At 40.1% G+C, this 288,358-nt stretch overlaps 4 protein-coding genes, 2 long non-coding RNA genes and 1 pseudogene across 7 annotated transcripts in view; 4 read left to right on the forward strand and 3 right to left on the reverse strand.

Annotated features, from left to right (window-relative positions):
• The window catches only part of LOC148970719 (uncharacterized), a 4,389-nt gene extending 1,319 nt beyond the window's left edge, over window positions 1-3,070 (forward strand). The window contains exons 2-7 of the mRNA XM_089123992.1: window positions 325-546; window positions 1,028-1,258; window positions 1,559-1,659; window positions 1,797-1,847; window positions 2,136-2,517; window positions 2,597-3,070. Coding sequence (XP_088980118.1) covers window positions 325-546; window positions 1,028-1,258; window positions 1,559-1,659; window positions 1,797-1,847; window positions 2,136-2,360 — 830 coding nt within the window. The 3' untranslated portion in view covers window positions 2,361-2,517; window positions 2,597-3,070. The remainder of the gene's footprint in view (window positions 1-324; window positions 547-1,027; window positions 1,259-1,558; window positions 1,660-1,796; window positions 1,848-2,135; window positions 2,518-2,596) is intronic.
• Window positions 3,071-3,177: 107 nt separating this feature from the next.
• LOC120461909 (serine/threonine-protein kinase pim-2-like) lies at window positions 3,178-8,369 on the forward strand. Its single transcript, XM_089123826.1, has 6 exons — window positions 3,178-3,263; window positions 5,808-5,902; window positions 6,030-6,080; window positions 6,242-6,604; window positions 6,707-6,886; window positions 7,874-8,369. The coding sequence occupies exons 2-5, from the start codon at window positions 5,840-5,842 to the stop codon at window positions 6,737-6,739; spliced, it is 510 nt and encodes a 169-aa protein (XP_088979952.1). The 5' UTR covers window positions 3,178-3,263; window positions 5,808-5,839; the 3' UTR covers window positions 6,740-6,886; window positions 7,874-8,369.
• Window positions 8,370-14,831: 6,462 nt separating this feature from the next.
• LOC120461950 (uncharacterized) lies at window positions 14,832-17,314 on the reverse strand. Its single transcript, XR_005618285.2, has 3 exons — window positions 16,735-17,314; window positions 16,551-16,648; window positions 14,832-16,134 (listed from the first exon to the last, which is right to left on the reverse strand). It is a non-coding gene; the product is annotated as an uncharacterized LOC120461950 (long non-coding RNA).
• A 1,176-nt stretch (window positions 17,315-18,490) lies between these two features.
• On the reverse strand, window positions 18,491-70,099 carry LOC120461893 (uncharacterized). 2 transcript variants are annotated; one of them, XR_016147785.1, is made up of 3 exons: window positions 69,853-70,099; window positions 69,662-69,744; window positions 18,491-24,206 (listed from the first exon to the last, which is right to left on the reverse strand). It is a non-coding gene; the product is annotated as an uncharacterized LOC120461893 (long non-coding RNA). The 2 variants fall into 2 exon arrangements; XR_005618268.2 differs by lacking the exon at window positions 18,491-24,206 and adding an exon at window positions 68,984-69,471.
• gpr34l (G protein-coupled receptor 34 like) lies at window positions 26,404-28,943 on the forward strand. The gene is made up of 2 exons (XM_039650209.2): window positions 26,404-26,498; window positions 26,631-28,943. Exon 2 carries the CDS (start codon window positions 26,700-26,702, stop codon window positions 27,681-27,683), a length of 984 nt encoding a protein of 327 aa, XP_039506143.2. The 5' UTR covers window positions 26,404-26,498; window positions 26,631-26,699; the 3' UTR covers window positions 27,684-28,943.
• Window positions 36,277-37,526, forward strand: LOC148970720 (uncharacterized; annotated as a pseudogene).
• Window positions 70,100-121,195: 51,096 nt separating the features above from the next.
• On the reverse strand, window positions 121,196-233,028 carry gabrb4 (gamma-aminobutyric acid type A receptor subunit beta4). The gene is made up of 10 exons (XM_089123438.1): window positions 231,678-233,028; window positions 229,465-229,559; window positions 180,091-180,158; window positions 164,490-164,710; window positions 146,649-146,731; window positions 136,157-136,294; window positions 132,226-132,378; window positions 129,833-130,089; window positions 128,794-128,883; window positions 121,196-128,514 (listed from the first exon to the last, which is right to left on the reverse strand). Exons 1-10 carry the CDS (start codon window positions 231,755-231,757, stop codon window positions 128,161-128,163), a joined length of 1,539 nt encoding a protein of 512 aa, XP_088979564.1. The 5' UTR covers window positions 231,758-233,028; the 3' UTR covers window positions 121,196-128,160.
• Between the last annotated feature and the right edge of the window lie 55,330 nt (window positions 233,029-288,358).

The following is a 288,358-nucleotide window of genomic DNA, read 5'->3' on the forward strand; positions in this document are numbered from 1 at the left end:
TCAATCTTACACTGGTCCCTCGTGAACTCATGGCTTAGTGTTTGACTTTTGGCCAAGTCCAAGAAAATGAATTTGCAAAAGTGCAATTTATTTTTTCTTTAATGAATTAATCAGATAAAACCATATTTATGATTGTTTATGGAATATATTTGTCTTTCATCTGTGGTCATTTCCTTTACAATCATTTTTTTTTTTTTTTAGGAAAACCTACAAAACGTAGCAAGGGGAAAGCAGTCCGAGCTTTCTTTCGGAATGGATGGACGACTGTAAAGTCCCCTTTCATTCGTGACGACAACAGAGTGGTGTGTCTTAAACCACAACCAGATCTTAAGGATCCTGAGCTAAAGCGTGTTTCAAGTCCTGTGTGGAACATGCCAATGCCGGGCGCATGTCCTGAGCTGGTGTGTTTGCCAGGCCAGGTGTGTGAGGATCTGGAGTCCCGGTGTGTGTCAGGTTTCGTCAGGATTGAGGAAACGCTGATCACAGATCCTGCTGATTCTGAGCTGTCGCCTGCTTCAAATCCCTCCAGTTTTGATCTGAATGAAAGTGAGTCATTATTACTTTGTTCATCTTATTTCTGCCATCTGTTATTTTCTCTGATCTATTCTTTTTATTATTATTACTTTCAGCTATAATTCTGATTTGACATCGCTTGAGTTAAAAATCTGCAAATGATCTTTGTTATACTATTTCCATCTTTTTGCCTTGATTAATCTAATCATCATTCACAGAGATGTTTTTATGTTACCAATTTTGGTAACACTTTACAATAAGGTTCATTAGTTCACATGAGTTAACTACCTTACTTAACATGAACTTAGAATGAACAATACTTCTACAGCAGTTATTAATCTTTGCTAATATTAACTTCAACATTTACTAATACGTTATTAAAATCAAAGTTTGTATTTGTAAACATTAGTTAGTTCATGGATTTTTATCAACTAACATTAACAATACAGTAACAAATGTATTGCTCATTGTTAATGTTAATGTAATATTACCTAATGATTGTTCTTCATTTTAGGAAAAGCTAAGAAAGGAAGGAAGAGGAGAGCAGTCCGTGCCTTCTTCCGGAGATTAGGCAAGACTGCAAAGGGGCTCTTCCTCCGCCACGACCCGGACAGTGTCCAGCACCTTACACCACAGTCGGATCCGGTCCACTCCGAGCTGATGCCTTTCCAGGTTTCGGAGTCAGTACCTGAGCCGGAGCCGGAGCCAGACGATCCAGAGCCGTTGCCTTTCGGACTGCGATACGGTGAGGCATTATTACCTTTGCTTCTTGATATTTCTGCCCAGTTCTTTCCTACTTATAATTCTGAGACTATGACATCACATTAAGAAACTTATTGTAGCTGATTTGCTACATATATCCGATATCTAAGATAGAAGCATTTAAAGATTTTTCAAATGAATCTCGTTTGAGTTAATATCAGACAATCAAAGGAAACTGCCTCATTTATATATATAAATGAGGCAGTTTCCTTTGATTGTCTGATATTCATATGTATGAACATAGAAATATATGTCTATGTTCTTTGTCCTGTGTGTTTTTCAGGAACTGTGGTGTCTGATCTTTTTAGCGTGGGAGAAAGGATAGGAGCAGGAGGTTTTTCACAACTTTATGAAGGAACCCACATATTTTGTGATTGTATCAAGGTAGTTTTATTCTTTTTAAATTCAACCAATATTTTGCTCCTGATGTAGAGATGTGTGTCGTCTTATTTAATTTAAAAACGAACAGATTGTAGTTGTGCAGACCAGCTACTTTAATGTGATTATTTTGCCATTCACAGGTTGTTATCAAGCATATACGCAAGCGTGGGTGGGAGCGTTATCTTTACACTGTAAGTTGACTAACCTAAATGAGATTTGTTTAAGTATTGTCAATTCTTGTTGCTAACATGAAGCAGTGAGTCTAGAAGATGTAAATGCAAACACTATTTACAATTACATAAAAATACAATGAGTTGTGAAATTCTCCACTGTGTTTGTTTATTTGCGTGTATCCTGACGTTGTTAAGCTCTTTGGTCAACTGTGGGTGTTTTTAAATGTGCTATACAGATAAACTTGATCTTGAACAATCTTCAAATTTCCTACTCAAGGCCAACTAACTGTTTGTTTTTCTCTCTAGCCTGAAGACTCCAAACCTGTGCTTGAAGAAGTGGCACTGATGCTGCGTTTGGGACAAGCTCCCTTATGCCCCAACATCATCAAATTATATTTCTGGACTGAGAATGAGAGAAGCGTCAATCTCATCATGGAGAAACCCGATCCATATGCCAGACCTTGCTGGATTACATCACGTATTCAGACGACATCAGTGAAGCAAAAGCACGCTGGATTATACATCAGTTAGTCCAAGCTGTAAAGCACTGTGTTGACCGTGGAGTTTTCCATGGTGATATCCACACGGGGAACATCCTGGTGGACAACAGTCTGAAGCTCAAATTGATTGACTTCGAGATGTGGTCGTCTAATTAGAAGTGAGGGCTTCAACAGCAGTGAATATCGAGGTGTGTTAGCAGTTTATTTTAGCGTACATAACAGCAATTGACCACAGTATTATAGACACTAAAAAAATCTCTCTTTTAGGAGCACACATGTACACCCCACCTGAGGTCTTGAGGGACGAAGTGTTCTACGCCGAGCCAGCATACGTCTGGACTGTAGGTGTCGTGCTGTTTAAAGGAAAACTCCACCGTTTTTTGAAATATGGCTTATTCACATTCTTTCCTACATTTAGATGTGTGCAAATGCATTTGTCTCAGTGCATGCATTGTTTTTGTTTGATAGGGTCGGCGCTAGCTTAGCTTAGCACAATGAATGGATTCCTTTGTTGCCAGCTAGCATGTCCTGAGTAAAAGTGATTAAAAAAATAAACAAACCCACGTAATTACTTCTTGTGGCCTGCGTATTCACAACGAGTACAAATAGCGACGCAGATTAACACTAGGCGATTTCCTAGGCAGATATAGACTTGGGACTATATTAGGGGGAAGCACAGGCGAAGCACTGCTGCAAAGGCAAATCACTGCTACTTGGGCGCAGAGACGTCACGCAACACATAAAATCCCACGACTTACCAACCAATATTGGTACAGGCTCTGGAAGGCTGTAAAGTTTGTTTTCTGCTGCTGTTGCCACTGTAGTGCAGTGAATGTTGTGGAGCCTTTTGTTCCTCCAGCAGATCTGGAGCCAGAGCCTGATCCTGATCCACAATCTCCTGCTCCTGATCACTCCGGCGTCAAGACAAATAATGGTACAGTACATCGCCACTCATTTTTCTCCAGCATTATTCCAAACAGTATTATCTTGTTTTCCACTAAAAATAAGGCTTGTTTTCAGAGAACATTAAAGGGGTGATGAACTGAGAAATCAAATTTTCCTTGAGCTTTTGACATCTAAGAGGTCATCATATTATAAGAATATCCTGTAGGTTTCAGAACTGAAAACGTCCTTGTTAGTCCAATAAAAGCTTTTATTGACACAGCCTCTAAAAACGACTCGTTTTTAAAAGTGGGGAACTATGACGACAAAGAGGATAAAACACCACCCCCACAGAAGATGATCAACGCCTGCTTCACCACGGCAGGTTTAGCCCCGCCCACCGATTCGCGCATTACACACATAAGTATCATACATGTAACTCATTCATCAGGAAGTGGCTAGGTCTGCCAAGATGCCAATCAGAGGTAGGCCTCTTTGGCAGGAACACACTACAGCTGCCACTGCGATCCATTGGCCTGGGATACAAGCAGGAGAAGGCTCGGATGGTGATGGAGCTGAGGGAATCCACTGATCAACTGGTGAGAGCAGCTGGCCCTAATATACGAACAGGGAGGAAGTGGAAAGCCCAGGAAGAGGTCGACAGGGCAATTAGCAGGCTGAAACACTGTGAAATAGTCGGCAGAGTCCAGGAGGGTCGAGCAGGCCTTGGGAGGAGTGAGACCCCCCTCTTCTGGTCAAAGGCCTCCAAGGAAGAGCGGAAAGCCATGGTGGTGGCAGAAGTGACAAGGACTGAGCAGGAGCGCCTTAACATCAAGGCGGTGTCTCAGAGCTGGCAGGGAGTCTGGATGTCATGGGAAGGTGTCACAGACAGGCATCTGTCATGGTCTGATCTGTGGAAGATACCCCAAGCCAGGCTCAGCTTCCTGATTAGATCTACTTATGACACCCTACCTTGTCCCAGAAACCTCCATCAGTGGTTCGGCACTGAAGAACTCTGCCCCCTTTGCAGTACCAGCAATGCAAGCCTCCAGCACATCCTGTCGGGCTGCAAGACAGCATTGTCCCAAGGCCGCTATAGGTGGCGACACGATCTGGTGTTGAGGAAACTAGCAGAGGTGGCAGAGTCGTGTAGACAGGAGGCTAATAGAAGACCCTTTGGACCAACGAGAAGTCCCATCCTGTTTGCAAGGGCCGGGGAAAAAATCAATCACCCTCACCAGAGAGCAACATCTAGAGTCCTCTTATCTGGCAGTGAGTGGAACATGAGGGTCGACCTGGGGAGGCAGCTCCAATTCCCCAGGGAGATCGTGGAAACTTTGCTCCGGCCAGACCTGATCATGTGGTCAGAGTTATGCAAGACCATCTTGTTGGTGGAGCTCACTGTCCCATGGGAGGAGGGAATGGAGGCTGCCAACGAACGGAAGCGTGCCAAGTACGCAGATCTGGCAGAAGCCTGCAAAGAGGCTGTCTGGAGAGCCACCACGTGGCCAGTTGAAGTGGGATGCAGGGGCTTTGTTGGGTCCTCAACGGTTCGTCTGCTCCGCGAGATGGGATGTACAGGAGCAGGGTGTCGAAAAGCCATTAAAGAACTGGCAGAGGAGGCTGAGAGGGGCAGCTTTTGGTTGTGGCTAAGGAGGAAGCACAAGGTATGGGGGCCAAGTAACATCTAGGGCATCAGCAGGGGGTGGCAGGGAGTGATCCCTGCCATCGCTCCGCCACCAGGAGATGTACTGGGGTTAAAGGAGCGAAACATCGATGACTGGTGGTCCCCAGCTGATTAACCCATCTTATGCCAAAGAGGTGGAGCACACCTGCACAAAAGGCACCGGTGGAGGTGCGACAGGCAGCAATGCCCAGCAGGTCGACCATCAGCCTGTATTTCAATTAGTTGTACATGCTTACCTCGTGATGACAAACTGGATCGCTACGGAGCGATATAGAATATTGTGCAGTGCCTAGTTGTGCAAGACAGTCGCTGCATAAGCTTCCTGTGGATTCCAATAGGACTGCATGGATAAAATTTATTTTTAATGACGTTCCAGCTGATGAGGTAAAACATCGTCGTCTGTTCGCTTCATTTCACTGAGGATTGTTTTGTCAACAAGACTGGATTTGCAGACCGATTAAGAGTAAAGAACGGTGCTGTGCCGTCTATATTGGATCTGACAGGAATATTGTGCAACACACGGACTCTGGGTTGAACATGTATGGGCGAATCCGGTTGCCATTTGACAACATAGGACGTTTTCCCCCACGTACACCGACGGGTGAGTGAAACTCATTATAATATGCAAAACTGTTCTCCACTCACAGCAGTGGGTGTTTACTTCCAAGTCTTCAGTGCGACACGCCCATAAAAACCGACTGTTTTTTAGGTAGGCTCACAACCAGGGTACAAAATAGCCTATTACTTGTTCATTTTGATGTTTTTGAATGCAAAAACCAAGCGAACGTTAGAAGTTGACCTCAGACAACAATATAATAACATTTAAAAAGCCAGTTCATGACCCCTTTAATATAATTTCCCCCTTTATAATATTAGCTAGCAAACTAATATTTTTCTGTTTGTTTTCAGAGTCCTTCGAGTCTCTCTATACCATTACAAAGATGATTGGATCCGGAGGATTCGGCAGGGTGTACCAAGGAATACGCAAATTTGATGGCAAAAAGGTCAAATTTACCGAATTCTACAAACATTTTGCTCTTGCATGCATCAAAACATATTTAAAACAATTCACAGATGGTTTAATACTTAGTGCTTGAATACTGTTATTGAAACTGCTTGTTGTTTTTGCAGGTTGCCATCAAGCGGATCCGCAAGATCGACAACAATCGCTATCTTAGTATTGTAAGTTGGCCAAAAACCGAATATGTATTGAGTTGTTTAAGTGCAGATTACAATTAGATAAGATTACTTGTCTAAAAAGATTAAAGAAAAGTACATTTAAAAATGAAGCGTTTTCTTCAGATTTTTACCCTGCTAACCTTCTGTCTGCTACTTTTCTCCAGCCTGGGCATCCCAAACCTCTCGTTACAGAAGTGGCGCTGCTGACGATGATGAGGCGAGAACCCATAAGCCCCTTCGTCATACAACTGTACGAGTGGTTTGAACATCCTAAAGAGTTCACTCTGGTTATGGAGTATCCTGGACACTGCGAGAGCTTGCGGGACTTCATCATTCGTAATTATCAAATGCATGAACCAACAGCACGGTTCTTCATGCGACAGGCTGTGCTGGCAGTGCAACACTGCATCCATCATGGGGTTTTTCACCACGACATCCATGCGCAGAATTTCCTGTTGCAGAGATATCCGACCCAGCTCAAGCTGATAGACTTTGGCTGCGGTCAGCTGTTTAGTAGAGACACATTGGTGAGCATTCTGGGAGTGTGGAAACCTGAATGCAGGGACTTACTAATTATTGGATGTTTAAAAAAAAAAAAGCTCAACAATGTGCAAATGTCTTGCTTACAGGAGTGCCGGATTACTGCCCACCAGAAGTCTTGACAGAACCTCGATTCCACGCCGTCCCAGCAAATGTCTGGTCTCTAGGAGTGTTGTTGTGCACAATGATGAACCAATTTACTCCTTTTCGCAATAGAAGACAAATCACAGAAGCCAAAGTTACATTTCTGAACCCCACCATATCCAAAAGTGAGTGAATAATATTCATACATTGATAAATACACACATAAAGCAAAGGCTTTGTACAGAAACAGTTAAAGGTGAAGTATGTAAGATTTCTTATATATAGCTCAACGTAGAGTAGAGTTTGGGGCGTCGCTACTGTAGGAGGCGGAGACATGGGAAAAGAAATGCAGCTTTAGTTACAGGAGTGAGAGCCAAAACTCATGAACACATCAAAGTGAACAGAGCTACACGCTACAGAGCATGCTTCAATACCATACAGCATCATCATGCACCCGTTCAGAAAGACACATTTTCATAAAGACAAATGCAACACAGCTAAAAGTATTCCTATTATGTTGGAGCTGAAACACGAACCAGTAAGAGTTTGTTTGTGATGTTTAAGTCGGGGAAGACGCGATGCATGGAGGGGGTATATGCAAGGTTTATTGAAAATATGCTTTATTCTGTCATTTTTTCACTGCCACTAGTGTCGCAGAAACAACATACTTCACTTTTAAAGTAAAGATAAGTAAATATACTGCAAAATGGGATAATACACATTTTGCAGCATATTAATCATGTTTTAGATGCTATTTTCATAGATGCCAGGTCACATGGTCATGACTAACCAGCTCTCTCCTTATTCAAATTTGTACAGAATGCAGGGATCTGATTAGCCAGTGTCTTGCCCGGGATCCAACTAAACGCCCGACGTTAGAGCAGATGCTACAACATAAATGGATTAGTAATGATCTACAGTAGATTGGAGAAGTTCAGGAGATTCACTCGATCAGTTTCAGGTGTGAGGAAGTGTAACAGAGAGTAGGATTATTACCTTTTGTCTTCAATTCTGGATTATTTGTAGTGAGATTTTCAAAAGATTTTCAAAGCGGCTTCACAGTAATAAACAGGAAATAACAGAATCAGTAATGCAAACAGAATTCTGTTCTAAATTAGCTCTAAAATATCACTCATGAGTTGATTTATTTATATAATCCTTGTATTGGATAGGAAATAACAGTCCAATGCTTGAAGTCCAACGCCATCCTGACAGGAACTCAGAGTCTGTCCACGTCTGAGCAAGAACACGAGAGACTGCAAGACCGGAAAGAAGTCATCAAGTCATCACACACACATTTGCTTTTTTAAAAGTCAAGACAAGTCATCGTCTACTAACATTTGTGAAAGAATGTGTCGCTCTCAGGAGCTCAGTGAATTCAAGCGTGGTACTGTGATAGGTTGCCAAGCCAACTATTCATGAATTTTCCTTACTATTAAATACTCCACAGTCAACTGTTAGTCAATAGACCTCAACTAAAGAAAAATGTTAATATTTTAACGCTATTTTGTATTGTTTAATTTGTTGTTTTTTTTACTGTATTTTGTTTAATGTTAATTTTGTACACTGCATGGTTTCTTTTTATGCTTCATTTTTATATGCTGAATGTTTTATTGTACATCACTGTTGCTGTGCTATATAAATACAATGTGCTATAGAAATACATTTTGACTTGGCTTTAATTTGTGTCATTGATTCATTTCAGATGCTCGTGAACAGAGAGAGTTGAAAGGCACTGTAAGAAAAGACAAAAAGTAAATGCAGACCCAGTACTTTTAAAGCCCATTCACACCAAAAACAATAACTATAATTGTAACTATATTAGTGTTCACACCAATGACCGATGATAATACTGTTCATTCTAAGCATGTACTGCTGTTTTGTCGTCTGACACTTTAAATGCTGGAGCTCTGTCAAGTGGAATAGATTCTGATTGGCTGTCAATGTTTTTATTGTCCATTCGCTGGAATAAAATCCAAGATATTGTTTCTAAGTCGTTATATTTGTGGTGGGGACTCTGCTCCGTATTGTAAAGTGTTACCAAGATATCTTTATCATTATAGTTATACTAGGTGTGTTCAGGCTTTTAGCACGGTAAAGAGAAAGGCAGCCTATTCAGGGTTGTAATTTGTTAGAATACCGATTTTTCTAAACAGAGAGTTCCCGTGTCACAAGTTCAAAAGAGACCATTGAGATGATTCTCCACCCAAAATATTCATACTGAAAATGTCATTTATGTAGACAAACAAAAAGTATCCATATATCCATATAAGTATCCATATATATTGGGTCTATGAATCCATATAGCTGCAAGAAGTCATTTTTGGGGCATACTGTAGTAAGTCTTTAGCGGCTTCACTTTTCAGAAATGGAAGAAAGTGAAGGGGCGTCATCCATCTTTTTGTACAGTCTATGGTTTTACCCATTTGTCAGCAAGCTCCCTGCCTTGCTTAGCCAGTCACTTTGCATGGTTTCCTGACTGGATTTGCAGGTGGATTTATCTGACTTTGGTGACGTGAGACAGCTGGCAAACAGTCGAGATGACAACCTAATAATTTGTGTGTATGATGTATAAGATAGGGTAAAGGCAACTATGCGATAAATTCCTCACCATCACATTGCAAGCCTAGATGAACTAATAGCAAACTGATAAGAAGAATTGTGTGCGATTAAAAAGTGGTTTGACCTGGATAGTGCTATTCACTTTCTGTACAAAAGTAAAATATTGTTTATAAAGTTTATAATGTACTATAATGCAACTTATTATTTATTTATTTTTTTGTATTTTGTCCTGTCCAGACATAAACCATGAGAAACAACTCAATTCTTTTGCCGTCACTGTACCGCTGCACAAGCCCATAACTGCTATCATTGCTCACACAGGAAGCGACAAAAAAGCCAGTATCAAAACACATACATGCCAGCCAAACCACAAACACAGTGAGCTATAGGAAGCCTTGAACTTTCTTACGGTTAAATCTGCTGGTTAGTGCAGAAAATGATGAACAGGTCACCGAAACATTTCCAACCCACAGTGCAAAAACTCCCCCAGTTTCACTTACGACAAATTCAGAAAGAGGAAAGTCATTCTGGTAACATAAATAAAATGTAGTGTTACACATAACCTAGGAATATCATTCTCTACTCTGAATATTTCAAAATTCAAATATCCACATACAGCAAACCATTAGATAAATAATTGATTCTCATTTAATCAATCTAAAATTAAAGGGTTATTTCACCCAAAAATGAAAATGAAGTCATTAATTACTCACCCCCATGCTGTACCAACCCCGTAAGAACTTCGTTCATCTTCGGAACACAAATGAAGAAATTTTTGATTAAATTTGAGGTTTATCACTGCTATATAGGCTCCCTAAAGGACTGAGAATTGCGTTCTTATTCTACGACTTCTTGTTCAGTTCTCGCGGATGTGTCGTGGAAATCTCTTTGACTCTCGACTAGACTCTCTTGAACTCTGATCCACCTCACATTTAATCAAAAAATATCTTCATTTGTGTTTCGAATATGAACGAAGGTTTAACAGGGTTGGTACAGCATGGGGGTGAGTAATTAATGACTTCATTTTCATTTTTTTGGTGAACTAACCCTTTAATTGGTTAGTTCACCCACTGAACTAGTGGAAGTACAACATCTCGAATTGTGATCTTTTTGTTTGCTTTGTTTACTGTTGTTTCTTGTACAGTGTTTCATGTGCAGACAATTTCTTTTACTGGGCTTGATTAAAATTTTTAAAAAATAGAAAACGACTAGTAAAAATGACAAACATTCTTTAATAAATAGTTAAAAATGGTTAATATACAAATATAAAACATTGCCACAAACAATCAACAATCATTACAATTCTAGTAATAATTAAAATCTTTATTATGTAACATGATTAAATTTGCTTAGCAGATCAGCAAATGAATTGGTCTTACTCTGTTTTCTCTATGGATCTGTTGTTGTGCATCTGCTGTTTTATGGTTTTGGTGAAGACATATCAAAGGTTAGATTACAATTATTTTTTTAAAAAAAAGATGAATCACTTGCCTTTCAGCCTGAATCAAGAAACCTCATGAGCTGGAGGAAGTAGCATACCAAAATACACAAATATACTAGTATAATTGTGTGTGTGTAATATACATATTTTTGTGGTACAATAATGATATTGTTCTATTTATGTTCAGTTAGTGTCAACTTCATGGACTCTTAAGCTGAAGGCCATGGACTCACAATGGATCCTCCTTCAAAGGACACACCATGTAGCCTTCGTAGGATTTTGTTCGTTCCTTCGTTTATTCATTTATATAGCACCTTACTGTCTACCACTGTAGTTCCAAAGTGCTGTACATTACAATAAAAGAACCACAAACAGGACAAACAAACAGGAAAGAAAACAAAGAAAACATCCATGTACTACTGTACTAAAAAGCCAAAGAATACCAGCCTGTTCTCATCCCAAGGCGTCATAAACTGACGCTTTACACATGGATGTGTACGCATTGTCACGCATGCGCATTTAATACTCCTAAGCGGTGAGCAGCCGGTAACAAAAAGTAGTCGAAGGAGAAGAACGTCCTCGTCTCAGTTCTCGCGCATGCGCCCATAAGGAAGTAATAGAATAGTCGAATTAAGTCGTTATTTATTTATTTTTTTCGCACAAAAAGTAGTCTCGTCGCTTGATAAACTTATAATTGAGCCGCTGTAGGCACATGGAATATTTAAACCTTTTCTTTAATGACTTCATGGGCCGTCAAGAGCCAGTCCCTTAGGCATTCTATGTAGGAGTGATCCAGCTCTCAGATTCAATCAAAAATATCTTTATTTGTGTTCCGAAGATGAACGAAGGTCTTACGGGGTTGGAACAGCATGGGGGTGAGTAATTAATGACTTAATTTTCATTTTTGGGTGAACTAACCCTTTAAAGTCACATTTGACCAGATCACATTGTAGGACAGCCAAAATACATGATAAATTCACATTTTTTTGTGATCTATGTGAATTCCAGGAAATCTGCACGTAGCAGTCTTTTTTCACACACATTGGATGCCATTTAAAAAAAAACATGAGACTCTTTGTTGCCCCTTCTTGAGATGCAGTTTTAAAACAGATAATCTAAAGACTTTTAGTTCACACAAAAGTAGGAAACACAAGCATGGTAATATCAGAACCTGTTTAAGAGCAGATTTAGAAAATGAACCTGTATCCATAGAGACCGATTCCTCTGAACAACCATTAGGTATCTGTATTGAGGAAGATACAGGTTCATCTGGAAGGTTCTGGAAATTCAGATGTCCAAGAAAAGGAGGAGTTTGTGGATGCTGAGACTCTTGAACACAGGGCTCCTGGATTTTTTCTACGTATGCAAACTGAATTACATGTTAGTAGACAAGCTCTACAGAAAATAGTTGAAGGGTTTAATTACATTTTACATTTTTCAGAATCCCACTCTCAACAAGGTATCAAAGCAGTGCTTGCAGAACATGGTACTGAATTAGATGATAGTGTTCTCAATAAGATTAATGATGTTGTCTTGGAAACAAATCCATTAATTGTAAGCACTCAAGGAAATGATGCATTGGCCACTGATCACAGGAGACATCTTTTTTTTAAAGAAAAATTCCCTGTAATTCAGCCTACTGAGTATACATATAAAACAACCCATAAACAAACATTTGTTTATGTTTCAGTAATACAGGTTCTTGAAACTTTGTTGAGACAGCCAGATTTTGCAGCGAAGTTGGTATTTAGTCAGGGGGACAACCAAGGTCATTTTTGCTCTTTTCGAGACGGACAGTACTACAAAGACAATGGTCTTCTGGGTGTGTAAGATGCAAGTATCTCTATAGGACTTTACATAGATGACCTGGAACTGTGTAATCCTTTGGGGTCCTCAAAAAAAATCCATAAAATTACTGCCGTCTATTGGATTTTGTTAAATTTACCAAGCAAGTTTCGCTCTACTCTCCCCCTAATTCAACTGGCTTGTCTTGGAAAAACTGTCGATATCAGACAATTTGGGTATGATGCCTTTCTTTATCCTTTGATTAAGGATCTTGGATTTCTTGAAAAGAAAGGAGTGTGTGTTGAGGCTCTAGATACATTTGTAAAGGGAACAGTGTTCTGTGTCTCTGCTGACAACCTTGGTGCACATAGCTTAGCAGGTTTTCAGGAAGCTTTCAATGTCGAAAAATTCTGCAGATTTTGTTGCATCAGTCGAGACCAAATTGGAAATTGTGAGCCAAGGAACTTTCCACTGAGAACTGTGATGCAACACGATTCTTTTGTGGAACAACTCAAGTTGAGGGATACGCCATCTGTGAATGGGGTTAAATCACCCTGTGCTTTAAGTAAGTTGTCTTTCTTCCATCCAGTTACTGGATTTCCCTGTGATCTTTTGCAAGATCTATTTGAAGGTGTTGTCGCGTGGAGTTAAGTTTGTGTTTGAAAGAATTGATTAGAAAAGGTTTCATTACGCTTGATGGACTGAATAACCGCATAAAACAGTTTCCATACAAATTCTCTGATTTGGTCAACAAGCCACAGGCAATTACAAAGACAAGCCTTGCCTCTGGAAAGGTAAACGGTAATGGACATGAAAACTTTTACACTTTTACGTTTACTACCTCTCTTGATCGGGAACTATATACCTGAAAAGAGCAGTCATGGGAAATTTTAATGGACCTTAAAGAGATTGTGGAGATTACAGTGTCCAGTACTTTATCAGAGGGAACATTATGTTACTTGGGGAATAAATTGTCTGACCATAGACAGTTACTCACTGACACCTTTCCTGAATTTAAGTTGAAACCAACATTCCATTGATCACTATGTGGATCTCACACAATGCTTTGGGCCATTAGTGGATCTGTGGACGTTTAGATTTGAGTCTAAGCATAGTTTTTTCAAAAACATAGTTGCTCACTGTTTTAAGAATGTACTACTCACCCTTTCCACTAAGCATCAAAAGCTCATGGCATATCTTCTTGACACACAGCAATTGCTCAAGCCAAAATTGCATGTCGGTAGTGTAAAACAGTGAAAATATCATCTTTGGATGAAAAGCTCAGGACAGTACTAGAAAATAAGTATCCAAATGAAGATGATGTGTCTCTTGCCAAAGAAGTACATTTGTATGGGACCAAGTATGTGAGGGACATGATAGTGTCTGCGGGTGAATGCAGTGGACTACCAGAATTCTTTAGAATACTGCACATATTGGTGGACAAGCAGTGGAAAGTGTATTTTGTCACCACAAGATTATCATCTTGGTACATGGAACATTATCGTTCTTACCAACTGATTGATAACTGTCACTCAGGTTTAGAGATACTGGATCCAGGGACTTTGAACGACTACCACCCATTGGCTGCATACCAAGTTGCCAGAACTTTGATGGTGACCCCAAGGTCCTGGCTACTGCAGTAAATTAAAATGGTAAGCACCTTTCTGTTTGTATGTTTTCATAATTTTGTAATGTGTTAATGACTTTATTTTAAAGGGTTAGTTCACCCAAAAATGAAAATTAAGTCATCAATTACTCACCCCCATGCTGTTCCAACCCTGTAAGACCTTCATCTTTGGAACACAAATGAAGATATTTTTGATTAAATTTGAGAGGTGGATCACTACCACAGAGGCTCCTAAGGGATCGAAACTTAAAGGCTGGGCCGTCAAGTTTCGTTACATTTGGGGAAACCCAATTGTTGTTTCAGTTGGGTTGAGCTATTGAAAATATCCTGGTTTGGTTATTTTATCAAAAAACCTTTGATAAAATAAAACCAACAATTCTTGAGGTGCACCAATACTTTTGGCCATGACTGTATATGGCTTCAGTTTAAAGTGTCATGCAAATATCTGTTCTTCTTTTGTCCTCACAGGCTTTGTTGCTTTTGGTCCACATAAATCCCAAACTCATCCGTAAGATTCGGCTGACCAAACCTCCTGAAACTTTAGAGGAACTGTACAATGCACTGCATCAAAAACTTGAACATGTGGGTGAATTCTGTATCCAGTATGAAGACTCAGACTTTGGCCAGGCAGTTTGCAACCTTACTGACATAGCAGAGTTGCCTTCAGAAAAGGCTGTTGTAACAAGGTTCAGGGAAGAATGAGGCAGGAACCGAATGACAATAAAAATAAAACTTTATTTAAACAAAATAAACAAACAAATTACCTGCCAGCAGCCCCTCACGGACGACTGCTGGCTACCGAAAATAAAATATAAAATACAAACAAAAGCAGGCCTGTTCCTCTCTCGATCATCCACTCCGTTGCTCCCCCGTTATGCCTCCGCTCCTTCGTGAGAGATGCGAGACCGGTGTGCTTCGCAGGTGCTGCTCATTAGCAATCGCACCACCGGCCTTGCGACTTTCTCTCACGTCCCTCGGCCGTCCTGCTCACCACAGCTGTCTTGCATATTCTGTGGAGCATTGAGGACAAGCCATCACCACCACCTCCAACACCAACTCGGTCATCCTCCATCTCTTCCCTTGACACAGCCATCATTGGATCTCCAGACTCAATCCACAGCGTTTCTTCAGTTGTGCGGACATTTAGGAGAAAACGTTTCACAGTGGCCCACTCAATTTCCAGCATCAGAATTCTTATATGACGTTGAACTGATACTCCGCAAGGGTAATGAGACATTTGAAATATCAGGTAAGGGTTTACATGTAACCAGAGATGTGAAAAACGATGGCACAAGAAATATTTTCTGTGAAAGCCTACCCCGAAAAGATGAGTTTGATTCTGATGAGTTTGTATACTTGAAGTATATGGCTGTATGTACTAATATACATGCTTGATTAATAAGCATTAAGTGTACCATATCTGTGTTAGAAGTGCATTTAAAATGCACTTTGAATGTCATACAAATATACACGCATTATACTTTAAAAATATTTGTATTGTGATGATAGTATGCTCAGTTCTACTTTGGGTTTATTCAAATTAGTAAGAAAGTACAGTTTTTAGCTACTTATCAATATCTGTTATTATCTGCTAGGCTACTTTTTGGTTAGCATGTAGGCTACCAGTATACTGAAGGCTGAATTAAATAAGGGACTACTCAACACACTTTCCAGGTGAAAAAAGTACTTTATTGGTCAATAAATACAGTATATTCACATTTTCAATAGTACATTGCCAATACTTGCACAGAATTGTACTTTGTGAATATAATACACGTTTACTATACTAACATTATGCTGATTTTCACGATAAAACTTTACACACTTGAAAAAGAAAGTACACTTTCTAGTAACTCATTATGAAAAATATTAGGACAGAACATTGTTTTAATTCAATATCACAGCATTCCAGTATTACAAGATAACGGACAGAAGAAGTCGCAAACCTCTGGTTGAATTTAACATCCGCATTAGAATTGCGTTTTCTTTCCAATTTCAATTTTTCTTATAGCAGCTGTCTGAAAAACAACAAATATTAATATGAAAAAGATTAATATAAAAAAAGAGAGTTATATATGCATAAGGTTGTCAAGCTTAAACTACTATAAACACCAATCAACACACACTACCATTATTGGTCAGCTCAAGACAAAGTAACTTTGCTCATAACATGTATTTTTCCCCAAAACTTTTCAAAGAAAGATCATTGACATAATGACACCATTTTTTTCAAGAAATCAAAAATAAATACACAGCTTCATTTTGCAAATAAAAATAATGTCAAAGCAATGTTGTACATGCTATAATGACTAATTAGTTTTTTTGCAGATACATTGGACATGTTTTATATTTGTATTTGTAGGCCTATAAGACAAACAAATGTATCCACATAGATTTTAAAAAGATTTATTAAGATTAAAAATCTAAAACTTACCAGTAACTTCTACTAAGGCAGCATCTTCATCTCTTCGAGTCTGCTTCGACGTCACTTGAAAAGCTTGGCTATGATTGGTCAAATTGAATGTAGCTGAACTGAAAAAGACGTGCTGTTGTTAGACTGTGTGTCAAAATACTACTGCCAAAGAAGACAAGTAACGTTAATGTAATACAAACCTTACCTAGAATCACAACATAATGAGGTTCCAAATGTCACACGCCATGCAAACTTGAAGAAGCTGGGTAAAATCAACACTACAGTATGTCTTCTCAAAACGCTACGTTTTAAAAAGTTAATCACAAAAAAATATCACCTAATCCGCATCGCGTGGTTTCTTCATAGTCCTCTAAAGACATGTTCAAATATAGACCTCTAAATCTAATCACAGTCAATTAAGTAACATTTACGCACAACAGAATATTGTCGGACAAACGGAGGCTCTGAGTGAGGTCAAAGTCCTTTCAGGCGGTGTGAGGCGAGCTCATTATCATAAGAACCAATCACAACCATTCAATGGCTCTGGAACCAATCAGGACTCACGTGTAAGTAGTATGCTATTGTTTGAATTTAAACAAGTACAAACTTTTTTATCATCTCTGGAAAATGTACCTGATCAAATTTAAATAATATGATGTTGAAATCCTTGTGGGAATTTAAACGTAGCATGCAGTGGACAACATCCTTTTAAGAAGCCCTTTACAAGTAAAAGTGAACATCAGTAATTTTAGGTATGCTTATTGCAATGCTTAATATAGTTGACAAATGTTTCTAATACATTACAAGTTGGTACATTGTAAATATATATATATATATATATATATATATATTAAAATGATAAATGCATACATTTTTTAAATATATTGCAGTAGGCATACATGTTTATAAAGTTCATATATTTTAAACCCACTAAAAGCTCAATAATTTTGCTATGTTCTTACACAAAGTTCTCCAAAAATGTATTTTTAAGTAAGAGCAACATAAGTATGTTTTCTTTAAATGCACTAAAACTTATTAAAATTATGCTTGTGTTTAGCATATTTCTTAAAAATATATTTTAAACCTACTAAAAGCTTAATAATTTTGCTATGTTCTTACACAAAGTACTCCAAAAATGTATTTTTAAGTAAGAGCAACATAAGTATGTTTTCTTTAAATGCACTAAAACTTCACTATTATGCATGTGTTTAGCATATTTCTTAAAAATATAATTAAGCATGTATTTATTACCAATGTACTTCTAGTGCATTTGTTAGAAATATGTTAAAAGTATACTTGTGTTGAGCATATTTCTTAAAAGTGTAACAAAGCATCTATTTGGAACCAATGTACTTATACTGCACTTTTTAGAAATATGTTAAAAGCATGCTTGTTTTCAATATACTTAAGTACAATTATTTTAAAGTGTGTTTAAAATTGTATTGTGAAAATAGGTAAAAAAGCATGATGCTAATATACTTTTAATGTATTTAAATATAGTACATTTTTTTGTTAGTATATTTGCAATGTACCATTGAAAAAGGGAATATATTTCAAATACAATAAAGTATACTTTTTTTCCACTAGGGATTATAGGCCTACTTAATTTAATGCAGCAACAAATTATTTTATAGTGTACTAGGATCATTTAAAGTTCATTTACCAGCAGTGAAGGTGTTGCTGCTCCTTGCTGTGGGTCTGAGGAGGAGCTGAACACAAGGATGCCCTCCACAAGGTTCACATTTAACCCAAGGGCCAGCTCTTCTGCCTGGGTAATGTGGGGGTACAGGACCACCACCTGTTTGTTTTTCTTTTCTTTTTTTTTTTCTCAACCTCTTTCTTGCTTTTATAAACAGGCAAGCGATTATTAAAGGTAGTGTAGGTCAGAATTTTATAAAAAAAAGTTTTTTCCAAATTTGTTAAAACTTTCTATATATATCAATGCATAATTAAAATCTAAGTACTCTGAAAAAAAAAAGAGTATACAAATCGAGTGACTCTAGACCGTTTAATCTGCACTTAACACAGCTCATTATTTCCGGGACGAAACAATGGATTGGCTAAGGCGACTGTCACTCTCTCGCAACCATGGCAACCAGCCTTTTGCCACACAGGACCTGCCCACTTGCGCGTATCCAGATCGTACCTGTTTGCATGCCCTTGTTTGAGCTTGAAGATGCAAAACTCGACGCAGGTCCTCTTGTCTAAAAAGTGCTCCTTGCCCTGCACTTCGACTACCCCGTCCTCGGCCTCTACTTCCTTTGACCCTAATAGCACGGCCTCTTGCACGACCTCCTCTGCTTCGCCCTCGACCACGGATCTATCCTCGAGCTGACGATGCGGTACTTGCTTTCTTATACTGTCTAACTTGTCTCGGGAGTGTAGTCCTCATCAGAATCAACAATGCTTTCATCAAGCAAACTCTTACATGCAGTCAGAACACCATATATATGTTATGAATCTTACACGAATATCATCTTCATCACAGTGTAAATGATGGCAAAGGAAAAATGTGTATCATGCAACCTGTTTTTAGCTTTGCCTTATAGATAACTAGCTCGTTAGCGAATCAATAAATATATATTGTAAACTTTACCAATATCAATATGCTAGCTTGATAGTGAGTAATAAAATACTTATTATAAAAAAAAGTATTTGTTTATCTTCATAATGATAGTTCGATTTTTTTATTTACATGTGTTTCTGACATGATGTCACTACATGCTAGCCTGGTAATACCAGACTCTGCTACTTCACTTTGCTTCGTAGACAGAGTCTGGAATGGCATAATAGAGAAGTGTTTTCTCTCTCGCAAGAGGGCGCTTCTCTGAAGTTTAAAATCATTGGTTACCCGTAAGCCAATCAGATAAGTTTATTTATGACGTATGTTATGCGCCGACACGGCCGCATCGAGACATTATGACTGAGGCTATCAAACATATTCTGCCCCGACAGCCAGCTGCTGCCTCCACCCAGCCATCGGCACAGACACCTCAGCCTGCTCGCCGCCGAGGGCGCCCTCCCGCGGCTCCCCTCCCTCCCGCACGGCCACAGCAGCAGCCTTCACCCGCTAAACGCTGGGCCAAGCGGCATTCCTGAGACGGGCTGCTCAGTGTTGGGGTCGAGTTTTTCCCAGGAGGTGGTAGCAGGCCCCCTCTTTCCCCCGGTGGAGGGCCGAGGGAGAATCTTTTGTTCTCAGCTCCCCGCTGCTCACCCACGTGTGGGCAGCACCCTGAGTTGGTTAAAGAAAGACTTGACACCATCACTGAGCACAGAGCAAAATGAAAGTGCGTTACGCCCCCGGGCCTCGCCACTCTCATTCTCCTCTGTCTCTGAGGGCGCGGAAGGAAGCGGCTCTCGTGTCCGGACCACGCTGCTCCCTTCCCCCTCTATAGCCAAACCCCCGGCAGAGCAGACCCCCGTGGAACGCTGGTCCTTCCCTGGTCTCCTCTGTCGGGGAGCGGAGCTTGATTCTGCACCGGGGGGTAACTCCTCCACGTCTGCAGGTCTCTCCGCCCTGCTACCCCTCCGGGGGACGTCTGTGGCTCGGATGATCCCACTGGATCGGTTCCTAGGAGCTTGACTAGAGCTCCCCGGCCTATCCCGTTGGGTCGCCCGAGCTATCAGGCTCGGCTATGCGATTCAGTTCGCACGGTCTCCTATCCGCTTCCGGGGAGTTCGCTTTACCGTGGTTGGTGGCAATGCCCCGATCATGAGAGCGGAGATCGCTACCCTGCTGGCGAAGGGTGCGATTGAGAAGACAGCTGTGAAGGTGGCGTGATTACACAGAAACCCCCATTCTCCGTCATCCGACATAACTCGGAGTGACTACGAAAGGGAACGTCTCGGTTACGTATGTAACCCTCGTTCCCTGAGTAGGGAACGGAGACGTTATGTCTCCCTGCCACTTCCGCTGTACCGCTGGGTAGACGCCTGAGTTCAGTCTCGGCTCCTCAGCGAAGACATACTGCGGTTGCGTCTGCTTCCTCCTTTTATACCCACGAGGTGGGGCGGAGATACGCTATGCAAATTCCGCAGACCCAAGGCATTTTCACGCCATTGGCTCGTTTTTTAATACTCGAAGAGGATTGGCTTTCTACGTGAAACCCCCATTCTCCATCATCTGACGTAACGTCGAGGGTTACATACGTAACCGAGACAATTTTGGTCTTTTGATTTTCGCCACTTTATCTCTGCTGCCCTAAGAATGGTCCGGTTTTCACAACCTGATTTGTCCACTAACTGATTTTCAGTTTGGCTTGTTGTTGTGCTCACAATGCACATGCCAGCACAGCTGTAGCTGCAGGGCTATTCATACTGTAGGTGTGCCTTCTAAAAGATCAGTGAGAGAAAAAAGGAAATTCTGGACAAATTACTCAGCAGGGTCCCTCCTGACATCAGCAAGCAGGGCCGGCTCTATCCCTTTGGTTGCCCTAGACGAGATTGATTTTTAGCGCCCATTGATTTTTAGAGCCCACCGGCCCAAAACTGATGATGATTTATTGATTGATGATTGATGATTTATTAAACTGAACAAAAATGCTCTTATAATCACTCCAAAACTTCAACAAGTTGAAGGATCATCTGTAATTAATTTTTCATACAAATACTACAAATAACGTTCAAGGATATTTCTATCATCCTGCATAGTTGCATTGTACGAATACGTTTTATCTGTGTAATGTAATGTAACTTGTAGATAAATTACAATTACTACCTTGCTGCTACAAGGCTAAGGGGGTTTCGGTGTCCCCGTAAGTAAATGTTGTGCATTTTAATGTGCAAGTCATTTTTAAATCAAATTTAAATATTAAATTCAATCTGGTGCAATTCAGTGTGCAAATTGAACAAAGAAAAAATCAAACCTCTTTTAGTTACAGTGTCTGTCTACATTACACTACTACATAATAGGCTATAGGCCTATTATAAAACAAATGCAATGAAAAATATAAGAAGCTTTCATAATTAGTTTTGTACAAATGTCTATACTGGTAAGTAAGCTATACACTTGGAAGCAACTCAGTGCCACCAATTAGGCTAAGCAAAACAAAACGAAAGGGCTGCCAATGTACGAGTTTTATGGGCCGTTAAGACAAAAAATAAATAAAAGTAGGTTACGAGATGTATTAGCCCAAAAAGCACGTCGGTCACCGGGAATCTCAAGTAGGATACACCGGGAAGTTCATTTATTTTGTTTGACACTTTAATGGCTGAGATGAGAAGGCTTACCTTTATACTGGGCTTTCTTTTTATTTTGTTGCTTTCTCTGTATTCGTGGACTAGAAGGTTTATAGCATTTCATTTTCGATCAACGCGCCAGCAGCTGAGCACGTGCCTAACGTAACGTAACCATCCCCCAGAAAATATCGACAATAATCATCCATTCAATCAAAGTGAGTAATTAAACATATGGCTGAGGGGCGCTTTAGGATGATCATGTTTAATAAACATTTTTTTTCGCTTCTCATTTTAACTCTGTGATTTCTGGAATAATGGGGAGTAACAGAGAATGTGAAGTAGGTCAAGGGCGACACTAGAGCGAGCACGCAGCACCCCCAATAGATTTGGCGCCCTAGACAACTGTCTAGTTCGCCTATAATAATCACCGTCCCTGCCAGGAAGTACAATTATTTTTAAATGATACTATTTATGTCATGATCTCATTGTAATATATCTTATATTGTAATGGCCAGGAATGGCATTGTGATAGATATATTTTATCTAATGTTTTTTTTTTTTACATTAAATGTAGAGAGAAATGCAGACTAAGGATGCTAAGGTCAAAGGCACTACTTAGTCAAAAAGTTCTAGACACAGTAGAACTAACAGTTATGTGATCGCCATGAACTCATCGCATATTACTCTAAATGATTAGACACTGTTGTACGTGGAATGCCATGGTGCATTCGTTCGGTAGCTGCCGCTGTTAAAATCTTTTTTAGCGTTCACGGTTTTGGTGTTTATTCAACATGCAGTACACGCTCTGCTAATGCAGTCCCGAACAGCTCATTTAACGGCAACCCGTTCGCTGCACTGGCAGAGCGTCTCACTGATAATGTCCAGTATCACATTGAATTGGTGCACCATACTAAATCCATCCACATACCTACTGAGATCATACTCAAAATTAATTAAGTACCTCAAAAACCTACAACTTATTTCAGAAATTAAAATCTGTAAATACGGCGCACAAGAAAAAGCAATGAACAGCAAATGATGCTGCCCTTAAACATTCATAATACGGCTACCAATCAGAAAACGTTGGTCAGAGGGGGGTTCAAAATGCAAAGATGGGGTATGGAAAGGTTTCAAAAAAACAAAAAGCCTTCCCTGCCAAAATAATTGTATACAAATTTCCAACTTACAAAGTGGTCTCACAAGGCAGACCACATCTCAATTGGCAATGAATGATCAAACTGGAACTTCCTGGCTGGCCCCATGATTTACAGTTGTGGCTGAGAAACTCTGTCAAAACTGTTGCATCTGCGCAGTGAATAATGTGGGAAGACGGAGTAAGCCACAAACAAAAAAGTTATCCCAAGATGGGTACCAAAAAGATTGTCCAGTGATAATGGGATACATTTTAAAAAATAATCACAAAATTGGCAAGCAGATTGAGATTAAATTTGAAAATCATCCACAAAGTGGAGCCTCTGTGGGGCAAAGGGCAAATCAGACTGTAAAAAACAATTGCCATATGACTTGATGGCCATAAAAGCCTGAAAGGGACCAGGACAGCTCAGCCCACATTGAACCTGACGACGCGCAAACTGAATCAAGGCTTCAAATACATCAGTCAAAAAGAAATCACAGCATCTTGGAGGAAGAAAATGCTGAGACATCTGTGGGACTGGCCAGACAAGCATGGGGTCTGAGATCATTAGTGTGACAACAATAGTCTATTCAAGTAATTTTGATTATCTACATTTTTAGAATTCATTCTAAAGTTCAGTTTATGCCTTTGTTACTTTCTCTGCTTTTCATAGCACTTGAAGTTTTGTATAATGCTTGACGTATTCATGCACTAATGAGAAAGTTAAACAAGCAAGAAGGGCAGTGTATGTGTACAAATGATTAAGTTGGAGAAAAATGTCTTTGATTCCATCCAAAGCCATAGGAAAATTAAAATTTTATTTCATTGATCTGCAACCCAGTGGCAAGGGGAGGTACTTGCACACATTTTACTTCTCCCTTGCAACAAAACCACAAACAAAGTGGTGCAAATATTAGCTAAGTCCTCTCTGTGCAATGCTAACAACAGGCAGAAACTCTACGGTCTTTACAGGCTACAGAGATGCAAATGGTAAAGTGTTTGCTTGCAACACTTGACCACTTGCTTACAACAAAGCAACACAACTGTTGATCCGATGCTCTGAACACAGATCTGACTAGTTTGTAGTAGGCCTACATCATAGCAATCTGCTTTATTTCTGAATGCATGTTATATGTGACTTACCGTTCAAATTATTTCTCTTATTATTAGCAATATATATATATATATATATATATATATATAGAGCTAGATCAAATTAGTGCAGAACCAATTTGTCACGTGCATCATCAAAAGTGGTTGTTGAGAAAAGTGCTGAGCTGAATTTTTGTTCCACCAGGGACAAAGGGAGGGACCAGGGACCAGACTCTTGTGGAATCTGGTTCTGAAAAATGGCAGTCGTCATTCTGAAAGGGAAACAGACACAGGGAAAAAAGTTGAGTTTAATTTTGAATCTTTACAAGTCAAATTCCCTTTAACCCAATTGAATAGCCTAAGGATTCTTATGCTTGGATTGACTTGTTTACATTTAAAAGGTTGTAGGCCTATATATGGTTTGTGTCAAAAAAATAAATAAATATCAATGTGATTTATGTAAAGATTCAAGATTAAACTGTTTTTATTTTCTCTGTATAAGTTTCCCTTTCAGACTGACAACTGGAATTTTTCAGGACCAGATTACACAAGGGTCTGGTCCCGCCTGTATCAAGCAGGACACACACATCTTAAAATATAGGAGATGGGAGTGGTGATACTTAAAGGGGCCATTCACAACCATCTGTATCCAGAAACCCCCTACAAAGTGGTGTCTTGAGTTTTTGCACTCAGAAAACTCACACACCACATGTGTCTCTCTCAGCTATGCTTTTCTTACTCTTAGAGTCAGATTTGAGCAATTGATGTTATATATATATAATAAAATATATACTGTCTAAACATGCATATTCAATTCCCCTATGTATTCCATGCCACCACAAGGTGAGGGCGACATGTTTATTTACAAAGATAGCCTTTTAATGTTGTAGTATGAGGCAGACATGCGTGTATGCGCTCACTCACAGCTTTTTTTTTAGGTAGGTATTTATCTTTGTAAAGAAAAGAAAACATTCTGGAGCTGTTTTCAATCTCTTCCCATTACTTTTATAAATAAAACCGTTTCGTTAATGAAACTTGTAATTAAACCAACAAGCTTCACTATTAAGTTACTCACTCAAGTGTGTGTTCTTTCTTTCTTTCTTTCTTTCTTAACCCCCCCCTCCCCTCTCTGTCTCGACTCATGCAAACCGAGGCAGAGAGGTAAGCGAGCGAGAGACCTTGTGTTTGCAGACAGCATACCCCTCACCCCACTTGGAGAAGTCTCACACCAAGCTAAACTCTAAAGTTATGCATCTATGCTTTATTTCACTTCAGAATTCTAGAATTCAGAAATCTGAGTTGTAGATAAAAACAAATTATTTCTGGACTATATAACTGTTCCATCTGACTTTACATTTGGAGTCAGGGCACAAGATAAAAACATACATACATACAGGGATCAGAATAACAACACAAATACACAAAAGATACCCGCCCGAAAATAAAATATGTACCAGTGCATACAGTACACTATAAGTAAGCCTTCCATTAAAAAACATAAAAAAATATGAGGTTAACTGAGACTATTTAGCAGGGTTATTGCACAGGTAACAAAGAAGTATTTGCCCCTATTGCACTTGAATAACCTTACCAGCCACCTTCACAATGTTGTTTAGATGGTTTTTGTCTCTAATGTTCGGGTTTCCATACCATGAAATCATAGAAAAAGTAAAGACAGATTCAATAAAAGACTTGTAAAACACATCATTGTCTTGTCAACATTGAAAACATTTAACTTCCGGAGGAAATATAGACGTTGCTGACCCTTCTTACAAATTGCAGCAGAATTAGCATCAAATTTCAAGTCACTACCAATAATTGTTCCTAGATATTTATACTGTTCTGCAAATTCAATACCGGTTCCTTTAATGAAGGTCTGAGACTATGATTTGGATGATTTCCTTCTAAAATCTATGATCGTATCCTTGGTCTTTATAGTATTTAATTGGAAGAAGACATCATCACACCATTCAACAAACTCATCTACCACCGGCCCGTTCTCGGATTCAGTGTTGTTAAGCAAGCTGATGATAACTGTATCATCAGCAAATTTCAGGATGTACCTGTCCACGTGCTGGCTTCTACAGTCATTGGTGTAAAGAATATACAGTAGAAGGGACAGGACACAGCCCTGAGGAGAGCCCGTGGAGGAGGTGCGCTGATCTGACAGAAAGCCATTTACTCTAACCATCTGAGACCTACACGTTAAAAAAAATCTACAATCCAGCCCACAAGGTTGACTTTGTATTGATGATCCTTCATCATTGTCTTCATGTTTGTGCAAACTGTGATCAGAAAAAAATGGAGGGGGACTCTTTGACTTCTGCCAGGAAATAACCACACACACACACACACACAAAAAAGCGTCACCCATTTTGGTTTTCTAGAAAAATTTTGTTGAGCGCTGTGACATATCTGCATTTCTGCTGCAGTTAACAGCGTCATCAACCACAGTTACCAGGTCTGACGTGACATACAGGAAGAGTTTCCTGCATAGGTGCTGTAGTTTCTGAACAGATATGCACTGAGTCACTTGCTCAAGTGCAAGCAAACCACTCACACAGGTAAGAGTGCTATTCTTTTCTTGGAATCTTAACATTTGTCCAATAGCAATTCAACAAGTTGAAGGAAAGATCAAGTAACAACCTATCAAAATACAGACCATTCTTTGACCTTTTCCCTTTTGGCTCCATTAGGATCTCTGTGTGTCAAGATTTTTGAGGAGTAGTGGTCAGCAAGTGTACACCAATTTTTTGGCTGTCACAATGCTGCAGGAAGGCAATTTAACCTTGAACGAATCCTGTAAGATTCACGATGGCATACTTTCACCCTTCGTGCCCATTGGCTACATTGTCATCTGTTGCATCGGTCTGCTCTGCAACACCATCACCCTTTACATATTTTTCCTTCGGCGGCATACAGACTCTTCTATGGCAGTATACATGCGGCATCTCGCCCTGGCAGACACTCTACTGGTCCTGTGTTTACCCTTTCGGGTTTACTACCACAACAAAGTCGGTCCCTTCTACTTGTGCAAGGTGGTGGGCATCTTCTTCTACATCAACATGTATTCCAGCATCCTGTTCCTCAGCCTCATCAGTCTGGATCGCTACTTGAAAATCGTGAAGCCCGTTTGGGTGTTCCGGATCCAGAAGACTAAGTGGAGCCACATGGCAAGCTACATCATCTGGGGTGTCCTCCTTTCAGGAACGATCCTCATTTTGATAAGCGACAGTCACAAACATCCGTGCGACAAAATTTGCTTCCACTTTCACAGCAAGGGGACTTTCGGTGGGATCATTAACCTGACAACAGTGGTGCTCTTCCTTGTTTTTTATGTGGCCTTTCTTTGTTTTTATGTGAAGATAACTAATAAACTCATGACTATGTCCATGGGCAATGGTGACTCTAAGGCACAGAGTCGCAAAAAGAGGGTCATCATGAAGACTTTATTGGTACTGGCCATTTTTACTTTGTGTTTCTTGCCTTACCATGCAATTCGAATCCCATACGTTCTGGCTCAGATGCACGTGATCGGGGATCTTCATAGCCAACAATTGTTGCACATCTTAAATGAGAGCACCTTGCTACTGTCCACTCTAAATAGCTGCCTAGACCCAATTATCTATTACTTCTTAAACAGTGCGTACAGGAAAACTATACTCTGTGCCATTCAGGGCAAGTTTAAAAACATGTATGCTTTAAACAGAAGGAGAATCAGCATAAACCGCTCGATTACTGAAATTTAGCTTTAATGGATGACTTTTCCATTTGTGACTACATGAATAAAATTTTGTAGATTCAACAATCTAAGATATTTAGTTTTAACTACTCTATTGATTTGGGCACACATGACTGAATTTGTTTCAGATGATCTTAAAAAAACTGCAACACTTTTACAGTGCAATACACTGTTATTGTAAAATGCAGGAAGTTATAATGAATTAAAAATAAGCAGGTGTGTCTAAACCTCTAGTAGTGTACGTGTGTTTAAGAATTCCTTTAGAGTTTCTGTATATGTAGCTGTAGCATTTGCACAAGCATTGTTCTCAAATGGGTTCGCTTTGATTAAGATTTTGTGGTTGTCCCAAAAACAATAACAAAATGGTTTATTTAAAATTAAGAATGGATATTGGTATGAAACTGCACAGGCCCAATAACACATACAGTTATTTACATGATATAGGCTAAATTGAAAAATGAGAGGTTGATAAATGTGTTATTTCAGTACTTTTATGTTTTCTGCAGACACAAATTAAAAACAAATTGTGTTTGACACAAATCCTCATCGTAAGTGAACCTAGAGGTTCATTTTTTTGTTCATTTATCATATTTTTGGGGATGTCACAGAACATGTCAGTGTTGGCATCTGTATTATTTGTCTAGCTTCTACCAAGAAATATTAATCTAATTTTAGATGCACAGCTGAGCTGTTGACTTTAACAACAAGATATGGGAAACATTACCAATCAATTGAGAACCCCTGTGTTTGAGAACCCTGACTGTTTATTTGTGGATAGACTTTTTAACATTTCCTTGATTAATGCATTTTACTGAGAGCATGACATTTAAGTTATGTAAAAAAAAAGACCTTTGTAAATGCTGTGGTTTTCCCTTGTGAAAAAGATCCGATGTGGTTGACATATTTACTGTTGTGTTATGAGTCAACCATGTTTGTGGTGATAAATGTGTTCACCATAGCCTCCAACTTTCTGTCTTATCATGAAAGTAATGTGGGGAAAAGATTATTTAAGGATATTTGCACTTTTTATTTAAACAATAGTGTGATTTGATTTTATTGACACTTAAGTAACTTAAAACTATTATCCATATTTAATACTGTAATAGAAACCTGATCAATATGAAATGGTGCATGATGTTTTGTTATAAAACGCATTACTGTGTAAGTACTGTACAAATTTGCACAATGGCTAAAAGCCATTATTGTAATTGTAAATATAAATTGCAAACACAAATATTGTATTGTATTTTTCATGAGTATACAATTTTAAATGAATAAAATTAAATTAAATTATCTCAGTGTATATCAGTGCATTGTTTGCTGCAGAAAATTCTGTAGGTCTCAGCTGATTTCTTAGGTTGATATGTGAGCTTGATATGATGCTCAAAGCTGCTGTATGAGTTGAAAGTCGTCACTGGTTTCTGATCAACAGATCTGAGCAAACACTGAAGAAATCATCGGGGTTTTTTTTCTGCAGCTTGTGGTTGACTTGCAGAATCCCGTTTGTTGTTTCGAGTTCAGATAATTTTCCACTTAATAGCCTTCATCTATTTAATATGCGCTAAATACATACTTGCACATTTAAAAAGCGTTTTATATTGTAATGTTATAAACAGAGGCAAAAACTTGGAACTTTGCAGTCTTTATATGTAACGCTTTAACATTTTTAATCTTTTATTTTCCATGGGTTTGGTGCAACATAGAACAATGAAATAATATTCAGAGCAAATTATCTGTGAAAGACTTGCCTGATCAGACCCTCAGTGTTTCTTATGATCCTGATGTGGTTACATGAAGTGAGAGGTCACTAGTGCATTTGCACGTATGACCTTTCATAGTTGCACAGTTACGATCTCAGAGAGTGAGCTTCTCGCACCACAGTTCCTTCATCTTTAAACACATGTTCCTTCTCTATTGTGCCTCCTTAAAAGAATTGTCCCCCAACAATGACATTATTTCATAGGGCTGGCCCAAGAATTTCTTGTAGGCAAGAATTCTGCCTAGAATGTTTTTAACCTTCTATGGTTTTAAATTGTAACAGTTAACCCAAAAGAGGGACCTGGCCACAAATGTATATATATATATATATATTGTTCCGCAGAACAATTACAGGGTTTTTTTATTCGCTTTGGTACTATTTTTTTTACAAGTAAGGTGTACATTTTCCAAACCCTAAGAACAAAAATCCAACATGATCACGCTTATGTAACACATCTAATCATTCTTTCCAAACCTGATCTAATGCTTTCATTCAGTTGCACATATTTTCAGTCCACATAATCATTGTTCCAAACACAATATTATTGTAAATGTAATGAGAACATTTAGTTTAATGACACTTTAGTCACAGAGTCAAAGAACCATCAATACACTCTAAAAAATGCTGGGTTGTTTTAACCCAATTTTGGGTCAAATATGGACAAACCCGAAATGTTGGGTTAAAAATATAATGTAAAAATTTAACCCAACGGCTGGGTTAGTCCATATTTGACCCAAAGTTGGGTTAAAACAACCCAGCATTTTTTAGAGTGTAGGCTGGTCCGAGTAATATTTCGGATGAGACAGCAGAGAATACAGCGACAGAAAAAACTAGTGCACTTGTAGTTAGTGGTGAAGTGGCTAAATGCTGTGAATTGCATTGAGAACAGATTCTGTTTTTTAGGAAAAACAGTAGCATCAAACACCAATGCAGAAAATCCAAACTTTTCATCTTTACAGTTTCAACAATTTCTGTGACGTCATAAAAAGTAATATTTTCTTCAAAGAAAAGAGTGACATTCTTTCATTTGATATATTTACATTTTTAGAACATAACAATTGAAAATTAGCAGTTTGCTTCAGTAGTCTGTAGTATTACAGTAATGAGAAAAAAGGTAGAAACTAAAAGTATATACTACTGTAACCCGGCCTCTCTCAAGCATCAGGCCACAAGTTTTCAGCCGTTCAGCTGAAATTGTTTGAAAATCAGCAGTGTGTGAAAGGCACAAGGCTGAAATTTATTCTGTTTTGAATGTGTGGTTCACAGTTTTGACAGCAGTGTGTTAGCATTTGAACAAAGTGCTGTAAATCCACTGTGCTGTGCAGGTTGTGTTTAAAGTCATGGGATAAGTGTGTAGAGTTTTGAAAACTGTGTTCAAGCAATGAAAAACGATCTAGAGTTTGGTCCACATGAACTGCTGCTGTGCAGACTGGAGTTAGAGTTTTGCACATGTAGCTCCAGTTGTGCTCCACTGTGGTTTAGCAATCGAAAAAAAAAAACTTTACAGTAATGAGAAAAAAGGTAGAAACTAAAAGTACTGTAACCCGGCCTCTCTCAAGCATCAGGCCACAAGTTTTCAGCCGTTCAGCTGAAATTGTTTGAAAATCAGCAGTGTGTGAAAGGCACAAGGCTGAAATTATTATTATTCTGTTTTGAATGTGTGGTTCACAGTTTTGACAGCAGTGTGTTAGCATTTGAACAAAGTGCTGTAAATCCACAGTGCTGTGCAGGTTGTGTTTAAAGTCATGGGATATGTGTGTAGAGTTTTGAAAACTGTGTTCAAGCAATGAAAAACAAACTAGAGTTTGGTCCGCATGAACTGCTGCTGTGCAGACTGGAGTTAGAGTTTTGCACATGTAGCTCCAGTTGTGCTCCACTGTAGTTTAGCAATCGGAAAAAAAAGTAAATTCAGAAAAGTGTTGAGAATGTAAATGGTAAACCTGTTGTAAGTGATTAAAAAGTTCTTAGGAAACCGGTTGAGCAAACTGAAGCTGTGAATGAGATAAGAAGGCCAGATGAACATGGAAAGTAGTGAAGAAGTACAATCTAACACTGAAAGTGGAGATGTTTTTTCTTCACCACAGGTGTGTTGGAAACTGATAAGAACTTGGGTAATGTGGATGGTGATGATAATGAGAGTGTTCAAACTGATTTCTTGGACGTATCTGATGTCTCGCAAATTACCCGTGATTTTCTGCTAAAAATACAGCCCATTCTCACCCCCAAGGCGTCACTTAACTGACGCCTTGGGAAGCATTTGGACATGCTTCAATATCTGAAGCTTTAGGCGCCCTTTAGCGTCAGTTAGATGACGCCCTAGGATCGCGTGTACCCTGCCCCCACCCCACACCTAAACCTAACCGCGTCCTCTAACTGATGCTTTCCTTTAGCGTCAGTTAGATGACGCCGTAGGATCGCGTCATGTAAGTGACGCTAAAGGGCGCCTAAAACGTCAAATATTGAAGCATGGTCAAAGGTGACGCCTTGAGGTGAGAATGCGTTGAAAAATAAGATGTTGTTTTTGCCATAACTTCCAAAATCAGACGAAAAGCAAAGGCAGAAGCCCTTAACATCAGTTACTGTTCTGGCTCTGCAGTATTGCATTTGTTCGCCGCTGTATTTCTTTGTCCTTCCTCTGGGGGTCAGTATCTCCGTTAGCGGGTTTAGTTTTTCTTCTATGACTTTTTTGCGTGCGCTAGTTGAGCGCTTGTGAGTGATGTGCGAATACAAAAGGCAGAAAAGTTTGTCTCACGCGGTAAAAGGGTAATGTTCCTGAGGCGTTTTCATTTCTACTCTCCTCTCAGACCCTGTATATCTCCAAGAAGCGTTGACATGCCATAATCTGTAAGTACTTAATGGTCTATGTTGTTTTTCTATATAATCTGTTATTTTAGAGGTTATGTTAACTCTTCTTAGCTAACATTACTAGCTTCATGTTTGGTATGCGATCAAGCAGTAATCTATGAGTCAATGTTTGCTCTTTTTTTTCTCTCAACCCGGTCGTCAAGTTGTACTTACATCAGATCAACAGGTAAAAATGGTGAACAGAAAATAGTCTGCACTTCTTGAGGAGATGGGTCCAGCAGCTCACAGCGAGGAGTATGGGTGGCACGTGTAGCAGCTTTGCACTTTAGATCGACTCCGACAGCAGTAACAGGATTAGCAGAGGATGATATGAAGAAAAAAACTGGACTGGAGAATGATAGAGAGACATCAGGTACGTAACAAACGTTCGAAAATACTCCGACAGAGAACAAAGCAAAAGCAGGGGAAGAAATAGGGCGAGAAATCAGAAGCGAGAGAGATCAGGTGTGAGCGTTAGAGATTAGATGGAGAACAGCTGAGTGGAGAGAGAGAGGGAGAAGAAAAGGTGTAATCAAGGGGAAAAACCAGGAGAGGGCAAGAGAGGAAAAGAAAAGGGAAAAGGAGAACCCAACTTATGACAGTACCCCGAAGAGTAGGGCTGGCGAGAACGGTAGAAGTCATCAATCAGCGAGCGGTCCAGGATGTTCCGAGCCAGGACCCAACTTCTGTCCACGGGACCAAAACCCTCCCAGTCGACCAAGAACTGGTCCCCGACCGTGAGGACGTACATGTCACAGGTCGAGGGGAGGAACGCTCGGGTGACCAAGCACCCCCCCCTCTAACCGAGCCAACACCACAGGCACACAACAGAGGACCCGGAGACAGAGATGAGTTTCAAAGGAGTAACAATCTTTATTAAACCAAGGGTTTCTCACAGTTCAAGAGACTCTCGTCGATGTACGATGATGGAGCAGGGGGGGGGTTGAAGCTTACTCTCCCCAGCGGTGCTGCAGACTTCCAGACCCAAGAGTAAGTATGTCAGGTAAGGATTCTTCACGGTACAAAGTACCCTCGTTGGTGCACAGTAATGAAGCAGTAGATTAAAAGCTTACTCTTCCCCCAGCGGTGCTGCAGACTTCCAGACTCAGACAGCAAGTATGGCAGGTAAGGATTCTTCACAGTACAGAATACTCTCGTTGGTGCACGATAATAAAGCAGTGGATTAAAAGCTTACTTTTCCCCCAGCGGTGCTGCAGACTTCCAGACCCAAGAGTAAGTATGTCAGGTAAGGATTCTTCACGGTACAAAGTACTCTCGTTGGTGCACGATAATAGCAGTGGATTAAAAGCTTACTTTTCCCCCAGCGGTGCTGCAGACTTCCAGACTCAGACAGCAAGTATGGCAGGTAAGGATTCTTCACAGTACAGAGTACTCTCATTGGTGCACGATAATAAAGCAGTGGATTAAAAGCTTACTTTTCCCCCAGCGGTGCTGCAGACTTCCAGACTCAGACAGTAAGTATGGCAGGTAAGGATTCTTCACAGTACAGGGTACTCTCGTGGGTGCACGGTAATGAAGCAGTGGATTAAACGATTTCTTTATCAGCGTTGCTGTATACTTCTGGGCTCAAACAGCAAGTAGAACAGGTGGGGATCTTCACAGTACAAAGTACTCTCTCCTCAGTTCACAGTAGGGCGACAGTGGGTTAAACGATTACTTTATCAGCGTTGCTGTATACTTCTGGGCTCAAACAGTAAGTAGAACAGGTGAGGATATTTACAGTACACAGTACTCTCTCTTCAGTTCACAATAGGGAGACAGTGTGTCATAAGGTTACTTTACCAGTGGTGCTGTATGCTTCTGGGCTCAAACAGCAAGTAGAACAGGTGGGGATATTCACAGTACAAAGTATTCTCTCCTCAGTTCACAGTAGGGCAGCCGTGGATTAAACGATTACTTTATCAGCGTTGCTGTATACTTCTGGGCTCAAACAGTAAGTAGAACAGGTGAGGATATTCACAGTACACAGTACTCTCTTCAGTTCACTGTATCACTCTAGGCTTCTGACGGGGGCAGATACCTTCCACGAACGTGTAAGCATGGATGGGGGCCACTTCTCAACAAAGACACAGCACACTTGTGTTCACTTCAATTCCACAGCAATAAATCAATGTGTATCAATAAGGCAAAAGCACTACAATTCACTCACACGATAGGGTTGGACAGAGGCCCCACTCCGTCCGTTGCGCTCGTTTACAGGGTTTTCACTTTTAATTCCTCCTCATCACACTCTGAAACACATAGCTCCTCCAACAGTCAGATCCACATTCACTGTATCCTCTTCAAGTGGTTCAAATGTTCATAAGATGAAAACAATTCACTTATCTTTCCTCTCTCCTTCCACAGCACAGATCCAGCCCTAGCTCGGTCCAGCAGTCTTCCCACAACCGAGCAGTCTGACCCAGCAAACTCGAATGGGCGATCTCCACACTCCAACGATTTTTCCAAGGAAGCCTGTATCCAGCACTGCCCAGAGTCAACCCACTTTAATGTCTGCTCTTGTAAACCCTTTGGAATCTTGACACACTGTACACCCACCAACCGTGCTGCAAACACTCTCTAAATGCCCCTTTTATATTGTGGCTTATGAAACAGGGAGTCTGTGTGAGTGCCGCTCCTCTCTCTCTCACACCTGCAATGCATTAGCGCTAATCAGTACGGGCATGTTTCCATCACACCCGGAACCGTAGTGGAGTGTTGCACCCAATACGTTCCCCTAGGAAACTCAGGACTCTCAAGAAAGTTCCGTTTACTGAGTGATTTTGTCACCCGTGACATACATCCAAACGGACTTTAAAAGGGGAGGAATCAGTTGCGCGGACAGGATCATTGACAGGACAGGACGGAGGATGCACCACAGGCTTAATGAATGCAGCAAGGAGGAATCCCTCAGCAGATGCCATGATGGAGGTCCGATCCTATTAGGAGGAGCCCCTTCAAAGATCTGCAGATCCTCTGAGCTGGTGGAAGAACAAGGCCTCTATCTACCCACGGCTTACTAAAGTCACGACAGGGAGACTCTGCAAGGCAGCTTGCATTTCTGAATGCAAATCTCTCATTAAATAAAAATATGATCAGCATTCTGTGTGTGTTCATGTTCATGCTGGCATGCCAATAAATAAGTGAGAAGAAGAGGGACCAGTTTAATTCTTTCCGTTATTTATTTTTCTTTAATATGGGTTTTATTATGTTGTTCAGGTTGTATTTGTTTTTAATGTTGTTCTATACTTTAAAAAGTTCTCATTTAAATCCAAATGTTTAATAGTATTCTTTTTCACAGCAAATCAATGCATTTTTAAAGAAATTGTGAGACATTGTGAGTATGATTTCATTTAATATTTGAATTAGCATAATTTTCACACCATCATAGTCAAAACATTTTTTAGTCAAAACTTTTTTTAAAAAGCCATTTGTGAGCCAAAAGAGCCAGCTCTTTTCAGTGAGCTGAGTCAAACAAGCCGACTAACGAAAAAGAGCCGAAATGCCCATAACTACAACATGAGTGGGCTGGGGACGCCTCACAACACGCCTCACGACACACCTCCCCTGGTGAGGAGAAAACATTACCACGCATACAAACCAACCCAGCAAATATAACAAATTGCAAATGAGTGGACAATTGATGCAAATGAGTGGAAAATTCTTCATAGTTATCTCGACACCAGGGGATTCAGCGATGGAGCAGATGAGCTGTTCACCATGAGCACACCAAACCCCACTCCTCTGCCACTAATGACACCAGAGCCTGTGATTGCCCATGCCTCGGCCCCAGACCCAGTTCTTCCACCAGTCACACCAGCCTCAGCTCCAAAGAACCCACCACGGTCTGTCCTTGTTCCAAACGGTCAAGCACACTCTCCTGCTCCTGCATCAGAGCCCACAAATAGACCACCAATGAGGGGACCATGTGGAGCTAAATGCCGACGGCAGTGCTCTGTAAAATATTCAGAAGACAGGCAGGTCGTTTGTCTACAGGATGCAGGATACCCACAAGACCCCACAGCAGGTGTGCAAGCTATTCTATCTTTCCACACTAAGCTATCATCCCACCAAAAATAGGATAGTTCTCTCAGTCATGGGTAAAGCAATAAACTGCTCTAGCTCCACCCAATGACATGAGAGGGAGACACGAGCTTGCCAACAAGCTGGACTTGCAACCATTAATTGACCACATTGAATCTTTCCACCCATCAGTCAGCCACTACCGGAGGGAGTATGCACCCTTCCGGCGCTATCTCCTAAGTGATGTCACGGTCAAGCTCATGTTTGCCAACTTCATTAAAAAAGGGAACCGCTGCTCTTATGAGACTTACTGTAAAACAGTGAAGTCGAAGAATATAAGTTCTACCAAGCTTGGAGAAGATGAGTGCAAGTGCTGTTTGCTCCAGGACCAGCTTGTGAGGGGGACCAGATCACCAGGGGAAAGCTGCAGAAAATTGCCCTCAGTGCGAGAGGTGGCATAAACACCAAACCGAAGCAGCTGAGACCTGACTACTACAGGTCGGATGCAGAAAAGGACTGGCCTGACGACACATCTGTCAGAAGCGTTGACCTGCAGAAAGTCATCACGCTCTCACGCATGCCAGGTGTGAAGTCGGCAGTGTTCACCCGATGAATATCCGCATACCATAAGACCTTCGCGTCAGTGGGCAAAAAACAAAACAATAGTAAAACCATCTCTGTTGTCTGGCATGAGGGAATTGCAGGGCGGAATGCCAAAGAAATCACATCAGCGTATGCAGCAGCATCAGGCATGTAATATACTGGGTGGATAATTGTAGTGCCCAAAATAAAAACTGGTGTCTGTTTTCTTCACTGCTGACATTGGTCAATTCTGAAACAATATCAGCTGAAGATATCATTTTGAAGTTTTTCAAGCTGGGGCACACCTTCATGAGCACCGACAGCTTTCACCATGGTGTGGAACAAGAAATGAGGCACAGACCTGGAGGAGTGGTTTTTGATGACTTTTTTTCAGTGGTGGCCAATTCCAAGTCTAGGAAAGTGGTGGTGGTGAAGTTGAAGAATGATAACATCAGGGCATGGATGGATAGCCATTCTACAGCCAAGACTAAAAAAATGCTCAGGCTGGCTGGACTCAAAGTGGTGCAACTGCGACGTGGGTCAAGGTCCATGTTCGTGAAGAAATCCCTTGGGGAGGACTTCATAGAGCTGGACTTCCTGCAGAACAAGTTCAATCTCTGTATACTGTACCAACCACCTTGAGGCCGTAAGACACAGGTGTGGAGGAGGCCAAGAAGATGGAGATAAAGATTATTGTTCCCCTCATGCCTCCTACCAGGAGGTTTTCCTGGAGCTCCTTGTTTTCGGGCGCTCCTTGGCTCCTTTAGAAACCTCTAAAGAATAGGGATAAATCAAGACCCCCTGCCAAAATTTAAAGTCTAAAAAGGGGATTTGAGACAATATTTTTGTAGAGCTGGATTTGGAAAATTAAAGCCACGTATTGGTGGTGTTCGTTGAGGCACCGGGATGGCGTCGATTCTGGCGAATGGAGAAGCACCTGTTTCGCGGCGTGTGTCGGTGGAGAATGTGTTCCTGGCGGTCGGAGAGGGGGTTGGATATGACAACATTTCTTCGGCTTCCAGGATGAATAAATAGCTTCCGGTGTTGGTTTTTGTTAAAGAGAAGAAAGCTAGTGAACCGCCTGATAGCCAACGGGATTGTGGTAAGTGGTGATTTTGTCATTGTTTCACCGCTTATTACACCAACAACAAAAGTTTACAGCTCGAATGTCCCCCCATTTATTGGATATTAGGATATTGAGCGTGCATTAGTTCAGTATGGTAAATGTGCTAGTGCGATTAAAACAATCCCATTAGGATGTAAAAATGAAGCACTAAAACATGTAATGTCTTTTAGGAGACAAGTGTTTATGTTTCTGAATGTGCCAGAGTTGGACGTGTCTTCCACATGTGCCAGAGTTGGACGTGTCTTCCAGAGTTGTGCATGAAGGAAAATTGTATATGTATTATGTCAATACTGGCAGCTTGAAGTGTTTTGAGTGTGGTGAATTTGGACACAAAAAGTAAACATGCCCACTACGTTAGGGTTGTGCCGATAGACGATAGTATCGTGTATCGACGATAGTCTGACATATCGCCTATGGCAGATGCCTTTGACGATATCAATACGATAATTGGCTCGTTTTACCATAATGTATTTAATTATTATTATTAGGCCTATTATTATTATTATTATTATAAAGCTAGTATTGTTATTAAATGAATATTAGGAACTACAATTAATTTGCCTTGCCTAAATTTACAACGACATCATCTCATAACAATTGCAACAACACACGCACTAATGAGGACTCCTCTAAGAGAATGTTTTTAAAACAGACTAAAAAACATCCCACATCAAAATTTAATTGCAAGGCGATCCATTCACAAATTATCAAGTGTGCTCGTTTTAACAGACGCAAAATTCAATTTCCTACAGATCCAAGATGAAAACGGCATAATTGTTCGTATTTGTTTCCGTAACACATTAACAAAACGTTTAATGACACTAACACTAAAAACAATACAATTACTAAATAGTATTAATAATAATATCACTAAAATAGTATAATAGTTACCGTTATCATCGTCGTCTCTGAGGGAACGCGGCGTTAATGCAGATGCCGAAAGCAGTCCGTTTTTACTTTCACTTTCAGAGATTGAGCGCGTTTACATGCGACGACGTTCTTAACCTGATTATGTTGAATAAACTTGACAATGCATGTGGTCATGTAAACGTTTCCTTTATCAGAGTCAAGTCATAAGTATAAGTATAAACCGATCGACTCAGCTAGACGTTTGGCCCTTGCTCTTCTATCGGCATTTAAAACACATTAACCCGCGTACTTCGTGCTTACTGTGCGCATGTGAAGTGCGCAGAGAGCGCACTGGTAGGGGGGCACATATCGCAAACTCCGACTTTTTCTGACCCAAGAAATTATTAAAACGTGTTTTCATCTCGTGCAGAAATAGACCCTAGTCAAAATGCTGCATGTAACGGCATGAGGATAGGCTAATGTGTCCGTAAATTTCCCATTGACAAACAAAAGGATTAGGATCTCTTTTTTTTTTACCTCACTATACCAGGAAATAACCTGATCCTATTAATAAACACTCCACCTTTGCTAGCAAAATAGAAAAAAGATTCTCGTATATAAAACGAAGTAGGCTAATAAAACAAGCAAATTAATGATAGGCTCAATAATCAAGTTAATAATCAAATAAGTTAGCCCCGCCCCTCACGATAATATCGTGTATCGCCGATCTCACAGGCTGACGATAGGACGATATGAAAATGGAGCATATCGCCCAACACTACACTACGTAGACCGCAGGCTAATGGAGGAGGAGGAGGCCGCTGGGCCTGGTTGTGTAACTGCTGCTAATGTAAATAATATAACTAACGTTACACAGCATGAGTTGGAAGAGAGTATCGCTCAGAACGATGAATCGTGTAAGTGTAGAACAAAACCAGAATGAAAGAGAAAAAGTGGGGATTGTGACACAAGAGGGGTTATGCGCAACATTCTTCCGGGTTCTACAAAACGGGTATAAATACTTCCGGTCGTCAGCTACTGAGGTAAACACAGCGTAGTAATGGCGACATTTATAGTCGGTGTTTACAAGAGCTACCCATTCTATCCATTTCAGATGTACATCAGTATTGCCAATCGGACGTCCAGAGTCCTGAATACTCAGTTAGACAAAGGGTTTAAGTTTTACGCCTCATTTATTCATGATTATGAAGCTATGTAAGACAGTGGTGTCTTTTTACCCCATAGTTAATTTCCCCCGACAGAACAGATCGGCACACAACAAAAACTGCTGTTCGGATGTTCTCGTTTCTGATACTACAGAGTTCGTGGCATTTTAATTAAAACAGAAATAAGAATTGTATTATAAAAAGGCGAAAATTAAAGGATTAGATCACCTCAAAATGAACATTTCCTGATAATTTACTCACCCCAATGCAATCCGAGATTTTCATGTCTTTCTTTCTTCAATGGAAAAGAAATAAATTTTTTTGAGGAAAATATTTCAGGATTTTCCTCCACTTCATGTGCAAGCAACATGTTGAAGTCCAAATGAATGCAGTTTCAAAAGGCTTTGAAGTGCTTCTAAGGCTCTGCACAATCACAGCTGAGGAATGGGGTCTTCCAGCGAAATGATCGTTAATTTTCTAAAAATAACAAACATTTATATACTTTTTAACCACAGTTGTTCATGTTGTGCCGTATGCGACGCGCCAGGCATTATGGCATCACGGTGGAAACGTCACGCGTCACGTCATCTATCTAAGTGATCTGTCTGTGTACTCCGGTTCAAAGGGGCAGGAAAGAGCGAAAAATTCAATGTCATTTTCTCATCCAACTTCAAAATCGCCCGACATCTTTGTTTTAATTTAAAATTTAATTATAATAATAATAATAATTCATTACATTTATATAGCGCTTTTTTCTGGAAACTCAAAGCGCCACACATGGGGGGGGGGGGGTTATCTCCTCAACCACCACCAATGTGCAGCATCCACCTGGATGATGCGACGGCAGCCATATTGCGCCAGAACGCTCACCACACACCAGCTTACTGGTGGAGAGGAGACCGTGATGAAGCCAATTGGTGTATATGGGGATGATTAGGAGGCCATGATGGACAGAGGCCACTGGGATTTTTTATGACCACAGAGAGTCAGGACCTCGGTTTAACGTCTCATCCGAAGGACGGTGCTCTTTTGACAGCATAGTGTCCCCATCACTTTACTGGGGTGTTAGGACCCACACAGACCACAGGCTGAGCACCCCCTGCTGGCCTCACTAACACCTCTTCCAGCAGCAACCTGGTTTTCTCAGAAGGTCTCCCATCCAGGTAATAACCAGGCTCAGCCCTGCTTAGCTTTAGTGGGCAACCAGTCTTGGGCTACAGGGTGATATGGCTGCTGGCCGTATAAATTTATTTCATGACGTTTCCAACGTGATGACGTAATACCTGGCGCGTCGCAGACCAGCACAAGACGAACAATTGTGGTTACAAAAAGTATAAATGTTTATTTTTTTAGGATATGGACGATCGTTTCGCTATATAAGACCCTATTCCTCAGCTGGGAGCTCAGAGATCACCTAACCACTGCAAAACGGAAATGCTTGCACCCGTTTTCCGGTTCGAATGCTGGGCGCTCGGCATAACCCTTAGAGCATGAGGTCTTGGAACACAGTACAGACACAGGGGTAGAGATAGTGGCCCTCATTTATCATTCTTGCATAGAAACGGGCGTATATGTTGGCGTAAGATTATGCTTACACTCCTCTCACCGCCTGATTTATGAAGCTGTGCGTACCTTTAAAATCCAAGTGTACGCAATGCCTGCCTTTGATAAATCCTGCGGCCTAAAACGATCGTCATTAGAATAACACGCCCCTAAATATTCAAGTCTCCGGTCCCGAAATGACCCATCACAATGCATTATTTTACAGCACGTCTTTTGAATTAGCATTCAATTTCGAATCACGTCACATGTAGGGGCCCTAAGCAGCCACCATCTTCTTCTGTGAAACCTGCATTAAATTATGAAGAACAGGTACTGAAGCTTTCAAGCTTCAAAAAGACAAAAAAGATGATCTGTACTTTTCCTCACAGTTATAATGTATATGGCTTGTATGGACCACTTATGGTGTGTGTGTTTCATTTTCTGAAGCTTGAATGTATAATATAATATAATGTAATATATATATATTTAAAGTAGATTCAAATAAAAAAAAAAATGAATGCAATATTAAGTGTGATGATTATAATATGGAGGCTATGCTTGCTTTTTGTAAGGAAGCAGAAACAAAAATATTCCTGATTTATTGGTTTCATGTTATACAAGATTTCATACTGTCAATGTTTTAAAAGTGCTCATAAGCATTATGACAATGGTTTAGGATTATTATGTATATGATGTGGCATTAGTTAAAAAAACTATTATAAAAGATTGTTATTTTAAAGTATCAAAGAGAGTGTAATAGTATTCTGTTATAGAGATATTATGTATAATTTCAAGTTCTTTGTCTATGGCGCCATCTGCTGGTCGACTTGCATATTACAGAAAGCAATGTACAGAATGTGAAAAGTACAAACATTAACGTATATGTGTGTATATCTATACACTGACACACACACACAGAGAGAGAGAGAGAGAGAGAGAGAGAGAGAGAGTGCTTTGTTATATTCTCATTCAATTATTTTCTTTAATGTTTATACCTTACATATTCTGTACATTGCGATACATTATGCTCTTCAACCAGATGAGCTGGATAATATTGTGAATGTTCTCCAATCTGACTTCTGACCTGTAATGCTGCCTGTCATACACTGTTCGTTCGTTGGCCAGAGGAGAACTGCCCCCCGACTGAACTTGGTTTCTCCCAAGTTTTTTTTTTTCTTCATTCTGTCACCTGATGGCTACCTATAACATGGTTCTAAAAAGAAAATAATTGAAGTTGTGTTTCATTCAATTAAGTCACTACTACAGATAATTGTAACGCATACTGTATGCAGTAGTACCAGAGATTTCAGTTCACACAAGCTTTTGTGCATGATGGGAACCAATTGTACTCTCACCTTCCATTGAAAAATGCAAAGGAGCCATTGACTCTCATTTCAGAGGCTGATTGTGTTACTAAGCAACTGTGTTAACAGTCATATCCTTTCACCATCTGTTGACAATCCATTTTAGCACTCACTGATTTAAATGGCAGCCACTTAATGAAGACGGTGGGTATGATATCATTCAGAAAATAGCTAAGCCACACTGAACCGGCACAAGACACATTCATACAATAATTGAAGCTTCCCCTATCCTCGCATGTCATTTTAATTCTCTGTTTCCTTTTTCAGAAAAAGATTGATTGCTAAGGTTAAGAGCTAACACAAAATGACAAAGTTGTTTGCGAGCTCTGTTATTAATTCCCAAGAAGCCTGGAGAATTTTGACAGACCTTTACTGCTGGGCTTTTTTCAGTTTTTTGACAGTCTGTGAATGTGTTTGTGTGGACACGTGTTCATTTCATGATGTACAATATAAAAGCAAAAAAAAAAAAAAAAAGGTTACTAGAAATTCAACCCAAATAATTTTGATGTTACCAAATTGAAATACACACACAATCAATCAATTAAGTTTTATGAACATGCACATTGGCATACTGTAGATTTATGCCAATGTGCATGTTGACAAGCATGAATGAATTTAAATGTGAATTCTTTCATTGTCCTTGTGTAAATCACCACAACCACCAAAAAAAAGAAAAAAGAAGCTTCTTAGTAATCAGTAATCACGCCACTGGCCTACCACCATTCTCTGTCGGCCCTCGTCCTGCTTGCCAAAGCCATACACAAAGAATAATGACTTAACAAGACACACCTGTGAATAATAATAAAAAAATGAACCAATGACAAATAGATCAGAGTATATAAAGCTAATAAATTTACATCTGAGGCATCCAAACACTTTATTTTTCCATTATTTATTTCTAAAGAAACACAACAATGTTTAAAAGGCTCCATTACTTTGTATCTTACATGAAAATAGGCTAACGATTGCGTCATAACCACGCAACTTTCTGTTGCACAATAGAGACATTACCGTATAGACAGGAGGAGAAACTCACAGGCAATCTTTTACAGTCGGGGGGGAAATGGAGGCATAACCCAGATAGCAAACTGACATTGAATCAACGTGGAAATATGACATCGAAACAACGTTGATCTGACATAGTTTTGCTCATCGAATTAACGTTGAACCAACGTCGGACACGTCATTCTTTCAAAACTAACGGAAAATCAACTTGAAATCAACGCGTTGTTTCAACGTTATGAAAGCAAACCAATTTTCGATTTTTATTTAGCTTTGAAGAATGCCGCGTCTGACGTTGGTTCAACGTTAATTCGATGAGCAAAATCAACGTTGTTTCAATGTCACGAGAGACGTCGTTTCCACGTTGATTCAATGTCAGTTTGCTGTCTGGGAAGGGAGAAGCCCATATATAGAGAGTCCATAAAAGCAACGGGACAAAATATTTCAACAACGTTTTTCAGGAATTAGGTGATTCAGATTTGTCTTGGCACAGCTACTAGATAATTTTCAACTGTCAGACTGTCGTCACGCCAGTTTGAGCCTGCGCAGTCACTCAGACATCAGGCAGGAAGTGCAATAATCGGGCTTCAGTCTTCTCCGTTGAAATCAATGGGGTCGCTGTGTCCATTTCTTTTACTGTCTATGGTGGCTGCGCAAGCTCTGATGACGTCACAGCTGTTCCACGATTGGTTGGATTCACCGCATAAAGGGTCGCTGTGTCCATTTCTTTTACTGTCTATGGCGGCTGCACAAGCTCTGATGACGACACAGCTGTTTCCACGATTGGTTGGATTCACCGCATAAAGGTCAAAAGCTTAGGCCGCTCCAAAGGAACCTATACGTATGTATTGTAATGGGGCAAGAAGTCAAACTTCAGAGGCATGTTATCAATAACCTTTATTGGAATATAAACGCACATAAGGTTAGCTGCGAATCTGTGAGGGCAACGGACAAGAAAATATGTGTACCCAGGGCAGGGTTAGTAACAAAAACCCTTGTATGATTGTCTTTATATACATTTAACATTAGTGCTGTCAAAATGAATGATTAATCCAAGTGATTCATAAAAAAATTTAAATAACTCATAATCCTGATACCTTCCTGGTATGGATGCTCAATTATATAGCAGGGCTCTCAAGTTTTGAAGACAGGCAGCATGAGTGAAAGAATCACATGCACAATTCCAGGATATGCTTTTTTTCTTTGGTTGTTATGTTAAATTTTATCCAGATACAATAGTGATATTTTCTGATTGGCTATTGTGTAGGCCCTTTCTTTTTGTCTTTTTTTTTTTTTTTGATTGGCTGATAAGTGGCTTGACTGCAGAACTCCAGGGGAGACACGCTTGATTCCTGCCGGTTCCATAACGAGAGCAGTGCGTCCAGAGACATTTTGTGTATATTAATGTTATAAACAGAGAGAAAAACAAAGGACCAAAATGAGTGACTGTGACGCTCAATGTGTGACACATGAGAGTGTTGATATACTGTACCTAATGGCAACAATGTTGCACGTGCAATGGACCGTGTGTCGCAATGGTATATATACTTCTCATCCAATCACAATCAAAAGCACTCTATCCGGATGGCACGATTTATCTGGATAGGCTTTTTTTTGTTTGTTTTTTGACAAGCAGAATTGAAAACAAGCTGAAATGAAATAGCAGTAGTAAGGCTATTTTTAAAATGTATGGAGTAGAAAGTAGCCTACAGATAATTGTGTGAAAATGAAAGGAGTAGAAGTAAAAAGTCAGCTAAAAAATAATTACTCCAGTATAGAATAGATACCCAAAATGCGTGTTTGGACAGAATATGTGACAGAGTTCTTTATAAAATTCATAAAAGACCAAATACAGGAATACTGGCTTCTAAACCTCAAAGAAAATCCACAATCAAGACCTCGGAGCACAAATAAGTGAGAAAACACCTCACATGTGCCATTCACAGTTTAAGGGTCTGTCCTTGCCATTAATGCTTGGATAGCACGCTTGTCTACATCTCTTTTCATTAATAATAATAATAATGTCTAATGCGGTGGATGTGATATATATAAACCTACCAAATCCATAGCCATGATTTCGTAATGACTTATCGCAAGAGGAAAAAAAAATGTTTTAGTCGCGTAACTTCGTTTAAAGGGCACCTTATGGAAAATTCACTTTTACATGGTGTTTGAACATAAATGTGTGTTGGCAGTGTGTGAGCAAAACCACCCTAGAATGATAAAAATCCACCCAGTGGTTTTTTACAATCTCAATAAATCATGTGCACTCCCTCAGAACGAGCTGTTCTGAGATCCAGCTCTTTGTGACGTAGAAAGGGAGACAGGGGTTTGATTGACAGTGTGGCTGTGGCATAGACCCCGCCCTCGGTGATCTGTACACACCATCCTCCATTGTTTCAACGACAGCCGGTAATGTCTCTTGGAAACATAACTTAAGTGTTCTGTCGTGGACTCGTGGGTTAATCCTGTTGTTGTGGCTTAAAAGAAAATCCTCAAGTGTGGATCGTCATCTACTGTTTGCGATCCACCGTCACATCCAGTAACAGTAAGTGTATTTTATGACTTTTGAGCAAATAGTCTTTTCAGTCGATGTCAGCCAATTCAATAACAAATGCATCTAAAGTTGTTGTCGTCGTAGGATGTCAGTGTATATAATTTAAACCTTGTTTGTATAGTGTGTAACCACACGTTTATAAATATATATATATTTTAAAGATATTGTATTAAAAACCGCATATATGTTCTTGTTCTGTAAGTTAGCCATCTTCTCACATTTGCCACAGAAGCACCTGTATGACAAGTAAACATGACGCCACAGGTCCCTGCATAAATGTAATTTCTCTTGTAAGTTACGTAGCAAACTTTATCACAGAATGTGTATGTAACGTTAGTTTAAAAAAAATGCGCCAGCGTTAGTGTTTGTGTGTCTGTGTGTGTGTGTTGCTCCACCATACTTGCAAAGAGGACGCGATTACAACGCTAAAGTACATAAATGTATCAAATAACCATACCGAGACGTACTGGTCCATTCTCATTTGTCTTTATTCTGCCGGTGTCTCTTCATGCTATTTATTTATTCCGATTCAAACGTACGCTGAATGACAGACAAAACAGCGTGTCTCTCACTCTCCCCTTCTTCTTAGACTGACTGACATAGGTATCAAGTAACGCCCTCATCCAAAGGCAGGGCAGGGATATGCAGCTCATTTGCATTAAAGTGGCAGACACCCATAACAGCTCATTTTCAAACAGGCCCCAAAATGACATTTTCAAATGGTTATAATAAATTAACTGTGGGTTATTTTGAGCTGAAACTTCACAAATACATTCTGGGGACAACCGAGACCAATATTACATCTTGTAAAAAGGGGCATAATAGGTGCCCTTTAATGGAAACGCCGTCATTTCGCAAATTTTCGCGTCATTAGTATTAGAATTTTTTTTTTTTTTTTGCATGAATCTGTAATGGAAATGAGACAGCATTAAACATATACTAACTTCTCAGAGTTATAGTATTCATTATACTAACCATTCAACTCTGAATTGATTCTGGAATCTTCGCTGGGGGAATAAGCATCGGCAACACTGGAGATGGGAACCACCATGGCAAAGCTGGTGGAGCAGAAATCTGGGCAGTCCTTCTGGCTTGAGACATGAGCTCAGCTTTTAGCTCAGCTTTTGGCAGAGACACAGCCTTAGTGTAAATATCATTTATCACCAGATGCTACATTTAATATGTGTTAATAAAAACTGAAAAAAAAAAATGTAGTTAGTCAAAATACTGTACAAAACACTTTGCTTTCTGTAAGAGTTGGAAGTCACTTGTCCTGTACACAAGGGCAATATTTTCTTCTGTTTTCTAATTCCTGACACATGAAGAGACTAGTCTGCAATAGTTTCTATGGAAACCAGCTTGGTTACTAGGGCCAGTGTGGTTGTCCTGGTAACTGGGTAAATGGGTGAGGGCTACAGATAGCACTCAAGTTCAGTGAAGAATGAATTCCAAACATCATCTGCACAAATTGGAACAAACCTATTTACTACGTGAGAATACTGACTCTGGTTTTGCCAGGATATGGGGTAAAGCTTTTACTGGCTGCACATTGTGACTTGCATTTACGAGTCTATTTTACAGAAATATATAAGGTATATTAGACTCTCCCCTGTGAAGGCCTCATTGACACGACAGCCATCAGCACTGATCCCCACTGACCCAACCTGCATGACTCCGCACTTCAACCATATGGAAATGGATATTATTCTAATTGTTACAATCCAATCTGACTTCTGGCCTATAATGCTGCCTAAATCATAATCATACATTCTTTGTTCATTGGCCAGAGGAGAACTGGCGATCGACTGAGCCTGGTTTCTCCCAAGGTTTTTTTTTTTCCATTGTGTCACCTGATAGAGTTTTGGTTCCTCACCACTGTCACCTTTCCACCTTTTTTTCGGCTTTGTTGCCATTGGCTTTTGGTTTGCTTATTTGGGGAAATTGAATTTAATATTCAACAATATTATTGATCTGCCTGCATTGACACCATTAGATGGGAACTGAACTGAGCTTGGATGATGATATCACGATTTACTCCAGAGTGGCTATATATAAACTCACGTAAAGGATTATTAGGAACACCTGTTCAATTTCTCATTAATGAAATTATCAAATCAACCAATCACATGGCAGTTGCTTCAATGCAGTTAGGGGTGTGGACAATCTCCTGAACTCCAAACTGAATGAATGGGAAAGAAAGGTGATTTAGGCAATTTTGAGTGTGGCATGGCTGTTGGTGCCAGATGAGCCAGTCAGAGGATTTCAAAATCTGCTCAGTTACTGGGATTTTCACGCACAACCATTTCTAGGGTTTACAGAGAATGGTGTGAAAGGGGGAAAAAACATCCAGTATGCCACAATCCTGTAGGCGAAAATGCCTTGTTGATGATAGAGGTCTGAGGAGAATGGGCCGACTGATTCAAGCTGATAGAAGAGCAACTTTGACTGAAATAAACACTCGTTACAACCAAGGTATGCAGCAAAGCATTTGTGAAGCCACAACACGCACAACCTTGAGGTGGATGGGCTACAACAGCAGAAGACCCCAACGGGTACCACTCATCTCCACTACAAATAGGAAAAAGAGGCTACAATTTGCAAGAGCTCACCAAATTTGGACAGGAGAAGATTGGAAAAATGTTGCCTGGTCTGATGAGTCTCGCTTTATGTTGAGATGGTAAAGTCAGAACTTGGCGGAAGCAGAATGAGAACATGGATCCATCACGCCTTTTTACTACTGTGCAGGCTGCTGGTGGTGGTGTAATGGTGTGGGGGACGTTTTCTTGGCACACTTTTGGCCCCTTAGTGCCAATTGGGCATTGTTCAAATGCCACGGCCTACCCAAGCATTGTTTCTGACAATGTCCATCCCTTTATGGCCACCATGTACCCATCCTCTGATGGCTACTTTCAGCATCCTCTGATGGCTACTTTTAGCAGGATAATGCACCATGGAACAAACTTGACAATGAGTTCACTGTACTAATTTTGCCCCCTCAGTCACCAGATCTCAACCCAATAGAGCATCTTTGGGATGTGGTGGAACGGGAGCTTTGTGCCCTGGATGTGCATCCCACAAATCTCCATCAACTGCAAGATGCTATCCTAGCAATATGAGCGAACATTTCTAAAAAATGCTTTCAGCGCCTTGTTGAATCAATGCCACATAGAATTAAGGCAGTTCTGAAGGAGAAAGGGGGTCAAAGACATTATTAGTGTGGGGTTCCTACTTATCCTTCAGGGGAGTGTATAAATGAACTAATTTAATAACCTTTTTGCAACAAAAATGAAACATTACTGAGCTTGCTTAAGCTAAACTGTAATGCTATTTTCTGTATTGTAAAAATCACTATAGAGATAAATGTGACTTCACTTGACTTGATAATATATAGTTAGTAAGCACCCAGATGCAAAGCAACTGTATATTATTAAGCCTGTATGTTTATTAGTGCACATAATAAAAATAGATATGAACTATTGATTGATTATTATTTGAGAAGAAAGAAGCATAAATATGTAGGGGATTTGGTAAAGCTTAGATTAAAGCCTGCAAAGTATGGTAGGAGTAGAATTAATTTACAGCGTAACTTTCTGTAATTATAGTGTACCTATAAAATATGTACGTGTATGTATAAGGGAACAATATGTAAAGTTAGGGGAATACTATGAGGTATACTGTAAGTATTTTAGAACTAAGGGTTACTTATTCTACTATTATGACATACAACAATCTCTTATGTTTTGGAGTGAAAAGTGTTTCACATGTTTATTAGAAAAATACCATTATTTTAAACTTTTTATCTGTAGACTATCGCTTCCATAAGTGTGCTGTGAAACATCTGTATGTAACCCTGGTTCCCTGAGAGGGAACGAGAGCTGCGTTGTCAAACGCGATGGGAACGCTCTGCGTGATTGCGTCGTGAAGCGTCTGTACAATCAGTTCAATGAGAGAGTAGGACGTCAGGTGACGTCACTGACCAGGAAACTATAAAGCACCCTTGAGATCAGACCGCGACAGCTTCTGTGAAAGGCCTGAAGCAAGTCGATCAGGGCATGCAGGGAGTATGGCAGGCGAATGCAGCTCTCGTTCCCTCTCAGGGAACTAGGGTTACATACATAACCTGAGACGTTCCCTTTCAAGGGAACTTCGAGCCTAGGGTATAGAAATGCTTTAACCATACCAGGTGCGAATTCCAAACACGAAGGAGCAATCGAAAGAGCTTGCAGATCTCCAATTCTCTTAATAGAAGAAATTGCGAGAAGAAACAAAGCTTTTAAAGTGAGGAATTTTTCTGAAAACTCTTCGATAGGCTCGAAGGGAGCCAAAGCCAGACCCTCGAGTACAATGGCCAGGTCCTAAGCCAGTGCTCTGGAGTGCAAGGCAGGCCTCAGCCTCAATGTTCCACGGAGAAAACAAGTTACTAGAGGACCTCTCCCCAGAGAAGAAGCCCCCGCAGGGGATCTAAAGGCAAATATAGCCGCAACATACACCTTCAAGGTGGAGGGAGTTAGTCCAGCAGAGAAACGGTCTTGCAAGAAATCGAGAACTGTACCAACCGGGCAGTCAACAGGATTAAAAGCACCTTCTCTGCACCATGTAGAGAACAATTTCCATTTGAAATAATAAAGTTTTCTTGTGGAGGGAGCTCTGGATTGAAGAATGGTCTCCACGACCTCAGTCGAGAGACCAGCATTTATAAACTGGGCCCCCTCACAGATCAAGCCCATAGTTTCCACAACTTGGGGCGAGGGTGAAATATTGTGCCCCCCGCCTGTGAAAGCAGGTCCGCAAACCATATTCTGGTCGGCCAGTGCTGGGCTACTAACAACAGATGAGCCCCTTCCTGGCAAACTCTTTCCAGAACTCCCGGGAGCATTGATGTCGGGGGAAATGCATACAGGTGTAGCCTCGGCCACACCTGCACCATCGCATTCAGTCCTAGAGGAGTTGGATGCATTAAAGAGAACCATAACGGACAGTGAGTTGTCTCCTGAGTTGCAAATAGATTGACCTGGGTCTGACCAAAGTTCTCCCATAGGAGCTCCACCACTTCGGGGTGGAGTCTCCACTCCCCGGGCCTCAGCCCCTGCCTCGACTGAATATCGACCCTGGAATTAATATTGCCCTCAGTGACAACAATTTCCCCTGGGTCCATAGGAGAAAAACCCCTTGGTCCTGAGGCACCACTGCAGGGGTCTCATGTACAGAAGGCCAAAAGTGATTACGATGGATGCAGCTGCCATGAGCCCCAACAGTCTCTGAAACTGTTTCACAGTGAGTGACTGGCCTAGTTTCATACCTAGGCCGCCGGATAGGATATTGGTAAGCTACGCCCCCAAAAGCAAACCTCAGGACACCTCCTGTGATGGATGGATAGATGGATATGTGAAAATAAGAGTCCTTCAAGTCTATTGTGGCAAACCAGTCCTCGGACTGAAACTGTGACACGATCTGTTTGAGTGTAAGCATTCTGAACTTGAGCTTTTTGAACTCTGCTGTTTAGCTGACACAGATCTAGAATAGGACGTAACCCACCATCTTTCTTTGGAACGATGAAGTATCGGCTGTAAAAACCCTGACCCTCTGCTGGTAGGAGGAACCCTTTCATAGCCCCTTTTTGCAAAAGTGTCATCACTTCCTGTTCCATAACCCGAGCCTGCTCGGGGACCACCACGGTGGGAAGGACCCCTAGAAATCTGGGTGAACGAGAACAGTTTCTTTTCTTTTAACTGAATTCTGTAACCCTTTTCTATCACATGCAGGACCCATTGAGGAATTTCCGGCCGTAGTTTCCACGCTGAATTCCATGCCATGAATTCCACTAAGGGGACCAGTCTCTCGTGACTGGCCTCGGGATTTTGTTGAACGGACATTTCGGTGCCCAGAAACGGCGAACCGACCGGGAACAACCGAACTGACCACTCTACAAAACTCCTCGTATGAGGACGCTGACACCTCGGCGCCCTGAAACGGCGAGCCGACAGGGAACAACCGATGTGGCCGTGCTGCGAATGCTCCTCATAGCATCGCCCCTCAGAGGGCTTTCCTAGAGATGACAGTCCTCAGATCTTGCCAACCCTCGGGATTTTGTTGAACGGACATTTCGGCGCCCAGAAACGGCGAACCGACCGGGAACAACCGAAATGACCATTCTACGGCACTCCTCGTAGGACCGTATGGGGACGCTGACACCTCGGCGCCCCGAAACAGCGAAGCGACAGGGAACAACCGATGTGGCAGTGCTGCAATGCTCCTCATACCATCGACCCCCAGAGGGCTTTCTTAGACATAGCAGTCTTCAGATCTTGCCTACCCTCATAATTTTGTTGAACGGACATTTCGGTGCCCAGAAACGGTGAACCGACCAGGAACAACCGAACTGACCATTCTACGGCCTTCCTCAAAGGACCGTATGGGGACACTGACACCTCGGCGCCCTGAAACGGCAAACCGACAGGGAACAACCGATGTGGCAGTGCTGCAATGCTCCTCATAGCATCGCCCCCCAGAGGGCTTTCTTAGAGATGGCAGTCCTCAGATCTTGCCTACCCTCGTAATTTTGTTTAACGGACATTTCGGTGCCCAGAAACGGCGAACCGACCGGGAACAACCGAACTGACCATTCTACGGCCCTCCTCGTAGGACCGTATGGGGACACTGACACCTCAGCGCCCTGAAACGGTGAACCGACAAGGAACAACCGATGTGGCAGTCCTGCTATGCTTCTCATAGCATCGCCCCCCAGAGGGCTATCTTAGAGATGGCAGTCCTCAGATCTTGCCTACCCTCGGAATTTTGTTGAAGCTCTTTTTAGAGATAAAACAGTCCTCAGATCTTGCATATCTCTAACTGGCTAGACTTTTGTTCTGTTTTGCACCTTGTGCCGCGAGGAGCTTAATAGGCCGAGACTGCTGGAACATTGGTGAGGAAGAAACCTCTGGAACACCGCTGAATGGATTATTTCATAGTTTTCTTGAAAGCGGAGCGTCCAGAAGAACAGACATATTTATATCTTTATTTTCCCATTATCTTTATATCGGAAAAACATATATGTACATATAATTCTGTGGCCACCAGCGGGAACAACCGAACTGGCAGCGCTGCGACCCTCCTCAGAGAGTCGCTCCTCACACTCATTCCATACCCACCAGGGCTGCCTAATAAAAATGTATTCATTATTTATGATGGCTGGTGGGTAACGTCGGGGTTAAAAACGATGACACTGACTCGGGAGAGAGAAAGCTTGCAAGCTTGCTAACCCGAGGCACTGAAATACCCAAACATTGCTATAATTAGACATCTGGGGATTAAACACATAAAATTTAAACCCAGACGAGGAGGCTGAGATACAGAGTTTTCTAGTTTTTAAGATAAATTTAATCTAAAAACTCTTATTTATTTTTCAATCTCATAATATTCAGCTAGCCAGTAAAATTTTAACTGGCAAAAGCATAAATAAAACCTCCTTTTTAAAAGCTCCTCTTTATTCAGCAGATATGAGCTGACTTATTTATTCATTCATTTAAAAGTCAAACATCTGCCTTACTCTTAACATTTTTATTTGTTTTGTACTGTTTCTTTTTAAAACAAAACACTAACGATACCAATTCCTCGGAACTGGAAATCGCAGTCCACTAGATCTGGCATGTGAAAGCTGAGATAGAGCTGAGCTCATCCCAACCCCCGCTGTCAGATCCATTTGTGAACCCCGAAATGCGAGTCGTCTCCGTGCCTCGGCAACAGAGAGACCCGCGCGGGGAACGCGAACCGAACCGTCCTCTTCGGAGAACGCCCGGCGGGAGCGGAGCGTCCTCGCGGACAGCTTCTCGCAATGCCCACAGTCAGCTCCCTCGAGAACTGACTGCTGGCATGCTCCACTCCCAAACAAATAGCTGATGTGTGTCCCCACCCGTGATGTAACGAGGGCAGGGAACCACACAGCGTCTATAATCTTGCTTGCCATAAATATAGATAGTGATATATATTTTTAGGGGCCAAGCACCGAAGGTGCGGAGGCACCTATTGTATCTGTGCCGGTTCTTATTATTATTATTATTATTCTTCTTCCGACTGGGCGTCTATGGCAGCCCATAGACCGGTTTGCGGGAAAGTTGTTTTGGTTTGACATTCTGATAGAGGACAGTCCCAACTTTAAATACACCAATTTTGGTGTCTCTAACTCATTCCCTCTAGCGCCACCAACTGTCCAAAGTTTCACTTTTATTATGCTAATAACTTTTGAACCGAAAGGCCTATCAACAAAATTCTTTTTTCCTCTTGTTCCTGAGCTCATGCCGATTCGATCGCACCCTATGACGTCATTTTCCGTCATAAAAAAACGTCCGCCATTTTGAATTTTCCAAAAAACCTACTTTTGCGAACTCGTCCTAGACGGTTTGTCCGATTTTCACCAAAATCGCACCGGATCATCTCCAGGCAGTGCTGACAAAAAGTTATGGAATTCAAGATGATTCGAATAACCGTTTTCGAAAAACGCGCAAACTAATTTTACGTAGCGCTTGCAAAAACAGACGTGAGGCTGTATCTCCGCAACGCTTCATCCTATTCAGACCAAACTTGGTACATGTCATCACAAGCATGACCTGAGGCTACATGCAGCGTTTCGGCGCAGCGCCACCTAGTGGTCCGGAGATATGAAAAATGGCTATTTTTAGTCGTGACTTCTGAACGGTTTCTCCAAAAATCAAAAACTTGGTCTCGTTAGATTCAGGGCGTCATGCCGAGTCGACCGATATCCAATTTTCCCAGATCGGCCATTTTGGCTGTCGGCCATTTTGAATTATGTGCTAAAATGCTGTATTTTTTGAACGCATGAACGAATTGTTACGAAACTCGGTATGGGTCATCAGTACGATGCCCTGAAGGAGCCTGAGAAGTTTCGAAACAGCGCCACCTAGTGGTGAATTGTTTTATTCAAACGCTTATAACTTTGGGTGTGGTACACTTATTTTCACGGGAGTCATATTTTTGAGGTCCTGAATCGTTGCCGAGTCCAACGATACCAAATATGTCGGGTTTCGTCTCACGGATGGCGTAGCGTAGCGATTTAGCGCGAAAAAAACACTTGGCGATATCTTCAAAACCGCTGTTCCGATCGAGACGAAACCACCGCCAGAAACACGGAATCATAGCTTGTTAACTATATGCAAATGCCCAAATGCGTAAATATTGATAGTAAGGGGTAGTAAAATTCAAACAAAGTCATGTGTCAGTCATTTTTTACGTGTTTTTTCATATAAATGTTTATAACTCGGAAGTAAATTGAGATATTTGCACCAAAATTGACACACATATGTATGGGGTCACTCTGAGGACACATAAAAAAAATTGTGGGACTGAGCCTCTTGGTGGCGCTATAATAGAACAAAACGTGAAATTCCCATTGACTTCAATACAGTTTTGTGAAATACAATGCTATACTAAACAAATGCTTTGGTCTAACATTTTGAAACTCAGTGTGTGCCATAAGCAGCATGCCCTGAAGGTACTCAAAAGATTTTGAGACAGCGCCACCTGTTGGTCAAAAGTTATAATTAATTTCTGAGAACGCTAATAACTTTTGAATAAATTTGCCTATTGCAATGAAACTGATCTTAATAGATTCCTTCGGTTATGCCGAAAACATAGATATCAGGTTTTGCATAATCAGCCAAACTTCCTGTCCGCCATCTTTATTTCTTTGAAAAGCCTTCTTTTTCGAACTCCTCCTAGACCGTTTGTCCGATTTTCACGAAAATTTAATCGCATCATCTCGAGACCGTGCCGACTAAAAGTTATGAATTGCACGATGATAGACAAAACCGTTTTCGTATACCACAGCATCAAAGTTTAGGCATGCTGCCAAAATTACTATTTAGGCTTTATCTCTGCAATGCCTTCACATTTTGACACCAAACTTTGCATGTGTCATTGTCACCTCCCTCTGACCACATCACATCTATTTCGTAACTGCGCCACCTATTGTTCGAAAGTGATAACCCATTAAATCATCTTATAAGTTAATGTTTATGTGATTTTTTAGCCATTTGCCCAAAGTTCTCTCAAAATGCCCTTAATTGCTCCTTGCTGCAGTTGGTCTGCCACTCCTTGCCATTTTGGCATATGTTGCCGCTTCTTGCGCTTGGCCCCGGTAATGGCTGCTTGCAGCTATATTTTTTCTTGGCTTTGACAAAATAAATAGACAAAGACAGAGTACAGAGATCGCTTGCTGAAGGCTACAGAAGCTGTCGCAGTCTGATCTCAAGGGTGCTTTATAGTTTCCTGGTCAGTGACGTCACCTGACGTCCTACTCTCTCATTGGACTGATTGTACAGACGCTTCACGACGCAATCACGCAGTGCATTCCCATCGCGTTTGACAACGCAGCTCGAAGTTCCCTTGAAAGGGAACTGGCGTCTCTGTCTTCCTGTCTTGTTTTTTTCCCCTCATTGTTATTATATTTTATTGTTTGTATTTTGTTGATAGCATTAATTAAAAAAATAAATAATTAAAAACTGACAGCATCCAACATCCGTGTGACTTTTCATCACACCTCAAGATACGTCAAGCTTGAACTCAACTCTGACAGTTGGTCGATAGAAGCGATAGCCTACAGTTTAAAAAGTTTCAAATATTGCTATTTTTCTCATCACTTAAAATTTCACTTCAGAAGACCCATCCTTGATTCATCCATTGGGGCCGTATGGATTACTGTAGTTATTGCAGTGTGTGTTGTTTGATGCTGCAACCTTTAGGAACCCATGAGCTTGCATTATGTATTCCCAGAGATTATTTATTTTCTAAAAAAAAACCTTTGTTTCTGTTAATCTAAAGAATGAAAGTTGAATACATTTCGGATGGTATGAGAGTAAAAGATTAATAAATTATGAGAAAATTTCTGGATGTACAAAACTTTTTTAAAGGTCCCCTGACATGGGTTTTTTTTTTTTATTTTATAATGTTTCCTGGGTCATGGTTAGGCTTTTTCAATATGCCTCCCCCCAGACGACCTCACCAGGTCATCTAGTTTAGATTAGGAAGGACGCAGAAATGCACTGGCCAGTACATGTTTTTGATGAGGCTGATCCACCTAGGTCCACAAGGATACTATCCTAACAACTACTTGAGTTTTAATCTTAAATGGCTTCCAATTTCAGTATCCAGCCGCTGGCCGTACCCCACCCACTCAGATTCCATATTGCAAGTCAGAAATTCTACTGATATTATATATATATATATATATATATATATATATATATATATATACAACCCGAATTCCTGAAAAGTTGGGATGTTTTTTAAATTTGAATAAAATGAAAACTATACGACTTTCAAATCACATGAGCCAATATTTTATTCACAATAGAACATAGATAACATAACAAATGTTTAAAAGGAGAAATTGTACACTTTTATCCTCTAAATGAGCTAATTTCAAATTTGATGCCTGCTACAGGTCTCAAAATAGTTGGGACAGGGGCACATTTACCATGGTGTAACATCTCCTCTTCTTTTCAAAACAGTATGAAGATGTCTGGGCATCGAGTTTATGAGTGTCTGGAGTTTTGGTGTAAGAATTTGGTCCCATTCTTGCCTTATATAGGTTTCCAGCTGCTGAAGTGTTCGTGGTCGCATTTTTCGTGTAATGATGCGCCAAATATTCTCTTTTTGGTGAAAGATCTGGACTGCAGGCAGGCCAATTCAGAACCCGGACTCTTCTACGACGAAGCCATGCTTTTGTAATAGCTGCAGTATGTGGTTTTGCATTGTCCTGCTGAAATACACAAGGCCTTCCCTGAAATAGACGTTGTCTGGAGGGGAGCATATGTTGCTCTAAAACCTTTATATACTGTAGCTTTCAGCATTCATAGTGCCTTCCAAAACATGCAAGCTGCCCATACCGTATGCACTAATGCACCCCCATACCATCAGAGATGCTGGCTTTTGAACTGAACGCTGATAACACGATGGAAGGTCTCCCTCTTCTTTTGTCCGGAGGACACGGTGTCCGTGATTTCCAACAAGAATGTGAAATTTGGACTCGTCTGACCATAGAATACTTTTCCACGTTGAAATAGTCCATTTTAAATGAGCCTTGACCCACAGGACACGACGGCGCTTCTTGACCATGTTCACATATGGCTTCCTTTTTGCATGATAGAGCTTTAGTTGGCATCTGGAGATGGCACGGCGGATTGTGTTTACTGACAGTGGTTTCTGGAAGTATTCCTGGGCCCATTTAGTAATGTCATTCACACAATCATGCCGATGAGTGATGCAGTGTCGAAGACCACGGGCATCCAATAAAGGTCTTCGCCCTTGTCCCTTACGCACAGAGATTTCTCCAGTTTCTCTGAATTTTTTGATGATGTTGTGCACTGTAGATGATGAGATTTGCAAAGCCTTTGCAATTTGACATTGAGGAACATTGTTTTTAAAGTATTCCACAATCTTTTTACGCACTCTTTCACAGATTCTTTCACAGAGCATCTGCCCATCTTTACTTCTGAGAGACTCTACCTCTCTAAGACATCCCTTTTATAGCTAATCATGTTACAGACCTGATATCAATTAACTTAATTAGTTGCTATAGATGTTCTTCCACCTGAATCATTTCGAAATTTATTGCTTTTTCAACCCTTTGTTGCCCCCGTCCCAAATATTTTGAGACCTGTAGCAGGCATCAAATTTGAAATGAGCTCATTTAGTGGATTAAAGTGTAAAATTTCTTTTACATTATCTATGTTCTATTGTGATCAAATATTTACTCATGTGATTTGAAAGTCGTATAGTTTTCATTTTATTAAAATTTAAAAAATGTCCCAACTTTTCTGGAATTCGGGTTGTATATATGACCCTCCACCCGGGTCCTACTCTCCCCGCTCCGAGCGGGCCTCGAACCCGGACCACTGGCGTGAGAGTCGGGCGCTCTAGCAAGGAGGCTAAAGACCGCAGCCTCTAGCATCTGTCGCTAGAGTGCCTATTGAGATCGGGGAGTGAGGTTTACTCGCACAGCAACTACTAGCTGGCCTCCGTTACACCCACCCCCTAAACCTCACTCTCATCCGGGTCAGGGCACCAATGTAACCCCTTACACCCGGGTCCTACTTGCCCCGCTCCGAGCGGACCTCGAACATGGGTCTCCGGCGTGAGAGTCGGGCGCTCTAGCAAGGAGGCTAAAAACTGCAGCCTCTAGCATCTGTCGCATATATATCGTCTAGATAGCGAAAATACTGAACAGGCAGAGATTTAAATTTTGGAAAAACGGACTCCTCCCATTCAGCCATATAAATGTTGGCATAAGCCGGAGCAAACTTCTTGCCCATAGCTGTCCATTTGATTTGGAGGAAATTTTGGCCATTAAACTCGAAATCGTTCTGTGTCAAGCTCAATTCCAGGAGCCTCAGTAGACATCCGTCTGGTCTTCCTTCCTAGTATATAAAACTGATATAAATACTGTTCGTTTTCTCACACAAGCCGCTCGTTTCGTGTCTTAGGCCATCAATGTGTACTTACATTTACGAGTCATTAAATCATGTTTAATTTCAACTTCTCTGTACATGCTTTTTGGTGGACCCCCTTAGCATCCAGTGTATGACTGATAGACAACAACGGGTTGACTGAAAAATGTCAAAATTGAAAATACTGTGGAAACAAAGACACCTACATCTTGGATGCCCTTGGATGCCCTTGCTAAAACATATCAAAAATTAATTTCAAAGTGAACTATCACTTTAAAGCCAAATTCTTTGGCGTGTTTGCCACACGTGTTCACAACTGGTGAAACGAAGATGTTATTTCCCGTAACGCTTTTAAATCAAGCGCATCATCTCTTTACCTTTTTTTTAGGGAACAGGATTACAGTCAAGAAACCTGAGACGATTTCTGGATGAAATGGTTTTTAAATTTCCAGTACTAGAATGCATTTTTATCACTCGCCATGGTGGCAAAGCGGCATATTAATAAACTTTTTACAGAAAATATTCAGATGTAATCCCTTCATAACCATTAACATTTTCGGTTAACTAATTTAATTTCACTTTTTTTCCCCCACAGTAACTGTAATTGATTTCAGTTACATGTTAAGTAATTAAGTTACCTAACTCCATTACATGTAAAACGTTACTCCCCAAACACTGCTGGGGTCTAAATTAATGTGTGCCAATGAGACCAAAACTCATGTCATGTGTAGCCTGGTCAACAGAGTTGCATATTGATCAATTATAAGAAATATAAAAGTTTGTGATAATTATTAATAATTGACATGAGTAGTTGAAAAAATATTTTGAATGAGCTGTTTAATCCTGTTCTGTTCAGGTTCTCTGGGACCCCAGCAATAAAACATGATTATATCCAATAGAGGTGTGAGGTGCATTCATTTTCTCTATGGTGTTACAGGTTACAGTTGACTCAAAAGTATTCAACTGAATCCCAAATGACACGCACACACACACACACACGCAACCACACACACAGTTTGTGATACAATAGTGCTTTTAAAATGGTGTCGGAGCATCGGAGCCTCCGTTTCAACTGTCCCATCACTAATACGAATACCTCTATACCAGGGATGGGCAACTTTGATGATAGTGAGGGCCACAAATATTTTATTGTCACTATCCGAGAGCCAAATGTGACGTGCACTTCCACCAATGGGATATTGGAGAATTAGAGGGTACCATTTTAGAAGAAAACATATGTAGGTATGTCTTTATTACAGACTCTGCTAAATAAATCAACCTGCATGTCCATATTCAATTATTTCTTCTTTTAATGAATGAACTTTTAACATAAACAAAGACACATTACTGTGGCATTACTGTGTTTTTAATATTATTCCAGTCAAGTGCAAACATGTTGGGCTCTCAAAAAACATACAATTTTTGCACAAAACTGAAAAGTAGCCTATTAAGTAAATAAAAAACTACCATTTTAAAGGGACCAAACATATGTCTTTATTACAGACTCTGAAATGTTTAACCAACCTGCATTTCCATACTCAATTATTTTTTTATGCTTCTATTCATTGATGAACTTTTAACAAACTTTTAAAATTATTTTTTTATTATTCCAGTGTAAACATTGTGGGCTTTAAAAAAAACATTTACTGATGGAACAGAACTAAAAGTATTAAGTGAAGCATACTTTTCACAATAAGCTGCCGCTTTATCTCACCTGCAGGGGTTAAGTTTACAGTTAATGAGATACTTGTGGTTTCTCTTGCTGGCGTGCAATAGACTGGATGTCAATATCAATGTTAGTGCAGCCAATCCTCATGAGCTGAAACAGAACATCATCGCTGATCCTGTTTCTCTCTTTCGACTTGATATGTTTCATCGTGGAGAAACTGCTCTCGCAAATGTACGTGCTCCCAAACATGCTGGCCATTGACAGAGCAAAATCCCTGAGAAGTGGAAAGCGGGACTCTGGTAGTAACCTCCAAAATGAAACTCCCTTCTCACTGCGCTTTGCTTGAAAAAACGGGTCTGACTGAAGTTCGCAGAGTTCAAGCTGCAACTCGGAGGGTTGCTCGCTGACGGCAGCAGAGAGGGGGTCAGTAAATAACGCTATTCGCGGCTGCATGGCGTGGAAATCATGGAAGCGGCACTTAAACTGCTGCTGCAGTGTTTCGATGTCGGCTCTGTATTTGTGAAAAATGTTACCGCATTCAGGGACATCTCTCCGCATTTCTTCACAAGAGGGAAAGTGTGCCAAATTTTGACGATTGGACGAAAATCCTTCTTTGAAAAGCTCTAATTTAGACTGAAATGCATTCATGTGTGCATAAAGGTTGGATACAGTTTGGCCTCGCCCCTGTAACTGTGTGTTCAGGTGATTGAGGTGTGCGGTAACGTCCGTAAGGAAGGCCATATCGCAAAGGAATTCTGTGTCTCTGAGTTTTCGGGTGTAGGCACTTGTATCGCCTCGAACACTGTCCTCCAAAAACACAGGAATTTCGGCGCGCAAAGCAAAAAAACGCTCAAGACACTTTCCTCGGCTCATCCACCTAACCTCGGTGTGCATTTGTAAATCCCCATATGCCGCGTTCACTTCATCCAAAAAAGCTACAAACCTCCTGTGACTCAGAGACCTATTCCCTCCTCGGATGAGATTTGTAACTTTTGTCACCAGATCCATAACGTGACTGAAGTTAAGTGTCTTAGCACAGAGAGCCTCCTGTAAAATTAAAATAAAGATTGATTCAGCGCTAAAATCTATATCCTGTCATATTAATCTCATAAGGCCACCAATATTCATAATCATAAAAAGTGAGCTGAATAAAAAACAATTCACCTGATAGATGATACAGTGCAGTATAGGACAGTCCACCCCACTCTGTTGGAGGAGCCCGGCGAAACCTTTGTGTTTTCCTTGCATTGCAGGTGCGCCATCAGTAACGACGGCTGACAGCTTCTCAAAGCCACCATACTCATTCACAACACTGTTAACGGCGTTGAAAATATCCGTCCCTTTAGTAGTGTTGTGCAACGACACCAATTTTAAAAGTTCTTCGTGTACAACAAATGAACTGTCAATCGTTCTAGTGAAAATCAGTAGCTGGCTAATATCCATCACATCCGTGCTCTCATCCAAAGCTAACGAGAAGTATTTGCAGTCGTGCATGACTTGTTTCAATTTACCATCGACGTGATTATGGATGTCAAAAATTCTGCGTGTCACTGTGCGACGGGACAAGGAGACAGTTTCAAAGTTTTTAGCCATAACCTCGTCTCCAAATGATTTGGCCATTTCCATTGCACACCTCTTCACCATTTCACCATCTGACAAGGGCTTCTTGGCTTTAGCAAGCTCCAGCGCCACAGAGTAAGATGCCTTTAGCGCAGACTCCTGTGTAGATGTAAATCTTGTAAAAATACTCTGTTGTTGGTTGAGCTTTGCTTTCAGATCGGTTATAATAGCGGCCCTAGCAGCTCCGGTGTACTTTCCATATTTTTCCCTGTGTGTTGTATTGTAATGGCGACTTAAGTTGAAATCTTTAAAAACGGATCTTGTTTCCAAACACACTAAACACATAGGTCTACCTTTGAATTCTGTAAACAGATAGTCTGTTTCCCATCTCGCCTGAAAAGTACGATTTTCTTGGTTCAGTTTTCTTTTTTTCCCGCTCATGGTTCTCTTCATCGGTGACTGTAGTGACGCTGGTCAGAGTCGTCCGACTAAGCATGTTTTGTATGAAGGCGCCCTCTATCGGTATACTTTATCATTACATTTGGAATTGGTTCAGATGCGCAATCCGTTCTCACGCGATAAAACCTGTGAAACCAACATTTCCATGGTTTTTGAAAATTCACCCGCGGGCCGCACTGAGTGAGGAGGCGGGCCACATGCGGCCCGCGGGCCGCCAGTTGCCCATCCCTGCTCTATACTTTTACAAATAATTGATTTTCTTGGATGGGATAAATTTTCTTTTCTTTAATCTTCTGGTCAAAGTGTGCAGCCAGGGTAAATCAGAAAGCTCTAATGAGCCTGTGGGTATATTGGCTCTCGAAACATTTACATTGGATTCTATGAATCGCAATGAATCAAAATGACATCTGAAAGTGGCTAACTTAATCTCCATTAGTCATTAATTACAGTTTTATATTCATAATGGGGTGCAATATCACAATTAATAATGACTCAGAATTGGAAATCTATTTAAGCATCACATGAATTTCTGGTTATGACCCTTATAAATATAGAAAATGTGTCTGAGGAATCCTTAAAAATCACAAGGATTATTTATTTCTTTTTTCCAGTTGAGATGCTAGCATAAAAATATTGGTATAAAAGTGGCAGAACCTGTTGGAATTCCTCTGATTGGGGTAATACCTTCAAAAATAAGACAGAATAAAAAAGAAAGTACTATTTTGTACCAAGTACCAAAGTACCAGTCATAGTTGAAACCACTCACCCTCGAACCGACCCTGCTCCTTCATAAGAGATACGAGACCGGTGCGTTTTCCTGTGGCCCTCACTCATCCTGCCATAGACAGTAAAAGAAATGGACAGAGCGATCTCATTGGAACTCCATTGAGACAATTGAAGCCCGTTTTTGGCGATTTTTTAGCACTTCCGTCCCTGACGCGCAGACTCAAACAGAGCTTGACTACGTAATGTGACGAGAGCAACCCGTCTGTCTTCTAGTGCTGTGGCATGAGAAATCTGAATCATTCCCTTCCGAAACACGCAGAGGCGGAGAGTGTGCATAGGAGCTGTCTATGAGCTAGGAGAATGAGACAATTCTGCTAGGTATTAGGGCTGTGCCATATCATACCGTCCACGATAATACCGGTATAAAATTTTACATGATAAAAAATTGTCATATCGCGATATTGATGATATGATGACGTATGGCGTATTTACGTTACTTAGCGCGTGCACAACAACACAGCAGCATGTAAGCCTCCGGATCAGATCAAGATTTAGTTCCTAAAAAGGGCGCTACTTCAATAGTATGGAAGTTGTTTGAGTACAAGAGGTCAGATCTCCAACAACACAATTATTTATTTTTTTTTTTTTGTCAAATATGCATGAAAACTCGTTTCACCACTTCCCTACTAGCGTACATTTTGCATTCGCCTAATCTTCCTTCAGAGTTTCCGCAGTTCGGGTACAACAGTCAACACGATTAAACTCTTTCTAAGATGATTCAATGTTACTATTATTATATTTGTAAATAAAAGGTCTATGGTTTCGCATAACACAACTCTATCTTGCTGGACTTTATTGCTGTAACGTTAACTAAATCATGTTACTTTCTACCGGCCGGGTGTCTGTTAGAGCAAAACACTAGAGTCAGAGCACTGTTGTTCATCACGCGCACAGTAACTGAAATGTAAAACTGTTAAAAGAAAGGACTCGATAAACGATTGAACAGCTAGATGCTGTATATTATACACGACGCTACGCATCAATATTTATTTACTTTGTGCTTTGAACTGTTCAGTGCGGAGTATTCGACGCGCTGCGCGTGCGCGCTGTGACTCCGTGTTGCTTCAAGCGCATCATTCAGCGCTCGGGATGCGCATAAGCGCTGTGCGATATATTGGAGCCTTTCATATCATAATACTTTTGCGCAATGAAAGATTATTAATAGCCTTTGTTCTGTCCTATCGATCATATGTTGCTGCCTCATTAAACAGCTGTGCTATACATTTTAAACATGCCTCAATTTTATAGTAGACTATGCTATATAATAATTAATCCTTTTGATTTGTTACCTTGTTTTTTTTTCATGAATGTACAATACAAAGAGCAATGTGTAAAGTTTTACCAGATTTAGTGTTACAATTGTCTCTTATTTATTCCCCACTAAATGTTTTTTTTTCCCTAAATGTTCCAATTTTATACAATTATTGTAAATTAGGTATTGTATACCTCATTTGATGCTAATCCAAAAACTATGCAAGGCAACTGTTACATTTTGAAGGTTTGTTTGGATTGCCGCTGTTTGTTTAAATTTTTTGTACTTCAAAGTTTAGGTAAATTTTATTAGGTGACAATATTGTGCAGGCTTCTGAAGTTATTGTTAATATTGTTAATGTATTACTGTAGTTATTGTTAAAATAAAATGATAAGGAGTTATGTTATACTTTTTTTTTTGCACTAATGCTGCTGCCAGCCAGCTGCAATCACCAATAAAACATTGTTTCATATATATTTTTTCTATATCGTGATAAATATCATTATCGCAAATATTCTTGAAATATCGTGATATAATTTTTAGGCTATATCGCCCACCCCTACTAGGTATTCTGATTCATTATTTATTTACTATTTATTATGCTTCTTCTCCTGTCCATACGGTAATCTCGCTACTGTGCGACAGAGAGTCGCGTGGGTATGACGCAATCATTAGCCTACTTTCTTTAAAACTGCTTCTACGGGGCCATAACATAAGGTAATGGAGCATTTTATATATTGTCGTGTTTCTTTAGAAATAAATAAAGGACAAATGGAGTCTTCAAACGCCTCAGATGTAAAGTTATTCGCTGTCAAAGTGATGCCAAAATGAATGGGAGTCAATGGAAATGCTAACGCAAGTGAAGTTCTGCTACAAGATGGCAGCTCCCGCGAGGCTTCAACTTCCAGTCGATGGATTACCCCCTTGCATCCTGCTCACCACAGTAAACATAATGAATGGCGACTGTAGAACGCGAAAGCCGAATCCCGGACATTTTGGGCAATCTCGAAACACATGGCTAATAATATATAGACCAGTTTTTTTTTTTTTATCCATACCTGGATTATAATGCATTCAGTGATTGAACAGTTTAGCATGCAACAACTTCAGTGTTTTACATATACTTTATTAATATAATTTTATAAATATATGTTAAGCCTGTTCTTCATTTGTTCAACAACAAAATCTTGGCAGAAAAAGACGGAGAAACAGAACTGTCAAAATGCATCAAGAAAAAAATCCTGGACTACCTGAATGAGAAATTTGATGATCCACTGACTCAAGAGTTGCTTGACATGGCTTCTGCAGTTGATCCCAGATTCAAGCTCAAGTACGTCAATGAAAACAGAGTTGAAGCTGTCAAGATTCGTTTGAGAACTGAAATGGCATCAGTATCTACAGTAAAGGTAATAATCTTGTTTCATTCTCAGTATTTATTTAAAATGAATAAATAGTCCTTACTATTCTAGAGTACAACATTATATTTTATTAGTTAAACTACATTTTTTACTTTGTTTAATTAAAAGCCTCCACCATCTGTGACCGTAAGAGTGGAAGCAGCAGATGACCAAAATGCACCCATTGCACCAGCACTAAAGAAGACCAAAAAAAACACTGGGCAGCTTCTTTAAAGTTGATAAGGACCAGAGGCCAGCATCGCCATCTCTCTCCAATGTCTAAGACATGACCATTACTGCTGAGCTACAGTCTTATTTTCTCTCTGCTTCTGTTGATAGTGAAGAGGATCCTTTGGTCTGGTGGAAGGAACATGCAAAACAATTCCCAGCACTATCCAAGTTGGCACAAAAGCATTTGTGCATTTCTGCCACAAGCTCTCCCTCGGAAAGAGTGTTCAGCACTGGAGGAAACATTGTAAATTGTTTGCGTGCATCCCTGAAAGTGTGGACAGGCTTGTGTTCCTTGCCAAAAATCTTTGAAATCCTAACTTGATGTTGTTGTTCATTCCTGAAATCTTTAAAATCCTAACCTGATGTGTTGGTCATTCCTGAAAACTTGAAGTATTTTTTATGGCTTGTGTTCTAGGCCAAAATACTTGATGAGGCAATCACTAGAGTTGAGCCGGATACTCGGCTGAAACGAGTATCCGGTACGGATAAAGCACTTTTGTCGAGTACAAATATTATACGAGTAATACGAGTCAATATCTGTGCTCGGATAAAAAAAAAAAAGAAGAAAGTAGGCTAATGTTGAAATTAGGGCTGAGCGATATATCAATATAAAGAATATATATATATATATATATATATATATATATATATATATATATATTAAATGTGATATGTAATTAGAGTTTGCGCTGCACGCCTTGCTCCAAGCAAGCTGCTGAGTGCTGACCCAGAGCTCTCTGCACTGCTCCCCGCGCCCCAGTCACTCCTTTTCCACTTTGCGTGCTTGATTAAAGCATGTTATGTTATAACATGAAATAAAGTCTTTCACCTCAGCAAAACGGACTTTGTCCTGTCAGCCGTTATACTGTAACGTTAGTCGTAGCGCACACTCAATTGCACGCGCAAATGTGGCGGCGCGCGCTGGATCGCCTCACTGTATATAAAGTGCAAAAGAAACTACGAGCATGCAACACCGTTACGTTGTAAATAACACGAAATAAAAACAAAGCAGGTATGATTTTAATTCTATTCACCAGGAGCAGTTTCAATGTTTCATTAACAGTATTGTGTATTCACCAAGGTAACTGTCATGTCTATATTAACCCCTTAATGTCCCTATTTTTCTTTGTGTTATTTTTTATATTTTTTAAATGAATGTAATGGCTCATACCAACGTTGTATTAACAAAATAAATAAACCAATTAATAAATCACAATTACAATTCCAAGGGAATAATCTGCAATTAAGATTTTTGTCATATAATCATGCAGCCATAAGGTGAAGAAACCTGTTTATTATTTATTCATTTGATTTAGCAAATGTTCAAGTTTCAATAAAACTACTTGTGACATGTCATATTTGGCTTTGACTGAACGTTTGCTCTCACTTTGCAGAAAAAATATTGGGATATATTTTGTATATTGAAATTCAGCCTAAATCGGGATGTGACTATTGGTCCATATCACCCAGCCGTAGTTGAGATGAAAACTCTTGTTCGTTACATTTTACTTCAGCTCAATGCTGATGCTGTCATGTAAATAGTTTTCTTATCAGCAATAAATATAACAATTTCTGATCAACCCATATCAATTGTATGCTTAAAATAACATACCGGTTAAAGCCCCGCCCATTTCAAGACTACCCGACCCACTTCCGGGTTTAGGCTCCGCCCAGTCCGAGTACAGATACAGATACAGATAATTCATATGGTTATACAGATACAGATACAGATAATGCTGTACTCGCTCATCCCTAGCAATCACAGTTTTTTTTTCTTTTTTCTACAGGTTATCTTGAGTTTTGCCATTGTTTTAATTTTAGTTTTAGTATAACAATTAGATGTAGCCGTTCAAATGTTATATCAGGAAATAAGACACAGCCATAGCATCTAAAGAAAAAAAGGGGTTCTTTAATTCCTGACTGAGCCTCAAAAGAGACACAGCATTAATGTATATTTTTGTTCAGGAGAAAAGCAGTTTTATAAAAACATTCCAATAAGTGAAATTGGCAAAACAAAATTAACTGTCAAAACTGACTCTAATGAGTGCAGAAAACAAATTAATAAGATCCTTACAAAACAGCTAGAAAAGATGTTTTTTTTACATTGATAATCTCTAAAAAACAAATAAAATGAGTGCCAAAAACAACGGTAGTGGCCTGTATGTGCCTAAATAAAGAAATAAAACAGCATAGATGAGAAATCTGCACATTTCACCTCATGAATACATTACAATCCACAGTTTGAACCCTTCTATTGAAATCAAACAGTAAGAAAATAGTATACATTTGAACAAAAGTACACATATTCTCATAAATTATACATAAACACTTTAGGAGAAGAAAATTATCAAACTCACTCTTATTGAGACTTTGAAGCACACAGAAAAAGCTCATGTAGTAGCTGGAGCACGTGCAATATCACGTGTGGCTGTTCTCCCCTCTAACACGGCATAGAGAACAATAATTACTCAATGTTACATTAATATACGAAATAAACAGTGTTATTTAACATTTCAACAACTTTTTGTAACATTACAGATTAACTCACGCTCAATCTTCCTCGACGTCTCTGAATTCCCTTCCCCCACGGAAGATCTCTCACGTGCAGGAACACCACACTCGTATAAGCAACCAAATCAACCATAGACTCCACACTACCACACGACTGTCACCACAGATTCACAAGTCAATATTAAACTGGAAATGTTCTTTCCTTAACAGTTTAATCGACTATATCTCCCTCTGTGTGACTGTCAAACTGCGCTCTCTTTCAGTCTGACGTGTTCTCTCTTATCTGCGCATGCGCACACTCTTAAAGGGGACAGCGCGCGCAGCTGAGTCAAAGGAAACATAAGGGCAAATCACCAGGGAAATTAATCAAACATTTACACTTACTTCAGATTCACTCAAAACTTGAGCAATAATTATATCAAGGGGTAGTAGACACATGTTAAGCAATTGCAACAAAAGCACATTTTAGAATTCACTAGTTAACAGCACACTTGAAATAACCCCATTATCTCACTATCAATAACACATAATACAATTATACACGTCTGTAAACTTCTTGTTGCCCAAACAATTTTATCCTCAAATAAATTAAACAACAATAGCATCTGAATGATAATGTAACCCAGTTGGTTTGATAGAATAGTACCAATTTTGAAATGTTAGTTCCCCTAATAATTCCTCACAAGTAGATACAAAATACTTAAAGGTGGGGTATGTGATTTTGACCATTTTTTTAAAAATCACTTGAAATGCTATTCCTAACCCACTTACAGCCACTGAATTAGAAGCACTGAAATGAAAGTTAAGCAATTGAATCATCTGTGGAACAAGCAGGACTCGAAAAACTCCAGCCAATCATCTCCAAGACCACCTAGAATCATTGGACAGAAAATGCGTCAATCAAACGGTCGTACCATACCCCTGTTACGGTAGCCAGCCCTTCTGGGATATCCTTACTCCAGTTTTAGTGCCCCCTTTTGCATGTTTATGGACTCGATTGCTTCCTATGGTAAATGGTAAATGGACTGCATTTATATAGCGCCTTCATAGACCTAATGGCCACCAAAGCGCTTTACATATTGCCTCACATTCACCCATTCATACGCTCATTCACACACCGACGGCGGTGTCAGCCATGCAAGGCGCCAGCCAGCTCGTCGGGAGCAGCTGGGGTTAGGTGTCTTGCTCATGGACACCTCGACACTTGGCCAGGTGGAACCGAGGATTGAACCACCAACCTTTCGGTTCGTAGACAACCCACATGAACCACTGAGCCACTGCCGCTCCTAGTATGTAGGACTGCTGCTGATTGATTGCTGATTGACTGTTCTGATTCAACTCTTCTGATTAGTTAACCTATATCTGGCTTTTTTAACCTGGCGTCTGTTTGTGAAGGATTGTTTCCCTTTTTTGTGCATGTCTGAGCATTCCTGGTTTTCCTTGCCTATCTGTGTCTTGACTCTTGCTTTGATGTATCTCTGTGATTGTCTGCAGCCTGCCTAGTGACCCTCTGCCTGTTTCTGGATTCCGTTTGCCTGCAGCCCGCCCTTGATCTTCAGCCTGGTTATCGACACACCTTTGTTTAACCCTGAATCTGTTGATGCTGATTCTTTATCTTTGACTAAGTCTTAGATTTGAATAAATTGTTGCACTTGGATCTGCCACTGTCATCTCCTTCATTCTTGTATTTCGTCATGCCTGTGCAGTCAACTCCTTGTGTCGACACTGTTCGGACAGTGCCTCGCGCCGGATCCCTCGAATCCACTCTCCTCACCGTTCTTGTTGAGCCTGCGCTTCATGTAAGCCCCACCCAATCAGTCACAAGACTTTATATGACGATATCCAGCATAATAGACCCTCACCTGATATCAGTGCGATCGACCAGAAAGACCATGCCTCATGCCAGATCCTTGGAATCTGCTCTCTGCACCGCAGCTGTTGTGCCTGTTGTCCACGTGAGTCTTGTCAAGTCTGCTCCCCATATAGCTCCTGCTGAATCAAAGACAGTGGAAATTATGCCTGCCAAATCAGAGATTGCGGAGGTTTTGCCTGCCGAACCGGAGTGTGAGCGCAACGAGTTCGTTCCTGCCGAGTCTAATGAGTCAAGCCCTTCCGAGTCTGAGTCTGAGTCATGCCCTTCCGAGTCTGAGTCAAGCCCTTCCGAGTCTGAGTCAAGCCCTGCCGAGTCTAATGAGTCAAGCCCTGCCGAGTCTAATGAGTCAAGCCCTGCCAAATAGGGATGCACCAAAATGAAAATTCTTGGCCGAAACCGAAAAAGAGGAAACCAAGGCCGAAAACCGAATACCGAAACACCGAAAGAAATTATGCCAATTATTAGTATCATTGCATTTATGGCTATGACTGTGTACAAACTTTACTAAAATCAAGGCATTGCAATTGCATAAATTAATATAATTTTTTCAAAGATTAAATTAATTACAAATATTTATTTAGCACAATGCAAAGTATAAAATAAAATTCAAACTAAAATGTTTTTGACCCCACTCATGTGTACATTAAATAATAATATGGCCTGCAGAAAGGTTTTAAAATTAAATGTTCTCTCATAAAAACAAAGTCGAGCATGAACTTCTCATCACACCAGCACCTAGTTTGCAAGTCTAAATTAGTTGCTTACATTTTAAAAATTTAACATACAAAACCATAAAAAGCTGTTTAGTGAAACACTAATAATGTTTTAGTGAATGTAGAAAATATTTAAGTGAGCATTAATTTAGTTCTATACATACAAGAGTGAGCGCTCGTGAGCGGGAGACACACATAACCTGATTTATACGAGGTTGAACTGGCCGTGTGACAAAGCGGGCATTAAGATGGACACGAGCGCGAGCAATTGATCCATATATAATGCGCTCCGGATTATAAGGCTTGAGAAAAGGCCGGATTGAGAAAATTAAAGGCTTTTAAGTGCGCCTTATAGTGCGGAAAATACGAGTATTACTACTTTCGCTTTTAGACCAGCATGCGACGTGTTTAATATAGACGCATATTACACCAGATTTTCTCTCAAATGTTTGCTTTCACTTTAGACATAGCCATTTCTGTTTATGTAAACATTGTATGTATTTAACACTAGAACGGCCACAACGGTCATTTTGACCGTTTTGAATTTTATATCTACAATAACTTTGTTGAAAAAAATAATAAAATCCTGCTGGTACCTGACTTTTCCTAAAATTGTCTGTATTTTCATTTAAAATGCTTTTCATATAAATTAAGTTACGTAAACGTAAGGCAAAACAAAAAAAAAATGAACATATTTACCTATTTCGGCCATAGACGGTCATATTGACCGCACTGAATTTTGCGGTATTTTTTTGTTAAATATCCCGCGGTTGATCGTGTTCTCTCTCAACTGTCAACAGAATGGTCCGTCCGGTCACCTCTGTAGCAGTGTTTGCCATATAATAATTTCTACATTAGTTGTTGATCAGAAATAAGCAAATAAAACCGGACTACAGTTATCTATAATTCGGATGCAGGGGAACAATCGGAGGTGGAAAGTGACAGCGACGTTTCCTGGGTGCAAGTTAACATTTCCTCCTCATCAGAGAGTGATTCAGAGTCAGAGTCCACATCAAGGAAAAAGAGACGGCTGCTATCATCAGACACGGCGGATCCAGATGTTCCATTCATGTCGGATGATCGTGAGCTCTGCTGCCCTGTCCTGCGCTGTTTGTTTTGCTGCATGGGCTGTTCACTAGTTCTGCGAGTCCTATTATTATAGCCTTGACCGCGTCGCAAATCGTCACTATCTAACATTTTCGTCATAGTCTTTGTCATTCAAACCTAGTTTTTATTTATTATCGTCTCGTTTTCGTCTTTGAAAAAATGTGGTTGACAAAAATAATTACGAAAATTATTCATCAACACTGTTTTGAATCTAACGGTCAAAATGACCGTTTGTGGCCGTTCTAGTAGTTTTGGAATTCTGGCACTTCTAGTGTTAACAGTATTAGCATAATAAGACTCGAAAGATAACTTAGTCCAGTATTCAGGCGCTGTTTGACAGGCGCCTGTGAGCGTCGGGGGTATACCGCGCGCTCAGGAAAGCGCACGTTAGAACAGCGCATGAATTAATGTTTAACCGACGAGGCTTATGCAAATAATGAACTTTTGTGAATTGCAGTGTACCGTACCTATTCCTTAACATGTGATGTATAGGCTACGTCGCGTTGTACAGTTGAGACGCCAGAACTGATAGAATGCAAACACGATACTACCATATTTTTTCAAAAGCAGATCGTGAAAAATATTTTAGTGACCTCAAGGCTAGATTGTTATAATTCTCTACTGGGTGGTTGCCCTGCAGGCTAAATAAATAAACTCCATCTGGTCCAAAACAGACCGTATTAGCCCGGTTCTGTCAACACTGCATTGGCTCCCTATTAAATATCGCATACATTTTAAGATCATAGGCATGTCTATTGCATATTTACGTCTATTTCTATCTCAAAATTCTAGCCAGTTGATTTTACCTAGAATATCAAAATCTTCTACAGGTGGTAGATCCTTTTCCTATTTAAACTCTGGAACAGTCTTCCAATCATTGTTTGGTGGGCAGACACACTCTCTTTAACCTAGCATACACATAAAACACTATTATATTTCTATAAATTCAAATCCGTTTAAGTATTGTTGGGCTTCATAAAGTCGGTCAAACGGAACCGGGAATACTTTCCGCAACATCCGATGTGTTTGTGACGTCGTAAGAACATCCTTATCCTGAGGCTAACAAACTCAGTCAGATTCAGTCCAGATCATAGGTGAACCTGCACCTAGACACAACCAAAATGACCATGTCAACTACAATACCCTGTGAAGACTTTATTGACATAACAGCTATCTGAGCTACCACGAGAACCACAAGTCCTCTGTTCAGATCACATCGGCTAGCTTCTTCTCCATACCAGCGTGATGAATCTGATCTTCAAGCAAAAAGAACTGGATACAGCATATTTTGAAAGATACCATTCCAAAATCTGACTTCTGACTTGATGCAGCCTAGAATCAAACGACACCACATTGCTTCATTCTGCCAGAGGAGAATTGGTCTCCTGACTAAGCCTGGTTTCTCAGAAAGCTTTTTTTTTTTTTTCTCCATTCTGTCAAGTGATGGAGTTCCTTGCCACTGTCGCTTCTGGCTCGCTTAGTTGGGGACACTTATTCAACAATATTATTTATTGGATATTCTGGTAACGGCCAGGACAGGAACAAAGACAACGAGAAAGCTAAAGCAAATAACGCTGACCGGAGAGGAATACGTGACAAAGTGCCATTGCGGGAAGGTATGCAAAGGCACCAGAGGGCTTAAGATACATCAGAGCAGGTCTTCTTGTGGAAGGTCAGTGACCCAAGTGCAGCGCGCAGACACAGTGTCTGGTGAGACGAAGGAGAGCTCCAGCCAGGTAGCACCCCACAGTGCTGAAGATCTCTACGCACTTGAGCCGCCCCAGAGCTAGAGGACAGATCGAGCAGGTTCCCCTTCGGTTATCCCCATCCATTCGTCAAGAAGAGAGAGAATCAAGTGGCCCACATCGTCTGACAGTAAGGCATGGACGCAGTTTGATGACGACCTCAATGGTATCCTGGAAGCCACTTTGGCCGGTCCTGTGCACAGGAAGATCGAATCACTCACAGCCGTAACGTACAATCTGGCGAAGGAGAGATTTGACCCAATAGAGCAGAGGAGTCAGCCCCAGTCACCAAGGCAACCAAACAGGAGGGAAAGAGAGATTCACAGCTTAAGAAGCGAAATAAAGACCCTTAATAAGCAATTCAAAATCGGGCCACCAGCTGAAAGAGAGGGTATTAAGGACTTAACAAGCAAGTTGCGGGATCAGATGTGCAAACTCCGAAGGGCAGAATATCTACGGCAACAGAGGAAAAAGAAAGCAAAGAGGCGAATGCAGTTTCTCAAAGACCCGTTTAGCTTCACTAGAACTCTGCTTGGTCAACGAAAATCCGGCACATTATCCAGCTCAAAATCAGAGGTAGAGGAGTTTCTGCGAGAAGCACACAGTGACCCTTTCAGGGACGGGGGTCTAGGACAAAATAATAGCATCAGGAAGCCTGAAGAACCATCAGTGGAGCTGAATACGAAGGAGCCAACTTGGCAGGAAATGCAGGATATTATCCGGAAAGCCAAGGCTTCAGCAGCCCCAGGTCCGAGTGGCATACCATACAAGGTATACAAGCATTGTCCACAACTGCTTAAAAGGTTGTGGAGGATCCTGAGGAAGATTTGGGCAAAAGGATCGGTCCCACCAAGCTGGAAGCTAGCAGAGGGCTGTTTTGTTCCTAAGGAAGAGGGTTCCTCCTCAATCGCCCAATTTAGGACAATCTCTCTACTGAGTGTGGAATGCAAGATATTCTTCTCTGTGCTTGCAAAAAGACTGACCTCCTATATGACTCAAAACCAATACATCAACACCTCCATACAGAAAGGAGGCGTTCCAGGCTTTTCAGGGTGCCTGGAGCACACTTCAATGATCACCCAACTGATCCAAGAGGCAAAACAGAAGAAAAGTGACCTGACAGTCATATGGTTAGATCTTGCAAATGCCTACGGTTCAGTTCCGCACGACCTAATTCAAGAAGGACTGGACCACTATCATATCCCTATGGCTATCCGTGACATGATTTCCAGCTACCTAGGAGGGATTAAGCTTAGATTTACAGCAGGGCAGTTTACAACTAACTGGCAAGATCTTGAAAAGGGGATTCCTACGGGGTGTACCATCTCCCCTATCTTGTTCGTCATGGGCATGAACCTTCTGGTCGGAGCAGCAGAAGGAGTAACCCGTGGTCCCACGTTAGAGTCAGGCATCTCCCAGCCAGTGCTCCGAGCGTTTATGGACGATATTACAATAACAACTGGTACACACGTTCAAGCAAGATGGGTCTTGGAAACCCTTGGTGCTGTAGCTACGTGGGCAAGGATGTCTTTCAAGGCCAATAAGTCTAGGAGTCTGATGATCAGGAAGGGCAAGCCCACAGGGAGGTTCAGTCTTCATGTCCAGGGAGAGGCCATTCCATCAATTGAAGATAACCCAGTAAAGTGTTTAGGAAAGTGGTTCGATGTGTCACTCTCAGATCGGGCCAATGCCAAAAACACGGTGGAGCAAGCTGAGGAATGGCTAAAGAAGATCGACAAGTCCAAGCTCCCTGGTAAATTCAAGACCTGGCTGTACCAGCATGGTCTCCTGCCCAGGCTTCTTTGGCTCTTTACTATGTACGAGTTACCCATGACGGCTGTGGAGGGCATAGAAAGGAAGACTAACAAGCACCTGCGAAGGTGGTTGGGGATTCCCCCTAGTTTTTCCGCAGTGGGCCTCTACATTCGGTCAGGCCAACTGCAACTTCCCTTGTCCTCCATCGTAGAAGAGTTTAAAGTGGCAAAGTGTAGAGTCCTACTTAGCCTCAGAGACTCCAAAGACGAACTGGTAAGGCAAGCAGGGGTCATGACCAGGTCTGGACGTAAATGGGCAGCCAGCACAGCTGTAGAGCAGGCGGAGAGTGCTCTGAGGCTGCGAGATATTCTTGGAAGCCCTTGCATCGGACGGAGAGGACTCGGCTCTGCACATTTCCAGCAATGGAGAAGCGCTGGTGTAAAGAGCAGGCAGGAGATGGTTCAGGCTGAGGTGCGGGCCCGTGAGGAGGAAAGGCGGATGGCAAGGGCAGTGGAACAAGGATCCCAGGGCGCATGGACAAAATGGGACCTTCCCAAGCGCAAGATCTCCTGGCAAGAGTTGTGGCGGCTGGAGCCCTACCGAATTTCCTTCCTACTGCGATCGGTCTATGACACCCTCCCTTCGCCAGCACACTTACATGTATGGGGGCTGAGGGAAGATCCTAACTGCAAGTTATGTGGGCAAAAGGGAACATTGGCACATATACTATCAGGATGCAAAACAGCTCTTACTCAGGGTCGGTATAGGTGGCGTCATGACAAAGTGTTACTGTCCCTTGCTGACATACTGGAACAGGAGAGATGCAGGAAAAGGCCTGCCGGTATGGGCTTGAAGAGGGCGATCACCTTCATCAAGGAGGGAGAAAGGCCTGTTTTAACCAAACCATCAAAACCCAATCTCCTTCAAAACGCCAGGTCCTGGGAGATGAGGGTGGACGTGGGAAAAAGGCTGCAATTCCCAGGGGTGGTGCTCACAGCCCTCCGTCCAGACATTGTCTTGTGGTCAACAGAGGGCAAGAAAATAATCCTAGTTGAGCTGACGGTGCCTTGGGAGGAGGGATGTGAGGTTGCCCATGAGAGGAAGGCCTTGAAGTATCAGTCCCTTCTTCAGGACTGTAAGGACAAGGGATGGCAGGCCTGGTTGTTCCCAGTGGAGGTTGGCTGCAGAGGTTTCCCCGCTAAATCAACCTGGCGGTTACTATCAGCTCTGGGCATGGATGAAAGAAGGAAAAAACAAGCAGTACGTCGGATGGGGGAGGAGGCAGAACGTGCCTCCTGCTGGATATGGAACAGGAGGGAGGAGGAAAGCTGGAAGCCAGGAGCAGATGGGCAGTGACTTGGCCATCACTGCCGGCCCACCAACCGGAGGGTGTTGTGGTTGAGGGCCGAAACACCCAGTGAAGGTTGTGTACCACCTGACGACATCTGCTCCTGGCAGAAGGCTACAGTTACCCACAAGGTAACGGAAGAAAGCACCCACTAGGTGTATGTCACAAGTATTGATCTGACCGTACTGATGCTGCTGTGTGGGAACTGAACTGAGTTGAACTACGATGGCATCACTGTTTTCTACAGTGCTGCTTTATAACCGAATTAAACTAAATTTAATAATTATTACTGAACTGACTTCAGGTGAACAATGATATATATCATTTTTAGAGCTGCTTTACAGCCAAATTGAACTGGATTTGAATAATTGAATCATTAATTTCCTGTTGATTACTGTAAATCTGCTTTGAAATTGTATTGAATAAAGCACTATAAAATAAAGGTGACTTGATAAACTTTGAATGTTTTAATGAAATAGTGATCAACAGGAAATAAAACACCATCACGATTTGTCACATCGGTTTAATGTTCGCACAAGTGAAAACCAACTCAAGCAAGTGTAAAAATATTTTTGGGAATTAAGTGATAAGGCTTCTATCACTCGTTTCTGATGTGATACTTTAAAATGTACATAGAAAAATGATTAATGATTAATAACAAATAACAATAGATTATCAATAGATAAAGAGAATTTTAGAGGAGTAACCATTGGGTATATCTATGTGTTTTTTAAAGTCTCAAGAATAAGTTTGTGAACCCTTTGAAAATGTCGGGATTTATGCATTGCTTTCTCACAAATCTGATCTGATCTTAATTTAAGACACAATTATAGTTAAACACAATATGACTAAACTGATAACAAACAAACTATTGTACTTTTCACATTTTCTATTGTATACACTGAGTAAACTTTCAGTGTGGGGTGGAGAAATTAAGTGAAACTCTGTGTTACGACATCTCCAAATCTAATTGGTGTCAAGAAGATGAGATTGGAAGTGTGGGTTGCACAGGTGCACAGAAAGCCATGATATGAATGGAACACAACAACTACAAAACATTTTCTTCTTTGCACTCCAGAATCTAAGCGCCAGTGTGTAATAAATGAATTAATGAACCATGTTTATAATTCAAGAGGAGTTTACAAATGCAAATGAAAAAAAAAAAATCCTCTTGGGAGCCTAAGAACAGTAAAGGAGACTCCCAGTTAATATTAGCTGATATATCTTGTAGCACATCTCATACATTAAACTAAAGCAGTGCCAGGTAGACTTTCTCCCTTTCTCCCTTCCTTCCTTCCTTCCTTCCTTCCTTCCTTCCTTCCTTCCTTCCTTCCTTTTTTTTACATAATTGACAATGAAACACACACTTGGTGAAAGAACCAATCAGTAGTTTTCATGCTCCTGTCAATATTAACTAAATAATTAGTTGTTCTTGATAAAGCTATAGCATTATTGCTTGAGCACCTTACTGAGATCAATTTTACTGAAATATTTTTGGAAAGATTTAAATATTCTCTACACAAGTGACTGACAATATTTATATGCATTTAAGTGAAAGTGTTTTGTATTTATTACATAATTTATATGTTATTTTTAGTAATTAAAGACATATCTTTGGCTTTTGGAGAAAGGGATAGCAGAGATATATGATCTGGGAGTCTGAGCATTATAATAATGTGTTGTTTTCTGGTGATGCCAGCCATTGCCATCTCTGCAGTGAATATTATAAGAGATAGAGCAACATGGTCACAAGTTATGAAACAAGTACAAGAATGAACTGGGTTAACATGTCATGACATGCCCTTTGTCTACCCTCCAAAAGCACTCAGAGCACTGCAGCATGCTTTATTTTATAAAACACCCCTTAGATATTTTTCTAAAAATATTCTCACATCACACACAATATATGCCTCTGATGATGGCATCATTAAGTTGGCTTGAGAAAGCCAACTTACTGAAATCCTATTTAAACTTATTATTAGTGGTGCTTGCAAAGCAACACTATTGTTATCCTGCATACTTATTATTAGTGGTGCTTGCTGAAAGCAAGGCAACACTATTACTATTGTGTTTTTTGAGTCGGCCCAAAAGTTTGGCACGCTACTCCTCCCGCAGTTTTTGTCACACACCCATGAATGAGGTCTCAAAACGTGCGGAATATTCGGGAATGGTGTGCTATGACTTTTCTAAGCGATCGGGGGTACGATGTTCGCCCGAAGGGCGAACAAATTTCCCAAAAATCCCATAGACTTAACATTGCGACAAACTTTGACGAATCATAGCTCCGAGCGACGATTTTGCAGAAGCCTGCGATTTACCACATTTGAAGAGGCTGACAGGCTCTGTAAGAAAATACCTCACAATTGGGTAAAAGTTGCACCCCTGGGGGGCAGGAGCTGCCCAAATTTTCCCCATTGACCCCCATGCTATTTAGTGGTGCTTGCAAAGCAACACTATTGTTATCCTGCATACTTATTATTAGTGGTGCTTGCTGAAAGCAAGGCAACACTATTACTATTGTGTTTTTTGAGCCGGCCCAAAAGTTTGGCACGCTACTCCTCCCGCAGTTTTTGTCACACACCCATGAATGAGGTCTCAAAACGTGCGGAATATTCGGGAATGGTGTGCTATGACTTTTCTAAGCGATCGGGGGTACGATGTTCGCCCGAAGGGCGAACAAATTTCCCAAAAATCCCATAGACTTAACATTGCGACAAACTTTGACGACTCATAGCTCCGAGCGAGGATTTCGCAGAAGCCTGCGATTCACCACATTTGAAGAGGCTGACAGGCTCTTTAAGAACATACCTCACAATGGGGTAAAAGTTGCACCCCTGGGGGGCAGGAGCTGCCCAAATTTTCCCCATAGACCCCAATGTTATTTATTATTAGTGGTGCTTGCTGAAAGCAAGGCAACACTATTACTATTGTGTTTTTTGAGCCGGCCCAAAAGTTTGGCACGCTACTCCTCCCGCAGTTTTTGTCACACACCCATGAATGAGGTCTCAAAACGTGCGGAATATTCGGGAATGGTGTGCTATGACTTTTCTAAGCGATCAGGGGTACGATGTTCGCCCGAAGGGCGAACAAATTTCCCAAAAATCCCATAGACTTAACATTGCGACAAACTTTGACGACTCATAGCTCCGAGCGAGAATTTCACAGAAGCCTGCGATTTACCACATTTGAAGAGGCTGATAGGCTCTGTAAGAACATACCTCACAATGGGGTAAAAGTTGCACCCCTGGGGGGCAGGAGCTGCCCAAATTTTCCCCCATTGACTCCCATGTTATTTATTATTAGTGGTGCTTGCTGAAAGCAAGGCAACACTATTACTATTGTGTTTTTTGAGCCGGCCCAAAAGTTTGGCACGCTACTCCTCCCGCAGTTTTTGTCACACACCCATGAATGAGGTCTCAAAACGTGCGGAATATTCGGGAATGGTGTGCTATGACTTTTCTAAGCGATCAGGGGTACGATGTTCGCCCGAAGGGCGAACAAATTTCCCAAAAATCCCATAGACTTAACATTGCGACAAACTTTGACGACTCATAGCTCCGAGCGAGAATTTCACAGAAGCCTGCGATTTACCACATTTGAAGAGGCTGATAGGCTCTGTAAGAACATACCTCACAATGGGGTAAAAGTTGCACCCCTGGGGGGCAGGAGCTGCCCAAATTTTCCCCCATTGACTCCCATGTTATTTATTATTAGTGGTGCTTGCTGAAAGCAAGGCAACACTATTACTATTGTGTTTTTTGAGTCGGCCAAAAAGTTTGGCGCGCTACTCCTCCCGCAGTTTTTGTCACACACCCATGAATGAGGTCTCAAATCGTGCGGAATATTCGGGAATGGTGTGCTATGACTTTTCTAAGCGATCGGGGGTACGATGTTCGCCCGAAGGGCGAACAAATTTCCCAAAAATCCCATAGACTTAACATTGCAACAAACTTTGACGACTCATAGCTCCGAGCGAGGATTTCACAGAAGCCTGTGATTTACCACATTTGAAGAGGCTGACAGGCTCTGTAAGAACATACCTCACAATGGGGTAAAAGTTGCACCCCTGGGGGGCAGGAGCTGCCCAAATTTTCCCCCATTGACCCCAATGTTATTTAAAATTTCTAGTATAGCATTATACTATTCCAGGAAAAAGTTTGGCGCACTCCTACGTCCACAGTTTTTGTCACAGACCCATGAATGTGGCATCAAATCGTGCCGCCTATTGAAGAGAAGTGTCCTATCACTTTTATCAGAGATCGGGGGTACGGTGTTCGACCCAGGGGCGAACAAATTTCCAAAAAATCCCATAGACTTAACATTGAGACAAACTTTGACGACTCATAGCTCCGAACAACGATTTCGGAAAAATGTGTGATTTTCCACATTTGAAGAGGCTTGCAGGCTCTGTAAGAATATACCTCACAATGGGGTAAAAGTTGCACCCCTGGGGGGCAGGAGCTGCCCAAAGTTTCCCCATTGACTTACTATGGTGAAGGACGTCCCATCAAATGCATGTGTTTTTCCTACTATGGTAAATTGCATAGGGATTTTGTATTGAACATAGCTCTGGATCACAGTGTCATAGAGACAAGGGGGCGGGCTCATTTTACTCAGACGACCAATCAGTCTCTCAGGATCATTGTGATGCTATCAAGCCACGCCCTAGCAACCATATAGAGCACCTTAGCAACAACTCCCATAGACTTCCATTGAAAGAGATCAAAGGGATATCTCCGGATAGAAGTGTCATACAAACACAAGGGTGGTCTCGTTTGACTCGGGGTAGCAAACAGCCAATCATGAATCACCTCAACAATTTCTGGCCACACCCTAGCAACCATTATCGAGCACCTTAGCAACCAAATTTTAAAGAGGGATATCTTCCATTCTGAATGTCATACAGGCTTGGGAGTTGTATTATATCAATTACACTGACAAGCAGCCTTTGGAGATTCATGATTGGCAGCTGCCAAGCCACTCCCTAGCAACCAAAAAGAGTACCCTAGCAACCATTTTGCAAGGCCTACATCTCTGCATCAGAACATCGTATAGAGATGGGGGTTGGTTTATACATTCACATTGACTTTGGAGCTTCATGATTGGAAGCTGCCAAGCCACTCCCTAGCAACCAAACAGAGTACCCTAGCAACCGTTTTGCAAGACCTATATCTCTGCATCAAAACATCGTATAGAGATGGGGGTAGGTTTATCCATTCACATTGACTTTGGAGCTTCATGATTGGCAGCTGCCAAGCCACTCCCTAGCAACCAAACAGAGTACCCTAGCAACCATTTTGTAACAGCTATATCTCAGCATCAGAACATTGTATCGCGATGGGGGTTGGGTATTTTGACTCATGCTAGCACATAGAACTTTCAAAATGTTAAACATGCTAGCTGTGAATAGCTACATGCTAATATTGATTAGCTAAGTGCTAAATCATTCCATGAACATTATAAAAACTCTATAGTAACCATATGTGAACAATACCAACCACCTAGTAACACCATAGCAACCACCCAGAACACCCTAGCAACCACCTAGCAACACCATAGCAACCAACCAGAACACCCTAGCAACCGCCTAGCAACACCCTAGCAACCGCCTAGCAACCATCCAGAACACCTTAGCAACACCCTAGCAACCACCTAGCAACACCCTAGAAACCACCCAGAACACCCTAGCAACAGCCTAGCAACACCCTAGCAACCACCTAGAACATCCTAGCAACCACCTAGCAACACCCTAGCAACAACCCAGGACACCCTAGCAACCACCCAGAACACCCTAGCAACCACCTAGAAACAACCTAGCAACCATCCAGAACACCTTAGCAACACCCTAGCAACCACCTAGCAACACCTTAGCAACCACCCAGAACACCCTAACAACCACCTAGCAACACCCTAGCAACCACCCAGAGGTGTCAAATCGACCGGCTCATTTAGGAGAGGTGTGCTATGACTTTTCTAAGCGATCGGTTGTACGATGTTCGTCTGGCGGGCGATAAATCGGCCGAAAAAAGTCCCATAGACTTAACATTGGCACCAAATTTGTGAGATCATATCTTTTGACCAGAAGGTCGTAGAAACTTGGGGTTGGGCTCTTTTGACTCGGCCTATCATGCAGCTAACAATTAGTGACATAATAACTTCATATTCATGCCCTAGCAACCACTTAGGGCAGCCTAGCAACCATAAAACAACATATACAAGACATATCTCAGCTCCAGAAAATAGAAGAAACATGGATTTTGCCTTTTTTTGACTCAGACTGTCAACTAGTCTTTAAATATCATCTTATAAACTGTATAATCACACCATAGCAACCATGTAGGGTACCCTAGTAACCACACAAACACACGAATAAGCCATATCTCAGCCCCAGAACATCGTACACACATGATTGTTGGCTCGTATGCAATTCTGTAACACACCCTAGCAACCGGGTGGTGAGTTTTGCCACTGCAAGCACCACTTCACATTTTCCTCTGGAAATGTACATTCTAGTTATTCTTCTTATTATTCCGGACACTTTTTTGTCCCGCTACTCCTCCCGCAGTTTTTGTCACAGACCCATGAATGAGGTGTCAAAACATGCGGCTTGTTCGGGAATGGTGTGCTATGACTTTTCTAAGCGATCGGGGGTACGATGTTCGCCCCAGGGGCGAAAAATCGGCCGAAAAAGTCCCATTGACTTAACATTACGACAAACTTTGACGAGTCATAGCTCTGAGCGAGGAATTTGCAGAAACCTGCGATTTACCACATTTGAAGAGGCTGGCAGGCTCTGTAAGAACATACCTCACAATGGGGTAAAAGTTGCACCCCTGGGGGGCAGGAGGGGCCCAAATTTGTCCCATTGACTTACTATGGTGAAGGACGTCCCATCAAATGCATGTGTTTTTCCTACTATGGTAAATTGCATAGGGATTTTGTATTGAACATAGCTCTGGATCACAGTGTCATAGAGACAAGGGGGCGGGCTCATTTTACTCAGACGACCAATCAGTCTGTCAAGATCATTGTGAAGCTATTAAGCCACGCCCTAGCAACCATTTAGCACACCTTAGCAACAACTCCCATAGACTTCCATTAAAAAAGATCAAAGGGATATCTCAGGATATAAGTGTCATAGAAACATAAGGGTGGGCTCGTTTGATTTGGGCCAGCAAACAGCCAATCCTGAATCACCTCAACACTTACTGGCCACGCCCTAGCAACCATTATCGAGGACCTTAGCAACCAAATTTCAAAGAGGGATATCTTCCATTCTGAATGTCACAGAGGCATGGTAGTTGTATTATATCAATCAAACTGACAAGCAGCCTTTGGAGATTCATGATTGGCAGCTGCCAAGCCACTCCCTAGCAACCAAACAGAGTACCCTAGCAACCATTTTACAAGAACTACATCTCTACATCAGAACATCGTATAGAGATGGGGGTTGGTTTATATCATTCATACTGACAAGCAGCCTTTGGAGTTTCATGATTGGCAGCTGCCAAGCCACTCCCTAGCAACCAAAAACAGTACCCTAGCAACCATTTTGTAAGACCTATATCTCTGCACCAAAACATCATATAGAGATGGGGGTTGGTTTATACATTCACATTGACTTTTGAGCTTCATGATTGGCAGCTGCCAAGCCACTCCCTAGCAACCAAACAGAGTACCCTAGCAACCATTTTGCAAGACCTATATCTCTGCATCAAAACATCGTATAGAGATGGGGGTTGCCTCTTTTTACTCATGCTAGCAAACAGGACTTGCTACATGCTACACATGCTAGCAGTGAATAGCTACTTGCTAATATTGATTAGCTAAGTGTTAAATCATGCCATGAACATTATAAAAACTCTATAGTAACCATATGTGAACACTACTAACCACCTAGTAACACCATAGCAACCACCCAGAAGACCCTAGCAACCACCTAGCAACACCATAGCAACCACCCAGAACACCCTAGCAACCGCCTAGCAACACCCTAGCAACCGCCTAGCAACCATCCAGAACACCTTAGCAACACCCTAGAAACCACCTAGCAACCACCTAGCAACACCCAAGAAACCACCCAGAACACCCTAGCAACCACCTAGCAACACCTTAGCAACCACCCAGAATACCCTAGCAACCACCTAGCAACACCATAGCAACCACCCAGAACACCCTAGCAACACACTAGCAACCATCCAGAATACCTTAGCAACACCCTAGCAACCGCCTAGCAACACCCTAGCAACCACCTAGAACATTCTAGCAACCACCTAGCAACACCCTAGCAACAACCCAGGACATCCTAGCAACCACCCAGAACACCCTAGCAACCACCCAGAACACCTTAGCAACCACCCACAATACCCTAGCAATCACCTAGCAACACCCTAGCAACCACCTAGCAACCATCCAGAACACCTTAGCAACACCCTAGCAACCACCTAGCAACACCCTAGCAACCACTCAGAACACCCTAGCAACCACCTAGCCACATGCTAGCAACCATCTTGCAACACCCTAGCAACCACTCAGAACGCCATAGCAACCGCCTAACAACACCCTAGCAACCACCCAGAACACCATAGCAACCACCTAGCAACCACCCAGAACACCCTAGCAACCACCTAGCAACACCCTAGCAACCACCCAGAACACCCTAGCAACCACCCAGAACACCCTAGCAACCGAGCGAGCTTTTTGCCACTGCAAGCACCACTTCACATTTTCCTCTGGAAATGTACATTCTAGTTAGTGGTGCTTGCAAAGCAACACTATTGTTATCCTCCATACTTATTATTCTTATTTTTATTATTCCGGACACTTCTTCGGCGCGCTACTCCTCCCGCAGCTTTCGTCACAGACCCATGAATGAGGTGTCAAATCGACCGGCTCGTTTAGGAGAGGTGTGCTATGACTTTTCTAAGAGATCGGGTGTACGATGTTCGCACAGCGGACGAAAAAGCGGCCAAAAAAAGGCCCATTGACTTACATTGAAAAATTTTCAAAAATTCAAATCCCAACTGTCACTTTCTCACAGACACAAAAGGGCCTGACAGCCCTGCTGTCAGGCAGACGTCTCACTCTCCCTAGGAGGATTTAATTTATCAAGCAGCCAATGAGTAATGGCCTAAAATCTTCATAGCCACACCATAGCAACCAGTTACAGCACCCTAGCAACCGTGGGCAATAGGCACGAGGCCGCAGGCCTCGTGCCATACTAAATAACTCTATAAAAACTCTATAAAAACTCATTTTAGAGACTAAATAGTAATCATCTGTTAAAAAATACACGCCGACATCACAGACCCCTGATTGAGGCGTCAAATTTTGCGGATTATTGAGGAGAGGTGTGCTGTGACTTTTCGTAGCGATCGGGGGTACGGTGTTCGCCCCAGGGGCAAATCATTGGGTAAAAAAGTCCCATAGACTTTTAGTGTTTTTCCTACTATGGTAAATTGCATAGGGATTTTGTATTGAACATAGCTCTGGATCACAGTGTCATAGAGACAAGGGGGCGGGCTCATTTTACTCAGACGACCAATCAGTCTCTCAGCATCATTGTGAAGCTATTAAGCCACGTCCTAGCAACCATTTAGAGCACCTTAGCAACAACTCCCATAGACTTCCATTAAAAGAGGTCAAAGGGATATCTCAGGATATAAGTGTCATAGAAACATGAGGGTGGGCTCGTTTGACTTGGGCCAGCAAACAGCCAATCATGAATCACCTCAACAATTTCTGGCCATGCCCTAGCAACCATTGTAGAGCACCTTAGCAACCAAAATCCAAAGTGGCATATCTTCCATTCTGAATGTCATAGAGGCATGGGAGTTGGTTTATATCATTCATACTGACAAGCAGCCTTTGGAGTTTCATGATTGACAGCTACCAAGCCACTCCCTAGCAACCAAACAGAGTACCCTAGCAACCATTTTGCAAGACTTTATCTCTGCATCAAAACATCGTATAGAGATGGGGGTTGGTTCATGCATTCACGTTGACTTTGGAGCTTCATGATTGGCAGCTGCCAAGCCACTCCCTAGCAACCAAACAGAGTACCCTAGCAACCATTTTGTAAGACCTACATCTCTGCATCAAAACATCGTATAGAGATGGGGGTTGGCTCTTTTTACCCATGCTAGCAAACATGACTTGCTACATGCTACACATGCTAGCAGAGAATAGCTACATGCTAATATTGATTAGCTAAGTGCTAAATCATGCCAAGAAAATGCTACAAACTTCATAGTAACCATCTGTGACAACTACCAACCTCCTAGCAACAACCTAGCAACCACCCAGAACACGCTAGCAACACCCTAGCAACCACCCAGAATACCCTAGCAACCGCCTAACAACACCATAGCAACCACCCAGAACACCCTAGCAACCACCAAGAACACCCTAGCAACCACCCAGAATACCCTAGCAACCGCCCATCAACACCATAGCAACCACCCATAACACCCTAACAACCACCCAGAACACCCTAGCAACCACCTAGCAACACCCTAGCAACCACTCAGAACACCCTAGCAACTGCCTAGCAACACCCTAGCAACCACCCAGAACACCCTAGCAACCGCCTAGCAACACCCTAGCAACCACCCAAAACACCCTAGCAACCACCTAGCAACACCCTAGCAATCACCCATAACACCCTAGCAACCGCCTAGCAACACCCTAGCAACCACCCAGAATACCCTTGCAACCACATAGCAACCACCTAGCAACACCCAGAACAACTTAGAAACCAACAATAATACCCTAGCAACCGCCTAGCAACCACCCAGAACACCATAGCAACCAGCCATAACACCCTAGCAACCGGGTGGTGAGTTTTGCCACTGCAAGCACCACTTCACATTTTCCTCTGGAAATGTACATTCTAGTTATTATTCTTCTTCTTATTATTATTCTGGCCACTTTTTGGTTCGCTACTCCTCCCGCAGCTTTTGTCACAGACCCATGGGTGAGGCGTCAAATCGACCGGCTCATTTAGGAGAGGTGTGCTATGACTTTTCTAAGAGATCGGAGGTACGATGGTCGCCCCAGAGCCGAAAAACGGCCCAAAAAAATCCCATAGACTTAACATTGCGAAAAAATTTGACGAGTCATAGCTCTGAGCGAGGATTTCGCAGAAACCAGCAATTTACCACATTTGAAGAGGCTGACAGGCTCTGTAAGAAAATACCTCACAATGGGGTAAAAGTTGCACCCCTGGGGGGCAGGAGCTGCCCAAAATTTTGCCAAAATTCCCATAGACTTAACATTGCGAAAAAATTTGACGAGTCATAGCTCTGAGATCGGATTTCGCAGAAACCTGTGATTTACCACATTTGAAGAGGGTGACAGGCTCTTTAAGAAAATACCTCACAATGGGGTAAAAGTTGCACCCCTTGGGGGCAGGAGCTCCCCAAATTTTTCCCATTGAAAATTTTCTAGTATAGCATTTTACTATTCCAGGAAAAAGTTTGGAGCACTCCTACGTCCACAGTTTTTGTCACAGACCCATGAATGAGGCATCAAATCGTGCGGCCTATTGAGGAGAAGTGTCCTATCACTTTTATCAGAGATCGGGGGTACGGTGTTCGACCCAGGGGCGAACAAATTTCCAAAAAATCCCATAGACTTAACATTGAGACAAACTTTGACGACTCGTAGCTCCAAACGAGGATTTCGGACAAACGTGAGATTTGCCACATTTGAAGAGGCTGGCAGGCTCTTTAAGAACATACCACACAATGGGGTAAAAGTTGTACCCCTGGGGGGCAGGAGCTGCCCAAAGTTTCCCCATTGACTTACTATGGTGAAGGACGTCCCATCAAATGCATGTTTTTCCTACTATGGTAAATTGCATAGGGATTTTGTATTGAACATAGCTCTGGATCACAGTGTCATAGAGAGAAGGGGGCGGGCTCATTTTACTCAGACGACCAATCAGTCTCTCAGGATCATTGTGAAGCTATTAAGCCACGCCCTAGCAACCATTTAGAGCACCTTAGCAACAACTCCCATAGACTTCCATTAAAAAAGATCAAAGGGATATCTCAGGATATAAGTGTCATAGAAACATGAGGGTGGGCTCGTTTGACTTGGGCCAGCAAACAGCCAATCCTGAATCACCTCAACACTTACTGGCAACGCCCTAGCAACCATTGTAGAGCACCTTAGCAACCAAAATCCAAAGAGGGATATCTTCCATTCTGAATGTCATAGAGGTATGGGAGTTGGTTTATATCATTCATACTGACAAGCAGCCTGTGGAGTTTCATGATTGGCAGCTGCCAAGCCACTCCTTAGCAACCAAACAGAGTACCCTAGCAACCATTTTGCACGACCTATATCTCTGCATCAAAACATCGTATAGAGATGGGGGTTGGTTTATACATTCACATTGACTTTGGAGCTTCATGATTGGCAGCTGCCAAGCCAGTCCCTAGCAACCAAACAGAGTACCCTAGCAACCATTTTGTAAGACCTACATCTCTGCATCAAGACATCGTATAGAGATGGGAGTTGGCTCTTTTTACTCATGCTAGCAAACATGACTTGCTACATGCTACACATGCTAGCAGAGAATAGCTACATGCTAATATTGATTAGCTAAGTGCTAAATCATGCCAAGAAAATGCTACAAATTTCATAGTAACCATCTGTGACAACTACCAACCACCTATACCAGAACATCCAAGCAACCTCCTAGCAACACCCTAGCAACCACCTAGCAACCACCCAGAACACGCTAGCAACACACTAGCAACCACCCAGAATACCATAGCAACCGCCTAGCAACCATCCAGAACACCTTAGCAACACCCTAGCAACCACCTAGCAACACCCTAGCAACCACCCAGAACACCCTAGCAACCACCTAGCAACACCCTAGCAACCACTCAGAACACCCTAGCAACCGCCTAGCAACACCATAGCAACCACCCAGAACACCCTAGCAACCACACAGAACACCCTAGCAACCACCTAGCAACACCCTAGCAACCACCCAGAACACCCTAGCAACCACCCAGAACACCCTAGCAACCGGGTGGTGAGTTTTGCCACTGCAAGCACCACTTCACATTTTCCTCTGGAAATGTACATTCTAGTTAGTGGTGCTTGCTGAAAGCAAGGCAACACTATTACTATTGTGTTTTTTGAGTCGGCCCAAAAGTTTGGCACGCTACTCCTCCCGCAGTTTTTGTCACACACCCATGAATGAGGTCTCAAAACGTGCGGAATATTCGGGAATGGTGTGCTATGACTTTTCTAAGCGATCGGGGGTACGATGTTCGCCCGAAGGGCGAACAAATTTCCCAAAAATCCCATAGACTTAACATTGCGACAAACTTTGACGACTCATAGCTCCGAGCGAGAATTTCACAGAAGCCTGCGATTCACCACATTTGAAGAGGCTGACAGGCTCTGTAAGAACATACCTCACAATGGGGTAAAAGTTGCACCCCTGGGGGGCAGGAGCTGCCCAAATTTTCCCCATTGACCCCCATGTTATTTATTATTCTTCTTCTTCTTCTTCTTCTTATTATTATTCTGGCCACTTTTTGGTTCGCTACTCCTCCCGCAAATTTTGTCACAGACCCATGGGTGAGGTGTCAAATCGACCGGCTCATTTAGGAGAGGTGTGCTATGACTTTTCTAAGAGATCGGGGGTACGATGGTCGCCCCAGGGGCGAAAAACGGCCGAAAAAAATCCCATAGACTTAACATTGCGAAAAATTTTGACGAGTCATAGCTCTGAGATCGGATTTCGCAGAAACCTGTGATTTACCACATTTGAAGAGGGTGACAGGCTCTGTAAGAAAATACCTCACATTGGGGTAAAAGTTGCACCCCTTGGGGGCAGGAGCTGCCCAAAATTTTGCCAAAATTCCCATAGACTTAACATTGCGAAAAAATTTGACGAGTCATAGCTCTGAGCGAGGATTTCGCAGAAACCAGCAATTTACCACATTTGAAGAGGCTGACAGGCTCTGTAAGAAAATACCTCACAATGGGGTAAAGGTTGCACCCCTGGGGGGCAGGAGCTCCCCAAATATTTTTCCCATTGAAATTTTCTAGTATAGCATTTTACTATTCCAGGAAAAAGTTTGGAGCACTCCTACGTCCACATTTTTTGTCACAGACCCATGAATGAGGCATCAAATCGTGCGGCCTATTGAGGAGAAGTGTCAAATGAATTTTATAAGAGATCAGGGGTACGGTGCTCGCCCCAGGGGCGACCAAATTTCCAAAAAATCCCATAGACTTAACATTGAGACAAACTTTGACGACTCATAGCTCCGAACAACGATTTCGGAAAAATGTGTGATTTTCCACATTTGAAGAGGCTTGCAGGCTCTGTAAGAATATACCTCACAATGGGGTAAAAGTTGCACCCCTGGGGGGCAGGAGCTGCCCAAAGTTTTCCCCATTGACTTACTATGGTGAAGGACGTCCCATCAAATGCATGTGTTTTTCCTACTATGGTAAATTGCATAGGGATTTTGTATTGAACATAGCTCTGGATCACAGTGTCATAGAGACAAGGGGGCGGGCTCATTTTACTCAGACGACCAATCAGTCTCTCAGGATCATTGTGATGCTATCAAGCCACGCCCTAGCAACCATATAGAGCACCTTAGCAACAACTCCCATAGACTTCCATTGAAAGAGATCAAAGGGATATCTCCGGATAGAAGTGTCATAGAAACACAAGGGTGGTCTCGTTTGACTCGGGGTAGCAAACAGCCAATCATGAATCACCTCAACAATTTCTGGCCACACCCTAGCAACCATTATCGAGCACCTTAGCAACCAAATTTTAAAGAGGGATATCTTCCATTCTGAATGTCATACAGGCTTGGGAGTTGTATTATATCAATTATACTGACAAGCAGCCTTTGGAGATTCATGATTGGCAGCTGCCAAGCCACTCCCTAGCAACCAAAAAGAGTACCCTAGCAACCATTTTGCAAGGCCTACATCTCTGCATCAGAACATCGTATAGAGATGGGGGTTGGTTTATACATTCACATTGACTTTGGAGCTTCATGATTGGAAGCTGCCAAGCCACTCCCTAGCAACCAAAAAGAGTACCCTAGCAACCATTTTGCAAGGCCTACATCTCTGCATCAGAACATCGTATAGAGATGGGGGTTGGTTTATACATTCACATTGACTTTGGAGCTTCATGATTGGAAGCTGCCAAGCCACTCCCTAGCAACCAAACAGAGTACCCTAGCAACCGTTTTGCAAGACCTATATCTCTGCATCAAAACATCGTATAGAGATGGGGGTTGGGTCTTTTGACTCATGCTAGCACATAGAACTTTCAAAATGTTAAACATGCTAGCTGTGAATAGCTACATGCTAATATTGATTAGCTAAGTGTTAAATCATGCCATGAACAATATAAAAACTCTATAGTAACCATATGTGAACAATACCAACCACCTAGTAACACCATAGCAACCACCCAGAACACCCTAGCAACCACCTAGCAACACCATAGCAACCAACCAGAACACCCTAGCAACCGCCTAGCAACACCCTAGCAACCGCCTAGCAACCACCCAGAACACCTTAGCAACACCCTAGCAACCACCTAGCAACACCTTAGCAACCACCTAGCAACACCCTAGAAACCACCCAGAACACCCTAGCAACCGCCTAGCAACACCCTAGCAACCACCTAGAACATCCTAGCAACCACCTAGCAACACCCTAGCAACAACCCAGGACACCCTAGCAACCACCCAGAACACCCTAGCAACCACCTAGAAACACCCTAGCAACCATCCAGAACACCTTAGAAACACCCTAGCAACCACCTAGCAACACCTTAGCAACCACCCAGAAAACCCTAGCAACCACCTAGCAACACCCTAGCAACCACCCAGAACACCCTAGCAACCACCTAGCAACACCAAAGCAACCACCCAGAACACCCTAGCAACCACCCATAACACTCTAGCAACCGAGCGAGCTTTTTGCCACTGCAAGCACCACTTCACATTTTCCTCTGGAAATGTACATTCTAGTGTTGTGAATACTATTCTCCAAGACAAAATTTTGGCACGCTACTCCTCCCGCATTTATTGTCGTAGATCCATGAATGTGGTGTCAAATCGACCCGGTCATTGAGGAGAGGTGTGCTATGACTTTTCTAAGCGATCATTTGTACGATGTTCGTCTGGCGGGCGATAAATCGGCCGAAAAAAGTCCCATAGACTTAACATTGGCACCAAATTTGTGAGATCATATCTTTTGACCAGAAGGTCATAGAGACTTGGGGTTGGGCTCTTTTGACTTGGCCTATCATGTAGCTAACAATTAGTGACATACTAACTTCATATTCATGCCCTAGCAACCACTTAGGGCAGCCTAGCAACCATAAAACAACATGTTCAAGCCATATCTCAACTCCAGAAAATAGAAAAAAACATGGATTTTGCCTTTTTTGACTTAGACTGTCAACTAGTCTTTAAATATCATCTCATACACTGTATAATCACACCATAGCAACCATATAGGGTACCCTAGTAACCCTACAAACACATGAATAAGCCACATCTCAGCACCAGAACATCGTACAGACATGGTTGTTGTATAATATGCAATTCTGTACCACACTCTAGCAACCGAGCGAGCTTTTTGCCACTGCAAGCACCACTTCACATTTTCCTCTGGAAATGTACATTCTAGTTATTCTTCTTATTATTCCGGACACTTTTTTGTCCCGCTACTCCTCCCGCAGTTTTTGTCACAGACCCATGAATGAGGTGTCAAAACATGCGGCTTGTTCGGGAATGGTGTGCTATGACTTTTCTAAGCGATCGGGGGTACGATGTTCGCCCCAGGGGCGAAAAATCGGCCGAAAAAGTCCCATTGACTTAACATTACGACAAACTTTGACGAGTCATAGCTCTGAGCGAGGAATTTGCAGAAACCTGCGATTTACCACATTTGAAGAGGCTGGCAGGCTCTGTAAGAACATACCTCACAATGGGGTAAAAGTTGCACCCCTGGGGGGCAGGAGGGGCCCAAATTTGCCCCATTGACTTACTATGGTGAAGGACGTCCCATCAAATGCATGTGTTTTTCCTACTATGGTAAATTGCATAGGGATTTTGTATTGAACATAGCTCTGGATCACAGTGTCATAGAGACAAGGGGGCGGGCTCATTTTACTCAGACGACCAATCAGTCTGTCAAGATCATTGTGAAGCTATTAAGCCACGCCCTAGCAACCATTTAGCACACCTTAGCAACAACTCCCATAGACTTCCATTAAAAAAGATCAAAGGGATATCTCAGGATATAAGTGTCATAGAAACATAAGGGTGGGCTCGTTTGATTTGGGCCAGCAAACAGCCAATCCTGAATCACCTCAACACTTACTGGCCACGCCCTAGCAACCATTATCGAGGACCTTAGCAACCAAATTTCAAAGAGGGATATCTTCCATTCTGAATGTCACAGAGGCATGGTAGTTGTATTATATCAATCAAACTGACAAGCAGCCTTTGGAGATCCATGATTGGCAGCTGCCAAGCCACTCCCTAGCAACCAAACAGAGTACCCTAGCAACCATTTTACAAGAACTACATCTCTACATCAGAACATCGTATAGAGATGGGGGTTGGTTTATATCATTCATACTGACAAGCAGCCTTTGGAGTTTCATGATTGGCAGCTGCCAAGCCACTCCCTAGCAACCAAAAACAGTACCCTAGCAACCATTTTGTAAGACCTATATCTCTGCACCAAAACATCATATAGAGATGGGGGTTGGTTTATACATTCACATTGACTTTTGAGCTTCATGATTGGCAGCTGCCAAGCCACTCCCTAGCAACCAAACAGAGTACCCTAGCAACCATTTTGCAAGACCTATATCTCTGCATCAAAACATCGTATAGAGATGGGGGTTGCCTCTTTTTACTCATGCTAGCAAACAGGACTTGCTACATGCTACACATGCTAGCAGTGAATAGCTACTTGCTAATATTGATTAGCTAAGTGTTAAATCATGCCATGAACATTATAAAAACTCTATAGTAACCATATGTGAACACTACTAACCACCTAGTAACACCATAGCAACCACCCAGAAGACCCTAGCAACCACCTAGCAACACCATAGCAACCACCCAGAACACCCTAGCAACCGCCTAGCAACACCCTAGCAACCGCCTAGCAACCATCCAGAACACCTTAGCAACACCCTAGAAACCACCTAGCAACCACCTAGCAACACCCAAGAAACCACCCAGAACACCCTAGCAACCACCTAGCAACACCTTAGCAACCACCCAGAATACCCTAGCAACCACCTAGCAACACCATAGCAACCACCCAGAACACCCTAGCAACACCCTAGCAACCATCCAGAATACCTTAGCAACACCCTAGCAACCACCTAGCAACACCCTAGCAACCACCTAGAACATTCTAGCAACCACCTAGCAACACCCTAGCAACAACCCAGGACATCCTAGCAACCACCCAGAACACCCTAGCAACCACCCAGAACACCTTAGCAACCACCCACAATACCCTAGCAATCACCTAGCAACACCCTAGCAACCACCTAGAAACCATCCAGAACACCTTAGCAACACCCTAGCAACCACCTAGCAACACCCTAGCAACCACTCAGAACACCCTAGCAACCACCTAGCCACATGCTAGCAACCATCTTGCAACACCCTAGCAACCACTCAGAACGCCATAGCAACCGCCTAACAACACCCTAGCAACCACCCAGAACACCATAGCAACCACCTAGCAACCACCCAGAACACCCTAGCAACCACCTAGCAACACCCTAGCAACCACCCAGAACACCCTAGCAACCACCCAGAACACCCTAGCAACCGAGCGAGCTTTTTGCCACTGCAAGCACCACTTCACATTTTCCTCTGGAAATGTACATTCTAGTTAGTGGTGCTTGCTGAAAGCAAGGCAACACTATTACTATTGTGTTTTTTGAGTCGGCCCAAAAGTTTGGCACGCTACTCCTCCCGCAGTTTTTGTCACACACCCATGAATGAGGTCTCAAAACGTGCGGAATATTCGGGAATGGTGTGCTATGACTTTTCTAAGCGATCGGGGGTACGATGTTCGCCCGAAGGGCGAACAAATTTCCCAAAAATCCCATAGACTTAACATTGCGACAAACTTTGACGACTCATAGCTCCGAGCGAGAATTTCACAGAAGCCTGCGATTCACCACATTTGAAGAGGCTGACAGGCTCTGTAAGAACATACCTCACAATGGGGTAAAAGTTGCACCCCTGGGGGGCAGGAGCTGCCCAAATTTTCCCCATTGACCCCCATGTTATTTATTATTCTTCTTCTTCTTCTTCTTCTTATTATTATTCTGGCCACTTTTTGGTTCGCTACTCCTCCCGCAAATTTTGTCACAGACCCATGGGTGAGGTGTCAAATCGACCGGCTCATTTAGGAGAGGTGTGCTATGACTTTTCTAAGAGATCGGGGGTACGATGGTCGCCCCAGGGGCGAAAAACGGCCGAAAAAAATCCCATAGACTTAACATTGCGAAAAATTTTGACGAGTCATAGCTCTGAGATCGGATTTCGCAGAAACCTGTGATTTACCACATTTGAAGAGGGTGACAGGCTCTGTAAGAAAATACCTCACATTGGGGTAAAAGTTGCACCCCTTGGGGGCAGGAGCTGCCCAAAATTTTGCCAAAATTCCCATAGACTTAACATTGCGAAAAAATTTGACGAGTCATAGCTCTGAGCGAGGATTTCGCAGAAACCAGCAATTTACCACATTTGAAGAGGCTGACAGGCTCTGTAAGAAAATACCTCACAATGGGGTAAAGGTTGCACCCCTGGGGGGCAGGAGCTCCCCAAATATTTTTCCCATTGAAATTTTCTAGTATAGCATTTTACTATTCCAGGAAAAAGTTTGGAGCACTCCTACGTCCACATTTTTTGTCACAGACCCATGAATGAGGCATCAAATCGTGCGGCCTATTGAGGAGAAGTGTCAAATGAATTTTATAAGAGATCAGGGGTACGGTGCTCGCCCCAGGGGCGACCAAATTTCCAAAAAATCCCATAGACTTAACATTGAGACAAACTTTGACGACTCATAGCTCCGAACAACGATTTCGGAAAAATGTGTGATTTTCCACATTTGAAGAGGCTTGCAGGCTCTGTAAGAATATACCTCACAATGGGGTAAAAGTTGCACCCCTGGGGGGCAGGAGCTGCCCAAAGTTTTCCCCATTGACTTACTATGGTGAAGGACGTCCCATCAAATGCATGTGTTTTTCCTACTATGGTAAATTGCATAGGGATTTTGTATTGAACATAGCTCTGGATCACAGTGTCATAGAGACAAGGGGGCGGGCTCATTTTACTCAGACGACCAATCAGTCTCTCAGGATCATTGTGATGCTATCAAGCCACGCCCTAGCAACCATATAGAGCACCTTAGCAACAACTCCCATAGACTTCCATTGAAAGAGATCAAAGGGATATCTCCGGATAGAAGTGTCATAGAAACACAAGGGTGGTCTCGTTTGACTCGGGGTAGCAAACAGCCAATCATGAATCACCTCAACAATTTCTGGCCACACCCTAGCAACCATTATCGAGCACCTTAGCAACCAAATTTTAAAGAGGGATATCTTCCATTCTGAATGTCATACAGGCTTGGGAGTTGTATTATATCAATTATACTGACAAGCAGCCTTTGGAGATTCATGATTGGCAGCTGCCAAGCCACTCCCTAGCAACCAAAAAGAGTACCCTAGCAACCATTTTGCAAGGCCTACATCTCTGCATCAGAACATCGTATAGAGATGGGGGTTGGTTTATACATTCACATTGACTTTGGAGCTTCATGATTGGAAGCTGCCAAGCCACTCCCTAGCAACCAAAAAGAGTACCCTAGCAACCATTTTGCAAGGCCTACATCTCTGCATCAGAACATCGTATAGAGATGGGGGTTGGTTTATACATTCACATTGACTTTGGAGCTTCATGATTGGAAGCTGCCAAGCCACTCCCTAGCAACCAAACAGAGTACCCTAGCAACCGTTTTGCAAGACCTATATCTCTGCATCAAAACATCGTATAGAGATGGGGGTTGGGTCTTTTGACTCATGCTAGCACATAGAACTTTCAAAATGTTAAACATGCTAGCTGTGAATAGCTACATGCTAATATTGATTAGCTAAGTGTTAAATCATGCCATGAACAATATAAAAACTCTATAGTAACCATATGTGAACAATACCAACCACCTAGTAACACCATAGCAACCACCCAGAACACCCTAGCAACCACCTAGCAACACCATAGCAACCAACCAGAACACCCTAGCAACCGCCTAGCAACACCCTAGCAACCGCCTAGCAACCACCCAGAACACCTTAGCAACACCCTAGCAACCACCTAGCAACACCTTAGCAACCACCTAGCAACACCCTAGAAACCACCCAGAACACCCTAGCAACCGCCTAGCAACACCCTAGCAACCACCTAGAACATCCTAGCAACCACCTAGCAACACCCTAGCAACAACCCAGGACACCCTAGCAACCACCCAGAACACCCTAGCAACCACCTAGAAACACCCTAGCAACCATCCAGAACACCTTAGAAACACCCTAGCAACCACCTAGCAACACCTTAGCAACCACCCAGAAAACCCTAGCAACCACCTAGCAACACCCTAGCAACCACCCAGAACACCCTAGCAACCACCTAGCAACACCAAAGCAACCACCCAGAACACCCTAGCAACCACCCATAACACTCTAGCAACCGAGCGAGCTTTTTGCCACTGCAAGCACCACTTCACATTTTCCTCTGGAAATGTACATTCTAGTGTTGTGAATACTATTCTCCAAGACAAAATTTTGGCACGCTACTCCTCCCGCATTTATTGTCGTAGATCCATGAATGTGGTGTCAAATCGACCCGGTCATTGAGGAGAGGTGTGCTATGACTTTTCTAAGCGATCATTTGTACGATGTTCGTCTGGCGGGCGATAAATCGGCCGAAAAAAGTCCCATAGACTTAACATTGGCACCAAATTTGTGAGATCATATCTTTTGACCAGAAGGTCATAGAGACTTGGGGTTGGGCTCTTTTGACTTGGCCTATCATGTAGCTAACAATTAGTGACATACTAACTTCATATTCATGCCCTAGCAACCACTTAGGGCAGCCTAGCAACCATAAAACAACATGTTCAAGCCATATCTCAACTCCAGAAAATAGAAAAAAACATGGATTTTGCCTTTTTTGACTTAGACTGTCAACTAGTCTTTAAATATCATCTCATACACTGTATAATCACACCATAGCAACCATATAGGGTACCCTAGTAACCCTACAAACACATGAATAAGCCACATCTCAGCACCAGAACATCGTACAGACATGGTTGTTGTATAATATGCAATTCTGTACCACACTCTAGCAACCGAGCGAGCTTTTTGCCACTGCAAGCACCACTTCACATTTTCCTCTGGAAATGTACATTCTAGTTATTATTATTCTTCTTACTCAAAATTTTCTGACTCTAACTCCTCCTAGAGCTTTGACTCTACAAACTCCAAACTCGGGTCAGACCTTCAGACTGTTCTGACTTAGTGTGCTATATCTTTTTAGACTGATTCGACTTTCAGATTTCTTAAAAATTAATATTAAAAATCATAAAAATCCCATTGACTTTCATTGCAGCATGGTCAAATTGAGCCAAGACTACGGTGGCCCAATAGCGTACAACAAAAACTCAAATCTAAATTCCCTGAAGCCCTAGACTCAATTAAACTACCATTCTATATGTACTAATGATCTATCTATCTATCTATCTATCTATCTATCTATCTATCTATCTATCTATCTATCTATCTATCTATCTATCTATCCATCTTTCTTTCTAACAAATCTATCCATCTTTCTTTCTAACAAATCTATCCATCTTTCTTTCTAACAAATCTATCCATCTTTCTTTCTAACTAATCTATCCATCTTTCTTTCTACCTAATCTATCCATCTTTCTTTCTAACAAATCTATCCATCTTTCTTTCTACCTAATCTATCCATCTTTCTTTCTACCTAATCTATCCATCTTTCTTTCTACCTAATCTATCCATCTTTCTTTCTAACAAATCTATCCATCTTTCTTTCTACCTAATCTATCCATCTTTCTTTCTACCTAATCTATCCATCTTTCTTTCTACCTAATCTATCCATCTTTCTTTCTAACAAATCTATCCATCTTTCTTTCTACCTAATCTATCCATCTTTCTTTCTACCTAATCTATCCATCTTTCTTTCTAACAAATCTATCCATCTTTCTTTCTACCTAATCTCTCCATCTTTCTTTCTACCTAACTAATCTATCCATCTTTCTTTCTAACAAATCTATCCATCTTTCTTTCTACCTAATCTATCCATCTTTCTTTCTACCTAACTAATCTATCCATCTTTCTTTCTAACAAATCTATCCATCTTTCTTTCTAACAAATCTATCCATCTTTCTTTCTAACAAATCTATCCATCTTTCTTTCTAACTAATCTATCCATCTTTCTTTCTAACAAATCTATCCATCTTTCTTTCTACCTAATCTATCCATCTTTCTTTCTACCTAATCTATCCATCTTTCTTTCTACCTAATCTATCCATCTTTCTTTCTACCTAATCTATCCATCTTTCTTTCTAACAAATCTATCCATCTTTCTTTCTACCTAATCTATCCATCTTTCTTTCTACCTAACTAATCTATCCATTTTTCTTTCTAACTAATCTATCCATCTTTCTTTCTAACAAATCTATCCATCTTTCTTTCTACCTAATCTATCCATCTTTCTTTCTACCTAACTAATCTATCCATTTTTCTTTCTAACTAATCTATCCATCTTTCTTTCTAACAAATCTATCCATCTTTCTTTCTACCTAATCTATCCATCTTTCTTTCTAACAAATCTATCCATCTTTCTTTCTACATAATCTATCCATCTTTCTTTCTACCTAACTAATCTATCCATTTTTCTTTCTAACTAATCTATCCATCTTTCTTTCTAACAAATCTATCCATCTTTCTTTCTACCTAATCTATCCATCTTTCTTTCTACCTAACTAATCTATCCATCTTTCTTTCTAACAAATCTATCCATCTTTCTTTCTAACAAATCTATCCATCTTTCTTTCTAGCAAATCTATCCATCTTTTTTTCTAACTAATCTATCCATCTTTCTTTCTAACTAATCTATCCATCTTTCTTTCTTACTAATCTATCCATCTTTCTTTCTAACTAATCTATCCATCTTTCTTTCTAAATAATCTATCGTTCTTTCTTTCTAACAAATCTATCGTTCTTTCTTTCTACCTAACTAATCTATCCATCTTTCTTTCTAACAATTCTATCCATCTTTCTTTCTAACAAATCTATACATCTTTCTTTCTAACTAATCTATCCATCTTTCTTTCTAACAAATCTATCGTTCTTTATTTCTACCCAAGTAATCTATCCATCTTTCTTTCTAACAATACTTTCTTTCTCTTTCTTTCTTTCTTTCTTTCTTTCTTTCTTTCTTTCTTTCTTTCTTTCTTTCTTTCTTTCTTTCTAACAAATCTATCCATGTTTCTTTCTAACTAATCTATCCAGCTTTCTTTCTAACAAATCTATCCATCTTTCTTTCTAACTAATCTATGCATCTTTCTTTCTAAAAATTCTTTCTTTCTCTTTCGTTCTTTCTTTCTTTCTTGATGCTAATAACATGCTAATCATGCTAGCTTTCTGCTAATCATGTTAGCTTCTTGTTAAAAACATGCTAGCATGATGCTAGCTACATGCTAATCATGCTAGCATGATGCTAGCTACATGCTAATCATGCTAGCTTCTTGCTAAAAACATGCTAGCATGATGCTAGCTACATGCTAATCATGCTAGCATGATGCTAGCTACATGCTAATCATGCTAGCTTCTTGCTAAAAACATGCTAGCATGATGCTAGCAACATGCTAATCATGTTATTATGATGCTAGCTACATGCTAATCATGCTAGCATGATGCTAGCTACATGCTAATCCTGCTAGCTTCTTGCTAAAAACATGCTAGCATGATGCTAGCAACATGCTAATCATGTTATTATGATGCTAGCTACATGCTAATCATGCTAGCATGATGCTAGCTACATGTTAATCATGCTAGCTTCTTGCTAGCAACATGCTAATCATGCTAGCATGATGCTAGCTACATGCTAATCATGCTAGCTTCTTCCTAAAAACATGTTAGCATGATGCTAGCAACATGCTAATCATGCTATTATGATGTTAGCTACATGCTAGTCATGCTAGCTTCTTGCTAAAAACATGCTAATCATGCTAGCTTGATGCTAGCTACATGCTAATCATGTTAGCTTCTTGCTAAAAACATGCTAGCATAATGCTAGCAACATGCTAATCATGCTATTATGATGTTAGCTACATGCTAATCATGCTACCTTCTTGCTAAAAACATGCTAGCATGATGCTAGCAACATGCTAATCATGCTATTATGATGTTAGCTACATGCTAGTCATGCTAGCTTCTTGCTAAAAACATGCTTATCATGCTAGCTTGATGCTAGCTACATGCTAATGATGTTAGCTTCTTGCTAAAAACATGTTAGCATGATGCTAACAACATGCTAATAATGTTATTATGATGCTAGCTACATGCTAATCATGGTAGCATGATGCTAGCTACATGCTAATCATGCTAGCTTCTTGCTAAAAACATGCTAACATGATGCTAGCAACATGCTAATCATGCTAGCATGATGCTAGCTACATGCTAATCATTCTAGCTTCTTGCTAAAACATGCTAGCATGATGCTAGCAACATGCTAATCAGGTTAGCATGATGCTAGCTACATGCTAGTCATGCTAGCTTCTTGATAAAAAACACGTTAGCATGATGCTAGCAACATGCTAATCATGCTATTATGATGCTAGCTACATGCTAATCATGCTAACAACATGCTAATCATCTTAACTACATGCTAATCAAATTAGCATCAAGCTAGCTACATGCTAATCATGTTAGATTCTTGCCGAAAACATCTATCTATCTATCTATCTATCTATCTATCTATCTATCTATCTATCTATATTTCTTTCTAACTAATCTATCCATCTTTCTTTCTTTCTTTCTAATCTATCTTTAAAACTTCATTCAAACTTCAAAACTTCAAACGCTCTGGTCCGGCTTTCTCAAGCCAACTTAAAGTTTGTCATCAAACTTTTTTTTCTAGTTCGTCATGAAATCAAGTTCTGACTTGTATGATTTTAATCCATTCACTTTGAAGCAGTATCTATGCTAGTGTAAATTTTAGCTTAAAACAAATGAGCAGTTTTAAGGTCATGATCATTAATGGTTTTTAATCTCCAAAAAATTGAAACAAGTATATTGACTGATCATTCAGGGACACATACACATATTTTACAAGCAAAAATCAAAACAAAAATGTATTCATCTGAATTTTCTCGCTCTATAATACCGGCTTCCTCCACCAAGTCTCAAATCATTGTTCAAAAGCAAAGCCATTCAAACTGCCCAATCCAAACTTCCTATTTAAACAGGAAATACATCAACGCAGAGAAGAAAACGTGCCGTCAAAGTTATGCTTTGTCTTACTGTGGCCAAAAAATAAACAAACCTTTGCTCCAACACACTTTGATTGAAGTCATTCATTAACCAATAAAAATGTAATAGAGCCATTCAAGTATTTTTCTTTTCCTTAGGGAAATTTTATTTGCCCCTTGCGCTTTCATTTGGGCATTCTCTAGTTTGTGAAAACGGTAACACTTTACTTGAAGGGGTGTGCATAAAACTGGTATGACACCTTCATAACCATGACTTGACATGATATATTTTATGCATGTTTATGACAACTGTCATTAAGTGTCTTTTGCTCAATAATGCCATTTGGAATGCAAATGTGACATTGTTTACAATGTCTTTCTTGACATAAAGCATAGCATCATAACCTGTCAGTGTCTTTGTCATGACAATTTCACATTAAATTAAGTTAAAATGTCATGTTGGCTTTGACATTGGCTGTCATGAGGCCATTATAACTGTGTCATGAATATTTTTCCTGACCTCAACTACAGTGGTACTAATTAAATTTGTCATTAAAATGTCATAATGGCTTCATGACAGGCAATGTCAAAACCAACCACCTGACAGTTGAATGTAATGTTAACCAATAAAGCTAGGAGGTTTCTTAAGTTTGATAATTAATCTCCTATGTCATGTTTATGACAGGTTGTGTTGTCTTAGTAATGTCAAGTTGTCATGACAAAGACACTGACAGGTTATGATGTTATGGTTTCATGTCAAGGTGTCATAACAAATAAATCTCAAACATTGTCATATTTGCATTAAAAATGTCATGATTGAGCGAATGACGCTTAATGACAGTTGTCACAAACATGCATAAAACTTCATATTCATAACATGTGTCATGTCATGGTTATGAAGGTGTCATGTTAGTCTTATGCACACCCCTTCAAGTAAAGTGTTACCGTAAAAACACTGTTTTTGAATGACAAAAAAATGAGTTCTTGTTCTTGCCAATAGAGGGTGGTGTTGATTAAAAAAAAACACATTCAACCATCTGTAGCCAGAGCTGGAGGGAGTTAGAGCCAAGTGATGACAAAGACATGTGTGCCTCAGTCAACAAAATGGCTCACATTTCCTGTTCTCCAGAGAAACCAGCCTAGACGTTAGCTGTGATTATATTCCAGCCATATTCGCTCTCCTTATGCTGTGCCATAGTGTGTCACAAACACGAGTGACAAGCCAGAGCATTGTGTAAAGCAAAAATATTAAAATCACAGTGTTTTATTGATGATTTGTGCCACTGTTCCTGTTGAAACTGCTACACATCAAATGAATCCCTTTTCTACTCCATGTCAAATAAAAGCAAAGGCATCTGTCTGTCTGCATGCAATCCACAAGGAAATGCATGTTTGTTTGAATCATGCAATGAAATTACCATGGATTTACAATCATTAGTCTCCTTCAGTGCAATCATGTTTCACATGAAGCGACTGGCAGGCATTTTTGGAGGATCACTATTGAATTGGAAATAAAAATGAACAAATAAGTATGTGTGGGCAGAAGTGGAGGTAGATAGAAAGAGAAAAAAAAATAGATTCACTTGTGCATCAGTGGTCATTTGAAATAGATAAAAGAGCACCAAGTCTTAATATTTTATCAGACGCATTCCTCATCTATTCATCCCACCATGTGTGTGAGAGTGCACTGACTTGTGTGTGTGTGCACGTGCATTTATGCATGCGTGTAATGTGTGCATTGGAGATATGTGGGACAACCTCAAAGGCATGTAATTTTAGTCATACTGCCCAAAGTAAATCTTCATCCTCTCTTTTAAATCTTGAGCAGATACAATTATTTGAATTCAAAATTGTAAAGACACTAATTACTTTAACATACAGTATATGTTAGCAAAAGCTGTGAACATCAAGTGAAATATCAGTACTTGTGCTAACAACATGCAACGCATTCGCATCCTAGGGTGTCATATATTGACGCTTTTGACATTGCGTATACATCCAACTCACATGGCACCCTTATAACATAGCGTCAATATAACGCGCTTTGGTTATGGGTAGGTTTAGGTCTGGGGTAGGGTTAGGGTTAGACCACTAGGAGGCACCTTCTGGCCCATATATATCTGCATCTCATATTAACGCTAAAGGGTGCCATGTGCGTTGGATGTTTATGCATTGTCAAAAGCGTCAGTTAGATGACGCCTTGGGATGAGAATGGGCTGCAACACCATATGCTTTTCCATGAATTGTCTGTCAACACAACACTAGTTCTTGATGGATATGGGTTTTCCAATGCCACCAATACAGATACTGTATTTAGAGAACAGATGGCCAGTGGCTGATAAAGCATGTGTATACAGAATAAAAAAAACAATACACATCCAAATGAGATGGAGAAAATCACAAAATTGTATGAAACAGAACATATTTATTAGTCATTTACAAAACCCACTGATCATCCAAAAATGTTTCTAATTTTCCATCAAAAAAATCGAAACATATACCAAAAAATTAATTAAAGGTAGGCTAAGCAATTTATGAGAGGCTTGCAAGCTAGCCAGTCCCTCCAGAGTAACGCGATTATGCGATCGCTGAATTCCATGCAAAATCAGCCAAAGTCCGCATATTTATGCGGGGGCCGCATTTTTTCAAATACGCCGCACTTTCGCCGCATAAATTGCCGATTTCCGTGCAAAATATGCGGGGCTTGCATTATTTCATAATCCTCACATTTTCGTTGCAAAAAAAGTCACATGTATCTTAGCAAAAAGTTGAAAAATGTTGCGTTTGCTTCACACAAGAGCAGCCATTTCCCCCTGTTTCCATGGGAACGTTATGAAGTGACGCAATTACGCGACGCCAGACAGACTCACGGAGGCGATTGACATCTCACAAATCGAACTCGTATAACTGTCTATCACACGTTCTACCGTCACATCGTTACTTAATAAACAACATAAGATAAAAGAAGTAGCATCAAACAGAAATTACCCGCACACATGGGGTGTTCGAGGCGCACATATAATATAACACTGCAGAGAGTTCAAAAGGGAGCGCGCAGCTCTTAAAGGGGCCACACCTTATTTACACTCGTTACAGTCTGAAATAAAACAAGATGAGAAATAAATATTCCCAGCACTTTCTATGATGTAGTATGCTTGCTTATCAAAGGAAGTAATAAGAAATGCATTACATTAGCCTAGTGAGAACAGGATGTTGGGGGAATCACTTTTTTTCTCTTTTTCATCAAACTGCAATTTTTGCAAGTTCGCTCAATTTTTGCAAATTCCTGCAATTTCATTGCATAAATATCCCGCATATTCCATCGCATTTTTAAAGAAAACGGGCCGCATAATCAATCAATTTTTGCCCGCAACAATCACATAAAAACTCTGTTTTTCTGGAAGGACTGAATACTATAATGGTAAATGTTATATATAAATCGCACATTTTTTCACACATTTTTGGAAATTACCACCACAAAATCAGTCATTTTGATCGCAAAAATCACACAAAAAAATCGTGAAATCCTGGAGGGACTGGCTAGCTTTGAAAGCATAAGATCCCACCCTCCCTTTAGAGTGTCTCCAAAGCCACGCCTCCTCCAAAACACATGAACGCACACAGCAGAGTCAGGAGACAGCGTTAAATTACCTCATGTCTCAAAGCACATAACATTACAATAATAATGTACAAACTACTTATAGAGCACTAACCTGTACCACCTGACTTTAACAGATTCAATTTAGTGTTGATAGTGTTGCCATTGAAACACATAAATCTGAGTCTAAGGATATGAACAACACCACCGGTTGACACTCGGAATTACGGTTACAATATGGCGTCAATGCAGCATGAGCTCCTTGTTTTGTTTCAGGAGGAACTGTAAAAGGCGGCTGCTGTTTGTTTGCTGCTATTCTAAAAGTCTGCATAGCCTTGCAGTACACGCTGATGACGTGTGATGTCTGCGCAAGCAGGGTGAGTGGAGGTATGCAAATACATGTTGACAGGCAAGTAGGACATCGTATCATACTCGGACCGAATGCATTGATTGGACAAACATTTTGTTTTTGGTCCTGAGACTTAATCAAAAGATAGTTTGTTAAAACTTTCAATGAAGACCATGCTTATAATGAATTGTAGCCCATTTATACTTATTTATAAGTATTAATATTCCATAAATATATTTACAAAGACTCATTAAGACCTATACTGCATTATAAGAACAGTTATAGTTACAGTTTTACAATTGTAAAGTCATGCATTTGCTTTTTCAATGTGCATGCTCAATTATATTAATTATCAATTATAATCAATTATACAATACTTTGTAAATGATCACATACAGTATCAAATAGATTCAGATACACCTGTTTACCGTACCAATTAGTGAAATGTGTGCATAATGGTGCGTTCGCACTGGATGCGAATAGCGCATCAGGCGCGAGTGATTTCAATGTTAAAGGGTTAGTTCCCCCAAAAATGAAAATTCTGTCAGTATTTACTCACCCTCATGTTGTTCCAACCCCGTAAGACCTTCGTTCATCTTCGGAACACAAATTAAGATATTTAAGATATTAAGATCACTCCTGCATACTAGTCCATAGGCTTCTTGAGGGAATGACTTCTGTCCTCGAAAAGTCATTAAAGACATTGTTAAAATAGTCCAAGTGACTACAGGGGCTCAATCTTAAGTTTATCAAACGACGAGAACACTTTTGTGTGCAAAAAAACAACAAAAATAACGACTTTATTTCAACTATTCGTTTATTTCTCCCTCTGCGCGAGTCATGTTACTAGTTTAATAGCGTAAGCTTCTGTTATTGTACGTCACACGCATGACCAGCGTCGGCCAATAGTGAGCCTACGTGTGACGTAGCTCTACGCAATCACACTACGTTAACTGACTACAGGCCCATGGAGAAGGAAGTGAATAGTTGGAACAAAGTCGTTATTTTTGTTTGTTTTTGCGCAAAAGTGTTCTCGTCGTTTGATAAAGTTAAAATTGAGCCACTGTAGTCACTTGGACTATTTTATCGATTTCTTTAATGACTTTTCGATCCCAGCAAGAGTCATTCCCTCAATAAGCCTATGGACTAGTATGCAGGAGCGATCTTAATGTCTTAAATATCTTAATTTGTGTTCCGAAGATGAACGAAGGTCTTACGGGGTTGGAACAACATGAGGGTGAGTAACTACTGACGGAATTTTCATTTTTGGGTGAACTAACCCTTTAAGTCAGACAAAAAAAAAATCCTGTGGCGCGAATGAGGCGTAGACCACGGCGCGGTAGACGCGAATACGCCTGGTGCCATTGGCGTATGGCACCAGGCGTATTCGCGTTTAAGCGTCTGGTGCCATTGGTGAATTAAGTGCCTGGTGCCATTGGTGCATTCACGCGCTTGACGCGAATTCGCACCTGGCGCTCGAGTTGAAAAATCTGAACTTTGGCATCAATTTGCGCCGTGTCAACCAATCAGGAGCCTAGCTGCTTGCTGCTCTCACGTGTTGAAGTGTCTGGATGCTTCAATAAATTACTTTGTAAAATGACTAAATGCCTGGTGTGGTTCTAATGCACAACAATGCAAATATTTTATCACTTAAAACTTTATTTCAATATACGAGACATGTTCATTTTATATTGAATGTTATTTATTCCATATCTAGATTATATGAAATATTATTATAATGTAAAGACAACCAACATACATGTGCATAAGTTTGTGTCTGGACGTGAGAGAGAAAAAATCACAGGACAGGTTAATAACTTTTGGAGGCTGGATCTATTCATCATCAAAACAAAAATAAATGACAGATTAGGTGAATGAGGGCGAGGGTGATCCTCGCTCCGATGCGGGACAACAGGTCATCAAACGGGACACGGGACAGGCGGAAGTACCGCTGACAGTGGCCGTCATCCAGGCACAGCTTCTGGAGCGAGTAAATGGTGAAACTCGCCAAACTGGGTTCGCCTCTGAAGGGTCCGATGGACACAAATACGCCGACGACGATCCCCACGCCACTGTTCCGCTCTCCAGAGCAAATACAGAGTGGTGATTCTCTCAATGAATAATCAATCTAGATAAAAAAGATGGCCGCCAACGGGTTTCGATTCTGACGCGCGTGTCAGTTTCACTTTTGATGCGCGAATTAATGCCTGGCTCAGATTACACGTTTTTTTTTGGTCTGTTACGATAGTCACTGTGTCAGATTACGCGATTTTGACTCCTAAAATCTTGTCGTGTCATGGACAAGACACATGTCAGATCCTGACCAGTCATGGAATGCCGTCTTTAACAGCCGACGTGATGTCATCGAGAAGGCGAAACTAGTAGAGAGTGACTTCCGGAAACAAACGTAAACAAACAATGGATGAAGCAGTGAGTGATGTATTGGCTGTCCTGTGTTCAGAAAAGAGTAAAAAAAGAAAAAGAAAAAAAAAAACAGACAATGGACACGTTCCTGGATTGCTTGAAGAGGACAGTATGGGCTGTCAATCCTCCAAAGAGAACTTGAGGTAAAATATTGTTTTCTTATATATTTTTACTTTTAGTTTTAATGTTAGCACCAACGTCTCTCTTTCGTTTTGCCATTTTTGAAAGTTGTGTATGGAAAAGCTTCTGTGCTCCTATTGGTCAAACTCATACATGTGACGGAACCGTCGTGTACGACCGTTAAAAAAATTAAACATGCTAGTCTTTTTGTCGTGATGTCGTGAAGCCCACAAGTGATGTAGGTTGTCGCCCACTTTGACACACTATATGAGATGATACAATCAAATCTTGCGTCCTGACGCCCGTTGTTGTTTACGAGTCCCCACGACCCAATATGTCAAACGGATCGTGCCAAAATCGTGCGAAAACCGTTTAATCTGAACCAGGCATTACACAAAGTGGTCAAGCGTCAAACTAGAATCACATATCCAGTGGAATGCACAGTTAGAGGTCATGAATGGTAATTTTGATTTGTTAAAATCTATATATCAGCCTTCTTAAATCATTCTTAAAAAAATATTCTTGCAGTGTTTTGCTACTAAGTAACTATTTGTATTGAAGATTTCCTATGTTTATTATTTTTTTTCATCATTTAATTACATGAATTATTGTTCATTAGTTACATTTACAAGTAAACAACTTAACATGTGTAATAAGAACATCTTCATGATTTTGTAACATTTGCTTTAGGAAAATTGCATCTTATGTTTTGACTTTACTTAGGACCTACTTTTAGGAAACATTTTTAAAGTCACCATTAAAACAAAATTGATATGTTTTTTTTGTGTGGTAATTTTGTATTTATTATAAATGATTAATCCATGCACATCTTTTTTTTTTTATTGTTTTAATATATGTGCACTCGATTTCAAAATCAAAGTTAACAATGAAATGTTAACCTCTTCAAAACAACATGTCCCGGTGGAGGGTGGGACTAAATATCCTTAATAACTGGCATTCAGATCTGATTCCATTTAGTTAGCAACTTGTTTTGACATACCAAACCTGACAGAGTTCTGCTTTTCAAGATAGAGAAAACGGTTCACAATTCACAGAAACCAGCAGTAGAGCGAAAATGGCATCTTCCCCCTCTTTTTGCTGTTTTTATCTAATTTTTTACCCCTCACCGGAGCAGCCATCAATTTCTGGCCCATGTTAATGCACCTTCTCAATATTTGATGTTTTTTATGGAGTGCTGACAATAGAACAAGGAAATGGCCAGCACATTTCGCTGATCTAGTTCACTGCTCTGCTTCCATCTTCCCAACAGATCTCTGTACTTCCAGCCCCATAAGTGCTTCTCCTCCGCTGGGAACATTTTCAAAGTTTACTAAGGCAAGATGGAGCACAAAAAAAAAAAAAAAAAAAACAACTCTGTGTTTCCCTCAAGGTTCTATACAGTATCTTTCTTTTTCTCTGTCTTGCATCCCCTCCCTCCCTTTAATGCGTCACTGTTTAACTGCATGGACATGAAAAAAAGATAGCTACATTCAAGGAACAAAGTCTCGAGAAAGAGTAGTTATATACATCTTAGTTTCTTGAATGTTCTTCAGGGATAGCTACCAAAGTAGCACAACACCAGATTATTTGCAAAATGTAACATGTTTGTCAAAACTATACAATGTCTTATAAAAAACGTATTTTTTGTCATGACATAAACACAACCATAATATGGTCTGAATCTGTTTGAATCAGTTAAACACTCCTACGCCCAACCTTTTAGCATTTACACAGAGACAATGCAAAAATAAATTCACCAACACCACATGACACCAATTGTGCAGACTAATGAAAATATTTATTTTGTTTTGTGTACTCAAGTCAGTCAAAACTGAGCATTTCACAAAACATTTTCATACAGTATTACTGAACATACCATTGTACTGTAAGCGTACAGTGATACTGTAACATAAATTACATATCCAGTTCAGTACCGAAGGAAAAAAAATCTGTCCACAGGGCCTCATCAACATCACAGGCTATATTTTTATGTGCAAGGCAATATGGGAAGAATCTTTTGGAATGACGTATCCACCCTTGTATGGATGCTTCCTCCATAGCTTGAATGAGGGGCATCTGGTTATAGGACCTCATAAACCTTCTTGCTGAGAAGAACTCCTCGATGGGGTTTAGTAAGGGGGAGTACGGTGGAAGGTATTCAACTGTAAATTGTGGTTGTTGATGGAACCAGTTTTGGGTCAGAGCTGAACGATGGAAAGCTACATTGTCCCAGACGACAATGTATTGCATCTGGTCCCTTTGGTTTTCTGATGTGATAATATTGTTTAATCTGTCTAAAAATGTAAGAATGAGGTCAGTGTTGTAAAGACCCAAATTGGCAGGGTGGTGAAGGACTCTATTCTGTGTAATGGCTGCATAAAGTTACCATTTATGTTACCATTGACAATAGCTGGTGGTACATCTTCCCCTTCTTCTTGCTGTTGTCAGGTTAAATCCAGCCTCATCAATGTATATTAACTCATGCGAAGAGGTGGAAGTAACGAATTACAACTACTGAGATTACTGTAATTAAGTAGTTTTTTCATGTACTTTTACTTTTATAAGTATATTTTTAAGTAATGTACTTCGCTACTTTAAAAATCACATTCGTTACTAAATAGCCTACTTGTACAATTTGAATTCAACAAGTATTCAAATTTTTGACCAGCATTTGGGTATCCAATGGAAATATCTGATCGTGGGCGGGCCAATAAAAACCCCATTTGGACTGGTAAAAAAAAACAGATTTCTGGAGTTTCTGGTATTTTAGAGTTATCAAAGAACTTTGCCGTTATGGACGTGGAGATTCGAGACGCTGAATTCATTGAAAATTCCGAAGAAATACCGAATGACGAGTGCCGATGGCAGCACCTGGAGGAGTTGTTCTTATACAGAGGAAGGAAAGGAGACAGAGTGCATTTTTTTAGAAACTTTGTTTGCCATCTGCAGTGATTTCGGCTTACAAGACTTCAGCCTCTAATCTCAGAGAATACATTGTGGTAAATTTATGTGATAGTTGTTTTCGTTTTTAATGTTGGGTAGACATCACGATAATTTGACTAAAAACATCACTTGAAACAGCCTGGTCTCATTGTTAATATGTAGGTATTTTACGTTTTTGCAAAGATAGAAAACGTACTTTTTAGTACGTTTGGATAGATGCTGAAACGTATAATATAGACGTATCTGCAACATTTAAACGTTTTTACAGCTACAAAACGTAAACTATTTACGTATATTCTATATCATAAAGATATCTGTATAATTTCCCTTTTTACCATTTTATAGATAAATGTAAGATCCTGTAATCCCAAACCTAAACATACCCATTTTATACTTAATATAAAAAAGGATAAAACGTAATGGACAGATGTGTTGGGAAAGGGCAGTTTTATTAACAATATAGCATTAAAATATATTTTGAGCCACCAATCCTACTCCTACCCCTAAACCTACCCATAACAATTCCTTAAAACTACATAACAAACTACAATTATGAAGAAAAACATAACTAACAGACAAGTATAATCACAATAACTTAAGTATTGCGAAAATGTCAAAACCGATACCAAAAGCCGTTCACATGATGAAGCGTTGCAGTCGCAGTCTTCTCTCTGGCAGTATTGTAATAGTTTTGTATGAAGTACAGAGCAGAAATTAAATTACTAATGACAAATCTATGTTAATCCGGCTTCGATTCACGCTTCTCCATTTCAAATGAACTAAACAACTAACTTCATGTCGCAAACTGTGACGAAGCAGGGAAGAGCCAATGAACGTTTGATATCACTGCCGTAAAACATGACGTATGGCTTCTCAAGGGCGCAATTTTTGAATTTGAATTCATCACCAGCGCGGGGTTTGAAATATACGGTCGCTGCTGAGAATGGAGAGATCACGACTGGATAAGAGGCTGAATTAGGAGTTGTTTCTTGCAAACAACTATGGATTCTAAAGATTTGGATTACATCAAACTAATAAAATTGCTGTCTTTTGTGAATTTTTGTCGTGTTTTATAGGAGAAAACGTTTTATGTGTCTCAAGGTAAATAAACTATTACAAAATGGTTGAACGAGTAACGTTGAATGTATTTTTAAGGTTTTATAGTATATTGTTTAACACCATGCAGGCGAAACAAGCAAAATGTTAAAATTTATGAGTATCAATAAATGCGACTGACAACTTCATTAATAAGACAGTGGAATGCAATAGAGTCAAAACATAATGCTACGATATTAATATGCATAAATTGTGATACATACAAATGTGTACGTCGGTGGATTTGTTCATACGTAAATAAATTACGTTTTGTGCTGTCAATACGTAAATATTTTACGTTTTAGTACTGTAAATATGTCAGTATTATACGTTTCTGCGCATATAAAACGTAATTATATACAAGTATGATAGAACACTTTACGTACAAATACATACGTATTCTCATGAGATCACGTTGCTTGAAACATGAGCTTTAGCGTTACCCAGGTGACAGCACATATACAATAAAAAGATTTAGCATTGTAAACTTGCGCTCAAAGTTAGATTGTAAGTCTTTGGCAACACATTGTTTTATTCACATTGAATCCGTGTTTTAAGCTTAGAATGAAGAGTTTAATAATGACTCTTTCATAAAAACAGTCTCTTGCCGTGACCCACTGGCATAACAGTGTAACTGCATTGATTGACAGTCTGTCTAGAACCCCATAAACCTCCATTATATTACTGACAGACAAGAACGGTTTGACCTAAAAATAAAATTGAAAATACTGTATGGCGGAGGACTTTTGTGCTGCATATGATGTTCACGAATCTGAACTAGGAAGAAGGTTTTTTTTTTTTTTAATGTTTTTTACATTTTTTATGGAATCAATGATACATGTCTGTCTGACCGTCGGAACGAACCTAAAAAAATGAGAAAATCGCATTCATGATGATTTAGGTTATTTTATTTCTGTTAGACCTTTGTCTACATTGACGATTAAACTGGAGGAGCTCCCCTGTTCCAAGATGGCGGCTCTATTGACGCATTCGTTCAAATGAACTGCCGTAGCCAAGGCGATATATACACTCACCGGCCACTTTATTAGGTACCCCATGCTAGTAACGGGTTGGACCCCCTTTTGCCTTCAGAACTGCCTCAATTCTTCGTGGCATAGATTCAACAAGGTGCTGGAAGCATTCCTCAGGGAGTTTGGTCCATATTGACATGATGGCATCACACAGTTGCCGCAGATTTGTCGGCTGCACATCCATGATGCGAATCTCCCGTTCCACCACATCCCAAAGATGCTCTATTGGATTGAGATCTGGTGACTGTGGAGGCCATTTGAGTACAGCGAACTCATTGTCATGTTCAAGAAACCAGTCTGAGATGATTCCAGCTTTATGACATGGCGCATTATCCTGCTGAAAGTAGCCATCAGAAGTTGGGTACATTGTGGTCATAAAGGGATGGACATGGTCAGCAACAAGGCGTTGCAACGATGCTCAATTGGTACCAAGGGGCCCAAAGAGTGCCAAGAAAATATTCTCCACACCATGACACCACCACCACCAGCCTGAACCGTTGATACAAGGCAGGATGGATCCATGCTTTCATGTTGTAGACGCCAAATTCTGACCCTACCATCCGAATGTCGCAGCAGAAATCGAGACTCATCAGACCAGGCAACGTTTTTCCAATCTTCTATTGTCCAATTTCGATGAGCTTGTGCAAATTGTAGCCTCAGTTTCCTGTTCTTAGCTGAAAGGAGTGGCACCCGGTGTGGTCTTCTGCTGCTGTAGCCCATCTGCCTCAAAGTTTGACGTACTGTGCGTTCAGAGATGCTCTTCTGCCCACCTTGGTTGTAATGGGTGGTTATTTGAGTCACTGTTGCCCTTCTATCAGCTCGAACCAGTCTGGCCATTCTCCTCTGACCTCTGGCATCAACAAGGCATTTCCGCCCACAGAACTGCCGCTCACTGGATGTTTTTTCTTTTTCGGACCATTCTCTGTAAACCCTAGAGATGGTTGTGCGTGAAAATCCCAGTAGATTAGCAGTTTCTGAAATACTCAGACCAGCCCTTCTGGCACCAACAATCATGCCACGTTCAAAGTCACTCAAATCACCTTTCTTCCCCATACTGATGCTCGGTTTGAACTGCAGGAGATTGTCTTGACCATGTCTACATGCCTAAATGCACTGAGTTGCCGCCATGTGATTGGCTGCTTAGAAATTAAGTGTTAACGAGCAGTTGGACAGGTGTACCTAATAAAGTGGCCGGTGAGTGTATATCTATGGCCATGATATATTTATCTGCATCCTGTGAGTCACATGTTAGCATTAATGTGAAGAAATGGCTAAGATCATGCAGGATGATTTTTATTTATTTATTTTTAATATTTTTGATATGATTAGGTATGAGTGAAATGAATAATGCGAATGCTAATGATTTAACTTTAAAAATTAATTAACTTTTTGTTTTTTTGTCTCTTTTCTTAATTTCAAAAAGACAATCAGAAAGACATTGCAGAGAAAATGTCTAAAACATTCTCATACAGACAACATGAAACATGTGAACTCTTTCACAAAGTTGTCATATCTCAGCCCACCAATTAAAGATTGCCAGGAGAGATGGCCTGCTTTATTCACAGAAGAATGGGTAAGTTACATTAGTGTAGGTGTTATATTTTGATAGTTTGATATTCATAAGGATTTTTTGGTGTATGAATTATTTAAAACTTTAAGAAGGAATTCCAAAGAATTGCTGTGCTCCTGGAGAAAACCTTTATGTGCAAACTAGATGGCTACACGCAAAAGATTTTGGTCTTGGTATTGAAGATCTTGGAGATTTTGAAAGCTAAGGGAGGTGTTGCAGGAGTCAAGATACAGTCACGACTTTGTGCAAAAACTTCTACTTATTGTTCTTCTCAGTGTACACAATAATGGAATCGTGAACAAATTGTACCACCACAATTCACTCATCAGGACTTTCACCCTGTCTGAATTTCTTTCAAATGGCAATTTATACAGTTGTTTCATCAGAACTTGATGTTTAATAAGGACACAGGCTTTTGTTGACAGAGAGATCTGTTGGACATGATTGAAAATAATTTAATGACAATTTAATTTCTCTAAGTCTGATTGCATTATTGGCCAAAACGAGGTTTATGATCTCTTGACATTCAATGTTGGCCAAACAAAATACATGTAGCTTATTGTAAAATGACACAGGAATACATACCAAAACTGTCGATATAGGACATGTGGATTTTCTGTTGACAGAAGATAAGTTTCTCACCCGTGCTCTTGACGAAATATCTGAACAATTGATGTCACCGTGTACCTGCTTAGGTTAGGCTGTACTCTCAGTCCAGCCTCCCACATTGTAGCACGAACTGCATTACACATATTTGGTTTTCTTCTTTGTGAATATCCTACCCCTCCTCCAGGTCTCCCCCTCCTGCATTCTCTCTGGATTCCCCCTCTTCCTGTGACACCGTCCATTTTTGTTGAAGATAGGTAAACTTACATGCACGTTGCCTTTTTATAGTGCTTAATAAACTATAAAACCTTAACCTGATTGGCTTGTCTACATTTGTGTGTGCACACCTGGTGGCTGTGATTAACCAGCTGGTTCATGGGTCTGTTCATTTGAAAGCCTTTGCTTTGAAATAGCAAGGAAATGACATAACTGTAAATAACTGTAATGTAAATGTTATGACCTAATCTAAAGTAAAAAAAAAAAAGCATAAAAAAAATTCTAACTCTTTACATATGAGTTAATTAAACAATAACAATTTAGTTAATTACAGTGATGATGAATTAAGAACTTAATATATAAACTATTAATACATTATATTAATTATATTAATACATTAATCCAGACTAATGTTGATATGGGGCAAAGATTATACTCTTCCAGCTGTGGTTGTGATGGTACTTTATTCAAGACCAATGGTTTCTGGCGCGAGGTGTATCTTTAGTATTGTATTTACGATATATATATATACTCACCGAAAGGAGTATTAGGAATGACCACCTTTCGCCATCAGAACTGCCTTAATTCTACATGGCATTGATTCAACAAGGTGCTGAAAGCATTCTTTAGAAATGTTGGTCCATATTGATAGGATATCATCTTGCAGTTGATGGAGATTTGTGGGATGCACATCCAGGGCTCGAAGCTCCTGTTGCACCACATACCAAAGATGCTCTATTGGGTTGAGATCTGGTGACTGTGGGGCCATTTTAGTTCAATGAACTCATTGTCATGTTCAAGAAGCCAATTTGAAATGATTCGAGCTTTGTGACATTATCCTGCTGGAAGTAGTCATTAGAGGTACATGGTGGCCATAAAAGGATGCATGGTCAGAAACCAGGCTGTGGCATTTAAACGACGCCCAATTGGCACTAAGGGGCCTAAAGTGTGCCAAGAAAACATCCCCCACACCATTGCACCACCACCACCAGCCTGCACAGTGATACAAGGCATGATGGATCCATGTTCTCATTCTGTTTACGCTAAATTCTGACTCTACCATCTGAATGTCTCAACAGAAATCGAGACTCATCAGACCAGGCAACATTTTTCCAGTCTTCAACTGTCTAATTTTGGTGAGCTCTTGGAAATTGTAGCCTCTTTTTCCTATTTGTAGTGGAGATGAGTGGTACCCGGTGGGGTCCTCTGCTGTTGTAGCCCATCCGCCTCAAGGTTGTGCGTGTTGTGGCTTGCTGCTACATACCTCGGTTGTAATGAGTGGTTATTTCAGTCAAAGTTGCTGTTCTCTCAGCTTGGCCCATTCTCCTCTGACCTCTAGCATCAACAAGGCATTTTCGCCCACAGGACTGCCACATACTGGATGTTTTTCCATTTTCGCACCATTCTTTGTAAACGCTAGAAATGGTTGTACGTGGAAAATCCCAGTAACTGAGCAGACTGTGAAATACTTGGCCCATCTGGCACCAACAGCCATCCCACACTTGAAATTGCTTAAATCACCTTTCTTTCCCATTCTGACATTCAGTTTGGAGTTCAGGAGATTGCCTTGACCAGGACCACACCACTAAATGCATTGAAGCAACTTCCACCATGTGATTGGTTGATTAGATAATTGCATTAATGAGAAATTGAACAGGTGTTCCTAGTAATCCTTAATGTTTGTGTGTGTGTATATATATATATATATATATATATATATATATATATATGAAGAGTTCAGATGCAAAAGCCTCTAAATGCCATTTGAAATTTTCTTCTTTAATGATGATTTTTATCAAACTTGTATATTTAAGTTCAGTAATTTCACTTAAATAACAATTAATAGATAATTATCATTGCCATTTAAGTGAAATCACTGAACCTTTAATACACAAGCTTGATAAAAATGATCATTCTAGAAGAAAATTTCAAATGGCACTTAGAGGCTTTTGCATCTGAACTCTTCATATACAGTATATATACACACATTTATATATAGACATATTTCTCTTCCGCAGCCCTTAAAAAATACATAAAAAACAGAAAGGAAAGAAAATGACAATGTGAAGACCTGCAGTAGACTTTTGTTAAAATACTTTGAATGTACATCATGTTCTTTCATCATGTACTTTGAATACTTACATCATGTTCTAAAAACATACATGATTTACCATTTGGGGACTAATTAGCTTAAACCAACAGCCAAAAGAATAGAAAGGCAACTGTTAGTCCACAAATGGCAATTGAAAAAGACTTCTGCGCTGTCATTATTTACTGTATAAGCCTTTATTTGTAAAAAGTCAGTTGGTTACTTATAACCCTTTTTTGTACCACATACTGTAACATCTTGTATTAGTAAAAAACACATTTTGCTCAAACACCTAGAAAAGCTGACCGACACCATTACATTAATTGGCACTGACAAAAAGTAAAAGAAAGAAAAGGGGAAAAAAGTAAAGAAGAAAATACAACCTTTTTACTTTACAAATGTTGATTTCATGAAGACAAATCATACCCCCAAATGGATCGTCATAAATCATCACACCTCAATAGTTCAACAGAATCAAACCAAGAGCTTAATGAGAACGAAACCAGTACAACACAAAAACAGAATGCATTTTACTTTTTAGGGCAGGATGTAAAGTAGAAATATATTTCCTTTCTATGAGAAAACATCAACAATAAGAGTTAACCATTCATTTAAAGAATACAACAAATACAGGCAACTAGAAATGAAACAAAACAGTATAAATAGCGACTGAACTCTCAAATTAGGTATGAAGAGGTTGCCCTAGATATTTGCCAATTTGTATTTATTTGTATTTTTTGAGGATTTTCACTTTAGGTTAGTCCTTAACTTGTGTGTGCTGTGTTTGTGTTATAGTTCGCTTTATCGGTAACGCTATCCTGGTGCAAAGAAAAATCAGCACAGCAAAGTTACTGGCCCATACATTTTAACAAACTCCGAGAATTTGCTTTGCCAGTCGTGCATTCTCATGGCATGAGACTTTAACTTGCTGTTTTGTTCAACAAGATGTAAGCAGGTCTAGTCTACTTTGAACTAATGGCTTAATAGGTGTGTCTATCTACTCTCAACTCTATGTGATATATATATATATATATATAAAAAAAAGCAAGAGAGGATGAAAATGTGCATATTTTTCGCATATTTTTTTATGATGAATTCCATGAATCATTTTCTCCGTAATTCTCCTTTTCTAATATAGAGAGTATTTGTCTTTTTCATTTTCTATATTTAATTTAAGATTTACAGTGTTTGGTTCGATCTCTGTGTACAAGAAGAAGCAAAAAGTATCCTTCCCTTGTATGTGAGTGTGATATGAATCGCCAATTTTAGAATAGAAAAGAAATTATGAAAATAAACCTTTCTGAAAACGTAAGACATGCAAAACAAAACCGGTATCTTTTTGTGAGTTTTTCTCCTCTTCTTTTTCTTTGTTCTTTTTTTTTTTTTTCTTCAGAGATAGGTTTTGTTTGCAGAAGTTATGCCGGTGCTGCAAAAGCTGTCCATGCCAGTAGCATTGAGGCTAGCTGTTATTACCAACTGCCCTGTTTTGTTCATGCATTAAGAAATATAAGTGAAAGATATCATATTTACAATACAATTCACATGTAATTACACATATACACAAGAGGCAAGAAAAATTCACATTAAAATCAGTTCAACAGTTTTTGTACTTCCTTTTCTCCTGCTTCATGGGTGGATGTAGCAAAAGACAAAAACAATGTACTCGAGTAAAAGCTATTCGATGATTTGTTGGGTTATGTTAATGGTATGGAAATGTGGAAGTGAGCATATGGGGTGATTTGTATGAAGTGCGTAGATAATTATGTCCTCCATTGTCAACAGAACACATTAGCACCCTCCCACCCCCCACCCACTAAGTTGTGCAAAGCTCTTTTAAAAAAAGAACAATAAAAAATAAGACAACATATTTATCTAAAACTGAAGCAAAGTGCAAGGCAAAAGGAAAATGCGTCTCCTGTCCCCTAACCAGATTTCAAATTACACCGAAGAAATCATTAGTTGAGTCACATTCTCCAAAAAACAATCCCATCCATACTCAAGAGCATGCTACCTTTACACAGTTCTGATCTAAAATCTCTTGGTTGTCCTAAATTCCCATTATATAACACCCATCTTAATAGATGGAGTCTTGTTGTTTTTGTGTGCCATAACAGTGTATCTATGTTTGAGCCGCTATTCTTCAAAGAGTGTGTTACAAATATAGACATGAAGGGCCCATTTCTTTTCAAACACAGTTTTAAGGTGGCAAATAATGGCCAAATGCTATAAATTATGCACGCATCTTAAAATGGTCCCAACTGAACCCTTTTTTGCTCTTGACTCGCTAAAAGAGTTAATTAGCAGCAGTTTCTGTCACAAATTTAAACTCATTCGACACATTCTTCGACAGACCAATTCATATCTTACAAAACAAATACACAACAAAAAAAAAAGGAATAAAAAAATAACTACCCATGCAGATTCAGTCTGCATGTGATTTATTTTAAAATTAAGTTTACAAAACCTAAATTGTTTTAATAAGAAAAAAAAAAAGAAAAAGAGCAAATTCAACATGGACTGCCATGATGGTATCATCACCCTTTCTAACCGATTGCTGCTACATTTATCTGAGTATTTTCGCAAATGACCCTTGTAAACTGGCAAATTGGTTTTTAACAACAATTAATCTATCCTAGCACTGTGATGAAACGGTAAACTTTCAAATAAAATCTAAAATGCTAGAATGATTTGTTGCATCTACCTCAGATAGTGAAACGTGAGAGTTACCCTAATATCTAGAATGTATTTTCAGAGCAGCAACTTGTGCCATTATATATATATATATATATATATATATATTTTTTTTTTTTTTTTTCTGATACAGCTGTCAGTGTATACAGGTTGCAGACTTAGCAAACTGGTCAAGCAGGCTAACTATAAATAAATTAGCAGTTAGACTGTGTCCAGTTTATAGGAACATTTTGTTCTGCTACTTGCCATTCTGATGTGAACTACTACACTAGCCATGTTTCCACTCACAAAACACAGAACCACATTTCTTGGATAAAACGCTAAAATAACTTGTGTGTGTGTGTGTGTGAGAGAGAGAGATATATTGAGTTGCAATCACAAGAAATACACTTTGCAATATGGAAGAAAGTCTATATTATGCAATATATAGTCGCAACTGGGAGATTGCCCAGTCAGGCCACAATTAGTAATATCATAATTATGACACAATTACAGAAAATAAAGTTGAAATTGGAAGATAAAAGTTGCAATTATGCTAGATTATAAATGATGTTAGATATAAATGTGCACTTAACACAGGGGTAGGCAAGTTCGATCCTGTCCAGCAGAATTTAGTTCCAACCCTAATCAAACACACCTGAAAAAGCGAATCAATGTCTTCAGGATTACTAAGGCTAAAGGCAGGCGAGTTTTTTTTTTCAGTGTTGGAGCCAAACTGCAGGACAGCGGCTCTCTGGGACCGGACTTGCCTACCCCTGACTTAACAGATTAAAAAGATTTATATCTAGGCGTACATTTAAAAGTGAGAAATAAAGATGCAATTATGAGGAATTAAGCCACAATTACCTTATCTTATTTTATTACTTTGAGGTCTGACAAATTAAAAGACCATGCAATCCTAAACCAGTAAGTATTTGGTTCTACACTTTGTGGTTCTGAGGTTAAGCTGTGGAAACATTGAGAAAGTACCTGGGTGAGACATTTGAGGGAACTAATTTGTCACTATATTATCCTTTAATGCTCTAGAACTGAATCTTACCCCAAATGTCCAATGATCAAATTATAATGATCTGTAACCATGTTTAAGGCTTGAATTGAGTTGAAAGAGAATCACTCTCTCATGAACTTTGTTGTAGTTGCATTGTATTGCTCATAAATATTTCATGAAAATGCTTAGTGATCTTGTTAAGGCAAATCTTGCAGGGACAAATGCCCACAATCCAGAATCTTTCCAAAAAGCTGTTCTAGCCGTAAGCTCACTGTGAATAAACAGAGTGCTGGTGCTACAAGAACATGTTGATGATCAACACAATATCCACTTTAACAAATGCAACATCCAGCATGTCTCAGTGGCACAGTATGGCTGCATTAGCATGTTGCTAATCCCTTCTCGATTGAAATATTCAACCCTTGCCTATCGTGATTGGTCAGGACGCATGGACCAATAGTGATTCAGGTTACCCATGTTTGACAATAAACAGAACATTAGTGAGAAATACTGCATAGTGCCAGCAAGTCTACTAAAAATGTATGAAGCTATGTAGTAAATGGGCGCTAACTTATGTGCATTGTACTAACTACTAAGAATTTCGAAGAATTCTCACGAATAAAATACCTAATCACAGGTTATGATTATGATATACTGTATGCATTTATTTTTTTTGCTCTATTATCAGTCGCTCCGAGGGAAAAATTAGAGCGCCTATTAACACCGATTGATAACTTAGAGCAGTAATATCTAATACAAAAATATATCAACATCATTTGAATTGTACAGTTCTACCAGTTAATAGTGGTTGGTGCTCAAATGAAACAATGCACTGTCTATCCCACCTTTTCCAATGTGTCAAAGGCAGTGCAAAAATCTTCCTTCTAGCTGATCTGGTTCCCTTGAATACAAGAAGAGAAATGTTGGCTAATGGCGGAGCTGGCGTTTTCAACTTATCGCTAAACTCGTCTACAACACTGCACTAGTAACGGTGGGTTTATATTGTAGCTTAAATGGTCTGGTCTACATTGTAACTTCATATCTAAACAGTAGAGATTAAAGGAGTATACTAACGATACCAAATCAGTAACTAAATACTCTGCCTTTGAACCTTCATTTGGCAAAGCATTGCAGCATCTTGAATGCCAACTGAGAGTTGTAATTGGCCAAGGCACCCCCATAACACTCATAGTAACTAAAGTTACTCATGAAAAGCACTCTGACCTCCATCCTCTTTTAGTGCAGATTTGCGCTTAACTTAATTGCTACACTGTGCATGCATCTGTGCATGTCTCGCTTTGCACTGAGAGTACTAGCTCCCTTGCACAGGTGTTATGGTCGTGCTCACAAAATAACAAATAATAACACAAGAAGTGGAAATCCCTCTAGGTAACATAGGACTTTGCCAGTACATTGAGGTACAGTCTCCTATTCCTTCATAGTTTCTCCATGGAATGAGTGATCTTTTGGTGATTTGATGGTTGGTTCACACCTGTAAGACTGTCGAGAGGTCTGGTGCGGGGATCGAGAGCCAAGGGACTTTGTTAAGCCCTGAGGTCTGAGGCCTGCTCAGAATATCCTCGTCAAGAAACTCAAGCAAGTCAGGGGCTCTCGTGTTCCCAAGGCACCACCGGACCCTCCTCGCTTTCAAATGTCCCCTTCAGCAGTTCAGTTCTCATCCACATCTTCGAGAACTGATCCAACATTGCTTTGAGAAGCATTTGTTTGGATGCTTCAACTCATTGAGACATCTAGAGACTACCATAAAGAAGATTTGAATGAATATGGATGGTGGATGAATTGACATGTGAATTTGAGTTTGTGGTCACCTGGAGATAGAGAAAGATCAACGAAGCTGAGGTAAATCATAACGAGACAAAGGCCAAAATAACTGATGGTGGGTGAATCAGAGGTAAATGGTAAAAAAGAGAAATGGATTATAGGCCTTTTTGGTTGTCACTTCAGTTCATGGCTTTTATCGTACATGTCATTTTGCCCCGAAAAGACTCAGAAGCATTTTTTTTTCCTGATTATGCTGATGTCATTCATCTTTGAGATTCATTCCCAAGATGCAAAACGTCAGAGCTGTGGGTGGGTCTGCAGTGCTTAAAGTGAAAGGTCAAAGATCAAGGGTCATCTGGCCCTCTTTCACTGATTGATGAACTGAGGACACATCCTTCAGGTTTCAGACAGGCACATTTAGAGAAACTAAAAACATCAGAGTATATCATTCTTGGGATGGATCACTACAATGACTGAATATATACAATATCAGGTCACACTATGATGTCAGAGTGGTTGACTTAAACATGAAACAGATAAAAACATGGTCACATCCCCTGTTGAATACACATTAATCTTTTCTTTCCTTAATTTTTTTTTTACATTTTTCACATAGTTGATGGACTAAGTTCAAATCCAAGTGCTAAAGAAACGCCACAGCTCACTAAGGGTTTCCCTCCATTCCAAACAACACAAAGCTCTACAAGATGTTCATGAGTACTGTATCAATAGAACAGATGAAATGCACTATAGGGACAAGAGTAAAGAAAGAACACCAATACTACCTGACCATGGCAATAAGGCTACTGAATGAATGAATGTACTCTCTCTTTTTTTCATTTTCTTAAATTCTTGATGAATGAAGCATACTAGTGGCTTATAATCTATTAATGAACTACCTCTAGAACGTGTTTAGGTGTCGCCCTCCAAAATCATGAGCCCAAAAATGAAAGAAAAGATAATTAGCAAAAAAGAGAAGAGAGAAAATGAAATGCACTGGGACACTGGGCAGGATGCACTGGTTAAAACTCAAGATGGCCGTCCAGTGTAAACCATTGACCAGAGCTGAGGTCCGATAAAGAGAATGCTTGTCACTTGCAAAATCAAGGAATGACACATAATTGCAAAAGAGGTTGCTGTACAGTGTAGAAACGGACAATTCCGTGAGGATGGGGAAAGCAGTGGATCGGGTCTGGGGTCCTGCTCGGTTGACTCTCCCCGAAATGCTCAAGCCACTTCTGATTTCATGAGCTGCGGTTACGAGAGGCTGATTAAAGTATCGATAAAAAGCCGATGAGTCGTTCAGATGTGTCCTTTTTCTCTTGCGATCTTTTCTTTTGGCGAAAATATCATGCAGTCTTTAGTTCCGTACCCTCAAACAAGGGACTGATGCTTGTTATTTGTTTGTTTCAGAAGGAAAAGAAATTCAAACACTTGAAATGTTTCTCTTGTAATATTCTTAAACATTCAAGTCATTCTATATAATAGGTTTTTTTTTTTTTACACCAGAAAAGTCCTTTCGATTTTACACACGCGTGTGTATATAGAAATATAATATATAGAAATATGCATATACATATGTATCAACTTTATATGTGTACACATATTTTCCAATTGTATCAAAGCCAATTCAATGTGCTCTCAAAATATGGCCCATGTTTCCTAGGGGAACGCATATCAATTCACATAATACAACCAATAGATAAGGTTGAAGAATCCAAAAGTGATAGGAAAAATGACCCGGGACCACTTGTCAATGGTGCTAACATCCGTCAAGTTGGGGATTTTGAGCTTCAGCTTGGACGAGCGCCTCCTTAGCCGGCAGTTGGCACGACTGCGCATGGCGCTGCGGTCCAACGAATGGTGGCTGAACCCGTCCCGTGAAGCCATGGGCTTGCGGAACTGCACTCCGGAGCTGTCAAAGGACATGACAGAGTTCCGTGAGTCACTGACGCTGCTGCCTACGTCGGATGGCATCACTTCATTGTTCATCTCCAAAGTGGTGAGAAGAATGTTTCCGTAAGCATCCACCTTGAGGCAATAAAAGACAGAGAGGGGTGGTCATGAGCAGCCACAGGAAGCGGATAGCCCTAAACTGTCTCAAATAGCATTCACTTCCATTCAAACTTGCATGCGGATGCGATGATGATGTGATGTGACAGTTATAACAAACTTCACTTGGGAAGACGTCATTCAAAATGCGATGGCTGACACACGGACACACACACACACAGAGAAGTTAATGACAATATTTCATCAACTTTTCATTCTAAATTTCCACTGTTTCATATGATATCTAAATGCATGTACCCCGACTTTTCTTTGTTCCTCGAGATACAGATTTCTTCGTTGTGTATATGACCTGAGGGTGTTGCTTTGAAACGGCGCTGAAATGGAGTCCTTGCAATGTGGAAGAAAAAAAAAATGAAGAGAACGTTAAAACGCCCATATAAACTCTGGCAATAAAGCAACAATTTTTCGAAGAATACAAAAGGGCATACATATAAGGGGGTGAAAAAGAAAGACACACACACAAATGGCTTAATTCAGTAAAACTATTTTAGTAACTGAGCTTAGAACACAGTTGTTAAGTATGAACCCAGATAGCAAACTGACATTGAATCAACGTGGAAATATGACATCGAAACAACGTTGATCTGACATTGTTTTGCTCATCGAATTAACGTTGAACCAACGTCAGACGCGTCATTCTTTCAAAACTAACGGAAAATCAACTTGAAATCAACGCGTTGTTTCAACGTTATGAAAGCAAACCAATTTTCGATTTCATTTAGCTTTGAAGAATGCCGCGTCTGACGTTGGTTCAACGTTAATTCGATGAGCAAATCAACGTTGTTTCAATGTCATGAGAGACGTCGTTTCCACGTTGATTCAATGTCAGTTTGCTATCTGGGAAAAAGGCTGACACATTTTGAGGAGGGAAAAATTAACCAGTCTATCTCACATCACCGTACTTTGATTGAAAGAGAAGTATGTGGCAATAAAGCAAACTAGAATCTGATAACATAATGACAGTGTCATTTGTAACTTTCCAAGCAAGAGGAACCTCTCTTAATAATGAAATGCAACTTCAATCAAATGAAATACGTCACGTTTTGTGATTAAGTAAAGTGATGGTTAATGGGCTATTGAATGTTTGTTTTTAGCGGTGATGTGAAGCGATTCATTCAGGCAATAGTTGTTCTGCTTACAAACTAAGTGAATCCGTATCGATTTAGACATGCATGAACATTGTCAACGCTTATTCAATTCAATTCAATTAGGTTTTAATTAGAACAAAAATGAATTGTGCAACTGTTAGAAATGGTTTACAAGAGATCCTGCATACCTGTTCCCTTAGACGCTTCTCCTCATAGCGGGGACGCTCGTTGTTGGCTTTGTTCAGCTTTTCGTTGATCTTTTTCTGCTGCTGGGGTCCCCGTCCAAAGAACACATAGTTTACAAAGGCATATTCGAGCAGGGCCAGGAAAACAAAGACAAAGCAGCCCATGAGGTAGACATCGATGGCTTTCACATAGGGGATCTTTGGGAGGGTCTCCCTCAGATGGGTGTTGATGGTTGTCATAGTGAGCACCGTAGTTACACCTATAAGAAAGCATGTTAGTCATTTGAATAAACAGTGTCACGTTCACATCACTTGCAACAGGGCTTTATTAGACCATGGACATCATGCCCCTATTTTATTTGGTCACACTTTAGATTAGGGCCCAATTCAAAAAAACGTTTGCTGATAATTTACTCAACCCCATGTCATTCAAGATGTCCATGTCTTTCTTTCTTCAGTCGAATCTTTTTTCGTGTCATTTGGTTCATTCAACGAACAAAATGAACGAATTGACTCGGAAAAAGATTCACAGCAAGGCGACCATTTGAGCTTATAAAACTTAAACTTTTTTTTTTTTTTAAATGAGCGATCGTTTTGCTTGTAAGACCCTTATTCGTTGTCTGGAATCGTTTAAAGCCCTTTGAACGGTTTGCACTGAAACAAGGTCTTTTGGACCTTGAACCATTTGGTTACCGGTAAAGTGCATTATATGGAGAAAAATCCTGGAAAGTTTTCATCAAAAACCTTAATTTCTTTTTGACTGAAGAAAGAAATAGACATGGACATCTTGGATGACATAGGGGTAAATTAGTAAATTATCAGCAAAAGTTTATTTGTTTTTAAAGTTAACTACTCATTTAATTATTATTAATATATTATTAATATATAATACGGTAATTATTAAATTATGGTTTATGTTTTTGTTTGTTTGTTTAACCTTTTTAGGTTATTTGCGAGTTATTTGCCAGCTAAGCAATTGTCAGTGAAATGAATAGGAATGCAAAATGACAGTTCTCTCATTTTAGAAATACTCGATCTGCATACATACACTCACCTAAAGGATTATTAGGAACACCTGTTCAATTTCTCATTAATGCAATTATCTAATCAACCAATCACATGGCAGTTGCTTCAATGCATTTAGGGGTGTGATCCTGGTCAAGACAATCTCCTGAACTCCAAACTGAATGTCAGAATGGGAAAGAAAGGTGATTTAAACAACTTTGAGCGTGGCATGGTTGTTGGTGCCAGACGGGCCAGTCTGAGTATTTCACAATCTGCTCAGTTACTGGGATTTTTACGCACAACCATTTCTAGGGTTTACAAAGAATGGTGTGAAAAGAAAAAAACATCCAGTATGCGGCAGTCCTGTGGGCGAAAATGCCTTATTGATACTAGAGGTCAGAGGAGAATGGCCCAACTGATTCAAGCTGATCTGTTGCCAAAATGTTGCCTGGTCTGATGAGCCTCGATTTTTGTTGAGATATTCAGATGGTAGAGTCAGAATTTGGCGTAAACATGGATCCATCATGGCTTGTTACCACTGTGCAGGCTGGTGGTGGTGATGTAATGGTGTGGGGGATGTTATCTTGGCACACTTTAGGCCCCTTAGAGCCAAATCGTGGGCATCGTTTAAATGCCACGGCCTACCTAAGCTTTGTTTCTGACCATGTCCATCCCTTTATGGCCACCATGTACCCATCCTCTGATGGCTAATTCCAGCAGGATAATGCACCATCTCACAAAGCTTGAATCATTTCAAATTGGTTTCTTGAACATGACAATGAGTTCACTGAACTAAAATGGCCCCCACAGTCACCAGATCTCAACCCAATAGAGCATCTTTGGGATTTAGGTGGAACGGGAGCTTTGTGTCCTGGATGTGCGTCCCACAAATCTCCATCAACTGCAAGATACTATCCTATCAATATGGGCCAACATTTCTAAAGAATGCTTTCAGCACCTTGTTGAATCAATGCCACATAGAATTAAGGCAGTTCTGACGGTGAAAGGGGGTCAAACACAGTATTAGTATGGTGTTCCTAAAACTCCTTTAGGTGAGTGTATAAGATCAGTCTATCCATCGTGTTTTAAATTCTTTACCTGCATTACCCATACAATGGCACTAATGAAATTTTTTGGGAAATGGAGACAAAGTTGAACTTTGAGCATCAAAAGCTTAAAGCAAGCTTAAAGCTTTGCTCAAGTTTATTGCATTAGGGAACCCATATGAAAGGGTATTTTCTTTAATCATGGTCGACAGGACATGTATATAAGTATATTTGGAGTAAACGAAATTCAAAATGATTGATATGGTTTTATAAAGAAAAGAAACATTCCATGGGATTCCCATCCTGTAAAAACACGATGCTTTTTAAACAAAATCTGAAGGTTACCCAGGGCCACACGAGCAGCAGAGGCATCATAGTTAATCCAGAAGGAGACCCAGGACAAGATTGTGATCAGGATGGAGGGCATGTAAGTCTGCAGGATAAAATAGCCTATGTTTCTTTTGATGCGGAAACTCAACGACAGCCGAGGGTATGAACCTGGGGAGACACAAGTACATAGCAGAAGCCGAAAAAAGAGATGTCAACATGTAAGCGGGAACACAAAAGAGCAAGCACAGGAAAAATAGATCTACAATTTGCAATTGTCAAAGTCTGCACTTTGACAACAGATAGTCATTTTCCCATTTGTTCAGATGGAGCATTTAATTTCCCCAAAGCAATGGATTCCTTCCCAGGGACTAGTTCCATTCCAATTAAACATGGCAGAAAGTCGCAAACATGGCAGATTTTTCTGAAACCCCCTTTCTCAGCAGGCAACGTCAACGTCCCTTTGAGAATTGTCACAAAACCTGCAGTGTCTCTTTTTTTCCATTCAGCCCAGTAATACAGGGAATTTTAGAAAAAAAAATGGGGGGGAGGGGTGGGGTGGGGATAATATGTAACTGAAGAGCTTGTCCTGTAAACTTATTCTGTAAATGTTTAGGAAAACTGTTAGCAGCATGTTTCAAAACTCCTTTCCAAGATTAGCCTGTTTGTGCCCGTTTAAAAAGAAAATACAATATATATAAAAAGAATATAATATAGTATGAAAAAGAAATATACATGTTATTACCCTGCGGTTCCATTCTCCCTGGAATTGGGCTTAACTGAAACATTTTCAGATAAAGATGCAATGGAACAAATTCCTTTGGAAGCCTTTCAGGTGCAATTGTATCAAAGAGAAAGGGAAATAACGGCCGGCTGTAACTTAAATAGCATTTGAATATGAGTGACGCCCGACACCAATCTTGCAAAAAACGGATGAATCAACGATAGCACTTTTTATTCACACTTGTTCGGACACCTCACCATGGATCTCTCCGTGAAATAAACGAGGGCCCACAAGGGCAAATGCACTTAAAATTATAGAAGCTTTGCAATGCATTGTGATATACTTAAATCTTTAGTATAACTTATTCACTGCATTTTTGCCCAGGCCATGGATTTAGTGCTGGTATTAACCCAATGTGGCGTGCAACATTAAAGTAGCAAAACTCATCTACATTTTAGCCCCTGTTCGATTGTTTTCAGAACTACTGTATTTTACAACAATTCGTTTTGTAAAGGTGCGGTCACAAAACGTCACAGACAAAAAAGATCCAATGTTTATTGTTAATAGCAGAGATATGTCTAAATAACAGCTCACACAGATATCATGTGACCAACTGGAATTTGAGCAAAATCCTTTTCCCTTAGACCAAACTTCCCATCGTAGAGATTTCTTTTAAAATGACTGATTTTGTTCGTGAAATTTTGCCATGCAGTGGTAAATGTGACCGTTCCTTAACCCAATATAATGATACGTCACTTTGTGTGAACTATACTTGATGCAACGATTCATTGAAATGAATCACGCCTTAACAACCAAAAATGTAATTATACATTGTTTATCACGGTTTTTGGCTTACATAGAACTTACATAGAGCTAGAACTATAATGTCACTAAATATCACTAGTACACGCGCAAAGACGAAGGAGATTAAGTATTAATGTCTTTAATTACAAAACTCGGGAAAAAAATTGGGAACTTTTAATTAAAACCAGGTAGTTTTTTTTTTAAAATAAATATATTTTTTGTATGCATGTCATGATATATTTCTATAGCGTTTTATTTTTACAGGAGCGGTGAGTCATAATTTCGGCCTCTGCTCGAGCTGGCCGGTGTGGTGAAGAGATGAGTCCCCCTGAAGAGATGAGTCCCACCTTAGGACCCAAGCGATCCGATTGGTTCAAAGCTAGTTTTATGGGTAAACGCTTTAGTGCCTGGTTACAAATTAGAGAAAATCAGTTTATTATAAGAGACGTTTGAAGTACGTTATAAGGAGGCATTAATGTATTTTAACTTATATGTTTCATATACTAGTATATAACCGAAGCTGTAGATTGTAAATGTAAACATTTCTCGTTCTTATTGTTTTTTAGTTAGCTTACATAGTAGCATAGCATTTATCCGCGGCAAACGTCAGAATGACTACCCGAGTTAAGGCTGTTCCAGGCGGGCTAGTTAGATGTGCTGCTGATCCCTGGTTCTGACAACTCCGAAAACGTCAGAACAATGTTTTAAAAAGGCGCAATCTTTATAAGTAAACCACAGATTTGAGCTTTAGACAACTATATTCTCGACTTAAAAACTCTTAAAATTACATTTCATGACACAATAACAGTAATATTTTTAAATTTCGCGGACTTTCTCCTCTGCTGTTGACGCAACCTACTATGAAAAGCGCTAAACAAATAAACGTATTACTTGAAAAGTGCTAAACAAATAAGCATATTACTTGATGGCAACAAACTGCTTTTATCAAGTTATCGTGAGAACATATTTAGATTAGGCATACTACTGGCATACTATGGGGTCCTACGGTTGTACCCATCTCTTCAGGAGGACTCATCTCTTCACCACACTGGCTAATAGGTGAATATGGCATGAGAAGTCTACATTCGCGAGATGGACGTATGCACATTAGGCTACTCGTTCTGTGTTTTCTTTCTAAACAGTTAGGCTATGTTCAGGTGGTATTTTTCATGTTTTTATCACGCAATCATGTTTTTGATGCGGTGGTGAGTGACGCTTGTAACATGTAAGCCTAGGGTAGCGGCGGCGATAATTAAAGCCGATAATTAAAGCTTCTAAAAGCTGTCACAAAGAACCAGCACAAGCAATGATTATGAATAAGCCAAATATAGCAAAGATGATAGATTTTAATTATTGATTAATTGTTTATTAATTAAGATAAAGGTGACGATGCTGACTCGCAATCTTTGCAGTAGGGTTGTGAATGTGCCAGAGAATGCACATTTGCTTTCATTAGCAGAGAGCAATCTGTTTAGTTTTGTTTTGAATTGTTCTGTTTACAAGTTGACATTTCAATATAGATATAGTTTCAGGTCTGTGGAGTAGGCTATACTGTACTTGTACGCTGAGTTTCAGTATATCGTTATAACCTATTTATGAGACGCGCTCCAAATTCGAAAATATTCAATGTGGCTAAAGCATAATATCATACAGGTATGAATGTATTTTAATTGTTTAATTAAGGTTTACATGCTAGTTTCCATGACAGAGTTCAAGATACATCTTTCCATTACTACTGGAGCTGCCAGTTTTTCTAAGTTTCAAATGATTATTAAACATCATTAAGCTGTAGCCCTTCTGGCGCACGCAGTGTCCAAATGCATTCACTCGTTTTCAGTCACTCACACAAGTGGACTATATTAGTGAACTAATTTAGGGAATAGTGATTGAGGGTACTGTATAGGGGGCCATTTCGAACACAGCCACAAATTTTCCAGCATTCAATCTCAAAGCTCTGTTAACATAGGAGGCTCACAGGAGACAAAAGAAATCTCAGTGTGAACAGCTATTGAAACCCCAACTGCTAACACAGATCATTAACCTTATTGAATTTATATCATTTTCATAATTTGAAATATAGCATGACGGTAACTAACCGAGACAGACATGTTCCTGGATCAACATATTTTGTTAACAACATTGGAACAACATTCCTATTCGAATTTTTTGTCTTAGCCCTATCCCTAAACCTAACCCAACTCATAAGTTATCTCTAAAATCAAAGGGAAAGGATAGGTGAATAACACTGATTGATTGATTGGAATGTTGTTCCGGAATCAACAAAGATGTTGCACATGGTATCATAACGTGACAAATCATGTTTGCCAAAGAAATGACACTAGCAATGGGTTAAATTCAAAGGTAAAAGACAGACTTTGAAAGTGTCATGAGCCGTTTTGCACATAAGTGAATCATCCATACCTGTGGTAAACCTCACTTCCCTGGACACAAGACGTAGCTCCACAATGGAGAACTGAGGCAATTCCAGTTTGTCGACACCTGTTACAGCATTGTCCCCTCCTTGCCAGAAGAACACGATATCATCTGTGGTGTACCCATCTGTAGAGATGGTAGACAGTGTAATGAATGTTTTAGTGATGTGTTCATAGGTCTGTGTTATGTGTCCTTATCAGCACTTTTAATTGCAAAAGTTAAAGGTTCTGCTACACTACATCTCCCATAACTCACTGCCCAGACTCTTCATCCATTGTGTCTCTGTATCTTGTTTAACTTACCCTATATAAGGAATAGTTTTGTCATAAAATAGTGAACTTCAACATTTCTAAGATAAAAATGAAATAAAATTTGTAATATATATATATACAGTATGTATATATATATACAGTATATATAAATAATGCAGCAGCTCAGTAACATATATAAAAAGAAAAAAAAGATTCAGTGTATTTTTTTTTTGTACAAACATTACTTAAAGGGAAAGTTCATTTTGTTAATTTTTGATATGTTTTAGCTTACATCAAGGGCATCCAAGATCCATTATACTCTTAGGGAGCGGGTGCTTCTGTCTGCGCCGGAAGGCCCAGGAAGTGATCTCTCGCACATGTACGTCACTCATTATTTACACAGAGATTTCGGAAGTTTTACCTTTCACTGTGAAGATCTAAAGTTCTAAACATATTAAGATATACAGGAAATCGCAACGGAAGACGATTTCGATATTTAGATCTTCACAGTGAAAGGTAAAACTTCGGAAATCTCTGTGTAAACAATGAGTGACGTACACGCGTGAGAGATCACTTCCGGCTGTCCAGCACTCGCTGGCGCACTTTTGCAGACCGAAGTGCCCTCTCCCTCAGATCACTTGGACGTGACTGTGATTACAAGAGGTAAAAACGATATAAACACTGTTTTCTCATACAAACCGCTCGTTTCGTGTCTTAGGCCATCAATGTGTACTTACATTTACGAGTCAATAAATCATGTTTAATTTGGACTTCTCTGTGCATGTTCATTGAGGGAGACCCCATAGACCACCATTATATGACTGACAGACAAGAATGGTTTGACCTAAAAATATCAAAATTGAAAATACTGTGGAAACAAAGAAACCTACTGTACATCTTGGATGCCCTTGAGGTAAGCTAAAACATACCAAAAATTAATTTCAAAGTGAACTATCCCTTTAATACTGGTTTTACAAACAATTTATGCATGGACAAACACTTTCTATATTGATTGTGTCAATTTATATAGGAAAGGTATTATGAATGTTCACAAAGATGTTTCATGAATGAGGCCCACAGAGTGGTTAGTGACACCAAAGGAATTCAGTTATTGGAAGAGCAAACTTCAATGTTCTAAAAGTAAAGAAGTGTGTATACAAGCAAATCGAAAAAAAAAGCTCATGGCTCAGCAGGTAGAAACTGACTGATCTGCTCAAGTGATAAACAGTAAGCATGAAACGATGTCCATGGCGTAATCACTGTAGCTCCACTGATACCGGTGATGGACAGGGCGCAACATCCTGGTACGACTGACTGATCAATAGTGCAGGGCACCTCATTGATAAACCAGCAAACACTTTCAATCTTACCTACTTCTGTCAATTGTGCCATGAGCCCTCAGTGTCAAACTCCTCCAAGAGCATTTATCACTACTGACACCTAAAGACAGAGTGGGCAGGACAGCAGATTTGGATGATTGCTCTAAATGGCCTTAATGATTATGTTTGCTAACATTAGGTATCTGTGGAGTGTGACAGAGATAAGAAGCAAAAGTGAAATTGATGAGCTGTACGAGTTCTTCAAGGTGATGTGGTCAGAATGTGAGTAAGAGTTTGCATTTGTGCAGTGTAGGGAAACTTGTTACTTTTGAAAATTGGATTACACTAGTATAATTCATTGCTGCGATTGTATTCTTTAAACATGTTAATCGATAGGTACAAGTAGCGACAATTTTTTTAAATTACAAAGTTTGCTCGATTGTTGCGTCGATTGCTCGATTGCTTTTGTCTGCCTCGCTGCCTGCTCTGAGTTTGGTTGCGTCGTGGCTGTCTAAGCCTCGTATTAGCTTCGTATTTCCTTCTGTTTTTCCGTATTTCTTTCTTTTATTCTATTCTGAACCATCATTTGACTCATAATTACAACCTGGACTGTTGGCCAGATGCGTCTCAAGCCATTATACGGCTGGAACCGCAAATACGGTTGGAACGTTTGGTTGTTGGTTGTGGAGCGAGACACTGCTTCACTGCTGCTCGCCCTGCGATCGATTGCCAAACGCGTTCTTTACAGACGCGGTTGGGACGTTTGGTTGTTGGATGTAGAGCGAGACACTGCTTTACTCGCCCTGCGATCGATTGCCAAACGCGTTCTTTACACTCACTTACAATCGAATCGAACATTTTCCCATACATGCGTTGTGCGTCTACATTAGACCCGTACCACTAAAAAGATGGATTATACCCAAGTCTTAAGTCATAAATTAGTATAATACTAATAGCATCATTGGGTGCATCATTGCTAACTTACTGCCCATCTTTTAAAATGGCGAATATATCAGATGTATGTTATTTACCTTTTGGTGCAGATGAGAACAAATCTGCTAATGCATACGGATTAGTGATTAACGTTAGTAACCCGCTGACGCTGACCACGTCTACTCCATGCGTTTCTCAGCATTGGTCCCGAGCATCCAGGTCACGATCAGCCATGGTTTCATTCACTCCGGCTCCAACACACTACCACGAAGCCAGGGTGGTTCCACGGAAGCCGCGAGCCAGGACAAGAATCCTTTCACTCCTCACGGTTTTCGAGATCTCCACCCAGAACCGCTTCTCCCCTCTTCGTGAAATGGAACGTGATGCGGTGATCATTGGCGGTTCCACCGTCCGACACGTCCACGCTACGTTAGGCAAATGTAAGGTGCACAGTCATTGCTTTCCTGGTGCTCGTGTTCTCGATATCACTGTGGGTAACTGAGATTTTGAACGGTGAAAAGCGCGTCGGAGCTGTTGTGCTGCACGCGGGAGCTAACGACACTAGGTTCCGACAGACGGAGGTCCTGAAGAAAGACTTCAGGAGCCTTATCAATACGGTACACAGCACATCACCTGAAACATCGATTATAGTGTCTGGACTGCTTCCTACGTACTAACAAGGACATGACAAGTTCAGTAGATTTTTCGTGCTAAATGAATGGTTATTGTCATGGTGCACTGAGCAGAAACTGCTCTTTGTAAATAATTGGAATCTGTTTTGGGAGCGACCGAGGCTCTTCCGCGCTGATGGCTTACACCCAAGTAGAATCGGGGCAGATCTTCTGTCAGATAACATCACCAAAATGTTAAATACCGTTTGACTAGTAACCAAAAATCCAAATCACAGTCTCTACTGCACCAATTTAATTGATATTAATACTAGTGTAGAACATTGCATAGAAACTGTGTCTATTCCTCGGTTACTGAGATCAAATAATAAATCAAGAAAAAATCGAATTGTTATTCAAACAAAAAATCTCGCTATAGCCTATTAGTGAACAAAAACAATTTCTAAAGCTAGGTCTTCTAAACATTAGATCGCTCACACCCAAGGCGGTTATTCTAAATGAAATGGTCACAGATAATAATTTCTATGTTCTGTGCCTTACTGAAACCTGGCTTTGGCTTAAACCAAATGATTATTTCGGTCTACTCCACCAGGATAAGCAGGAGCCCCGTCTGATCTGTCGTGGAGGCAGTGTTACAACAATCTACAGAGATATCCTTAATGTTACTCAGAAAACTCGTCATAGGTTTAATTCATTTGAAGTACTTGTGCTAAATGTTACGCTGTTAGATGTAAGAAAAAAATCCCTATTATCTCTAGCATTGGCTACCGTATATAGACCTCCAGGGCCTTGTTGGTCAGATCTATTGGTCAACGTTGATAAAGCATTAATTGTTGGAGATTTTAACATACAGATAATTCAAATGATGCATTAGAGGCTGCGTTCACAGTTTTATTAAACTCCTTCGAGGTCAAGCAAAATGTCACCGGACCAACTCATCGTCTTAATCATACACTTGATTTAATTATATCATATGGAACGGATCCAACCGATTTAGATATCATTCCACAAAGTGACGATGTCACTGACCATTACATGGTTACTTGCATATTACATACTGCTGTAATATGTCATGCTGTGGCACGTTATCGACTAGGTAGAACAATTCTTCCATCCATCATAAATTATTTCTCAAATAGCTTATCTGATCTGACTCAGCTGCTGCCTGAACCCAAACAAACAGATGAACTAGATGAACTAACTAGCACTATGAGCCCCATTCTCTCTAGAACATTGGATATTGTTGCACAGATTAAAAAAGGTCAGGAAAAAAGTATAGCACCATGGTACAATAATACTATTGTATGTTTTTAAGAGAGAAACTCGTATCTTAGAGTGTAAATGAAAATCGTGTGGAAAGACACTATGTCACGTTATAAAAAGGCCCTTAAAGGGTTAGTTCACCCAAAAATGAAAATTCTGTCAGTATTTACTCACCCTCATGTTGTTCCAAACTTCTATGTGTTTATTTGTTCTGCCGAACACAAAGGAAGATATTTGGAAGAATGTTTTAATCAAACAAATCTCATTCCCCATTGACTACCTAGTCAATGGGGAATGAGATCTGTTTGATTGAGATCTGTTTGATTAAAACATTCTTCCAAATATCTTCCTTTGTGTTCAGCAGAACAAATAAACACATAGAGGTTTGGAACAACATGATGGTGAGTAAATACTGACAGAATTTTCATTTTTGGGTGAACTAACCCTTTAAAACGGCCAGGGCTGAGCACCTCAGCAAACTACCGTGGCTAGACTAACAAATAAACAGACGTCACCCGATCAAAATATCCCGTTACAGTTTAGTAGTAATGATTTCATGAACTTCTTCACCGAGAAAATTGAAGGCAACAGAATCAAAATCGTAAACTCTCAATCTTTGCTCGCGCCTTATAATTCAGCCGCAATTATCACCCCGCAAGAACAATTACAATGCTTTACAACCATAGAACAAAAAGAGTTAAATAAACTTATCACTTCATCTAAAACAACAACATGTTTATTAGATCCTATACCAACTAAACTATTGAAAGAAGTGTTACCTATCGTGGAAGAGCCTCTTCTCAATATTATTAACTCATCTTTATCTTTAGGTCATGTTACAAGAACGTTCAAGCTGGCAGTTATAAAACCTCTTATTAAGAAACCTCAATTAGATCCAAATAACCTAGCAAATTACAGACCTATCTTAAAGGATTAGTTCACTTTTGAAAAAACTTTTGCTGATAATTTACTCACCCCCATGTCATCCAAGATGTCCATGTCTTTCTTTCCTCAGTCGAAAAGAAATTTAGGTTTTTGATGAAAACATTCCAGGATTTTTCTCCATATAATGGACTTCAATGGGAACCGGATGGTTCAAGGTCCGAAAGATAGTGTTAATAACAGTTTCAGATGCAGCTTCAAATGTCTTTAAACGACACCAGACTATGAATAAGGGTCTTATCATGCGAAACGATCGGTTATTTCAAAACTTATTCCAAAAATGTAACTTTTCTAAGGACAAATGCTAGCCTTGCTATATTCTCTGAGGCGCGTTTGTAACGTCACGTAATGCGTAATTACGTTCAAAAGGTCACGGGCGACGTAGCCGGAAGTACAGAATCAAAATCGTCCGACATCGTTGTTTTTCCTTTTAATTCCTTTTTTTGTAAACGGTGTTTGAGCTAGTTTGCACGTTTAACCTATGCGTTCAACTTGTAAACACTGACTCTGTACTTTCGGCTACGTCGCCCGTGACCTTTTGAACGTAATTACGTAATACGTGACGTTGCAAACGCGCCTCACAGATAAGAGCAAGGCTAGCATTTGTCCTTAGAAAAGTTACATTTTTGGAATAAGTTTTGAAATAACCGATCATTTCGCATGATAAGACCCTTATTCATCGTCTGATATCGTTTAAAGACATTTGAAGCTGCATCTGAAACAGTTATTAACTGTCTTTTGGACCTTGAACCATCCGGTTCCCATTGAAGTCCATTATATGGAGAAAAATCCTGGAATGTTTTCATCAAAAACCTAAATTTCTTTTCGACTGAGGAAAGAAAGACATGGACATCTTGGATGACATGGGGGTGAGTAAATTATCAGCAAAAGTTTTTTCAAAAGTGAACTAATCCTTTAAATCTTCCATTTATGTCAAAAATATTAGAAAAAGTTGTGTCCGCTAAACTCGGCTCTTTCTTGCAAGAAAACAACATCTATGAAAAGTTTCAGTCTGGCTTCAGGCTGCATCATAGCACTGAATCTGCGCTTGTTAGAATCACAAATGATTTACTTCTAGCTTTGGACCAAGGCTGTATCTCAATACTAGTTTTACTTGATCTTAGCGCTGCGTTCGATACTATAGATCACACAATACTCTTAGATCGACTGGTGTTCAAGGACAAGCATTAAGCTGGTTCAGGTCATACTTATCTGACTGCTACCATTTCGTCTACTTAAATGGAGAAACATCGATCATAACTTCGGCAAACTATGGAGTGCCGCAGGGATCTGTGTTAGGCCCTTTATTATTCTCAATATATATGCTGCCACTTGGTAATATTATAAGGAAACATGGAATTAGCTTCCATTGTTATGCCGATGACACTCAAATATATATTTCATCACGGCCAGATGAATACGCTAAATTATCCAAATTGACAGACTGTGTTAAAGAAATAAAAGATGTGTAATTTTCTTTTATTAAATCCAGACAAGACAGGTAAAAACCGTCCACAAAACCTTTCACAGCACGACTTTAACATATTAGGATGCTCTGTTACTTTATCCGCTACAGTAAAAGACCTGGGTGTTACGTTAGACTGCAACCTGTCTTTTGGTTTCATATGTTACAAAAACAGTCTTTTTCCACCTTAGAAACATTGCTAAGCTACGTAACATGCTATCTGTCACTGATGCAGAAAAGTTAGTTCATGCATTCATGACCTCGAGACTAGATTACTGTAATGCTTTATTAGCCGGCTGTCCTGCATCCTCAATAAACAAGCTACAGTTAGTACAAAATGCAGCCGCTAGAGTTCTTACTAGATCAAGAAAATATGATCATATAACACCGATTTTATCATCACTTCATTGGTTACCTATACAGTTCCGTATTAATTACAAGGTATTGCTTTTGACTTATAAAGCTCCTACAATCCCTACAATCCATTGCGCTCTTTAAGATCACTAAATTCGAGGCTTCTGGTAATTCCTAGGATATCCAGATCCACCAAAGGAGGGAGAGCATTTTCACATTTAGCTCCGAAGCTCTGGAATAGCCTCCCTGATATTGTTTGTTGCTCCGACTCGCTATCCCAGTTTAAAACTAGACGAAAGACGCATTTATTAAGCCAGGCATTCATATAATTTTTTTTTTTATCTTACAGTTACTGTAAATTTGGCCTCTAGTTCATAAACACCAAAGGAGAACTGGCCCCCTGACTGAGCCTGGGTTCTCCCAAGGTTTTTTTTCTCTCCATTGGGTCATCTGATGGAGTTTTAGGACACCATTGGGTCACTTGATGGAGTTTTTCGGTTCCCTGCCACTGTTGCCTTTTGCTTGCTCAGTTGAGGATATTCAAATTAAATGACCAATCATACCATTGATCTTCTCTACCAAACTTGGATGTCCTTTTCCCAGTGATAAACAAACACTGTTAAGTTGTTTTGATTGATAATGTGAAGCAGCTTTGATACAATCTGTATTGTGAAAAGCGCTATATAAATATATTTGACTTGACTTGATTTGACTACAAATATGAGATAATATGCTTGCAAATGTTTGCTAATGAACTTATTGCCTTTATATCTACAAATGCTTTTAAGAAATGTTATTCACTAATTAACAGCTTGATTATTAATATGGATTTGAATGATTACAAAGTTAGCAATAATTGACAGCAGGCTGTTGAATTATTAGACAAATAATGCACACCTGATGTGCAGCCACATTATGTTTTGTAATAATAATGCACTGAAGCATTTTTGTAATAATTATATATATATATATATATATAGATAGATAGATAGATAGATAGATAGAGAGAGAGAGAGAGAGAGAGAGAGAGAGAGAGAGAGAGAGAGAGAGAGAGAGAGAGAGAGAGAGAGAGAGGGAGAGTGAATTAATTATCTGAGTCTGTGTGTCTCTCAACAGTGTTTCTTTTAATTATAGTCAGTGTTGTGCACTCGAGACTCGGACTCGGTCTCGAGACCATATTTTAATCGACTTGGTCTTTTCATGGACTCGTGTGCATTTTGACTCGGAATTGACTCGTACTCGAACATATTAGGAGTCGGGACTCGGACTTATTCCCGAGTCCACTCGAGTCCCATTCAAAATATGTCATGATTATTACTGTATGTTAATATTTCTTTTAATTATTGTTTGATTGAAACGTCCAATGATTGCAGATTTTCTCTTGTGCAACTGCGCATGATTTGAGACTACAACGTTCACGGCACGCAAATGCAGCAGAACCCAGGTCAGATGTGATGTGAAGCCTCTAGCTCAACTATGTATTGAAAATGTCAGAAAATCACTTACTGATTGTAATAATTGTAAGTCATATTTATAATAAAATTACCTTTGCACCACTATGTGGCCTTTTTACCATTCCAGTGTAGGCCTACATGATTCCATGGTATATTTGGTTTATTGTTTGAGTATGGTGCCAATTTTATTGTTACCACCAAATATTTTACATATTCTTGAAGATATCTTTAACTCTGGTTTTAGACCCAACCTTAGGTTATCTAGCCTCTCTGGTCTCGATCTCGACTTGGACTCGACTGTCTTTGGTCTCGGACTCAACTCGGACTCGACTCTCTTTGGTCTCGGTCTCGACTCGCACTCGACCCTCTATGGTCTCTGTCTCGACTCGGACTCGAGTGAGCTGGTCTCGACTACAACACTGATTATAGTATAAAATATAAACTGTAGTGAAACTGTATGTGTATCTGCTCCAAGAACAGTGCCATTATTACATTGCTAGTGAGGAATGTCATTTAGCTCTTAAGTTGTTAAACTATTTTACTGCTAAAATTGTCAGAGCAGCACTGATAACACATTTCAGTGAGAGTGCATGTCCGTACTGTCTGTATGTGCGTTTGAGTGGGAGAGAGAGCGGAAGAAAGAGAGTACGTGCCTTTCTATAAGAAATAAAAAATACACAATAAAACAAAATTTTGTTGTAAAAAAAAACATGGAAATATTTTTTTATCCCATTGTTTATTACATTTACTACGTTTGTATTTGCTTGGTCAGTGTCGTTGTGTGTTTTAGCTTTGTTGCTGTTGTAAGCTGTAAAGACATTTGAAATAACTGAAATTATTTGGCGAAGTGATATGGAAGTCTAATGTGGTAAAGACCTGCATGGAACTACTTTACCTGTGCATTTCCCTAAAAATAATTGGACACCTTATAACAATTCAAGCATTACGCAATTCAAGGTGTATGCTAGGCGTGATTCGAAATTAAATGTTAATTTCAAAAGTCGTGCTGTAAAATAATGCATTGTGAGAGGTCATTTCGGCTGCACGTCAGAGAAGTTTCTCTTCTTTGCCATCTTCGGTGTGTCCATGGCGTAAAATGACAGCGTGGGGGAAGCGGAGACATGAATATTTAGGGGCGTGTTATTCTAATGATGATTGTTTTTGGCCGCGGGATTTATCAAGGGCAGGCATTGCGTACACCTGGATTTCAAAGTTACGCAAAGCTTCATAAATCAGGCGGTGAGAGGAGTGTAAGCATAATCTTACGCCAACATATACCCCCGTTTCAACGCAAGAATGAGAAATGAGGGCTAATATCTCATATTATCTCATACTTGTAGCTATTTGAATACATATTAACTAATGATATGGTAAACATTATATAATGTTTGTAAATGCTTCATTAATTCAATGTATTGTAAAGTTATTTGAAATTTATTTCCATTAAACGTTTCATGACAAAAAAAAAAAGGAAATTGACCTGGTGTTTAGACGTCTTACCATGTTGTATTTATATCTTAAGATATCTCTAAAACTCTGAGTTTTCTTTAATATTATTGGTATTTTTATTTAGAGGAGACTCTAAAACATCAGTTCAGCATTCATTCAGTCTATTATTGCTATAGTCAGTTGTCTACTACAATAATGCCCCAATAATGTTCAGTCTCCCCCTGCACAAATTCACACCTCTCCGGCCTGGTTGTAATATTCTGATACCTAATTTCCTTTTTTCGCATATTATATCCTCTAAAACATGGCTAAAACTTTTCTACGTGCAGTATGCTAGTATTGCATTTCGAACAATGTGTGTGTGTGTGTGTGTGTGTGTGTGTGTGTGTGTGTGTGTGCGTTCACATTTCCTTTCACTTACAGCTCTCAATCTCCAGGGTGCAGTTCTGTTCATCGAGGGGGTACCGTCTCAGGTCCATCATACAGGCGGCTGTAGTGGTTATTCTGGAAAAAGGACAGCAAGAAAACAGGGAAAGGAGGGTAGAAAAAAGAGTGGAGAGAGAATGAGAGACACCGTTACCTTGGTAACCTTTAGGAAATCATAGCTTAGCCTTGACTGTGCCATGTGATTATCTGAGTCATGAGTAATGTTTGTCATCTATTCTCTTATTCTAAGAGAAAAGAAAAAAGGGGGAAATGCAATCATCATAGGCAAATGGTGTTTGAAGTCTCTTGTTTTTTTTTCTTTGTTATTTCCCCCACTTGGATTCAGATATATTGCTTGTTTTTGATATTCTTGTAATGTCCAGTAAAAAGAAAATTATATAAAAAGAAAGAAGCATTCTGCATATACTGTATTATTATGAAATGTTGAAGTCCCCCTGTAGTCAATCATTGTATCTCTTAAAACTCACCTTTGATCACAAAAATGACATATTCAAGAATTTTTCCCTTGAAAAAAAAAATCTTCATGCCTTAAAATAGCTTGAATGTAACTCTAGCCTCATTTAGTAAACACGGTTCTTTGCATATGCAAATTAGCCCCGCCTCCATTAACTCACACCAGCTCATCCACTCCTTGATGATGACACATTGACCAAGGATGCGTTTCCCAAAGGCATCGTTAGCCAACTATGGTTGCAAGTTCTGTCGTTATCATCTTAGTTTAACAAGTCAGTGTTTACCGAAACGTCTCGGTTACGTATATAACCCTCGTTCCCATCTCCGGGGGAACTGAGATGTAGTTGGCATGTCAACAGATCAGGATCACGCTTAGAGAACCTGTCATCTTCGAGTACTAATAAAATGAGCCAATGTAATTGGCGTGTGTGAAATGCATTACACACTTCATGTGAAGGGAGCCCACGGGAAGCAGCGGTTCGACTAAGGTGTCGCCCAGCCCTCAACTCTAGAATATCTGTCAGCGAAGCACTCTGTGTCAACGCCTAAGCAGGAGTACACACTCATTTAAGAGGATCTCACCACCTAAGTGGACATTTGCATCTTGGGAATTTCAACAAAATGAAGGCAACCACTTTCAGTGGGCCAACCTCGCTTGGAAACTGCCTTCCCTCTCTGCTGATTTCCTTAACAGATAAGAGCTGTTCTGAGGTCCTAAGGCTTGCGTTCTGTGCATGTAAAACCACAATGAAGCAGACGGACAGAGAAAGCCAGGGCTGGGTCTGCCTCCTCCAGGCAGCGCTTGCAGGCTCACCACCTGGTCCCAGTTTAAGCCCTTTAAGCCCTTTTTAACAGGTTAAGGGAGAGGCAAGAGCCTTGGGCACATATCCAGGCGTTTCAGCTCGTGAGAGATAGCCAGCCTGAATTCCAGGCACAAGCTGTTGACTGCAAGCGAGCAAGTCCCTACCCTCTAGTAGAGACCATGCAAGCAGGAGAACTGTTAAAAAAAAATAGAATTTTCAACTCACTGCCTGCAGTGGCTCAGGGGTGGTCTCTGTATTGCTGTAGCACCAGAGATAGGCCCAAGAGGATAAAGAGGGACGCAGGGATGACCCTTGCTTCCTTGGGAACCTGACGTTTAGGACGTGCTTTGCATACTTCTGCATATGATGTTTGTATCATATTGAGAGTGAAGGAACAGCCTACTTAAAACCCCACTTGTAGGAACCCCACTGAAATGAACAAACGCTCTCAGGATATCCTCATGGAGAGAAGACTCATTCAACGAATATGTTTCACTCCTCACTAGAGAAGCACCACTGCCTTATCTTTAGGGGGTGCTTTCAGAAGTGATGGTCACAACCACATATCCTTATGATAGCGACCTGAACCTCCCAGTCCCAGTCCAGTTATTTTAATGCGGCTGCCATCATGCCCCGTCCCTGAAATGTATTCAGGGGAAGTCAGGAAGGCTGTCGAGGGAACCAGATCTGGTTGGGCCAAAAAGGGGCAACTATCAAGACCTGTTGCACTCCTGACTTAGCACAGTTGGTGCAAGCGAGACAGGAGCACAGCTCAGCACTAGATGTGATAATTCACTGCGCTTTAGGAACATTATTGCTCAACACCTGAGTGTGATGAACATTAACTGAACTTGTGCAGCATCAAGCGATAATGAATCGTATAGCCGCTTTCTTTTAAGGCTCACTGGGGAACACTTTTCTGCGGGGCCCCAGGTTCAGCTGAGAGCCAGTGTCTATCCAAGGGATGTCCACTCAGACAGAAACACAACTGTCAGAGGGATGAAATGCAACAGATGTAACTGTGCGGCCCTGAAGTGGTACCTGCCCAGCTGAACCGCCTGGGGATTCGAGTCTCCCTTCCCTGGCCATAGCTGTCGTGAGGCTCGTTGGCAGCACGATTGAGCAGGCCGGAAGAATTTTATAGTAGACTGAAGCGACCTCAGAAGCTTCTGGCTCCAAGATGGAAGTGACGAGTGAGTTGTGACATGTGAGGGAAGCTTAGCGCAACGTTTGTGATGTTGTCTTTTCACACCAGTACCAGCTCGCTGAGCAGCGGTGGCTCAAAGCGAGGTGAACTGCCAACTCGAGGTAACAATTACCAATGCACTCGGAGGTTGCCCAGGCCTCCGTTAAAGCATGTCTTTTGTACAGGGCCCCTCAGTCGACGTTAGTCAACCTGATACTCAGCCCGTGGGTGAGATTACTCTCTCCCAGTTGACCTGAAGACCCAACTGGCTATGGAGCACTTGAAGGGTAGGACTTGTACTGATACTTCCTACCCTCGACGCCAGAACACAGAATGGTCTGTGGAGTGGAAGGATAGAGATCTGAAGTACTGTGCTTCAGGTCGAACGCTGCAGGCCAACCTTAGGGACGGAGCATTTGAAAATGCATTTCTGTGTAGTAATTAAACAGAGGCTTTCGAAAAAGGGCCCTAATCCACCACATATCTAGGTATACAAACTGGTCTTCATATCAGCTGGAGGAGAGGCTACATCGCATCCTTCTCCAGTAGGACTGCAATGTGCTCTCACAGGACAGGAGCAGCGCTCAACAATTAGGTGTAATAAATATCACTAATATTAGGAGCATCTCAGCTCAGGAAACAGGAGCCGTCACCAGTGCCGGAGCACACAGGGGAATGACCGTGGCAACACTGAACAGTGAACTGAAACAGCGAAGGACTCACTTTTCCACCCTCTAACCAGCTGTCAACACACACAAAACATTAGAATTTTTGCTGTTAAAACAGTAGTTGAGAGCTCAAAGCTTGCGATTACTGCTGCACCCGCGCTGTAGAAACCACCAGCACTGGGAGAGTTTTCCAGAAGAACACACTCGTTATAGTGCATTTGTGATATGCAGACAGTCGAAAGTCAGACATGAGTCATGACTAAATGGCAGGGCTGTACGTTAACTTTTTTTGTACATAGCACTGGTGCTACAGAGGTTGAATGTTTTGTAGCACAGGCCAACAGTTGTAGCACAAATATAAATCTTCCTTGAAAACAAACACAAATAATGGAGTTCATCACTTAAAGAGGCATTGATGTTCCATAAAGTGCACAAAAAAATACAAACCATCACAAAAAAAAGTTTTTAAACAAACTTTTAATTTATTTGCTAAAAATAGGAAGAGTGCAGAAACATAACACCTCTTACATAACACATCAAATTAGAACAGATCTGTGGGCAGACATCACTAAATAAAAACTCTTGTTTGAAAACTATAGCACTATACTATCCAACACTCCTCTATAGGGCCGTTTACACCTGGCCACTAGCTATCCGATTGTGAAAAGACCAGGGGCCTCATGTATAAAACTTTGCGTAGATTTCATCCTTAAAGTGTGCGTACGCACATAAGGCAGAATTTGCGTACGCAGAAAACTTTTCAGATTTATAAAACCGTTCGTATGCCAGAACCTGCGCAGAATTCACTTCATATATCCCAGTCAGCAGGAGATTGTGCGCACATGCGTCTCCGCCCCGAAATATGGATATAAAAACCATATATGGAGATTACAACGCCTAGTTTAAATATGCATATCCTCATCTGCATATCATTTGCATATGATTATTCATCCACGTGATACCAAGTTTAACGGTACAAGATGTTAGGAAAATATGAAATGCGGATGTGCTGTTACATTATTACAAACATATTTTTTTTTTAGTAGTCAAAAGTAAACTTCTGTAAAAATTAAAAAATAAAATATAAAAAAGTGTGCTCCTGTTTTACAGCTTTTCAATTATGTTCACGTCACGTTATTATGTCCCTTCATAATGTTCCCATGGCAACAGGGGGAAATGGCTGCAAACGCAACATTTTTCAACTTTCTGCTAAGATATACTGTATGTGACTTTTTTTGCAACGAAAATGTGAGGATTATGAAATCATGCAAGCCCTGAATATTTTGCACGGAAATCAGCTATTTATGCAGCAAAAGTTCGGCGTATTTGAAACTTTGCCTGATTATGCACTAAATCATGCAATCGCATAATCAAGTTTTGGAGGGACTGATAATAGCAGTGCGCCATCAATCTCACACGCAAATAAGCACAACAATCACTTCACACTATTAAGCGGCTGTGTTATGAACATGCCAAACTGTATTGCACGCTTGCTACAATGGTTAATTTATTCATTGCACAGACCAAATTTTTTCGTACCACATGCAACATATATGTGCTGTACAGCCCTGCTGAATGGGCAGATCAGCAGAAGCAATAAGTGCACTACAGCCATGTCACCATGTAGCCAGAGACTGGTTGCCCACTGCAGCCAAGGAGGGTTGAGCCTGGTCATTATCTGAGGTGTGTTTCCCAAAAGCATTGCTAGCCAACTATGTTCACAAGTTCCAGCGTGCTCTAGTGCGTAAGAGCAAACCTATGACTGAATCTGGAAAATAACTGAGAAAAAAAAGACAAATAGTCCTCAGATCCCATGTCTGTTATTACTCCAAGTCATAAACCAACGTGGTTGAACGACCACTTTCCGACAATATGGTTTCGGGAAACAGTCGTGACTAGCAAGTTGATTTCTTCAACAATTTTACTATGGTAGTTAAGCAGCGAGAAACGTTGTACAGGAAACGCACCCCTGGATGGGAGACCTCCAGTGAAAAATAGGTTGTTGCTGGAAGAGGTGTAAGTGAGACCAGTAGAGGGTGATCACAATGTGGTCAGTATGGGTCCTAACGCCCCAGTATAGTAATGGGGCCAAAATTTCCTCCATTGGCCGATATCATATCAACCATATCAATCCTAATAATATCCATTCTTTTGAATTGCTGTATCACTCTCCATTCTCTCAAACCTATAGCTGGTATGTGGAGAGTATACTGGCGCCGATGTTATGAGGCTCCCGTTGCATCCTCCAGGTGGACACTGTACACCGGTTGTGGTTGAGGAGAGACCCTCTCATATGATTGTAAAGCGCTTTGTGTTTACAGTAGTACATAGTACAAATGCTAAAAAAATGCTGTCGGGGTATGCACAAAATTAAATTTCCATCAATCCAAGGCAGTAAAATGTCTTGCATTACAAATGATTTGTGTTGCTGCACATTTTCGTAATTACATTTACAATGTTAAATCTTAGCGACCTTGTGTAGATGAAATAGGGGCTGTGTAAGGGTAGGCCAAAAAGAAACAAGGGAGAAAATGATTGAATTTTCAATGGATTTCAATGAATGAACAGAGATGCGTCATTGTTTGTGCATGTACAACAGTGAGTGTTCACATGTTGTAAGTATAATGAATGATAGGGCAGTCAACTCCCATAATGAGGCAAAAATAGCATTAGTCAATAGTTTTCACTCTACGAAATAGATTTATAAGATGATGACTGATTGAAAAAAACATCCTTTCATTTATTCTCCAAACTGTCCATTCTGTCCAATGCTGTGACAGAACGTCAGAGCCGGGTGACATCATGAACCAGGAAACTATAAAGCTATAAGCTATACTGCAGGGGTCTCATGTACAACAGTCCAAAAGGTATCACGTTGGACGCTGCTGCCATCAGACACAAAAGCATCTGACACTGTTTGACAGTGAGTGACTGGCCTAGCTTTATTCTTTTCATAGCCAAATGGATGGACTCTTTGTGTGCCTGTGACAGGCGGCATCAACATTGAGTCCCAAACCACGCCTAGAAACATTTTTACATTTCACATTTCATTTCACAGCATTTAGCCATAACCCCAACTCTTTCATGTGGGCGAGGACGACATCTCGATGCCAAACCGCCAACTGATGCAACTGAGCCAGAATCAAATAATCGTCGACGTAATTCATGATGCGAATACCGTGCAGGCGCAGAGGCGCCAAAGCTGCATCTATGCATTTCGTTAAAGTGCGGGGTGATAGTGCTAGGCCGAATGGAAGAACTCGATATTATTAAGCTTTGCCCCCGAAAGTGAACCTCAGGAACTTCCTGTGATATGGAAGGATGGATATATGGAAGTATGAGTCCTTGAGATCTATCGTGACAAACCGGTCCTTGGATCTGATCTGTGGCACGATTTGCCTCGGTGTTAAGATTTTGAACTTTATTTGCATGACTGACTCATTTAACACTCGAAGATCCAAAATGGGACAAACCCCCCCATCCTTCTTTAGACCTAGGACCTTTAGAACCTTGGAGGGGGCAGGCATCCTAAGGCCACTACGTTTCCAAGTGGTCCTTGAGATATGTACTCGGCGGTGACCACATGTGGTGGCACGGTTGGCAGATTGCAAACTACGTCAGGGCCAATTCCCCCGCCCTCATCCATGTCTCCATGCTTGGTAAGCCTGCAGCAGTGGCATTGTGTGAAGGCATGACTAGCAGCTGAATAAGCTTTACCTACTAGTAGTAATGTGGTTCTGACTGGCTTAGTGGGTAATGCCGCTTCAGGGGAGAGATAGCTCGCAACCGCCTCTTCCACTTTTGGCATCTCCCGATAACCGTGCTCTTTATAGTTAGATACAGAGGAATATGGTAGGCCCTGGCATTGAGGTTGTGACCGTGTTGGTAGGAAGCATTCATCCAGTTTACTTTTGGAACAAACGTCCTGTTTATCTGCTGGCCAGTCAGTACTCAGTCTTTCAACCGCTCTTGACACAACCTCAACCAGCTCTTCGAATGTATGAGACTGAGGTGGTGAATCCTTAGAATCTCTTGAATCAACACTGACAACGTCCAGTTCCTCAGAACTGCAACGCGTGCCTCCAAACTCTGTGAGAAGGCACTGGATATATCAGGTGAAGGCAGAGATAAGGCTGGGCCCGTCTCTAACCCTGCTGATAGATACATTTGTGAAACCCATGTCTGTGATCGCCGCTGTGCCTCGGTAGCAGTGGGACCAGGGCCCTGGGGAATGCGAGCCTGAAAGTCCTAGCAAAAGAATGCCAGGCCGGATCAGAGCACTGACTGTGCATGCTCCTCACCCAAACAAGATACACAACTAATGTGTGTGTGCCCCCACCCGTTAAATAACACAGGCAGTAGTGCACAAACATTCTAAACTGCTGCTTGCTCGCCATGACTTGACATATATACTGTATATATAGTAATATAAAGACAAAACAACACCAAATAGACAAGGACAGTTTTATAATGAGCGCTACTGAAGACACAGAAGCTAGCATGGCTCTGTTTAGGGCAGGCTTTATAGTTTCCTGGTTTATGACGTCACCCACCTCTGACGTTCCGTCACATCATTGAACTGATTTTACATATGCTTCAAGACATCATCACACGAAGCGTTCCCTTATGTTCAGTTCAGACTGCATGATTTTAGCCACGATTTTGGCTCGCCGACAGGTTTTGAGAAATCGCCGACAAATGCCCGAAATCACAGGCAAATCGGCGCTCGTTCACGCGAGTGACAATCACGCAGTGTGAATGAACAAAGACGCGAACTGAGAGAATCACCGACGAGTCGCCGACGCCCGTGAGATATTTGGCATGCTAAATATCTGGACCTGTCGGCGATTTAAAATCCTGCTGTGTGAAAAGTGTTTTGACTGAAAACTACATCGGCGATCACCGGCAGCCAGTGAGAGAGCAAGATACAGAGCAGCAGGGAGTTCGGGGAGGAGTTATAGATCATATATCAACATGATATGGCATTGTTTCAACAAAAAAAGCTTCTTCTCGGTCTATTTAGACACAATAAATGGAAGAAAAATTAGTAGAAATTTGGCAGGAGCACTCGTGTCTGTTTCACCAGCTGTACCACAACCGGGTCGAAAAAAAAGTCTCACGTGAGAACTCTGGTCTTGCACGTGTGGTGTCGCGCGTCGTTTCCTTTTCATATCTCACGCGTGTTTGTTGTGAAATGTAGTTTGCGTGCAGCGTGCTAGACAGAGTCTGTCTGCGATTTTTCTAAAGTCATGCAGTGTGAAACCTTCTGTCACCGATCAATCGTCCAGTGTGAACACAGCAGTGACTGAATGCTGGCCAAGATAGTCATGCAGTGTGAAAAGAACAGCGACCCGACAACTTTGAAAATCATGCAGTCTGAACTCGGCATTAGTGTCAATCGACGCAGCACAAGTTATCTTGTAAGGGAACGTCTATTTCCTAATCCTGCTTAGCTTAAAGGTGCACTCTGTAAAAATTGAGGTTAAAATATCCCAAAAATGAGCTACACGCATCAAAAGAATGAGAAGAAATAAGGTTGATGATGTCATTAAAAAAATGACAAGTTATAGTGCTGCTGAGATATAAACCTAAATTAGCATGCTAAATTACTAGCCCCGGCCCGGCAGATGTCCTAATACCAGTTTCGGCCATGGGAGGCGGTATGCGGGCGGGCAACATAACCACCAGCCAAACTGTAAAACAAGAGTAACACGCACGGCTTGTGTGTACTTGAACCTGATGTCAGTCGTGTGGAAAATACAGCCCACTACTACATTTCAGTTCAGGGAATAGTTAAAAAAAATGATTGGTCGACATTATGCGTGAGGAATACATTTTGGTAAGTTGTAACATACTGTATCTTTCAACAGTGTCCGTGTAGCTACGGTAGTAGAGATGATCGGTTCACGTGCACTAGGGATCTGTTGTGTAACATTTACAAGTGCCAAAACTGTATTATTGTTTAAATTGCATAATAAAATTAACAGAATCTGAGAGCTGAGATCGGTCTCCGTGTCCTTTTCTGTGCATTACAAAATTGATGTGTGGTGTAAGAGTGTGAAAAGTGTCAATTGTGTGTCTAACGGTGAATTTGTGAGAGTTGGCAGCTCTGAAAGACGCTAGCTTGGTCCACATCAGGGAATGGTGTCTGTCAAATTAATTCAAACTAATGATAAAAATGTGATATGAACAAAACGAATACTATAAAACTAGAAATAATAGCCCGGGCTATAATTTTCACATATCGTCGAAAGGCACCGGCTTGTCTATGAGACAGCCTTTATAATTTAGTATTGAGATGTTGTTCATTGAGTCTCTAATCTCTAAAAATCTCCAAATGCTCCACATGAAACTGCGGTCTTCCAAACTTTTACTATCGTGTCCAATGATTTTATTAATATGCGCTCGCTCGTGTTGTTTGAAGACATGAGAGTGTGCGCGGCCGCGGAGGTATTTCTGGAGGTATACTGCCCCCATCTGGTATGGAATATGGTGTATGATTTGATTTTTTATGGCAGAGGGCACCTTTAATACAAAAATGAGCTATGCAGAACATGCTCTACACTTCCCAACAATGCTACCCCCCAAAAACACTGACATAACAGAAACTTTTAAATAACAACATAATAGAACAAGTTTCTCCATTTTCTCATCTTGCTAAAAATGCATTAATTAACACTTTATTTCAACATTTATTCTCCCAATTCAGCCCCTTTGCAACGCATGATGGGAAGTGAAAGTCCTGTTTGATTGGGTTACTTGATTGAAACATGTTATTTTCAAATGAAAACAGCAAGTTTAGCCAATTTAACCTGAAGTGGGTGAACCAGAAACTGATACAATTGTGTTAAATCCAAATGAATTGCTTAAATAAAGCAAACATCATCTTAAAATCATTTTTAAATAACTGAGGTAGAGAAAGTCTTTTGTCAGAAGACGAAGACACTGCTATAGTACTGTATAGGCTACCAGTGGTGTAGTCGAGGCCATACGCAAGTATACGCTGCTTACTTACTTTCTACCCAGGGCTGTTTACGTATTACTACTTCTAAGGATCAATAATTTTATATACCCACTTGTTTTGTTGCTTCAAAAGTTCAAAATCTACTGTCTTTTTAACTTCCCTTTAACGGTGCAGTAAGCGATTTTTTAAAAACTCTTTTTTAAAAACTCTTTTTTAAAAAAGTGCATCGGACCGAACACCACATGTCCACCAATGATGGGGGTGAGAGAGTGAGCAAGAGGGAGATTTGGAGAGAAAAAAAGAGGGGGATATGATGAGGCAAGGACCCGTGTTAAAATTAGAAAAGCTTTCCAATGCTGGAGAGACCTCAGCACGAAGGCCTGAAAATGGTTACACCAGATTTAACTGGAAATCACTTCTCACAATGAATATAATTCCAAAGCAATATGTTTAAAATATAGTCATATAGAACTGTAATGTGGTCAACAGAACTATTTCTGCTATAGTAGGCTGCCAACCAATTTTAGAATGCACTGCATTAATCTGCATACCGAGTTAAATTTCAATTAGTTGGTATTTGGACTTTTCTTTTCACTTTTCATCTACCGTAAGATCACTTTACAGTTATATAAAGAAAATGAATTGTCCCTAAAGCACATGAATGTATTTTACACCCGAGTGTTTCTCACACTCTTTGTCTGCTGTTGTCCTACATGGATGTTGTGTATGCTCTTTTGTTGTTTTGTTTTAATAAAACAGTCAGTGCATTTAGATCCTCCTCTCTGTCCTTTCTAAACTGCCTCATAACAATACCTTAGACGCTCAGTGTTAACATTCTATAAAATTCTTTCCTTTCAACACACTGCTTAACCCTTGTGCTGCATTAGATTTTTAACACTGTTGAGTGCATTAAGGACCAAAAATGGCCACATATTAAACATTGCCTAAAATATTATATATTATTATTATTTTCCACTTTTACCAAGTTAAATCTTTTAACCAGCATCAGTCCTCATCATAACTACCAAAAATGCATTCAATTTCAGGATTTTAACCCTTTAATTACCAGTTTTGTTTGCGAAACCATCGATTTGTATAAGAGGAAAAAACACAAAAATTCAATTATTTTTGTATATTGAAAACTTTATATTTGGATTATCACAGTCCCACTTTGCAAAAAATCCCACTTAGCGCGTTAGAGACCAAAAATGGCCACCTATTAAACATTGCCTATTGCCTAAAATAAGGTGCATTTCCACCCATAGGGAATAAATATGTAGTGACGTCATCTGGTGGAATACACTATATAATGCAAATATAATGCTTTTGCTTCAAAATGAAAGGATGTTTGTGCAAAAATCATGTTTCATGTATTACTGACAGCCTCAGATTTAAACAACGTTTTAATGGGTCTTTATGGTGCTGAGTGTTACTATTTGATCTACACAGTGTGGGTTATACATATTTTGCAAAATGGGATCACATTTTTTACATGTATCCAAAAAGTCACAATTTTGCCAAATTTCATACCATTTGCATTAAAACAACCAAAATGGTCAAAGAAATTAAACTGCAAAAGACCAAAAATGCTAATGCAGCATAAGGGTTAAAACCCTTCAATATGAGCGTTAGCATTCTCCTTCAAATCCGCATAACGCACAAACCACTGCATATTTGCAAATCTATGCGTTTGTGGGTCATATGGAGGATGTTTTGCATACATACTGTAGCTCGACTAAAGCTGACTAAGACACATTAATTCGAAATCCCTTTTTAGACACGACAGGGCATGATATGATAATTAAACATTAACAACAGCCCCGACTCATGAATAATTTACATCCAGCAAAGGTCCATCTTAAGACATTATAAAAAGTGGACGTATCGATACTGCAAACATCCAGGCTGGAGTTCACCTTATTTAAATTCTCCACAGCGGTGCAGGTTTGAGAGACCCTCTGGGGGGAAAAAAGCAACCAACCTGTGGCCTCACTGCTTATTCCTCGATTCCACCTGTGCCAGAGCCTCTTGGAAGAGGAAACAGTTTGTCATGTTTCATTATTGATAGTTTGATTGAAAGGAGCACGAAGAGTGTACTCTCTGCCTTGCAGGATCAGCTCTGGGTTAATGCATAGCAGAGTCAGGAGGGAGAGTGTTTATTTTTATACCCGTGCCTTTGTTTGTCCAACAGAGGACGCCATCTGAGACAACCGTTTGTAGGCGTTCCATCTTATATGTAACCGTTTAGAGGTGATTTGGGGGTGAGTTATGAAAGTTGACTATTTGACTAGACGTCCAGCAACCTAGCTAGTTTTTTTTTTCAACTTTTAGTCTCTGTATTATTGATGTTTTATCCATCACCGCTACAGCTTTTGGCCTTTGTGTTAGGTTTTGCATGATTTTTAGAGCATACAATGTAATTGTTGCATTTTTAAGACTGTGGACCCTATCATAGACCTGGCACAATGCAGTTTCCAGGACGGCTTGTCCCGCACACGATCAGATCCGTTTCCTCGCTAGAGAACCGTTCAGTCTTTTCACTTGCAAATTCCATCATGTGAATACCGAATCCTCCATGGCGTGAGCACAACTGGCTTAAAGGGAATGGGAGATGAGACTCTGATTGATTTACTGCACATTATGCCCAAAACAAACCCATTACTCGTTAAGATAATAGGAACAAACCAAAAACTAGCAAAAAGGATTCAGACTCGCCCTAAGCACACTTGCGCCATGTGCATTAGACCATGCGCTTAGATAATTAAAATAGGTCCCCGAGTGTTGGGCTGACAATAGTCAAACCTTCAAAACTTGTCTCAGTTTGTTCCATTGTGTTCCATCTAGCTGAAAAGTTCAAAGAAATACATTTTTTTGTTCATTTAATAAGTTGAATTTTAGGATATTACACTGCGTCCACACTGGACGTGACCAGCAAAATATGGTGCATCAAAAGCAAACAGAACCCATTAAAATGCTGTCTACACTAGATGGTTCAAATAATCACCGGCTTTGTTGCTTTGTGTAAATAGGAGATTATCATGCTTCCGGGTTTCATGGGCGGGATTTGTCAACTTTGTGCATGTCCACTTCCACCGCAGTGTACCAATGGCCGAAACGAAGGCTAGATGTCACTAGCCGCGTTTTCAATTTGCGCAAATTGAAATTGCGAAATTAAAATTACGCTCAATGGAAACACGTCAATTTCGCAAAAACTCACGTTTATCGAAAAAAAGTTTTTACGCTCGCATGAGGAGGTTTTTCAGGCAATTCGAAAAAGGATTTTTTCGCAAAACTGCAATGGAAACGGATTTTGCGCATTTACAGCCACCTGACTTAGAAGACGGAGTGTGTTTTAGGTCTGTGTCCGCAAATAATAATAATAATTATCATCATTAGCCTATTATAACATTTATTAGGCTACATATTTTAGCCTAGAAGATGCCTTTATCCAAAAAATAACAAAGCAATTCGTCACATCTCATTCTTACTACAGGTTGGACAATAATAGGGCTAAGATTATCACAAATAAACATTCAATTTTGACCAATATCCAAGAGTGTGTGCGGAGTTTGGAGCATGAACTGGATGGCAGACAGACGCGGGCGCGCCGTGAACACTTTCATTTTCCCATCAACAGTGGAATCAACTTAAAGAGCATATTGCAGGTAAAAAAAAAAAAATCTAAATTTATAGATAACCATGTATGAAAATACCATATGAAAAGTTAATGCAGGATTTAAAATGTTTTAAAACAACATAAGGGCACTAATTTAGAAGATAAAGTGAGCGTTTCTTGGACTGCTAGTAAAAACTGCTTTTTTTTCAACATCGCGTCATTTGACGTCATATCAGGGAGCCGCAGCCTCGGCTCAGAGGAGAGCAGGCTGGTGTTCAGTGAGAGCGCTCGTCAGTCAGTGTGCTTTCGTTAGTTTTTGCATTTTAATTTATCATCGTCATGGTAAATTATTGTGTTTGTGGAGATTGCAAAAACTGCAGCCTGTCAGGACTTCAAGATCGAGTCCACAAGTTTCCATTACAATAAAAGTGACGGTGCTTATAGCCTATCTTTCGTTCCTGGTGCAACGGTCTCATCCCAAGACGTCATATAACTGACGTTTTGTGACGTCTTTCGACCATACGTCAATATTCGCCTTTTTAGGGCCCCCTTAAACGTCGGTAGATGAGGTTATGGGATCCTAACTCTACCCCATACCTAAACCTAACCCTAAACCTAACCCGTCACCTAACTGACGTTAAAGGTAAAGCGTCAGTTGTATGACGGCCCGGGATCGCCATCTACCGACGTTTAAGGGGGCCCTAAAAAGGCGACTATTGACGTATGGTCAAAAGACGTCCCAAAATGTCAGTTATATGACTTTTTGGGATGAGACTGTGTTACCTGGTGCGGTTTGAGCAGGTGAAGAGACGGGATTTCTCTTCTGCATCGTCTCGGAAATCTACATTTTTTCCCCATATTAATTTGTGAATATTTTAAATGTTTTAAAGGGGGCAAAAAGTCATAAACAAATATCTGAAATTTCGTTGAGATGTAGCCTATATAGCGCAGCATTGGTGTGGTCAAACTAAAATGATGGTGTACAACTTTGCGTTTTAAAAATACAACAACCGTTCATTTTTCGATTTGCAACGACCGTTTGGACATAATACGAGATAGAGTTCTTTATTAAATTCATTTAAAAAAAGAAATAATAATCACAGGAATAGCCTCTCTAAACCTCAAAGAATCAAGACATCGAAGCAGAAATAAGGGAGAAACACCAGGAATTTTGTATGTTTCCCTGCTATTAGTGCTTGGATAACACATCACGTCTCCTTCCATTAATAATGATAATAATGTCTAGTGCGGTGCATGGCTGTGAAATAAGTTATAAACCTACCAAAGTCCGTTGATTTTTGGAATGACTTATCGCGAGAGGAAAAAAAGACGTTTTAGTCGCATAACATCGGTTAATGGAAACACTGTCAGTTTTTTATCGAAATTTGGAAAATATCGCAAAAGTTTTGTGCAAATCTGTAATGGAAACGCGCCTACTGCTCTGTTCTACTTTGTAAATCTAACCAACAACTCCAACCCTTAAGTTTTCATGGATTCCCGACTGAATTGAGTATAAGGAAGAAGTGGATTAAAGCGGTTCGCCAGGATGAAAGTACAAACTGTAAAATAAAACAAGGTAGCGCGTTTGTTTGTTCAGGTGAAATACCAGCCCGTTCTCATCCTTTAGCGTCACATAGAACTCTATATGACAAAACAGCTCTATACTACGCACATGGCACCCTTTATCGTTAATATTCACACGAACCCAAGGCGTCATAAATCCTTTAGCGTAATATGAGACTACCCTACCCTACCCCACACCTAAACCTACCCATCACAGCACGTGTTATATTAACGATAACGGGTGCCATGTGCATAGTATAGCGCCGTTTTGTCATATAGCGTCCTATATGATGCTAAAGGATGAGAATGCGTTGGAAATACTGCATTATAATGGTTGTATTGGCCCTTTACAGGTATTTTAATAGGTAAAAAGTAGTAGGTGAGTTACAATCAGTCGGATTTAATCCTCATGAATATAATTGACTAATTTCAGGGCAGAAATAACCTTTCAATCAATATGTAGAGTCTCCAATCACTTTTTGTGAATTGTTTGATCCACATAAAAGCAACTGCATTCGTAAAGAGAACAGACGATGCATCTTTAACACGCTGCGCGCGCTCCCGCGGCCAGCCATCATTTTCCGGCGGACCATCACTTTTCGGCACGACAAATTTGGCACTTTAGTTAATCAGACTAATTTACCAGGGATGCTGCATAAATAAACCTAGTGTAGTCCGTCATCAGTTCACCAGAGTTATCGGTGATTCAACGGAAGTGGCAGTGCACAAAGATCACTGAATGCGGAAGTACTACGTGTCAGCGTGATAATCCCCTAGTAACTATAAACATTTTTATAAAGTTGCCAGTCACCAATGTCTAGTTAGAGTTAGTTTACATGTAGTTGCAATGTTACTTTAGTAGAATGTTCAAAAGGGACCATCAAAATAAAGTGTTACCAACAAATAAATCATTCATGCATTCTTTTTTAATCGAAACTTGAATGTGGGTAAGTTTCATTCAAAAAGCAACATTTTGAGCAAAAAGCTGAGAAAATCACATTTTGTCAAAGACTACAATAACGATCGGATTCAGAACAATATTAAAAACATAGATGGAGTAGATCGAGTCCACCAACACGGTTGCACAGTCCCGTAGCTCGTCCCGGGTCGACATTTCATTCAGTAACATTGGGCAGTTTTGATTTATTTAACGTTGAAGATAGCATTATTTTACATATTCATATGATTACATTATATTTTTTTGTTTCTGCATCTTTCTTTATGTGTTTTGCTCATGATTCAGTATACTCTTTCAGAAGATTCCGTCATGTTACAGTTTCAGGAAACAGTCGTGACTAATTTGCTATAATAATAATAATAATAATAATTCATCACATTTATATAGCGCCTTTCTGGACACTCAAAGTGCTTCACATAGAGAGGGGAATCTCCTCAACCACCACCAATGTGCAGCATCCACCTGGATGATGCGACGGCTGCCATAGTGCGCCAGAACGCTCACCACACACCAGCTTACTGGTGGAGAGGAGACAGTGATGAAGCCAATTGGTAATATGGGGATGATTAGGAGGCCATGATGGACAGAGGCCACTGGGCAAATTTGGCCAGGATGCCGGGGTTACACCCCTACTCTTTCGAAAGACATCCTGGGATTTTTAATGACCACAGAGAGTCAGGACCTCGGTTTAACGTCTCATCCGAAGGACGGTGCTCTTTGACAGTATAGTATCCCCATTACTATACTGGGGCATTAGGACCCACACAGACCACAGGGTGAGCACCCCCTGCTGGCCTCACTAACACCTCTTCCAGCAGCAACCTGGCTTTCTCAGAAGGTCTCCCATCCAGGTACTAACCAGGCTCAGCCCTGCTTAGCTTCAGTGGGCAACCAGTCTTGGGCTACAGGGTGATATGGCTGCTGACTATAAGTAGTTTTATGTTTTGTGAGAGTAAGGGACCACCTTACTTTGGGCAAATCAATAACGAAGTTTGAAGCGGGGGGGGGGGGGGGGGGGGGAACTCAAATAAGGCAAAGCTTCTTCACACTTTCCACCCAATATCATTAGCGCCTTCATTTTCAACACAGTCTGTCAGTGCTGTGAACCATTAACACATATCTTTCACACACTCCAAATAGAAGCTTTCCCATAGCTAACCTTGTCCTCAATGTGATAGCAAGTGTGACTTGAAGTTTAACTTATAAGTTACAGTTACACAGTACTAAGAAGTTTGATACTGATATCAACAATAAATACAAGAATGATGTCACACAAAATGGCTGCAAAGTTCAGGTTAAATTATTGTTAATCAGGGAATTATTGATCTTGGACTGAGTGAATGAAACCTATTCATTACTTTCTGCTGATTACAATCATGTTAAAGTCAGCGCGAACAGAGTTGTGTCCGACTTAACATCAGTATTGTGGCAAATGTAATTGTCATAGATTAATTGTTCACCACATGACTAGTAATGTGCGCTAAGGTCATTTCTGATTTCCAGTGGACTTTAAGACTGTGGTTTGCAGTGTTATTGGAAAGTCTGACATTATACAGCACAATACACGTAGGTAGCAGTGATGTTACAGAGGCAGTGGCATTTACCTCAGTCCATAAAGAACAGTACCATCTGGGTGGAGCCGAATCATTCGGTTCTTCACTGTCACACCGTGCAGGAAAGACTTCTTGTCATTCAGGAAGTAGGTGTCTGGGAGCCATAACTGATCAGCCACACGGTTGTCCAAAGTGAGATTCAAAGCCATCTCAGCATAGGCCAACCGTTTGTCCCTCCAGCTTTGTTGGAAATACATGGTGATGGTGTAGTCCTGCAAAGAGCACAAAAAGAGTATTGAGATTGAGAATTAAGGTGTATTCAAAGTATTTATTATTATTATTATTATTAGTCATAGATTTTTTTTCCTTTCAAAGAAAATGTCCTTTAAATTTAGTCAACATTTTGTCATGTTATTGATTTTAATCCAATATACTCTGACTGTATTAATGCTTAAACAATAATTATACATTTTTATTTCATAACACCACCCTAATTAAGTGTAATGTTTCAAAATAATTGTAGGAAAATAAATAAGAAAAGTTATTCCTCAATATTTGTTTGATCTGGTTTGACAGCATTGTAACATCTAGGATGGCAAAATCATTATAAAACATTTTTTTATTGAATGAGAAGGCAATGCAAATATTATAAAATGGATTAAGATGTGTACCAATTTTGATATTAATTAAGTAGCAAAAATATACTGCTTTGATAGGATTAGGTCAATTTGAGCAGTGACTTTTGCATGTAGGGCAAATACAATTGGCAAAGGAGGCCACTCTCAAGATCCACTGATATGACTCATCACTGCTTCAACACTAACTGAAAACTGGAACGGCATCTGTTATAATACAGCATTCTGCATAGAAACTAGTCCACTGTAATAAGCCTACATTTAGTTGTGCTGGATGATTTAAGGAAATTATTCACAAATAGTTTGGCTTCATATTCATACACATGACAAGGACCCTGTTAATAGAAATTCAGAAGCAATAGAAATAGAAGCAATAAAATATTTCATAGGGCAATTTCATATTCTTTGATATTTTTGATTGATATTTTTCATATTTTTTTTCATATATTTTGTACAGTTGATGACTTATAAACAAATAATCAGAAACAAATTATGAAACACATAACAGTTTCAATAAATATGAAAAAGCAACCCTAAAAAGTAAAATTATTATATTTACTTGGAAAAGTGATACCCAACTTAATAATTTACAGCTGTGTACAACTATTTTTCTTGCAACACATAAATAAATTATGCAAGCTCGTAGCTATTGGCAGTGAGACTGACTTTGTAACCTTAGGTAAAACCACACCGGCTTATTACTACCACTGTCAAATGCCTGCTTCTATCATGCAGCGCAGGTATACAATGAGCAGCATTTCGCTGAGGAGCCGAGCCAGGGACCCGACCCTCTGCAGCGATGGTACAACAACATGGCGACGGGACGAATGTCTCCGTTCCCTCTTTCAGGGAACGTGGGTTACCATACGTACCCGAGCTGTTCCCTTTCATGTCGGTCAATCCTAAGTTTGTCAGTGGGATCTGACTTGAATGGATCCCAACCAACACACCATGTTGGACCTTCCAGTGCCCTGCATAAGCCTTACTTCTCTCCCATAGAGGGGCAGAAGCTTATGCACGGATTTCTGGTCACTGATGTTCTGCAAGACCCACTCAGTGAGAACATTGGATAACACTGGGAAAGCGTGCCCTTCCCACCCGAAGGAGAACCCTGTGGAAGTCACGACCTGCCCGAAGGGAGGTAACCTGTGGAGAATACACATATGGACTAGCCAAGGAGGATAGTATCAGATATGTAAGTCTCTTGGATGGTTCCAGCCTAATTCTAGTGGGGAAGCACACCAGCAGACATAGTAGAGTGGGGTCTGTCAAGGGAAAAACACTGGCTAGCTGATAGGGTAGCCATACCATGGAAAATAAACATATGGGGTCACTGCAGGGACCGCTAAATATGGACACCCAGCCTAGCACAGGTTCCTAAATGCATACGAGTGTTAGGCCTGGCGTCAGACGCTCCACAAAGCCTGACTGCTGTACGGGTGACGGAGGAACTCAACAGGGTTAGACGTCTCCGGGGAATACACTGGAGCAAATAGACGCATGTATCTGGCCAACCAGGCGAGAATGGCGTAGCAAGCCAACACTCGAGCGTGTTCCCCAAACTACTGGCCACTTGGGGCGAGTATACGGGAGGATACCGGCTCTATGCGAAGGCTATAGAATCCAGCGAACTTGTTGGGTGTCCCCCAGCCTGCAGCTGTCAGCAAGGCGCCTTGAGAAAACACCCAGGAGGATGCAGCACTTCTAGTTGAGAGTGCTTGCAAGCTGAATGGGCAAGGCACGTCTTGGGATTAATACGCCAAGACCTCTGCTTGGAGACAGCCTTTCCCTTCTTCTGGCCTCCGTAACAGACAAAGAGCTCGCCTGAGGTCCTAAAGCTTTGCGTTCTGTTCACGTAAATCCGCTGGACTTAGGAGGATTTACTAAAGGACTGGACGGGACAGAGAAAAGCCAGGGCTGGGTCTGCCTCCTCCGAGGGAAGTGCTTGCAGGTTCACTACCTGGTCTCTATATAGGGAATGGTAGGAACCTTAGGCACATACTATATCTGGGATGGGGTCTCAGGACAACGCGAGAGTCGGCCGGTCCGAATTCTAGGCAAAAATTCTTTGTGGACCAAAAATGCTTTAAGGTTCCCTACACTCTTAATAGAAGCCATTGCCGTCTGGAGCACTGTCTTTAGAGAGGGTTTAGATGGTATAGAGGGAGTTCCAGGCGATTTAACCATTCAACAAATAGGTTTCACTTCAGTGCATAGAGGTGCCTCGTAGAGGGTGCTCTAGCTGAAGTGATGGTGTCTACCACTGCCTGGGGAGGGTCACCTAGAACCTCTGTGTCTTGTCCAGGGACCAGACAAGGAGTTTCCAGAGGTCTGGATGTGGGTGCCATAAGGTGCCCCGTCTCTGATAAAGCAGGTCCTTCTTCAGAAGATTGTGCCAGGGAGGGACTGTTGCAAGGAGAACGCTAACTGTAATCCTCAGATCACCAGTGATATTAGCTAAAGTAGCCCTTTTCTGGTGGCCACAAGGTGAGGAACTAGATAGCCAAAGGGACTACCTCGTGTGAGGTACTCGAGTCTCGACCGCGCATCTAGAGTGCCGAGTTGCTGTGACAAACCATGCAATCAAGCAGCAGCTTGCAGTGAAAAGCTCTATTCTTGCTTGATCTTCTCACGAGGGATAAAAATCTAGCGTTTGCACGAAATGTGTTTGGCTCTTGAGGGAGTTGGAGGTACTCATGGCAATGGAGTCACAGTAAGAGCCTCTGTTATTTCTTGATTCCCTCTGGAGAGATAGGAATCTAGGGTTTGACTCAAGGGAGCTGAATGCATTCATTGTAAGGTGTTTGCTCCACCCATGTTTGATTCTCTTTTGATGGCTTAGGGTTGAGCGTATGCACCTTGTGGTTTGGGTCTGTATCCACTTTAAAGGCTGCTGCCATGCCAATGGTGCGAGAACGTCAAGCTCCTGGGAAAATGTGCTCACTGTGATGAGCTGCGATTAGGGGGCTCCCCTCTTTCTTGACTTTTTAATTGTGGAATGAAAGTCAGGTGTTTGCACCTCGTGGTTCGAGCCATTAAATACCTCCAACAGCCTCAATTGTGGGGTCACAGGTAGGAAGAGGCAGATGTTTTCAAATAAGTCCACGTTCTCTGCTTACCACCTAGTGGCTCATAGCAAGGCATATGCGGAGGTAAGACATGCCGGTATGGTGCTTCCATAGAAATGATCAGTGGTTAAAACTGATGACTAGAGGTGTAAAAATGGAGCAGAAGCTCCCCCGCAGTAGGCTGCTCCCTAAGAGTCTTGTCAAATTCAGGTGACATAGCTGGGGCTATGTTGTGGATTTTTCCCTCAGAGCTCTGCTCTTGGGGCCATATAGGACTGAGACCTATCCTGCAAGGAAGGGGGGCAGGTGTAACCACCAGGACTTCCATTGCTGTAGCGCAGAGAATATTGAGGATCTTTTCTAGTATCGAGGAGTATTGCTCTCGTTAGAGTCACAAATGATCTGCTCTTATCATCCGATCGAGGTTGTATCTCCTTATTAGTGTTACCTGATCGTAGTGCTGCGTTTGACACAATTGACCACAACATTCTTTTAAATAGACTAGAAAACTATGTTGGCATTAGTGGAATTGCACTAGCATGGTTTAAATTATCAGCAATTGTAGCAGTAAATGAAGAGATGTCTTTTCGATCACAAGTTCAGTATGGCGTACCGCAAGGCTCAGTACTAGGACCGCTGCTGTTCACTCTGTACATGCTGCCATTAGGAGATATCATTAGGAAACATGGAATTAGCTTTCAATGTTATGCCGATGATACTCTATATTTCTTCAAAATCTAAAGAAACTTACCAATTCACAAAATTAACGGAATGCCTAGCTGATATAAAAAATTGGATGACAAAAAATTTCCTACAACTAAATCTAAAAAAACAGAGATTCTGATTATTGGACAAAAAACGTCCACACGTAAGTATCTGTAAAACCGCATTTTCCCATCTTAAAAATATCTCTAAATTACGTCATATGCTTTCATTGATAAATGCGGAACAATTAGTTCATGCGTTCATGACATGAAGACTAGATTATTGTAATGCTCTATTGGGTGGTTGCCCTGCACGCTTAATAAATAAACTACAGCTAGTTCAAAACGCAGCAACTCGAGCTCTTACCAGAACCAGGAATTATGACCATATTAGCCCGGTTCTGTCAACCCTGCATTGGCTGCCTATTAAAGGAGAACTCCGGCACAAAATGAACCTTTGGTCTAATTACACATTGTTACCTAGTCAACCGTTATCTGAGATTTGTTTTCATGATTGCCGAATTAAATAGTTTCATCTCTAAAAACAGTTTAGCCTATAATGCTAGCATAACGCTAGTATATAGGGCATAGAGTAATGACAAATAAAAATCGCTTGTTATTACCACTAACAAGGCTCAAAATAGCCCCACACTAACACGGTAGCATAATAAGGGTCCCTACATTCAAACCGAAGCATTGAGAACTTTGTCAGTGTCCATAGAGTTTAATAAGAAGTTATTTTATACATACAGTCAGCTTCGCGAATACAGGAAGAAGCCATCTTTGAAAAAAAGTCTCTACCAGTCGATCTACGAACGCCGATCCAAGTGCACTAGTGAGATGTGAATAAGATGATAAGGTGAGCGCGAACAGTAGGCTACGTGTACATACTGAAGAGAAGAAAATGGTTCGTGTTTGTGTTTCTTCTGGAATCAACGGACCATATGAGATTCTGCACAGTTCAGCGCACTTGGATCGGCGTTCGTAGATCGACTGGTAGAGACTATTTTTCAAAGATGGCTTCTTCCTGTTTTCGCGAAGTTGACTGTATGTATAAAATATCTTCTTATTAAACTGTATGGACACAGTTGACAAAGTTCTCAATGCTTCGGTTTGAATGTAGGGACCCTTATTATGCTACCGTGTTAGTGTGGGGCTATTTTGAGCCTTGTTAGTGGTAATAACAAGCGATTGTTATTTGTCATTACTCTATGCCCTATATACTAGTGTTATACTAGCGTTATAGGCTAAACTGTTTTTAGAGATAAAACTATTTACATTCGGCAATCATGAAAACAAATCTCAGATAACGGTTGACTAGGTAACAATGTGTAATAAGACCAAAGGTTCATTTTGCGCCGTTTTTCGTTTAAACATCGTTTAAAATATTGTTTATTACTTACAAAGCACTAAATGGTTTAGCTCCGCAGTACTTGAGCGAGCCCTCAACGCATTATAGTCCTTCATGTCTATTGCAATCTCAAAATTCCGGCCAGTTAATAATACCTAGAATATCAAAATCGACTGCTGGAGGTAGATCCTTTTCCTGTTTAGCACCAAAACTGTGGAATAGTCTTTCTACCATTGTCTGGGAAGCAGACATACTCTGTCAGTTCAAAGCTTGATTAAAGACACATCTCTTTGTCTTAGCATACACATAATACATTATAGACTTACTGTATATAATTCAATGTTAGGCTGCATAGATTAGGTCAGCCGGAACTGGGAACACTTCCCTTAAATCCCGATGTACTCGTTACATCATAAGAAGAATGGCATCTATGCTAATTTGAGTGTCTTTGTTTATCCCGAGGTTTTCCCGCAGCCTGCCGGATCCAGGACCTTAGCCTGGAAACGATGACGATGACAATGCAGTGCTGAAGTGCCAACTAACCTCTCCCTATGAAGGATCCCTTTTCCCACTCTATAGATTAAATGTGTGAATTTGTTTCGCGCCCCTACCCCGAAGTGATCAAATAAAAAATAAAAAATTCTGTATCAAATTTATAGACAAGACAAGTAGTTTCTTCAGGCATGAGGGAATTAAAAACCTGTGCACATTTATTCAAAAGCACATAACTATAGAATCAATTCTAAATGTGCATGTGAATGCCATCAGCGTTTATCACAGGTTCGCGTTTAAAGTCTGTTTAGAGACATTCAAATATATTTTTACCTTACAGTTAATGTAAATCTGGCCTCTAGTTCATAAACACCAGAGGAAAACTGGCCCCCGAATGAGCCTGGGTTCTCCCAAGGTTTTTTGTTTTTTTCTCCATTGGGTCACCTGATGGAGTTTTATGACACCACTTGCAACTGTTGTGAAAATGAACATTGTTATTATGTTTTGATTGATACCATGAAGCTGCTTTGATGCAATCTATATTGTGAAAAGGGCTATATAAATATAATTGACTTGACTTGACTATTGGTTTATAGCACCACTAAATGAGTCACATAATTAATCTGTGGCTATGTGCTTTTTTCAAAAGTATTTGACCTTGTAATGTTTAATCAAGTTGGACAATATCCTGAAAACTTATTTATGTTTACATAAAGTATGCAGGGCTTCTCCAATCATTTGGTTTGCTTGCCCCTGCAAGCTCGCTTTCATTTGCATCCACTTTTTTAGAGCAACAGCCACATCTCCAATCAAAAATCAATGCATAGAACCAATAACCCCACCCTACAAATTTTCTTTGTCAGTAATACGCTACTCTTGGATGTACATCACATGAATGTGGAAAAAAGTAAAGGAGAATGTGGAAAAAGTAAAGGAAAACAACCTCATACTTGAGTGAATTTGAACAAATAAGAATAAAAATCTTCTGCCTGGAAAAGGATGGAAATTCTCCAGTGGCCCCATATGGAGGGATTGCAGTTGGAAGAACTGTCTCTCTTGCTTTTTGTCTCTGATATATATCATTTTATGGCTTTATCTTTTTCTAATATCACTGTTAAATAAAATACACTTTCCAAAAACAAGGTACCAAATGGAGCCTGAAAAATATACTAAGCAAAAAAGATATTTGAATGAACATAAAAAAATATTTATCAACTGAGAAACTGAAGAAATTTCACTGACATTTGACAAACAGAAATGGAACAATGATTCTGTGATAATAGTGCATCTCATTCTCATTGTCTGCACTAGATTTGCCAGTTCCTGTTGTGAGATTTACCCCACTCTTCCACCAAGGCACTTGAAAGTTCTCAAACACATCTGGGGGGACATATAGTTTGGCACACATGGTTTGGTACTGCAAGGACAGTCAGCTATCCATCCTGTGTTTAGCACTGCAGTCTCACATTACGAACATTGCATTGCTCTGGCCATATCTGCAGGCCTCATGCCTCCTTGCAACAGGACTATCGCATGTTCACACAGTTGATTAGAGGCCCTGGCCATCATTCTTCTGGTGTATTTTAGAGTCAGTGGAAAGGTATATTAATTGTAATAGTGAGCTTAATTGTCTACCGCCTGTAAACTGTTAGGGTCTTAAGGAATTTTCATGCATGTGCAAGTGCATGTGCAACAATTGTTTATGGTTCATTAAAAATCCATAAAAAAATCTTTATTTAACCTGTTTCCAATAAAGATCGGTAAAAAATAATTTGGATTTTTAAAAAGTTATCTTTAAAATACAGTATCCTGAAAAAGGGACGTTTCTATTTTTCTTCTTTTCTTTATTGTACAAATTTAGACACAATGTAAGTAAGAGATTCATTATGCAATGTAAACAGTTTCATTGATTATTTTGTACTTTGTGAAATCGCAATGAACTCAGATGAGCGACAGCTTTTTAGTAATTATTATGGGAACACTCTTTGCATGCTTGCAAGGCTATACTGTATAATCTATTGAATAAAATTTAATTTGTTTATGCTGCTTAGAGGAACAACAGCCAGTTACACGCTGCGTAATGTTTCGGAAATGAAATCCAAATATGAACACTGGATTCCCTCTCGATTTTGAAATGACTGACATATTAATGACCATAGCACGGAACAAAAATATGGCATGTGAAAATAGATACACATTAAGCAATGGAAATGGCATTTACATTTACAACAGATTTATAGCAAAACTATCTAGTAAGACTTCAGATTGGGGAAATCTATTCACCTTAAACTAGTTGCTTATTACCATGCATATTTAGCTGTTTATTTTTACTTATGAAGCACATATTAATGCCTTGTTCTGCATGACCATATTCTTGATCTTGGCATCTTTTTCTCTTCATTTTGATGTACTTGCACTAAAAAAGAACTGCCTGATGTGAAATTATATGTGTTTGTGTGTATACAGTATATATATATGAAGAGTTCAGATGCAAAAGCCTCTAAGTGCCATTTGAAATTTTCTTCTAGAATGATCATTTTTATCAAGCTTGTATATTTAAAGGGTTAGTTCACCCAAAAATGAAAATTCTGTCAGTATTTACTCACCCTCATGTTGTTCCAAACCCGTAAGACCTTCGTTCATCTTCGCAACACAAATTAAGATATTTAAGATATTAAGATCGCTCCTGCATACAGTCCATAGGCTTCTTGAGGGACTGGCTCTTGCTGTCCCCGAAAAGTCATTAAAGACATCATTAAAATAGTCCAAGTGACTACAGGGGCACAATCTTAAGTTTATCAAACGACGAGAACACTTTTGTGCGCAAAAAAACAACAAAAATAACGACTTTATTTCAACTATTCACTTCCTTCTCCATGCGCCAGTAGTCAGTTAACGTAGTGTGATTGCGTAGAGCTACGTCACACGTAGGCTCACTATTGGCCGACGCTGGTCATGTGTGTGTGATGCGTGTGACGTACAATAACAGAAGCTTACGCTATTAAACTAGTAACTTGACTCGCGCAGAGGGAGAAATAAACTAATAGTTGAAATAAAGTCGTTATTTTTGCGCACAAAAGTGTTCTCGTCGTTTGATAAACTTAAGATTGAGCCACTGTAGTGACTTGGACTATTTTAACGATGTCTTTAATGACTTTTCGGGGACAGCAAGAGCCAGTCCCTCAAGAAGCCTATGGACTGAATGCAGGAGCGATCTTAATATCTTAAATATCTTAATTTGTGTTCCGAAGATGAACGAAGGTCTTACGGGGTTGGAACAACATGAGGGTGAGTAAATACTGACAGAATTTTCATTTTTGGGTGAACTAACCCTTTAAGTTCAGTGATTTCACTTAAATGGCAATGATAATTACCCATTAATTGTTATTTAAGTGAAATTACTGAACTTAAATATACAAGTTTCATAAAAATCATCATTAAAAAAGAAAATTTCAAATGGCATTTAGAGGCTTTTGCATCTGAACTCTTCATATATATATATACTGTTTATACAAAGTATATATATATATATATATATATACAGTATATGTGTGTGTGTGTGTGTGTGTTCCCAAAATCACATCAAAGCATACTAACGAGTTCTAGGGACTTCCTAGGAACATTTGAATAAAGCATATATTTAACCAGTAGACCATTTTCAAAATCCCTTTGAATGTCTCATCAACCATTTTTTTCTGAGAGGCAAAACTGGACAGTGAGAAATGTCAGAGCTGTAAAATGATCTCGCTTAATACTCTTCAAAGTACCCATTTGAAAGAACCCTTTAGTAACGACTTTTTTCCTGGGGGGGGAAATGTGAAATTGTTTCTGAAAAACAAGGAGCTAATGTATTCTGAGCACAATGTCTTCTGTTCACACATCTGCTAGAATGGGTTTATTTTAGTCAGGTGAAGACTGCTGCCTGTGATAACTGTATGCCTCAGGGGCCACAGAGTACTTAAGTCCCCAAAAGTGCCATAAGTTCAGTCATCTAGTTTACACAGAGGGTCTTAAGGTTGCTAACCACACACAAGTTCACCCATAGAGTTGATGTGGCCTTGCCTTCCCTCCTAATAAATGCTACATTATGACAGAAAAATGCAAAAAATGAATTTCTCAATACTGCTGACATCAGATGAAATTTTCACTTTTTTTAAAGCTTGTTTGCATTTAGTTCGGTTTCTGGTGTATCAGCCAGCTCAGAAAACCTGAAAATAAAACATGCTGCCAGTTTGTTAAGGGCTGTCTGAGTCTGAAACTGTGTCATCCAGCAAGCTGTTACAATTTGCATCCGGTTTTTACGTAGATAGCTAGAGAAACTCTGATGGACTCTACCGCATAGACCCCACCCTGAGCGAGTTGTACATTGTCCGCCATTTTCTCCAGGCCGTAGCAGCTGTAGCGACAAGAATTTCTTCTAAGCAACTCAGGTGTTTTGTTGTTGGGTGTAAGAGTAAACAAAACCGTCTTCGTGTACTTCCGACATCAGAGCCGTTGAAGACGCAGTGGATTATTTTTTTTTTTTTTAAGGCAGGGGAGCGCGGGGCACAACCTAACGCGGGGTTAAATGTAACACGGACTTTTTACATAGTTCGTCAGGATCAAGCTGTCTTTCCGCTCTTTTTCTCTTGCTGCCTGAAGACGGTCTCCCGCGAATTTGCGGAAAGTTTTGATTATATTTCGTGAAGATACTGGACAAAGAGTGTTTTGAAACCATAAAAGTACATTTTTTCATCATACATTTTTTTCGGTTTCTGAGTTGGGTGTATACGTTTCCAAATCTAACTTTATATTGCCCTTATCACTGTCTTGTTGGCTCAAACATAGCACCGTTTTGAAGCATGTCAGCAATTCCTATAACGACTGTTAGCTAGGTTTAAAATATGTAATACACAGCGGGGTTAGTTGTAACACAGTGTTTCAACTAAGCCGCAAGTGTACAATGATAATCAAATGAAAAAGGAGCCACACAACTTTTCAGGTTTTAACTATGTTGGACTTTCACAAACAATGTTGGAATTTAAAATGTTTAAAATTTAGAGTACTATGAATGATAACTTGTTTATTTATTAAAAATATGGCATGTTTTTAGTGCAATAAACCCTTTAAATTTTTATTTTAAGCTCATTTGTATTATTATCACTGTTATTATTACTAATAATAATAATTGTACATGCGGCTGCCACACACAAATCTAATTTAATTGCAATTACAATATTTTATAATTTTATTTATTATTATTTATTGCAAAACTGTGCAGCCCTTTTCTATGCCTCTATCCATGATATTGATCCACAATAGAAGGATGATTGGGATGGATGTAAGGATATCTGTCTATACAGATGCACAAACAATATCAAACTATACAAATAAAATAGTCCTGAATTATGTGTGTTACACACAATTGTTACAACTAACCCCTCTGTATGTTACAATTAACCCCGCATATGGGGTAAGTTGTAACATTTGCACTTCTGTCACTTTCAGTCCAACTGTACGAAAATGGTAGGTCCTAGAAAAAAACTTTAAGTGGTCATTTGTGGCAGAGATGTGTATGTTGCTTGTGTAAAAAAAAAAAATATTAATCAAACCAAATTATTTTTTAATTAATTGAGGCAAAACCAAAATGCGTTAGGTTGTGCCCCGCTCTCCCCTAATGCAATATAAATTTATTAAGCACCCCCTGAAAAGGCATAATGTCTGTACATATATATTTTTACTGTTGGTTGTAACAAGTGTTTTTGAGTAATTCACTGTTTATGTGGATGATAATAAAAGGGAGAGAGAGAGTTTATGGATGAGACTTTAATGCACGCTTCATCTACTGTTTTATTCAGCTCTTACAGTTATTTCTGGAGTGAAAACATTTGCTTCATCTTTTTTGTGATGTACAATAAAGTTAATAAAACTCATACATTTTTTGGCCATCATTCGGACGGGGTTCGCTACAACAGGCTTGTACTTATAGTGGATAAAAGCAAGATGACAACACAAGTTTTAACCGTAATTAAACTAAACTATGCCTGTTCTATCTCCATGCAGCGTATATTCTTTGGCTCTGTTGGCATCATTGTTCCACTCCGGTTTGAACATATAAGGCTGAACATTACTACTGACAGTTTATGACATTTTAAGTGTGAGATTGTCTTGTTTCATTATTGCATCCACCCTCTTCTGGGTTCTGGGAGCACGAGCTTATTTGCATTTAAAGGGATACACACAAAAAAGTTGTGTTTTTTCTTACCACCCCAAAGACGCAATTTAAACATGCTATAAAATGATCTGTGGGGTATTTTGAGTTAAAACTTAACATACACACTCTGAGGACATCAGAAAGTTATTTTACATCTTGTAAAAAGTGACAATAAGGTCCCCTTTAAAAAAAAAAACTTTCAGAAAGCAGCTGGCATTTTTTGCATCAATGGCAGACTGTTTAAAGTTCTGGTGGTAAATCCAAAGGGACAAATACTTCAACAGCACTTTGCTGAGTTGTTACATATCTACAGTGGTAAACAGCTGCTGCTACATTGGAAAACATTTAAATCAGTGGTGCTTATGTACACATGGGCATCAGACAATCCAAACATAGACACGATTGCTTGTTCTAACAGAGGATCTGTTCACTGATGACATCAACCTGCCTTCAGATCGCTGAGTTTCCACACAATCAGGATGTTTTTATTTTTCATTTTGTATACTGGTGTGTTTAGTAATACTGAATGGATCTAAATGGATTGTATAGTAAATCTATCTATGTTGGTGTTTGGTATGGCAGGTTGACTTGTGCTTGTTTGTTTAGCTAGTAAGTGTAGAGCATTTGAGTTGTAAAGAATGTCTGCAGTGACATTTTTACGAAGAATGTTTGCAAAAAAAGAAGGTTCGGTGACACTTAATTTTACGGTGTCAGTGATACAGAGTAATTACATAATGAATTGCTTAGTAGTAGACATTGTAATAACATGTAACAAAATGTAATTAACATGCAACTAAGTTATGGAACAGCCTGTACTTACAGATTGTAATTACACTCATGTAATAGGCAGCTACTGTTACACATGTAACAGGCCGAGTCGTTTACATACGTGTTACCGACTTTGTACAATGTAATTATATAAGAAATTACTTTGTACTACAGAATGTAACAAGTACTTAAATATGTTACTATGAAAAAAGCCTGCAGTTACACATGGTAATTTTGTACCTTCTAAAATAGTGTATCAAGATTGTACTTAAGTGTACTTCATGTGTATAAGGTGTGTAGATACACATGTAGTACACTCAAGTACAATCTTGATAGACTTTATTTTACGTAACTTGTCCAATTGTAATATTTTGTACATTGAATGTAATTAAGAAGCTACTGCATGTATTAAAGCTGCAAACTAGAGGGTTAATTCATATGGATAAGGTATGTAGATTATGTGTACTTAGGTACAACCTTGACTCACTTTATTTTAGAAGGTACAAAAAAATACTATGTGCAACTGCAGGCTTTTTACCGTAGTAACACATTCAAGTACTTGTTACATTGTACCAAGTCGATAACACATATGTAAACGGCTCGGCCTGTTACATGTGTAACAGTAGGTGCCTATTACATGAGTGTAATTAAAATCTGTAAGTACAGGCTGTTAGTTACATATTAATTACATTTTGTTACATGTTATTACAATGTCTACTACAAAGTAATTAATTGAGTAAAATAAAACAGTGTTACCAAAGGTTCTGTCTTAAATTCATTTTGTTTGAAAAAATAACATGGATTTGAAAAGTAATAACAATTACATGAGTGTAATTAAAATCTGTAAGTACAGGCTGTTAGTTACATATTAATTACATTTTGTTACATGTTATTACAATGTCTACTACAATTGAGTAAAATAAAATAGTGTTACCGAAGGTTCTGTCTTAAATTTATTTAGTTTGAAAAATAACATGGATTTGAAAAGTAATAACACTAGACTACAAATGTACTTGTGAAAAAAAAAAGGTTGCAGCATTGATTCGGAAAGGAGGGGGACATTGGAGTAAAAAAAGGTTGAGAACCACTGGTCTAGATAATATAAAAAGAGATTTTTTGCTGATAATTTTCCACTCTTGCTTTTTTTAAGGTTAATGTAGATCAATATTTGTATGTAAATAGAGGATTTTTACAACCTAATGTTTATTGGGATGTCTTTTTTAAAATATGCATCATCTTTTCTGTTACGTACTAAAAAACAAAAGGTACATAAATAAAGCACACAATAATTTCTGTAGCCAGTAACCATTATGTGTTCTACACATCAACACTGTGGTGCTCAAATACTACTCAAATAATATTGTTTATTAGATATTTTTTCTATGGGGAGTTTGCTTTTACCCAACCTGAACAAGGTTTAAACTGGAAACGATCATTTGTTCGATGATAAAAATGCTTTATAAATGGCATAGTCGTTTTTCAGTGTAATATGGTTACCAAAGTGAAATCGCACCACGGTTCGGTTCGGTTCGGTTAGCAGCCAAAAAGCAGTTGGTAAGACCAAGCAAGCAGTATTTTGTCTTGGTGTATTCTCAAGTTTCTCAATAGAAAATTTAATCTAGGGCCATATTTCCTGCTGTCAAACCATTATTATCTGACAGTGACCCGAGGAAAACGGTTCCAAGTCCAGCACTTCTTCTCTGGGGTACTTTATGGATTCAGGCCGCAGCCATTGAAGCCGAAGCACTAATAAAACCAAAGTCCCTGACTCTGCATGAAGAAATGATGAATGCAGTAAGTCTGCATGGGGACTCCACAGTAAGTATGTATAGGGAGTTGTCAGCAGAAATTTAGATGACTGCTCTTTAAGTAAACTGCTTTTTAAGGGCTCCAGGGTGGTGTTTAACTTGAGGTGATGGTCCAAAGCCAAAAGGTCTACTGGTGCTACATAATTGGTCATGACCGCAGTTATACATAATCATGCATACTGATCATTTCATTACTGAACACCATGAAGACTCAATAGAACGGCTTTTAAACGCAGTATGTTTTTCAGGAACCAAAGCTTAACTATTCATGATAGGCAAACTTTGGATGTTCAACGTGTTAATTCATTACTCAAAAAATACTATATTTACTAGAGATACACATACTTTATAAAAACATGAAAATGCAAGAAATAGGGCAACATGTTTTTGGTTTTTTCAAACAATATTAGAGTCCTAGCGCTTTACTTGTCAGCCCCAATAATTCTTTAAATTATCTTAATTTGGATGTGTTTCCTAATATACATTTCCTAAGAATTTAAAATAATTGATTGATTAGCCATACTAATTAAAATATTTCTGATCAATTTATGATGTTCAGCTTTTTGAGAGTCAAACAACAATCAGCAACATTAACATTAATAATAAAAGTAATGCAAAATTAGTGTTACTGACCATGTTGACTTCTGAAATGGAGTCAATACTGGCAATATTTATACTCATTCCCACGATGACCGGAGGACCTACAAAAAAGACAAAGAGAGAACAAAAAAGTTCAGTTAATTACAACATCATTGTACCACAATATCATCATAGGGTTTTTCTATGATGCCTATTTGAGAAACAAAATGAAAAATCGAAATGTAAAAATGTACTTTTCACAGACATACACTTCTATATCTAACAAAGTTTCAAACAAATTTCAGGGAACATTTGAACCTGGCGAACCTTATCAAATCCACTGATTATTTAATCATCTATTCACTGTATAAAACCGGACACTTAAACACAAATAATCTTTGTTTCCAGATAGACCTAATCCTGAGCCCCCCAAAAAACTTTGCAATATGCATCAGACAGTCAGTGAACAGACTTTGGTTGTGCTGTCTGAGACTGAGACATTTATGAGAAAAACAACCTTGTAAACATTGGCGATTTTGCAAGTAAGAATGGCTTGTGTTCCATAAGCTTCAAAAATTGGATAACACCTATTCCAAATAGCAACAAAGAGGAAATACATGAAAGAAAATGAAAATAGCTCATGGAATTCATTATTTAGCCAAAGCATTTCCCTCCAAATAAAATACTGTAAATGTATTCCTTTAATAAGTATTCCTTTCATGCAACCCGGTCTCATCCCAAGACGTCAAATAACTGACGTTTTGGGACGTCTTTTGACCATACGTCAATATTCGCCTTTTTAGGGCCCCCTTAAACGTCGGTAGATGAGGTTATGGGATCCTAACTCTACCCCAGACCTAAACTTAACCCTAAACCTAACCTGTCACCTAACTGACGTTAAAGGTAAAGCGTCAGTTGTATGACGGCCCGGGATCGCCATCTACCGACGTTTAAGGGGATATTGACGTACGGTCGAAAAACGTCCCAAGACGTCAGTTATATGACTTTTTGGGATGAGACTGTGTTAGTTCATGTATACATTGTGAATTGTTTATTATTAATTATGCTCAGTATTCTGAGGTTTTACATTTTAAACGTCTAAAAGTACAAGTACTTGCTGACTAATTTACCAAGTATGACATTTGCCTTGATGGTGAGGAGTTAGTCAGATCATTTGGAAATAACTGACAATCAGTGCAAAATTAATATTCAAATAAACTTTAGGTTTCATTTCTAGTCAACAAAAACATTTGTCATGTACTAAAACTGAAGGAGAAAAATAAGCTAAAAGCAGATAGAAACCATAAAATCATTAAAAAAACTCTTAAATCACTTTTATGATATAATATCTTAATGCAGACTCAAGCATGCATAATAATACTTTTCTTTTAATGAATCAACTCAAAATGTTAATGTTTAAACATTTGCAAGTAAATATGGAAAAGCATAACAACTTAAAAAATTTGGAGTAGGATTTAGTTGAAAAACCTTGCTAAACGATCTCACTCAGAAAATGCTAGTAAATTTACAAAGATTTGCCAAGTAAAAACCTAAACATATTTATCAGTAGCTTTAATTAGAAATCTTTAAGTTAAATTTACTTGGAATGTGGAATTAAGTAAACTTTACAAAAAATAAGTAATTTTAACTCGGCTTGTAAAAGGTTGATTAATACCGATTTCCTTTGCCTTTGTATTACATTTCACTAAAACAATTATCTTGAATTTTATTAGTCATTATGTTCTTTACTTAGATCATCTAAGTAATTTATATATACATCATGTCAGACTTTAAGCCTTATGTGAATGCAAACACCTCAATACTTGGTAGACAATACACAATGGTGGTAACATTTGATGGATCGTTTTTGTGTTTGACTGTGTCGTTTTAAGCAAAAAATTTACTCGAAATGTCACAAAATGGCAATTTACTAATACTGAAAACAAAAATCAATGATAAAACAGTGTAAACAGCTGGAAACCAGTGAAAAATTAACCTCATTAATTATTCAAGGTCCAGTGCATGATGGGAACCCCAGTATCAGAAAAGTTGAGTAATATTTACTTAATTTTATTGAGTTGATATTACACTTTCATTTATACTCGCTTGAAATAAGTACTGATATGGAATATACTTAGTTTTTTAAATTCTTGCCTGAACTAACTTTTTCAAGTAAATTACATTGGGTTTTTTCACTAGTATTTACTTAACCAAAAAATCATTTTTTTACAGTGTGTAATAATAGGGTATTTTAAAATATATGTTCTATAGCAGATCGAGTTTGTTTCAGCCACTGGGCATTGATAGCTAAGATGTTCAGAGACAAACATTTGCACCATGACACTCTAAATTGGCTGCTGTTGCAGTGCATGTCCATATTTCTTCAGTTTCATGAAAAATACAGAAGCATGGTTATCGGCAGAACACACACGGTGTGAAATTTTTTATTCTTAGTTATACAAAGTCAAAAAAGTATTTGGACCAATGCATCATGCACAATAAAGATCCAAACACAATACAAAACATTTTGACGTCCTCTTTAGTTCTCCTAAACACACAGTTCTTGAGGGAAACGGAATCTCTGATTCATAAATGAATCAGTTTATTCAGTTCACAAAAAAATGCTCTATTTACCTCAATTCATTATGACTTCAATTTTGTTCTGCTATCGTACATTTTTCTGTCCCTTAAACTGTCCCTTTACACGGTATCTTCTGACATTTCCTTTGTTTGTCATCCATCTTCTCTGCTGTCTTAAAATATCTCTAAGACGCCATGCAGACCCCACTAAAAAAAAAAAACATCATTCTTTTGACTGCAGTTTTGAAATATTTACTAACTGAGCACTTGACTGAGAGTGCAGTCTTCCATCTCTCTGTGTATCATCTCCATCTTCTTTGTGCAGTGGTACTTTTCACCCCCATCTTTTCACTGCTGACATGTTTGCATGGCATTCCGCCTCACTCCTTAAATGCCTGCAGTTCCGTTACTCTCAGTCTCAACCCCACCTCATAAAACCCAAAGAGCGAGAGAAACGCCGCTCGTGGAGAAAAGGGAAAAATGGAGCCATTTTCCTGTGCGCTTTGTGAAGGCAACCAGCAAGAATTTTCCCAGGGGATGTCAAAGTACATTCATTGGCTAGTTGTAAAACAGCGAAGCCTGAAATCACCCGCACGCTCTTGCCATTACATATTTTTAAAACGGGGATTCCATGAAACTGAGGAACATTGGAGAAAGGTGCTCCGGATACGTTCTCCCCCAGCTTCAATGCCACAGCTCAGAATAAAACCACTTACCTGTGTCCGAGACTCTCGGAGTGAAAGTGTATTACGGCCTGCTCTCCTATAGTCTGATCATTAGGAAGTGCTGTGAATGTTAGCCGTCTTGTGCTCCCACAGCTTAAAAGAAAGTTCTGGTGGGGTATCAAATTCCGACTCCGTGTGAGATTCCGACTCCCCTGTATTTTCCTACGAGAGTAGGATTAGGATTAGGTATGGGCGGTGGGCTTTAGAGATAGGGACCACTCACTGAATGAACCAATCAGAAGCAGGGGAGTCAAAATTCGGGGAATAAGTGCTCAAAGTGTGCACGAAACTTTAATCTGTAGCGTGCTGCAAGCCCTCACTTTCCCTTACTTCTCACATGACGCCAGTACTCTGGAACGTGGTGGATACTGGTAATACTGGTTTTGCATGCTCATGACAGGAGTGGTCATTTATAAGGTGTAATAAGTTAAATAAAGTAAATGTAGGATAGAACTTTGTATAACTGAATTGAACTTGTTTCATAATTGATGAACTGCAACATTGACACAGTTATTGAACTAAACTGAATCAACACCGAACTGACTTGTGCTGAAAAATGACAGTATTGCCTTCTGTAGAGCTGTTTCACAGCTAAACGCTAAAGGAATACTTCAGGATGTAGCATTAAGCTTTGTATTAGTAGGAAACCTGTAGGATTTTCAAATTTGCTTGCTTTCCCCCTCAGACGAGATATTTATGTATTTTATGTCTGGAAAAAAATCCTCCGATGACAAAAATCGTCATTTTGCGTCATCGGAGGATTTTTTGGCCAGAGGCTAAAGACTACAGTCAGTACCTACTCTGTCTGTCCCGCATGTTCTCAACTAGGGCTGGGTAATAAATATCGATTTCTCGATATTAATCGATTCTCATTTTTACAAACCGATATCGATTCTTAAATCTCAAGAATCGATTAGTCATCCTGTTTCATTTGAATGAATGAGACATTGTACCGCGGCTGCGCACATCCAACAAATCGCACTAATCTTTGTCCTGCTTTGTTACTATTGATATGAAACAAAGTCTCAATTTTCAAATTACGTCCATTTTCTTTAGAAATTCAAAAACATAAATAGCGTTTTGCCGTTTTGGCGCTGTGGCGTGAGATCGCTCTGGCGCAGCTCAAGAGAAGCAGTAGCGCTGATCTCTCTTCCGGGTTAATAATACCGGTCACAGCGCCAAATAAACATGAATGAGCATCTGAAAGTGTGTTAAAAGATCGAGTACAACTTATCAAAATCCGTATCATGTCACATTAATTCGCTCAATCTGCGTTTCAACCGTGGAAAGATGTCAATTAAACAGCTTGTAATCAATGTCATGTATCGTCATATTTACCTCAGAAAACCCACATAAACTCGTTAGTCCACACTCGTTAGTGTTCTTCAATATCTAATGCATATTTGAATAAATCTGGCAAGTTTTTATGACAGCCACCATTTAAATGTTTATAGTTCATATAATCTTCTTATTATAAAAATAAATAAAAGTGTAATTTAAGTGTTTGTATAGCTACAAAACAGTTCATTATTACCTTCATATTAGGTTAATGAAGCCTAGTAGGCTACAACTAGACTATATATATAGACCATAGTTTACAGCATTTAAGAGATTTGATTCCCTTGAGAAAAATTGCCATTTATTGTAACTGAATAATCCAAATCCAAAATAATCGATATTGAATCGAATCGAATCGTAATCGAATCGAATCGAATTGCAAACTTGTGAATCGAAATCGAATTGTGAAATTTGTCTCAATACCCAGCCCTATTCTCAACCCCCCCATGGAGGGTGGGATCTCACTCACAAAATAGTGTCAGCCATCTTTTTTGGAAGCCAAGCTAGCAGGCTCTTGTTCTGTGGAGAAAGCTGAGTAGTAGGGGTTACCAGCCTCTTTTTCCCGGACATGTCCGGCCGTCGATGTCTAGGATTCACCTTTTGCTTTCTGCAGTCGCCATTCATTGTTTATATGTAGCTACACCTTTTGTTTCAATCTAACTGAATTCATTCCAATTGGGGAATCTGAATGTCGTGTTTAATGAACGCTAACAAGTAAGTAACCGGTGCGTCTCACAGGTGTCGCTCATCAGTAATCACGGCCTTGGCCTCGTCCTGCAACCCGGTCTCATCCCAAGACGTCATATAACTGACGTTTTGGGACGTCTTTTGACCATACGTCAATATTCGCCTTTTTAGGGCCCCCTTAAACGTCGGTAGATGAGGTTATGGGATCCTAACTCTACCCCAGACCTAAACTTAACCCTAAACCTAACCCGTCACCTAACTGACGTTAAAGGTAAAGCGTCAGTTGTATGACGGCCCGGGATCGCCATCTACCGACGTTTAAGGGGGCCCTAAAAAGGCGGATATTGACGTACGGTCAAAAAACGTCCCAAGACGTCAGTTATATGACTTTTTGGGATGAGACTGTGTTACGTCCTGCTCACCACAGGAAACATAATGAATGGCGACTGTAGAACGCAAAAGCCGAATCCCGGAAATTTTGGGCGATCTCGAAACCCATTTTCAGGCAGACTCATCACGGAGACTCACTAGTAGCCTAGATTTGTTGTTTAACTACTGCGCTCTGTTACCGGTAGGCGTGGCCTCCTAAGGCAGTGAAGCAAGTGCATTCTGGGAGTTGTTGTCTTTCATCCACATGAACCAAAAATAAATTTTCTGGCTTTTCTCAGTCTAGAAAGCTCCAAATTCAAAAATAATTTCACATTTCTTCCACATAAATGACACATTTTAAATAAACATTCATCTTTCCAGAGGTGAAGTATCCCTTTAACTTGTTTCATGATGAATTTTGCACAATCAACATTTGTTTTCCTGTTTATTAGTGTGAAGCTGCTTTATTGTATAAAGTGCTATATAAATAAATGTGACCTGCCATGACATTGAAAAGGTTGTTGGGCAGTATTTATAGTAAAAAATAAAATAAAAAAGTAATCTAACAACTGGGACTTTATTTTTCATGTCTGCGTCTTTATATCTCATAATTGAAACTTCATATCTCACGATGACTATATTCTTTGTTAAGTTTTTACTATAAGGTGGAAGCAGGCAATGATTTTATTATATTAGCCTTAACACATATACCCTGGTTTCACACAGAAGGCTTAAGCCTAGGCTAATGCATGTTTGAGCATCTTCGAACATTTCTTAAAATATGTCAGTGCCATTGATTTTTCTTAAGATGCACACAAATAATGTTTTTTTTTTTCCTAAGGCAAGTTTATAAAAGCTACTTAAATGCCCTAATTTAACTATGGCTTAATCTTGCCTTAATCTAAGCACTGTCTGTGAAACCAAGTCCTAATGTTTAAGTTTTGTGGTTACACTTTTGTAACATTGTGTTTTATGGTTTATCCTGGTAGAGTGTCTTGTCCCTGACACTGTATTAGTGTAAGCAACATTTTTGCTTGTTTTTACAAACTGACAAACGAGTTACAATTATTGTCAGCTGTAATCCACAGCATGTCACAATATGTGCTCATAGAGCTTAAATTGTATTGAACTTTGCAGAATCCTGTAAGGTTTGAGTGACACCTGGTTGAACTTTAAAATCTCATTGAAAGACACAAGCACATTGTGAGACTTTTGTAGAAAGCCAGCAAGCAACCAGCCAGTGCCCTGATGTGGTTTTCGACATAACAGTCTAAAAGTCTTGCAACACCATAAAGAAACAACACACCGAGAATTAATGGAGTGTATTAAAAGTGTGTGAGCATGTGCACGTATGTGTGTGTGTGTGTGTGACATTTTCTGTGATGAGTAGGTTTAGGGGTTAGAATATACAGTTTGTACAATATAAAAATCATGATGTCTAAAAAAGTTTTTTTTAAATATTTTGTAATATTTGAAAACACAATGTGTGTGTGTGTGTGGCCTTTAGACCATTACAACATATCCTGTTATCTGATTTTCTCGGAGATTAAAGAAAAACTTTTCATGTTTACATTGATGATGAGTCCCACGACACTACAAAAAAAGGTTGACTAAGCAAAGTCAGAAATATTACAAACAGTTCATGTAATGCAAATGTGTTTTAAAGCTGAAGTATGCCCTTTTTTCTTGTTAAAATGTTTTGTCCTGTTTGAATCTGTTTGTCCTAACAATAGCAGACAAGAAAAGTTCATGAAATGTATTTGTCCACTCCTTGATTTTGAAAGTGATGCAGAAATTACACTTTAGCTTTAAAGATAGACTCTGCATTGGTAGGATACTACTTGATAACACATTTATATTGGGAGTGAGAATGTATAGCATAAATGTGAATCTTATTTTATATTTTTATAAACAAACGCAATAATTCTTCCCTCAAAACTTGAGTATTATTTGAGCTGGAACGTGGTTTAAACCATAATCACCTATAATTTAGTTATGTTTAAATTGTGTTAAATTCTGTTTTTAGTTGTGACAACAACATTACAAAATTGGATGGTAGTTTTGACAGGAAATATTATTACACTGAGTATTTTAATAGCCCTTTTCACTTTTGTAAGTGCCTCACTTTAACCCAGATTTAGCTTTTTTTTTTTTTTAGAAATTCTGAAAAGCAAGAATTAATTTAATCTTAAAGGGTTAGTTCACCCAAAAATGAAAATTCTGTCAGTATTTACTCACCCTCATGTTGTTCCAACCCCGTAAGACCTTCGTTCATCTTCGGAACACAAATTAAGATATTTAACATATTAAGATCGCTCCTGCATACAGTCCATAGGCTTCTTGAGGGACTGGCTCTTGCTGTCCTCGAAAAGTCATTAAAGACATCGTTAAAATAGTCCAAGTGACTACAGGGGCTCAATCTTAAGTTTATCAAACGACGAGAACACTTTTGTGCTCAAAAAAACAACAAAAATAACGACTTTATTTCAACTATTCGTTTATTTCTCCCTCTGCGCGAGTCAGGTTACTAGTTTAATAGCGTAAGCTTCTGTTATTGTACGTCACACGCATCACACACACATGACCAGCGTCGGCCAATAGTGAGCCTACTTGTGACGTAGCTCTACGCAATCACACTACGTTAACTGACTTACAGGCTCATGGAGAAGGAAGTGAATAGTCAACGCATTCTCACCCCAAGGCGTCACCTTTGACCATGCTTCAATATTTGACGTTTTAGGCGCCCTTTAGCGTCACTTACATGACGCGATCCTACGGCGTCCTCTAACTGACGCTAAAGGAAAGCGTCTGTTAGAGGACGCGGTTAGGTTTAGGTGTGGGGTGGGGGTAGGGTACACGCGATCCTAGGGCGTCATCTTACTGACGCTAAAGGGCGCCTAAAGCGTCAGATATTGAAGCATGTCCAAATGCTTCCCAAGGCGTCAGTTAAGTGACGCCTTGGGGGTGAGAATGGGCTGGAATAGTTGAAATAAAGTCGTTATTTTTGTTGTTTTTTTGCGCACAAAAGTGTTCTCGTCGTTTTATAAACTTAAGATTGAGCCCCTGTAGTCACTTGGACTATTTTAACGATGTCTTTAATGACTTTTCGGGGACAGCAAGAGCCAGTCCCTCAAGAAGCCTATGGACTAGTATGCAGGAGCGATCTTAATATCTTAAATATCTTCATTTGTGTTCCGAAGATGAACGAAGGTCTTACGGGGTTAAAACAACATGAGGGTGAGTAAATACTGACAGAATTTTCATTTTGGGGTGAACTAACCCTTTAATCTGTTTTTGAAATTGCGGTTTTCATTATTACTCTATGTAAAATACGAATAAAAAAGAGCATATGTAAGCAGATGCATACGTAAATCAACATTAAACCGTATATAAATCAAAACTGCCTAATGTTACTGAATGAAATGTCAAGCCAGAATAGGACTGTGAATCTCTGAGGGTGTTGATGGACTCGATCGTCTACATCTGTTTTGATCATCGCTCTGAAAAAGATCCAGATGTAGCTTTTTATTAATGAAACTTACCCACATTCAAGTGTTGATAAAAAAAAAAAAATAAATAATAACCCATTAAGCTAGAATCTATTTTTTTTTTTTAGCTTTTGTTTAAAAGCAGAGGCTCTGTTTTTTATCTTGATATATTGCATGTTCTATTCATACAGCAAAATATTCTGGGGGCCATGAAAATTTTGTGAAAATGACTTTTTTTTTTAAATGATGCCACGCATTCTTTCGGTTTTGTACAAACTCGTACTCATCCGATTTGACAATAAAAAGAAACAAGGCCACTCATGAGGATTTTTGTCCTACTGCATATTCCGACACTTGCACAAGGCAAAGGATGCTGCTTTTCTAAAGAAAACACACAAAGCACAAAATGGCAGATCATTTCAATTAGTAGCTGTCAAATGTTCAGTATGATAATGTGCCATTGCTCCTTTAGAATACCCTGTCATTTAGAATTAATTTGCGCTTTTCATTGAATTCATCCCCCTTCCCAAAACCCACCACCAACCACTTCAAGAATTTAGTGTGTTTCCACCCATTTTCTCCTCTCTGACTGCACTGGCAGATGGCACCATCATCTGTGTACATATTTAAATGACAAATGTAAGGCAGGTGGCATCTCTCGAGACGCTTACTCCATTCAGAGGACCACTTTGCTCCCCCGATGCCTTTGTTTTGCAAAACTGTGGGCAGATCACAAGAAGCTTGGGCCCGACACAGCAAAAAAAGAAAAAAAAAAGAAAAACCCCGGTAGAAACAGCAGAAATAGCAGTTCTGACGGAACACAAGTGCCAAGGATACTGCGTCCCGGGATGAATTCTCGTGGGCCACCGCTTTTTCCCTAAGCAGGTTTTCACTGACACAGCAATGTATCTCTCCTGCAGGTAATGATGACGGTAATGCCTAGTGTTTGTGTTGAACCTCTTTCCTTAGGAGAGAGCTGAAAGTGCTTACTAGTGGGGGTGAAGGAAACCCATAGCAGTCGATCCGGATGATGTATAGCTGCAAGTCTTCGGCATAACAGTGGATTGCCAAGGATTTATTGCCCCAATTAGCTCAGAAGTTGATGAGCTTTCACGGCATAACGGAGCATAATATAACTACATCTCAGTTTGAGCTAAACAAATACATACATACATACAGGTCAGGAGTCCCTTACCGAAGGTGTGATTATGTGAGGTGCCCTAGAGCTCCCTCTACTGGTTCCTGCAGGGCATTTGCATTCTGTTTTCTTCTAAAGACAAGACATGCAATAGGAGTGCAGTGGAATACATGTTATCTACTGATCCTTTCCTGTATCATTTTTGGGTGTTCTGGGCAAATATCAATAAATGCCACATCGATGAAGCTAAAAGCATTTGTACAAGTAAATGTATTAGAGTGCGGACAGGCCCACATGCCTTTCATCAACACAGTCACGCACAGCACCATACATGGAGAAACAGAGTGGCGAATACCACTCTTCCTCCTGATTCAAAAATTCTAATCATCGACTCATTGCTTAGCAACAGAGGGGTTCCATAGCAACAAGGCAGCATTGTCACTCTAACATCGCAACGAGAGACACGGCGCTTTTCATACATTGTATTCAATCTGCTTCATTTTTCCTTCTCATGAATGGCCAAACGTTGGCATCGTGTCCCTTTCTCAGACGAGGAACATATACGGGCGACTGTTAAATCGTTTGAGATGGATGGAACACCGAGGAGTGGACAAACATATTAATAGATGTTTAAGCCACATGTTTAAAACATGAAGCGTTCGCATGTGCCAGAATGAAAGGAGAATATTTATATGTTGCTCTACCTGACATTTGTAGCTATTAACACAGCGTTGACATTTAAAAAAGTCTCTGGATGTGGTGAGTCAGAACTAACAACGTATTTATTAAGAAGCTGAAATAGTCATTTGGAAACACCTACACTAAAAAAAGAACACTTAAAGTAGGCTGATGGAGGACACCCAGTATGATAATGTTACAAGATTAATTATCAAAAGATAATCACAATTGAGTAATACGATCGATTTAGATGATAAGACCAATTTCCATATTTTTGATCAGTTTAGAAAAAAATAAATAGATTCATTTATCTACTGTAGTTATCAACACATTCCATAATCTTTCCAACATTGTAAAGAACATTGTGTGCATCAAATTAACCCAACATTAAAAGCAACTCGTTTTAAACACATCAAATATCAAACAATATCATAACTTGTTTAAATTATTGAGGGGGGGAAAAGAAGAAAAAAAAGTGACAGCTTTTTATTTTTTTAATTTAGTTGAATGATTATTGTTAGGGCCAAGTCACACAAATCAGGGTTTTGTAACCTTGTTAAAAATGGATGGACAATACAACTCAAACCATTTCAGACCCTATTTTTGTACCTTACTCATAGAAAGTGCATCGATTTGAAACTGCAGTCATTAATTTATGCATCATGCAAAGATTCTGACTGTTATTTAATCATTGCTGTGACACTGTTTGGCAAGCTGTATATGGGAATAATCAAAATAGTCGAAATTATGTTCTTTAATTATTAATACTTCAACATTAACACACATTCGGTGGGGTAATTTGTGTATCCGTGACTAACAAAAGAACCTTGTCACACTGACAGTCTTTGATGAATTAAAACGCTCTTCAAACTCAGAGGCCAGAACAAAGAGATGAATGTGTACAGTTCTGCAAGTTTTAGGAAACTCAGCAAGCAGCCATATGGCACATTTGCAGAAATACACATCAGCAAGAAGAAGAAACACCTAGCCGAACTGCGTCAGCCTAAAGTACATCTTCAGGTCTATATATATATATATATATATATATATATATATATATAACCCAGAAAAAGAAAAAAAAACTCTTTAGGATTCAGTGATTCAGTGAATAATTCCAAACATATAAGATTTAAGGAGCAACATTTGCCCCCAATTGATTTCCAAGAGCATTTTTTAAGGCCAGCTTGCGTCCCCTTTCTTAAAAATTCTTAAATCCTTATTTGTTTTCAATTAGAATTATAAGACACTATATGGCTGTTACCAATTAAATCAGTCTCAGCAAAATCCATCTTTGCACTGCAGAGGTGACACAGAAGCTGTAAGTTTCAGCAGTGGTTTACACAGACTGTTTTATGCAGCTCAGAGATGCCATGAATGCATTTACAGTGCAGTTACAATTGCATGAAATGTTATGAATAAAAAATGCATTATATATAAAATGCTGGAGGGGAAAAAATACCTTATGAAACTACTGTAAAACCACAAGTAGATGGTTCTTTTTAATCTTAATGAGTGAGTTATTGGTTGATTAAAGGTGCAATGTGTAAAAAAATTTAGTATCTATTAACACAAATGCAAAATGACATCCATAACTATGTTTTCAGTGGTGTGTAAGAACTTACTTAATAAACCGTAATGTTTTTATTACCTTAGAATGAGACATTTACATCTACATAACCGCGACCACCCACTATGAAGGCCAGCTATGAAGGCGCCATATTGTGACGTCATGTTTCTACCATAGCCGAACGCAAACACACAGCGCTACAGAGCGCGTTTCGTCACTACCTTGAAAGAGAAGCAGCAGAATGCTGAAAACTAGCCAAAAACCCCATGAGTAGTGACTTTTCCCTTGTCAATGGTGTAAAATATGTAGTTTGATTGTTTCATGTAACTTAGTTCTTCTCCCTCGATGTGTTATGGCTTTGCTATGTGGGGATAAATGTGCTGTTTACATTCGTGAGACAGCTGATTAGTATGCTTGTCATTGACCGTAAAACAGTAACGTTACAGGAATCACAAACCTGTCGATCACGGTCGACAAGTCAATCTTGGAAGCATTTTAAGTCGCGAAGAGTTGACAGAGATGGTGTCTAGTTAAAATCATGTAATTTTTGCCGCCCGCATCTCGAGACGCGTCGAGTTTAAACAAGACGTTACGCTTTAAACAGTTCAGCCACAGTAACAGCTCATGTTTAGCCAGCTAAACTTTTACTATCCTGTTAGAAAAAAATATATAGTTGCATAGTTTCATGTGGTTCTTCTCCCTCGGTGTATGTTGGGAGAAATGTGCTGCTTTTTGAGACAATCAGCTGATTACTATTATTATATTGTATATTAAGAGCCTTGATCCTCACCTGACTATGGCTTTGTATGCTTTATCCATGATGTGATTTATAATGGACTGGGGTACAGAAACAGTGACAATGTTACACACTTCTGGCTTACACTGGCTATTCTCTGCGGATATGACGATGATATGTTTGTCCCGTTTTAGCCACCGTAGCTTCTTCGAAAGGGAGGGGTGAGCAGTGGGCTGAGCCCTTAGTGCAAACTCACAACTGAACCGCTAGATGTCGTTAAAAATCACACACTGCACCTTTAATTCCACCAACTGTTTAAAACGTCTGATTTATTAAGGAATGAAGAAAGTGTCTCTCTTTATAAATAGCTCCGAATCATTAATATGATCAGATTCGTTCAAAACAACTGAATCATTGAGGAATGGCTGCAATTCCCTACTCTAGTAATAATAGGCAATTCTTTTTTAACAAATCACTTCACCACTGTCTAAACGTACATCCATATTAAGTATGTATATATTCTTGTGTGTAGTATAAATAAAAAAATCCGGACATACTACAGCCGTCATGTGTCATAGTCATGTGACGTGTCCAGTGCTAAATTCGAAAAATTTCAGAATTTGGATTTTTACATTCCGCCATTTGTTTTTAAACTATTCGGCATTAACAAATGCCATTTTGGATTAGATATTTATTTGAATCTTCTTATTAACTTGTGTTTACAGAGAAACTGATAGCCAGGCATTAGACAAATGACCAATCCTGAGTGGCGACTTTCCTACACGCTTTGTACCAGGCAATAAAATTCCGGCCCAAAAATGGTTTGTAATCGTGCCAAGCTGAACCAATCTCAAATGGAAATTTAAATGCAACCGTTCCTTATCGTTCTTACTGTGCGTTCACACCAAGATTATAATCGTTAACGAAAACTAACGAAAAAACGAAAACTAGGTGGGAAAAAACATGGTCGTTAACTGAAATAAAAATAAAAACGAGGGATTACAAAAAAACGATAACTAACTAAAACTACAATGTGTGTTTGCAAAACTAACTAAAATAAAATAAAATTATAGGGTAAATGTCCTTAGTTTTCGTCTTTGTCAATGTCCTTAATTTTTAACGCTATTTAAAACACGCAGTGTATTCGTTCAGCTGCATTTCGTGATTTCCCTCCGTCTCTCAGCTGTCACATGCATGCGCGCGCAGCCGCGCACACACACAGCACCCTCCCTCTCCCCTTCGCTCCGTGCACACCGCGTCTCCATAAAAACGAGGGCTTTCGACAAGCAAGTTTGCTAAAGGTTGGTATCTCGTGAACACCTACACAATCACACATTAAAAGGTGTATTTTTTAAATTCTGAATACAATTTTGTCAGTGTGTGTTAATGTCGACCCGAGAATCTTGCGCTTTCTTTAGAAAGTTAACTAGTCACAGATTTGAGGTAAAATGCACTCGGGTTGTCAGTGTCAAAACACTAAGCTGTGATCATATATTACATAGCAGCTTTACATTAACACCCGCCAACCCGCCAAATGCGGGTGGATTTCACGCGTGGCGGGTAACAAAGTCACTCCCACTAGCCACTTTGGCGTGTTGAAAAATTGTAGTCTTGTCAAAGACATCTGACATAACAAACGAATTTGAAATTTATCACTACGACACTACAACTCCCATGAGTACTACCTGCACATAGTCTAGTGTTTGCTCATTGGTCCATTCGCGAATCCTCTTGAACGACAACTGTAAACAAGAAGATACGGAGATTAAACTTGCGGACAGGCCGTCGGACTGAGGGCTGTTTTCGTCTGCCCTTAATTATCAACTGTGATGATATAGCGATATTTTTATTAGCAGGAGAATCCAGACCACAGACGCGTCTCACGCTCTCCTGCAGTGCCGCTGTGCGATGGTGCGCGCGCCAAATATAACATCCAGACTTTTGTCCAAAAAAAAAAAAAAAAAACGATCACACGTCGCATCGCACTGGTCGCATGCACACACACATCAACACAGCGTTCAGTCAGTTCGTGAGTGTGCGTGACTGATATAAAGAAAAAAATAATCTTCATGATTAAGGGACACGGTGTAGCCTAACTACTAGCAGGGCTGCCCTTATGGCATGTCACAACTATCTTTCCAGAGTTAATTCTATGTTTTAATAAAATTAATCATGCCATGAAAGAAAGCAGGAGATGCGTTTGTGGGAATAATCTGGAAATAAAGACTTGTAGGCCTATACTTGTTTCAGGTGGACATATCTCCAATTACTCAGAGGTACCAGTCTGGTACTACCAGAGCTTCATGATGATAATTATTATGTCAGAGCTCTGAGGAAATGCTGATGCTAAACAAACAATCCAAAGTCCCTAAAACTGTCATAGACCTATAAAAAAAGTTTTAATCCTGTTGCCTTGTTTGTGGATTTTTTCTTAAAAAAAAAATTATTCTTTGCTCGTTGTTTCTAATGCAGATAATTGTTCTACTCTGATTTAGGCTACAACATTTACTGCTGTAAAAAATGATGCAGCACTTTTATTATATACAATACAATAAGAAGCTATTTTATGTGTTTATCTTAATAGACAACATGTTATCAAAAAAGCAGTTTTACAACCTTATCAGAGCTAATGATAATATTAGTACATTTTAGTACGTTTTAAGCCCCATTGTCAACTTTAATTAAATAAAACATAATTTTCCAACAACAAAAATGTGGCTGGTCAAAATGCTGCGTGGCTAGTAATTTTTGAAAACCACTAGCCACATTGGCTAGTGAGCAAAAAAGTTAATGTTAAGCCCTATATATATATATATATATATATATATATATATATATACTGTTATTTGTGCCCAAATGTACTTTTTATGTACTGTTTTTTTTTGTTGAATAAATATTTCTAAAATTGAATGATGTTTTTGTTGATTTATTATTACACAATTCTTTTTCTGACCTATTTGAATCTTGCCCCTGACAAATAACCCTAAATAAAAAATAAAAAAAAAAATAAAACTAACACTAAAACTAATAAAAACTAAACTAAAACTAAGCATTTTCACAAAATAAAAACTAAACTAAACTAACATACCAACTTTAAAAACTAATTAAAACAAAACTGAATTTGAAAACCAAAGTTCAAAACGAAATAAAAATAAAAACTAATGAAAAATGCAAAACTATAATAACCTTGGTTCACACCGGACGTGAATAGCGCGTCAAATTCGTGTCTGCCGCATCTAGTTTGACGCTTGACCACTTTGTGTTAATTTGCACGTCAAGAGTGAAACTGACACACGGAAATCGTCAAAACCCATTGGCGGCCATCTTTTTTATGTTGATCGAGCATTCATCGAGAGAGTCATCGCTCTGTATTTGCAATGGAGAGCAGAACAGCGGCGTGGGGATCATCGTCGCCTTATTTGTGTCTATCGGACCCTTCGGAGGTGAACCGTTTGGCGAGTTTTGCTCGCACCTGGATTACGGTTGCTGTCAGCGCTACTTCCGTCCGTCCCGCGGCCAGTTTGATGACCTGTTGTCCCACATCGGAGCGAGGATCACCCTCGCACTCATCCACCTAATTTGTCATTTAATTTTGTTTTGATGATAAATAGAGCCAGCCTTCTAAAGTTATTAACCTGTCCTGTGATTTTTTTCTCTCTCACGTCCATGCACATGTATGTCGGTTGTCTTTACGTCATTATAATATTTCATATAATCTAGATATGGAATAAATAACATTCAATACAAAATGAACATGTCTCAGATATTGAAATGAACTTTTAAAGGATTAGTTCACTTTTGAAAAAACTTTTGCTGATAATTTACTCACCCCCATGTCATCCAAGATGCCCATGTCTTTCTTTCCTCAGTCGAAAAGAAATTTAGGTTTTTGATGAAAACATTCCAGGATTTTTCTCCATATAATGGACTTCAATGGGAACCGGATGGTTCAAGTATCAAAAGACGGTTAATAACTGTTTCAGATGCAGCTTCAAATGTCTTTAAACGTTATCAGACGATGAATAAGGGTCTTATCATGCGAAACGATCGGTTATTTCAAAACTTATTCCAAAAATGTAACTTTTATAAGGACAAATGCTAGCCTTGCTATATTCTGTGAGGCGCGTTTGCAACGTCACGTAATACGTAATTACGTTCAAAAGGTCACGGGCGACGTAGCCGAAAGTACAGAGTCAGAGTGTTTACAAGTTGAACGCATAGGTTGAACGTGCAAACTAGCTCAAACACCGTTTACAAAAAAAGGAATTAAAAGGAAAAACAACGATGTCGGACGATTTTGATTCTGTACTTCCGGCTACGTCGCCCGTGACCTTTTGAACGTAATTACGTATTACGTGACGTTACAAACGCGCCTCAGAGAATATAGCAAGGCTAGCATTTGTCCTTAGAAAAGTTACATTTTTGGAATAAGTTTTGAAATAACCGATCGTTTCGCATGATAAGACCCTTATTCATCGTCTGATATCGTTTAAAGACATTTGAAGCTGCATCTGAAACTGTTATTAACCGTCTTTTGATACTTGAACCATCCGGTTCCCATTGAAGTCCATTATATGGAGAAAAATCCTGGAATGTTTTCATCAAAAACCTAAATTTCTTTTCGACTGAGGAAAGAAAGACATGGACATCTTGGATGACATGGGGGTGAGTAAATTATCAGCAAAAGTTTTTTCCAAAGTGAACTAATCCTTTAAGTGATAAAATATTTGCTTTGTTGTGCATTAGAAACACGCCAGGCATTTAGTCATATTACAAAATAATTTATTGAAGCATCCAGATACTTCACCAGATACGTGAGCAAGCAGCTAGGCTCCTGATCGGTTAACGTGGCAAGAATTGACGCTAAAGTTAAGCTTTTTCAACTCGGGTGGCAGGCGCGAATTCGCGTCAAACGCGTGAATGCACAAATAGCAATAACTAAATCATTTGAAACTTTGCAACTACTATGTCAACTTATTCTACTTACCCAAACCCTAACCTATAGTCTATCTAACAATCTACTACCGTCAACTTATACTGTAATTACTGGCATTTGAGATGTAGTTGCAAAGTTACTTATGGTTAAAGTGTTTAAAGGGGACCATCGAAATAAAGTGTAACCTATTATTATTATTTTTTTTTATCATACCATTTGATAATGCAGGGTTCCACAAACTCGGTCAACAGTGGCCCTCCAGAACCGAGTTTGGAGAAACCTGTGATAATGTATAAAACGGTGATGATCTTAAAAGGAGGACAAATGAGCATCCAGCTCAAGGCTGAGCTGATAGGCACACACTATTTCAAAACTGGACTGTCCGGACCTAAAACCGGATGTATTGCCACCCTAGTGTACATTTAGTGTCATCGGTGTGTCGGCTGTTCTAAATGCACCCGGAAGGTCAACGGCTCCCAAAGGCTCTGTAGAGGTATAATAATGAAATGGGTTTTTAAACATGCTTCCTGGCCACTGAGCCCGGCGCATCCATCTCAGGCCCTGTGGTAAATGACATGTCTTTCACTGTGTATTTATCTGAAACGATCACAGGGCCGGATCCTGTCCTTGACTGATCCCTTCTGATTCCCAAGGACTAGTCTTCCCCATCCATCACCGGGGGTGCGGACAGGGTCCCGTGAGGATGAGCGTTATTGTGATGCGCCTTCACCTGCAGCGAGTCTCGTCAAACATGCAGTTTGTTGGTGAACAATGAAGTGTGCTTTCCGTGGTTATGTGCCTGCTAATAGGCCACCTTATTCTCCTTTCAAGCGCAACTGCCTAACACACACACATAGCATGTTCATCTAGTAAAAAGAGGACTGCAGCATGTGAGAAAGCAAAAGGAACAGCCTCCTCAAGCATTTTCTCTTCGACCGGCTCTTTCCCCCATAAATCAGAAGACATTCTCTGCTCATCGGGATAGAGATCATTCGCGCTCTGCTCGTCCATTTATCGCCCCGCTCTGACAATGCCGCACTTTTGTGCTGAATGCGCGCTACTTTCGCATCCCAGCGTTGATGCTCTTTCAGCCCACACACTCCTAAAAAGCTCCCTTTCTTTAAAGGGAGAGAATGGGAGAGAAGCCGTGTGGCTGCTTGCAGGAGTCAAGTTAATTAATAGGGAAACTAGCTGAAGCATTGTAGGTGTATTCATTATTAATTAAGAGACTTTATGCCAGCTGGGAAAGATGTCAGCAATTAGGGGAGATTTTGCGGTGTGCAGTTGTCCTTGGCTATGGGAGTGTGTCCCCTGCGAGGCACAGTGTGGTCGCAGAACACTTTGAGTCATGCGAGTTTATCAAACTCATAGCTGAACGGTTGGGGGGTCATTGCATTTTATTAATTGTATCTCTTTTCCCAGGAGCTGACTTTCTCATGTAATATACCCGGACCACATGGGCATAACGTGGACTCAAATAATAATAACCATAATAATAATAATCCTAAGAAAATAAACAATAGGTCCTTTGCCTTTTCAAAGCTTGGGCCCTAATAATACGGTTAATAAAATGTAATAGGCTTATTCTCACAAAAACAAAACAAAAAACCTTTCCCAGCCATATTTCTCGCAGACATTAATGGCCGGTTACCAACCACCAATTTTCACACAGAAATGTTCTAACTGAGCCCCCAGAGTGTGCTTTTTTAAGGTGAACCTAATTTTAAAGTGTATCACCTCATTATTTCCATGATACAACAAAAGCTTGTCTATAGCACTGAACGTTCTAACCACACCAGTGTGCCTGTGGGCACCAAAGGGTTAAGACATCCACCCAGTCTTCTTTCGAAGACTTACCATCTAAAACTGCAGCCTCTCTTGCCCTCTGGCTCTAGTCTGACCTCATGAAGGCAAGTGTCTGCAAGATGGCGGTGTGCAAGCTATTTAGAGAATGCACTGGTGTGTCCATGACAACCTAAACCATAGGTGGGAGCGAACCCACTGCAGCAACATGATGTAATGCTCAACATATCAGAGTGTTTCAACTTTTGTTTTTATGCTACTGCTAGAGTAGGTGATTGCTTAGTGGCTTACATAAAAAAAGCCCATCCTCAAATGTCTATGACATTCTGATCTCTTGTATCTCTCCTTCAGATTAGGTATGTGGAATTGTTTTTGCTAGATTTAAGGTACATTTACACGACAAAAAATGTCCTCAAAACTGAAACGTTTTTTTCTTTGCAAAGATGAAAACATTGTAAAAACGATGCGTGGAAACGATTAAAACACTGTATTATACATGCCAGGCCAGTAGTTGGCAATGTCACTTTGTAAAGCAACACTTCACACCTATAGACTGAACATGTAATACCTACCCAGATAGCAAACTGACATTGAATCAACGTGGAAATATGACATCGAAAAAACGTTGATCTGACATTGTTTTGCTCATCGAATTAACGTTGAACCAACGTGAGACGCGTCATTCTTTCAAAACTAACGGAAAATCAACTTGAAATCAACGCGTTGTTTCAACGTTATGAAAGCAAACCAATTTTCGATTTTCATTTAGCTTTGAAGAATTGACGTTGGTTCAACGTTAATTCGATGAGCAAAATCAACGTTGTTTCAATGTCATGAGAGACGTCGTTTCCACGTTGATTCAATGTCAGTTTGCTGTCTGGGTATGTACATGATGTAACCGTTTTCACAAATTTTCGTTTTGGTAGTTCACACAGAGATAAAAACTGTACTGTTTTCAAAAGTTTGCATTTCACGGACCCCAAACCGCTGTTGTCGTGTAAATGAATGACCAAAAATATTTTTTAAAAATCAGTTTTCAGTTGAAAATGATGTTGCGTAAACAGCCCCTTATTGTCCACCAGAAGGGTTGGGTACCAAAACCGGTACCAATTTGGAACCGGTACCCATGTAACCCGCATGTAACCGTAAAGAATCAAAATGCAGATTTTGGTGCCTCATTTCGGTGTCCACTTAAATGCCCAGCTGTTGTTGAAATATTTGCCCTGTGGTTCTCCGAAACGGACATAAGAAGCGGACATAAGTTTACCCTTTAACGCGTACGATCGATCACACCGGTGTGATTAGAACGTTCAGTGCATTGCATGATCATCAACTGCTAATTTCCAATCTGCGTTCACACATCGCTATTATGTATCACAACTATTCAGTGTTTTCAACCACATAATGTTTATTTTAGGTTTCAGACATTGAAATACACATACGTACTAGCATAAAACAATACATTTATAGTTTGAAAAAATACACACTGACGTCTATGAACGCAGCAATAACAATCCTTTCAATTACAAATTGATGACATGTTTCGATAAACATTGTAGGTACTAGGTAACTCTATAATTGACTCTATTCTTCTCACATTTCACCGACCACTTACTTTCATGCATTTCGGGAGAAGTGGATGAATTGACATGTTGTAAGCTAAATCTGATCAACTAGAACTAGCGTTAGATCAGCTAACATGAATCATGATCATTATGAGGATTTCTTAAATGACAAAACAGATTCACTTACATGTAAAGGCCCTTTCACACTGGACGCGAAACGAAAAAATGAAACGAAAAAGCGAATAGTACGTGTGCGAATAGTTTGCTTCAAAACCATTCACATCAGCCACGACTCGAATTTGCGACGTTTAGAGTTTCAACATTCCAAAACTTTCGCGCTGACAGCTGAGAAAACATGGACACTTCATCCTCATCATCCAGTGAAGACGAGCATTTCATTTGATTTAACAGACAGAAAAGGTTTTGGGTGCATCCGATCTTAAAGAACAGAGAGTCGGAAGGGGAGTATGCTAACCTTGTACAGGAGCCAAAACTGCATCATAGCCGATTCCGAACTTACTTCACATCCTGTGCCACCTCATTATACAAAATCTGTATTATTTTTCAACTTCATCACTGTATTTCCGAGAACTTTTTTTTAAAAAAAGAAAAACTGAACAGGCTACAGCTACCTTCTGAAAGAAGTTGAATCCTCAACTAAGCTCATGCACTCCATATACTTCCACCACTTCCTTGGTTTTCCAGCCTGTCGACTGTCCCTGAGGTTTTTCCACAGTTTTTTTTTTGCGTCTTAAACTAAACAGTACGTTTTGTAATGTCAATACACATTACATGTAAACACGAAGTAACAAGTTAAAATCATTGGACTAGAAAATGTAGATATCACAATAGTATACTAAAATCAGCCCTAAATAGTCTCACTACATAATGTACATTTTCAAGTAAACACGGTGTCTGTCTCTATCTTTGACGATATTAGTGTTAGCTTTCTATCCCAAATATAGTTTAGCCTGCTAATGTAAGCCTACATAGCACAGGACTATACAACGACTAAAACAATCACACAACATACTCCGAGTCGTGATAACCGAGTTGGTTGGCAATGCTATGCCACACATAATCTTTCAATTCGTTGTCCTTATAGTTTTTATTCATTTTGTCAAACAAAACTGCGTTTGTCGACACACACGCAATCAGAAGGTCCGTCATTGTTGCTGTGACGTCACCTTTGTTTCCCTGTATGTGATTGGCTGAAGCCTTTTCTGTCGCCGCAAAAGTAAAAAAAAAATTGTCATCGGAGTGAAACAAATTTTAATTGTTTGTTCGCCGCAGCAGATTTGCGTTCGGTGTGGACCCAGACAGCAAACTGGCATTGAATCAACGTGGAAACAACGTCTCTTATGACATTGAAACAACGTTGATTTTGCTCATCGAATTAACGTTGAACCAACGTCAGACGCGGCATTCTTCAAAGCTAAATGAAAATCGAAAATTGGTTTGCTTTCATAACGTTGAAACAACGCGTTGATTTCAAGTTGATTTTCCGTTAGTTTTGAAAGAATGACGCGTCTCACGTTGGTTCAACGTTAATTCGATGAGCAAAACAATGTCAGATCAACGTTGTTTCGATGTCATATTTCCACGTTGATTCAATGTCAGTTTGCTATCTGGGGAAGCACTCATTACACAAACAACTCATCAAAAAATGAAACCATCGCGCGTCAAAATTGTGAAAGGGTGTCCAGTGTGAAAAGACCTTTAAGAATAAAAAATATCAGCCAAGGACTGACTGACATGTTGTTCTGCGCCATGTTTATTGTGAAAATGTAACCGGTGTACATCTAATAAATTATTCATTCAAGAATTTTGTGCAAGTTTCCTGCCACAATAGAGCCGTGAACTTCACATACTTTTGAAACTCCAGCATTCAGATGATCCTGATGAGCACTCATTGTCACGGTTGTAAACATGACGGTGTTCTTCTTCTACCATTTTAAAAGAATGAAAAAAAAACAATGCAGAAAAACAGTAAGCAGATATCTAACAAGCCACATGGTTTGAGATATCATTCATGTGCACTCAGTCATTTTACCCACATTAAAGTATTACTAAAAATATAAGGGATATTCATGGAATCATCATGTCAATTTCAAACCTGTATGACTTTATTTCATCTGTGGAACATAAAATGAGATGTTTTGAAGAATGTCTCAACATATCTTCTTTTGTGTTCCATGTGAGAAAGAACTCAGTTGGAAAAACATGTTTCATGACACCTTCAAAGTTAAAGTGAGTGGCACTAAAAGTGTGTTCAATTCAGTCATAAAAAGATGATCATGAATCTGGCAATGTTTTTTTGTTGTATTATATGTTTATAGCAAATTTCTGCCAACTCAAGGACATTTCACAATACAACAATGGAAAAAATACAGGAATAAAGTAGAAGAGAACAAGTGAATGATCCATCCGGCAATACGGCATTACACACAAAATCATCCACACAATCAAAAATAGCATTTAAGGAAGAGATGGGTTTTCAGTTCTCTCTTAAAGCCTGAGAAATTACAGATGAAATGTCTGGTGAGTGGTGCCAAGTTAATTCTATTTCGTGTTTGAAAATAATGTACCAAATACACTAAATCCTACCTAAAGCCTAACCGAGTGTTTCAAAAATGCATAAATGAGATAAAACTGCCATTTTCAACCCAATCTTACAGGTGTTCCTATTTTACGAGGTGGCATTTTTGTGTGGACTCGTACGATGTGAATTCATACAAGAATGTGCCTGTGGAAAAGTAAGCCCAGAAACAAACCGTCACTTGGGTATGCGCAGATTGTACAAAAACATATGAAAGAGATCAAATTCATACATTTAACCAAAAATTTAACCAAAAATAGTTTTAGTAAAATAGTTTAGTAGCTTCTACAAATCTTTGTATTGTGAGACCGGTTTTGCGTATCTCCGCAAGTGCAATGCTGTGCTACTCTACTGAGCAATATTACATCAGAAAAGCTATTATGGAGCTGGTTATGCAAAGCAAAAATTAATGCACCTTTAAGTTTTGAGGTTTATTCAGATTCCTAACCATAAGAATGAGCAATAACAGTAGTGATGCTTGTCTTAGAAAACACTACTAAAAATGTAGTTTGCCTGCAGAGAACAGAATTGCGCCTATGTGATAACACTAGTCTGGTTTAATATCAAGACACGAGGAAAAAGTCTCGGTTACGAATGTACCCCTGGTTCCCTGAGAATGTACCCCTCGTTCCCCATAGCAGATATTTTTCCGATTAAGTGCGAATTCCCATTCGAAAGGGAACCAAAGGCCTAGGGTAGACTCACTCTTAAGAGAAAAGAGTACATGTTCGCAGCTTTACGGATGTGTCGCCACCATTTCAAGCTTTGTTAACGGTGGGATCTGAGACCATAAAACCCATCTCAGAGGGGATGACAGCCAGATTTACTGTAAAGTGTTGTCTCCAGGGTGAGGAGCTCAAACTGGATGGGTGGGAGAGATGGTGGCCAGGTTTTCGCATTTGCACATCTTGTGCAAAATCCCTTCAGAGCGGCTCTCCTTCATAAGGTTGGGGGAGCTCTGCTACTGGCCAGTGACTCTTTGAACCAAATACAGCAGGCATTTGAGGTTGTTTCCTGGCATTTTAAAGGGTTAGTTCACCCAAAAATGAAAATTCGGTCAGTATTTACTCACCCTCATGTTGTTCCAACCCCGTAAGACCTTCGTTCATCTTCGGAACACAAATTAAGATATTTAAGATATTAAGATCGCTCCTGCATACAGTCCATAGGCTTCTTGAGGGACTGGCTCTTGCTGTCCTCGAAAAGTCATAAAAGAAAAGTCGTTAAAATAGTCCAAGTGACTACAGGGGCTCAATCTTAAGTTTATCAAACGACGAGAACACTTTTGTGCGCAAAAAAACAACAAAAATAACGACTTTATTTCAACTATTCGTTTATTTCTCCCTCTGCGCGAGTCAGGTTACTAGTTTAATAGCGTAAGCTTCTGTTATTGTACGTCACACGCATCACACACACACATGACCAGCGTCAGCCAATAGTGAGCCTACGTGTGACGTAGCTCTACGCAATCACACTACGTTAACTGACTTACAGGCTTATGGAGAAGGAAGTGAATAGTTGAAATAAAGTCGTTATTTTTGTTGTTTTTTTGCGCACAAAAGTGTTCTCGTCGTTTGATAAACTTAAGATTGAGCCCCTGTAGTCACTTGGACTATTTTAACGATGTCTTTAATGACTTTTCGGGGACAGCAAGAGCCAGTCCCTCAAGAAGCCTATGGACTGTATGCAGGAGTGATCTTAATATCTCAAATATCTTAATTTGTGTTCCGAAGATGAACGAAGGTCTTACGGGGTTGGAACAACATGAGGGTGAGTAAATACTGACAGAATTTTCATTTTTGGGTGAACTAACCCTTTAATGGAGCCCCTCCTGATGCCCCACCCTCTAACCTCTGTTTGACTAGCACTGCATACTCCATTTTGTTAAGCTTGTACACCTGAGTGATAGTACATGGAAAAAGTAGAGAAATCTTTGTAGTGCTCAGTAACCACACTTGATAAAATTGCATCTGACATCATCTCGCAGACCAGCTTTACATGCTTTTCTGAGATAAGTCCCTGAGAGCCTCAGAAAATGGTACATCACAGTAACATACTGTCCAGCGTTAAGACAGCGTACAGACACATACATCCTCCCAAGTTAAGATTTATCTAAAGCACCTTGTCCATGACAGTTGCATGTAATGCACAGCAATGGATTAAGCTTGAAGGATAAGAGTCAGCTTGAACATTCCATCCGAAGTGAATACATATCATCAAACACACACACACACACACACACATACACAGTGGTCTAAGGCCAGGGACAGTAAATCACACTGCTAACGAGATGGTCTGCCCTCTGGCTACTCAGCTCTGCTATTTGTCTAAGACTTGGCAACCATTTGGATTATATATCGGCCCTGCGATGTAAATGTACTCATGAGATGTTGTGGCATATAGCACTTGAGTTAGGAACCCTGTATGTTTTCTTCTAGAACTTGACACATTTTTGAGCACTTTAACAGAATATGCCATGTTAATCTAATCTAAATAAATGCATAAAATGGCTATTTACCCAGCATTATGATACCGAGCAGCTAAAAATACATTTCTATTACATGTTTATTACATAGTTACAACATATATGATATATTTTCAAGACATTTCTTTAAATTCCAATGTAATTTACAAAGTGTTGATCTGAAAGCTTTTAAAACATCACCCACAGTATTAAAGTTGAAGGAGATGCCGATAACCCAGCCCAGGGAAAACACTTACTGCTAAAATTTACAGGCCAGTGCTTTTTATTAGATTTCCTGCAGTCCATGGGGGCCACTTACATCTTGGGAAAAATGGTGAGCTCCTCAAAGATAATGTAATTAGTGGCCTTTTGTTCATAGTTTTCTTTCAATGGTCTCTCTCTTAAACTATAGGCCTTCTTCTTCAGGGAGCAGGACACCCCTCTTTTTCATACACTGTAAAATCTAACATTGTTCATTGTTCACACCTTACTTAAAATTTCTTAGTAATCTGTACTGTTTGCATGTGTGCTTCCGTTACTCAGAAAAACCTTGTAAACATTACTTGACTGGTTTGAGTACCATTTTCAATTTGCATTCGCTCATTTTCCAGTCATCTTGAGTGTTATTGTCAATACACCTAAATATTTTTGGGAGAACATCAAAATTCTTTAGTTGACTTGTTGATTTCCCTTTCTCACCATTATTGTGATTGATGTTCCCTTTGGTTGGGCACTTGGAACTTAATTTATATTATTGTTCTCTTCCAATTGTTTGCAGTGATGCAACTTGAAATCATAATTATTTGATTTCAAAGGAAGTGAAGTAATTTATATATATATATATACACACACACACACACACACACACACACACAAACACACATACTTGCATTAATTAATAAATTATATATAACATAAATATATTTCATGTATAATAATGATCTTTTAACATTTTATTGTTCACGCTCATGGCATAATAATTGGGTTGATATAATCCCTCTATAGTTGTAACAATATCTTGCAATTTTGGTTGAGTCACACACAGACTTCAACATTCAGCATGCAAACCACAACAGTGGTAACATTTTTAAAAAATCATTTAATTAATTAGACATTACAATTTTATTTGCTGTCTCTTTTCAGTATAACCCCAATAACGATAGCAAATAAAATTGTAATAAAGCCAAAAATAGTAAAATAAAGCAATTAATTTTTTCATGCCGCAATGCACTCTGGGAGTACACTTCCTCGGTTCACAGATACTGGAAAGTAAAAGATCATGTATAGTATAGAAATTATTTTAAGTTACTGGAACTCTCTTGTAAGTGTACACTACTAGGCATGCACTTGTTAGTACTACATATTATTTCTATTTCACTTTACTCAGTTTTTTGAGTGCAATCGGTTTGCATGCTTTTTTCAAGTAAGGTGTACTAATTGGATTTTACAGTGTACAAAGTTTTAGTACCATAGTGTGAAAAACAGTAATCTGATGTGGGTTTTATAATGCATATATACACATATTAACACTGGCGCATTGTGATCAGTCACGAGAAAAAAATAAATAAAATATTTGAATATACGTACATGTAAATTCAATTTGAGAGCTGCAGTAGAAGGCAAGATTTTCATGATACAATTTCAGCTTTGTCTTTTCATCAGAAAAAGATATGGCTTTTGAGGACTTGGGACATAGTGTAGCACAAATCATGTGGACTGCTTTTATGATACATTTATGGTGCTTGAGCATCCTTTGGAAGCTTGAAAGTCTCAAAGCAACCAGTTTACAATTCTTTAAAAATCTCTTATAGCGTTTCACGAAAAAAGTCAAGAAAAAAAAGTCAAGAGTCAAGTCACATTTATTTATATAGCGCTCTTTACAATACAGATTGTTTCAAAGCAGCTTTACATAGAGAAAAGTAATGCAACAAAAAAATTTTCGGCTGTAGAGCCAGTCTTGAAGAAAATAGTGCCACAGTCCAGGTCATTGATGGTTATTTGTAAATAATATTATTTATTATATATACAGTAAGTTAAGATATTTATATAGCTAATTTATATAGCAGCTCTAGAGAAAACATATCAGGTTACAAATGAGACGCTGTGTGGATGACGCTTTGGGAACTCCCCTGCGTGATTGCGTCTGAAGGACTTGGAGTTGGTGAGAGTGAGCGTCAAGAGTGGGGGACGTCATGACTAGGAAAAGATTAAAGCACATCCGGTCTGACCAGCGCTAGCTTCGGTTTAGCTAAAGCAAGTCGCACAGGAATGCAGGAAGTATGGCAAAGTGACGCAGCATCTCGTTCCCTTCTAAACCCAACAGATCACTCAGATCACTAGGATCACATCAGCTAGAAATACCAAGGGTTCACTCTAAGCATGGAGAGTCTGCTTTTAGCTATTATGCCAGCCGCAGCTGGAACCAGCTTCCAGAGGAGATCAGGTGTGCTCCTACAGTAGTCACATTCAAATCAAGACTCAAAACACATCTGTTTAGCTGTGCATTAACTGAATGAGCACTGTGCCACTGTTCGTCCGACTGTTACTGCACTTCATTTTATTCTAAATAGTTTTAATTTACTGTATTTTATTTTTATCATAATTTTTATTTTTCATTATTTCTTATTTTTTATTCTAAACTGTTTTAATTATTCTGATTTATTTTGATTATTTTAATTTCTTCTATGTAAAGCACTTTGAATTGCCATTGTGTATGAAATGTGCTATATAAATAAACTTGCCTTCTAAGGCAACTTGGGTTCCAGCCGTAACTTAAGACGTTCCCTTTCGAGGGAATTTGCACAGTGCCAATGACGCTTTGGGAACGTGAAAGTCTGAACGCCATACGAACCAGAGCCTGTCTGTGTGAATACTGAGAGCACAACTAAGACAAGAGCACCTGTGAGCCCATGTTGTAAAACCTTACAAATGTGAGTGGAGAGGACCAGCCGCCGCATTCCACATCCTGCAGGGATATCTACCTATATAGTAAGACTTATAATCTTATATAATCTCCATGAGATCCATTTGCGAATACCAGCTTCCATGCTGCGTCAGCACAACGTAGTACTGCTAGGAACGCAAGCCTGAACACCCTCCCCAAAAAGTGACAGATGGGAACGGAGTGTGCAAAGCGAAAGTAACTTGCAATGCTCATGGTCAGCACCCTCAAGCGTTCCAAACATAAACTGTGTGTATCCCCACCCGTAAAGAAAAGAGGACAGGGAGGAACACAAAATCTAAGGTTAGATTGTTCGCCATGCTATCTATGCTTGTAAATGATATTGTGGTTTAGCCGGTCAGACCGGATGTGCTTTTATCCTTTCCTGGTCGTGACGTCAGCCGCCCGTGACGCTTGTTTGCCACAAGTACAATCACGCAAGGGCATTCCCAAAGCGACATCGACGCAGCGCGAGTTGAAATGGAACAGTAATGTAATCGTCCAGCTTAGTTCAGTTCTCATATAATGGAGTCAATGCAGGCGGATCAATAATATTGTTGAATATTAAGTGTCCCGAACTAAGCAAGCCAAAATCTGAGACGACAGTGGCAAGGAGTGAGTAAATGATCATAGAATTTACGTTTTTGGGTGAACTATCCTTCGCAAAAAAACAAAACCAAAAACTGTAAAGACAAATTATATTAAATGTGCACTTTTAGTGTACTTCAAATCTTAAAAGTATAACTATAAAAAACTATGCTTACATATATTATAATATTAATGAAATAAAAGGCCATTTAAGTGTACTTACATTCATGACTGTTTCTTAATAAAGTACACTTATTTTGATTATTATACGAAAGCAGTTGTGAAGTACTTGACATTAATTGTATCTTTAGTGTGCTATTTGGTATACAATGTTATTTGATATACATGGCAACCTCATCATTTCAAATGTACCAATATATTTGATACATGACATGCAAGTTTCAATAGAAATGACTATGAAATGATATATTTTAATTTACTATAAGTGCTTATCAGTACATTCAACAGCACACTTTTTCATAAACAATGTGAATATGAAATTACAAACTGAGATGAGGGCTACTTAAGTGCTACATAAATGAGTCAAAAAGCAAACACGTCAGTTCAAATAATTCAATTGAATTGCAATTACATTACATTAGTATATTCTTTTGAAGTATATTATTTCTGTAATAAGTACTCTTTTTAAAAGTATAATTTTCAACAAGGGATTCCTCCAGTGTTTGTTTGCAGCACAGCATTGCTGTTGGCATTAGGAGAGTCCACGTCACCAAATCGGTACAGAGAGAGAAATGCGGGTAATTGATACTTTCACACACTTCCAATTAGAAGCTTTCCATACAGGCAGATTTAGATAGGAATTTTAGTCAAACCATCCTCCAATAGAGACCAATAGAAGGATGCCTGTTCTGTCGGGATGCCCTGTGTGTGTGTGGGTGGGTGTATGTATGTCTGGAGGGGTGCCAGAAAACATGAACTGCTTATGTAATGTGAACACACACAGGTAAATATTTTGTTTGTGCTCACACATATGTAAGGAAGAGAGAGAAGTGTGACCCTGGTATGTTAATGTAATTGGGTTTCATTTTCACACATAAATATGTGTTACAGAGCTACACAGCCAATGGGGTTCAACTTAAAGGGATAGTTCACCCAAAAATGACAATGTTGTCCACGCTTACTCGCTCTCAAGTTGTTCTAAACATGTATGAAAGATATTAATTCAAATATGTATGTGTGATCTATGATCTATCCCTTTAAACTCTCTTATGTAATAATTTACATTTTAGTGAATTGGTTTGTTTGGATAGTTCTTAGTTCCTTTGGTGGGTTTTTTGGTCTTCTTTTAACGTTAAATATTTATTTCAATGCTGCTGTTTTGAACACAGTTAATACATTATGATGTTTAATGATGTAATTTATCTGTATAAGTTTAATGGTTGTCAACCTATTGGAGATTGTGAGATATTGCACCCATTGTAGCTTTTAAATTATGTAAATACTGAGTGCATTGTATCTTGGCAAGCTACAGTTTCAAAGTATCTTTTGTGAAAATTACCTTAACATTATAACGAGGAACCCAAGGAAGATACATTTTGGAATATTGCTAATAATAATTATAAATATATATTTAAAAAAGACTTTCCGTTGCGCGAGAAAAAAAAAACCCATGTGGTTGATTTATGGCCTCGGGTGTGACATGTTGCGTATCTAGGCAACTGTATTCATGTTCCATTCTGTTGATTAAACTTTCAGCATGTTTTTTATGGGCAGCACATAAACAGGCCCCGACAACACATCCAGACTCAACCAGACCTGTGAACATGAAGGTATCTTTTGTTAGAGAGGATGACTTGAAATGAGAAACAGCAATCTCGTAAATTCAAGGTCTTCAGGGACCTTCAGAGGCTGCCCTGATTATTGAGGTTGTAAATAAGGCCAGCACAGGCTGTAATTAATCCTGTGTCTTCCTCTTCTAGACAATGGGGAATTCAGTTTCATTTGAATGGAGCAAAATGATCATTTTCCATTGTCATTTTTCCACTGGGATATTTACACTCTTAGAAGGTTTGTACATAAGAGATCTTGTATAGCCGGCTGGTCACGATCGCAAAATAAACCCAGGCAGGGCGATCAGGTTTGTTATAACCCTGAAGGAGTTTCATTTGAGTTACATTCAATGACCAACTGGTTGTACATTGCTTACCTAATAAATAAATACATGGAAATACATGAAATATTGTTCTGAATTGAAAATATTTTATGTTACTAGCCTAAAGCTTTCACCAAGAAAAATAGTCCATTACAAAGCAGAAAACAAGTGGCATGGAAACAAGGCGGAACAATGTTACAATATTAATTCATATACTGTATTATATGCCCAACTTTCTATGGACCAGTCGTTCAATCTGTCTTACGCTTTACCAAGTTTTCGTTTATCCGTCTTTGTATCTCTCACCGGTTTATTGCTAAATAAAAACATAAATAGCCCATCTTGTTGGCAGAGGCTATTTACACTAACTCCGCCCACCACTATTTAGCGTTTTGCCAGCCACCTCCAGCGTCACAAAATTTTCACAAAAAATGTCATGGCCCCCAGAATATTTGGTTGTATGAATTCCTGAACATGCAACATATCAAAAGAAAGAACAAACCCTCTGCTTAAAAAAAAGAAAATATGTTTTATTCTAGCTTTATGCTTTCTTTTTTTAATCAACACAGCTGTGAAAATCACGTTTTTAACAAAGACTCCGTCTGGATCATATTCAGAATGATGATCAAAATGGAGTAGATCGAATCCACCAACACCTCTAATGCATGCAAATATCTCGCTTGTTTTTGCATCTTCTTCGCATGTGTTTTGATCAGGAGATTCAGTAATCTTTCTGAAGATTCATGATAGCGCCACCTAGTGTATAACAGTGAAAACACGGAAAGATGGAAAATTCTGTCAATGGCGGAGAAACATTTTTTTCACAAATGACGTAAATGTTCGTCAATGGTGAGGAAAGAGTTAAGCACAAATTAAGAAAACATTTGAAAAAAAAGGATATAAAGTTAGTTACAGATTGTCCTATAACTGAAACTGGATGTGGTGTCCTTATGTTGATTGGACAGGCTGACACATTGAGCGCATGTATGTTACTACACTAAAAACCCGGCCCTGAGAGGACACCTTTAACACCTCAGAATTTTCAATATGCTTAAGGTTAGTTATATGTAGGGATAGAGATGTAAGATTCTAATAAGTCAGCATCAATTTATGATTTTAATAAATATAATACTATACAGTAAATGTTATTATATATAGTTTTATAATGTACTATAACAAATGAAGAGCAAAAGGTGTCTGCTATTATTTGCAATAAGTATAAATAGCTAACTATATTGTAAAGAAAATACTGTGAAACGAGTAAATTCAGATTATAAACAGATCAAATTAAATAGTTAAATAGTTTTTCAGTAAGGAATGTGCAGATTTTTTGGCAACACTTTACAATACGGGTACAATACAATTCATCTGCACCACACCATGTATTGTTTACAGTGTAAAAGAATCATGTCTTTGTTTAGCAAACATTGCTTTGGCAATATGCTAATTTTATACTGACTTCAATTGTGAGTCACAAGTCTTTTACGCTTCACTGCTTTGCTGCCTACAACGAGTTTCAAATCAAGTATTAGTATAATTTCAGTCAGGACTCAGGCTATTGCCTAAGAAACAAGGCAATAGACAGCAAAGCAGCAGGGTTTTGTACTCCACTCAAGCTGAGTCCGATTTGAGTTCTGCTCAGACAGGTTGCTTTCTCAGACTGTACAGCAAACCCATGGGCTACTTGTTGAGAGCTGGAGCCAAAGCCAAAACCAATAACTATAATGCTAACATGAAGGGCAACGAAGTCGAGTGTAAAGCAAGGCTGAATAAAATGACTCATCATCTACTGCTGCTGAAACAATGAACCCAAAAAGGGTGAGAGTGGCTACAAGAGGAAGACTGAAGTAACAAATACATGCATGGATGTGGGTGGGGGTGGGTGTGATATGGGGTTTAAAGGGATAGTTTCACAACTACTGATTTTTGCTAGTCGACTAGTTTTGCATAACAGTCGACGACTAGTCGACTAGTCGTTAAATGGTTTATTCTAGGGGTGTGCGATATCACGAATAGTAAATGTCTCCACGATCTGCTTTTGAAGAAATATGGTAGTATCGTGTTACAGTGCATTCTAACAGTTTTGGCGCCTCTGTCTCAACTGTACAACGCGATGTAGCCTACACATCACACGTTAAGGAATAGGTACGGGACACTGCAATTCACAAAAGTTCGTTATTTGCATAAGCCTTGCCGGTTAAACATTTAATTAACGCGCTGTTCTAACGCGCGCTTTCCTGAGCGCGCGGCATACCCCCGACGCTCACAGGCACTAGAAGCCTTTCAAACAGCGCCTGAACACTGGACTAAGTTATCTTTCGAGTCTTATTATGCTAATACTGTTAAATACACACAATGTTTACATAAGCAAAAAGTGTCTAAAGTGAAAGCAAACATTTGAGAGAAAATCTGGTGTAATATGCGTCTTTATTAAACACGTCGCGTGCTGGTCTAAAAGCGAGAGTAGTAATAGGCTACTCGTATTTTCCGCACTATAAGGCGCACTTAAAAGCCTTTAATTTTCTCAATCCGGCCTTTTCTCAAGCCTTATAATCCGGAGCGCATTATATATGGATCAATTGCTCGCGCTCGTGTCCATCTTATGCCCGCTTTGTCACACGGCCAGTTTAACCTCGTATAAATCAGGTTATGTGTGTCTCCCGCTCACGAGCGCTCACTCTTAACACACACACGCACGAACAGACACACCGTCCCCGGTCCCCTGTTGCTGTGAGCGAGTCAGGCTGCGAATGTAAGTTATGAGCCCGCCCCAGCGCGCTCACGCTTACTAAATAAACGCCTCACCTCTGACGCCGCGCACTCGCTGCATTCCCTTTAGCACATCAGTGGATGCATAACGCAAACCCAGTCAAACGTTTGAAAAATGTTCTAAAATAGGTTATTGAAGGTGCGCCTTATAGTGCTTATAGTATATAGTACTGCCGCTTGTACTTAAAGGGATAGCTCATTTTGTTTTAGTCAAATAACCAGTCAAATAGTTGATGAAACCCCTAATATATACACACACTCCCTGTCACAAGGACATCCAAAGTTCTTCAAAATAACACATGGAGGACGTTAAATGCCATTTTCATATTTATTTATGTTCTCCCAACTTCGTAAAGTGCAAGGTGCTCACAGGTGAGGTAGCAGGAAAAATTTACAAAAAAACAAATAAAAAAAAATAAAGTCAAGATACCAAAAAAACAGCCTTGCATCAGGCCTACTACTTCAATCACAGCAGTCAGTTGATACAGCATTCACTACCAACAGTCTTTACCCTCCTGATCACTTCTTTCTGTGAGAATTTATACCCCTAGGGGCAACCATTTCTCACCAATAATCACATGGGGAAGTAATAAAGATCATGAACAGCTAATAAATATCAATTAAAAATATGTGATCAAGTAACTTCATTTTCTTCACCACACAAAGTTAAATAACAGCACAACTTCACTGAATTTCAACAATAATCAAAAGAAGTTCACATTAACATCCCAATTCCCCTTCCCTTAACACCATACTTGGTATCTCCCACTTCCCATGATGCAACACAGCACAGGTATAAAAACATAAGAAAAGTCCATTCCAGTCTTTTACCCAATTCAAGATGGCCACCACCCTGTATGCTGCTTCAGGTGACAATCAACAGTCTGCAACAAATGTTAAATGTCCTCAGGGTTAGTGCTCAGGTGGCCAGTCTGAGACACAACCGCACAGTTGTGAATACATTTGTGTGGACAATCCATCTCTCATGTTGCTGGTACACTAAGGTAAATAAAGAGTCTTTAAAAACCAAGTATGTGTTCATGTGTTTTGTGGAAGAGCTAACCAGGGGTCACAAAGAGCTGAGGGTAGCTCTGTGACACTTCTCCCTCCTTCTGCAGACGACCCCTGTCGTCCCCAGTGTCAAAGCTCTGCCCCTCCACGAACCCAGGTCGAAGAACCCACTTTAGCATTCACCTCCTCTGGGATTCGGGACAAAAAGTCAGCCACCTTGTTCCTAGCTCCCGGACAGTATTTCACAGTGAACTGGTAGGGCTGGAGAGAAAGAGACCATCTTGTAATCCGGGCATTCGAGTCTTTCATACGCTCCAGCCATTGCAGAGCTCGATGGTCGGTTTCTAACACAAAGGGTCTCCCCAACAGGTAGTATCGAAGGGAATCCGTGGCCCATTTAATGGCCAAGCACTCCTGTTCCACAGTCGAATAGCGCGTTTCTCGAGGGAAAAGTTTTCGACTCAAGAATGCCACTGGCCTGCGATCTCCATCCACTTCCTGCAGTAACACCGCCCCCAGTCCGACTCCAGAGGCATCCGTCTGCAGGATGAATGGCTTCTGGAAATCTGGGCTAAGCAGAACAGAGTCCCCACATACTGCTTCTCGTAAGTCCCGGAAAGCTCGCTCACCCTGCTCCGTCCAGACCACCTTGTTGGGCGCAGCGGATCTAGTGAGATCTGTAAGCACAGAGGCCCTGGCAGAAAAGTTAGGTATAAACCTGCGATACCATCCCACCAAGCCCAGGAAGGATCTCACCTGTTTCTTAGTTGTGGGGGGTTGGTACCTTCGGATAGCCTCTATCTTCTCCTGCTGAGGCCGGATAACTCCTCCTCCAATCACAAATCCCAAGTAACTGATCTCTCTCTTGGCTATTATACACTTCTGAGGGTTAATGGTAAGACCGGCTGCCTTAATCCTCCCCAGGACTTGCTGCAGATGTTGACAGTGTTCTTCCCAGGTTTCACTAAAGATGACCACATCATCCAGATATGCCGCAGCAAACTCCCTGGTACCTTGCAGGATTTGGTCCATTAAACGTTGGAAAGTTGCTGGCGCCCCCTGCAGGCCAAAGGGCATAACCCTGAAATGGAATAACCCAAAGGGGGTCTTGAAAGCGGTCAGTTGCTTGGCTCTGGCAGTTAAAGGGACCTGCCAGTACCCCTTGCATAAGTCCACAGTGGATAGGTATTTGGCTCTGCCCAGTCTTTCCACCAACTCATCAATTCTTGGCATGGGATAAGGGTCTACCTTGGACAGGCTGTTCAGCTGTCTGAAGTCAATGCAAAATCTAAGGGTTCCATCCTTTTTGGGGACTAGAACAATGGGGCTACACCACTCACTAAGCGATGGTTCAATCACACCCATGGAGAGCATAATATCTAGTTCATCCTTAAGCACTGTCACCAGGCGTTCAGGGATCCGGTAACTCTTCTGGCGGGCGGGCGTTGCCTCCTTAAGTATGACATCATGACGTACCAGGTTAGTACACCCAGGCTTCTCCTGAAACAGCCTGGGATCCACCAGCTGCTTTATCTGGTCTATTTGAGGTTGCTCTAGGTGGGATAAATCCACAGCTTGTTGGGCGAAACTGGTTGGAAAGTACTGCTCTGTTGGTTCATCTTCCTCCCCAATCACACGAACGAAAAGTTGCACAGCCTCGGTCTCCTTCCTGTGGTGGAATTCTTTCAACAAATTAACATGGAAGTTTTGCTTTTTCTTACCCCGTTCTGGCATGGAGATCTCGTAGGTGACTCTACCCGTTTTCCGCAAAACCTCGTAGGGTCCATGCCACTTAGCTAGCAACTTGTTCTCACTGGTGGGTAGCAGCAGCAGCACTTTTTGGCCAGGCTCAAAGGATCTCTCCCTTGCCCTCTTATCATACCAAACTTTCTGAGTTTGCTGAGCTCTTCTTATGTTCTCCTGCGCCAGTGATGTCATTTCTTCCAGACGTTCCCTCATTTGGACCACATACTGTACCACACTGCACATGCCATCCTTGGGTCCCTCCCACTTCTCCTTGAGCAGGTCCAACGGTCCTCTCACCTGCCGACCGTATAACAGTTCAAATGGGGAGAAACCCGTAGACGCTTGCGGGACCTCTCTGTAAGCAAACAACAGATAAGGTAACCATTGGTCCCAGTCCGACCCTGACTTGGAAACAAACTTGCGCAGCATGCTTTTGAGGGTTTGGTTGAACCGCTCAACCAAGCCGTCAGTCTGGGGGTGGTATGGTGTGGTCTTAATGGCCCTTATTCCCAACAATTTATACACCTGTTTCAACAGCAAGGACATAAAATTAGTACCCTGATCGGTCAAGATTTCGCAAGGAATCCCCACTCTGGAAAACAGCTGCACAAGACAGTTGGCTACTTGTCTAGCTTTGATGTTTCTAAGGGGAAAAGCTTCTGGGTATTTGGTGGAATAATCACAGATTACTAGAATATACCGATTTCCATTCTTACTTCTTTCCAAGGGCCCCACTATATCCATTCCCAGACGACTAAAGGGTGTGTCAATGACCGGCAATGGTAACAAATGTGCAGGGGCAACTTTCCTTCCTGATGTCATTTGACACTCTGTACAAGTACGAATATACTCTGTTATATCCGTATACATTTTAGGCCAACTAAACCGACTTGACACCCTTGCTAACGTCTTCTGCTTGCCTAAGTGTCCTGACCACGGAACAGAGTGCCCCAAAGACATAACCGTATGACGCATTGATTCAGGAACTACCAATGCTTCAACCTCCCCTTTCACCTGATAGAGTATACCTTTTTTCACAATGTACTCTTCATCCACCAAGCACGATCCAACCTTTTTCCTAACACCATCTACTACAGACACCTTCTGGAACCAGTCTTGCAAAGTGGGATCATTTTTCTGTACTTCAGCTATGTCCTCAGGGATTGTCATATCAAGAGAGCATTCTGGCAAAGGTAGCTCCTCCACCTGCTCTTTCCCCCTACCCTCAAATTTCCGCTTCCGCCTTTCCTTTTTCGAGGTACGTCTCTTCCCTACGGCTACCTCAATGTCAACACCAGCAAACGGCATCTCCTTGAAGTCGGCTATAGCACTCTGGGCTCGAGTTACCGCATAACAAGGCTGAACTTTGGGCACCAAATCGCAAAGAATGGGAAGATCTCGCCCTAGTACTACTTCATGCGGTAACTGGGACGCAACGGCCACATGCAACAAAAAAGTCTGGCCCTGCACTGTTAGGTAAATCTCTGCAATCGGATACTCCCTAACTTCTCCATGCACACAGCACACTTTAAGGGATTCTTGGGTAATATATTCATCTTCAGAAACCAAGCTGTCCTGCACTAATGTCTGACTGCTACCTGTATCCACTAAGGCCTTAGCCGATTGACCATTCACAAGTACCGGTATCAGTATGTCTGTGGGGCGGGTCTGTCCAGACTCATCGGCTAAAGTTTGGGGCTGGTAGGGGCGGGGAACATGACAGAAAGCAGAATGCTTAACCTTCCTGGATGGACAACAGGGTTTTGTATGTCCTACCTCCCCACAATAGTAACATCTAACTTCCTGCTTGTTAGTTTTATCCCCTTTCACCTGATTTCTAACAAAACCCCCTTTACCTTGGCCATGACCACCCTCACCCCCAGACTTACTTGGCCATTTTTGACTTCGAGCTCCAAAGCTGTGCTGGGCCTCCTGGCGTGCGGCTAGGTATGTCTCTGCAAGTTTTGCTGCTTCTTCTGCTGTGGCTGGATCATGCTCCTTAATCCACACTGCCATGTCAGAGTTTATCATTCGCATAAATTGCTCCAAGATAATGAGTTCGGACAACTGCTGTATAGTACACCTCTCTGGCTTCACCCATTTTGAGAAAAGATCTTTCAATCGCACATAAAGCTCACGGGGGTTCTCGTCTGGCAGAATCTCTGAGGAGCGAAACCTTTGTCGGTAGATCTCCGCATTAATCTGGTATTTCATAAGTATCGCCTCCTTGACCTTCTCATAGTCCTCAGCATCATTCCCATCCATGGCTACATAGGCACCACGTGCTTTTCCCGTTAACAGAGGAACCAGTCTGATTGCCCAATTGGCCTGAGGCCATCTGCACGCAGTGGCCATCCTTTCAAAGGTTGTCAAGAACTGCTCGATGTCATCATCTCTTGTCAAGGGATGTAATCTTGGCTCGATGCTTCCTGATGACATACCTTCTCCGGTTGGTTCTGGACTTGTAACTGTAAGCGCAGCCTGACTTCCTCTGTGGTCCCCTCCAGCCTGGATCTGGATCACCTGATGTTGTATTTGCTGGAATTGGTGCTGCATATTTCGCCAACGCTGGTCTTGCTTCGCCATTACTTGCTCCATCCGATCATCCCGGGCGGCTTGGGACTGCAGTAGAACTTTAACCAGGCTGGCCAGTTCTGAGACACTTCCCTCCACCGGGCTTGCTGTGGCTTGTAACTCTGTCGAGCTGGGCGGCTCCTGATCCATTCCCAACTGCTCATCTGTGCCCGCACCTCGATCTTGTCTGGTCTTGGGTGGCATAATATAATCCCACTTCTGACACCACTTGTCACAAGGACATCCAAAGTTCTTCAAAATAACACATGGAGGACGTTAAATGCCATTTTCATATTTATTTATGTTCTCCCAACTTCGTAAAGTGCAAGGTGCTCACAGGTGAGGTAGCAGGAAAAATTTACAAAAAAACAAATAAAAAAAAATAAAGTCAAGATACCAAAAAAACAGCCTTGCATCAGGCCTACTACTTCAATCACAGCAGTCAGTTGATACAGCATTCACTACCAACAGTCTTTACCCTCCTGATCACTTCTTTCTGTGAGAATTTATACCCCTAGGGGCAACCATTTCTCACCAATAATCACATGGGGAAGTAATAAAGATCATGAACAGCTAATAAATATCAATTAAAAATATGTGATCAAGTAACTTCATTTTCTTCACCACACAAAGTTAAATAACAGCACAACTTCACTGAATTTCAACAATAATCAAAAGAAGTTCACATTAACATCCCAATTCCCCTTCCCTTAACACCATACTTGGTATCTCCCACTTCCCATGATGCAACACAGCACAGGTATAAAAACATAAGAAAAGTCCATTCCAGTCTTTTACCCAATTCAAGATGGCCACCACCCTGTATGCTGCTTCAGGTGACAATCAACAGTCTGCAACAAATGTTAAATGTCCTCAGGGTTAGTGCTCAGGTGGCCAGTCTGAGACACAACCGCACAGTTGTGAATACATTTGTGTGGACAATCCATCTCTCATGTTGCTGGTACACTAAGGTAAATAAAGAGTCTTTAAAAACCAAGTATGTGTTCATGTGTTTTGTGGAAGAGCTAACCAGGGGTCACAAAGAGCTGAGGGTAGCTCTGTGACACTCCCCCAGGGCCGGATTAACCATAGGGCAACTGGGCACTTGCCCAGGGGCCCACAACATCTAAGGGGCCCTGCAGGACACCAGTGGCAATCGGGAGAGTCGGGAGTTTCCCAGGTGGGCCGGTAGTGTTCGAGGCGGCGAGGAACGGTTTGATAAAACAGAACGTATGTTTGCACTAAGTGCCTGTCTTTAATGAAAAAAGACGCCGGTCACGTCACAGCTGAAGTGGCGTAAGTCGTAGGTCGTAGCGCGCAAAACGCGTGAATAAGCTTTTGATGTGCTTGACGCGAGTTCGAATCCGCTTTTTGCCGAAGTCTCTTCTCCCTTTTCCCAACACATATGAGTTGTAAAATGTATAACCTAACATAGGTCTCTAGCGTTATATTTTACCAACGAACTAAAATCGAAACCATGATATGGATTTTTGCCTTTATAAAACAGCACTAGACTTTAAGAATAGGCATCCTGTTAGTGCTGGGTGAATTAAAGAAAAGTGTGCACTTTGCCCACGCGATCATCATGGTCATCTGGTGTTTTCTCCTAAATACAAGCTCAAGGGTTTATTTCTTGCAAGCGAAGAAATAAGGACTAAAGTATTTTAATTTTCCTATAATATAGTGTAATGTAGACTAAAATATAGGCTACTTTTGAAATATTCATTTTCATTTATATAGTACATTTATAAGCTTTATGGATTTTACGTCAGGAATAATTATATAAATCATTTTTACATTATTATAATAATTGTTTGGGATCCTAATAATGTAATGTAGACTGAGACTCAACTAAAAAGATGATTGAGCCCTGTTTATTGTCCTGGTACAAATCAATGCGTTTTCTTTCTTCAACGAGCAGTTCATGGGTTGAAGCTCTTAATTTTGATCTCTCAAAGAGCACGAAATTGATGCATTTAACCTTAAAATGAACAAATTTTCTTGCGGGGGAGCATGCCCCCCAACCCCCCTAGAGGAAGAGTAAATCAGTAAAACTGTAAATGCTATATTAAGGGTCCACCCAACATAGTTTTCCAATTTCCTATAGGAAAGAACAACCATTTATGAACTTTACTCCAGCATAGTTCAACAAAGTTAATTTTAAGTCAATAAAACTCTAAATGTACAAACAAAATACATTTGGCCTGCCTAAGAAGGGGCCTACAAGACATTGTGCCCAGGGGCCTCTGAACTCTTAATCCAGCCCTGCACTCACCTAAAGGATTATTAGGAACACCATACTAATACTGTGTTTGACCCCCTTTCGCCTTCAGAACTGCCTTAATTCTATGTGGCATTGCTTCAACATATTGATAGGATAGCATCTTGCAGTTGATGGAGATTTTTGGGATGCACATCCAGGGCACGGAGCTCCTGTTCCACCACATCCCAAAGATGCTCTATTGGGCTGAGAACTGGTGAATGTGGGGGCCATTTTAGTACAGTGAACTCATTGTCATGGTCAAGAAATTTTTTTTTTTAAATGATTCGAGCTTTATGACGTGGTGCATTATCCTGCTGGAAGTAGCCATAAAGGGATGGACATGGTCAGAAACAATGCTGCCTGCACCACCAGCCTGCACAGTGGTAACAAGGCATGATGGATCCATGTTCTCATTCTGTTTACAGCCAATTCTTTAATCTACCATCTAAATGTCTCAACAGAGATCGAGACTCATCAGACCAGCCAACATTTTTCCAGTCTTCAACTGTCCAATTTTGGTGAGCTCTTGCAAATTGTAGCCTCTTTTTCCTATTTGTAGTGGAGATGAGTGGTACCCGGTGGGGTCTTCTGCTGTTGTAGCCCATCCGCCTCAAGGTTGTGCATGTTGTGGCTTCACAAATGCTTTGTTGCATACCTCAGTTGTAACAAGTGGTTATTTCAGTCAAAGTTGCTCTTCTATCAGCTTGAATCAGTCGGCCCATTCTCCTCTGACCTTTAGCATCAACAAGGCATTTTCGCCCACAAGACTGCCGCATAACGGATGTTTTTCCCTTTTCACACCATTCTTTGTAAACCCTAGAAATGGTTGTGTGTGAAAATCCCAGTGACTGAGCAGATTGTGAAATACTCAGACCGGCCCATCTGGCACCAACAACCATGCCACACTCAAAATTGCTTAAATCACCTTTCTTTCCCTTTCTGACATTCAGTTTGGAGTTCAGGAGATTGTGTTGACCAGGACCACACACCTGAATGCATAGAAGCAACTGCCATGTGATTGGTTGATTAGATAATTGCATTAATGAGAAATTGAACAGGTGTTCCTAATAATCCTTTAGGTGAGTATATATATATATATATATATATATATATATATATATATATATATTACAGAATATGTTGGTAATCAAACATTAACTCCCATAGTAGGAAAAAATACTATGGAAGTCAATGGTTGTAGTCAACTGTTTGATTACCAAATTCTTTAAAATATATAATTTTTTGTTCAACAGTAAAAAGAAACTCAAACAGGTTTGGTGAGTTTTTTGGCGAGTAATTGATGACAACATTTTTATTTTAGGGTGAACAATTCAAAGACACACTATTTTGTACTATACAGATGTATAGTAAGAGAAAAATCTGTTTTTCTCAGTCGCTCTGGTTAATGCAAAGCCACCACACAATGGACCAGCAAAAGCCAGCAATAAATCCATAGTTTGTCAATTTATGTCACTAAACATATCATTGCCATCAGAATAAGTTCTTGTGTCATTGTTCACAAACAATATAGTCAAAATGCTTAGTCAAGTTAGTGTATACTCTGAAAGTATTTTCTCATTTTTGTGTATAGCAAAGATTAATTTCAACAGTACAAATTTAGCGTATATAAAATATTGATAGCAAGAGACTGGTCTGATTCGCTTTTCACTGACAACAAATCACAGTAAAATGTCAAAGAAAAAGACAAGTCGTACGTATTTGTATAATAAGTATAAGTATACTATATACTGTCAAATGTGAGTGGACTACTGTAACATAAAGCATTACAGCATTACAGTAAGTACACAGTATTACAGAAGAGTGCACATTGTTGGATTACATACTTGTCTACGGAACATTTGAATGATTGAGGACACGGCTGTTCTCTCAACATTTGGCTGCCCTGCTCGACCAGCCTCTCCCATTGAAACGCCATGATTGAGAACATGGTACACAATGGCGGCCTTTATTTTATCTGAAATGTGCCTACAGTACAGTATGTCATTGGTCTCTTCTAACTCTTCAACATGTTTTGCCTCTCTACCCTTCCTCAAAACATCTTTATACTCCTCTTCTTCTTCCCGGCTGTTGACCCTGTTCATTTCTCTATTGTTCTTCTATAATTAGAATTTGTCTACCGAAAGGTCATTAGATGCACCTCTGAACTGGTTTTACTAATGCTTTACATTCCCCTTTATTAGTTAAATTCAAGATTCATCTGTGCAGTTTTTACAATTCAGGTCATATTAAAAAAAATATATAATACAAATGTTTAGAAAATATGCTTGACAGATTATGACAAATAGTTCAACCATTTTGCATTTAATGACTTACGCAATGAACTAATGTTTTATGCAATGAACTAATGTTTTTCCCTAAATGTTTTGAGGGATAATACTATTCGACAGAAAACCAGTATAATGTATTATGATCAACATGACATAAGGAATTGATAATGTAGGAAACAGCAAACAATTGTACATAGTCAATTGCATGAACGTACCAAAGCACTGGAAGTTTGCACAAGAGTAGTTTTGAGAATTTGAGAAAAATGGCAACTTGTTTTTGAACTTTAAATCATGTAAATAGATTCAAGCAGAACCTCCAACAACAACAAAAAAAGATTTTAAATTAGCAAAATGTGCACTTTAATAGTCTGAGTTTTGTTTGAGGTACACGGAAGTCAACTAGATATCCAAACTGTATAATCATTTAATAATCAGTACCTGTATGACTTTTAAACAAATGAAAATTTTGAGCACCAAATCTAAATGGAATTGAAATTTAGCATTTGCAGTGTTCATTTTGTCAGCAAATTGGAAGGGTTAATCTATAATAAGACATTTGCACTGAAAAGAATGACAATGGCTTTAAAAAAATGCAATGTGCAACGCAATTTCAGTACCTTTAGAGCAGGGGTGCCCAATCCTGCTCCTGGCGATCGACTGTCCTTGACAGTTCATCTCAAACCCTAATCAAACACACCTGAAGTAGCCAATTAAGGTCTTTAGGATCACATTCAGGTGTGTTTGATTAGGGTTGGAGATGAACTGTGCAGGACAGTCGATCGCCAGGAGCAGGATTGGGCACCCCTGCTTTAGAGGTTCATTAAACCTGCTTGTGGATATTTTGTTAATGGCATTTTTTTTTTCAGCAGTACTGTTGCGCAACTGTTTTTTTTTTTATGTGTGAATTCATGTCGTGTAAGCAGGCTTTTCCTTCATGTGTGTTGTGATGTGACTTGGGATGCGCACACACACAAATACACCACGGCCAAACCCCGCGGCTATCCCTCTAGCCGGCCAGAGAGATGAAGCGCTTTTAGGGCAGCCTGGTTTCCCGACAACCTAACTGGCCTCTTTCTTTCTCTCCATCTCTCTCCTCTCTGCCCTCTTCACCCCCCCCCCTCCCCCCCTCGCTCGGGCTAGCGTAGCTGCGGTCTGGGTCCAATTAAAATGCACGGTGCTCTAAAGCTGAAGTTGGTCAGCAGTTGTGTCAGGAGACTTGGGCTCTGACTGATGATAGAATTATCAGGATGTGATAGACTACAGTTCCCTGGCCTGCATCAGAGCGGATGCTGCTCCCAATACAAACGTGCAGCGCTGCATCAGTGCTCTGTGGAGGGGCCATCACTCCTGGTGAAACGATTCAAAAACCAGAATAGAGAACATCTGTTCTCATCTGAGAATATCTGGTTGTTGGATTTACTTAAAATTTATATGCACCATTTTTGCATCATACTTTTTAAGTAATCCCAACTTGGAATAATTTTACTTAAAATTAACAAGAAAACCTTCGTTACATGTACTTAAATATTTGAGTTCACGCAACATCCATTGCTTAAATTGTTCGTTTCTAAATGTTGATACAAAATTCGTAGCAATTCTGAAATTTATTTTAAAGTTAATTTTTTGTCCAAAAATGCATTAAACGATTGAGTGCAAGTTAAAAGTAAGGCTTCCATTTATTTCAACGTTTTCACATGTGCTTCACAAAATGGCTCCAATTTTTGGCTGGAAAGGCATCACGGGAAATTGCAAATCACGTGGCTCGTATAGTTACTTAAAATGTTATGCTCGATTTACCTACAGTTTTTTTTCATTCGCTTTGGTACTATTTTCACAAGTAAGGTGTACATTTTCAAAACTTTTAGTGCTAATATCACAACAGATCATCAAAAGTGCACTTTTTTCAAACATTTCATCATGTTTTCAACTGTGTTAGTACAATTGACACAATCACAAAGTATCCTTTTCACAACACAAAATAAGTGTTTCATCTACATTTGTAACGGTCACCAGCTGGAGTGCCCTTGATACCCACCAGAAGGCACTCCAGATTAGTCTTGTATCACTCTCAGACTACATTTCCCATAACTCATTGCTCGGACTCATCTTCACTGATCACACTCACCTGTACCTCATTCACTGATTGCATTCACCTGTGTCTCATCCTGTTAGTGTCTATATATACCTTGTGTTCACGTTCAGTGTTTGCGAAGTCTTGTTGTACTGTGTGTCTGCATTTCTGAGCGTTTTCCGTGTTTGTGTTCTGGTTTTTGACTTTGGATTGTTTTTGGATTCTGATTATTGCTGCCTGCCCTGACCTCTGCCTGCTTCTTGGATTCCCATTGTGTACTCTCCATTGTTCTGTCTGCCAATTCTCGACCCTGCCTGTACGACTATTCTTAATAAAGCTGCATTTGGATCTACATCTCCCAGTCTCGGAGCAGTTCATAACAACATTATTGTTTCATTCACAGTAACTGCCTTTCATAAAGCTCTTACTATCAAACTTTTGATTTGCATCTCTTTTTGTTCAGTTTAATACTTTTGTCTATTATTTAATCCAACAGATCTTAATGGTTAATCAATTAAAATAAAATGTGTGTTTGTATGAATATTTACAGTAAATTACATGTAACCACACATGATGAATACTCGTTATAGCTAATTGATTTCACAGTGGTAACCACAATTGGCCACTATATACTGTAACATTCATTGTGATGTGGACGAGAATCTATGGCCAAATGCTCAGGACAGGCTTGATCCAAATTACAGTAATTTACGTACTGTAATGCGTGCTCTAAATGTTATGTTTTGTTCTCATTTAGTTATATTTCATTATAGAAAGTATACCTATGTTACAATTATGTCTGAAAAATAAAAACTATACAGTAATTTGCCTAAATGATTGTAGAGGATGTCTTCATTGATCCTTCACTTGATTACATTGATATTTGGAAATTATAGATAATGTAAATGTTGGGTACTGTAAGTGTATTGCTTAATGTTACAGTAAAACTGTGTAATCTGTCTTTTATAGTACTGTAGCATATTCATTTCAGCACTTCTAAGGCCGATTTGAAACATGTATCTTGCATTGTTTGCTGTTGGATGAACTGATTGTTAAAAGTACTAAACTGAAAGAAGATCATATTGTTGTGTTTCAGTGATTAAACCAAATGTTCTCATTACATATTACAATAATCTTGTGTTTAAAATAATGATTATGTGGACTGAAAACATGTGCAACTGACTGAAAGCATTACATCAGGTTTTGAAAGAATGACTAGCTGCGTTACAAGTGTGATCAGTTTGGATTTTTGTACTAAGAGTTTTGAAAATGAATGTACACCTTACTTGTGAAAATAGTACCAAAGCGAATAAAAAAAACTGTAATTTTGAAGCAATTATTATAGTAGTTGACATGACTTATGTTTTTTCACTTTATTTATGCATACATTTAAATTCACCTTTTTTGTGTTACACACACTATATACGTATGTTAAGTAGAGGTTGAAAAGTTATGAATACTTAATTTTTTTGTGTTTAATCTAATTACTTTTTTAAGTAATGGTTGTTCAGCCAACGAACTGTTACAGATAACACTTATAGATACTGATAGATAGATAGATAGATAGATAGATAGATAGATAGATAGATAGATAGATAGATAGATAGATAGATAGATAGATAGATAGATAGATAGATAGATAGATAGATAGATAGACAGACACTGAAATACAAAGCAATTTGCTGAAGGGGAGCTGCAAAGCTGAATTAAAAAAAGTACATTCTGTATCAAATTGATAGTCTCTTTGCAATATCAGGGGGCCAACAGAATGCTTCTGATGAATAGCCAGACAAGCCAACTTCTAGTTGTGGTGAAACAAAATCCCCCCACCCCCACCCCCGACTTTGTGGTTCGAAAAACATCTCGATGTCCTTCAACAATGTAAACGTGTGCAGAAATATGGACCATGAGCTGCAACCTAAAACTGTGTGCTCAGCCTTTCTGAAAACTGTACCCAAACAACTTTTTATAGGGAAGGAGGGGTCCGGGGGAAAAATAAATAAATAAATAAATACGGCATAGTACAAGAGTACAAAGTGCCTTTCCATCCCAAAAAGCTTCTTGTTTTCTCTGCCTAACCTTGAAATTGATGCTTTTAAATCATGAGATGTTTCAGCAATTTCTTGAAAATGTCTGCCTTCATACAGTCACTTTATATTCCGTCTTTACATGAGATCATGAGCAACAAACCAGCAAGTTTTGAAAACCTTCCTACACAGGAGATTTATGATCAGATGTGCAGTGCGGAAAACATAGCACAATATTTTTCTATATACATACAGTACTGCATTTGCCAATGATAATGATTTTTCACTAGACTCCAGATGAGTGACTTTTTAGATAGCGCCTGACTGGTAAGAGAATAGGTTTTTACGAAAGGATCATGCGTACCTCCGAAGTCTGGCCGGAGACGGATGTCATACCCCTTCAGCAATTTGTCCACTGTCGTCTTGGCCACAGATATTCCGGTATTTCCGGTGGAGGTGCTGCAAGAGAGAGAATTGAGAGTGCTTTTTGTCAAAATGTATCTAAACCGAATATACAGCTTATAGCAAATTTGTTAATGCATATGATGTAATTGAATCATATATCCTTGATTGTTTTTTTGCAATGCATTTTGTTTTCATTCAGACAGATTGAGAATGTTTGGCGTACTTGCCAATCTGAAGAGGCTTATCTTTAGATCAATACAACCACCACATAATCATGAACATAAATCTATGTGACTGAATAATTTATTGTTTTACAGAGCACAAAGTGTTACTGAAAGCGCATTTGGATCTTAAACAGAAACATCTAATAATGACTGTGCACGACTGTGTCATGTTGCTGAAACTACATCAAAAACACTCAAACATCATACTGTCATATGGGGTTGGTCAGTTCAACATGTAACTTTGACAACTGGCATGACTGGGTTTATCTGGTTCAAACATGCAGTCCAGAGCCAGGGTTTCTTAACTCGGGGTCTTTGGGTCCCTGAGGCTCCGTCAACAGATGGGAAGTAGAAGCATAACATAATCTTTTTTTTTTAAATCAACATCAAGATTTTAGGGTAAAATGTATATGAATGTTTTAGGATCACATTTTTTAAATTTGGCCTTCATTAGGTCATTGTAGATAATGTTGTGATATGACAGACACATATTGAAAAGAGCAAATATTCCACAAAGTCTCAACTAATATGAGGTCATTAAGGCTGTATGCAAAATAATTTATAAATAAAATAGTTTTCGGTGTAGTATAACTTTACGCGTTATGGGAAAATGTGTAGTTACCTTTAAAAATGGAGGAGAAAAATGTATCTACATATTATGAATTGTCTCAAAGTGTGTAATGATGTTTGATAATGTTAATGGTAGCTATTCATGAAAATTAATATACATTGAAAGTGTTGGGAGTCCCTGTTTGAACTTATAGGGTTCCTGGGTCTATAAAAGTTGTAAAACCCCTGTAGGTGTTTGACAACTACTAATTTGCACATGAAAATGCCTATGTGCCTTTAAACTAATGCATTTAAAAATTCCATATCTCAGCCATGCACGCTGCACTTGAAATGAAAATAGTAAAACGTCACAATGGAAGGCATTTAGGTTTTAGGCCACCACTGTTAATTTTAATATAATTTATTGAAAATCATAATAATCACGACATGCGATGACAAAAGACAGCAGTGTTTAACATATAATAATGCTTGCCATTTGTCTTACAGGTGTTCCGCATACACAGTATGAGACGGAGAAAAGATATATGTGTCTTCGGCCTCATAATCTTCAAAGCCACGTCGCATCTCAATGATCACCAGCGAACACATGCCATTAACCATTATTGACTAATAGGCGTCGTCGGTTTTATTCTTATTGGCTGAGTGATGATGGATCTCTTCTAACACCAGTGACATGGTGGTATGGGTGGGGGTGGAGCAGAAGAAAAGCACTGATCATTTGTAAATGTGTATTTCACTCAGTGGATCATTGCATGCAAATATATATTGTTACAGATGAAACCGAATGTTGCTACTACATTTTACTTAAAACGCGTTTCAAAACACAGCTCTGTCATGCCCTGATTTTAATTGAAGCCAGAATACCGAGATGTCACTGTTAAATCACTGGGCCGAGTGGATGGAGAATGCAGTATGAGTATTTAGCAATATAGCCTATATATATTCAATTAGTTAATAATTAGGTAATTTACTGTTTAACTGGAAAGAGATTTTTTTTTTTCAAAGGATAATAATAATATGTAATCGACAAACAAAAGACATGGCATATTCAAAAGAAAAAAATTTGTTTTCAATAATAGGCCTATACGCGCTGCATAATTGAAATAACCATGTTTCTCACACATAGCCTATATGATTCTCTCTCTCTCTCTCTCTCTCTCTCTCTCTCTCTCTCTCTCTCTCTCTCTCTCTCTCTCTATTAGACACTGCACACACACAATTCGACAGTTTATTCAGGTAAAAAGGAAATTAAACATTATGTACAGTACGCTATATCCCTATCAGTGAATCATGTGAGTGTCTGTTGGGATTTGACCAAAAAGTGGGCTCATTCATCCAGTCCAATAGTTATAATTTCCAATATTTATCATTATCTTACCTTTGTACAAAGCAGACAAAGGACAAAGCCGCCAGAGCAGAAACAATTCCACATAATTTGTCTTCTTGAGGACCCAACATTTCCACAAATCCGTTAATTCAGTTTCAATAATCCAACCGCCTGTGCTCCAAACTGATGTAAAACAAACAAACAAACAAAAAAAGCAAAGCAAAACAAAAACAAACAAACAAACAACCCCCCCCAAAAAATAATTATCCAAAAAGAATCCAAAAGAAGGGGAGGGAAAAAACAGCCAAATGAATGAAAGAGATCAAAGCACCAATGCACGCATGTGTGATGGCCCCGCAAAATAAATAAAAAATAAAAAAATAAATAAAAATAAATAAATAAAATATTTAATGGGTCCCAGTTGTTGTTGTTTTCTTTTTTTTTCTTCAGCTATGGAAATCCGTGCAGGTCAGAGACCCCCTCGATCAAAACCAGAAGATCAGACATCTCTCTCAGCTTCGACTGGACTTCTGGGAAAGTGCTGGAAAGTCTTCTTCAACCAAAACATGGAGAAAAAAATAAATAAATATAAGATGATGAAAAAAAAATGGAAGAGAATCAATCTTCTTCTACACCTGTCGTCGCAATTTCCAGGTCCAAAGCTGTGGGCAAGCCATGGCTCCAGAGATGCTCCTTCAAAGAGGGGGGTGCTCCACAGTAAGTGATATTTTTATTTATTTCCCCCCTCAGCTATAAAGGTTGGAGACAAAGAAAAAAAAATCTGCATCCCCTACTGCTGATGGTCGAGATATTCCTCTTAAAGTCACTGGGGAGAAAATATGCACATTTAAAGAAATGCAGCAGAGAATATCTGATGCAGACGTCAGAGCTTGTAGTCCATAGTACAACCTTATATGAAGCAGAAGCAGGGTGAAAAAAAAACACGTATGTATCTCAAATAAAACGCTTGCAAATGTCCAAGCTTTGTCTAGCCTAATGGAAAACCCCCCTTATCTCTCGATTGAATCCCCGAGCATGTTCCTGCTCTTGTTCAGAGCAAATGATGACACACTTCAATTGCAATAACACCTCCAGGAATCGTAAAACATAATCAAGACTGGAACAGAAATCTCCGTCGCACACGCTTGGATTTCAAAAGAAGAGTAAAAGACATGGTCCCTCTTTGAATGTGCTGAATAAAATGCCGGTGTTTGTTGAAAAAATAAAAGCGAAAGCGAACTAAAGAGGAAAGGCAGTCTGTCCACGCGCTTGTCTCGCGGAGGAATGATGTCTGTACTTGTCGGCTCGCGCGCTGCAACCTATTAAAATGCTGCGAGAGTATCCCGGCGCATTTTCATGCATTTCTTCCACATTCTTCAGCTCAACACACCCTCGAAATCACAAACTCAGAAACGACAAAAAAAAAAAAAAAAAAAAAGTAAATAATGACGGACAAATACGATTTTGAAATCAGTGACACTCTTTTTGCACACGCCAACATGCAGGTTGCGATAATATATCAAGATAAGGAACAAATGAAATTATAAAAAAAATAAAAACAATTTTGCACATTGCACAAATATATAAGTGGTGTATTTTTCCCATGTATTTTTACTCAGTGGAAGAAGGATGCAGGCATCTGCTGCTGTCTAGTTGCTAGGCAACCATGCTAGCAGTGATGCAGAGCAGTGGTGTTTTGGTGGCACATTTAAAGGAGCTTCTCTGTTGCATCTCCTGGACAGGAGGGCCCCAATGGTGATGTGGACATCCTCAACCCCCACTTAGCGCTTTGACGGTCCCCACTGAAATGTGAGGACCGTTGATGTGAAGGGAAGAGACGGACGGCCGTCAGCACTATCTGCAGCGGTTCAGCTGTGCATTACAAGATTAGCTTAATGAGGCATTACAAGCCATATCAGAAACACCCTCTGCACTTTACATCATATGTTTACTGGGTGTAATGTGGAGTGGATTCAGATGTGCTTGGCAGTGGTCAAGGCAGTGACTTTGGGTATATGGTATCCCAATAAACTGTCTTTTCCGAGAATATTATAACCTTACTTGTGCTCTTCACAATGAATATGAATCCAACTAGCTTGACAGCTCATTATTGTCTTCTCTGAAAGAAAGCTCCATCAGATGCACATTTGCTAGGGCTATGACTGAAGAGTAAGTTTAGGACCATGGACAGTACCATGTTTGCTCTACTGAGGAAGTGTGGCTTCAGGACCACGGACAACGTCACATGTAGCAATTTTAAAGCACGGAATTGGCGAGCAATTGTTGTTTAAATAACGATGACGATGAATAAGTGTCTTATCAAGCAAAACGATCGCTCATTTAAAAAAAAATAATAACAAAGTTTAAGTTTTCGAAAAAAGGTTCGTTCATTTTGATGAACGAGTTCAAACAGGAGAGTCACACAGAACAGAGCAAGACGAGCATTTGAGCTTATAAAACTTAAACTTTGTAATTTATTTTTGAAATGGCCGATTGTTTACACTGTAAAAAAATATTGATGGTTTAACTTAAAAAAATAAGTAACCTGGTTGTCTTAAAATTTTAAGTTCATTGAACTGGAAAAAGTGAGTTAATACAATGAAGGGGATTAATTTAACCATCAGAAACTCAAAATTATTTGTTATCTGAACTAAATAAATTATTTAAGTTGATTTGACAAAAGAAAAAATGTTGTGATAACTACACTGTAAAAAAATATTGTTGGTTTAACTTAAAAAGTAAGTAACCTGGTTGCCTTAAAATTTTAAGTTGATTGAACTGGAAAAAGTGAGTTAATACAATGAAGGAGATTAATTTAATCATCAGAAACTCAAAATAATAAGTTATCTCAACTAAATAAATTATTATAAAGTTGATTTGACAAAAGAAAATATGTTGTGATAAATCTTGAAAATATTTTTTACAGTGTAGTTTGATAAGACCCTTATTCATCGTCTGGAATCATTTAAAGCCCTTTGAACAGTTTGCAGTTTGCACTGAAACTGTCTTTTGGACCTTGAACCGTTTGGTTGCCAGTAAAGTCCATTATATGGAGAAAAATCCTGGAATGTTTTAAAACACCAACTAAATTAACAAAAACCTGAAAAACTCTTTAATTTAATTCCTTTTCCATTTCCTATTTTAATTTATTATTTATCTTTTAGCTTACTCTAACGCTATTTCACCTCTTATTTCAACTGAATTAATAATAATAATATTTCTCAGTGCTCAAAGCGATTTACATGCAAGGAGGGAATCTGCTCAACCAACACCAATGTGCAGCATCCACCTGGATGATGCGATGGCAGCCATTTTGGGCCAAAACGCCCAAAACACACAGCTAACTGGTGTAGAGGAGCCAGAGTGTATATGGGATGGATGATTATATGGCCATGATGGATTGGGGCCAATGGGCAAATTTGGCCAGGATGCCTGGGTTAAACCTCTTCTCTTTTTTAATGACTCCTAGATTTTTAATGACCACAGAGATCAGGACCTCGGTTTGGACTGTTGCTGCAATATATCAACGAGTCTGTCATATTGGCCCGAAAAAAGAAAAAAATAACGCTTACATTTCTCAACCGATTTCAACGGTTTATGATCTGCGTGGAGTAGTTCTGTGTCAAATTCAAATGTAGTACCTACTCAGACAGCTAAAATGTTTGTTTAAGCTGTGCCCTGTACTATACAGGACTGAACGTGTTTTTCCTTCTGTCTGAGGTTTATTAATTCCACCTTTGGTGTGAAAGGACCTTTATATTATTTCCCAAAATTAGAACTTTTTATTTTGTTTTTATAATGAACCAAACAAGCAAACCCAGCTCAGGTGAGAAAAAAAACACTCACGTGAGGAAAAAGTAACGCAAAAGTAACGTAAGTACCATAGTTACTTTGGTTACTAAAGCCTTTATGTATAATGCATTATAAATAAAATTTTAAAGTATTTTTTAAAAAGTGAATTATGCACCTTATGCATTATATAGTCTTATGGATACCTGTAACTGGTATAATACATTATAATACTTATCTAATAATTGAAGACACCCTTTGAGATTATAATACGTTCAAACACATGACAACCAACCAATTTAAGAATCTGAAAATATTATAACGCATTTTAACTTTGGTTACAATTATATATGAAAAAAAAATATATTGCATTATAATGTACATTATGAATATCTGTATAAGTGAAGTGCCACCGTTACTTTTTATGGAGTAACACAATATTAAAACTTTAAAAGTTTTTATTTATTTATCTATTTTTTATTTCATGTGAACAAACTGCATCAGGGAAATCAATTCACTGACAACTAACTTAGTTGTCTCTTGATTTTAAACTAAGATATAGGAACAAGTATTCTAAAATAAAAAGCTTTAAATGAGCAAATTTCTAAATTACAATTACAATGTGATAATGCCCTCAAAATGGTCATTTTAGGTCTAGGTATCATCACCCAAATGCACGTGTGTCATGATGAATATGCATTAGTCAGCCTCTGCATTTGAAAGAGCAAATTTATCAGATGATTAGCTAATGGCATGTGTGCACAAGTAAAGTCCTGCTATTCCCATAGACCCCAGGGTCGAATGAGCCTACACTATATTATACTTGGTGCTTTCTCTGATAAAATGGTGCCAAACTTGACAGACCTCTTTCAAGTGAAAGAAGGTCATTGAGACAAATTTCCTAGTTACTTCTAAGCTTCACCCTCTATCCAACCTCGAGTTGGATGCAAGACATCTTTGCAGTCATCTCATTAAAGTAAGTAGAGCTCCAGGCTGTCCGAACGCCATTAGATGCTTTAATGAATTAGAATGACAGCTATGATATTAAAGACCACTGGGATAATGACAATGGAAATGACAGTGCTCCTTTGACACCACTGTATGCGTAGTTATTTGATTCTAAATTGCTCTACAGTCAAGCAATAGAAGAAACATGGCTGCAGGCACAAGAGACCAGATTTTCTGATGGCTTCTTTTTTATTTGTAAATGCAACTGAAATCAGTTTCAGCAGACTGATGATCATCGTCACCATCATCTCCTCTAAATTCTTTAGCGGCATAAAGTATATAGTTTAGTGTTCTTCCCCTTTAAACGCTTTTATGTCACAGAGATTGATAAAATTATGGTCCTCTTTAGACATTCTAAGGGTTAGTTCACCCCAAAAAATGAAATTTCTGTCATTAAATTCTTACCCTCACGTCGTTCCAAAACATAAGGCCATTCGTTTACAAGACAAAAGTGCACATTTTTGAAAACAGTAGACCATCGGAATAAAATGGGACCTATTGTTTTGTTACCATTTTTTTAACCCTTGCCCCAACAAAACATTCAATCACCAAAATTCAGTCTTACACAATTGGTACACAATGTAAAAAAAAAATAAAAAAATAAAAATATGTTTAATTAGAATACATAGAACTGCTAGCTATACAATTACTTTCAAGGGATATTTTAAATAGTTTATCTAAAAAAAATACATATATATTACTAGCCTGGATGCCACCCCGAACTCCGCCCACAACATTTTTTGGACGGGAAGTTCGGTCTGGACTCGATCCATTGAGGAGTAATTATGATCGGTTCAGAAATCATCGGGCCAATCAAATTGCCAGGGCGGGCTTTATACGATGATTGACAGGCGGTCTTCAGTAACGTTATCCTCACGTCATCAAAGTGAGCTTGTCAAAGATGACTGCAGCTGGAGAATTGAGATGTATAATAGATTCCGCTGTCGCGTCTTTTGTAAAAAAAAAAAAAATTTGACAACGCATTCATTTTAATAGACAAACAGAAAACTGCAATCAAGGCATTTGTCGATCGGAAAGATATTTTTGGCGTCCTTCCAACATGATTCGGGAAAAGTGTAACTTATCAGCTGGCTCTGACGGTCGTTAAGAAGATGGGACGTAATGAAAAGCCTGTGGTCGTTGTGGTTTCTCCTTTGGTCGCAATCATGGAGAAGTAAGTAAAAGAAGTAACACTCGTTATTTAACTTCTAAAATAAATAAAGTAGGCTACGTTCTGTATTTGAAAACTGCGCTATGCAAAGGAGTTGACTTATGCGTTGCTCTGATTGGTTGGTAGGTCTACCGACTATCCAATTGAGTGCAGAGGGTTTTTTTTTTTGTCCTGGTTCGGTTACAACACGCCTCATAATCAAAGCCCACTGGAGTAGCTTCAGACTCATATTCTTTCTTGAATATGAGTATGACGAAGTCAGGCTAGTATTACATTTCCACTACAGAATATTATATCAAACATATAGATTTTAGATGTTGTCAATGCATTTTACACAATTCACAAGGACACAATTCTTCTGAGGTGTATGTATACCAGTTGTTGGCCAGTGTTGGAAGACAAACTGTATAGTTTTTGTTTAGTTTTTTTCTAAAATAAACACTCAGCTGATCTTCTCAAAATCCACTATAACCCTTCTTCACACTGTATAGTGAGGCTATTATATGTTGTGTAGCCATAATCACCTATCATCAGTCATAGATTTTTCATGCACTTCACTTTTTGTTGTATGATGTCTCAGGGGAGGCTGTGAAAATAAAATGTGTATCTGTCTCAATTTAGATATCTCGGAACTTAAAGGCAATCATGAGGTAAATTCGAATAGCTACAGCAATTTCACCAGTGCTGACTCATTCAAAAATGCGCTTTGGAAAGCATACTTGAATGCATGCACTTTGAAAGTGCTACAACACTTGAATTTGTTTGTTGCAAATTCTTTTATTAAAAATGTCACTCAGTTGTGTTGTGGAAGGCTAATTAAGATCCCCCCACCCCCACCCCACCACCCTTTCTGTTGGGTTTACATCATGATGTATTGCTTTATCTGTAGAAATGCAGTCCTGAAATGGCTTAGATAGACATTCTTTCTGTTTCCGTTGCTGGATTGTAGAAATGCACTATTGAGCACTTTATTTGTGCTTACACCAATTATTTCAAACTTTGCTTGAGTGTGACACAGTTCAGTGTGAATCTTTAAAGTCTGCAGAATACAAAAGGACACTGCATCATTCCTTCACACTTAGAGGTGCAAAATGTGCAAATAAAACAAAGATTTGATTGAAAAACAGACCAGAAATGCAGGTCATGAAACTATAATGTAAGGAAAGTCTAAAACTCAAATGTTCCTACATCAAAGTCACTGCAAACTGATAAATGCAACCAATTTTACTATCATAATTTGAAGCATTTCATAGTTTATTAGGACAGGACTTGATTTTATCCAACTGGAATTGATCAGAACATGAAAAGTGTGTATTGCATACCAGCATAAAGCCAGACCTAGAAAGTCACATTTGCTGAAAATAATTACAAAATAAATAAAGTCTCTGATTTAATTTAACTAAACTGACTCTTTTATTTGATTATATTAATTATTTCAATACTGTAAAATAATAATTTGTATTTTGCATAATGTGCATGGCCAATTCATAACTGGTAAATGAATGGTGCATTAAAATAGTGTGATATTCCAAAATCGCAAAATTTCATATTGCCAGCAATAAGAAATTTGGGGCCATTAGGTTTTTTTTTTTTTTTTTTTTTTGGTAAAAATGGAATAAAGTAGATGTGAAAAAAAGGACAGTATAGACATTTACATACAACTATACTCACATGTCTTAAGCAGTGTGTGTGTGTGTGTGTGTGTGTGTGTGTGTGTGTGTGTTTGTGTATAAATGCGTATACATCCAAGGCACATGGCACCCTTTAGCGTCAATATAACATGCTTCGGTCATGGGTAGGTTTAGGTCTGTGGTAGGGTTAGGATTGGACCACTAGGAGGCGCCTTCTGGCCCATATTTATCTGCATCTCATATTGACGCTAAAGGGTGCCATGTGCGTTGGATGTATAAACATTGTCAAAAGCGTCAGTATATGACGCCTTGGGATGAGAATAAGTGAAATAAGTGCCTGTGGACATGTTTGGACTCAACTCAAATACATATTATTCTCAAATTCTAAATGCATCTACATATATGTTTTTGATCTTTCTATTCATCAAAGATACTGAAAATACTGAAAAAAAAAAACTATCACGGTTTCCAAAACTCATGAGAAATGTTACTTGAGCACCAAATCAGCATAGAATGATTTGTGACACAAGTCTGGAATAAAGATGCTAAGCCATCAGGACTGATTCCAGTAGACAGTCCAATCCCTCTCTATGTTCGTCCAGAAACATTGGATTCCTGAGGTGCAATGTACTCTTAAGTTAAAAGCATTTCGAATTTGCTTGAATAATATGTATTTCCCAACATGTGCACGTATTAATACACACACATGTTGCATAAGGCATGAGAGTTACTAGGTCACTCTCACTTCTTAGATATAAATAATATCACATGCTTAATGCATTGCTGCCTTCAAGCCACTTGCCTGCTCTTTTTATATAAACTGTTCATTGCTCACAACGATTTGTGTCTAAAATAAGAATACAGAAGTGCAAAAGTTCATATAAATGTGTTTTATTGCTATTAATAAACCAGGGTTTCCTGTGCTACCACACAACAAAGGCAATGCCAAGTGTTGGCAGAATATACAGGTGGTTGCTGTTTAGAAATTCAAAGATTTTACAACTGTTAAAGATCAGTTAAGCTATTGATTAGAAAACAGTTATCAGGTTGCCTGTAAGTCAGGTGTTTGTTAGCCATATAATCAGTCTCTCCTTGACTAGTTAATCAGTATATCAATCAAATAAGACTTTTCACCGGGGCTGGATTATAGACTGGGCCAGTGAGACCAGTACCCTGGGGCCTTGGACTGTCACGGGCCCCTAGCCTCAGGACACGCAGACTGCCAAAGGAAGCTGAAAACCAATTTACAAAAACCTGCGAAAAATACAAAAGGTTGTGGAAGAATACTTCCAATATCAGTAATACTTTCGGTAACACTTTACAATAAGATTTACAATGCTGTAAAATATATTATCAGTTAATACATTAACTAATGCTAACAAATGAGACCTTACTGTAAAATAATACATTTTCTCTGGGCACCATTGGACCTTGGTGTTACATTGTTTAATGTTTGTTGTAGGGCAGGACCTCCCCTCATCTGGAATTGATTGGATCATTTGCTAATTGCTGTAATCTAATGTGAGTAATATTATTGCTAGGGGCGGTGGAGTTAATTTTTTTCATTACATTTCACAAAATGTATATTATCTACAGTAAACACTGCGGTTTTCCAAACAAATATGAATTGTCAATTTTGGTTTCTTCAAAGTTCTAACTTCTAACCAAATCTTGGGTTAAAGGATTATTTCCCCCGCCATATACTATATGAATATATATATATATATATATATATATATATATATATATATATATATATATATATATATATATATATAAAATGTAACCCAAGATTTGGTTACCATTGGCTTTTTGTAATTTTAAGGCTGGATTATTCCATTTAAGACTCTATTTTTTGTTGTCTATGTATACCAAAACATACATTTCTTAATTTTTCCAACAACATGTATCTTGTTGTTAAACAGAACAAGGTAGTGACTGACAAAGGACAGAATTCCCCTTATTTTGTGGCTTAAATATCAGTTAAGTTAGCTGAAGGGTTCTCCAATTTTTAGCCAATTCAATCAAATCTGTAAATTCATCCTCATTAACATATTTCTTAATATAAAAATAGAAATTGTTTCCCCTCTTGCCTCAAGAAGCAACAGAACGTTCCAGGACCAAGTCACCAAGGTTGAAAAATACATCCCGATATAAGAGTATCACCTTGATGGGAAGCGTCACAGCAGGAGAGCTTGCGGCATGTGAAAATCAATGGTTATAAAACTGATGAATGTTCGAGACGTTACTCTCGTATCATCTCGCTGACGACTTTCTGCAAGGCTTTCATTTATCTGTTTTCTACGGCCAATCCCACAACCCCCTTCGCTTTGAACATGCTGGGATAGGGGTGGTCATAAGATGAAGTGTTTCTGCAGTTGTCATGTTCAAATTCAGTGGCCTTGTGAATATCATCGAGGGTCATTTTACCTCAAAATCTTTTTTTTTTCTCAATGATCATCACTCATGAGACACGCACATTCCAATGTTGCTTGACGTTTGAATTTCATTCAATTCCTGACCTAAAGATATATGGTTGACTGTATTCTTATAGTCCCTTTAACACATTCTGTTGACTATAAGTAACATTGCACCTAGTTGACATGTAGTTACAAAGTTACTTATAGTAAGAAGAATGTGTGTTGGAGGATCATCAAAATAAAGAGTTGACAGATATTAAGTAGACATCTAATGAGAGTTAGTTGACATGTAGTTGCAAAGATATAGTCAACAGAATGTTCAAAAGGGACCATCAAAATAAAGTGTTAACAAGATGTTATATGGATTTAGAAGAATTAGAATATAGAGCAGTCAAGCTGAATAATTTCTGTTTTAACTCATGTAGCAAGATAATGAAGTCAAGTCAAGTCACTTTTATTAATATAGCCCTTTTTACAATTCAGATTGTATCAAAGCAGCTTCACAGTGACAGTGATAACATGAACATAATACAAAAGTCTTGTTTCTCATCAAAATTAGTAACTCATCTTTGAGTAAAACATAACACAGCAATCAAATGTGTTGATAGTTAAAGAATTCTCTTCATGCCTTGAAATAATGTAAAACAAACTGTATGAGTCTCTAATCATAAACACAGCCTTTTTCAGAACCTGTAAATCCATATGAATGAAAAAAAAAACATGCAGATGCTGTTTTTTCTTAGTTTAATATTATGAGGTTTTATTAACAAAGTTTGGGAGGAGCACATTTAGATAATTAAACTGATTAACACAAATGGAGCACATTCAGTCAACTTAATTAACGATAAGAGGTATATATACAGCAGACTTACCTCAGTTCATTGACAGTTTGTTAGCATCCCTCCACCACCCCATCTCCTCACTTCTAGTCCTAACTATTCTTATCACAACCGGGGGTAGTACACTGGGTTCGGGCCAAAATTGCGAGCTCGATCGGAGCCCTCCCCCTGGACAGCACAACAAAAACGCATAACTCTTACTCTACTTAATTATATGTAAGTGTGAACTCATGAATCTTTGTTTGTCTAGTGCCTGAACAAGCACATGCTCAGTCTTTGTTTGTGTTGGCCATGTGGTCCTCTCGTCCCGCCTCCTTGTTTCCCGTTACCACGCCTCCTAATTCAGTCCTCGGCTAAATTTGAAATCGTCCCCTAAACCCTGAATCACTATTCCCAACGTTAGTCCACTATGTTAGTTTACCTAAAATAGGGAATTATTTGAGAGGACAGTGATTTGAAGTGGTGTCCAAAACCATAGTGGACTCTACATATAGGAGGCGATTTCGGATTCAGCCCTTAGGTGTGTTCGACATCGCTCTGGAGAAGTTGCGCAGAATGAATCAGCCGGATGCTCTCGAACCGCTCTCTTGACGTCATTTTGATGCCATACATTACAGTCACATGGCGTTGGCACTGTCTCAAGTTGGAGACAATTTCTAACCAGCATGCTCTGCTTCAAGTCAGCCGCCGATCGGTCTGCACCTCACTGCCTGAAGTCGAACAAGCCTCCTGTCTAGTCCTTGTTTGCTTGATTGTGTTCACCTGATCCTCATTTGTTCTGCTCCCCTTATATTGTGCTCCTTTCCGTCATGTCTTTGCTGGTTTGTTGTGTACATGCGTTGCTTGCAGATTTTGTCAGTCAGTGCTAGACTAAGAGTTCCACGACGCATGCGCGAGAACTGAACAAGAAGTAGTAGAAAAATAACGTAGTTCTCGCGCATGCGTCATGGAAATCTCTTGAACTCTCTCGTCTCAGGCCCAGAAGGAAGAAAAGGAATAGTCGAATAAAGTCGTTATTTTTGGGGGGTTAATTTTCGCACAAAAAGTATTCTTGTCGCTTGATAAACTTAAAGTTGAGACACTGTAGTCACATGGGGCTCTATCTTGCACCCGGCGCAAATGACTTTATACAAATGACTTTATGATTTTTCTAGAATTGCTTTTGTTTTTAACGCATGTCTCATTCCGATTTTGCACGCGTGCAAAGCGGGCTTTTTCCCTCCACAGATGCACGTCGGCGCTCCCTGGGCGGATCGGCGCAAAAAGGAGGCGTGTTTCGGCGCAAACATTCCCTGGTGCTATTTTACACTTACAGAAAACAATTGCGCCACTTACCAGAAAAATCGTGGTCTAAAGTCAGTGGCGCGTTGCGCATTGTTCATAATGCTATTTTAAGCGCGCATGCTTGGCCATAATGTAGAGGGTGCACAACGCACATACACTTTGATTCTCTCATCAAAACAGATGCAGCAGTTTTTATTTTTGCAAATCATACATTATAACAAGGAAAAACATGAGGAAAATCATTGTGGTTTACATGAAGATGACAAAACCTAATTAGCAATTTTTTATGGCTAATTTTAGTGCTAAAGGATCAGACCTGTTTGCCCATTCACGAGTTCACACGTACATGAAATCAAATATAATTTTAATGCGTATTTGGCTTGCTGTTCGGGGGAGGGCTCCGAGCCCGGAATTTTGCCCGAACCCAGAGTTCTCCCCCCTATACTGGGGTAGACCCAGCCCAGAGTGAGGTGATGGGGTGGTGGAGGGATGCTGAGAGACTTGTCGTGAGACATGAGGTGAGAGAAGCTTTATTTATACCGGCTTCCTTTGAGTTGATTGGTTGATTACCTGAACATGCTCCTCCCGAACTTTGTTTACATAAAACTTCATTTCACGAGTTCACACGTACATGAAATCAAATATAATTTTAATGCGTATTTGGCTTGCTGTTCGGGGGAGGGCTCCGAGCCCGGAATTTTGCCCGAACCCAGAGTTCTCCCCAAAAAGCAAGGTATGGGACAGCGAGCGTAAAAATATTCCCCCCAAAAAGTGAAGGGCATGAGAAGGTAATTACCAAAGAACGAGCTTGACCGTTCGACCATTGAGGGCTCTCGCGACGTCCGACGGGAACTTGGATGCTCACAGCATCGGACGGATAAGCCCCGCCAGCAGTTGAACTGACAGCTCGATGACGCCAGATTTAGACAAGCGGGATATTGGAACGAGTTAAGCCGTTCAACCGGGAGGGCTCTCGCGGCATCCGACGGGAACTTAAGTGCACACAGCGTCGGAAGGGTAAGCCTCGCCAGTTGAACGGGGGCGCCCGCTGTACTCGGTCGGGAGGGCTCGACCGGCGCTTCGAAGGGTGCTGGGGCACGGGAATAGACCTCTCGCGGCCCAACGAACGGGGAGCCCTTGCGGCGACACGAGCGCGGTCGTCCAACGATGATGAAAGTAGGCAGGCTCTCACTGCGATTCGGACGGGAGGGCTCGACCAGCGGCTCGGAAGGGGGACGAGCCCGACCCACGAGCGGGGAGCCGTCACTTCGTACGAACGGGGGAGCCTGCAATTTTAAAATGTTACGCCGTAATTTGGATATGCTTACGACGCGGGCGTGGAATACGGTGATGGTGTCGATGAACGGAGCGCAACAGGTGATGGAAATTAATTAATTAATTAATTAGTAAGGGTTTGGTGAGCGTTTCGGATGTGGAAGCGGCTGGATCTAATGTAAGTATTGAAAGCTTCAGATGACCAACGACCGAGGGTTTGGATTTGTTGTTGGGAAAGACCTTTTTGTGCGGCTGTGGTTGTTGCGCCGATGCGAAAAGAATGGCTTGAAAATTGGTTTGCAGAGATGCCGGATTTGATGAGGACTGCTTTGAGATGTTTTTGGAACCAGAATCTCGTGGCTGGATGATTGGAGTCGTCTGTGAAGAGTGGATCGAGAGGGGATTTTAGCGTGGAACGTTTATACTGAAGGTAATTTAGCAGGGAATGGAACGGTTAAATGGGAGTCGGCAGATTGAAAATATATACAAAATGACCTTTTTTAGCTCGATCTGTTTTGCTTTGTTTGATGAAGAAAGATATAGTTTCGTTATCCACGATCTGCAAATCTGAGATGGTAGGGTGAATGTTTGGATTGAAATTGGAAGTGATTGTCAATTCTGAGCAACGGAGAAAGCCGAAGAAAGCCAAAATAAACATAGCTTCTAGTGTGCGTGCTTCTAGTGTTGGTGGAGTGGTATCCTAGACGGAGTGATGTAATGCATTTGGCGAGTATATCAATTGTAATGGGTTGTCTGGTATCCGGGCGAGTGGGGTGAGTTCTTTGAATTCCTTTAATGAGAAGGGACGTTTGGGAGTTATTGATAGCGGGGGCGGGCTTACCATAAGTTAGTTTGTGAAAGAATTGAATGCCGCTTAAATAGCTTTTTATGGATCCGGCTTGGAGACCTTTAACTTGGTTGAGGTGAGATATGAAAGAAGTAACGGTTAGAAGAGAAAAATCAGGAAACGGTAAGTTATGCGAGAGGTGAAATAATTTGAAAGATTTCCACGCGGTGTAGTATGATTGGAGAGTTCTGGGAGAAACTGCTTGCAGGATAGAATCGATGGACGTGACCAGAAGGGATTTCAATGGATGGTTTATGGGAAGATTAGTTGAGAATAAGGAGGTACTGGGGTTGGAACGGGGTCCGCTTCTGGTGCCAGCATCCTGAATCTCTGAAAATAGAAACGGGAGAGAGAGTCAGCGATTTGGTTGAGAACACCTGGGACTTGTTTTGCATTAATGATGAACTGATCGCAGGCGGAGATCCAGATGAGGCGTCTGAGGAGTGGCATTATTGCAGGTGAGCGAGAACGACCTTTATTGATGCATTGAACGGTTGCTTCATTGTCGCAATGAATTTGAATGCTTTTAGATGACCATTCTTTCCCCCATAGGGAAGCTGCGACGACAATCGGGTAGAGCTCAAAAAGGGCAGAGGAGGCTGAGGACTCGGGAGTGTCTAGCAGCTGGGGGGGCCATGGAGATGCAAACCAGCGACCCTGGTAATAACCTCCGAAACCGACTGAGGGAGCTGCGTCTGTAAACAACTTGATGTCGAGGGGGAGAGAGATAAAATCGTCGTAAAAAAAAGTTAGACCGTTCCACTGATTAAGGAAAGTGATCCATAATTTTAGCTCCTTTTTGCACTCGCAAGAAAGGTTGACTTGGTCTTCCAGCGCGTGAACTGATGACGAGAGTGCGAGGAGATGCGTGATAAACGGGCGGCCTTGCGGGATGATACGCATTGCATAGTTTAAGTGACCAAGCAGCGAGAGGAGTTCGCGTTTGGAACATTTTGAGCGGTCCGTAAAATTGGCGGCGATTAAAATGATTCGATCTATTTTTTCCTTTGGCAGTGAAGCCTGGAAATTAACGGAATCCAGATTGATGCCCAGAAATTCTATGGATGTGGTTGGCCCTGTTGTTTTTTCCTGAGCTAACGGAATCCCTAGCTCGGCGAAGACTTTTTGCACCCTGACGAGGTGAGCCGCGGGGATGGCGTCGTGAGGTGAAATAATTAAGAAATCATCGAGCAGATGGAGGAGGTGAGGAATTGCGTAATTATTGGAAAGGATCCAACATATGGCTTCTGATAGGGTGTCAAAGATTTTGGGGCTGCTTTTGCAACCGAAAGTTGAGCGTACCGAAAAATAAAATTTTCCCCGCCAGTTCACGCCGAATAAATGCCACGAATCTGGATGGATAGGCATTACTTTGAAAGCAGAAGTGATATCTACTTTCGCCATCCACGCGCCGCGACCTGCTATTTTGATCATGGTTATAGCTTGATCAACGTCGTGATATTTAATTGAGAACTCTTCGAGGGGAATGAGACTGTTGATGCTTGGATATGGAGAGTTGTGAGGAGCTGAGAGGTCGATAATCAAGCGCTTTTTTCCTGAAAATTTTCTTGTAGCCACGCCTATGGGGCTAATGCGGAATTTGACGAACGGGGGGGCTTCGAACGGACCGATCATGAAACCTGATTCTATTTCTTTTTTTATTAGCTCGTCTACCACTTCAGGCTCTGCTAAGGAAGACTGAAGATTATTGCAGATGATGTTTTTGGTAGGCTGGCATTCCACGCCAGGTTTAAAACCTTGGCTGAGACCGGACAACAGGTAATTTGTAAAGTTGGCGTCTGGGTGATGGAATAATTCCTCAGCCAGGCGGGAAATATTCACTGGAGTCGAGAGATAGTTTTTCTCGCCTTTATTTACAGCTTTTTGTACAGGACATACAACACGGGCGTGGGCACCGCCACAATAATTGCAAATGTGGAGAAAACGACAGCGTTGTCTTTGGCATTTACCCTCGTTGAAATTATTGCAGACTTGTCTGTTGGACACGACGTTTGGGGCTCTGCTCGGAAAGATGCTACCGGAAGAGAGGTCCTCTCTTGCCGGTCGCGGGACGTAGCTTGTGGGTTTGATGGGGATCTGCGCTGGGCCGGGAGGAATCGAGGGATTGATTTGCGGGCATGCTGTGGTGGCATGGTTTACGGACCTGCAAATTGCGCAAGAGATGTTTCGGCATCCGAGAAAGACGCGATTATGGAGATCAGAGTCCAACGCTCCCCAGTAAGGACACTGATTCCATTGAGAAATACGGACGGCGCATTTAGCAGAAAATAATTTGTGATAAGTGTAAAAATGACTACCCCCATACGACAGCGCAAGCTCCGCTATGATGGAAAGGTAATCGTTGAGCTCGCGCCGTCTATGGGGGAAAACGGAGCATATAACTTCGGTATAGCGGTTAAAGGAAATACAGAATTCGGCCAAAGACAATGTGCGAGATGAAGCTTGCGTGTTGTTTTTTAAAGTGACGGATATATCGCCGCAATCCACCTGGCGATTGGATTCCGACATGGGGAACATCGAAAGTAGGGAGCCCAAGTCTACATCCGCACCTGCGAGGATTTGAGCTCTGATGCTGTTCGTCACTGGCGGAGGTTCTGCGGCGACGGCGTTTGGAGGGGCTGGTTGAGGAGTGGCTGAAAAGAGAGAGAAGGAAGATCGAGCGTGTAGAGGATTAGAAGTGGGGAGGACCGGAGCTGAGGTCGTTTGCGGAGGCATCCTCACGCCAGAGTCAGCCCCTGCTACGGGTGGAGGGGGGAAGAATTGAGGGTAGTAGTGAGGAAGAGGAAGAGGAAGAAAATGCGTCGGCGTCTGACCGGCTAACGGAGGCATCCTCGCGCTAGGGTCAGGGTGCGCACCTGGGGCTTGAAAGTAAGGAAAATTAAAAGAAGTAACATCAGGAGGGAGAGGAAGCGTTTGAGGAGCTGATGTAATGTTGGTGTTACAGAGATCCGGCGCGTTCGGTGCCACGGTGGGAGGGGCTGGAGGGAAAATTTGACCTGGAAGAGAAAGAACCCCTTCCGCGACTGGGTCTGGGGCGCGGCCCAGGCTGGCGGAAGGTCTGCGGCGACGTGGCGCGTGGGCGGAGCCCGGCACTGAAGGTGGATAGGCTGGAAGGCGAGCAATCCGGGTCCGGCAGGCTCTGCTCGTTCGAGCCGGTGAAATGGCATCTGGAACAGAAAGGTGAGTAGGTTGTAAAGACACGTACAAGTTATATAAATCTACTTTTTTCGCTCTGCGAGAAAAGTTGACGTCTGAATTAATCAGGGCTTGTCTCAGCGCTTTAACGGTCCACTTCCCTATGGGAGGTATGTTTGGGTGTGTCAAAGAGTGCGAAGACGCAGAGGAAGATGGTGGGGTCCTCGCCGGTGGTGGTGAGGGGAGTCCTCGGCGTCTTGGCGTGCGTGGAGAGGATCGTGGAAGTTGGCGTCCCCGGTTTGAGGAGGCTGGAGATGGAACGATCCTTGGATCCGCGGGTTGTGATGGAGTCTCATCAGTGACGAGAGAATCGTCATCGGAAGGGAAAAGCTCTAGCTCGGACATGACGGCACAAGGGCGGAGTCAAATGCTGAGAGACTTGTCGTGAGACATGAGGTGAGAGAAGCTTTATTTATACCGGCTTCCTTTGAGTTGATTGGTTGATTACCTGAACATGCTCCTCCCGAACTTTGTTTACATAAAACTTCATATAGTGGCAAAAAACATAATGTTTAATCGACGCTGATTTGGGTGGTTATACAACGTCATACAACGTCACTTCTCTGTCTTTCACTGCCCTGACAAGAACGTCGGTCTCATCGGCTGTGAACGCTCTTGGCGCGCGCCTGGTAAAGTCGCCGTTATAATATCAATCCGTCATGCAACATGCGCTCCTGCTCTTAAAGGGTATGTTGGATGGGGCTCTGATTGGTTTATTTCACGTCACGCCCAAACCACACCTATGAATAATGAAGCTACTTCAGACCAACCCCTTTAAGATTTGCGCCAGGCGCAAGAGGCATTTATCCCGCCTGGAAAATAGCAACAGCGCCGGGATCCGCCCACAAAGTTACTTGCGCTTCTACACTTGCGTTTAAGATCGTTAAAATAGGGCCCATGGAATATTTAAACATTTTCTTTGATGACTTGGCCGTCAAGTTTCAATCTCTTAGGGTGCCCATGTGGTAGTGATACAGCTCTCAAATTTAATCAAAAATATCTTGGTCTTGGTACAGCATGGGGGTGAGTAATTAATGACTTAATTTTCATTTCTGGGTGAACTAACCCTTTAAAGTTGCCCGTGCTCCTGTGTTTTTACTCGAGTCAAGTTCTAGTCTTTTTTTCCAGTTCCCCTTAACCTTATTTTTGTTTTTCTTTAGTTTCCAACTGGTTGCAGTTTTGTTTTTAATTTCCATTGTTTGTAGGTCCAGAATTTATTTCTAGAATTGCTTTTGTTTTTCACTTGTTTGCAAGATAAGGTGTTCATATTTTTTTTTTTTACTTAATATGATTTGGTTTATATTTATCTTATTTCAATTGTTTCCTTTTTAAACTCCAGCATTATGGTTAGTTTGTATTTTCTCTAGTCACACTTGTCACAGTTTTGCCAGTTTTTATTTTACTCTTGTTTCTGTTTGTTATCTCTTGTTGTCTTATCTGGAGTCTTGTCTAGTGTGTTTTCTCGTGTTGGTTCCTGCCCTGTATCCTGTTCTACCCCTGGTCATTAACTCTCCCGGCCTGGCAGCTAGTCTGGTGCTACGTCTAGTCTCATCACCAACTGTCAAGCCTCTGGTTCCCTGAGCGGCTAACTTGTCTCCATCATTGCCCGTCACATCTTTGCTGTCTCATCCCCGACCAGCCAGTTCTCCTATTGTGTCCTGCCCTATTGTTTGGACTTTGTTCCCGCCTCACTATTCGTGTGCTGTGTCTTTTATTGTTAATATCACCACCCGCTCATTCTGCGTCTGTGTCCTCCATTTCAGAATCGTGACAAGTGTATTTATGCCTGTTTTTACAGTATCTGTTCAATGAAGACACATTTGTTCATATACCCAATGAATTTCATAAATATGAATTCCTGTTGTCATGAGTTTTATATTTTTTTGATTTTTAGTTCTCAAAAAAAAAAAAAAACTTACTGTTCTGTTTTGTTTCAACAAAGTTCTGTTATTATCTGACCAGAAAACTCTCTGTTAAAATGTATCACTCTGTATATCTCTTGACTATAAAACAATATTTGTCTACACATTTCTTAACAGGTAGCATAGGTCTCAATCCACAAAAAAAGGAGGAACATCTGTTTTGAGAGGGTTACGGTTGAAGGGAAAATGTGCGTCCAATCATCAATATTGTGTGCATCCATGAATTCCTTCATCCTCAAAAATCAAACACCACAGAAAATGTGATCCAGACAACACTACAAGCATGTTTGCAGGCATCAAAAAGGTTTGTGTCAACCATATGTTGTAAGCATGAAACCACTTTTTTAACATAAATTAGTGAAAAAATAAATGTAGTAATTTTAATAATTGTGTTCATTTCTGAGCTTAAGCAGTCCACATACGTTTTTTTTGGTTTGTTTATTTTGTATTTATTTATTTTTTGCTTTTAAGAACAGTTTTTGTACAATCTGAGTCCTGAGGGACAACCAGTTGAGAACCACTAATCTAAATAAACAAAAAAAATGTACATTCTTTCTTTTATCTTTTTTCAGATGGTAGCTTTAAAATTTGTAGCCATTTCTAATTGATTTTCTTCACACAATAAGGCTGAGGGGGAAAAAAACCCTCTTTTGAGCAGCAATGGCGCTCTCTCCCCCTACTCTTTCTTCAATAACATTCTTCAATAACATTCAGTCTATTCAGAGTACAGTGCTTATTAATGAATCAGCAACAATGGAAACCCTACCACATATTTTCACACAAATGAAATGCGTCCACAAAGTGTTTCATACAAAGAAAACACATGAATAAGATGACATATGTGTGTCTGTAATGCAACACAGCTGTTGTAAATAGCAGCGCCCCTGCTTTGGCCAGAGACAGTGTGAGCTCTCGGCGAGGAATGCCTGTGAGAGAGGGTTAACGAATCTTTCTCGCAGATAGATATTGCCATGGAAACAGCTGCGTGACTGCTTGCAGCTTGTATTCAGTACACACAGGCGAGGGTGAGGGTGAGGGTGGGGGGTGGGCTTGGGTTGCTGAGAATGAGGCAGAGGCAGAACAATAGCGGCAGAAGTATTGTACAATTCTGAAACCTCTGACGTTCAAAGCATACTTAGCTGGCATTTACTGTAAGAATTAAGAAGGGTGGAGTCGATTAAAAAAAAAAAAAAAAAACAGAAGAGGAAACTCAGTACCGCCCAATCCCCCTTCCTCAGCATTTCCATGCAGTGTGTTTCAAAGGAAAACATAACGTGCAAGATGGTTTGCGAGCATTGGATGCAGCCATAGTTTGACACTACACTTCCTACTGATGCAATTCAGGAAATGCAAGACGAAACCATAAATAAAAGGAATTAGCTGCCAGAGTGCAATACCTTAGGCAGTGCAGCTGAGCGAATCGAGAGAGAGAGAGGAGCAAGCGAGAGAAGAAAGCAGTGATGACGTAGAAAAGGGGGCACACAGAGAATCCCCCTACCCTCCTCTTCTGTTTTTCCCTCCATCTTATTCCTCTCCTTCCCCTCTGAGTGCTGGCTGAGCAGTGCTGCGTTTGACTCAATCACTGGAGCGGCGCTCTGGAAACATTTCGAATCCCTTTTCACTGCCCGAGGCAACTGGGAGAATCCATTAAAGACCATGGAAAGGCCTTTATTGTAAACACTGTTGGTACAGCACTCTCTATCTGTCAGACGCTCTATGTGAAAGAACTGCTTTATCTAGAGGTTCTATATCACAACAGATCACTGAGTGTTCTAGATCCAATTCTAGAATCAGCGCAACCCAGTCACTACTTATTATCATTATTTATTTATTTATTTATTTTTTTTGCAACAAGCGCTGTTGCAAAAAAAAAAAAAAAAGGAAAAAAAGTAGTGACTGGGGTGTGATGATTCTTTTTAAAGTATTGATGTGTTTCACAAATACAAATTTGGTTTTGAGGTATTATATGTTTGTTTGTCACATTGTTTCACGCTGGTATTTCATAATGAATCATTTATTATTACTTTAACTCTCTAGTGTCTTTTCTCTGACAGAACAAGCAATAACAAATGCCTCAACACACATTTTAATGTAAACGATTTCATGAACAAATGGACATTGAATATGATGGAGTGACATCATCATGTTTTTTGTTTTGGTTTTTGTCCATATGGTTCAAACAGAGGCAAGTTCTTCTTATAGTTGTTCTTATAAGTATTTCAGTTATGTTGGCTCTGTCAAGTGATCCTTTTTTTCAGCACAAAACAAAGATGGCTGACTATAAATCATTTTGTGTGCTGCAATGTTTTCTGTTTAATTATGGTTACACTGATCTTCAACCCTTTATTTGAAAAGTTTGGAACCTTTGTAAGTAAGAATCCGCTACAAAAATAAACAAAATGTAGAATATAGATTTGTTTTTTAAAGCATAGAATTTTACCTTAGACTCATATTCACCGAATTTTAACAAGGACACTCTATGGGCTATATGCACGCATAAGTTCCGCATTTGACGTAAGGATGCTCGTCCATTTCCGGTTGTGTAGATTAAAGCGGTGGAAAACCGGAGAAAACGGGATTATGGCAGAGTCTTCAATATTTACTGTCCTCCCGTCTTTGTAACGAAACGTACACGTTTAGATGTAATTTTATATATAGTTATGTTTATTTAATATAATTTTAAAAAGAAGCATAAACACAACGAGGGGTGTCTGTTTTATCTGTTTTTGTGACTAACGTTTCATTAGTATAACCATGGAGTATAAAATTCAATATCAATTCTCAGTATTGCATTGGACTCTATGATCGGCGGAAGTTATCGAGCATCCTTAATCCTTCACCGGAAATAACGCCGTGCATAGAGCCCATTGCAGTGCTTATTGCTCTTGAGAACCTCACTGTCACATAATGTTGATAGATTTATCATCCAGTGTGGGTCTAACAGTTGTTGACTCACCAGTGTAAAGCTAGGGGTGTTCATATCAATCATGCATCATTGTGTGCCGCTTGACAGGGTATTTGCTCCAATGGAACTCCAATTCCACATCCGCTGCGTGTTTAAGAAACCGTTTTGGATGCAGCCTGATAAGCATCCAATTGTCATGGGGTACTAAGAGAGTCGGTTGAGCGTTGAGCTCAAAATAAGAGGTCACCCATATTGATTGCAATCAACCAAGAAATGTCACCACTTTGCTGAGGATGAGTCCATTCACGAATCCAGAGCCTAGGAACAAGTGGTCCGTGAAATACCTCCTCCATGTCTATTTTAAGGCCTATCAATTGAAGCTAATTGGATAGTATGTGTGTGTAGTACTGACTGATCTATATGCACACAAATGTACAATGTACAACTAGTAAGATGACAGGCCTGCGGCGCCTAAGGGGTTAATCGTTGGCTATGCTAACTGTGCAATTACAGTGTTCTTGGGCATATTGTTAATTAGGCAGATGTCAATTGCTTGACTTTTTAGTGATCACATAGTATTGCTCTAATGATGAGAACATACTGTAAGGATGAGACCAAATAGATAACTCTACTGCTCATGTGTCTTACTGTCTTTACATGCAAGACAGATGGACTGTAATGTTTTTATTCTCGAATGACACATGGTGAAAAGACATCGAGATCTGATCATAATAAGAAAATTGGAATTTCAGGTGTAAAATGCATATGGGAAATTCCTGTGACATTTAAAGAGATGTTCTGTGTTCAGTATAGCCTACTTAATTAAAATGCCCCCCACAAATTATGAGTTTGCAAGTACATGTAGGCCTATTCAGATCATACATGATAACGTATGCATATTTGGCATGCTGTCCGAGGGGAAGGCTCAGAGCTCGGAATTTGGCCTGAACCCAGTTTGGTTCAACAAAGTGTCGGCCCAAATCCGGGCCATAACTGGTACATGTGGATTCCACGCGTACCTGATGTGGGCCAGATCTAGGATGACACTATGTTGCTGTCTGGGAGAAAAAAAAATCAGCAAATTGTGAAATTAAGCATGAGACTGCGGGTATGGACTGAAAAAAAAAAAAGTTTAGTTTTTGATATATTACCTCTTTCCCCCCACTGCCAGCGTTTTTGATCATTTTCACAAAAATGTCATGGCCCCCATAATATTTTGTTGTATCAATGCAGTGCAATATATAAAAAGAAATAACAGAGCTCTGCTTTAAAATATATGTATATATATATTCTAGCTGTATCATGGGACCATGGGTATTTTAGCATTGTGGCATGCTCTTCCTCAAGACATTCGTCAAGCATCCACCCTTCTCTCCATCAAACACCTCTTAAAAAAACTTAAAAAATCGGAATATTACCAAAGTCCTTTTATTTAGTAGTGGAGTGGGAGCGAAAGCGGCTGCGCGCTTGCTCAGTGCGCTGTAGAATCGCCCATAGCTGACTAGATTTGAGCTCGCTGATTGGCTACAGTTTATGTCAAACATTTTTATCTTAAATCAGCGATTGTCTGAGCTGCTCCAGAGACCCGCCTTCCTGGGGCGATTTCTCCAACGCCCCAGAGCTGATCACGTGCACTACGTGAAGAGAACACATGCCTCTGCATTGAGGCGCGAAACAGACAGTCAAACAGTCAAACCGTTCTTGTCTGTCAGTCATATAATGCAGGAATGGGGGTCCACATCGAAGAGCATGCACAGAGAAGTCCAAATTAAACATGATTTAATGACTCGTAAATGTAAGTACACATTGATGGCCTAAGACACGAAACTAGCAGTTTGTGTGAGAAAACGAACAGTATTTATACTGTTTTTACCTCGTGAAATCACAGTCACGTCCAAGTGATCCGAATCAGTTGTGCAATGTCCAACTGAACCGAACTGAATCATGTTCAACGTTCCTCCGGCGTGTGTACGTCACTCAATATTTACACGGAGATTTCAGAAGTTAGGGGTGTAACCCCGGCATCCTGGCCAAATTTGCCCAGTGGCCTCTGTCCATCATGGCCTCCTAATCATCCCCATATAAACCAATTGGCTTCATCACGGTCTCCTCTCCACCAGTAAGCTGGTGTGTGGTGAGCGTTCTGGCGCACTATGGCAGCCGTCGCATCATCCAGGTGGATGCTGCACACTGGTGGTGGTTGAGGAGATTCCCCCCTCTATGTGAAGCGCTTTGAGTGTCCAGAAAGGCGCTATATAAATGTGATGAATTATTATTTATTATTATTATTAAGTTTTACCTTTTACTAAACATATTTAGATATACTGAAATCATCTTCCACTGCGATTTCCTGTATATCTAAATATATTTAGTGAAAGGTAAAACTTCCGAAATCTCTGTATAAACAAAGAGTGACGTAGGCGTGCAAGCGATCACTTCCGGCGTATGCGCAGACCAAAGCGCCCGTGCCGTCAGATCAGTTTGACATGGCTGTGTTACACGAGGTAAAAACGATATAAATACTGTTAGTTTTCTCACACAAACCGCTCGTTTCGTGTCTTAGGCCATCAATGTGTACTTGAATTTAGGAGTCATTAAATCGTGTTTGGACTTTAATTTGGACTTCCCTGTGCATGCTCTTTGATGTGGACCCCCTTAACCTCCAGTGAAAATACTGTGGAAACAAAGACACCTACATCTTGGATGCCCTTGAGGTAAGCTAAAACATTTCAAAAATACATTTCAAAGTGAACTATCCCTTTAAGATAGAAATGTTTCTGAACATCTTACACTTAATTCTACTTTGCTCCTAGGCTGGGACAGTGACCTGTCAAGCATTCTACTGCTGGTTCACCTGCTCCCCCCTACGTCAAAAGGCCACAAGAAGTGTGCTAAAATTAGCTCATATCAAGCTGTCAACCATGTGGCGAGATATCTCAACGTATTCCGTGTTTAATGTTTTTCATCCACTTGTTATAATACTGCTGTTGCTTGTGTTGCTTAACTTAAATTAATATTTAATGTATCTGTATCTGTCACAGATTGGAGCCAGTGTTGAGGCCTTCCTAGGGAGCTTGGAACCAGGTAACACAGTCTCATCCCAAAAAGTCATATAACTGACGTTTTGGGACGTATTTTGACCATACGTCAATATCCGCCTTTTTAGGGCCCCCTTAAACGTCGGTAGATGGCGATCCCGGGCCGTCATACAACTGACGCTTTACCTTTAACGTCAGTTAGGTGACGGGTTAGGTTTAGGGTTAGGTTTAGGTATGGGGTAGAGTTAGGATCCCATAACCTCATCTACCGACGTTTAAGGGGGCCCTAAAAAGGCGAATATTGACGTATGGTCAAAAGACGTCCCAAAACATCAGTTATATGACGTCTTGGGATGAGACCGGGTTGAACCAGGACAGCCCTTCCTCCTATGTGTTGGTGAACAGAAGAACAACATTCAGAGGTTCTATGTCATCATTGACCAGAAGGGCATCCCTTGCAAGGCGCAAACATCCCTGGCAGCTTTCGATGAGCTTTTCAAGGCATACTTCATCTTCTGTGTTAACTACCATGAATCCCTCAACAGCTTCTACACATTCATCCAAACCACAGTGTTCAACATTGACTTGGGAAGTGCCAAGGAAAGTCCCAGAGTAAAGGAACTCAGATCAAGGCTGTTTCACACTAATATTTGAGGTGATACACATCCTTGTTTGCAAGTATGCTGATATGTTTTATTTGTAAGGCACACCAAAAAAGTTCTGCATTGTTTTGTCAGCATTTGAGACTTCACCATGGATTATATCCAGGAAAGAATTTACGTTTGAAATGTGGACAACCGGGATTTTTTTTATCATTTTGTACGTATTCAGGGTTCAAAAAACACCTTTTTTGTTTGCACAAGGCCACTTGTTCACCAAATACTATTGACAATGTGGACGCTCAAAGTGAAGTTGATGAGCCTTCAAGTTCTCAGGCTGTCTAAACAGACAATCCAGTAACTAGCCGGACCTCTGGTAGGGTCAATGGAAGAGCTTGTAAATGACATTCATGAGCAAACAAGAGAAGCTGTTCTCAGCTGTATTTCTTCAGAGATTCAAGCTAACGATTTGAAAAAAAAAAAGTGGAAAATTGTTTCGATCAATTGGAAAATCCTTTCTCAGTCTTAAATACTGCAGCCAAATGACAGAAGTTCTTCAAGGAAAAATGGGAAATAGTTGAACCTGTAGAGTATGTTCTTGGGGTGCGTTTTGATTTGCGAAGAGATCGGACAATCAGAACCCTGTAACAGATAAATTTGTGTATGTACCCATCTTGGGAACCCTGAAATCTATGTTTAAGAATAGTGAATTATGTGAAAGTTTCCTCCAGGTCAAGCAACATAAAGAAGGTGTTTATAAAGATATATGTGATGGTTCATACTTCAAAAGCCATGATTTGTTTTCCCAGCAAAAACATGCTCTACAGATTCAGCTTTATTACGATGATTTTGAGACCGCAAATCCCTTGGGTTCAAAGAAAGGGATACACAAGCTTGGTTGCATTTACTTTATATTGAGGAACCTGCCCCCAAAATGTAATTCTGTTCTGATGAATATTCATGTTGTGGCACTTTTTCATTCACAAGACCTCAAGAAATATGGTTTTGATGAAACACTAAAGCCTCTCATTGATGATGTTAAAACAGTGGAAATGGAAGGAATACAGGTACCTTTCTCAGACTCACCATTGCGAGGGACTGTTATTCAAGTAACAGGTGATAATCTAAGTTTGCACGGGTTGTTTGGTTTGATTGAATCCTTCAGTGCAACATAGTGCTGTAGATTTTGTTTAACTACAAAGGAAGAGTTACAATCTGTCTTCACTGAAGATGACCCTTGCTTGATTTTCCGTACACAAGAAATCCATGCAGAACATTGTGCTTCTCTACAGGAAAATCCTATGTTGACATCAACATTTGTTGTCAAGAAGACATGCTTGCTCAATACACTATGTTTTTACCACATCTCTGATATCTATGCAGTTGACATCATGCACAATTTGCTTGAAGGTGTGGTGCAGTACGAATTGAAACTAGTATTTCAATACCTGGTCAATAACAAGAATCTGTCTTTGGAAACACTGTCACAGAGGATCCAAAGTTTCAACTACGGTTATATTGAGTGAAAAAACAGGCCAAGTTGGTTGAAAATGGATGAGGGTAGTAAAGATCTTGGACTGAATGCAATTCAGTCATGGTGTCTTGTGTGAAATGCTCCCCTGATTTTTGGTGATGTAATTGAAAGAGATAACAGTCACTGGAACTTGCTTCTCCTCTTGATTCAGATTGTAAATAAAGTGTTTTCACCAGTTATTACTAAAGGTTTGACATATTATTTGATGCATTTGATTAATGATCACCACAAACTGTTCAGATCTTTGTTTCCTGAGAGAAGATTAATACCAAAGCATCATTTTATGATACATTAGCCCAGATGCATTCGTAAAATAGGTCCACTTCTTCATGTATGGTGCATGAGGTTTGAGGCCAAACATCATTTTTTTCAACGATCTGTTAAAAATTTCAAAAATATTACAAAAACCTTAGTAAAACAACACCAGAGACAGTTAGCTTATCAATGGGAGAATTATAATTTTCAGAGATTTGAGTTTGGTCCAGTGAGGAAAGAAATGATTGACAGCTTGGAGGGTGGTGAGAAATTAAGTGCAAAGTTTAATGTGAATGCATTTTCTGATGTGTCAACTACTAATTGGGTGAAAAACTTTGGAACTGAGTATCAAATTGGTATGTTTGTTTGTACTACAACAGATATGGAAATTCCTGTGTTCAGAAAGATCACAAATATCATTATTAATGAAGACCGAGCTTTTATTTTGACGTGCAGAGTTGACACACTTTATTTTCATGACCACTTTAATGCATATTGTATTGAGGAGAGAGCTGATTCCTTTTCTGTTATTTCTATTGATGAGTTGATTTATTACAGACCGCATGACAAACAGTTTTTTAATGAGATGGATGAAAAAACATATGTAGTGCCACATTGCCATTTTGTGTGACCTGTGCTAGAGGATTTGTTGTCCATTGTTAATGTAAAGCCAATGCTTTGTTGTGGATGGTGTGCTTTACTTAATACAGTTTCACTTGAACTACAATCTCCCTGTTTTTGTCTTTTTTGTAAATTATTTTAATGGGTTCTGTTGGGGAGGGGTGGGGCCGTTACATTTTATGTTAAACTTTACATCCTTTGTAGTGTTAATATGGCAACAACTCGGTAGTGTTGAAAGTGTTAAATATTTAACATATTGAAAAGTGTAGTTTTAACTCGATCTAGTGTGGACCAATATAGACACTTTTAAAGTGTTGAATTTAACTCTGTAGGTGTTGAATTAGCACTGCTGATTTTGCTGTGTATGTGCCTTAGTCATGTGAAATAAACCTTGGTTCTTCACCCAAGGCTCAGTGTTGGGGGCTTCTTGTCATTGCGTAATGTTAACGACAGATGCTTCCATCACAGGTTGGGGGGCAATCATGAGTGGCCATTCAGCGCAAGGTCTGTGGCAGGACCATCTACTTTCTTAGCATACAAATAGGCTAAAAATAATGGTGGTGTTTCGAGCTCTCAAACACTTCCTCCCAGACCTGAGGGCACATGTGCTTGTCCGAGGTCTGAGGTCAGAAAGTCAAACTGGCACCAGATCCTCCTGTAATTTCCAGGATCCTCCTGGAATTTGTTCTCTTTAAAAGGCTATTTAAATCCCAGGGCTTTAAATCAAGGAGCAGCCATCCTGTTGAGGCAGGCGCTGAGGCCCGGTGAATGGAGACTCCACCCCGAGGTGGTGGAGTTCCTATGAGCTCCTACCAACGGATCATCAGGCTCTGCCTCTCATCCCAGCCTGATGATCCAAAGATAGCTGCTTGATCTCAGCCAATCTGACTGACATTTCTGGCTGTATGAAGGACCACCACCTTCAACTAAAACCTTGCGAAGACAGATTTACTTGTGATCCTGGCCAACTTCACACTTCATCACAACTTCTCCATTCAGCTAGGCTCATCATCCATAACTCCATCAAGGTCAGCTAGGTCCCTTGGGGTTGTAATTGATGATCAATTCAACTTCTCAGACCACATTGCTAGAACTGCCCGGTCCTGCAGATTTGCCTTGCACAACATTAGGAAGATCAGACCCTTCCCAACAGAGCACGCTACACAACTCCTTGTCCAAATGCTTATTCTATCCAGACTGGACTATTTAATGCTTTCCTGGCTGGTCTTCCAGCTTGCTCTGTCAAACTTCTACAACTGATCCAGAATGCTGCAGCCAGAGAGGTCTTTACTGAGCAGAAAAGAGCACACGTCACTCCTCTCCTCACAAAATTGCACTGGTTGCCAGTTGCCGCTCGCATTAAATTCAAATGAATGTTAGCGAATATCGTCTTGTGGTACCATCTCAAAGAGGTACAAAATCTCTTTCTCTGACCTTTACCATGACTTTTCCCTGTTGGTGGAATGATCTGCCTTACTCAACCAGAGCTACTAATTCAGTAGCCCCTTTCAAGAAACTGCTGAAAACATATCTTTTTTGTCAGCACTTGCATTCTGTATTGTATTCTTTAAAAAAATGTGTTAAATTAAACTGAGGGGTCATAGCAGTTACGTTTGTTGTCCTACTGTTAGTTTAACTGCATCTATTGTTCTAATTTGTAAGTCTCCTAAATGAATAAATGTACATGTAATGTAATGTCTATGTAAAAATTTGGTCGAGCGGAAGTAGACCTGTTTGCATCTTAAGAGATGACACACTCCCTCTGTTCTCACTCAGTCAGCCAACTACACTGAGGAGAGAGTTTGCCGGTACAGTACGGTACGGGCTCGTCTTCTGTTAATAGTCCCGTTTTGGCAAGCCCTATTACGGTTCCCGGACCTAGAGTCTCTCCTTGACGGCTCTCCTCTGGAGATTCCGCTCAAGGGGGACTTTTTCTCTCAGTCGAGCCGGTTGATCCTCTTCTCTCGGTCGGGCCGGTGGAAACTTTGGGCTTGGCCTCTGAGGAGGCCCAGCTGATAAGTTCAGGTCTCTCAACTGAGGTTGTTGAGACTATCCTCCATTTCAGAGCTCCCTCCACGAGGAAACTCTACACCTTGAAGTGGATATTGTTCACTTCCTGGTGCGGAGAGCACCAGCTGGATCTAGTTATCTGCCCTATGGTTGCAGTGCTGGAGTTCCTGCAGCAACGTTTCTCTGCAGGTCTATCCCCCTCCACACTAAACGTGTACATGGCGGCCTTAGCTTACCACGTCCCTTTAAGTAGTGTATCCTTGGGGAGAGACCCTATAGGAACATTTCCTTCATGGCACTGTGAGGCATCAGACCAAGATACTAGGAGTATGGCTGCTTCTAATACATTATTGTCAGGAGTTTCCCTCCAATATTTTTGTGATGTGGCAGGATGTTGCCTCACCACACGCATTAGTGAGGCATTTGACCTTGACCTCGGCTCCACTCCAGGGGCGCAGGTGCTTACGTCTTGGTGTGTGCAGAGATTTCACACGGATAGGCACTTGTTACTATGGCATTGTGGGTAAGTGTTTCCACAGCTTCTTGACGCAGCTCGAGTTCACTTGAAAGGGAACGTCTCAGGTTACGACTGTAACCATGATCCCCTGAAGAAGGAAGGAGACGCTGCGTCGCCCTGCCATACTCCCTGCATGCCTGTGATCGACTTCAGCGTATTACTCGGAGCCCAACAACGCATTTGAACAGGTGCATGAACTTGCAACATTACCTATAACCAAAAGGAGTTCTTGTGGTATTTGAGGCTATGGAATGGAGCCCCACCCACACTCCTGCCACTGATAGTGAGCTTCCCCTAAATCTCACTTCACCACTGGTCCCATGTATCCTACACAATGTAGCCTGTCTCTGCGTCCAGTCACCCAGCCCAGCTCGGCCCTTTGACCCATCAGTTCCACCTTGGCTCCAAGCTCCCTTGTCACTACCATGGTCCCTCATCCCACTGGATCCCCTTGGCTCTGCTGTTGTACTTGGTAAAAGTGGCTCCACCACGGTTTTACGGTTCCCCACCTCTACCTGGCTCCTAAGAGCCGTCAGCTCCACCTTGGCCCTCCAGACCTGCTGTGTCACCCTGGCTTTGTGTCTTTTTGGCTCAGTCTGTGTCTCCACCACAGCCAGATCCATCACAGGAAGTTGCATCCCTGGTCCCTCCTCACAGGCCTCCACCATGGCTCCTCTCTCCTGGATTATCTTGCTGGTTATGGCCTGGCTCCCTGCCTAGCTACTTCTGCTACTGGCTCCCCCAAGGCTCCTCCCACGCTCCTCTACCCCATGGACTATTTTACCTGTCTCTATTTGGTTTCACCCCTCTCCAGCTCCACATCATCCACCAGAGCCTTCTCCCTCCTTTTTCAGATGGACTCCTTGTGGCGTGAGGACACACCTTACGGGAGGGGGAGCTACTGTAACGTGTGTGCTCTGTTTTTATTTAGTTGTCATTGCATTTTTGTTCTGTTTTCCCTGTGCCTGTTTGCATGTGTGACCCAGTTTCCTAGTGTGTGCCAGTGTGTTCCCTTGATTATTGATTCAGTTAATCTGTTGTCCAATTAATTTACTCCTTAGTTCATCTGTGTCCTGTGATAATTTAGATCTGTGTTCTGTGTCATCTAGTTTAGGTGGTTGTAAATTCTGTTTACTGAGTTTTCCTGTGGATTTTTAAGGATTAAATACTGTTTCCTTGAATTATACATTGTCACAGCCACATCTGACACACACACACACACACACACACACACACATCCTCCCCTCAATTCGGTGCAGTTGTCCTTTCCCTTTTGCAGAAAAGCATCCCCAAAGAATGATGTTTGCACCTCCATGCTTCATGGATGGTGTTCTTGGGGTTGTACTCATCCTTCTTCATCCTCCAAACACGGCGAGTGGAGTTTAGACCAAAAAGCTCTATTTATGTCTCATCAGATCAGATGACCTTCTCCCATTCTTCCTCTTGATCATACTGATGGTCATCGGTAAACTTCAGACGGGCCTGGACATGCGCTTGCTTCAGCAGGGGGACCTTGTGTGTACTGAAGGATTTTAACCATTGATGGCGTAGTGTGTTATTAATGGGTTTTTTTTGAGACTGTGGTCCCAGCTCTCTTCAGGTCATTTTTTGAGACTGTGGTCCCAGCTCTCTTCAGGTCATTGACCAGGTCCTGCCATGTAGTTCTGGGCTGATCCCTCACCTTGATGCCCCACGAGGAGAGATCTTGCATGAAGCCCTAGACCGAGGGAGACTGATCGTCATCTTGAACTTCTTCCATTTTCTAATGATTGCATCAACTGCTGTTGCCTTCTCAACAAGCTGCTTGCCTATTGTCCTGTAGCCCATCCCAGCCTTGTGCAGGTATACAATTTTATCCCTGATGTCCTTACACAGTCTTGGCCATTGTGTAGAGGTTGGAGTCTGTTTGATTGAGTGTGTGGACAGGTGTCTTTATACAGGTTTCAAACAAGTGCAGTTAATACAGGCAATGGCCCTCATTTATCAAAAGTGCGTACACCACATTTCCAGCATACACCCAAAACCACTGTGAATTTAGATTTATCAATATGGACGTAGGCGTACGGCACACTCAAATCCTATGTCAGCTCAGGACGTGGTGTATGCACGTTTTGAGTTAGTGCGGAAATGGGGCAGAAAAACAATTCTAAAAAAAAAAAAAAAAAAAAACCTAAAATATAGGATATATTATGACCCATGCTAAAAAAAACCCCAACAACATAGTAATTATAAACTTCGGTGTTTATTTTTGTGCAACATGGCCTTCAATATTTAATTTGTGTGACTTTACCAAAGCATTTGATTCGTAGCCATATGAATTCCTTTAGTTGCGAGCCTGTTCGCTTTACCCTGACGTTTCAGGGGTAGGCCCGGCAGGTGTGCACGGACTGGGTTTATGTCAGTGTCATCCCAATCCAGCCCCACCAAATTGATAGCACAGTGAAGGTACTAAGTCTAAGCATGTGTGAAGAGGTTCAATTTTGTAAGGAAGAAGATGGGGTCGACGGGGTCACATCCCAGGAGATAATAACGAAGGGTGATAACGGCCCACCTGATGGCTAAACACTCTTTTTCAATGGTGCTGTACTTAGTCTCTCCCTTCGAGATTTTTTGAGTAATGTAAGGCACCGGCGTTCTTCACCCTCTACCCAGGCCCCTGTCCGACGCATCAGTCTGCAACATAAAGGAGACAGAAAAGTCAGGAGCATTTAAGAGTAGTCCGACACATAGAGCAGCCTTTATCTGGGTGCAAGCCTTCTGGCACTGCTCCGTCCACTGGACCGTATCTGGTTACTCCTTTTTAGGTAAATCAGTCAGCGGGCTGGCGAGGTCTGAATAGTTAGGTACAAACCTTCTGTAATATCTCACCTGCCCCAGGAACTGTCTAACGTCCCTTTTGGTCTTGGGTCTGACATTCGCCATGATGGGAAGATGGACACGGGAACTGGTGAACAATCGACTTTAATAACAAAATAAAACAAATACAAATTCAAAGTAAAATCCAGTCACCCTCACGGACGACTGGCTGTCACATATGATAAAACAAAGCACAACAAAAGTTCAGGCCTGTTCCTCTCTCGTTCTTCACTGTCATCTCTCCACCTTTATGCTTCCGCTCCTCTGTGAGAGATAAGAGACCGGTGCATTTGCACAGGTGTCGCTCATTAATCACACCACCAGCCTCGCACCGTTCTCCCACGGCCCTCGACCTCATCCTGCTCACCACAGCATATTTGCGTGTTTGTGCAGTCTTGGTGTGTGGTAGCTTGCTATCAAGACAGTGCTACAAACAGTTCTCCCCAAGGGACTCATCTTAAGGTCACAGGGCCGCTTCCAAATCAAAATCACAGATGAAGAGCTTTGTAAATGTGTTTTTCCATCTGAACTAGACTGGGACACTGCAATTTGGCCAGAATAGGATATAAAGGTGCAACTTTCTGCACCATGAATTTAAATTGACTTAAAATGCCCTGTGGTTGCTATTTATGATAACGGTTGAGTTCAGGGGATCTCCATCTAAATTTACAAACAAGTGTGGCCACCTCCATAGTAAAACCCACAGAACAAGAGTGAATCAATCCTGTAGAGCCAGGATTTTCCAACTGGGGTCGGCAGATTCCTTGTGATCTGTGCAGGTAGCAAACACCACTAATGGACATACATAATAAATATAATATGAATATCATTAAATTTTAATGGTGACAACCCATCCATCTGTTTTATTTTCAGATGGTTGTGATAACCAAAAAAACTGTAACAATCAAAATCCTCATATTTACCTGACCTCTATCTTGGCGACATTTAAAGTATTGCGTAAAGCTAAATGTGGATATTATCACCCGAATTTAACTCTGCAAAATCATCCCTGACATTAAGTCACTTTGGAGACCAAGTTAAACAGATGGGCTATAAATAATCCCTGTACATTTTGTGCACAGTCATGCGATTACAATTGCAGTTGTATCCACAGCTGGAGGATATCGCATCATCTGTTGACCAAGGATCCTGGACATTTCAACAGACTGCAAATACGTCACAGAGAGGAAGTGTGTTTTGTTTCTGCAATATAAATCCATGGTCAACACTTTATTTGATGTTACACAGGCCCTCCCATATCTGCTTCTGAATCTGTCTGTAGTGTGAGCTTGGTTATATTTGGAGGCATTGCTCAGTGATGACATGTTTTTCACATTTCTCCGCAGGCGTTATGAAGCGGGGGGTGGGGGTGGTGCGAGACAGGAATGGGAGGGCATGGGCCCAGAGAGAAAGATAAAAGCTGGCAATGAGGAATTATTTGGGCATCTTGGATTGTATTTATTTATTGGTGCTTGCAAAGCAAAGAATCGCCATTATTGTTTCTACCATATAAAACATTTGCACATAAATTATACTGGAAATTACGTGGCTTTTTGAGGAGAGGTGTAATCTGACCTTTCAAAGTGATCAGACATCTGAATTATGCATGGCAGACGAAAATACTGTAGAGAAATAATGTCCCTAAACCCTAACTGAAAAGGGTCATATCTAGATGATAGACTCTTTAGACTTGGACCAGTAAGAAACCATTTATTGTCCGGCACCTGTATGAACCTAGCCTGGCAATGTTCTAACAACCTCTCAAAATACAAAACTACCACTAGGAATGTCCTAACAACATCCAACACTATATTAACCACCTAACAAGCAATGTGCCCTCACCCATATCTTGACAATAGAATATCACAGAGACATAAGGGTAGGCTCTTTTGGTTGAGTGTATGTATCCAGTTCAAAGACATATCTGGGCACCAGCATACAATAGAAAGTAGGCTAATTGTTATCATCAATGTTGAGCATTGACATGTCCAGGTCCCAAGCTGGGACTGATGAAACAGATGGATGGATTGATGGAACAGTGTATAAAGGAGGAGGGTACAGACACTGGAGGCCTTCTCAATCCTTAATACCTGGTGACTGATGATTCATTAATTTGACAAGCAATGCAGAGCAGGGATGGATTACACAAAGCAGTCACCGGCCGGCCGTCCCCGCAAGCATACAGATGAGGAGAGCAGAAGAGAGTGACAGATAGGAAAAGGAGGTACAGAGGACAGGACAGAATTGTTTCTGAACAGATCTGTACTTGGATAGGCCTATGGTGAACAAATTGGTCACATGGCTAGTGACATTTAAGCTTGACATGGTCACATATAGGAAGGGGAGGGTTTAGCAAAGAGGATGAGATCAAGCAGGACAGATACAATACGATTACACAACGCATTTAAAAGTGCGCCCCCAGACATTTTGTGGATGTCTGTAACAGTGCAACATCGATTCACTGGGAATCGTGTTCTCTGTAATAGTCTTATACTGTTTATTTTTCTAAATTAATAAAACTTAGTGGGATGTTTGAACAATCTTGTTAACCAACCAATTATGCAGAAAAGTTACAGCACAGAGGACAGACACAAAGCGCATGCTGTTTGATTGTTTTCTAGTAAATGAGACGATTGCAGTCTTTTGGTCAAGCACTACTGTGCTATAAATTTAGAACTGGTAAATGCATATTACACACTGTAAAAACACGTGAAATCTATAGTAATTTACTGTGTTTGTGCACATGAAATTGCTGGATATAAGTTCACAATATAATTCTGTGTATTCAGTCAAAAATTGCAGTAATGAAAGATTCACTGTTATGAGTATGGTGATTCGGACATACTTCTTTTGCAACGCATTCTCACCCCAAGTGCTTCAATATTTGACGTTTTAGGCGCCCTTTAGCGTCAGTTACATGACGCGATCCTACGGCGTCATCTAAAGGACTAAAGGAAAGCGTCAGGTACGTGACGCGATTAGGTTTAGGTCTGGGGTGGGGGTAGGGTACACGCGATCCTAGGGCGTAATCTAACTGACGCTAAAGGGCGCCTAAAGCATCAGATATAGACGCTTTCAGCAGTGACAACATAAACAAACGGTACTGCGCATGTGCATTAATCTGGCTCAAACTTAATTTCCGGCAGACTTGCGGACACAATCCATAACAAGTAAATAACCTAGTAGTAGCTGGTATTTCTTGCCAGTCAAAGAAAATAAATGTTACCTGGCCAAACTGAAATAAGACTACCAGACCCGTTGAACAAAAATTGGAGACAAGATGTTTTTCTACCGACGTGTCTGATTTACCGCAGTGTTAAAAAAACTGTGGCGAGGGCGACGGCGGGGTTTGATAAGGTTAACAGAGCTCTCCTTATTAGCTAGGCTTCTTACATGTTTGCTAACCTTTTTTTAAGGTGGGTCTCCACATTGACAGCATGTTGGATGGATCTGTGCAGCGCTGTTCATTCAATACACAGACTGGTCCGCTGTCAATGTGTTTGCGAGAGAGAGAGAGAAAGCGCGTGTGAATATGCGCTGCATGCAACTCTGCAGTCAATTACAACTTTTCCCATCTTAAATTGTTAAAAACACGGAAATCAATATGTGGCGGTCAGCGCTGATAATGTGGTGGGCTGCCACTAATAAATGTATGCGAAACACTGTACCGGTTATAACTCAGATAAACATAGGCTATTTTAATACCGCCGTCTCCCTCATAGGAAACCTTGACATTTTTATTTTTAAAAATTGCGTTTGCTCCCTAGGACAGGTTGCACTGCAGCTCAACAACCTGCTCATCACCTTAACTTTAACTGCATTTGTAGTCAATGCCATATTATCCAGTAAACACTAATAAACGAACAGAACGGAAGTTTGGGCCAGCTCATCACCATGGCAACGCCTCTGATGAAAGTGTCTATAGAAGCATGGTCAAAATGGGGGTGAGAATGGGCTGTCTTTTGTCACTGCTTTTCGCCTACTGTATAGTAGGGAAGTATGCGACTTTGGCTGCAGCCAAAGTAAACAAATAATGAGAGGGCTGATAGGAACAGAACCAAACCAAAACAGAATATACACGTTACAATTATATTGTATGTCATCTGAAAGATGGTTTACTGTCATTTACTGTCATTTTATCTTTTTTTTTTTTTGTTCAATTCAGTGTTGTTCAACCATAAAACTGTTTTGTTTCTTCTAATTTTGCTGTTGTATAACATGGACAGTACCAGCCAAAAGTTTGAACCAACCCTCACTTGAATGAGAAAGTGTCCAACTTTTTACTGGTACATTGTTTTGATTATTTATGTTTATGAAAATCAAGAATAACTGTCTACTGAACATAGCATCATGATTTAAAGTGTTATCTAGGAAAGATGTAACACTGGTGACTAGCTTCAGTATTGCTGCAAATAGGGCACAACCTAACGTGGGGTTAAATATACTTTTTACATAGTCAGTCAGGATCAAGCAGGTTGTCTTTTCGCTCTTACAACTAAGCCGCCAAGTGTACAAAGATAATCAAATGAAAATGGAGCCACACAACTTTTCAGGTTTGAGTATGCATTTAACTTTGTTGGACTTTCACAAACAATGTTGGAATTTAAAATGTTTAAAATTTAGTGTACTATGAATGATAACTTGTTTATTTATTAAAAATATGGCCTGTTTTTAATGTAATAAACCCTTTAATTTTTTATTTTAAGCTCATTTGTATTATTATTATTACTGTTATTAATAATAATAATAATAATAATAATAATTGTACATGCAGCTGCCACACACAAATCTAATTTAATTGCAATTACAATATTTTATAATTTTATTTATTATTATTTATTGCAAAACTGTGCAGCCCTTTTCTATGTCTCTATCCATGATATTTATCCACAATAGAAGGATGATTGGATGAAGGATGGATGTGTGGATATATGTCTATACAGATGCACAAACAATATCAAACTATAAAAATAAAATAGTACTGAATTAAGTGTGTTACACACAAGTGTTACAACTAACCCCCCTGTCTGTTACAATTAACCCCGCATATGGGGTAAGTTGTAACATTTGCACTTCTGTCACTTTCAGTGCAACTGTACGAAAATGGTAGGTCCTAGAAAAAAACTTTAAGTGTTCATTTGTAGCGAGATGTGTATGTTGCTTGTGTAAAAAATATGAATCTAACCGAATTATTTTTTAATTAACTGAGCCAAAACCAAAATGCGTTAGGTTGTGCCCCGCTCTCCCCTATAGTTATGCACTTTGTTTGTCCTACTGGCACTACTAAATTAATATCCTACTGGCCAAGCAAACTTATTCATCAGTCAGTATTTAAGCCTTCTTGCCCACTCAGAACAACTCAGAACTGAAAATTATGTGTCTGGGGGAGAGTCTGTACATAGCTTGCCCTGCTGTTTATCAGGCTTGCTAATGCTGATGCTACAGCAGCTCTGTGTGAGAGGAACACGCTGATGCTACAGTTAGCCAGTGCTCTGATATTTTTACTTGGCCTGTTAACTAATATGAAATATACCAGTCTTGTCTATAACTTTACAAATGGGAGGGGAAGAAAATTTGTCTGGACTGAATTTTCAAATCCAAGCTGGCAGATTACACTTTGGACTGTTGTGCTATGATATTAGACAGTTTTTAGTTTGAATAAACAAAAGTAATCACAAATGTAACCACTGGAATGTGCCCGTCACATATGTTTAACAACAGCAGCAAAATAAGAACAGTTCTTCCATGCTCATCTGCAACATAAGAGGCTACTTTTTTTAATAAACTTCCAGAACCTCCATAGGAGTAGGTCTTGGCTGGGAGAAAACATCAATCATAAGTACTTCCACCTGATCGCCCTCCAAATGTGGAGCCACCCACAGCTGTGGCCAATGATAGCCTATGGAGATCACTACAAAACCAGGAACCCTGTTGCACTCAAGGTCGGTTTGTTCTGGGTACAGATATAGGCCTAGGACGTGGTGCTGAAGATGAGGACGGCCTAGACTGGCTGAAAAAAGTGAAACCTATGTAATCCTTGCTAACTCTTCTGTAAAGTCTTACCTTTTTTCCTGTCTTCTCTTTACTTTTGAAGGTTGCATAGTTTTGGTTTAGGCATGTGGAGGGAAGATGCCATAGATACCCCAGAATAGACCATAAGATGTAAACAACACTGGTCCAGAAGCACTTCCTGTTTCAGTTTCTAACTATTTTCTTTATTTCACATGTAAAGAAAACATCTTAAAGATGTTTGTTTAACTTTTTGATTCAGTTTTAAATGTTCTGTTGGTTGTATTTTATCCCAGCTTTTATGTAGTGTCAAAAAACTGAAACAGGAAGTGCTTCTGGACCAGTGTTGTTTACATCTTGTGAAATGGTCTATAGACCCCTTTTGCGCCGACGTCACAGTTACTTCACGGGGCAAGCTGGAGGCAAAACAAAGTGAAAACTGCAGGCGGCCAATGCAAAACAGCACAGATTCGGCTACATAATAAGGAGCTTTAATAATTGTTATTATTATTAAATGTCATCTTGTTGTGTTGTTTGGTGCAAGAATTTATGAAAAAATGAATATTCTGTATCTGGAACTTTTATTTCTAGAAAATATTCACATCATTAAAATCGCACTGTAATGTCACTCTTTACATTGTCGTGGTCTCGGCGCTGGCTCGGCAGAACTGCGGATCGTACACACAAGTCTTGTACAGGACCATGTAGGCATCTAAAGATTTATATGCCCTCAGTTTCTCTTTACGATCGGTTTCTCTATAAGGTAGGTGTAGAAGTCAGTGTCACATGTCTGTCCTGTCTTTGTTATGCACATGAGTGTTTGTTATGTTGGGCCATGTGCTCTTGTTATTATCTGTTCCCTCCCCCTTGTTATCTGATTATTGGTTTATTTGTCCCACCTGTTATCATCGTTACCCTCCTTATTTGCCTTCCTATTTAATCTACCTGTGTTTGCTGTCCTGTGCTCGTACGTTGTTTATAGTTTCCGTGTTAGTTGGAGGGAGTCTGTACCGGTCCTGTTTTGCCTTGTCTTTAGTTCTTTATTCATTGGATTCTTGTGTTGGTTTATTTATTTCATGTTTTCTTTATTAAATATCATCTATTCACTCTGCACGTGAATCCTTCATCAATTTTCCTCAACCCACCGTGACAGAACGTACGAGCCAATGTGGATTCAGCGGAGCGAACTCTCTCCTGAGGAGAGAGAGAATGGGATTTCTTTGTTCAAATACCTCTCCATGTGTGTTCAAAGGAATGAGGATAGGAGGGCAGCAGAGTCTTCCTCACGGGTCTCATCAGTAAAGTCAACATCTCTGTATCCGTCAAGCGTGGGGACTTCAGCAATGGTTTTAGACAGCCCAGAGTCTACACACATCCGTCAGAAAAGACGAAGGAGGAAAAGGAGACCTGCGCCTGCTCAGTCAGAAACTGTGCACGGTACGTTCGCCCAGTCAGAGATTGCTCACGTCCCGTCTGCCCAGCGAGAGACTGTCCACGTCCCGTTGGCCCAGCGAGAGACTGTCCACGTCTCGTCTGCCCAGCGAGAGACTGTTCACGTCCCGTCTGCCCAGCGAGAGACTGTTCACGTCCCGTCTGTATCCCTGAGCTGGGACTATCTGGATCGTCTGATTAAGACGTTGGAGAGACCTGTCCCTGAGCCGGTGCCTGTCCTTGAGCCGGAGCCTGTCCCTGAGCCGGAGCCTGTCCCTGAGCCGGAGCCTGTCCCTGAGCCGGAGCCTGTCCCTGAGCCGGAGCCTGTCCCTGAGCCGGTGCCTGTCCCTGAGCCGGTGCCTGTCCCTGAGCCGGTGCCTGTCCCTGAGCCGGTGCCTGTCCCTGAGCCAGTGCGAGAGCCTTTCCCTGAGCCGGTGCCTGTCCCTGAGCCGGTGCCTGTCCCTGAGCCGGTGCGAGAGACTGTCCCTGAGCCGGTGCCTGTCCCTGAGCCGGTGCCTGTCCCTGAGCCGGTGCGAGAGACTGTCCCTGAGCCGGTGCCTGTCCCTGAGCCGGTGCCTGTCCCTGAGCCGGTGCCTTTCCCTGAGCCGGAGCCTGTCCCTGAGCCGGAGCCTGTCCCTGAGCCGGAGCCTGTCCCTGAGCCGGAGCCTGTCCCTGAGCCGGAGCCTGTCCCTGAGCCGGAGCCTGTCCCTGAGCCGGAGCCTGTCCCTGAGCCGGAGCCTGTCCCTGAGCCGGGGCCTGTCTCTGAGCCAGTGCGAGAGACTGTCCCTGAGCCGGTGCCTGTCCCTGAGCCGGTGCCTGTCCCTAAGCCGGTGCGAGAGACTGTCCCTGAGCCGGTGCCTTTCCCTGAGCCGGTGCCTGTCCCTGAGCCGGTGCGAGAGACTGTCCCTGAGCCGGTGCCTTTCCCTGAGCCGGTGCCTGTCCCTGAGCCGGTGCGAGAGACTGTCCCTGAGCCGGTGCCTGTCCCTGTTCCTGAGCTGGAGCTCCTGTTGGTTCAGGACCCAGCGTTTTTGTCTGTGTTTGTGTCTGTTCTTGTGACTGTGTCTGTTTTAGTGTCAGTTCCTGAGCCAGCGCCTGTTCCCGAGCCGGAGGCAGAGCCAGCGCCTGTTCCCGAGCCGGAGGCAGAGCCAGCGCCTGTTCCTGAGCCGGAGGCAGAGCCAGCGCCGGTTCCTGAGCCGGAAGCAGAACCAATGCCTGTTCCTGAGCCGGAGACAGAGCCAGTGCCTGTTCCTGAGCCGGTGTCTGTGCCCTGGCCGCCTGAGGGGTCTGCACCGCCCTGGCCACCCGAGGGGTCTTCACCACCCTGGCCACCCGAAAGGTCTGCTCCGCCCTGGCCACCCGAGGAGTCTTCTGCACCCTGGCCACCCGAGGGGTCTTCTCCGCCCTGGCCACCCGAGGGGTCTTCTCCGCCCTGGCCACCCGAGGGGTCTTCTCCGCCCTGGCCACCCGAGGGGTCTTCTCCGCCCTGGCCACCCGAAAGGTCTGCTCTGCCCTGGCCGCCCGAGGGCTCTTCGCCGCCCTGGCCACCCGAGGGGTCTTCACCGCCCTGGCCGCCTGAGGGTTCTGCTCCGCCCTGGCCGCCCGAGGGGTCTTCACCGCCCCGGCTGCCTGAGGGGTCTTCACTGCCCCAGCCGCCTGATGAACTTTGTATTTCGCCCTGGCTGCCCGAAAGACTTTGTGTTCCTCCCTGGCTGCCCGATGGACTTTGTGTTTCGCCCGGGTCTCCCAGGACTAAACGCTTTGTCCCTCCCGTCCCGCCCTGGTCTGTCCCTCCCGTCCCGCCCTGGTGTTCCTTCCGGCCCCGCCCTGGTGTTTCCTTCCGGTCCCACCCCGGTTTTATGGAGCGTCTGGTAGCCGCTCCATAGGGAGGAGGTAGTGTCACATGTCTGTCCTGTCTTTGTTATGCACATGAGTGTTTGTTATGTTGGGCCATGTGCTCTTGTTATTGTCTGTTCCCTCCCCCTTGTTATCTGATTATTGGTTTATTTGTCCCACCTGTTATCATCGTTACCCTCCTTATTTGCCTTCCTATTTAATCTACCTGTGTTTGCTGTCCTGTGCTCGTACGTTGTTTATAGTTTCCGTGTTAGTTGGAGGAAGTCTGTACCGGTCCTGTTTTGCCTTGTCTTTAGTTCTTTATTCATTGGATTCTTTTGTTGGTTTATTTATTTCATGTTTTCTTTATTAAACATCATCTATTCACTCTGCACGTGAATCCTTCATCAATTTTCCTCAACCCACCGTGACAGTCAGGCCACTCAACCGAGGTAACGTACGTTAATCCTGTCAGATCATCCATGCATTGAGTGAGCGTGTAGGCGGCTACGGGTCGGCCAATCTGGTTCCAAAATAACTTTTGAAAATAACAATCGCAGTCCTGGACACTGAGTGACCTTACTCATTAAGATAATATCGGATTTTCTCCAGCCATTGTTAAAAAACAAGCTAACAATCTTTGCTAACTAACGTTAGTGAAGCGGCCAAATGGATCTTTCTGCCTCCACCTAAGCTCCGCCCACAAAAAAAACGTCATCATGTTTACCAACAGTAAAAGGGTCTATAGGAAGAACCTCAGTTATAGATTTACTTCCTTCTCACATCTTTTGTCTAAATTAAAGATTTTTGTTAACCATATTCCACCATATCTAGTGGTCCAACGCATTCTCATCCCAAAGCGCCATATAGGACGATTTTGCAAAAGCGTAAATATCCAACGCACATGGCACCCTTTAACGTCTAATGAGACGCTTCGGTTATGGTTAAGTTTAGGTATGGTATGGTGTAGGGTAAGGGTTAGACCACTAGGGGGTGCCTTCTGCCGAAATATATCTGCGTCTCATTTGACGTTAAAGGGTGCCATGTGCGTTGGATATTTACGCGTTTGCAAAAGCGTCCTATATGGCGCTTTGGGATGAGAACGGGCTCAGTGGTCTTGTTAACTACTAACCTAAAAAAAAAAAACACTATTTGGAAATGTCTTTTATTTTACAGTGAAAACAATACCACTTAAAAAGCAGTTAGTTTGCTAATTAGTGTGTTTTACAATATAGTAATATTTGTGTTAGTGTAAATGATGACAAAAATTGTTATTTCTTCTGTAGTAAGTTTACTTGTACCTTGCTGCCAGTTAAGTAAAGTTTTAATTTTACAGTAAGTCACTTGGAACTTGCTGCCAGGTAATTGTTGTGAATTTCAGTCAATTTCTGACAGTGCAGGTTTTATTGAACAAACGTAGTTCTAAAGATGGATGTGTAACATGTATGTACATGTGTAACAAAATAATGGGAAACAGTTGTGAATAGCTTAATTGTTCCATCAATGCAATGCACTATGGTAATTAAGCAGTGAGTTACATTGTTGGACAGAAAGGCACCCCATTCTAAAATAGCAACAGTGGTTCAATCAATAACATGATTTTGTCTGACCAATGCAATACTGATAAGTGTTCTGGAATTGTGTGTGAGAGTGATTCTTTTTAGTGATGCTAGTGAAGAAATTACACACTTCAGCTTTACACATCCGGTAGAGTAACAAAATAAAACAACTAAAGGGAAATAATTTCTCTAGTCAACTTCACTAATCTATAATTGCTTTACAAATTAAATGAACTAAATGAACTATTTTTATTGAATAGAAGAGAACTGAATCCACACTGAACTGAATTCAGCTGAACTATGACACCACTGAACAGCCATAATTAACTGTTTGTATCATTTAATAATTTCCCTGTTCTCACTATAAAGCTGTGAGCTTGGTTATTTTTGGAGACATTGCTCAGTGATGACATGTTTTTCACATTTCTCCGCAGGCGTCAAGTCATAAAAAAACTTGTAGCATTGTTATTGTGGGTCTTAGACAGCACAGAAGCTCAAGATTGCTTTAAAAAATGCACTTCTTACTGATCACAGTGAAAAGCAAATCGGTGCAAGCTTCAGAACAACAATGGAGTCCCCAAACACTAGCAAGCGCTCCAGACAAAGATACACTGACAGGCTCTTCATCGTCCGACATGTAATTAAAACCGAAACAAAAGGATGGACGCAAAAGGTAATGTCAACACTGACAATGACAAAAGCTGCACGGACTGTCCCTCTGATAAGACGCCCCTGCAGTCGGGAGCTTGGGATACAGGGCCACCAACCAGAGCAACAGGGGCAGGGATGTCTACCTCCACTAAAAAGCTTGTGAGGCGAGTCCCAGCATTGCATAGACTCAGCATGCAGAGTCCTCTGAGAGACCTCCACGCCAGCCCATTGAGCACTCTGCTGCATTAATCTTACTGCCGCTTTGTCCTGGGGTGCCAGTGCCCCCTGTAAGGTCAATTAAACTCCGCAAGATGAAGCACTTGTCATGGTATTAGGATATAAATAGCCACATCAGGGGGGAGGAGGAATGGAAACAGTTATTTAGAGTCACGCCTATGTCATGCAGATATTTGGACATGACCGTTGTCTCAACTACATTAAATAGTGTCCCCTTCGTCAATCAAAGTGAATTTCCTGAATTTCATCTACGGAGGCTTCCTTAATCCTCAACAATTCAACACATTGTTGGGACAGTACATTGGCGTTGATTTTGAAGTTGGACATTACTGGGTGTGTTTACATAGAGCGTACTTGAGCAAGTCAGCGAGGCAACTGTGGTCGGTGCTCGTATCTTTACATCCAATTATAGTACTACACTCTGTTCTAATAATAAAGACTCAGAGAAAGAACACTTTGTGTTAGAATTATCTCAGCAAACTGGACACACCGCTAAATAGTACTTAGCCAAACAATAATGGTAAATAAGTTCACAGAGCACAAATTGATGAATGATAAATTGTGAATGAATGATGTAACATTATAGTTTAAAAAACTACATTTTGCTCCATCCTTTATCATTACTCAACATCCAAAGCCCACTGCTGATTGGCAGAATTATTTCAAAACAGTAATGTGAGTTGCAATGGGCGCACACTCTACACATAATTCATCGTATTTATAGGTTGTGGTTCAGAAGGACAAGTTGGTTTAAAAGTCTGTACTGCCTAAGCACCGACATTTGAGAAATCTACAGTAAAATGAAGGTAACACGACAAAATATTGGAAGTACACTGCTGTGGTATCAATGTAAAAAATGAATCTTAACATCTGACTCTTCACATGCTCATTTTTAGAAGGTTCTGACAACTCATTTCAGCAGTTCAGAATTGATTCTTTCTTTTAGAAGACAATAATATATTTCCGATTTGTAAAATATATATTTACAGTACATAATACGGTAACACTTTATAATAACTGCACGCTATTAATCATTAGTTAAGCATGAGTAAACAGTTAATTCATCATTTGTAAAACATTAATAGACCTTAATAAGCAGTTTATAAATATAGCTATAAATGCTTTTTTCTTGATTTATAAGCATATCTATAATGCGTTTAATAATTGTATTTTCATACTTTGTTAATGATCAATTAATAATTTCTAAATGAAGTATAGCATTATTTACAAACCAGTTGTTTAAGAGTTGTCAGTCATTCATAAGATCACAGAAAGTGTAAGTAAATATAGTAAATGCAGGTAGTTATAAAGCATTTAGTAGTGGTTAGTTAACTATTTAAAGTGAGGACTATTCATGCTTTGTAAAGCATTTATAAAGGCGATTTAAAGGCTCATCAATCTTCTAAACAGTAAAAAGTAACAAACACAATGCAGTGATACAGAACAGAAATATTTAACAGCCTTTAAAAATGCTTTACAAGGCATGACTAGTCCTCACTTTAGATGAGCTCACGAACATAGTCAACTGACCACTACTAAATGGTTTATAACTACCCAAATTAACCCTGAATTACAGCATTGATACATGTTAATAAAGCATTTATTAACACACTAAGTAACCATCACTATATGTCTGAATGATAAGTTGTATGAATGTACATTTAAATAGTTTATTAATCATTTACTTACACACTCTAAGTAATCTTACGAACCATTGACAACTCTCAAAGAACTGGTTCATAAAAATTGCAATTCTTCATTTAGAAATGATAAATTGATCATTAATAAAGGATGAAAATACAATTATTTCACAAATTATAGATACGCTTTTAAATTAAGAAGAAAACATTTATAGCTATTTATAAACTGCTTATTAATGTATATTAATGCTTTATGAATGTTGAATTAATGGTTTACTCATACTTAACTAATTATTATTAGCGTGTAGTTATTATAAAGTGTTACCCATAATACACTAGATAGATAGATAATCCTAAATCTATTTTAAAGACATGTTTTTCATTAATATTACTCAGTACTTAACTGTATAATTACACTGTAACAAGGACACCTTAAAATGAAAATGATTTACATAATATATACTCACCCTCATGTTGTTCCAAATTAATATACTCTTATTTTGGGGTTACACTTTATAATTACACATTATACATTTAAGTACTGAGTAATATTAAGTAACTACATGTAATTACTATTGGGTTAGGATTAGGGTTTGGTTTAGGGTTAGTTGCATGTACAATAATTATGCATTATAGTTATTACTATACTCTAGAAACTTCATGCAAGTCTTTTACTTTCTATAATAAACCAAATGGCATTCACTGCGCTGACTGCATTTTCATTACTCAGCAACCTTGTTAAGTCATTATCATAACAAGACAAGCTCATGGGGTCCAGGATGATGGATTTGAATGATTTTGCTCAGTGTAAAAACAAGCTGATTATGTTGTCATATGTGATGTATCTTTTTATTATATATCATTAGAAGGCTTGCTGGTCAATTGCTGCATCCTGTGGTCAAATATATTTGTATAATAACCGCTAAACTGTTTTACTGTTTTCCCAGGCAGCTGTGCTAACATTTACGTCTGTAGTATCACCCTGCACTCTTCATACATAATAAAATAAAACAATCAACATTTTACATCTATTTAGTTTCCATAATTAGTTTCAAGCCCCATCAGATATCATGTTTCATATACAGTATGACCGACTGGCTATACAGGATCCAAGTCGTGAGCTTAGGCACATTGCACAAAGCCTGTTACCATATATGGTGCATGTCAGATGACATCATTAGTTATTATACTTGAGAAAGGTTGCCTATAACAATAAAGCAGTGAATGGTAAACCTCAGTAAAACATAAGGACTGAGTGGCTATTATTAGAAACTGGCCTTTGGAGGGCAACCCAATGATGATGCCATATTGAATGTAAATATTTACCTGTCTTATATGCTTGCCAGAGCAGTTTGCCCATGGGGTGTAGACATTGGCTGCCCATTCCACTGGGGGAAAATATTGCATGCATATACACTGGGACAGTCATAGAGCATTTTCTTTTCAGGAACAGCTGTATGAGTCGCTGTCTGGGGACTGGAGGGACATCACATCCAGGGACTGTTGCATTTTGAGGACAGCTGCTGCTCCTCATTCACTGAAGTGTCCAAACTGGACAAGATCTTCACAAAAATGTTATTCCATACATCTTATCTTCAAAATGCTATTAACCAATCGTATTTAGAGCTTTATGATTACGGATTTACAGTCATTGTTTTTTTCATGACTGTATAAATTATTATTATCAATTACTATTATAAAATTTTCCTGAAACCAGTGAATGTGTGTATATATACAACATGGCATCATGACTTTTGCGTAAACATACATGCCACTTTCAAGTCAAGTGGCGTGTTGTCTATACGCATTTTGAGCTATCCAGATATATGCATGTATGTCTAAGCCATTAAATATCCAAGTGATTCCGCGTGCACGCCGTTAAATGTTCGAGCGAAACGAAGCAAAATGTAGATCTACATCTGGGGAGCGGTATTTTTTTTCCTAGGATGGTAGAGGAAGACTCATAAAAGGTATTAACCCCAGTGACGGGTAGGTTTAGGAACGGGGTTGGGGTAGGTCATATATTTATATATACAGTAATGTAACGTTAAGTCAACGGTGTTCATAAACATGCTGAAAAGCAATTAAGCGATTTTATATATATATATATATATATATATATATATATATATATATATATATATATATATATATGATTACTATCTGGGAAAACCCATTGGATGTCGCACTGGTACGTTTTCAGTAAAGTCTAAATATAGATTGATTGTCAATTTTTTGTCAAAATTGTGTTGTTATTATTCTATAACATCTTGTTTATCATCTCTGAATATATCTTGGGAAAATTCACTAGTTAAGTGCAGAAAAATCTACAACGGCTGCATGCAAGTTTTTATTCATTTATTTTTATCCAGCGTTATCGTGTGGTGTGATGCGGAGCACAAGAGAACAACAGAGTTTGCTCATTTAAAAGTATTTAGTAAGCTTTTTTAGTAAGTAAGCTTTCGAATGATACCCAATCTAATCAACCAATCACATGGCAGTTGCTTAAATTTTTTTAAGAGTGTGATCCTGGTCAAGACAATCTCCTGAACTCCAAACTGAATGTCAGAATGGTAAAGAAAGGTGATTTAAGCAATTTTGAGTGTGGCATGGTTGTTGGTGCTAGGCGGGTCGGTCTGAGTATTTCACAATCTGCTCAGTTACTGGGATTTTCACACACACCATTTCTAGAGTTTACAAAGAATGGTGTGAAAAGGGAAAAGCACCCAGTATGCGGCTGTTGTGAACTGCTCCGAGACATGGAGATGAAGATCCAAATGCAGCTTTATTTAAGATTAGTCGTAAAGGCAGAGTCGAGAACCAGCAGACAGGACAATAGAGAATACACAGTGGGAATCCAAGAAACAGTGCGGTTGTGGTAACATTCTCCTCCACATTCCCTACAGTGAATTTGGATCCACAAAACTCCAGGACAAAGTCAATATACTGTGCTAAGGTCCAACTGGCGTCTTCCTCCGGTAAATTTGAGCTAATGTCCTGGTCTAGTCCACTCCAGAAATAGTCCTTTAGCATAACCTCATCACCAGGAACGAGGTGACTATAACAAAGAAACTCCTCCACATAATCCTCAATGGTGCAATTGAATTGATAAATAGAACACAGTTTACTCAACGGGCTCTGGATGGTACCTTTTAGATCCATATTGGATTCATCTTGGCGAAGTATTCTGTTATGAACTGCTCCGAGACATGGAGATGAAGATCCAAATGCAGCTTCATTTAAGATTAGTCATACAGGTAGGGTCGAGAATCAGCAGACAGGACAATGGAGAATAGTGGGAATCCAAGAAACAGGCAGAGGTCAGGGCAGCCAGCAATAATCAGAATCCAATAACAATCCAACGTCAAAAACCAGAAAACAAACACGGAAAACACTCAGAGATGCAGTGTAACACTTAAACAAGACTTCGCAGTGAGTGAATGAATGAACATGGTATATATATATAGACGAATCCGGCGAAACTACCGGAAGTAAGCGGGCGCCATTACTGAGCTGTTGCTGGGTAGCGTTGCGCCTGTCACAGTCTGTCGTCTGCACCAGTCTGTCTTCGTCATCTGCACTACACTTCCCAGGATCCTTTTGTCTCTACTCCCGATCTCACTCCCTCATCAGCCACCTGTTCCTCGTCTTGTTTCATCATCTTCACCTGTTTGCACCTCGTTTTGGTTGATTCCTCTGTGTATTTAGTTCCATCTTATTCAGTCTGTCTTTGTCGATGTTGTATGTTATCCGGTGTTACCCAGTCTTCCTGCCTGTATTTTTGAAATAAACCTGTATCTTCGTATTCATCGGGACTCCTCCTGTTCCTTCTACCTGCACTCCTGTACCCAAACCGTGACAGCGCCATTGCCTCCTATTGTTTTAGTTGCAACTTGCGTCCACTGGAATAAACAGCCAGCAATTTACGACTGTCACTAACGTTACAACGTTAGCCCCTGTATAATGTCGAGTGGGTAAACAGTTTCCGTTATAAATTGTTTCTATAGTGGCAGTAAAATTTCAATTTTGTGAATACCCCGGGTCGACTGCCCCTGTCTGGAGCCGTACGGTTTACAGATTTCCTGGGCGAGTACAAGACGTGGACATTCGCGTATAATAACAATTATTTAATGACATAAGTAAAAAATATAATAAATATGTGATATAGTGATCAGCAAAATCTCCTCTCTTGCTATTTTTTCTATTCAATTAACATGCTATGGTCATTAAATGGCTTTCCTGAGCTAAATATAACGTTATGTGACATAATTGTTCTCCCGCTGTTATATTGACCTCTTTCCATGGTTTAAAAACACTAATTGGTCGATATTATGTATACTTTCTAGCTGTAACGTTACCTTACCCTTGTCCGTTGCAATGTGAAAATGAGATAAATAATGGACACAAATGAAAAACATGAATTTGTTTATTTGATTTCATTTATTTATTTATTTATTTATTGTTGCCAAATGGACAGATCTTTTTATAGTTTCCTCGTTAGCAAACGTTAGCCTAGCTAGCTTGCCAAGCTATTTTCATAAATAATCTGTAAGATCGTTTGTACCTTCATCTGTGACTGGAGGCCACTGTCTAACATCATCAACCCAACAAGTCATTCTGCCTGGCTGTAGCTGTCATCGAGGGTGCGTTCGCGTTATCACCGAGGTTTGTTTACATACCGGTGCATATGTCTATGCCGGTGTAACAGCTCAGTAATGGCGTCGCCACCAGATGGCAGCCTACACAGAACGCTCGTCGGATTCGTCTATCCACAAGTTTCCGAGGGGCGCTCCTGTAAAAAATAAAGTGGGTGAAACTTCCGGTGAGGCAGCGGAAGTAGCATTCCAATGGTATTTTGTGTGTTAGTTAGCGAAGAGGCTAGCTTTTTTTCGGAGAATTATTTTACTATTTAAAGACGCAAATCTTTATGAGAGATGTCGTTACAGAGCTCAGGGACAACATGTGCTGTTCGCGGTTGTATGTATAACCGGACTAAACTAATTCAGTGGCTTAACCCTTATGTGCTGTTGTGGCTTTTTTCAGCCACTAAGGGGTATTTTTTAGTCTTAATTTGGCCGTAACTTTTTCTTTGTTTCAGCAAATGGAATGATTTTTGGTGACAAATCTTATTTTGACACATATTTTGGGAAAATGCTTTGAAATTTTTCAAAAACTCAACAGTACACTCTGGGCAAATTCACTACCCTTTCGTTATGTTCGTGGCTGAAAAAAGCCACTACTTTAAACTGCTGTAAAAATGTATCAGATAAATATTTTTTTCAAATTTTTTTGCATAAATCTATTAACCGACCTCAGTCCTGATCAAAACTACTAAATGTTTAAAAAAATTTCAGGATTTTAACTCTTTAATTGCCAAATTCATAAATGATGTCACTGATTTGGGAAAAAAAACACAGAAAATGACTTATTTTCAATATAAAATATGATTGTGGACTGGATTTTTTTTCACCTTTTATCACAGTCTTGGACATGTCAAAGATTAGAAACAACATTGGTTTTGATGCATTGTTAGTTTTTGTGTAGCATCAGATTTTAACTTTTTCTCCCTCATTTACTGTTCGTGGCTGTTTTTGCCCCATTGACTTCCATTATAACCACATTTTTTGATTGCAAAGCCATGACACCATAAAATCATGCATTTTTGATTGTTGATGGTTTTCCCTGTTGGGAAGAGGTAAAATTTGTAATTTTTACTGTTGATAACCAGGTGAAACCATTTAACCGTTTAGACAGGCCTGTGCAAAAAAAAAGCTTAGTTTCTGGCTTTTACATGCAGTTATATGGAGTATAATAGCATATTACAGTGTGTATATGTGTGTGTGGGTGTGCGTGAGTGTATGAGAGAGTGTGAGAACTCACTTTGATGTGTCTGAGAAAATAAAAATATACACTTCAGCTCTCAAAACTACATGGAGTAAACAAAAACAAAGTAAGTGTATTTATGCATCTGCTGCCTTTTGATGGGGAGAAATGCAGACTAAACAAAAACAAAGCAAGTGGATATAAACGCTTGTCATTTGATGGTGAGAAGAGCAGCAAGCAACATGACAGAGGGCTTGACTTGTAGTGAAGTTTTAGAGATGATTATGCAGTCTGACCCCTCCAGCGAGCTGCAGGAGGTATTGTCTTCTCACTCTGACCGCAGACTCAGGACAGTCAGATCCTGGTTTGGATGTGGCACCCTCATCATCATCTCAAGCTTCCACTGAAGGCGAGGAGGATTCAGATGATCCTGGATCTGGATGGACTGGGAGAATCTTGAGAGGGACATGGTGGCTCTGAAAATCGCATGACCACTGCGATCATCCCACAGGCAACGTGTGGACACCCCTCTGGATCTGTAGACGCTGGCCAAAATCAGTAGCCCCATGCACAGAGATCTGTGGAGTCCACCCCAGTCCAGTTTCTCATTGTGCGGTGTCCATGGAGGTTGGTCATGCTGACAATGAGGTCAGTCGTCTCCTCCGTAAAAAACAGATTGAACACAGAATCCATGTTCTGAACCATTGCGATAGCATTGCGTGTCGGCCCTCGACTCACGCCTCTTGCAGGCTGAAGAAAGGGAATTGTCTCCGCACTGGTGGAAAACCATACTTCACCATTTCTCCCAATCCACCCAGATCCAGGATCCACAGAATCCTCCTGCTTTCAGTGGAAGCTAGAGCTCCACTGAAGGCGAGGAGGATTCAGAGGATCCTGGATCTGTGGACTCCACAGATCTCTGTGCATGGGGCTACTGATTTTGGCCAGCGTCTACAGATCCAGAGGGGAGTCCACACGTTGCCTGTGGGATGATCGCAGTGGTCGTGCGATTTTCAGAACCACCATGTCCCTCTCAAGATTCTCCCAGTCCATCCAGATCCAGGATCATCTGAATCCTCCTCGCCTTCAGTGGAAGCTTGAGATGATGATGAGGGTGCCACATCCAAACCAGGATCTGACTGTCCTGAGTCTGCGGTCAGAGTGAGAAGACAATACCTCCTGCAGCTCGCTGGAGGGGTCAGACTGCATAATCATCTCTAAAACTTCACTACAAGTCAAGCCCTCTCTCATGTTGCTTGCTGCTCTTCTCACCATCAAATGACAAGCGTTTATATCCACTTGCTTTGTTTTTGTTTAGTCTGCATTTCTCACCATCAAAAGGCAGCAGATGCATAAATACACTTACTTTGTTTTTGTTTACTCCATGTAGTTTTGAGAGCTGAAGTGTATATTTTTATTTTCTCAGACGCATCAAGGTGAGTTCTCACACTCTCTCACACACTCACGCACACCCACACACACATATACACACTGTAATATGCTATTATACTCCATATAACTGCATGTAAAAGCCAGAAACTAAGCTTTTTTTTGCACAGGCCTGTCTAAAGGGTTAAATGGTTCCACCTGGTTATCAACAGTAAAAATTACAAATTTTACCTCTTCCCAACAGGGAAAACCATCAACAATCAAAAATGCATGATTTTATGGTGTCATGGCTTTGCAATCAAAAAATGTGGTTATAATGGAAGTCAATGGGGCAAAAACAGCCACGAACAGTAAATGAGGGAGAAAAAGTTAAAATCTGATGCTACACAAAAACTAACAATGCATCAAAACCAATGTTGTTTCTAATCTTTGACATGTCCAAGACTGTGATAAAAGGTGAAAAAAAATCCAGTCCACAATCATATTTTATATTGAAAATAAGTCATTTTCTGTGTTTTTTTTTCCCAAATCAGTGACATCATTTATGAATTTGGCAATTAAAGAGTTAAAATCCTGAAATTTTTTTAAACATTTAGTAGTTTTGATCAGGACTGAGGTCGGTTAATAGATTTATGAAAAAAAATTTGAAAAAAATATTTATCTGATACATTTTTACAGCAGTTTAAAGTAGTGGCTTTTTTCAGCCACGAACATAACGAAAGGGTAGTGAATTTGAACAATGCACAAGGGTTAAACGTGATTGTTTTGAACATTAAGCTGAAAACGAAATCAGAGTGATCCTGCCAGAGCCCGTCTCTGTTCCTGCCAATGACTGTAGTTTCCATCACCTCCCAAAAGATGACGAATCTTCCTGTGTACATTTGTTTAAATTCTTAATATTCTATAAACTCTATCAGCATGTGATTGGCTGTTCGCTACTGATGTTACACCTAAACTCAGGATCAAAGCCTGTGTTGACAGAATACCAAATGTGACAGTTAAAGCAGAACTAAGTAACTTTTTTTACCTTAACTGAACAGCTTTGGAGTCATTGTAATGTTTATATTACTGATTTCGTGTTGAGTGGTGATCGTCTCGCACCCCCCTGGTGCCTGTGAGCCGCAAAACCACCCTTGCAACTTTGGGCCGGCGGCTCGCCGGCCTCAGTGTTAGGAAGTATCGTGAGATTTCAGGTCTCGCGAGGTAACGAATTGCTTTACGGCACTATACGCGCACACGCATGCGTACACGCCCCCATCCATCCAGGAGCCGGCTAGCTAAGAAAAAGGTAACGCTAGATATTAAATTCAAGTTTTCGTGATGGCTGATGTAAAAGAAGAAGAAGAAAGCTCGGAAGTGTTTATCAGAGGAACAAAGAAAGAGAAAACGGACCGGCTTTTTCAGAATAGAGAGACTGAAAGAAAGCCAAGCCTGTAAAACCGATGCTGACCTGGCCTTCTTGCTGTTGCACTTGTAAGTATCTTTATAATAAACTGTGTTTAATGTTTGTATTTCTTGTAATTGTGACCTCGGGAGTCGGGATGTTTGCTATTGTCTGTTTTTTTTTTATTATTATTATTATGCTCGCTGTCTGTAACCGGCTTACTAGTACGTCAGATACTGTAACTTAGATGTTAGCATTTTCATTAGCAAACAAACTTGCTTGTTTTCTGTAAGTTAGTGTTTTGTCCGTTCCTCTATCAGTGTTTATTTGTGTTTCTCAGATCGCCTATAAATCTATATGAAATTCTACAAATTATGCATTAGTTTAGCTTGTCGTCAGCCTCAGAATTAGTAACGTTATATACTGTGCTGACTTGATATATAATGCATAAACCGACACGAGAGCTGCTAGCTAATAATGCAACTTTTTATATTTATTTACCCACATTTACACAAACAGAACTATAAGTAAACGAGAAATTGCAACTTCACACATGCAACTCCATCTGTGCTAGTTTGACCAAATGATGTTGATAAAAGATTGATACATTTTCTTTTTCCTTTTTAGCTACAAGCGTTGGCAAGTGTCATCAACTCCGAGTAAGGGGCACCCCAGACCACCAGTACCACCGGTCTCAAGCTTCAATAATAAAATAAACAAACTTGTAATAAACAAATTAAACGTGTTTGACTTTCTTTGGTCAATCGTTACGATAGACAACTCGGATCACCAGAAAATGATAGAAGAATGTAACGTAACATTTATTTTGATAATGCATAATCTAAGCTGTAGGCTAAACTAAAAATAAATAAATAGCGGAAATATTTCTTATAGTATTGATTTTTAACCATAATGTTACTGATTACGTTTGGTAACACAATAAAAATATACACTATCTCAACATAATAATATTGTTCTGAGAATCATACATACCTCAGTGGATATGGCTCGGGCGTCAGTTTGGTTTGAAATGTGCTGG

Source organism: Pimephales promelas, chromosome 19 (assembly GCF_988280905.1).
Source record: "Pimephales promelas chromosome 19, fPimPro1.hap1.1, whole genome shotgun sequence".
Classification (NCBI taxonomy): domain Eukaryota; kingdom Metazoa; phylum Chordata; class Actinopteri; order Cypriniformes; family Leuciscidae; genus Pimephales; species Pimephales promelas.

Bases quoted from the DNA above. Each gene is read 5' to 3' on its own strand.
- LOC120461909 (XM_089123826.1), top strand. From the start codon at position 5,840: ATGATTGGATCCGGAGGATTCGGCAGGGTGTACCAAGGAATACGCAAA. The intron at 5,903-6,029 runs GTCAAATTTACC...TTGTTTTTGCAG, and splicing joins GCAAATTTGATGGCAAAAAG to GTTGCCATCAAGCGGATCCG. The intron at 6,605-6,706 runs GTGAGCATTCTG...TCTTGCTTACAG, and splicing joins TGTTTAGTAGAGACACATTG to GAGTGCCGGATTACTGCCCA.
- gpr34l (XM_039650209.2), top strand. From the start codon at position 26,700: ATGCTGCAGGAAGGCAATTTAACCTTGAACGAATCCTGTAAGATTCAC.
- gabrb4 (XM_089123438.1), bottom strand. From the start codon at position 231,757: ATGTTGGGTCCTCAAGAAGACAAATTATGTGGAATTGTTTCTGCTCTG. The intron at 132,379-136,156 runs GTATGGATGATT...GTGTCTCCCCAG, and splicing joins GGAAGTGAGGTTTACCACAG to GTTCATACCCTCGGCTGTCG. The intron at 128,884-129,832 runs GTATGCAGGATC...CCACATTGCAAG, and splicing joins AGAAGCGTCTAAGGGAACAG to GACTCCATTTCAGCGCCGTT.